The 245871-nt window shown below is 36.8% G+C and overlaps 5 protein-coding genes across 8 annotated transcripts; 3 read left to right on the top strand and 2 right to left on the bottom strand.

The window, feature by feature from the left end:
* The first annotated feature begins 18241 nt into the window (after nt 1–18241).
* On the top strand, nt 18242–51049 carry LOC149836823 (uncharacterized). 2 transcript variants are annotated; one of them, XM_090005597.1, is made up of 10 exons: nt 18242–18545; nt 18610–18807; nt 23945–24062; nt 24552–24646; nt 29751–29876; nt 29989–30109; nt 30223–30307; nt 50027–50140; nt 50223–50262; nt 50644–51049. In XM_090005597.1, the coding sequence occupies exons 2-10, from the start codon at nt 18640–18642 to the stop codon at nt 50797–50799; spliced, it is 1023 nt and encodes a 340-aa protein (XP_089861723.1). In that variant the 5' UTR covers nt 18242–18545; nt 18610–18639; the 3' UTR covers nt 50800–51049. The 2 variants fall into 2 exon arrangements, with proteins under 2 accessions (XP_089861723.1, XP_089861722.1); XM_090005596.1 differs by having other exon boundaries at nt 18299–18545; nt 18592–18807.
* A 6819-nt stretch (nt 51050–57868) lies between these two features.
* LOC149836824 (uncharacterized) lies at nt 57869–61409 on the bottom strand. The gene has a single exon (XM_090007134.1). It carries the CDS (start codon nt 61401–61403, stop codon nt 58002–58004), a length of 3402 nt encoding a protein of 1133 aa, XP_089863260.1. The 5' UTR covers nt 61404–61409; the 3' UTR covers nt 57869–58001.
* A 3877-nt stretch (nt 61410–65286) lies between these two features.
* On the top strand, nt 65287–71848 carry LOC149836825 (bidirectional sugar transporter SWEET5-like). The gene is made up of 6 exons (XM_090007918.1): nt 65287–65329; nt 65715–65751; nt 68266–68482; nt 69658–69819; nt 71166–71285; nt 71657–71848. The coding sequence occupies exons 1-6, from the start codon at nt 65287–65289 to the stop codon at nt 71846–71848; spliced, it is 771 nt and encodes a 256-aa protein (XP_089864044.1).
* A 6403-nt stretch (nt 71849–78251) lies between these two features.
* On the top strand, nt 78252–191270 carry ULP1D (UB-like protease 1D). Of its 2 annotated transcripts, XM_090005600.1 has the most exons (14): nt 78252–78812; nt 100116–100167; nt 103562–103650; nt 103771–104054; nt 114862–114910; nt 142724–142797; nt 142914–142943; nt 143071–143166; nt 143930–144032; nt 145808–145905; nt 155252–155374; nt 171102–171216; nt 190739–190846; nt 190921–191270. In XM_090005600.1, the coding sequence occupies exons 1-14, from the start codon at nt 78534–78536 to the stop codon at nt 191053–191055; spliced, it is 1635 nt and encodes a 544-aa protein (XP_089861726.1). In that variant the 5' UTR covers nt 78252–78533; the 3' UTR covers nt 191056–191270. The 2 variants fall into 2 exon arrangements, with proteins under 2 accessions (XP_089861726.1, XP_089861727.1); XM_090005601.1 differs by lacking the exon at nt 142914–142943.
* A 9481-nt stretch (nt 191271–200751) lies between these two features.
* On the bottom strand, nt 200752–208251 carry LOC149836827 (putative phospholipid-transporting ATPase 9). 2 transcript variants are annotated; one of them, XM_090005598.1, is made up of 11 exons: nt 207373–208251; nt 205319–206667; nt 205094–205204; nt 204716–204992; nt 204544–204632; nt 204328–204436; nt 202985–203194; nt 202771–202896; nt 202480–202578; nt 202203–202394; nt 200752–201700 (listed from the first exon to the last, which is right to left on the bottom strand). In XM_090005598.1, the coding sequence occupies exons 1-11, from the start codon at nt 207766–207768 to the stop codon at nt 201074–201076; spliced, it is 3585 nt and encodes a 1194-aa protein (XP_089861724.1). In that variant the 5' UTR covers nt 207769–208251; the 3' UTR covers nt 200752–201073. The 2 variants fall into 2 exon arrangements, with proteins under 2 accessions (XP_089861724.1, XP_089861725.1); XM_090005599.1 differs by lacking the exon at nt 202480–202578 and having other exon boundaries at nt 207373–208250.
* Nucleotides 208252–245871: the final 37620 nt, after the last annotated feature.

Genomic DNA, 245871 nt, shown 5'->3' on the forward strand with positions numbered 1-245871 from the left:
ATTTTAACCTCTATTCCCATTTCATGTCCTCCATCCCCAATCCAAACAGGGTAAGGCGGGGCAGGGGCCCGTTTCTTCCCGGTCCACTGCCATCCTAAAATCTACTTGGTTGTTGCTATATCTAGATCTACATGATTTTAAGTATGATTGAGTCCAAAGTTCGGCTTACTTTTCTTTTCCCAAAAAAAAAAAAACTCCATCCCATCAAAAGCTTCCTTAATTTAACTGTATATTTAACATATCACTACTTCAGCCTGGATCATTCATTTAATGATATAATGGGATAACCGTCAATGCATAAAATTGTTATGTTTATGTTACTTTGTGTTATAAGAAAGGATTGGTAGGGATTACATTATTCTAGCAAAATAGGCACATAAATGTTCCTTGCAGAAGGACAAGCGAAAGAAACTACACAAGTGCAAGTATTAAAAAAAAATATCTACTGGAGATGTTTGAAGTGTTCTCACGTACAAAATAGGAGTCGGATCAGGTCATTTAGTAGATGACAGTTTTGTCATCTGCAAACCCTGCCCATTGATAAACTCTGTGTCAGGATTTTGACACGTGGCTTCAAAAACTAAGATACCGCCTAAATGGTAATGGAGTTAGTCTTTACAAAATAAAAATATAAATAAAAAATGAAAGGAAAGGACTTTCCCTTGTTTGGTTGCTCTTTCAAATTCCCTCCCTCCCTGCCTCTCTCTCTCTTTCTCCGCAACGCCATTGCGTTACGACCGATCATTGTGCCTCTTCTTAGCTCCCATTAGTGGTGCAGCCTCCCCAAGAACCCATACAGGTTCCTCTCTCTCTCACTCAGTAGTCGTTTTCTTCATAGTGGTGGTTTTACCTTGAAGGAGATGTTGCATTGTACCAAGGGGGCTCCGCTTGTCTGGTTGGAGCAGCTAGTGCACGTCACCTTGTGTTGGGATGTTGCAGGTTCAAAACCCAATAGTATAATTGTATTAACTGGTAGGGGTCTGAGTAACCCAGATGTTGCATTGAGATTTTGTGTGTTCATTCGACCATATTTTATATTCAATTATGGATCATTGGTTGTCGTGAGTTGCAAAATGACACCACCAATCTACACATGTATATCATTGGAATTTTGACTCAAAACTATTTAGGTCTTCTGTACATTATCCTATATTTACCTAAGTTAGTGAGTGTTCATTTATTCCTAAAAGTTTAGTCCTACGTTAAAGATTGTTAGAACTCCACTAAGCTTTATAAAGTGGGGGTGTTGCCTTAAAAGGGCAAGCCCTTCACTTGAATCTTGAGCTTGCAATTAAACTTTAAACCTTGAACTTTAGTCTTGAATTGCTCAGCTTTGTTTGGTTTGATCCGATCCAGTTTGGTCTTTGACCATTCTTTTTAGAGCTTTGAATTGATTTAATCCTCAAGTCTAAAATTGACCTTGATTGAGACCTTTCATTTGGTCTTAGCTCTAGGATCTGTTTGGGCTTTGATCCAACATCTTTGCATGGACCAATTAATGGTCATACAGTTCATAGCCGGCGCCCCTTCTTTTGACTTGTGTTTTGATAGTCTTAACTTTGGGAGGGTCAATTTGGATTATAAGTTTACCCTTTTTGTTCTTTTTAGATGTCCCTCCTTGGCTAGCTGTTTGGGCCTTTATGTTGGCTATTTAGCTAGCCTAAGCCCATTATGACTAGTCGTTTGAGCTCATTGAAGGCATTTTATGGCTTTTATTGCTAGTTGTTGGGTTGAGGCCTGTATAAACTCCATCCCTCTCTCATTCTTCTTATCGCTCAAGGCTCTCTCTCTCACAAGTTCGTTCTCTCTCTCATGTGTTCTTCTCTCACTTTCTAATGTTATCTTTAGTGAGCCTAGATCATCACTTAGTCAAGACTTCGCCTAGGACAAGCATAGGGTCACTATTCGAGTCAAACCTAGGGTCCATACTCAATTTGAGCTTATTGTTCACACCTAATATGAGCCTAAGGTCTAACCTATAGTCAAGCTTAGGTCGACCTAACCTAGTCAAAAGGATATTCAAGGTGGTTCTTGTTGAAGTTAACAGTCTCACCCAACACAGGGCGTGGTTTGATCTTTGCGAGAAGTCAAAAGGTTGGTTATATCTCTGGAGTGAAATTGCACGAACACTCATTGCACCAAGGACATGATCCTAAGTGGGCAACTATCGCTTGAAAGTTAGTGAGTATAATGCATGCCTCCAAGCACACCTAGTGTAAAATCTAGTAAAAAAGTTTAAAAATTTGAACCTGGGTCAGATCTGGATCCGACCCGGATCCAAGCCCATCACGGACTGACAGTTTGCCACCCAAGGGACTATCCCCCTATCCCCCCCCCTCCCCCCCCCCCTTCGTCTTTAAAAGGACGCAAGGGGGGGGGGGGGGGGGGGGAAGGGGGAAGCATTCAAAGCTTCTCCCTCCCGTCTCTTCTCTCTTTCCCGCTCGAGTCCCCCTACTCTCCCTTTCACTCCTTCTCCTCCTCTCCGATGAGGCAACCTGACTCCCCCTCTCACCCCTTCTCCTCCTCTCTGACGAGGCAGCCCAATGACCTCCCTCCTCTCCGGGGAGCTCTCAGCTTGTTTCCTCCTCTCCGACATCCCCTAGGTGTATCCTCTCTCCTCTCTTTATCCTTTTCCCCTCCCTCTCGCTGCCTTCTCTCCCGATAGCTGCAGGCAGGGGTCAAAGGCCCCTGCGACTCTCTCGCTTTGCTTACCTTCCGGCAGAGGCCATTGGCTTCTGCCCCTCTTCTTTTTAAAATCCAGTAGGGGCCGATGGCCCATGCCCTTTTTCTCAAGCTCGACAGGGGCCAGTGGCCCTTGCCTCCTCTCTTAAATGCCGCAGGTGGGCTTTGGCCTTTGTGCTCCCTCTCTCTGCTCGTTTTCCCAGCAGGGGTCATCGGCCCCTGCCCTTTCTTCTCATTTTGGCAGGGGCCGATGGCCCCTACCCAACTCTAAATATCTGGCAGGGGCCTATGCCCCTGCCCTTCTTTTAAATCCGACAGGAGCCTTCAGCTCCTGCCTCTCTTTTTGAAAACCCAGCAGGGGCCGAAGGCCCCTGCCCTTCTTTAAATATTTGGCAGGGGCCGATGGCCCTTACACCTGTTCTTTTGACAGCATGGGTCATTGGACCTTACCCCGTTCTTTTTCAAAGCCAGCAAGGGTCGTTGACCCCTGCCTTGTGTTGCAGAGAAGTCGAGTCTTCTCCCTGTCCTTTGCTTGTTCATTTATATTTCATGCTAATATTGCATATTTGCAGTTGCGTAATGGAGCCTGTTCGCGCCCCACGAACTGAACCAACGATCACCTACACTCGTAGACGGCTTCTTCCTCGCAATACCCCAAGGTAAGGGAAGTTGCACAATGACTTAAATAATTGAATTGAGCTTAAATAATTAAAGATCGAAAGGACTTAATTATATATTTATATACATATACGTATATAAGTACGCGATCCTTGTCCTTTGCTTTCGCTTTTTCTGTTTGCCGTAGTGCTTTGTGCCCAGGCTTTTGCTTTCGTATTTACTACTTTCTGTCTTTTGCTTAAGGATGCGGTTTCACGATCCTTGTCCTTTGCTTTCACATTTTCTGTTTTCTGTTTGCCGCCACGCTTTGCGCCCAGGCTTTTGCTTTCACATTTACTGCTTTCTATCTTTTGCTCAAGGACGCGGTTTCGCGATCCTTGTCACTTGCTTTCGCATTTTCTGCTTTTTGTCATTCTGCTTTGCCATCGCACTTCGCGCTCAGGCGCTTACTTTTCGCATTACTGTCTTTCATTTTTGCCTTGCCACCGCACATGCTTTTTCCTGTTGCATTCTTCACATAGAATTCCATGGTTTCAACCACATGGAATGTGCTTCGGCCTCCACCACTCTCGCTCTCACAATCGTGGTAGATTTGAAGCTTAAACGACGCAACCTCAAAGTTAATTGGGTCCTTTACGAGGTTCCTAGTTCTTCGATTGCGCAGTTCTGCCGGTAAAGTTTGAGCCTCCCTTTTTGAGTGATGTGCTATTGCATTTAAGGCTCCCCGACTCAGCGTATTCGGGAGTATCTTTTTTACTATTTTCGTATACCAGATATGTTTTGAGAAAATCCTTGATCTGGGGCAAGATCAAGCTGATGGACGATGAGTTCTTTTGTGAAGCCCGTTTATCGAGACTAGTGTCAAGACCTGCGTAGCATCCAGACACTACGTTATCGGATGTGAGATTCGAGAAAATTGCATGCCATATGTAGGCAAGTTGTTGATCGTTTCAAAAGATTTAGAATGCTAAAATAAGTTTCTAAATCATTATATCTTTGTGAAATACACTGTTGAGGCTCCTATTTAGGACCTATATCCCTTTTCTCATAGTGTACTCTTGAACATGCGAGGCATGTTAGTACTACGATGATTGGATGAGATGGTCTTATGACCTCGATTAGTGCTTTACGCACGTTGTTGAAAACACATAAAAATGGGATCGCCTTCACAGACAAGATGCTCATTTGGTCAAAAGATCAGAGCATATAGAATGAGTCATTAGTTAATTTACCCCTGACACACTCATTCGCTCCTTGTAATCTGTCATGGGAGATGACAGATCGGTGCACACACTCCAATGGACAGGTCGTTAACAACCACCCACGGGCAAAGATCCGGCTTCCCCGGTCATCGGAGCTAGGGGATAGGACTACCAGACATTATCCTAGGTGGTAGATCACATGAACTTCTGCAAAAGTAGGATGCATTCGTTATCACTTTCCAGCCTTTGAGAAATTCTCTCTCGGCTGAAAGTCATCCCCTTTGGAATAGACTCAACTAGCTATTCGGGTTATTTAAATGTATATAGAATAACAGACTCCCGAACTAGTCTCAGTTGTTTTTATGTCTGCGTGTACTTGTAGGCCAGCTATTATCGAAATATAAATTAACTTGTCCACAATGCTTGAAAATTGTGTTGTGATAAATTTTAGCATAAGACTTACTAGTTTCTCAGTAGTTTCCAGCTTACTACCTAAATGTGATATTTCTTGCATATTCTTGCTAGTTCTTTACCTGATATGTATAATATCTATGTTAGACTCAGTTATTGCTTTCTGCATTAATTATTTATGCTTTATTCAGTTCTTTTTGTTTATGTGCTCACCTACTAGTTTTTCGCAAAACTAACCCATTTTATGGGTACAGGTGATGAATAGGTGCATAACAAGCGATAACGCGACTGCGAGATGACCTCAAGATCCACTGTTTCTGCTCGTAGTTCTTCTTCTGGATATTTTGGGTTTTTGTTACGGTTTTCCTAGAGGAAATTCAGATTTTGTACAAACTTGACACTTTCTTTTAATAGAAGAAATGGTTTTCTAAGTATAATTGCAAATCGTCCATGGTAAATCCTTGTTCTCTCGCTAACATGCCCAAAGTTGTCAAGCTTGTCCTTTTTCTTTTTAAGAAATCATTTCTGCTGATTTTAGAAATAAACTATGTAAAGAAAAAGAAATTTTCAACTATTTCAAAAGGTTTATAAAGTTCAAAATTTTGGGGCGTTACACTTAGTTCAAGTTCATTTACCTTACCCACTCAGTAAGGTATTTTTCAACAATTTTTAAGTGATAGTTCTGCAAATGACAATTGTAAAGGTTAGAAACCAGGAGTTGCCCAAGTTGTTCTAGTTTAATGCCACAAATTTCAAGCGGTGGTAACACAAAATCCTTGTCTTTATCATAATTGCAAATGTGGTGTATATGCTCATAGAAGAATGTTCAAAAGAACGGGAGGATGACACTATTGCTAAAAATCAAGAGACGTAAATGAATGCAGAATGACTTTGTATGTCGCGGCCACATACTGAATACAGTCTTTGACACCTTGTTTGACTTCTACTCGAAGGTCAGTAAATCCACATGTTTTCATAGCCAATTACAATTGAATAAAATACATACATGTACTATAAATAAATGTATAAATACATAACTTGTTTTCTTATACATCTTACTATAATTGGTTTATTCATATCGTGATAGATATAAGATATACATAAAAGATATAAGACATTAGAGAAGTTTATTTAAAAATGTTAGATAAATACATAAAAGCAATTCATTCAATAATTATTAATAAAAATACGCATAAACAGATACATTTCACAACAAGCGATACTCAAACATACTCTTATGTGTGCTTTTGCTGGTTGTGGCCAATCTCACCACATATACCGCACTTGTATAACATATATTTTGGTGTTGTTTTTCGTCTCTTCACCTTAAGTCACCATCGTTTATCCATCCCCTTCAGTGGATAGACTAAAATAAGAGTCAATGAAGTGTTGTATATGATATTATCCGCCATCAAAAATAATACAAATGTATGATATGCACCTATATGCGAATCAACTTTCAAATACTTGTTGCAGTAATCCTCTGATAGCTTGCTCTCATACAAAATGCATGAAATCACATGTTCGCATGGATTCTCACTCACCTATTACTCATTACAAGAGCATCCCCTCTTTTCAAGATTAACACTTTAACTGTAAGATTGGTCACAAGCTTCGTACAGACGTCGGTGGCAATGTACGATAACCACACATAGTTATTGTGCCTTTCTTTTTATTGATTACCTCTTCTTCTACTTTAGGCACAACAACATTTGACATTTTCGGCCTAATATTCTTTCATTTCTCAAACAATGTCATCAATATGAGACACAACCTATCTAGAATAGGCACTATAATTCACCAATTGAAGCTCTTTGCTATATTAGATTCTAAACATTTATATTTTTTTTCCTAAAAAGTGAGATGTAACCTAAAACTGTGATTTCATATCAGTCACAATATAATTATATGTGACTTGATATTGCTCTCAGATTTTTTCAAGAAAATATGTGCAATGCAATTTTGTAGTTGCCCGAGTTGCGCTTCACTAAAGTGCACTGCGTGATGAACCAAATTTCTTAACGAAGTTCTTCGTTAAGTGATTCATGCAATATCCAACATAACACCTAGGTTATGTGTGAGGACAACATACTTTAGCCATGGATGCCTATCTGAAATAACAACCAATTATTTTTTGTTGCTAAAATCATCGAAGTATTTGAGTTCTAGCTTCAGACACTCTAAAAAATATGCACAAATCTTTTTGGACTCATTATTTACAACTACAAATATTACCAGAAATATCTCACCATAAAGATCAATACAATGAGCCAACAATAATATACTGATGTATTTTTCTTTTAGAAATGTGTGAGTTATCATAAGAACTGAAAGATACCTTTTTAAAAAGTCATCGATGCATGAACAAAAGGATAAAAATATAGACTTAAATTGATCACTTCTATCAGTCTTAATGGTCCTGAGTGTTTTCATGGTTTGTCACTGGTTGATTTTTTTGCAGTGGTATTTTTAAAAGATATTTTTCAATAAAACATTTAAAAAATTATCAAGCAAAAATATAAAAACCGACTTTTGACGAATATGGTGAGTACGGGTCGAATCCTCAAGGAATGAGAGAATATTCAAATTAAATCTAAAAATTTCAATTTATTAATATCATAAATGTTTACAACTAAGTCAAATACTATAACTCTAATTAAGTTATAAACTAAAAATAAAAATTAACTCCTAAGCAGGTTGCTAAAGTCTTCTCCAGATCGCAAGGAGCATTTTCATCTTTTCACTACAGCTATATTCACACTCACAATATGAATACACATTTTGACCTGTAGTGAACTTAGCAACCTCTAGGGTCGTCCGATGAGGGAGGGGGGAGGAAGAGCGGTTAGTGCTTCAAAATGTCCACCCATGTGCCTTCAAGAGTCTGTTGTATCATGCAAATCGCTGCACTCATGTATGAAGCCGATTGGCAAATCGCTGCACCCATGTATGAAGCCGATTGGAGTTAGAGAGAAGATCAATACTAGAGGAAGGGTGAAGGCTGATTGGGGGAAAGGATCGGTCAGTCTTTGAAGATGTAGACGACACACCCACACGAAGAAAGCCTCCACACGGTCTGCAGCCCTGCAAAAATACAGTAAATTCAAAGAAGTACAACCCCAAAAAAATGGAAGAAAGAAATGGAAAAGAGGAAAAATAGAAGAAAGAGGATGACAAATTTGAGAGAGAGAGATAGAGAAGAGGAGAGAGAGAAGGGGAAAGGAGCAGGCAGCTTTTCCAAAAGCAAAAACGTTGCCCCCTAATTTTCTAACACTATTTATATTCCCTAAGTTAAACTAAATTCTAAAAACTACCTACTTACAAAGTTATTTTTAGTTAACTGCTTAAATTACTTGTTATTTTCAATTTGGTACTAAAATGCATTAGAAAGAGGTGGTTTTTGAAAAATCTTTATTGAAATCACTTTAGCTCATGTGGGTTTGGGATATTTATGATTTAGATCCAGTCCAAGATCCAAATTTGAGCTTTTGGGTCGGATCTGGATCCGTTCTGCCTCAAAAATCTATCCAAAACCCTAAAAATATAATATTTTCTATATTTTAACTCTGATTCGAGTGAAATTTCAACTGTGACCTCTTTGTATCCAAATACATCAAAACATGGGTTGTAAACCTTTAAACTACATGAAAATGCATGAATTATATATAAAAATGATGTGCATTTCATGCATCATCAAATACCCTTATGCTTGAATGTTTGTTAGTCCCTTAACAAACTAAACTAAACTACCTAAGTTATGAAACTATAAAATAAACAAATATGCAAATAAAAATAAACAAAATACAAATCCTAAATGGCCTAACTCACTTTCATAAGAATCACGGTTGCATTTAGTTCATGCAACAAGCCCTTTAAACCCCTGGGTTACCCCAATGGATGAATAAGGTCTCATGAGGGTTTGCAGAGATGCTATCCACAAACATCAATATCATGCAGGAAATAAAAAATCTTTTTCAAAAAATATTAGGCAATTAAGAAATCAATTCAAGCAAATATTTCATATAATTTACACTCTCAAAACATATTTAAAATTTTTACGCCTCCACAGTAAAAACTTTTTCCTTTCACTTTTCTAAAAATTGTAATTATTTATGATTTTTCCTTAGAAAGTCAAGTATTATCATGTTATTTCTCATTTATCATCACTTGTATGTTTTCTGCACAGTATTTTATAATTATTCCTAAGCAATGATTTTTTCTCAGTAAGCTCAATCTTTTTCTTTGAATTTTTAATTTTCACATTTTTTTTAATTTTCCTTGAGCACTATTGTAAATATTCAGTTTTCGTGATCTATGTAGCGAGCTTTGGGTCAATGACTCCCAGGACAGACGACCTTAGGACACCAAATACAGAGTATCGCTCAAACTTAATTGCTCGAGTCACTAGACCTTTCATTTTAATAGTTTACGTATAGTCTTCCTCTTGTCATGTGCATTGTCTATATCTATTAGGCTTTCTATAAAGTCCATGTAATGAGCCTTCGAGCCGGTGGCTCCTAAACCAGATGGCTTTAGGGCACCAGGTGTAAAACACCCTTCAAACTCTACTTGCTCGAACCAAATAGGCCACAGATATCGACTAGATAAGAAGATGATCTCCTTCGTTATTTTTTTCATCATGAGACTCAGACACTTTAACTTGTGTCTGAGCTCAGCTACTGGGAATCACGAAGACATCAACAACTAAACGTATGCTCTTTTTTTTAAGCTTATTTTCTTTATATTTTTTATTTTCTTAGTTTTTCAAAACATACTGTGCATACTTATACTTTAGTGATTCAAAATAATTCTAACATTCAAATACTATCTTTTCTTTTAATTTTACATAAATAACCGCTCTTTTTAGATTAGTTCAAAAAAAATCACATGAAACTAAATCTTTTTCTAAATTGTCAGATTATGCAAAAACATTCATATATGCTAAAAACTTGTTTCTTAAAGGGCTAATTTTATGAGTTTTAGCTACCTGAACAGATTTTTTTTTTGAGTGTGCATCTAAACCATCCCCCCATGCTTGAATGACACTGTCCCTAGTGGCATACAAAAAAAAATAAAAATACGTAATGCAGATGCACACTACAGAACATAAAATAAATATGAAAGAAAGGAAAGATACAACCTGATATGTACATGGCCTCTTGAGTTGATAATTGTCTTGACTTCGCACCACCACTATGCATATACAAATGCATAGTTTTCTGCTAATCTGGCCAATTGGTATGCTCCTGAAGCCGTGTCCTGTATCTGGTAACCTGGCCTCATACACTTAAGCATCAATAATAAAACATACCTGCATGACAAAAATAAAATCCAAGTCAAAATGAAATCAAAATAAATAAAATCATATTCCTACTATATATATGATACACTGTCTCTGCTCAGATTCTATCCTGATCTTCAATAAAGTTCTGGCAAATTCAACTCAGAAGCCTAAAGTTCCTTGCCTTCGGGATTCATCACAGGTTGGCTCGGCCGACTACACTAATTTTTCCTCGTCAATGAATCTGTTAACTGGTCTATCTGTGTTTCAAGCTTAGCTATAGACTGGGTATGGGTGTTGAGCATTTGGTTACACTTCTCCATAGCATTATGATTGGAGGTTTTCACCTTCTGCAATGCTTAAAGAATCTTCTCCTTAAAAGGCAACTGTGAAGCTGTCTCCTGAGGGGTAACCATGGGAAAGGTAGGAGAGGGTTGGGGGTAATTCGGCCTCTGAAATGACTGAGTGAAAGTATTAGGCCTAACCTGGTGGGATGGAGGGGCAGGAACTAGGGCTTGCTGGTTCTTTCATAAAAAATTAGGGTGATTTCGCCAACTCAAGAAGAAAATGGGTCATTCGAGGCATTGGCAAACCCTTGACTAGACAGAACTTGTTCATGAACAAATTCAGGGTACTGAGCGGCCGAAGAACACTCAGTGACAGAATATGCTGAACTGACATAAAGAGCACACACCTGATGAATGGGGGATGGGCCCGCGAGAAGTTGATCTAGCTTTTGCAAAAACATATCCACTTTGCTTTGCAGCGCAGCAGTCAAACCAATCTCTAGAACACCACCTTTCTTGGGAATGTTGGGTGTGGGTCTCTCGGTACGAGAGCTAGAGGCATGATGTAGGGAATTTTCTGCTAAAGTATCAAACAATCTCAATGCTTCATCTTCGCTCTTTAACATAAATGTCCCCCTTCATGAAGAATTGATCATCTGGCAATTCCTGTCAGACAATCCATCGTAAAAACTTTGCACCAGCTGTTATCTTGGCACCTGATGGTGGAGACATTTCCTATGGAGATCCTTCATCCTCTCCAAGGTCTCATAAAATTGCTCGTCATCTAGCTATGAGAAGCTAGTGATGGCTCGCCTAAACTGGTTCGTCCTACCGATGGGAAAATATTTTTCATGAACTTCTGCTGCATCTGATCCCAGGACCCTATTTCTATATAATCTAAGGACTTTAGCCAGTACTTGGCCTTGTTCTTCAATGAGAACGGGAAAATGGTCAATCTCAAAGCATCGTCCCCAAAATTTTATATCTTTATTGTAGAACAGATTTCAAGGAACTCGTTAAGGTGCCAATAGGGATCCTCGTGACTAAGGCCGTAAAAAGATGGGAGCATTTGAATGACACTGACCTTAATCTCGAAATGGGGTGCTCCTACATCGGGTCTCCGAATGTAGGATGTCTGGATGTACTTCGTAGGAATGAAGTACTCCCTCATAGCGCGAGTAGGAGCTGGAGGATTCATGTCACCCATTTCTCTCAAACTGTGAGAAGAATGTAAAATTCTCTCTGGATCATCAGCAAAAGGATGCAAGTACCTAAAGCTCTTCGCCTCTGCATGCACTGGTGCTAAGACCAGATGTATGGGAACAAACCTAAATCTAATTTAAACTAAACTGAATACAAAATAAAAGCACAAAAACAAAAAGTAGAAACAGTAAAACTAATCTAAACTATGTTAGAATAATTCTATGAAATTAAAATAACAAGAATAAATCTAAATTAGCAAATTTAGCAGATATAGAAAATCACAAACTATGTTTTTTAAAACTCACATGTCTATTGGCTCCTTGAGGCATGTAATTTGGTGAATTCTAAGACAACAACATGTGAATCCTATATTTACTATGTTAACACCTATATTTACTAACTAATCCTACTAACTAGAACAAATAAAAACAACTAACTAAACAAATATTATTAAACTAAAATATTAGAAAGAACTGAATATAATCGCCGTTCCCCGACAATGGCGCCAAAATTTGGTTGATCTTTTTGCAGTAGTATTTTTAAAATATATTTTCAATAAAATATTTAGAAAATCGTCTACCAAAAATTATAAAAACTGACTTTCCACAAATGTGGCGAGTACGGGTCGAATCCTCAGGGAACGGGAGAATATTCAAATTAAATCTAAAAATTTTAATTTTTTAATATCATAAATGTTTACAACTAAGTCAAACACTATAACTCTAATTAAGTTACAAACTAAAAAAAAAATTAACTCTTAAGCAGGTTGCTAATGTCTTCTCCAAATCACCAGGGGCATTTTCATTTTTTCACCACAGCTGCATTCACACTCTCAATATGAATACACCCTTTGACCTGTAGTGAACTTATCAACCTCTAGGATCGTCCGACGAGGGAGGGGGGAGGAAGAGCGGTTAGTGCTTTGGAATGTCCACCCATGTGCCTTCAAGAGCCTGTTATATCATGCAAATCACCGCACCTATGTATGAAGCCGATTGGAGTTGGAGAGAAGATCGATACTAGAGGAAGGGGGAAGGCCGATTGGGTGAAAGGCTCGGCCGATCTTCAGAGATATAGATGGCACGCCCACATGAAGAAAGCCTCCACACGGTCTGTAACCCTGCAAAAATACAGTAAATCCAAAGAAGCACAACCCCCCAAAAATGGAAGAAAAAAATGGAAAAGAAAAAAAAATAGAAGAAGAAAGAGGATGGCGGATTTGAGAGAGAGTGAGATATAGGAGAGGAGAGAGAGAAGGGGAAAGGGGTTAGCATTTTTTCCAAAAGCAAAAACGTTGACCCCTAATTTTTAACACTATTTATACTCCCTAAGTTAAACTAAATTCTAAAAACTATCTAGTTACAAAGTTATTTTTAGTTAAATGCTTAAATTATTTATCATTTCTAATTAAGTACTAAATGCATTAGAAAGAGGTGGTTTTTTGAAAATCTTTATTGAAATCACTTTAGCTCATGTGGGTTTGGGATATTTATGATTTAGATCCAGTTCAAGATCCAAATTTGAGCTCTTGGGTCAGATCTGGATCCGTTCTGCATAAAAAATTTATCCAAAACTCTAAAAATGTAATATTTTCCTTATTTTAACTCTGATTCAAGTGAAATTTGAATTGTGTCCTCTTTGTATCTAAATACATCAAAACATGGGTTCTAAACCTTCAAACTACATGAAAATACATGAATTATATATAAAAATAATATGCATTTCATGCATCATCAATCGTCATCAAATGATCCAAATACAAAGAAATCATCATGAAGGACACTTCAAATGTACCATATAGTTCTTTTCATCTGCGTCATGCTTGTTTGTAACTAATCTCTACACCTTGCTCATGGTTGATGTCATTGATGATTTTTTTTTTAGTCATCTTCGGGTTATCAAAAAGGGGCACATGAATAAAACTTGCAATCAATGCCGAAGATACTTTTTTTCACTCAAAAGTTGCCCATTGAACTTCCACAAATATGCTTTCTTTTGTACTTCTTTATTTGAAAGAACGTTGTTTCACACACTTTTGTGCAATAAATCTTTTAATGTCAATAAACCATATTCTGTAATTTTTTCTCGTGCATACAACAATAACTTTTTTACTGCATCTCTTAAATAATTTTGTTTTATAGTTATTCTTGATCACATGATCTTTCAAAAACTCACGACAATGCTTTAGATCATTAATTGATAATGATATCTTCATCATTTGAGCTTATTGTTAGCTACTGAAAAAAATTCTCGATCATTAAGTTTTTCGTTATGCAACTCGTCAACTATTTGAGATGACTTTGCTTTAATGATTTTAAATTGTTTTTCATTGTATGAAAATTTATTGAACAATAACCTATTAAACCATGTCTCATTAGAATAAAAAAAAATCTACTGTCCAAAAAATGCTCATATTGCTTGTACAAAATATGAAGGGTTCAACTTTTTAATTGTCATTTGTGCATCATTTGCATCCGCCATTAATTATCACATGTCATCAACGTCTTAATCCTCTCTTATCGTTTTAGAGTCATCCTCACCCAGCATGGTATAACCATAATCATCATCTGATTTTCTGTTGTCTACATGATCACTGCTACCACTAATTGGTTGTTTGGATGCACAAATTAAATCAAAAGTCATTATATTTATCTCTTCATTTGCTTCAATGTATATATCATTCTTGTATTTAAAAATGTTATGTTTAACTATAAAAATAACACCTTCATCTCAAGTATAGATTACAATGTTCATAAATTCATATTTAGTTATATCACCTGCCCTGTAAGGCTGGATGTTATCCACATTATTGCAGTGAACATTAATAGCACTGGTTTGCTAGCGTAACTCCACATCCCTAGCAAATATCACCTGATCATATATAACATTAATTGTTGATGCATGTTATTCATTGCTTACACGTATATCTATAGCCATAATTGGTTCAGACAAGTATATGCCCTTCGTGTTCATGTTAAGAACATCAATATTGTCAAGTGTTTGGTATAGTTGGATGCTCACCATAGGACTGAGCTTAATAATTAGTGTATGAGATAGATGTATAATCTCTATAGGATTTCCATCATCGCTTCCTAGGTGGATATTTTGTTCAACTTCCTCTTGTACATCACTTTCAACTGCTTCTTGCATATTACTTTCAAATGCTTTTTGTTTAACTTTGAAAATGATTAAATATCATTGTTTTATAACATCGAGTCTACATCATCATTATCCAAAACTTTTATATATTTTTTTTCTTTTTAAGTTTGGAGAATAACTATATCAAAAACTCAATAACTCTTTTACGTATCTTGTTTTACGAGACATTAAAACCATAAATTCCTTAAAATTACTATTTTTAGACACCATTATAAATCTCCAATTAGGATAATCAATGAGGTGATAGTGTATTTTAATCCTTTATAAGACCATCATTAATTGTCTAAATCAATCATACAACATATCATTCATCAAATGAAAATAACATGTAAGAAAATGTCATCCATATAGCCTTCATAAATTCAATTAACACAACTACCTATAACAAACATTTTGAAAACCCGTCACTTTAACCATAACCCCATTACCCCTATTGAATGCATGTACATAGTCAACTTTAACCTTACACTAATTGATTGCTTGTAAATAGTCAACCCTAACCCCTTATGCTTGTACACAAGCTATTACCCTAAGGCAAAATCACTCAATATAAAAAAAAAAGACAAGCAAACAAATATAAATCATCTATAACCAAACATAAATATTACAACACCAACACCCCCCCCACATATATATATAAAAAAAAACTTCAAAATATCATAAAACAATACATATACATGAAACTCACATTTCAACCTAAGTTATTTGAGTTGACCGAAAGATAAGAAAGTTGACCAAATGGATGCCACAACATCGTCAGAATACTGTAAGATGAATTTTACAGGAATCACTGCAAAGGAGAGAGGAAAAAGGGTTAGGGTTCTAACGATAAAAAAAAAATTACAGTGTTTTATATATGAATTAACAAATATGTGAAGGTAAAAAACATTTACAAAATGACATTGAGAATGTCATCCTGACTACGCGAAGGTAAGAATATGCAAACCATATATTACAAACATTATGGTTTTATGAGATTTTAATTAAAGGTGGTTCGTAGGGCAACATAAGAGAAAGTCATGAGGTTCACAAATGTGTGACATGAAATTGTCGAGCTCAAATAAGACAACATGCGAAGGTAAAGATATTCACAACACATATTTGTGAATGTCAAGACATATTTGTGGATGTACATCAGGAGTATTTAGTTAAATGAGGTTCACACTGTATGTGAACGAAGGTCGTGACGTCCACAAACCTTATGCAATTTTAGTAAAAGGAGGTTTGCACATTTGGGGACATTAAAAAAAATCGATTTGCGAGAGTTATATTATATTTGCAGAGGTACATCGAGTATTTAGTTAAAAGAGGTTCACACATTTAGAGACATTTACAAAACTGCTTTGCGAATGTTATGCTATATTTGTGGAAGTGCAAAAAATGTATTAAAAAAGTCTAAAATAAAAATTTTTGGATGTGGAGGATTTTGGCAAATTATGAGACATTTAACATACCATTTTACAAGATAGTGCGATCAATTTTAAAAAATATAAGCAAGGAAAAGAAAGATTTTATATAAATCCCCACATGATTTCTCTTATAAAAAATGAAAATGACGTAGTTGGTACTCAATTTTGGTACAATTCATTGTTTTGGCCGAGTCTAGAGAAATATGTCAGACATGGCCAATTCACTACTCAAAATATGTAAAAGCATGGCCAATTGTTTTTTTTGTTGACAGTTTTACCCTTACGATGCCTGTACAAAATAGGCACCTTGGTCATGTAGTTGCCTAAAAAAATCAGGTGCCATGTTAATTATTGCCTAGAAAAATAAGGTGCCATGTAAGTTGTAGCCTGAAAAATCAGACGCCTAAACTTGTAGGTGATAAAGGGCAAAAGTGTCAAGCGGGGGTCGTTTACGTCAATATCTATAAACCCCCCCCCCAAACCGTAGAGAATCAAAGAACAAGAACGATGTAGAATACACGTTTTATAAAATTCAATAAAGAAAGAAAAAAAAACCGTGCAATGACTCAAAGTAAACCAATGCAGTAAGTAAACACAAAATCTGAAATTTGAAACACCAAAAATGAGGGAGAAGAAAAAGAAAGTAGAAAATAATGGAATAACAAACTGGTTTGACAAGTCATTAGCTTATAGAACCTTCAACAACACGAAACATAAAAAAAGCAAAAAATAAATAACCAACATAAATAGAAGAAACCATGATTTTTTCTTTGAAGAGACCTAAAAAATCAAATAACGTTTCAAAAATAAATTGACCAATAATTAGATCTAAATTTCTAGTATTTTTTGGCATGCCAAAAAAATATTATAAAGAATTGGAACAAAGGAGAAGCTTATTACTCTATTTAGAAAATGGGTCCTTTTTCAATCATTATGGAGAAATGCCAACCCAACGAGTGATAAAAGAAACAGAAAGAATGGAGGAGTTATGGTGAGGATGGTATTTAAGATACAATAAATGCTGGTAAATGAATGAGAAAGGTGGTTCACTCTTGGTGTTTAATAGCTTTTTTAAAGAGAGACATTAGAAAAATATCGTTCTTAAAGAGGCATTAGTAGGGTTGCAATTATTCTAAAGAAAAAGCAAGGACAAAACAGAGACAAAAAATTATATATTCATAATTGTTTTCCTTAGCCCCCAAGTGGTTTGACATAGTGGGAGAGGGTCTTGACTGCTATACTGGTGATAAGGGTTCCATTCCCACGGGCATCAGCCCATTGATATAAGAAGAGGCAAGGGCATTTATGTCCTTTGCTCATGCCGAAACAAGGTGATTGCCTTAGGGCAAGGGTGCGGCACGGGTTTACACTGTTGGGTAAGTGACAGTAAGTACAACAAGTATACCCAGCGCGATTAGGTTTCTGATCTCAGGGGTGGTTTTCTTGTTCCTCATGAAAAAAAAAATCATTAATTGATGAAACCTCTAATTGATGAAACCCTTGGGTAAGTGACCCCTAATCATCGTAGCACAAACCTGTAATTGATGAAACCCTTGAGGTTACTTCTCTAGCCAAGTGAACATGGGCAAGATGAGCCAAGCCTTGTCGGGTTCAATTTGTCATAGGGACAAAACCAAAAAGTTTAGTGACACTTTTTTCGGTTAGGAATAGTATACAAGGAGACATGATACAAGATTAAGTAGGAGTATGGTAAGAAAACTATTTTTTCATGCTTTTTCGTAGGTGGATATTTGTAAGGCGCTTGTTTGCCCCAAGAATGTAGGCATAATGGATGGATTTATCAAAGGGATAATGAGACACTCACATTTTCTCAAACCACCCTCATACAATCATCCTAAAAATATGTTTTTTTTTTAGGGAACTGAAAAATCTTTTTGATAATTTGTTTGCATAAAAATTGCTGGACTGGATAATGAGAGAGAGAGAGACTCCCACCGGTTATCCAACCATGCAATAGGGTTTGAACTTGCGACGTTCCAACACAAGGTGACGTGCACTAACTGCTGCTACAATACAACCAGAGCCCGGTTGGGGTTGGTGAGGGAGAGGTGGAGACTGGAGGGTCGCTCGCTCCTTGGGGTAGTGGGGTGCCGATTGCAGTGTGTGAAAAAATCTGGAGAGAGAGATATTCGTCTATTCTTCTTCTTGCTCTGTGCTTCTGGTGTCTTGGAAACTCTAATTCTCTCTTCTTCCCTTTTAAGGGTCCTCAAGATCGAGTGAGGGTGGGCTTTTTCTGGCTTCCCCTTTTGTTGGTTGGTGGGGTGTTGTTGCTGTTGAAGACATCCCTCTCCCTGAGAGAGAGAGAGAGAGAGAGAGAGAGAGAGAGAGAGAGAGAGAGAGAGAGAGAGAGAGAGAGAGAGAGAGAGATGGCGGAGGACCCTCAGCGTTTGAAGAAGATCGCGGCGGGCGCTTACGACTACGAGAGCGACTCTCGATGGGCGGAGTACTGGTCCAACATCCTCATCCCTCCCCACATGGCCTCCCGCCCTGACGTCACCACCCACTTCAAGCACAAGTTCTACCAGCGATACATCGTATAAAATTCTCTTTCTCACTCTTTTTTCTCCCTTTCGAATTTTGTCCTGCCCTCTTCTTGTTTGTATGTTACCTTTCATCTTTTTATTCTTAATCTTGCTGTTGCTGTTATAATTGCTTATGGGCTTCAAAGATTGTTTGAGTTTGGGTTCAATTCCAACCGATCGCTTATTGCCTTTTGTTTCACGCTTTCCTGAATTCGCAACCAAGGCGTTATTTGGTGCAAGAAAAACCAGAGGTGATTCCCCCACGCGAATGATCATAAACAAGTCTGGAAGAAGAAAGAAGTTGATTGCTGCTATTTTCCTTTGTTAATTTTTAGTTAGATTTCTGGAACAATTTCTAGTAGGCACTATTTCATATGCAAAAGCAATGTTTTCCCCACAAGTTCAATGAAAAGAGAATGATCTCAAATTGAACACTCGAGCCAATGGCCTTATTTACAGAAAAAAGTAATCAAATAGCTGCGTTGTCCTTTGTTAACCTTTGAAACCAACATTTTTCTCCATATAGACTCCCTGTTTGAGAACCAATCTTGAATCAATTCCCGTTCATATACTGGTACTAATAGAAGTACTATGTGAATTGATACAGTCGTCAAAGATGGGACTCATATCGCCTTCTTGGTGTTAACCTCATGGTACTTGCTTAGCTTTGTCTCTTTCTACACTTATCAGGTTTTCACATCCTAATTCACGGATTTTCTTTGATGAATACACACAAATTTGTGTAAATCACAGTAACGAGTGACAGGCAGTCATGATACAAGGATAAGAGAGATAACAAAAGGAAAAGAAAATATAAAACACATTCATTTACAGAATGAATTAAGCTCTTATCCATGTTTACCTAATCTGAGGCAAAGGATTCAATTTCATTTATAGTCTTACCAAGAAAATCCGATGTTCATTTCAGATCTTTTTGTATCTTAGAAACCTATCCATTGAGTTTCTTGTTGTTATTGGATCTGCATGCTTCTTGAAATGCTTCTTCAGTGGACCATTCTCTTCAATAATTTTCCTCATTGTATACACATCGGTGTACTTTGTTAATGATTTTCTGCATTTTATGTTATTATTCATTTCTAGGTCTTCTAATTAGTTTGTCTTTTCTTCATGAGTGTTGGCTTCTTATTCTTTATGCCCAGAAAGTCCATAGCAACAATGTGCTGATATTCATTTTGATTCGTAATTTCTCTACTTCCATCCGTTTATCTCTGTTGATCTAGGTTCCTTGTACAATATCTGTCCCTGAAGAGTAGCATAACTTCTGACGAACTGTGATGATCAGGTTGTCAACTAACTTTTTATTCATTCATCTTACTTGTAAATGATGAAATAAATGCATTTCATTCGTATGCTATAATATGCAGTCAACAACATTATGCATTAATTCATATGGATTTTTGTAATTCCGCTGGTTATAACATGGGTAGTAAAATTCCTTGATCTGTAAAGTTTCATTTCTACTGTACCATAAAAATAAGGACTTTACATCTGGGAAATCAACCCATTTCTTTATTTTGGACTCTTTCATAGGGAGGGAGGTATTTGCCAAGTTCTTCTCCGGAAAGTATTCAGATGCCTTTGGAAACCCCCAATTAATTATCCCTTGAAATAGAGGGTTGAATCCTTAAGAGAATTATAATGGGCTCCTAAACAAGGTGATTTCCTTCAATTCCTTCTAAACCCATTTCCCTTCATTTCCTTCCAACTCATTTCCATCAACTCCCTTCAAATACCACCTCCCAAATAGAGCCTTAAATCTGGTGACTCTACAACAAAACAACAACAACAACTACTACGCCTTCATCCCAAAACAATTGGGGTCGGCGATATGAACCAAAAAAGAAAATCATTTTGGGTCTTCCACATGAATCCTTCTCCTCCAATCATTTCTATCCAATGCCATGTCCTCGGTGAGGTTCAAAGCATTCATATCCTTTCCTATCATCTCCATCCATGTCTTCCTAGGCCTACCCCGACCTCTTTTAACTAATATATTTTCCCATTTCTCCATCCTTCTAACTGGAGCATTATTAGGCCTTCGCCGAATATGTCCAAACCACCGTTAAATCTGGTGACTCTGGTATGCAATATTTCATACAGCTCTTCTTGATGTATGAACTATTGATCCTTATCATTTAGGGCTTATGTATATGCTAACACAGATTCATAGCTTAGATAAACTCAGCCTCTCCAAAAGAGGCTCATGTGATGACCTTGGTAGAGAACGATATGTATATAAAGGAGCATGAGGCAATGGATCCTGAATGTGTTTGGAGGAGGGATCCGTAAGTGATGTGTTGCAGGACTAGCTGATAGAATTGGGCATTAGGCATCAATTTTTTCAAGTGGTTTGCCTGAGATGATTTATGAACACCATCTATCCATATTGGCCAGCATTTAACACAAATGACGGTGGAAGATGATTTTGGTTACAAAGATAATTAAGATTTCATGCATATTCAGGTCATAAGCCAAATTTATTAATTGTTATTGTTGTTATTGTTGTTACTTGTTGATGAGCCATGTATGAAATGCTTGTGTTGTTTCCTTTAGAATCCATTCTTTAATCATCAAAAAATGTAATTATTGCGTAAAATTAATCTTTGAAAGTGGTATTTATTCCATCATTGTCATTATTATCGAGCCTATTCCAACTACATGGTTCACTCCATGATTCTTGCAGCTTTTTTTTTTACAGTGATTCTTGCAACCTTAATCACCCGTCTTTCACATTTTCTCTTATAATTCCCCTTCAAGTCTTGTTCCATTCTTTGATCTATCAAAAATATAACTATAGCCTAAAACTAATATTTGAAATTGGTATTTATTTCATCATTGTCATTATCATCAAGCCTATCCTTCTTTATTATTCATAACAATTCTGTACTTGGACGAGTGGAATCTTTCTATTCCATGTATACCAGAACTTTTGAAAAAAAAATCAAAATAGTGAAGTCTTTGTAACAACAATTAGTCTCTACATTAGCTAAAGCTTATTTGTTCTTGTTCATTCTTATCTCAACAAGATGGACTTTACCTAGGATGAATGAGAATGGAACAACTATTAAATCTTGGCTGGAAATCTCTTTTACCTATTGCTCTCAGTAATCTATTATTGACAACTTCTTCCCAACTCGTTTTGCTGCAACATAATAGGATATTCCAAATTCATATCCTCTCTCAAGCAAGAGAAAGAAACATCAAATTATTCATGGATATCCACAATATGTTTCCTATGGTGACTGGGTTCATGAAACATGGTCTACAGCTGCAAGATACATTGGTTAAAGTTTCATGATTACCTTATCTCACGCGAATCATTTACCTGTAACTATTCAACATCCTTATGAAAAATCGATCACATCAGAGCGTTTCCATTGGCGAATCCACTTTGAATTTGATAAATCCATTGCTTGTGAAGTATGTGTTCGCGTATGTCTGATAGATCTACCTATTGATTGGCGATTAGAAACATATATTAGAAAGAAGTGATTGCTTAATTATAGTATTGATTTATGTAGATCTTGTCCTTGCCCCCGTGAATATGGGACGAGAATAGATAAAGTTGGGGAGGCTGCAGAGGTCTTATTGATGGGGGCCGCACCCACCCCTACCAACTCCTGTATATTTCCAATTGCTCCTTTACACCAGCTAGATTCTCTCCGCCAGATTTGTTGTTGAATCGTCTCGTCTGTTAAGCAATGATCAGGCACAAGTCGAAAAGAAAGACTAAACGAGTCTGATTTCCATGATTATGCTCACTGAGAGGCAGCAGCGGAAGCAATGGGAGAAGAATGACCTTTATAATACCAGTTTTCTGAATCCACCTGGTGGTTTTTTTTATCCTCGACCTCGAGGCATCATACTCACTCCCAAAAATGCCATATATCCCTAAAAAAAATCAAAGATTTGTTCCTTGATTGGCTCTTGACATTGCACATGGCATCAAGTGGATCTCTACTTGATTGGTAGACATTATGTGTAGTCACGTACCATTTACATGTACATAATGTTTAAATTTTATTTTCTTCACAATACCTTACTCGGTGTTCAAAAGCTAGCCATTTAATAAGCCACTTGCATCAATACTATAGGCCCTTTAGCTGGATGAGACTTGCCAGCGAGTTTTGCAACCTTAATCACCCAGCCTTTCACATCTTCTCTTATAACTCCCCTTCAAGTCTTGATTTGCTTTCTCACTGGTGGTCCTCTCACATGTCCAAATAATTTTAGATAACACTCCATAAATCGTTTCTTTTATCGATAGACTATAGTCCTCTTGAATGCCTTCAAAAACATTTATTTGCTTTCTTATCCTTCTTTTTTAGCCCGTATATCCTTTCTAGCATACATATCTTTATGGTATAGATCTCCCTTTTTGTTGCTTTTCAGTTGCCCTACAATCAACAGATTCAACACCATATAACAGTGTTGGTCCTGCAACATTCTTGTAGAAACACCCTACTAATCAGAAAAGCATTTTTTTATCACATAACACCATAATAGCTTTCTACCACTTCATCTAGCTGGCATAAATCCCACTAGTGATATCTTCCTCAAACTTGCCATCTTACTGTAATGTGAGCCTGAGTGATGAAACTTTTGCCATAGTTATATTGCAAGATCTTGTATTATAGTTATGACACATTTTTCTATAACCTTCTCATTAAACTTGCCTTAATTGTTAAAATCCTGCCTAGGTGCTTGCCTTGGCGACTAGGAAACCTAGCTTAAGCCTTGCCCCTAGCAGCAACTAGGTGGGAGGTCATCTGCAATGGCAATTTTGTATGTGTTGTTTGTAATTTCTTGGACATGCTAATCTTGTTTTAGTAGTCTTCTTAAAATGTTAAAGAATATTGATATCATTTCCTGATTTTTTGTGATTATTATATTTTTAATTAAATTCTTATACTTTTTGTGGGTCACTTAGGCTGTCTTGCCTAGGCAGCACCCAGCACCTAGGGAGGCCAGTGGCTTAGGCGCCATTTGGATGACACGTAGAAAAACCTAGTTTTGATATTTAAGAAACCTTCTTTGTTCTGCTTATTTGATTAACTCTGTATTTAGCACTATGTTTTGTGATCATATTTTGATATTAACCATATTATAGAATCTATTTAATTTTTAGGATCCTGACCTTGAAGTTGAACCTATGTCATCTAGCACTTCTTCACAATCAGCAAGAACATCATCATCATCTTCTTCTTCATCAGCTGCAAATGGGCAAGCACGACCTCGGAACACTGGTAAGTTTCTCTTCGTACATTTGTAAGTTTGTATATTTCGAGCACAATTTACTTTTTAGACTTTATAAACAGTTTGGCTGCATATTTGAAAATCAAGCTTCATATCTGTACAAAGGAATGTGGTAAGGATTAATGTATACACATCAAAGAGGGTCAGGTACTCAAGTCTGGAGAACCTATGACCAAACACGACAACCATTACCCACCCATGTGTCTGATGGGCATCACAAATAGAGTTCCTTAAAATTTTGCATCTGACCTTAACAGATGACAGAAAGGGGGTTGGCTTTGTTTAGCCTGAGGTACATCTTTGAAAATGTACTCTATAGTGATATGGATGGCAAAAGTTTAAATGTGATTTAAGATAATGATGACTGGCTTTACCCACTCGTTTTTCACCATATAATTGTGTTCTGGTCTATCTTTTTTCAGTGTTTTCTTGCTTTTGGTTTTGGCCCTTGGTTGGAACTTAAAAAATTTATGCTGCAGGGTCTCACACAGGAACAGCATCAACAAGAACAAATGCCACACCTAGTCGACTCCGCTGGGACCGCCAATCCATTCAATTTTCTTTGAATGCTTGGGTAAATCTCTTTGTATTCACGTAGTCCTAATATTCCTGTATTAATTAATCAAAGCTTTGGTCAACCTGGATCAGAGTTGAATCCAAAGTATTAGTAGTACTTTTATTATAGAAATAGTTACTATTTTGTATGCTTCTAGTGGCTGTGTTAGGATTGAATAGGGGCTGCGAAGCTTAGGATTTAAGATGAGGCTTTCCAAGTATCTAAGATGATGTGCCTAAATCTTTTACCTCTACCTTGCCTTGAGATGCGTACTTTACATCCCAAGCTGAGCACCACTTGACTTAAGGAAAGAAAAAAGTGAGCTAAGCTTGGGAAGCTTGTGGTCATATATGTTTTTACAAATCCATATCCATCAAATGGGAACTGCTATCAACTTGGAGACTTATTTCAAGTTCAACTCAAGAAATATATGTGGTATTTCGAATGACTTCACATTGCACACAATATGTCAGAATCAACATCATTCCAAGTTGTGATAGGTGATAGTCTCATGGTGCAACATGTGCAAGTTCAGGGCAATTTTTAGGAACAAAATGACAAAAAAGAATGAGAAACTGTCACACCTTTGCATGTCTCAGCAAAGTTTTTTATTCTTTGTCAAAACACAATTGAGAAGTCACGTGATCATGGTCTATGTTGTTTACCAACATAATTTCTGTTGATCTGTAACTAAGACTTTTTTAACCATTGAATGTGTGTCCTCATTACTGAGAGCAATATTCATGCCAGTACGTTATGGTACCATTATGGACTAGTTTAAGATCCTCTGTTCTGTAGAATTCCTTGATATGTGTTTTGTTTTGTTTTGTTTCTTATTGTGGTTAGCAATGTATATTCCTAAGTTTCATGTTTTGTAGGGCCTTTCATATTTACTCTTGCTTCAAGTGATATGTGTTAGGTGTTGGTATAAAATGAGGCTGTGGTATTGGGATCTAGAGGATTATCTGTATTATGTAGTGTTGTAGGCTCTTCAATATCTGCTTAAATCATTCGCTCTTAATGCATAAATTTGCTCGTGTATTCTCGAATTTCTATTTATCCAATATTGTTCCCTACTGGTGCCTTTTGAGGAACAAATCAAGTTGACAGGATGATTGTATCCCAAGAAGCATTATGGTAGCAATAGTGCTGGCTAATGATAAGAAGTGCCCTGTTAGCTGATTCTTCCAAGTAGAGAGAGATGAACTCGAAGGCAGACGCTTCCTCTGGGAACCAACGTCCCCTTCCTGAGGGAGACGAGAAGCATGATGCTTCTCATAGCCCCGGAGCATCTCCGGAGGTGACTATGGTACAACATGGTGACTGTATGAGATTGGAAATCACTCTGGAGCGCCATGATGAAATGATGGGGCCGTTCAAATGGACCCTTTTGGTAGGGTTTTCGAGAGGAAATCCTTGTAAGCATCTTTGATTCGTCTCAACAACATTGGAGGAAATGACCTGCGTGCATCACGGTGGGCCATGGAAAGTAGCCGGGAAAACCTTGATCAATGGATGCTCAGCATGGATCTGAAATTGCAAGCTTCTAATAGAGTGCCATTATGGATCCGCCTTCCTGTTCTTTCGGTCGAATGCTAGACAAAGGACGTCTTTAAGGGAATTGCGACATTCCTTCAAGGGTCCCTACTGGATGTAGACAATCACACCAGAGCGATGAAAAGATGCGCGTTTTCTCAAATCTGTGTATCAGTTCCATTGGATTTTGTTCCCGGATCGCACATTGAAATTGTCATAATCAATCAGCGCACCTTTCACCAGGAAATAATATATGAACAAAGGATTCATTTATGCCCTCAATGCGGATCAACGAATCACTCATAGGGTACGTGCGCCTTGTGTGTAGAGAACCACAACAAGAAAAATCTGACCCTCTCCCTCCAGATGAATGGAAGCAGGTCAAGTTTTATCATCGTAATCGGCCAGTGCAGAAGCGTAACCAGCAGAACCCTTCAACTAACCGATTTTTGGTTCTCACCAGCGAGGAGAAACATGAAGTGGACCAGACCTCAACTCCAATCTTTGCCGGAGGAGATGAAATTGCAAAGGATAATAAGTCTGTTGAAGAAATGATTGTTGAGCAAGCAGCCATGCAGGAAGTTGACTTAGAGGTTCGGTTTCCCACTGATTTAGGTTGCCGGCCATTCTCCGCCGGAGGTCGCCGACCGATCCAGATTCCAATGATGGTTTCCGGCAGCTAGGGTACTCCAGTGCAGTTTGGTAACCACCCACCATCGCACAACCGTGGATGTGAGATCCAAGTGGCACAACATCATAGGGAGTCTGCCAGGTCACCAAAGGCTCATAACCTCCAAGGTGACCTGAACAACATCCAATGTCTACCTTTGAATCCAATTCAACATCTAACGACCAGTCAACAACCTTGATATGATCAAAATAAAGTTGCCAGTCAAGGAAGCGGGAATAGAAGCGAGGCACTTTAAAAAATTTAGGAAGCGGGAAGTGTGGGATGACTTATAAGCAAACTAGGAATCGTCTCGAAAGCAACCTGGGAAGCGAAACGGAAGCGACCTAGGAAGTGAGGGGAAGCGAAAAAAGAGAAAAATAAAATAAAAAATAAATAAATATTACAAAAAAAAAGAAAAAAAGGGAGAAGCGAGCTTCGCTTCCCATTTTTTTGTGTGCTTCCCAGCGCATTTTGGAAGCGCGATGTTTCACACTTTCCCACTCCCTATGGCGCTTTCGGTAACTCTGGGTCAAAATTCTGAAGGATCCAGTTCAAGATCCATTGCCCCAATCAAGCAAAATGAATCCTAGTGTTCAAGACCACGACCCACACTCATTGGCCTAAATGGATCTAAGTATGACATACTCATATCCAAATCCAGTATACCAAGGGATTGGGGTGGATCCAAGCATTACTACAGAGTCAAATGTCGAAGACACGAATCCAAGTTTCGTGGTTCAAGCAATCAATAAGGACTCATTCCCTGTAGATCCAAATCCAAGTTTCATCCTGCAGCAGGAGCCATCCCTGAGGTGCCATTATCAGCATTTGCAACATCTTCAGTCATGTACGACATTTGGTATGGGCATTACCTCATTTCGCATTTGGGACCCGGATCCAGTTCGGGGTTGGACGAAGCAGAGCAAGAAGGACCTGAACCTCAATTGGAATTACCTGGATCCAAGGAAGACCAGCTGGCCCTTGTGGGGCCCACCTCCCCTCTTGAAGACACTTTGGTGGACGTGTGAAGGAAGTAAAGAGGACTGGGAATTGGTGTCCCTAATTTTGGTTTAGTCAACAAGGTCTTACCTATTCTTGGGTAGTATTTTTCTTTGTGTAGAGTGTAAATACTCTCTCTACACTCTATATATTCTCTCCTTGTATTGTACTTTGAAGATCATATTATGAATTGAACTTGTTGCTTCTCTATCTCTCAAAATTGCCCTTCTTCTTTCTCTCAAGTTTTTCTAATCACTCTTTCTCTTTCCCTTGTCTCCTAGGCCTTCTTCTCTTTTCTCTCTTTGGCCTCTAGTCCCTCTCTCATGTTTCTCTCTATTGCATCAAGATCAAACCTCAGTAGGTTTGCACCTTGGTACCCCCAAGCCAAGTGTGGATGGTGGACTCGAGCTCGGCGGTGGCCGAACCCTTGTTGTACCATCTTGCGCCCAGACGACCCTTTGGACCTTCAGACTTGCAGCAAAGTCTCCCAAGAATCCTCTCTAGGTCCTAGATCTTTGGGCCCGACTAATACGAGTTACAATACAATACTTACAACCTTGATTGATCCTACTGGAAAGCGGGATATGTGATCCGAAATTTTGACGGTCGCTTCATCAAAGCCGGATGGGTCATTGATCACTCTAGTCTTGCTGACCGAGATTTTCAATGCTGGATAAAAATCCTGAGCCAGATTCCAGTATCATCATGCATAGTAATCGAGGCTTCTCGCAGAGATTCTTTCGTCCAAGTTAATAGAAGTATGGAAGGCAGGGGATCAACTCATGGTCAGTTAGATCTCCTAATCCGAAGCCTTTTTAGTTTTGAAAGAAGTGATAAGGTTTGTTCCGAAAGAGTCCAATAGACTTGTTAGGACCCTTGCCATATCAGCTAATTCTATAGACAATAGGCATTGGTCCCACACGAACCCCGACAAGGTTCTCCCCTTGTAGACTTGTAAATATGTTTTCAGTGATTTCCTAATAAACTGGTAGGGGTCTGCCTAACCCCAGCTTTCTATGTCGAAAAAAAAGTAATGCTATAGGGGCATTATTATCTTCTACGAAATGGTGACACTCCTTTAATATTTGTATAAAAGACCTATATAGTTTAGTCCTTTTTATGAAAAATCTTTGTTTATATTTATAACAAATGCATAAGGCATATTAGTCCTTTGTGATGTGGGGTTGTTTGTATTTGTAAGAAATTTATGAGGATGGACTGGTTTTTCATGATGCATCCATCACACCTACAATCCAACCAACTAGGAGAGAATCAATAATTTTTTGGGCTAATTCTATTTATATTCTAAAGAAAATGGGTTGTAACTTGTAAGTCCACAAGGACTTTGCTCATCTGGTTTGTGCGACTCGTGGATGTCATCAAGTTGACGGGATGTCATGTGTTTGGATTCTTTGGAACTCGTGGTTGCACATCCCTTGCCGCAAGGCTGAAGCTGGGTTTACTCCCTGGTGGGCAGTGGGGCCCTGGAGTTTTATGCCAATGAACTTGGTGAGGAGGGTGGTTTCTTCCCAGTTATCCAAGAGAAAAAAAAAGGAAAAGGAAAGATGGGATGCCAGTCCAAGGAGGATTCTTGGACTATTCTCTTAGAAAATGTGGTTCCCCCCAACTTGTTTCTCCCTCTAGTGGTATCTTGGATTCATAGCTCGACCGTTTGATGATTCTTGTTGTGAAGGTGACTATCAATACATATTTGATGAAACACATATTTCTTTGTGTGCCTCAAATGAAGGATCTCAAAATAATATTATGGCTACCATTTTCTGTTTTTTCTGTCAGGACTTTGTTCACAACTTTTCTTTATGCTTACAAAGATATTTGTCTGGCTGTTGTGTCTTATTGTTAGTTGTTGTAGAAGACTTATAATTAATGCCTGCTTTGGTTGGTTGGTAATCACAGGTTTTTGTTGTGACTGTGTTGGCAATCCTTCCTCTTCTACCAAATGCATTGTCAAATAAGGCATATCGACTGTCTTTGCTGGGCACAGCAATTTCTTCTGCATATTCTTTATACTCATTGTACGGGGTAAGGAAATTGCTAACTATTTTCTATTAAATTATCAAATGCTCTTTGTTGTTACCATCATTTAGATGATGCTGAAACTTGTTTCATGTTCTGTTTCTTTTGCTTTTTACAGAAACCTAGGTCATGGAATTTCCAAGCAGTTCAAGTATGGTTTCAGTCTGTGATTTCTGCAAAGGATTTCATCTACCTCCTCTACTGTCTTATTTTTGTTTCATCACAAACTCATATAAAATGTTAGTAAACAGCCTCTAACATGGATTCTTGATGCAATTGTTTAAAATCTTTCATGTTTTTTTGTTCTTCCCATTTCCTTTGCTGATCATGCCCTTTTTGGATTGTATGGCAGTTTCTCTAATACCAGTGCTTTGTTGGGCCCTCGAGCATGTCGCAAAGTTCCTAAGGCGTAGTTTTAATCATTCCAACTTTTATAGGTATGGAAATTTGCAGTGGTATTCTAGGTTGCATTATTGAGTTGTTTGCAATAATCAGCCTTTTAGTTAACTTAACGATCATATTTGCTGAGTTCTGGAATCAGTTAAAGAGATACATGGTAGTCTTTTATAATTTGCTCACATCCACAATTGTGTTTTCTGGCTTTTTGTGGTATGAATACATTAAGAAATGCCTTAGTGTTGTCTTGAGATGCAGCTTAAACATGAAGCAACCACCATTAACACTTGTTCTGTTCTGTTGCTTACTAAACATAGTGGATGTCAAAACTGTAAACAATAGGTTTAGACTTCAAATCCTATTGCTTTCAGCTTTGCAGCTTTGTGACATTGCTTCTTTTTTTAATGAAACGAGCCAGCTCGAGCTTGGTTTATTTAGCTTGGGCTTGTCAGGAGCTCGAGCAGCTCAATCGGGGTTATGCCTCATTTTTATAAGAGGTACTGGCAATTTGGTGTGTATCACTTACGCATAATGAGGCATAAGCCTCTGTTTATGTTTCTGTATGCAGCTTGTCTACTACACTTTGAGGCATATGCCTCACGCTGAGGTGGATGTCTTCCAAAAATTGCCAAGCACACTTGGTTCTTGTTCAATGTTTGCTTTGAAAATCATATAGAATTTGATCTTGAACCATGTTAATATTCAGCACAGGGGTTTTGGTTGATTGATTTCCTTTTTCTGTTCCTTGTAAACTCTCATTATTTTTTATGCTTTTTATTTTGATATTTTTATCCAGTGAATTAGACATTGGAAGCAAGAGGTTTTAAGTTGAGTAAGAGTAAGACAGAATACATGGAATGTCGATTTAGTAAGCAACGAAGTAGTGATGGGAGTGTAGTGAAGCTTGGTGAGCACGAAATACCGGTGGATGATTCTTTCAAATATTTGGGATCTATCATTCAAAAGTATGGAGAAATTGATGGAGATGTAAATCATAGGATAAAGGTTGGGTGAATGAAATGGAAGAGTGCAACTGGAGTGTTGTGCGATCGTAGAATGCCATTGCGGTTGAAGGAAAAGTTTTATAGGATGACTATTAGGCCCGCTTTACTATTTAGTACGGAATGTTGGGCTGCCAAGAGACATCATATTCAAAAAATGAGTGTAGCTGAGATGCGTATGCTGAGATGGATGTGTGGAAATACAATAAAAGATAAGATTCAGAACGAGGAGATACGTAAGAAGGTAGGCGTTGCACCCATTGAAAATAAGATGAGAGAGAATCGTTTATGGTGGTTTGGACATATTCGACGAAGGCCTAATGATGCTCCAGTTAGAAGGATGGAGAAATGGGAAAATATATTAGTTAAAAGAGGTCGGGGTAGGCCTAGGAAGACATGGATGGAGGTGATAAGAAAGGATATGAATGCTTTGAACCTCACCGAGGACATGGCATTGGATAGAAATGAATGGAGGAGAAGGATTCATGTGGAAGACCCATAATGATTTTCTTTGTTGGTTCATATCGCCGACCCCAATTGTTTTGGGATGAAGGCGTAGTTGTTGTTGTTGTTGTTGAATTAGATAATAATCCAAAATTTTATTAAAAAACTGAATGAGCATAAACACTTAAAGGTGCTGAATTGACTTAAGCACCCTGACAAGGGGGTGAAACACAACAGTGATGGCAGCAACCAGTCTAAATCAATCAAGAGATGGAACCAAATTGTTTTCATGGTAATTTTAGTTTTCGAGTTGCAGTATGAAAAAACAAGCTCTTGTATTTGGGAACCTATTTATTATGCTAAAGTCCAGTAAATGTGGCTTAGTGCTACCCAAAGGAAAGGAACCAGACTATAAGATCAACGTAAAGCAGGATGCTGCAAAATTATCACCTAGTGCTGCTATTTTTAAGGTTTGACTCGAGTAAAATAGGAATCAATAAGGAAGCAAAAGGAAAACCATGAAAAAGATAATGATCACTTGCAAATGAATGTGGCTGATTGGGTTCCAATAGCAACGCAGGATAGCATTAATGGGGATGAGAAAAGGTGGTGGTTGGTGTAGGCTGCATTAATGGGGATGAGAGAGTGAGCTCATGTTAACAATTTGGCATAGATTTCCTTGATATGATGGCAGTGCAGAATGTTGGCCAGCATACCCCTGAGGATATGGAGTGATTTTAGTTATCAAGAACCCAAGATGGTTCAAATGGCTAGAATACCATCAAGACTTGGTGAAGAACGAAGGCTACTTTGAGCGCTATGCATTGGAGGGACTTGGGGATTTGGAGAAATTAAAGGCAGCAAATTCTTGGACTTGGCATTTTCCTCCTATAACTTTGGTTAAGTTGCGTCACTAGTAAGATATGACCACATGGGATGAAAAGGGATATTGCATTACCATGACAAATTTCCATTGTGATCACTAGCATGTTCTAGGTCACAATCAGAGCTACTAGAAGTGCCATAGTGGAGTGAGTAGCACATATTTGAAGCAGGAAGCACCTTACTTCTGAAGCATTTGTAGAAGAGAGGCTTTTCTATGAAAAACATGACTTTTAGGAGACGAACTAATAAACACAATTCCAGAAAATTGAAGTTATGATTTTCAAAACAAGCACCATTGCCTAGTATTTGTAGTCGTGATAGCCAAATATTGGAATGTAATTCTGAAAAATACCACTTCTTTTTCTTTATATTTTGAGAAAATCTATTGAAATTTTATTGGTTTTGTTTATAATCATTAATAGGTCATGGTATGTTTTTGCCTCAATCTTATTAAAATTGATAATTAGTATTATGCAATTCATATTATTCAACATGAATCTTTATGCTTTGTTGGTTGCTGTATGAATAGTCAGCACCTATTATTAGAATTTTACATGTGTAACTCTTTTCACTATTTAGTTTTAAGACTGATGTTTTTGATGTTTTATATTTCTAGGACACATAGATCATGTGCTTTTATTAGTTAAAAAATAGATTCACATTTAATATGATTTTCGTCTCACTTATGGTTTGACTCCAAATTTTCTTCTGGCTTCACTTATTAGAATTTTAAAATGCCTTGCTTCTTGCTTACATAGTTGGGGTTTATGTGATTGCGCATATTAAGTGTTTATTGAATTTCTTAAGTAATTCACATAAAGTGGAAGTGCTTCTGCTTATTTCTGTTATTCTTGGTTTTTCCTCAACATTCGGGAAACACAAAACACAGAAAATCGCTGCATAGCAATTTTCTATGTTTGTGTTTTACACAAAAAAATCGCTGCACACTAGCAATTTTCTGTGCTTTATATGCCTCGAGTACTTTGTAAAGTATTCGGACCCAATCACCTAACTACGCCACCCTCCTGATTCCGCCTTGCATCAATTAATTGGTCCAAAGTACTGAATTTACTCTTTTTCTTTGGGTGTTTTGGCTCTCGTCATTTTTCATAAAATTGTTCCTTTACCAAAAACTTCATAGGTGGCCACAAATTACATCCATTTTGGCAAACCTGACTTAGCAGATAAATGATTCCCCTAATAGAATTTGCACTTAGCATGTCAGTTGCACATTTTGGCTTCCATGTGGTCCGCGTTATCTCTTCTTCGTACATGCGTGAATGTGCCACCTTTGTAGGCCAGAGGGTGCTTTTCCACCAATACTTGTGCGACCTATTCCATCAACTAACTGGGCTACAACGAAATTCCATGAAAATATGAAGGAAATTATTGTGAAATTTGTGAAACAATTCTTGGAGATCTCTCCAACAGATAATGAAGTTTTTAAAAAATAGGCCTCAAGTTTAATTTAAGGCACCACTTATGGAACTATATGATAGTCTCATAATGACAAACCTACCGAAAACACACATTCTGATGAGCAACTCATGTCTAATTCCACCCCAAAGGGGTTTGGCATAGTGGGATGGGGCCTAGGCCGTTAGGCAGGCGGTCTAGGTTCAAATACCATGGGCATCACCCCTTGCTCAAGCCGAAGCATGAGGACTCCCTGGGAGCAAGGGGTAAGCCCACAGAGTTTTACACTGCCAGGATAATGACCGTAAGTGCGGCAGGCTGATCCATAGCAACTAGGTCTCTGATCCTGGGGGTGGTTTCTCCGTGTAAATAAAAAAAGACTCATGTCTAATTCCAGTTCAACATGCTCTTATCAATTGGGAGCAGATTCAGTGATTGGCCGAGTGGTTTGCAAAGGTACTTAGCCCAATCGCTGACTGCCACTTCCCGCGCCATTCCTCTCCTTCAGAAAGGGGTTTCACACCTCCCCACTCGCACCTTCAAAAGGACCGAGTAGCTTTTTTTAGTGGGAAGTAGCCCAAAGGAGTCAAAACTTGGAAAGGAAATCTCAACTGCTTCATTTGATCATTCAAGAACAACTAACACATGAAACTCTGTAACTACATAAATCACATGAAAAGATAAAAGCTTCACAAGAGCACGATGAAACAAGATTTAAAATTTTCAATTGCTGCTAAACATTTTATCTGTGCCAAACTATATGGGTGGCTAGCACTGTATTGCCTACCTTTTCACAATTAAATTCCATCTAACACAATTTTCACTTTCAATTCTTTTAAAAACAAGGAATGCTTATTTTAATATAAAGAAAAGGGATTGCAGTGAAGCATGCACAACAAGTGAGACACGCTTGTAGATGCCTTATAAGTGGAGGATGATGCCTCAACAAACAATGTCTGTTAACCACATAAGAACATCATGCTGACACATCCTAAACATGAAACCAAAGCTTGACCATCATTACAACATCAATATATATATATATATATATATATATATATATATATATATATATATATATATATATATATATATATATATATATATATATATATGAGTGTCCTTAACACATACCAATGCCAAGCTTGAACATTGTTATCATATAGGAACTGTTATGTGTTGATAGATTGAAAAACAAAACAAAAAATATACCCCTTGGAAGTCGTGTCCTGCACAACAATCAGACAAGAAAGAAAAGGAGAAGAAAAAAACCCAAGGAAAATAGGAAAGGTGTCTTACCCTTCCCTAGGGTGACGTCCCATCATTTATAGTAATAGCTATGTTGACTAATTACAATATTACCCTTTGGTACAAGAAGAAAATACAAAGGAATCATACTGCAATGAAACTAGCAGAAGCACCAACAATGCAAAACACTCTTTAGATAAGGAGCCAAGAACACAAGCACTTAAAGTGCATACGTAACCTACTAAGGGGTAAAGTGCCTAAACGGCAAAAGCAAATATTATTGAAGAAGAAGAGAAGTGGGTTGAAAACCCATAGCATTACAAGAGGGAAAGCCCTCTATTTATAGAGGATCAAATGCAAGAGAAAGGGACCACAAGGGGGCTCCCTTCTAGTCGTTGGGAGCCCCAACGGTCCGTTGGGGCCCCAACGACTAGATGGGTGGGGCCCCTTGTGGTCCTACAATAATGAAAAGAAAAAAAGAAAAAAAGGAAAAATAAAAAGAAAGAAAAAATGAAAAAAGTAAAAAGTAAAAAGTACATGGATTTTACCAAAATACCCCTATCGGGTTTTGGGTGTACAGAAAAAGAAAAAAAAATCACGTATATATATATATACATATATGTATATATATACTTGTATCTATATACTTGTATATATATATATAAGTATATGTATAGATATATATTTATATATACATATTTTAACACGCCTCCTCAAACTTTACGGGGAGAAGACCGAAAGTTTGCTAAAAAGAAACAAAAAACGCGGAGTTGGAAGCGCTTTGGTGAAGAAGTCAGCCAGTTGATATTCTGAAGTAACATATGGTAATGTGATAGTTCCTCTGAGATATTCGTCTCAAACATAATGGCAATTCATTTCAATATGCTTGGTCCACTCGTGAAATGTATGATTGCTTGCAATGTAGATCGCGCTTTTGTTATCACAACACATCTTGGTGGAAGATGTAATGACAACGCCCATGTCACAGAGGAGACTTCTAAGCCATACGATTTTCATAGTTGTCATTGTCATGGCCCGATATTTAGCTTCAGTGAATGATAGTGAAACCTTTTGCTGCTTCTTACATCTCCAAGAAATGAGAGATTCACCTAAAAAAATGCAAAACTCAGTAGTTAAGATTCGATCATTGGGATTTCCTCCCCAGTCAGTATCAGTAAAAGCAGTTAATTCAAGAGATGAAGAGGAGGATAAGAAAAGCTCTTTGGAGACGGTATTCTTGATGTATCGCACAATTCGCATCACGGCCGCCATGTGAACTGTAGTTGGCGCATGCTGAAACTGGCTTGCAGCATGAACCGCATGAGCTATATCAGGATGGGTGATGGATAAGTAAGTAAGGGATTCAATCAATTGACGATAGGGGTGGGGTCCTCAAGTAGAACGCCATCCTCAAGCCTCAACTTTGCATTAATAACTTCAGGAGTTTCAACTTTCTTTTCATCAGATACTCCTGACTTGGTACAAATGTCCTGACTTGGTACAAATGTCTGCTGCTAATTTTATTTGAGATAGAATATATCCTCGTGGAGAGTATGCCACTTCAATACCTAAAAAATATCTCAAAAATCCAAGGTCAGACATATCAAAAGTTTTCTTTAATATGGACTTAACATCATTTATTCCCTTTTTGTCACTACCAATGATGATCATATCATCAACATACAAAAGTAGAATAACAATGGAGTCGCCTGTTTTCTTAACAAAAAGAGCAGTGTCAGTATAACAAGAAATAAATCTCAAATTGATTAATACATTACTAAACTTGTCATACCAAGCTTTAGGAGCTTGCTTAAAGCCATATAAAGCCTTTTTTAATTTCAAAATTTTACCATTTAAATTCATGCCAGGAGGTGGTTCCATATATACTTCTTCACTCAGATTTTCATTTAAAAAGGCATTCTTAACGTCAAGTTGAAAAATAGGTCATTTTTTAATAGAAGTTATTGCAATAAGGGCTCAAATACTAGTCATTCGAGCAACAGGGGCAAAAGTCTCATCATAATCCACCTCATATTCTTGGGTATATCCTTTGGCTACTAATCGAGCCTTAAATCTTTCTAAAGAACCATCACTCTTAGTTTTTATTTTGAAAACCCATCTACATCCAATGGGTTTCTTGTCATTAGGAAAATCAATGATTTTCCAAGTTTGTGCCTTTTTAAGTGTCTTAAGTTCAAGTTTCATTGCTTCATTCCAATGAGCATATTGTTTAGCATCGCTATAATGAGATGGTTCATTGAATGAGTGAAGAGCTAACAAACAGGCTCAAAAATTTGGAGAAAAAGAATCATAAGATACAAATTTATTAGGTATTTTAGAAATACGATTTGATCTTCTTTGAGAGGATTCTTCTATCGACTCGTTTTGAGAGAATTTTTCAAGGGCACAAGTGGATTACTTTCATTCCTTCTAGAATAAACTTGTGTGTGACTTGGTATATTTTCTTGTAGGTCATGTTGCCCATCATCTGGAGGTTCAAAATGATCCTCGATGAGAGTTTCACAAGATTCAATAGTTTCAACATGATCATTTATATTTTTTCCTTGAGGTAACTGTTAAAATGTATCATTCGACAATTGTAATATTATATATATTTTATATATATAAAGGATAATACATATTCATATATGGTATATATGCATATGTATTATCCTAATTATATATATTTATCTATTTATAGGCATAGGGGTAGTTTAGACATTTCACAGTTTTTACGCATATTCCATTTGGAATATGTTTGTAATTTTATTTTTAATTTTCTTTTTTATTTTTCCCTTTTTTGTGGTTTGCGCCACCTAGGGAGGCTCCCCAAAGAGTCGTTGGGGAGCCCCCAACGGTCACAAATGTGACCGTTGGGGGCTCCCAACGACTCCTTTGGGAGCCCCTTGGTGGCCCCTCTCTTGTGTTATAAATAGGGGTCTCCCCCTTTGTATTCTTTACTCTCCTTAGAGGAGCTTATGCTCCATTGTATGGGGTTTATACCCCCTTCTTCCTTCTTCTTCAATAATATTCAACTTATGACTTTATGTCATATTTTTGCCCCTTGTGTGGGTTTATGTGTTAGCACATTATGTGCTTGTGTTGTTCCCTTTAATGGGTTTATTCGCACTTCATGTGCATGTGTATGGGTTCTTTATTGAACCTAATGTATTCAAAGCCACTTTCTAACATGGTATCAGAGCCAAGTTGAGATTGAGTTGCTCTTTGGTGCATCGGGAAGCGTGGTATTCAAGAAATTTTTAAAGAAAAATGGTGAAGTATTTATTTCTCTCTCTTTTCTTTCTTAAAGTTATTAGGTATGCATTCTATTTCCTTAAGTATTGTATGAAGAATTTAATGTGTTTTTTTTATGTGTACTCTTTGTCATTATGTCTTTTTATAAAAATTTGAGTTACTTGATACTCTATTGAATCTTTTTCGTATACATACTTTTTCGTATGTTTTTCTTTGAAAATTTTGAAAATGATAACTTGTTTGGCGAAAAAAATTAGATATATGATTGCTCAAAACTTAATGGGTCGGTAAAGATTTATGACCGTTGGAGCCTTGAATTTATATTTTAAATCTAACTTTGTTTATAAGAATACCTTTTATATATGGTAAGTCTTTAAAGAAAGGTATGTTAAGATTAAAATGTTTGTGAGATGTAGTTTTTCGAAAAATGCTAAATTCCTTAATAAGTTTTGATTCACTTACCCAATGTGTCCTTTTTATATGAGCAACATTTAATTAAGAAAGTTTTTTTTTATATAATTCCGGTTGAATTAAGTTTTAAAATAGTCTTATGGAATATGGTGATTTTCTTTGCATCTTTATACTCTTAAAAAAATTTTCAATTTGATTTAAAGAGCTTGTCTCATTATAAAATTTATGGTCTTCACTAATGTTTGTTGCGTACTTATTACATTAGGAGTTCGTAATAATCTATTAAGTCATGTTTTTTGATAAAACTTAAAAGCTTTTGAATTTTTCCTCAATAAATGTTTAATTTTATAGATTTATGCCATAGTACAATCTTACTTTATCATAAGGTTTTTTTAACAAATCTATTATTCTTCTTTGTTGGAATTTCTCTCACTTTAGTGGAGTTTCCCCCTTTTTTAGGAATTTTGTGTGTTTTGAGCTCTCTTTAAGGAGCCTTTCGGTCCTTATAATCTTCTTGTGAGTATATACTCTTTTATGAATATTTCATGGTTGTTGTGAGAAGATTGTTTGTGAGTATCTTTTTCCTTGCATAATATCCTTCAACGATTCATTAATACTTGTAACCCTTTGTGGATCTTTTGAGATTGGTTGTGAGCATCATTTTTTAAGTTACAATAGTGAATTTCATAAGATTTTTCAAACTTCACCATCTTTATGAATGTCTATATTGGCCTAAGTTTGTTATTTGCTTATTCAAGATTATTGTTATTTAAAAATCTTGCATTGCATAAAAGTGCATCTATTATCATTTGGTGTGCATTTAATTGCACTTTATATCTATCATAGTTGAGGCTTGTTTTTGACTATTTGATTATTCCAAATCGGTTCTTACGCATGATGTTGCTTAATATTTCATAATTGTGTTAGTTGCATAATAAGTCTTTTTTGTATAAATGACTTCTTTTTAGGATTAAGCATAATTCATGTTTATGCAAAATTGTTGTTATAAAGCATATTATTGTGATGGATTATATTGGACCTTTGATTCAATTTTTAATCAGTCATCTTTTCTTTGAAAAATGATTCATAAAGTGTTTATTGCCTTTTTGTGGCATTTATATTTGTCCATCACATGTTTCTTTAATGCATCATTGTTTTGGCCTTATTATTGTTTTATTAGAGATGTTTGTTGAGGTGAGTTATGGGCACCTCGTGTTATATCATTTTAGATTGTCCAAATTGCCATATTATAGATGGTGGTTGAGGTGAGTTATGGGCACCTTGGGACTCTAGAATGATTTGGTATATGATCTCTAATTATGAGTGTGACACTCGTTGTTATGTCTTTTTAGATTGTCCACTTACCATATTATAGATGGGGGTTGAGGTGAGTTATGGGCACCTTGGGACTCTAGAATGATTTAGTATATGAGTGTGTCACTAGTTTGATGTTGGCCATTGATCTTATGGATGCTCTTATTTATATATAAATGTGATGGATATATGATGTTTGAAACCTTAAAATGTTTTAAGGTATATTGAAATCAAGGTTTTAGGGATTATTGCCCAACCTTCCATTGTTTATGAAAATTATGAGTGCATTTGCACATTTGTGATTTTGTGCTTTTGTGCACAAGTGTTCCATATGTTCTTGGTGTGCGTATGTTCACACATTTATTTTCAAGAATATTTAACTATCGGTTATTGTATCTTGTTGAAGATACTTTTACATAGTTTATTCCAAAATGTTGTTTTTATGGGTATTCTTTTTTGAAGAATATTGTTTTATTGATTCAAGGTTTGATTTATATATATGTTTGTCATTACAAGTTTGATTACCTCAAAAGTCTTCTCCTTTTATGCCCCTTATCTAAGTGTCATCATATGTAGACAAGAATTTTATTACACCTTCGTGTGTTGGTAGCCCTTTGTTGGCTTTTGCTCTCTTGGTCTAGTAGCTGAACATACTTGTCTTGAGTGTTATTTTATGTAGACAAGGCACGTTGATTCACACCATGGTGTGTGATTTTAGTCCATGTTGGCGTTTGTGTCATTGCTCTAGTCGCTGAGATGTATGCCCATGGTTGGCTTATTTCACTCATTTCAAGTGTCATCTTATGTAGACAAGAGATGTATTGTGTTTTAACCCATGGTTGGCTTGTTACTCTTGTTCTAGTAGCTGAACATATTTGGTTTTGAGTGTATTTTTACGTAGACAAGCGATGCTTTTGGTCCATGTTGGCGTGTATTCTCTTGTTCTTGTCGTAGATGCACTCATTTCAAGTATTATTATATGTAGACAAGAGATTCTTTTGCACACCTTTTTGTGTGTCTTTGGCCTTTAATGGCATTATATTTATATTCTTAATCTAGTAGCTTATACACTTGATTTATGGGTTTTGGAGGACTAATGAGGTAGTTGTTTGTAATGGATGAACTATTGTTGAAATTTGCAAAATTTTATTCATGACTTGTGTTTTAAAGATATTCAAGTGAATCATATTTTTGATATGCATATTTTAAAATCAAGTTGATTTTTTGGCATTTAATCTATATACTAAGTGCTAATGGTATTTTGGCCACTTTTGTATGCAAAATGTGTCCTTTTTTGTCAATTGAGTGAGATTTTCCTAAATGGGTAAGATTCTCTACTCAAATAACACTATTCGTTTTGCCTCGTAAATGGATTTAAAACCTTGTGAACTCTTGTGTTTATTTTTTGTCTAATGTATGCTTGGAGACTTCGTTTCTCTTGTTTGGCACTTCATTATATGTTTGAAGCATGTTCATTAATGATTCATTTACGTATTAATTCATTTCATGATAATATATGCATATGCTCTTTATGGCCTTTTAGGATCTCATTCAATAAAGTATATGTTGCTTATGCCTCTTCGTAGGATTATTGTGGTGTCCCTTAGTGGGCTATTTTGTTATTCTCCCATTATGGGGTTGTGTTTGTACCTTATGAATGCATTATGCATTCTTGCAATATGTTTCTGCTCACTCTTTAAACATGATATATGATTTTGAAAACTTGGTTTAGGAAGAGGGAGTCTCACCTAGTAACATTTAAAAGTGGGGTTAATACGAGTCAAATAGATTTTTTCCTACTTAGAAAGAGAGATAGGGGTTGTTGCATCGATTGTAAGGTTATACCAGGAGAAAGTGTAGCTACACAACATAGAGTCTTAATTTTAGATCTTAGAATTAGACAATGCCGCAAAAGGGATAGACATAGAATAGATCCTAGAATTAAGTGGTGGGCACTGAAAGGAGCTAAACAAGGAATGTTTGTAGAGCAGGTAGTTAAGGAAGTTGATTGGTGTCTCGAGGAGGATTCAGAATCAATGTGGAATAAGATAGCGGGTGGTATGAGAAAAGTAGCTAAGGAGGTATTGGGTGAGTCTAAAGGCGGTGCACCACTAGGTAAGGATACATCATGGTGGAACGAGGATGTCAAATTAGCTATTAAGGTTAAAAGAGAGTGTTATAGAAATCTAAGTAAGAGTCGTGATAATGAGAATTTGGAGAAGTATATGATAGCAAAGAAGGAAGCTAAAAAAGTTGTTCGAAACGCGAGGGCTAAGGTATATAAGGAGGTTTATGACAAGTTGGATACCAAAGAAGGCGAGAAGGATATTTATAGGCTTGCAAAGATGAGAGATAGGAAATCGAAGGATTTGGGTATGGTTAGATGTATCAAAGATGAAACGCAAAGGGTTTTAGTCAAAGATGAGGAGATTAAGGAGAGATGGAAAGATTATTTTGATAAGCTATTTAATGATAGTCATGCTCAAGATCTTGGAGACTTCTCCATTCCTTTTCATGAGATAAATCGTGACTTCATGCGCAAGATTCAAAAGAAAGAAATTGCAGAGGCTTTGAAGAAAATGAAATCAAGAAGGGCAGTTGGCCCAGATGGTATACCTATCGAGGCTTGGAAATGCTTGGGAGAGAAAGGTTTAGAATGGTTGACAAATCTTTTTAACTTGATTTGGCGAACAAATAAGATGCCTAATGAGTGGAGGAAGAGTACTTTGGTGCCTTTATATAAGAATAAGGGTGATATACAAGATTGCACAAACTATCGTGGTATAAAACTCATGAGTCATACTATGAAACTTTGGGAGAGGGTGATTGAGTCTAGGTTGAGGAAGGTTGTCATGATATCGGAGAATCAATTTGGTTTTATGCCTGGAAGATCAACTATGGAAGCTATACATCTTCTTAGACAACTTATTGAAAGATATAGAGAGAGGAACAAAGATTTGCATATGGTTTTTATTGATTTAGAGAAGGCATACGATAGAGTACCTAGGGACGTTCTCTGGTGGACAATGATGAAGAAAGGTGTTTCTCTCAAGTACATTAGTATAATTAAAGATATGTATGAAGGAGTAGTAACCAATGTCCGCACTTGTGGAGGGGTGACAACCAATTTTCCGATAACGGTTGGGTTACATCAAGGATCTGCTTTAAGCCCTTTCCTATTTGCGATAGTGATGGATGAGCTTACGAGATCAATTCAAGAAAATGTACCGTGGTGTATGTTGTTTGCTGATGATATTGTTTTGATTGATGAGTCTAGAGCTGGGGTTAATGCTAAGTTAGAATTATGGAGACAGACATTGGAAGCTAGAGGTTTTAAGTTGAGTAAGAGTAAGACTGAATATATGGAATGTCGGTTTAGTAAGCAACGAAGTAGTGATGGGAGTGTAGTGAAGCTTGGTGAGCAAGATATACCGGTGAATGATTATTTCAAATATTTGGGATCCATCATTCAAAAGTATGGAGAAATTGATGGAGATGTAAATCATAGGATAAAGGTTGGGTGGATGAAATGGAAAAGTGCTACTGGAGTGTTGTGCGATCGTAGAATGCCATTGCGGTTGAAGGGAAAGTTTTATAGGACGACTATTAGACCCGCTTTACTTTATGGTACGGAATGTTGGGCTGCCAAGAGACATCATATTCAAAAAATGAGTGTAGCTGAGATGCGGATGCTTAGATGGATGTGTGGAAATACAATAAAAGATAAGATTCGGAACGAAGAGATACGTAAGAAGGTAGGTGTTGCACCCATTGAAAATAAGATGCGAGAGAATCGTTTACGGTGGTTTGGACATATTCGGCGAAGGCCTAATGATGCTCCAGTTAGAAGGTTGGAGAAATGGGAAAATATATTAGTTAAAAGAGGTCGGGGTAGACCTAGGAAGACTTGGATGGAGATGATAGGAAAGGATATGAATGCTTTGAACCTCATCGAGGACATGGCGTTGGATAGAAATGATTGGAGGAAAAGGATTCATGTGGAAGACCCAAAATGAATTTCTTTTTTGGTTCATATCGCTGACCCCAATTGTTTTGGGATGAAGGCGTAGTTGTTGTTGTTGTTGGTTTTCTAAATTTTATTTTCATGCTAAAGTAATTATCCTATTATGCATAAATTTTGCACCTTGTTAGGAATGTTCCTTTTTGAGTAAAGTGCAAAGATATTTTTTACTTGTTCTTTGTTGTTGTTCCTCGGGATCTTGAAGATAAGAGGAAAAGAAGTACCTTGGATAGATCATGGAAGGTGCTCATCGTTAAAGACATTGGAGGGAGACATTTACAATGGCATTCGTCCTGAAGGCTATTGAAGCCTTGAGATTCTTCCTCTTGCTTTCTTCAATCTTTTCGTTCCCCCACGCAAAGCTTGAGGGGGGGTGTTAAAATGTATCATTCGACAATTGTAATATTATATATATTTTATATATATAAAGGATAATACATATTCATATATGGTATATATGCATATGTATTATCCTAATTATATATATATAATATATATTTATCTATTTATAGGCATAGGGGTAGTTTAGACATTTCACAATTTTTACGCATATTCCATTTGAAATATGTTTGTAATTTTATTTTTAATTTTCTTTTTTATTTTTCCTTTTTTTGTGGTTTGCGCCACCTAGGGAGGCTCCCCAAAGAGTCGTTGGGGGCTCCCAACGACTCCTTTGGGAGCCCCCTTGGTGGCCCCTCTCTTGTGTTATAAATAGGGGTCTCCCCCTTTGTATTCTTTACTCTCCTTAGAGGAGCTTATGCTCCATTGTATGGGGTTTATACCCCCTTCTTCTTCAATAATATTCAACTTATGACTTTATGTCATATTTTTGCCCCTTGTGTGGGTTTATGTGTTAGCACATTATGTGCTTATGTTGTTCCCTTTAATGGGTTTATTCGCACTTCATGTGCATGTGTATGGGTTCTTTATTGAACCTAATGTATTCAAAGCCACTTTCTAACAGTAACAAGTCAAATAAAAAGGAATAATCAACATTTTCATTTAGGTTATGCGAAAAACCATTTTCTTCTTCTAAGAAAGTGACATCTTTTGATATATAAAGTTTGTTGTTTAACAGGTCAAAACATCGGTAGCCTTTTTGTTTTTCGCCATATCCTAAGAAAATACATTCAATTGCCCTTGAAGAAAGTTTATCGTTTTTGTGAGTTAGGACAAAACATTTACATCAAAAAATTCTTAGTCTTTTATAATCATGAGACATATTATAAAGTTTTTCAAACGAGAAAGATTTTTCAAAGAGGATGAAGGGGTTCTATTGATTAAATATGTTGAGGTTAGAACCGCTTCGGCCCAAAAATATTTTGGAATGTTCTTGGAAACTAATAAAGTTCTTGTGGTCTCTATTACGTGTCTATGCTTTCTTTCCGCAAGGCCATTTTGTTGCGGGGTGTTTGGACAAGAACGTTGATGACAAATTTTGTTTTCTTTTAAGTAGTTTTGAAAGTCATTGGACATATATTCGCCTCCCGAATCGGATGTAAGAATGGATAGGTTTCCTAAAAATTGATTTTTAACCATTGCATGAAATTCTTTGAAAAAAGAGAAAACCTCAGATTTGCAATTTATGAAGTAAATCCACGTAAATCGAGTGAAGTCGTCAACAAAAACTACGTAATATGAAAAACCTCCTTTGGATACAACAGGGGAGGGTCCCTATACATCAGAATGAACAAGCTCAAATGGCCTACTGAGAACATAATTTTTTTGAGGAAATGGAATAGCTTTAGATTTCCCAAAAATGCAATCTTTACAAGTCATGTGTTTGTCTTTACAAGTCTCTTATGCCAAACTTCAATACTTTTGTCATTTACAAAATTACAAAATGACTTGGATGGAGGAGTCAAAAAAATTATAAAATAAAGATCGCCCCTCCTATGGCCTTGCCCAATCAGCTTCCCTGGTTGGAGATCCTGCACGGTGCAATCTTTAGGTGAGAAAGAGACTTGTCATCCATGATCGGTAATTTGGGAAACGTAAAAAAGGTTTAGGTTAACTTTTGGAACAACTCTTACTTTGGGAACAAAAAAGTTTTGAGAGGATTTTAAATCAAGTGTTTCAATACTTTCAATTTTCAAAGATATCCCATCGACCGTTGACACATAAGAAGATATGGGTTCGGAAAAAACATTAGAAAGAAAGGTTTTATGAGATGTCATATGAAAAGAAGCACCAGAGTCTAGTATCCACATACCTGGAGGTGATGAAGAATAGGCTATGGCGGCTCCTGATGTTGATGGTGAGGAAGCCTTGAGAAGATGTTGGAGAACTTCGGAAATATGGCTAAGAGTTTCTTTGATATCTCTTCCATTGGCATTTTCTTCTTCCTTCTTTGGAGAATTTTCTCCAACCGCGACCACCTTTCCTTTGAGCTTTGGACAAACCGGCTTAATATGCCCCGGTTCATTACAATAGTGACAAATCACTCCCTTTTTATACCCATTGTTTTTGGAAAAATAGGGAGGTCTATATGTTATTACATTTGAGCCGGGCCTAGTAACGGCCAAAATTTCATCACTCTTAATACTTATGCCAAGACGAGTTTCCTTTTGGCATACTTCGGCAAGAGCATCTTCAATAGGTAAGGTTTTACTTATATAAAGAAGAGATGCCCTAACTTGTTCAAATTCCGGCCGAAGCCCATGAAGAATTTGAAAGAAATGCTCCTTTTCAATTTGTTCTCTCTTAGCTCAATATCTTTCGGAACCACCCACTTGGGCTCAAGAAGAGCAAGTTCATCCCAAAGAGGGGTTAAAGCACTAAAGTAATCGCTGACACTCATATCCGCTTGTCTAGTAGATCTAATTTTTTCTTGACAAAAAATTGTCTAGCTAGATCTTTTTGGGTATACATACCCTTAAGAAAGAACCATGCCTCATTGGCTCTTCTAAACTTAGCAATGTTGGCACAATTCTTGAGGTCAACATTGTTCATGAACCATGTCAAGATTTTGGCATGGTTACTTTCCCAATCCTCTACTTTGGATTGGTGATCATTGATAGCTTTGATGCGCTCATCGCCATCTAAAGCTTTTTCAACCCCACCTTCAATTTTAGTGAGCACAAGAGAAGGTTCGGGAGTAGTTCCCATAACAAAACCCCAAAGTTTCTTACATCTTAGGTGGTTTTCCATAGCGGAGGGCCACGTAAGATAATTAGATCCATTGAGCTTAAAAGAGAGCTTCACTTTTGATTCGCGATCCATGGATGCCAAGAATAACCTTTGGTATCTTCAAAAGATTGAGAGGCATGCTTCCCAATGCACCTACAAGAAGAGAGACAAGATCACCAACTAGAAGGCTCTGATACCATGTAATGAAACTAGCGGAAGCACCAACAGTGCAAAGCACTCTTTAGATAAGAAGCCAAGAACACAAGCACTTAAAGTGCATACGTAACCCACTAAGGGGTAAAGTGCCTAAACGGCAAAAGCAAATATTATTGAAGAAGAGAAGTGGGTTGAAAACCCATAGCATTACAAGAGGGAAAGCCCTCTATTTATAGAGGATCAAATGCAAGAGAAAGGGACCACAAGGGGGCTCCCTTCTAGTCGTTGGGAGCCCCAACGGTCCGTTGGGGCCCCAATGACTAGATGGGTGGGGCCCCTTGTGGTCCTACAACAAACAACAGCAACAACAACAACTACGCCTTCATCCCAAAACAATTGGGGTCGGCGATATGAACCAACAAAGAAAATCATTCTGGGTCTTCCACATGAATCCTTCTCCTCCAATCATTTCTATCCAATGCCATGTCCTCGGTGAGGTTCAAAGCATTCATATCCTTTCCTATCATCTCCATCCAAGTCTTCCTAGTCCTACCCCGACCTCTTTTAACTAATATATTTTCCCATTTCTCTATCCTTCTAACTGGAGCACCATTAGGCCTTCGCCAAATATGTCCAAACCATTGTAAACGATTCTCTCTCATCTTATTTTCAATAGGTGCAACGCCTACCTTCTTACGTATCTCCTCTTCCGAATCTTATCTTTTATTGTATTTTCACACATCCATCTAAGCATACGCATCTCAGCTACACTCATTTTTTTGAATATGATGTCTCTTGGCAGCCCAACATGGGTGGGGCCCCTTGTGGTCCTACAATAATGAAAATAAAAAAAGGAAAAAAGGAAAAATAAAAAGAAAGAAAAAATGAAAAACCTAAAAAGTAAAAAGTACATGGATTTTACCAAAATACCCCTATCAGGTTTTTGGGTGTACAGAAAAAAAGAAAAAAAGAAATAACGTATATATATACATATATGTATATATATACTTATATATATATATACATATGCATATATATAAGTATATGTATAGATATATATTTATATATACATATTTTAACATCATACATGGTGAATTGTTTTGGATTTGGATGTGGATCCAACCCGATTCACGAGTTGCAGTCTTAACATATGGAACATCATTGACCATAGGTGGACTGGGCAGCTTCATCAACATCTTCATGCTGCAGCATATTATTTAAATTCTGCATTTAGATATTCCTCTACGTTTAAGATGGACAATAAAGTCATCGAGGGTCGATGATAGAGAAATCCAATGGATTCTTCATCATTATATACCAAGCTTTTTAGCTGAAACTGGCCTGATGGGAACCAACTACGGACCTATCCTAGTAACTAGGTGAAAAGGCAAGGTATGATAACTAGCTGTCAGCTGGGATACAAACTCAGAGCCCAGATTTAACCTGAATTTCAATTAAGTCTGACCCACTCATCTGTACATTTTTAAGGCATTGTCAATTTTACTGGACTTGGACACAGACTCATCCATACCAGACCTGTAACTGAACTTGGTAGTAGTGTCTCTCAAGGTTGGACTCTGTCCCTGGCTTGGACCTATCAGGGTAATCCTGAACTTTGCTGCACAGTCCAGTTGTTGTCTCCATCTTTGAAGCAGTGTCACCAATATCGCCGATATTTTGAAAATATTGCAATATTTTTGGCAATTTCACGTCAGCTGATAATATCGGCAAAATATCACGAAATTTTCAAAATATCTCCAGAAATAAAAATATTGTGATATTATCATGATATTTAAAAAAAATCTTATTTTTATATATTTAAGCCCAATTTTTGTATTTTTTGTTTCTCTTTATGTTTAAAAAACTTTTTACACTTATTTTCTTATATTTTTTCAAGAAAAATGATACAAAACCTATTATTTTTTTATCTTCATTATTTTTTTAAAAGTCCCAAGATTTTGCTGAAAAAAACCCACTTATTGAAAATCTCTCCGGGAAATTACCTTGAATGATACAGGTGACTATGCTTTGAGGTGTCTTGACAGTGATGATCTCCCTGATGATGACTAGGGAAAATATGGGCAGGTGGCAATGAATGAACAGCAGTTTTTTATCTTTTCTCTTTTTTTCTTTCTTTTTCGTTTCTTGTACTTTCTTTTCTCCTTTTACTTTCCTTTTCGTTCTTTTCTATCTCCTTTGTTACTTGTTTACTTTTGCCTCTCCTTAATTCTTAAGTTTTTGCTATTTCACAAAGCTCATTGTTTTCAGTTAACAAGCTTTAGTATAATAAAAGTTAACTGAAAATGTCAGGAAACATGGAGTTTGAATTTGATGTGTGTGTCATATTTGTTGTGTTTAATTTTGTTCTATTTTCTTGGGTCATCCTTTAACTCATCCATCTCTGTAGTTAGTTGTTAGGCTCATCTATCTATTTAGTTTCTTGCGAAGGTTTACGATTTACAGGACTGCTTGATTAACAGGAGATACTTGGATGTTCTATGCCTTTGGGTGGAGTCAAACACCACAACACTCAGCATCTTGAGTTCAAATGTAGAGATTGGGCTGGGATTTCTTCTCATTATTGCACTTTTTTCGTCAGTCCTCTGCCCCCTTGTTCTATAATGCAGTTCTTGCTTTATTTTTTGCCGATATCTGAACTTTTATGTGCATTGTCAGGTGGGAACGTAATATCATACAGGTGTTCATGTATTGGCAGGTACGATACATACTGCTTTCACACAAACTCTGATAATGTTGCTATATCTTTTCTACGCCATGCAAGTGCGGTGGAGTATGTCTCTTCTCAAGGTTTTAAGCCACTCCATAGCTATGCTGGAGCATATACCCAGTGCCGGGTTCATGCCCCACTTTCATATAGTAACTTAGGATTTTCTTCTTCTTTATAACAAAGCACCCACCGGGATCGAACCCTAATTTTCCCCTTCTTATAGTGGTAAAGCCGTGGATAGTGGAGCCGCTCAACAGTGCCCTAGGATTTTAGTACTGATTAATATTCTTGTGGGTTTTAAACTTTAAAGCATTATAATGTCCTTTGTCATTTCAATAATTGTCATCATTGATTTTTTCCTCATTGTAGCTCTTGAGGCTCATGTACCATGCTCCTGCAACTGCTGGCTATCATCAGAGTGTATGGGCTAAGCTTGGTCGAACTGTCAACCTCTTTAGCAACCGCTATGCCCCATTTCTGAAGACTCCTATTGCAGCAGCACAACGGTGGTGGTTCAGGCAATGAGTTGTTTTTTCCTTTTTTCTGTCATTTACTTTTCTAGACCTTTAGGAAAAGAAACTCATTTTTTGCTTTTTATCTTTCTATAAAGGTGGTTTAGAGAACACTGAATTTTGTAATTGTTAAAAGACCCACGATCTGACTTTTTTTTTCAGTACTTTCATCTGTTGTCCTAGTTGGTTTTCCATTCTGGTCCAGGTCGGCTGCTTGTTATTTATTGTTAAATAAATATTTCTACACGCTTTTGCTTTTCTTCTTTCACACCCACTAAGGATTAAAGCAGTCCACTGTCGGCACACATTGTCTCATTGAACATTAAGCGTATACATCTCTTCCTTCACTGCTCTGCTTGACACCTGAGAATGGCAACACAGTTGCCTTCTTATCAGACTCCATCGAGTGTGTACCCAGAAGCCGTTTCTACAAACGTATTGCATCGATCTGGGTCCATTGGGCCGTTCTTTGCAGTCCTTTCAGTAATAACAGTGTTGGCAGCCATGGCATGTGTGTTTGGTCGTATTTTCGTGGGTGGGCTGTCAGGTGCTGGGGGCAGGTACGACTGTGTCCGATGGATGGAGATTAGATGTCAATCTTGCATCCAAGGTGGTTTGGATGAGGAATGCGGCACAGCTGAGGTGAAAGATGTGCCCACAGCAAGGGTGGTGGAGGTGCCCGGAGTGGTGCATGCTGATGGCAGTAGTGAAGGCAAGACTCAGGGTACGGATGGGCAGCCCCCAGCTGCGTGACTGTCAGGTTTCACAGTAAATTTAGTTGGTGTTCAGGATCATGGTTTGTAAATACTCTTGCATTCTATAGTAGGCTTTTGTCCTGTTATTTACTTTTTATGAAAATAATAAACCCTTCTCCGGTTCACAGTTTTATGTTGATGCTCAGTGACACCCAAGTGCGGATCAGGTCAGGTGCCATTTATCCGTGGTGAATGGCATCAAACTGCGGATTTTGGTTTTGTTGTGAGCATGAACAGCTCTGAAAAATTGCATGCGCGCCTATCTGAGTCGGAATCCATCCAGCCATGGTGGTTGGATGAATCCGACCTGGTCCGTGCTCAACGCCAGCCATGGTATACTGGGGTTTGGTATTTCTATGCCAGTCGCGAAATGGCAATAGAACAGCACGCACCTCTTCTATTTTCAGGTGTTGATAATGGCAAAACAAAGGAGAAATTCCGATTATAAATTTCACCAACATTGGTTACTTTTAAGGGCAGCATCTTGAAAGCTGCAGATGGCCTCCTACGCAAAGAGGCCCCCAACATGAAGAAAAGTGGCTTGCTTGTAAAGTCTAGCTTAACCCTACTGTTTACAATCTGGTTTAGTAGTGGTAATTGGTCGAAAGTGGTTTCTTAGTCTAAATGGTAATTTTGAATTGCTAATTCCATGTAAATTGTAAAGGTTAGGTCTGGGTTGTAATGGAAATGATGCCAGATTATTTCCTCTTTCCTTGTTCTTGAGTGTCTTAAGGAAGTAGCCCATGAGCTCACAAGGGCTTCGGTCATCTGGTAGGGGTGATTTGTGAGTGTCACCAAGTTCATGGGGGCATTATGAGTTCAAAACCCACCAGCGGCGTGCCTTGTACTCCCCATTGGACAAGGGGTGACCTCAAGGGTTTTACAAAAGAGGGGTGGGGGTTCCTTGATCCTAGCCAAAAAAACAAGCAGCACACAAGACCTCTTGTAGCGACCGCCTGTGAAAGTCATCAGGTTGACAAGATGTCACGAGTTCTAAATATCCAGTGCACATCCTTTGCAACGGTTATACTTCCTGGCATAGTGACAAATATCACGAGATTTATGAAAATCTGAAATTACCTGAAAGTTTAAAACGGCAATTTCTTGCAAGATTTTCAAAATATCGTGAGATTTATGAAAAAACATAAATACTGCAATTTAAAGCCTATATTTGTGTTTTAAACGGCTATTTATCTAAAAAAAACGTGTATTTTTATTTTTAAAACATTTTTATTAATATTTTCTTATAAAAATAATTTTTATATTTTTACATTTATTTTTTACTCCAGGGATTTCGCCAAAAAATGCTAGATTTATGAAAAATTTTCAAATTCTCGTGAGTTTTTGTAAAAATGAAATTTTGCCGTTTTTAACGTTTGTCACTGGTGAGTAATGGGGACTTGGGGTTTTGCGCCAATGAACTCAGTGAGGCAGTTTTACCCAAAAAAACAGAGGGAGAGAGTGTATGTCAACATGTAAATGTTCAACCAGCTCATTATTTCACACCGTTTTCCCTTTATTCAACTTGTGAACAAGAGCAAAATTTGTTCTGGACCTTCTGAAGCCCACCGCGATTTGCAATTTGCATTGCATTGTGTACTGGGATTTTGTTGGAGCTACTTCAGAGCTGACAGATTCGAAGCCATACGGTCCATACCATATCACTTTCCGCCACCTGAAAATGGCATTCATGTATGGAATTAATTACTTCAAAAACAGCCCACAAAGGTTGGTGGTTTCTCATTAAAAATAATAAACAATAAACAAAGACTATGATATGTTGGCATAATGTGATATAAGATTTTAGAAGTTCAATATCTAGCTAGACATCTGCATCATAGGTGAGTCTGAAATGGATCGATGGCCTTGAACAATATATTCCACAATACTGCAAATCTTGGTTTCTGTATTTTGCTTTTTGCAAAGAAATATTTTGTGTTAAATTAAAATATGGCTTGTTTTTCGAGAATATCTCAAAAAAAATCTGCATGTATAAAACTTTAAAATATAGAAACCTGAAGAATATAATTCTTTTTTTTTAATATATGTTATGATTATAGCAATGAAATTACAATATTTAAGAAGTCAATGCCGCAAATTTTCACATTTTCTTGGTTATACAAAATAGTTCGATAAAATCATAATAATTTCAAAATATCTCACTTCAGTCAAAAATACAACCACTATCAGTCCTAAATCAAGCCATTGGATCGGGCCATTTGCAAAGGAGAACATCAGATATGTCTTCATGTTGCTTCCACTCATTCTAGAATGCAGCGATGCACACTCTAGCCTGTAGGGATATCAACTGTTTGTGTTTAGGTTGGATATCAAAACCGTATTTTAATCTGAATCTGATTAGTTGGATTCGGTAAACAAAGTAATATCTGATTAATAATTGGATTCGGATTCAGGATCCAGGTTTGGATCCCAATCTGGTTTGAGTCTGAATTAAATCACGGATAATCCGACCCAATTATACATATAAAACATATCAGATTGTTTAGTTAAATCTGAATTCGATATTTCCTTTTCCCATCCGACTCTGAATGGCATTAGGCAAGACCCAATTAGGTCGGATTCAGTAACAGCTAGATCCAAACCGAGTCCAACCCATTTACGTAACCAGGGGTCAACGCAGCACTCCCCAGTACCTCTACACATACAAAACAGAAGGTAGAGGGGAGTTGAAACCGGCATTAAAAAAACTGGTGAAAAAAAAAAATACTAATCAATCTTAAACCCACAACATTTAGAAACTAAACACCCTAACCCCTCTTTAACCGGAGAGAGAGAGAGAGAGAGAGAGAGAGAGAGAGAGAGAGAGAGAGAGATTCTTTTTACTGTATAAAACAAAAGTAGTAAAAGACATTTAAGCCACAACTATTTATCAAATGACAACAAAAAACCAAAAGGCTTAGTTGTCATTTTGCAAATTGTTGCGTGATATGGTACATATTATAAAATCCAAACAATTTTATAAATGACATTCAACCCGCACCACTTATCTTTCTCATTTTGAAAAAGTTAAAGCACAGTTATTTTTTTGTTCATTAATGCCCCTCATCTGTCCTTTAGTCAGGGAACCGATTCTTATCTTTAGTCAGGGAATATGATTCACAAGAATTATTTAGAATAGGATTCCAATTAGAGTTCCCTGCTATTCCCTGAAATCAAACAAAGAAAAAGGATTTAGGGATTCCAGCTCTCTCCGATTCTCTGAATCCAAACACTGTTTTTTCTTAGTTATGGAAATCTGTGAAATTTATGCAGGATTCCTTGTAGAATTGTAAAATCATATTGCATGATAATTAAAGATCACTGGACTTTCCTTGCTTTACTGGGAACATGTCTTTCCAATTTTAACGGAGTGGGATCAACATTTCTCATTTACTAAAAAGGTAACTCTTGAAATTCCAAAGTTTAAGACTTAAAATTCTCAAGATAAATATAAATCACATTAGAAGTTTAGTTGGCCCTATCACTTTCTATATTAATCTTCGAAATGTTCAGGAATAATTTCAAAAAAAAGATATGGAGGAAGTTTTGAAGATTATTTAAGCTATTCAGGAAACAAATCTAAATTTTGTAGTATTTCAAAATTAAAAACTCTAGAAATTAGAGTCGCGTTGAATTTTTCTTCAGAAAGTTCAGATGTTTTTTAGAAATTTTTATATCTTTCTCGAAGAGTGGACTCACGGCTAAACAGTGGAGGGCTTCAACTAGGGCTAAGAAATGAGACGAGCACCTTGCTGTTCAGCTTGGCTCAACTCAGAAATTGAGCTTGGCGAGCCTAGCTAAGAGCCAGCTCGTTTAGATAACTAAGCCGAGCACGAACATGGCAAGCTTGCCTCGTATAGGCTTGTTTTACATCTTATACTTATATATTATATATTATATATTATATATTTTATACATATAATGCATATTATATATATTTTATATAGGTTATATATATATTTCATATACGAAAAATGGTTGTATTGTATAGCCAAGATGATGTGTTTCCTAAAATGCTCCACAATTTACCAAATTCAGGTAATGGACAATATCTCAAGTTCTTTATTTTTTTTATCGCTTTTACCCCTCGCAGGTGCGAATTTTTTATTTTCGCATGTCATGACGCTCAAATAATATACCCATGAAACTCTTCAACAAAATTACATCTGAGGTTGGGAAATTCTAAAAATGTTTGCAAAATTTCAAACAATTTGCGAAACTCATGATGAGTTTCACAATGCACATTTCAAAAATTCTTTCTAGTATTGCAAAATTTTGTATCTTGAGAATTTTAGAACAATTATCGCACTGGTATTGAGAAATTTCTTTTTGTTGCAAAATTTACAACGAATATTATAAAAGCAAAGCCAAGACTTCACAGAAACTAGGTTTTTTATGGTATCCAACTAGTGAAAATGATGGCCATTTTCCACGGCCAAGCGACAACGGTGAGAAGGTCAGCGGCACTTTATCTAGGAAAAATCATCGATCACGAGAAGATCGATGGAAAATCATCGATACCGAGAAGATTGACAGAAAATCATCGATTGTGAGAAGATCAACGATGTTTCTGGTAAAGGCATCTTATGGTATGGGTAAGATAGGAAATGAAATTTACAATCAACATTCAATCACGTGGTATGGGTGAGATATGCAACATTTTTGAGGTCATCCCTCTCTAACAAACAATAATAGCTGGATATATGTGTTTTTCCTTATCAACACAAAGTCGACATATCTCACAGTCAATGTTCAATCATATAGTATGGGTGAGATACTCTATTTTTTCTCAATCAAAGACGCAATAAAAACTAATATTCTTGTAAAAGAATAAAATTAATACAATGTATGAGCGATTTTATTTTGTAAAAAATGTAATAAATGCAATACATGAGCGACTTCATTTTGTGAAAGAATGAAATGACTGTAATATATGAGCATTTTTGTGAAAGACTGGAATGGATGCAATGTATAAGCAACTTCATTTTGAGAAAAATGAAATGAATGCAATGCATGAGTGACATAGTGACAAATGTTTTTATCGACAAAATTTTGTTTTTCAAAAACTCGCAAGAAATTAAAATTTTTTCATAAATCTCATAAATTTTTTGGCAAAATATTGACAATAAAAAAATAAATAAATAAAGTTTTTTATAATAAAATTTATCAAAAAAATACACAATTTTTCATGATAAATAGTTATTTAAAACATAAATATTGTGTTTAAATCACAATATTTATGTTTTTCATAAATCTCATGATATTTTGAAAATCTCCCAAGAAATTATTGTTTTAAACTTTTAGGCAATTTCTCATGATATTATCGTGAGATTTTCATAAATCTTGCGATATTTGTCACTATGATGAGCGACTTCATTTTGTTAAAGTACATGTTTCATTTCTCAACACTTTTTTTGCATCTGGATGCCGTGTTTTCGCAAACTCCAAATTTTTGCCCCCTCCAACATTTTTTTGGTGAATGTTCTGCAAAAGAAATTTTGAGATTTTGCAATACCGACGCAAAGCGATTAAGAAATTTCACAATACCTAAGCCAAGTCTCTTTATGATTTAAAAAAAAAAATTGAAATTTGCATATACCATGCAAAATTCCTTTCTGATTTTAAAAAATAAACCAAAATTCACATGTATCTTATGAAATCCCTTTTTTGATGCGAAAATCACCACTTACGTAACATGTTCATTCTCTGTTATATATACATTATATAAAATAGATTCTAATAAATAAATCAATCACCTATTATATGAACAACACATATCAAACAAAAAACAAGATCAAACAACTTATTTTTTGTTACATACACAATTAATTATCCTTTTATATAAATAATTCATTCTACTAAAAACAAGAATAAAAACACTTTATTTGTTGTTATATATATATATATATATATATATATATATATATATATAGACACACACACACAACTAATTCTCTTAAAAAAAATTCAAACTTCAACTATCATTGTCACAGGCACAATGGTTGTCTTTATCATAAGCGCAAGTGCATCATCTGGCTTAGATTCTTGATTGCCACAAAGTAACATGCAATACAACATTAAATCGAATGTGTACTTGAACAAAATAAGCAACATATTAAAAAAAAATTATGTAAATTACAAAGAAGCATGTCATAGACTACTTTTTAAATGCATCGAATACAAACACATTACTTCATAATTGTGTTTTCGTCTCTGCCTATTCACTTTAGGTCACCTTGCTTTCTTAATTAGTATTTGTGGTAAGACAAAAATAAGGGTCGAAAGAACAAAGTGTAGGACATTATCAGCCATCGAATAAAATGAAGAAGTACTATATACAACTCAATACAATTTAACTATAAAGAACTTAGTGCAATAATCATCAGAAAGATTATCCTTATACAAAATGCATCTAATATCATGATCACAAGGAATCCCATCAATCACTTGACACCACCAATTACTGCAACGAAAATCCCCAACATCTCCAGAGGTTACTCAAGCCCCTTCCTCTTCCCAAAAAGAAGGAGAAGCTCACCGTCGTACCAAAACCTATTCCAAAACCCAAAGCCACAGATATGTACTTCCACACATCTCTTACATCCTCAATAGCGGCAGGGGCTAATTGTGTCGGGCCATTATTAGTTTTACATGGCCCCAATGGCGGACCACAAAGACCCGCGTTCCCTTCAAAGCGTGTGGCATCGAACGTGGAGAACTGGGTCGACTGAGGGATAATCCCCCGGAGATTGTTGTATGACAAATCAAGGTACGAGAGAAAACTCAATCGAGATAGCTCAGTCGGTATCTCACCAGAGAGATGGTTATGAGACAGATCCAAAGATTCCAATTGGAGCAACTTGCCCATGGCCTTCGGGATTGGTCCTGTGAGCTTGTTATTTGAGATCCTTAGTGCTTGGAGCCCTGCGAGGTCTCCAATCTCTTCCGGGATCAGTCCCTCGAAGGAGTTGTTGGAAAGGTCGATGGTGGTCATGGGAACCATTACTCTTGAGTAATTCAAATTATTTCCCTTGACGCTTACTGATACCTCCCAATCTCCACTTGGTGCTAGTGCACTTACACCACCCGTAACATTTTTTGTTGGCACCATCATTGCGTCGAGACTCCACATCAGACCCAATGGGAGATTTCCTGTGAATTTGTTGCTGGAGATGTCAAGAATTCGGAGCTCCCGAAAAGCCTGCGGGTCGAATGAGAAGTTGATGGTGCCGCTAAGAGAGTTGTCTTTTACCTGAAGAACTTTCAATTTGGGTAGATAGCCCAACCAGGAAGGAAACACGCCACTCAGCCTGTTGCGACGCAGATTTAGGAACTCAAGATTTGTGCAATTTGAGAGTGACACGGGTATCTGCCCAACCAGCTCATTTTCACTCAAGTCCAGAATGATCATGCTGCTTTTGATATCGCACTTCGCAGAGATTGGACCTGTCAATCGATTCTTGCCGAGATCGAGTTCGACCAACCAAGATGACTGAAAGAAGCAATCAGGTACAGGGCCGGTGAGTTTGTTGTCTGACAAGTCTATTAATGCTAAACCTTTGCATTTGCAGATGGAGGGTGGTATCTCTCCAGTGATGTTATTACTGGCAACTGAGAAATGATTTTCTCCACAGAAACTGGTTCCCATATCCATAGGAAGAGTGGAGGTCAATCTATTGTGTGAGAGATCCAAGAAGTTAAAGTAATGAGGGACAAGAGCGGGAAGGGAGCCCGCCAACAGGTTGGAGTGTAGGTCGAGTATCTCCAGGCGAGTGAGATTGGGTGCTCCTTCGAAACCTGTTAGCATGTTATGGGATAGGTTGAGATAGTTGAGATTCCCTATAGTCCATAACCAACTTGGGATATCCCCGGCGATCTTGTTGCCCGCTAGGTCCAAGATGCTCATCATTTCTTGGTAGCGAAGGAATCCTGGGAAGTGGTTGATGTTGCAAGAGGTCAATTGCAAGGTTTTTATCTGTGGAAAACTACTGATGGGATCTGAAAACTCAGAAAATTTGTTTCCAGAAAGAGTTAACCGAGAAAGGTTCTTCAAGTTGGCAAAGATTTGGAGATCAAGTGTGCCGCTCAGATGGTTAGCAGAGAGGTCGACCACTTCAAGCGAGGACGCTAGGGTGGAGGTGTTAGGCCACACGCTGGAGAGGGAACCTGTAAGTCTGTTATTGGAGATATCCAAATACTGAAGGGACGGAAAAAGGAGAAAATTGGGGAGGATGGCCCCTGTCAAGAAGTTGGAGGAGAGGCGGAGCTCTTTAAGGGGGGACACTAAAGTGGTGGTGTTAGCGCTCATGCTCCACGATGCACCTGTTAGTCTGTTATTGGACATGGACAAATAGTTAAGGGACGGCAAGAGGAGAAGATTGGAGGAGATGACCCCTGTCAAGAGGTTCTCAGAGAGGTCCAACTGCTCCAAGTTGAGAAGCTCGGCATATGAGGGAGGGATGGGACCTATGAAATTGTTGTTTTGGAGAGATAGAGAGGTGAGCTTCTTAGAACCTAAAGGGGGTAGCGGGCCACTCAAATTATTGTTCCCTAACTGGAGCGATGTCAGTTGTGTGAGATGGGGAAATGTTGAGGGGATCGTGCTTGTAAACTGGCAATCGTTCAAGATCAACTCACTCAAGGATTTGAGGTTTGCTATGGTATCAGGGAGGCTGCCTGACAATCTAGTGAAAGAAAGATCCAACCTGACTAAATACCCAAGGTTGCCGATGCTAGCAGGAAGGCTGCCAGACAAGCTAGACGTCAAAGAAAGATCCAACGTGACTAAGGACCCAAGATTGCCGATGTTAGTAGGAAGGCTGCCTGACAAGCTAGTAAGACGAAGATGAAGATCCTGGAGTTTGCTCGATGCTGGAATGAAAGATGGGATTGATCCATTGAGATATAGATTTTGTGATAGGTCAAGGACCTGCAGACTTGGGATTGCAAAAATGTTGGAGGGAAGGCCGCCAGACAAACCTGTGGAAGAAAGATTCAGAGTCCGGAGTTTGCTCCATGAGGGAAGGAATGGTGCCAAGGATCCTGTGAGAGCTGAGTTCCCTGACAAATCAAGAGTCTGCAGATTGGGGATCCCGAAAATTTCAGAAGAAAGGTCGCCTTCGAGCTGACAATCAGATAAGCTGAGAGACCGCAGATTAGGCAGTGCCGACGACAAGGTGGCGCCCCACTCTTGTTTGTTTTGGAAGGTGATGTTAACTGAACTCAAATTCAGAAGCTGCAAATGCTGAAAGTTCTTGACAAAGCTTTCCAGATTAGGGATAAGTAGTGGTGGTTCAATGGGCACTGGAGAATCGAATAAGTCCTGCTGGTTTTGAGTCAGGTCTAACGAAACCAAATGAGTTAGGTTTGAGACTTCAACCGGAACCAGACCTGAAAGGAAAGTGAAGCTGAGGTTGAGATGGGTTAGGAGGGTCAATTGGCCTAATGCTGAAGGTATGGTGGAACCGGAGAAATGATTGCCACTGAGGTCAAGGCGTTGGAGGTGGTAGAGCTGAAAGAGAGCCGCAGGAATTCTTGAAGCGGAGATGGAGTTGCCACTTTGATTAAAAGGATAGCTGGGCAGATCAAGGCCAACGACGTAACCCGAGCGAGGATCACAGGTGACTCCTTCCCAAGCACAGCAATCCGACCTGTCTGCTCTCCACGAGTCGAGCCTGCCACCAGACAATTGCAGACTCTCCTTGAAAAGCAGAAGAGCAGAGCTTTGGTTGGTGAGGCAAGGAGCAGGTACACCTGCAGCTGCAGCTGCTTCTGTTACCAACACCAGCACAAGTAGCAAAGAGAGGGCAGTTATCGTTAGATTGAGCTTGATCAACCGTGTCACGCCCAATTGGCTCCTCATGGTGGAACACACAGTTCTCTCAAGCTTTTTTTTAGTAGTGGTGAATGATTGTACTGCGATTTTGTGACTGGTAACTATACTTTCATTCTCATCGTGAACAACATCAAAAGGCTTCATTTATAGGCCAAAGATGTGAACAGACCAAAGTGGTCGTGACCAATGTCGTCGTGCGTATCGGCAGAAAATCAATACGCCTTCACTCTTGAATCGGTTATTTTTTAATAAAAATATAAAAAAATACTTAAAAACATTTTTAAAATATCATTTAAATAATATTTTAATAACTTTAACACGTATCATGTTCTAATTGATATATAAAAAATTTTAAATATTTTTTGGTCAATTCAATTCAATTGAGTATTCACCCGAATCTTGACCCAACCATATAGGGCCGATACTGATACCGACAACATTGGTCGTGACTGGTGGCTATACTTTCATTCTTATCCTGAACAAGATCAAGGACTTCATTTACATGCTAAAGATCCAAACACCAAAAATTAGGAATGGCAGTGGACCGGGAGAAAATGGGGCCGGCCCTGCCTTGCCCCTTTTGGATCTGGGATGGAGGTTAAAATCAAAACCCGTACAAGGATGGACTTATGCTTTCCCTGCGGTCCCGTCCCGATCCCTGCCTTGTCCTGCTCCATCCCCAATCCTTCTTTAGAGATGGCAATGGACTGAGGGAAAACGGGCCCCGCTCCCCTTTGCCTCATTTGGACCGACGATTGAGGTTAAAATTCAGGGATGAAGGTGGGGATGGAGGGCAGGATTTTGAGACAGGTCAGAGGTGGAGACCCCAGTTGCACTATGGACAAATTTGCCCAAATGACGCGTCAGAAGGAATCCATGTTGGACTCGGCAATCCCTACCAAAGACCTCATTTATAGGCCAAAGTTGTGTGAACAGACAAAGACCATTTGGTGGAAAAGATATTGGTACGAATCTTTTCTTTTCTTTTAGTTGTGTAGCTTGTTGAAATCTTCCTGTTAATATTTGGTCATGTCGACCTGACGGTCTGAATGATTTAATGAAGAAAAATGAAAAAAACACACGGAATCCACTTGGATTCATGGCTACTCGCCCATATCTCGCTCTCTCTCACTAACAAAAGGAATCCACTTGGAATCATGGCGACTTGCCCATCTCTCTCTGAAAGGATTTAATGAGTCTGGGTTTTTTTGTACACGATCTCAAATCAATTGAAGGTTGAAGGTTGGGTTTGATCAGATGAAGAAGGCCCATCAAATAACCCAACCCATCCAATTTAAGGGCGTGTCAGATCAATCTGGTGCTTCATCCAATTTTTTTTTTCATAGGCTGCCTCATCTAATGTTGTTAGAATTGGTTTTTAATCAAACCCATTTTCCAAAAAAGAAAAAGCCGGAACCTATCTGAAAAAATACCTGTAGGATTAAAGACTTGGGGCATGTTCGATTGGTTCTGACAGAATCTTTTTCTCAAAGGAACCTGAGAAAGCGATTCTAAAAGCCATGAAATCTCATGTTCTTTGTGATTTTTTAATCATTCTTATTCGAAATCCCAGCAACCCGTGAGATTAAAACGGGTTGCCCTGGGATTTCAAATCTATTCTGATTCCAAAATCAGAGTGCGAGTCGAGGGGCCAAACGTACTACCCTTTGATCACAGTAGTCTTAGTCTCTTCAACGGGCAGCAATAAAATTGCCCAGATATTTAAACGGCTTAGAGCTTCACACATACAGAATAATCAGACTGATTGGATGATTCAGAAACCCGACCTGCCATCTATTTGCAAATAATATTTCAAAACAACGTAGAGTTTCTTTTATCTTTCTAGTAACTTTTGAAAATACTCAAAAACTTTAAAATTTTCTCAAAATATGTATAGTTTAAAAACCTCAAAAAGTTCTTCACAAACTTTTTTTGAGATGCTTCCCTAAACCTTTTAACAACCAATTCGAATGAAATTTTGTCTTTCAAATTCATCAACTACCCTCTCATTAATGGAGAAATGTTCTCCCTAGAGACTTAACCCATTTCTTTTTTCATATAGTTTCATAGAAATTGCTGAACTGGCATCTCTTTTCCTCACTTTTCCAACATGGGGGCTATGCAGGCCAGGCACAAGTGAACCCCAATTTTTCCCACCTCTAATGCCTTTTCATATGTAAAGCCCTTCACACGTCCTTTCATACGAGAAAACTTTCATCAGAAGTTAGGCTGCCAGAACTTTTTAGAAAGTCATGCCACTTTCGATGAAAAAGGCAGATTTTTAGAAAGATATGTCAAAACACAAATTTTCAAAGCACAATGATCTGACCTCTAACCAATCCTTTACATGTAGTAAGACAGGTTGGTCCTGGGGTCCCACACGGGGTTTTCCTCCCTTCGGCGAAGGTCTCTCGTCGTCCTCTGACCTCAAACCAAGCCTTTACTGGTTGTAAGGACAGCCGGCTAAGAAGTGAACGGTGGTGGTAATGCCACGAGCCACTGCTGATTTGCAAAGGACAATGATCTGACCTCGAACCAATCCTTTACATATAGGGCATGGTGCTGGGCACGACCCTTTCTAATGTCTAGAGGTGGTCGTGAGGCTCTACTTACCTCACTTAGCTGAGGGTTTCTTGTCATAAAAAAAAAAGAAATCGATTGTTATAGGCACCCAGCCTTTTCCAAGCAACCACCTTTAAGTCTGAGTCCTGATCGGGTGCAATATGATTGCACAAAAATTTGTGCATCAAGCACCCCATCACCCTCACCCTCAGGTCTTTGAGTCTCACTCCAGACAGGACCTGTCCTCAAGATGGAGGGTGATCGGGTGCTTAATGCACAAATATTTGTGCAATCATATCTCAGCCTTAAATGCCCCAACCCAAAAGAATAGTGTTTGACATTTCACTTCAACATTGAACTCTGTTTGAGGTTTCGTATTGTTCTCCTTTTCATTAAATCAATCGTAAGTCCATTTTCTAGGAATCGACTATTGGATGAAAAAATGTGATGTTTGGATGCCTAAATATTTAAAAATTTGTTGAACCTCTGATTTTCAAGTTTTAAAAGATCATTTTTATGCCTTATAATCAGATGACCCAACAGTTGGTTTTTATAAAACTAAGTATTTAGAAATGAAAATCCTGATCCATACTTCAGTTCACATATTTTCAGTCATGCGCACATACAATACCAGACACATATTTTACTTATGAATCGTGCACATTGGTTGGGAAGATGATGAAACTGGTGCCGAGATGCATCTCCATCATGTGTAATAGGGATTGAATATAACCGATAATCAGTTATGTATAATTTGACCCGATCCACTCTCACAAACTTTATATATATATATATATATATATATATATATATTGCTTTATGACGAAGGAAAACCCACGTGGGCCCACCTCCCCACAAGGTAAAACTCCTGGTTGAAGACACGACCACCCAGGACTTACGTGGATGTGCTCTCCCCAGGAGAACCCCCAAATTTAGATTCAGTTCTTTGAGACCATTGTTAGCTTCTTGTTGATTTTTTTTTTTAAGGTGGGATTAAAAAACCGAGGGTTTGGCGGACACCCACAAGTTACGAAATCCAACATTAGAATTGCAGATCTGCTATAAGGGAAACCACTCAGGTGGTTTATCCTTACAAATTCAGTCAATGCAATTTTTAACTTCAAATCTTCTTCTGTTGAAAAACCAACCTTTGTCTGTGTTGTGTGGTTACATCCTTTTTTTTCATAGGGAAGCTGGGGTTAGGCAGACCCCCTACCAGTCATACAACTATACCATTGGGTTTTGAACCTGCAACATCTCAACACAAGTTGACGTGCACTAGCTGGTCTTGCCAGAGCACCCGTTGGTTGTGTGGCTACATCCTTGAGAGAGAGCACATAACGGAAAAATGGGGTCCATGAGCGTTGTTCGTAACGTGGTGGGAATTATGGGTAACCAATATGGCTTCTCTTTCTTCTTTGCTTCTGCTTCATTGAAAGATAGACTTGTTTTGTTTTTCTTAGTCTTTTTTATTTTATTTTCGTTTGGAAGTGTTACGTTTTGTTGAGGAATTTACGATTTTTTTGGAGTTGGCATTCTATTTGGATTTTAAGCAAATTCTCTTGTTTTTTAAAGGTTCCATGTCTCTTGTTTCTTCTTTTAAATATATGAATTCAAGGGGAGATTGGAAATCGGGTATACTGATTGTAAAAAAAAAAAAGAGGGGGAGGGGGAGATTTGTTTTTTTAGGCTTTTAAATATTCTGATGAATAAATAAATTTTCTTGGTTTTCTGTTCGGTATTGAATCAATGACTGGTTCTTTTTTTTTGTTACAGGAAACATAATTTCTTTCGGACTGTTCCTCTCTCCATCGTGCGTCTCTCTCGCTCAATTACAGGAAACAAAATTTTTAGTTAAATTTTGGGCCAAGGTTGGACCCAAACTTGGACCTTACTAGGTCTACAAATGGAGCATTTTTTAGGCTCTGATTTAAGTCCAACCATCCAACAACCTTTTTTATGGATATTTGGGCTCAAATTGGAGCCAACAGAAAGTCTATGCTCGTGCATGGTTCCGGCTGATGAGTTGAACCATTGTCTAAATACGACAAAATAGAAAACCGATCCAGTTCTAAACTCAATTTGGATCCATCTACAAAATCATATATTAGGTTTGATGTTAGGCCAGTCTCGAACTTGAGCTTATCCTCATCATCTAGCCTTATCCCAACATGGGGTCGACTTTACAAGAACTGATTCTCCATTCATATCTATTTAGAGCTAAAACCTCAATAAGTTTCCAATCTTTCATGTCACTTTCTTTTTTTCTATCTCATTTTATTTGAACCATGTCACAAATACCATGAAAAGTGTCTAAACCATCTTAAATGACATTCACTAATTTTATATTTTATTCGCCAAACTCTTAGATGCGTTCCAATATATTAATTTCTAATTTTTTTCCTTATAACTTCAAATCATCTTAACGTACTTATCTCAGTATGCACTTTGTCTTCTTCGATTTTTAGTCGCCCAACATTCAACTTCATCTACTATTAGATCTACCATTGGGTTGCTAGATCCATATAAAAAAACAGTGTCTACCACCATATAGGATCAAAATACAGAACCATCATGTACTCTCTGTTTCAATCTATATATATATATACAAAAATGGGTAGGTGTCTAATGCTTTTTGTGCTTACCAAGCTTGGATAGGGGTTTTCAGGTTGTTTTTCAAAAATCTGACCCTACATATGTGTTTTGCATGATTGATTTGCTAGAAAATCATACTTGAATCATGTTTTTTTGAGAAAAATGATTTTTTAAGTATTTAATATTTCTTAAAATTGTAGACCGTTGATTTTTGAATCTTATGAAAACCTAACTTCGTGTTGGAATAGGATGAGTCAAAAGTTGATTCCCAAAAAAAACAAGCATGTAGATCACATATGTATGGTCAGATTTTAGAAAAATAGAAAAATCTTTCCAAAGCTCAGTATAGCAACTTTTTTTGTTACATCTAATCTACATATTTTATTTAGTGGAAACCGGCTTTTGGATCGTCGGAATTCAACAGGTGTTTTTAGCAGTCCAAATATCAATGGCTATGAACTCATCAATTTTTTCAACTCAAAAAAACATGATCCATGTTGATTCCCACGAAATTGACCATGTTAAACATGCCTATAAGGTTAGATTGAGTAAAAACAACTTGCATTATGAGATTCCAACTAGATTGTAGGTATAATTGATTGTAGCAAATATAAACTCATATGTGAACAATGAATAAAGATTTTATGGGTTTTTTTTTCATAGAGATGTGATCAAGTTGCTTGGTTTTATAGAAACAAACTCTTGGATCATCCAATTAAGATGCATAAGAAGAATCTTTTAAGGCTTGAATATTTACAAAAAAATTGAGTCATTGATATTCAAGCCTTAAAAGATTCTTCTTATGCATCTTAATTGGATGATCTAATAGCCGATTTCTAGCAAACGGTCCATGTCGAATGCATCTACATGGTTGGATTTGCAAAAAAAATATTTGAAATGCCTAGTTCCCACTCCAGTCCATATATTTTCAGTTAACAAATTATATTGGCCCATATATACATAGAGAGAGAAGATTTAGTCAGACCGTCGTCACGACGGCAAAATGAGTTATTTTTCTTTTTCTTTGGTTGTTTTTCTTGAAACTAAATGTGTGATTTATATATTGTGGTTAATGAGAACAGGCTCTTGGACAATGCAATTGTGACATGTTGGCACAATTCTATGAGCCATGACAAATCAATGGCCCATAATATACAAAACTTTTATAGGTCATAATTAAGATCAAATTTTTTTATTATTATAGAAACATATGATTCAAGAGAAAGGTCTGATTGGGTTAACACAACCTGCACCTAAGGGTCATCTTCAAATTAAGAAATAAATGGTTCCCAAACAAAGGCCTGTCTTCATGTTCCTCCACAGGAAGAGTTGAATGCATATGATATTGTTCACGCGGACCCTAACCATTGAGCCCAATGCTTCTAGACAGTTAGAAGTAGTCCACATTCTCACCCGTTCATTCATATGATCCTAGGGGTCTAGCTCAATTCCATTGGACAGCTAGGATAATTGACATATAATAGGTAACATTGGGATTGTCAAGGGTTTAGAAGGTATATAAATCTTAAACATGACGTCCAGAACACGGATACCGTCCTTTTTAAGCTCACAATGATTTTACATTTGAATTACCTTTTTCACCTCACAATGGTTTTACATTTGCATTACCATGCCATTTGAGTTTAAGGGTTTAACATTCTTTTTTATGACATATGGAGAATAGAATGGCTGTTACTTATAATTGTACGCTTGCTTTGGATGTGGGTGTTAGGCCAACATTTTATAAGATATGGAAGAAAGGTGCCGTTGGAAGTTTCTCGCCAATACCCTACTTGGCCACGCTGTTGAACTGCATGCTCTGGACGTTTTACGGGCTTCCAGTAGTTCATCCTAACAGTCTTTTGATCGTCACAATCAATGGAATCGGATTGGTTATCGAGTCCATGTACATCTTCATGTTTTTTATTTACTCCACAAGAAAGCAGCAGGTCTCTCTCTCTCTCTCTCTCTCTCTCTCTCTCTATATATATATATATATATATATATATATATATAATGCTATTGAAAGCAACTATTGAGAGTAAATCACATGTTTTTACATTTTTTTTTGTAGATCAAACCTTACGGATGTGATCTGCATGGTTTGTTTGATAGAAAATGAGTTTTGAATCATATGATCCTGACTGGCGATCAGGGGCCTATAACGCACAAAAATTTTACGAATTAAAAAATTATGTTTTTAGATCAAAATAACATGATCCAAAGTTTGATCCTTTACTATGTATGCTTGAAATAATTTGTGGTCAGATTAAGTCAATAGATGTTTGAACCTATGATTTCAAGCTCAATAGTTATATGCCTTCAATAGCACCAACTACATGAGTAATGGGTCCCTTAGGCCTCCTTTTTAGTTAGGTCTCGTTAGGCCCTTTCAAAAATTGTAGTTTTAAGTTTTTTTTATCAGCACCTAGATGTAATCTATATGGGAAACGGCTTTTGGATCACAGAATCCGACTAGTATACAGCTTTTTTTGGTGATCCAAAATCAAAGGCTATGAAGTTGCAACTTTTTCTGGTTTATAAAACCTTGCTTAATTTTTTCTCCAAATAACATGATCATCATGTTAAGCACATCTAATGGTTCATATCGAGAAATGGAGCCCAATATGTTCAGTTATTATATATATATATAGATAGATAGATAGATAGATAGATAGATAGAGAGTAATGGGTAGGTGCTAAATGATACATGTGAAATGAGTTTTTAAGATTTTTTGTTTTGTTTTATTTTTGTGATCTATGTACTTAATTTTATAGGGATCAGCTCTAGCTCTTGAAGTGTTCAATTCCAACACATGGGTTGGTCTTTATAAGGTTCAAAAAATCAACTGTGTTCAAAATCTTTGTAAATTTTTTAGGCTCAAATAGCATTTTTTTCATCGAAAATACATGATACAGGTGTGGATTTCTCGTAAATCGACCATACTCAACACATTTATGGGGTCTAAACGGCAAAAAAAACACGGGAATATTAAAAAAAAAAAACCATTTAGAATGTATCATTTGACATATTTCATTTAGCACCTACCCGTTACTTAATAGATAGATAAGACATAATTTTGGGATATCTCCCTTCTTACTCGCACTATATTCTTCCTCTCAGGTGAAAGTACTCTTGATATTGTTGGGTGAATTAGTTTTCGTGGCGACTGTTGTTGCCGTCACCCTCACTGCTTTCCACACGCATGAAAAGAGGTCGTTAGTGGTCGGCACCCTCTGCATCATATTTGGTGCATTAATGTATGCCGCACCTCTTAGTGTCATGGTAAGTGTTCTCTTTGCATTAATGGTGACTATTATTAACTATGGTCGTTGATGGGTCGAGTTTGTATCGGGTACCGACGGATCTCAAGATGAATACCTGGTTACCGGCATAAAAAATGCCGACCCAATATTATGTGCTTCGATCCGGATCCGACCTGAGTAATAAACAGGTTGGGTGTGGGTTATGATTTTTGTCAGATATCTGATTTGACCCGGCTTGACTTGAGTATTTTATGTGTATCTTTCGTGAAAATAAGATCCTTAAATTATATGGATCTGAGTTTGAGATTTCATTTTCTTTAGCTGATAAAAACCCGAATCAAACAATTAGTTATTTGGGCAGGTTTGGGTACACCATGATGGCTCTGATGCCCAATTCCTTGACAGGCCCACTGTTAAGTTTTGCATAACTAATACCTTATAAGGATCAAACAGGTTCACTTCTCTTTGAATTTATAACCAGGAGGAACCACACCCGGCACGAAGATCTGGTTGCACTGGCTCAGCCTGTCATATTTACAATCGTCTTGCCGGCAATGTAAAACTCCATGGTTTATGACCCCTGCCCCCAAGGCTTATGCTATGCATTGGTTTGCGCAGAGGGTGACGCCCATGAGAATCGAAATTTGACTGCCAGTCTAGCAGCCAAGGCCCCACCCCACTACGCCAACCCCCCTTGAGGCGGGGCGGGTCCACTTGCGCAAGGTTTTTCACTATAGGGTGACATGGATTAGAGTTTGATCCATGTGCGTCCCTCATCCAAAAGAAAAAAGAAATTATATATAAAACCTTATAGTGCTCATATATTTTGAATAATAAATCAGCATACACACCAATTTGGGTGAATCCTCATCGCCCTCTCAATAAATTTTACTCTTTCAAAAAAAAAACTCGGATTCTAAAGAGAACAGTCCATGATCGGACCAAGCACCATGCAAAGCACTTGGTCCAAGTGGGGAGGTGCTGGAATGGATGGCATCCAGTGATTGGAACCAAGTACCTTTGCAAGCTACTCAGTGGATCACTGAATCTGCTCTGAAAAAGGGGTTATGGGTGCGTTTGATTCACAGGACAAATGCCCCTTGGACACACCAGGTGGTTGTTTATCCAGGATCCCCAGGGGTGCGACTCACAGGTCCCATAGCATCATTTTAAAATAGAAAGGGGTGGACACAAATCCGTCTGCACAGGGACCGCTTTGTCTCCGCGTATCAAACGAGGGGCAGCACCCAGGCAGGGACCGGTCTGTCCCTGCTCGGATCCCGCAATCCTAAAAGTGTTGCTATCGTAGAATTAACTATTTTAAAAATTCGTGCATTCTGTTTAATTTTCATATATTCATTGCAGCGATTAGTGATCACGACGAAGAGTGTGGAGTACATGCCCTTCAGCCTCTCATTTGTGTCCTTCCTCAATGGTATCTGCTGGACGACTTACTCCTTCCTTCCCTTGGATGTCAACATACTTGTAAGTTGATCCAGTATCTATAATCTTAATGACAGATTAACAGTTGGTAAAGTTTCTTAATAATTTTACTTTGAGTGCTATCAAAGTATATATATATATATATATATATATATATATATATATATATATATATATATATATAGAGAGAGAGAGAGAGAGAGAGAGAGAGAGAATATATAGGGTGTTGCTGGATGTGGTAAAAGAGAAACACATTGGATTACATCTAAATCCGTGCATGGATCTGATATAAAACACTGATCCTTGTCTGCTCTATATCTAAAAATGATCTGACCAAACCTGATCTATTTGCACCCCCAAACCTGAGTTCATTATTATCAACTACTAATTGATGAATTGATCTATTGCACCAGATTCCGAACGGGATTGGAACAATCTTTGCAGTAGTTCAGCTTATACTATATGGATGTTATTTCAACAGTACCCCAAAGGATGGGAAAATTGGGGCTAGTGGGACCCACAAGCAGGAGATCCAATTGCCTCGCAGGTCCGTGGGAGCCGACACGGTGTCACTGGAAGAGAACACTTCCCACAATGTGGAATGAAAATAGGTGCTTGATTTAAAATGGAAAACGGGTCCCAAGATCCAACAAATGATGGATTTATCATTTATTGGCTCCGCTGGTCGTTTCCTTCAAAAGCAGAATAGCATTTATATACATGTTGAGAAAACCTTTCTGTGACCTTGTGTCTTTTTTTTGTTTTGCTCTGTAGAGAAAAAGATAGACCAATAAAGTGACACTTATTTTCCAAGTTTAGTTTTGTTAGTCTTTCATAAGAATTTTATCATCAAATTAATTGCATAGCAGCCTACGAAGGCTCCACCTCGCTAAGTTGGTCGGTTTAAGCTGAAGAAGGTTGCGAGTTCGATGCCCAAGGTGTGCGTTCTTTGTCGCAAGGCCAACCCAAATGGGAAATCATCACTGGTGGGTAGCAGGGATGGCAGTGGACCTTGGGAAAGAGGGGCCCCGCCCCGCCTCGCCCCGTTTGGACCGGGGATGAAGGGTATGAAACGGGGATGGAGGCGAGGACGAAGGTTAAAATCCATTCGCGTCCGGGGATGGAGGCGGGGATGGACGTGCACTTTTCCCTGCCCCGCCTCATCCCCGCCCCGACCACTTTTCCCCGCAACATCCCCGCCCCGCCTCATCCCCGTTTGAACCGGGGATGGTGGACATGAAACGGGGATGAAGGTGGGGGTGGAGGATAAAATCTTGAGGCGGGGCGGGGGTGGAGACCTTGTCCCCCCCCCCTGCCATCCCTAGATGTCAATGGGTCGGATGTCACAACTAGCTCTCCTCTCCTCTCTCTCTCTCCCACGAGATCTTTAGCTCTCTCTCTCTCTCTCTCTCTCTCTCTTTAGGACCCTAGCTCACTAGATCTAAGCTCTCTCTCCCTAGTCCTTTCTCTAGTAAGCTTAGACCTTGACTTACTTAAGGGTAGGTTCTTACTTAAGCTGAACCTAGGGTCTATCCTATGTTGACCCAATCCAGTTGAGATACTAGATCTAACCCAGTACTGGTTCGGAATTGATTTTTTCATTTAAACCCAACCCAAATCCAACTAAAACCTGAACCCGATTAAGTGTAAATGTTGGGTTTTAAGCTAGTCAGATCTGGATTCTCTTTTAACTTTTTCCATCCCACTATGAATGTGAATTCAAATCAAATTAGGTTGGATCCTATTTGGTTTTATCTTTTTTCCATCTTAATCTGACCCGTTGACATCCTTAGTGGGTAGGCAGGAGAAAGAGAATTCATGGAGTTTTATACTATGGATATTGATTCAGGTCCACGGACCATGGGGCATCTCTTGGGGCGTATAACGGAACGACGTCCAAACCATAGCAGTGGTTTCTCTAGGTCAAAAAATTTTATTTCCATGAGAACCGAGCTAATGTGCCATTGGTGACCCCCTCTATTGTCTTTTATGCTTGGTTTTGGTTTTAATGCAACCACGAGTTGGGATCCAAACATGAGCAATCTCATAAGTAAGGTCACAGCGCCAATCATATGGCATGGACTTGAGTGGGCCCTGCAATGAGTTGTGGGGCCCAAATGCAATTCAGCTACGTGATTGGTGACTGTGATATTGATACCATGTTGTTGGCCAATGGGTCCATAATATGGGGATACAAATGTAGGGAATTTCATTATTGGTAATTTTTTATACAGCTCCACTACTGCTGACCATCCATCTCAACATTTCTCGAGATGAAAGCTACACCCATCTCGAGAAATCCCAAGATGGATGGCTGTTAAGAAATCCCAAGGTACCATGCAGCGTTGCTGCATATAATGTGAACACATTTTATTATTGGTCCTTTTAAGCTTCACTTAAAAGATGCGTATCATGCACATTGCCACTTCATGGAATGAATCCCTTTTATTTGCTGTGCCGGGATGCTGTCATCCTTAAAATCATCCCTATCGTATCGCATTGTTTGCATATTGTTTTGAACAATTCTGACCATATAAGTGTGATCTATATGGTCTGTTTAGTGAAGATCATTGGCATTTTAATAACAAGAATCTCACTTGTTCGTAGATTTTGTGGTGATTCAAAAATCAACTGTTATAAAACACTAATTTGTATGATTTGAAAATCATGCTTTATTGTTCAAAAAATACAATTCGAAGGTCAAGTCGTATCAAACTGACCGTGTTCAATTCATCTTTGGGGTCCTATTTGATTAAGAAACTTACAACAGTGAGATCTTAGGAGAGATATGGTGATAGAGATGATTCGATCCAATTTCTTATTCGTGCTGTACGACAAAAAAAATGATGTGTTTTTCAAAATTCTTTATAAATTTTAAAATTTGCCCCATGTCCAATTTTGCAAATGTCTGCCTTTATAAGAACTTGTTTACCCTTTGCACAAGCGAATTTCCTCAATATATATGAACTTAATCTCAAATATGCAAATATATGAATTTTCTCTCAAATATAAGATTTTTTTCCTAAGTGTTTGTGAAATTTATCTCAAATGTGCAAATTTCTTTCCAAATATGTGATTTTTTGGCTAAGTGTTTGTGAATTTTCTTTCAAATATGTGAATATATAATTTTTTTCTCAATTATGCAAAATTCGTCCTAAATATGTGACTTCCCTCCTAAGCTTCAAACAATACATCGCTACGCTCTTCAGATTTCACAATCGCTCACTAAAAAATGTATTTGCATGATGTCAAATTTTGCATAAACTAATATGTGAATATGACTAGCTTTCATCTCAACAAAATAGATTCGGACATCCAACGCGTGCATCTTTTCTGTTTTCCAACCTCCATGCAAAATTGATCTCCTTGAAATATTGTACATTGCTTTATTTCGCAACACCCATGTATAATATAAAAATTTGTACATACTTCGTGCGAATAACTAAAAACCTATTCACTTCCCTACAAGTTTCACATATACAATACAAAAATTGCTCCCTTTAAGATATGATCATGTAGGAGATCCACTGATGTGTAGAGAATTTTGCATATTATAATATAAACTTTTCGAATATAACCTATAAACCTCTGTGAAATAAATACTCCTTGAGGAGATCCGCAAATGTATGCTTACATTCAGAGATATCTTAATGTGTAGATCTTGTTCCTCATTTACAAACTTTTCAAACATTTGTACATTGGACATGAGATTTACAAATTTTTTGAAGACTTAAATGTCAACCTTCCCATCTTTTTGCAAATGCCCATACTATCATTAAATGTGATGCTTCGTTATTTAAAAAATGACAATTTGTACTTTAGGGCTTCTATTCACAGTTTATGTCTCTGTTTGTGTTTTCCAAATCCTTTTGCCCTATCATGTTTATATTGAGAACCTTTTTCGGTGGCACTTCATTAGTGACTCTTTTAGCGTTTGAGACATTATCGGTGGTGAGATATTCAAGTAAGCACATGTTACCAACTAAAATAATTGTTTTTGAGATTTTGGACATGAGTATGTTTTTTTAATTGGACGTTGGCATGAATCAAGTATTTTGGCATTCATTTTGTTATTAAATGAATAGATAAATATACAACTTTAAAATTTGCTTCATATTTTACTTGTTTATGTTATTTTGATGTTCTCTTTTTCGGTAGACATATTTTTTAGCATTCTCGCTTTATATATATATATATATATATATATATATATATATATATATATATTTTTAAGTAAGTTTGTTTATCCTATGCACTGATGCTACGCAGTTTCACTCTTGATCATAAATCTAATACATTTTGTAGATCTTGATTTGGCTTTCATAATAAAAAGTTCATCTTTTTCTCATATGCCTCTTAATTTGTATTATAATTTGATCATGATATACAAAGTTTTAATTTATGTCAACTTATATGATACGATATTTGACAAATGCAAATGTGCACCTTGATTTTTCTTTTTAGAGTTATTTTGATGACCTCTTTTTCGATTAATATATTTTTTAGGATTCTCTCTTCTTATATATATATTTTTTTACTTTTAAACAAGTTTGTTTATCCTATGCACTTATGCTACTTGGTTTCACTCTTAATCATAAATCTAATACATTTTGTGAATATTTCTTTGGCTTTTATGATAACAAGTTTAACGTCTTTGCCCATGCCTCTTAATTTGTATTATAATTTGATCATGATGCACAAAATTTTAATTTATGTCCATTTATATGATATGATATTTGACAAATGCAAATGTGCACCTTATTTTTTTTTTTTAGAGTTATGTTAATGATCATCTTGCCTTTCCTATATACATGAATTGACTTTACTTTTGCACTATGATCTTTAATGTAATCTTTGGACAATAAGCACTAATTTGAGTGATACTAATGCCAAAAATACCTCAAATGTATACAAAATTGACAGGTGACAGGACTTTTAGATTTTATGTGGCTTAGGATGCCACTACTACATTTATATTGGACCAAAGGTTTGCTCCATGAGGGAGTTTGGAGTTGACTGGATTTGATCTAAAACTAGCTGACGAACATGGATTGGATAGCTTCGAATTCCCGACTTGGATCCAACATATTCTCTTAAATTCAGCATTAAAAATCGGATGCACACAATTCACATCAATGTGAACCATTGCAACTAGATTAAATCTAAGAGATCCGGATTCACATCAGGCTCAATATTCCGTGCCCAATTTAGAACTGCATTTGGATCACTGTTATTCTACCCTAGAGTCCTTCAACTTACAAAGTGAAAAAAAATATCCTATAGTACCACTACAGATTACAGGATTAGTTCAGGTTGCATTTTATGGTTCTACATTTTAATCAAATCTAAAATTCCGAGAAAAATATGATCTATTATGGTTCGGTTTTGGGTATACTATTTGAGATCCGTATGGATCATACAGTTCTTGTAAAGGCTTTTAACATGTTTTGTTGGGTTCGGTTTAATGTAAATCTAGAGTTAGGCCTACAACAGAGGTTTATATATATATACACTGTTGCCAAGTGTGGGTAAGAATTGGTTCAAGTACATAAGGGTTAGGGGTTAAGGTACGGTATGGCTATCAATGGATCAGGTTTGTGTTAGATACCTACTGGATCTGAGCCTGAATACCGGTGTATGGGCACAAAAGTTGCCGACCCAAGTATCATTCAGGTCTGACTGAACCTGATTCAAATAGTTCTGGGTCAGGTTCCCAACCTGTCAAGGTGTATCCTAACCTGCCCAAATAACAAATTATCTTAGGTGTTCCCGCATCACTAAAAGGAAATCTCAAATCCGGATCTGTATAATTTTGCTAAAAATACACATAAAACATTAGGCAAAAAAGGCAGGTTGGGTCGGATACCCAGCAAAAAACCTAACCCAAACCTGGTCCACACATTCCTCGGGTCGGGCTTGAATAGATCCAAATATTTTTTGGGGCGGCATTTTTATGCCCATACTCCAAAATTCAGGTTAGGGTCGGGTCGGACGTCCAATCAAACACGGCTTGACCCGAGTATTTTGTGTGTATTTTTAGTGAAAATGAGCTCCTTGTGGATCTGGGTGTGGTATTTCATTTTATTGGCTTGGCAAAATCCGAACTCAAACCCAAACGGAAACTAGTTATTTCGCAGGTCTGAGTACAGCTTAATGTGTCGGATACCTCCTGACACATTGGCAGTACTAATAAGTTTGTGTTTCGTCGGATATCACAAAGAAGCAAATACCAATGTTCTCCTTATTTATTATCTTTTACCTAACAAGTAGGGATGCAGTGGACCCGAGAAAAACGGGGATCTGTCCAAACCAGCCTCGTTTGAGCTGGGGATTGACGACCTAAAACTGGAAATGAACTGGAGATGAAGATGAAAATCAAAACCCATATGGGTATGAAGGCGGGATAGACTTACTCTTGTCTCCGCTCGGTCGACGAACCCGGTTAATGAAATTATTGATATACCTTTATATATTATAATATCATCACTTTGTTTCAATTAACATCTTTTGCATACAAACAAAATTTTGATTTTGCAAAATCACTATTTTTATTTGAAATTCTAATTTATAGAAAATGTATTATACAATAATGATTGATTACATATTATATAAGTATATTCACGAAAATATGTACTTCGTGTCAACTTTACAGAAACTCGCACCAATTATTTTAGAAACTGTATCAATGTTTATTAAAACTTATATCGCCATGTTTTTAGTGGAATCAATATGCTTTTCAAATAAAAACATACCTAAAACTTTTTAAGCCTACAAGTACCCAAACCAGTACCCGTATCCGTTTTTTGGCAACTATGAATGGGACTGCTGCTCAATTAACCACTTCTGTGAATCTTAATTAGATCGTGACCCGGATTCAGATGAACCATTCAAGATCCGGGTCTGGATAGTATTAAACGTGATAACTTAATCCAACCCGATTCTCTTCTGTCATGCCGTTCATCTCCTCCCCCACTTTCCCAGTAGAGTGCTGTTGTTGTTTCCGCTCGCGCGAGAGGAAACAAAGAGATTTATACAAGCAGCAAAACAAGAAAGAAAGTTGCAATTTACGTTCCCTCGCACTCCCAGCGTCGAAAAAAGGGAAAAGAAGCGGGAAACGGCGAAAGAGAAGAAAACCGATCGGAGAGGTCAAAAAAGGAAAGCGTGCTCCCCAAGATTCCAATTTAGAGTCGGACCCCCCACTCTCTCTCCTCTTCTCTGCAATCGTAGCAGAAGAAGAAGAGGAAGAAGAAGCGGTCGATTCGCTCCGCGAAGCGCATCGTCGACCGATCGATGGAGAAGCAGCCGCTCAACCTCGATTGGAAGGAATTGGCGCCGAGGGTTGGGGAGGGCGGCGGCATGGAGCTGGAGGTCGTGAAGGCGAGTCGGTTCGCGCCCGAGCCCGATCAGAAGGACGGCAATCCCGAGTTCCTCACCGATCAGCAGCTCGATGAGAAGATCCAGAGGGTCCGGACCTTGGTGGATAGCTTGTCTTTGCCCGACGGAGGGAAGAAGCTGCGTGTGAGGCTCAAGGTCTTGGAAGACGAGAAGGAACGGCGGAGATCGGAGAAGGTCACTAGATTTTGTTCATTTTTTTTAATGAATTATGTCCTGTTCGATTCTTTTTTCTTTTATGGTTTTAGGCTTTTTATGAGGTCGGATCGTTGCGTAGATATAGCGAATTAGTAAGCCTAATCTTGATAATCTGTTCTGCCAATGTTGTCACGACTCTGATGATTTTCGTTGCATGATCGTTGAATAATTGTTTATTCCGAATCCAAATTCTAAATTCTTGATGGGCGAATTGTGAGAAAACGATGATGATTGAAAACTAGAGGTTCTTGTGACAGTACAGTCTGCAAGTGCGCGACGATCTTCATGTTGCATTAGAGATGCGTTGCAAGTAGATTTTAGGAGCCTTTAACTTTTGTGGATGCAACTGCTTTTGAGTGATGGAGATGAGGAAGTGAAAATGTTTGCAGGTTTATCGATAGCATGTGCATGTTCAGGACTCAAGTAATTACAGTTCGCTCTGGCTCATTGTTCATTCTTGAGCTTGTCGCGTGGCGTGGCTTTCATTGATGAAAATATTAGGGCCTTCAGTATTCATGGCTATAGAAATGGCAAAAATGCTTTCGCTATATGTTTGTTCAATTTTCTTTGATTAAAGGTTGCCCTAGTCTTGCAGCTTATCTTGTTGTTCCTGCCATTTTTAGCCACACATGGTGTATAAGATATAATCGTGGCCACAGTCATTGAAAAGAAAACAATTAACATGTTGTACTGATTGTTATTGTCTCAAGCAGGATTTCTCTAATGATCCCAAGTTATCCTCATGAAAAGTGATTTATTTTTCTTTAAAACAATTGCAAAAACTAAAATCCAATGATTCAGGGCTTCACAGACTTAACAACTACCAAACCACAAGTGATCTTACATTGAATCAACCAATGAATAACAAACTTTATTAATCAATAAAACGAATGTTATAGAACCAAAATAAAATAATGTATGCAATTCAGAGCCACACTGTCACATATCATCAACATATAACAGTAATATAACAATCCCTACAACAGATTTCTTAACAAACAATGCAGTGTCAGTATAGCATGAAGTAAAACCATTTTCAGTCATTACATTGTTAAACCTATCGTGCCAAGCCTTGTGAGCTTGTTTCAAGCCATAAAGAGCTTTAGGAAGATGAAGAACTTTATTTTTAGGAATTTTCATATCAGGTAGAGCATCCATGTAGACTTCTTCATTAAGATCACCATTTAGAAAGGCATTTTTGACATCCATTTGGTAAATATTTCATTTTCTAATGGAAGCAATGGTGATGAGACATCTGACAGTAACCATACGAGCTACTGGAGCAAATATCTTTTTATAGTCAATCCCGTATTCTTGACTATACCCTTTAGCTACAAGACGAGCTTTATACCTCTCAAGAGATCCATCACTCTTGGTTTTGACTTTGAACACCCATCAACATCCTATAGTTTTCTTTTTATGGGGAAGCGTTTGAAATTCCCAAGTGTTGGCTTTCCTAAGCGCTTTGAGTTCATTCTCCATGACTTCTCTCCATTCAATACATCGTTTAGCATCTTCAAAATTTTTCGGTTCAAAATATGAGTGAATGCACTTAAGCAAGCCCGATATTTAGGAGAGAAAGAATCAAAAGATACGAATCTAGAGGGAGTTCTTCTAGTTCTCTCGGTTCTTCTAGGGTTTGAATCATGTGGGGGATAGATTCGCTAGCTAAAGGGTATCTAGTTATATTTTCTTCTTGAGAGGTAGTAGGGTTAGAGTTATTGTTGATTTCAACCACTTCATTGTCACTGTTATATGTTGATTTATCATCACTAGAGATATCATCATCTTTAGATAAAAGATCAAAGAGAAAGGAATAGTCGGCATTTTCTAAATGAGATTCATTCTTTTCAAAACCACTATCATTTTTCAAAAATGTTACATTCCTTGAGACATATAACTTATCATTTTTAGTATCATAACATCGAAATCCTTTTTGGGTTTCAGAGTAGCCAAGAAAAGCACAAGAAATGGCTTTAGGTGAGTTTATCATTCTTATCTGTAAGGACAAAGCACTTACAACAAAAAACTCTCAATCTATTATAATCGGGTTCTTTTTCATATAGAGTTTCGAAAGGAGAGATTTTATCTAAATTTTTGGATGGAAGACGATTAATAAGATAAACTGAAGCAAGAGCTGCTTCGGCCTAAATTTTTTTTTGAATACTTTGGGAAATAAGAAGGATTCTAGTGGTTTCAATGATATGCCTATGCTTCCTTTCGGCTAACCCATTTTGTTGTGGGGTCTTAGGACACGATCTTTGATAGACAATACCATAGTCTTCAAGATATTTTTTAAATTCATTGGAAAGATATTCGCCTCCGGAATCGGTCCTAAAAATCTTTAAATTACTATTAAATTGATTCTTAATTATCACATGATATGATTTAAAACATGAAAACACTTCGTGCTTATGTTTAAGAAAATATATCCAACAATATCGAGAAAAATCATCCACAAAAATCACATAATAGGCAAAGTCTCCCTTGGATATGACGGGTGTCAGTCCCAAACATCCGAATGAACAATTTCAAAAGGTTTTGTGGTAAACATAGATCTTTGTTCAAAAGGTATACTTCTCATTTTTTCAAGAATACAATCATTACAAGAGAAAGTACTTTTACAAAGATTTTTAATAAAATGCAAATAGGATGACTTGGTGATGTTGAGATGACTAAGTCTTTTGTGCCAAATATTTATGTCTTTATGTTGGGCCACATTACAAAAAGGGGTTTTAGGGATTTAGAGAGAATCCACATAGTACAAGTCTCCCTTCCTAGAGCTTTTCCCAATCAACTTCTCGGACCGGTGATCCTGTATTAAACACTTATTAGATGAAAATTGAATGTCACATCAAAGGTCCGAGAGTTGAGAAACTGAAAGTAAGTTCAAATTCAATTTAGGTATAAATCTAATTTTGGGGATAAAAAAATTTTGAGTTTCAAAGTTTTCAATCCCCTTAATTTCAAGAGAAGTGCCATCCGCAGTTGAAACAAAAGATGATGACAAACTTTTAGAATATTCGGAAAGAGAAGAGATGTTTGGAGACATATGAAAAGATGAACCTGAATCTAAAAGCCCCTGTGTTTTCACATTTCGCGTGGGACTACTTCTGCCAATCTGTGATTCACGTGAACCCAAATCGTGAAAAAAGGGGCTACAGGATTTCACGTGAACCGATTCACGAGAATTACTTTTATTCATTGTTTGATCATCTTTTTCCCTACCTTTCCAAATCTATCTTTGTATATTCGAATGCTACAGTTTTTCCCATGATTTCTCATTGCCTTGCTATGCAATCTATCCTTTGATTACTCGTTTCTACACTTGTCAAAAAGGGAGAGGTATATTTAACGTGTGAAGGTGTTTTTCACACGTTGAATATCAATTTTCACAAGTTGAATACCAGTTCCTGCATCCTCCTATTTTGACAATTTATGACCCTCTGTTCCGAAAAAAAAAGGAAAGAGGGTTGAAATTTTTCGTGGATACTTCTGTTGATTCTCATTCTCAATGGATTTTTATCACTCTTAATCAAACCTTTCTTCAAGTTTTCTCAACCAGCTTGTTTCTAAAAAGTTAAACACCTCAAATTTCTTGATTTGGAAGAGACAAATTATTCCTTTCATAAGGAGTCAAGGTCTCTTAGGTCACTTGGATGGAACCACTTCAGTCCCACCAGAATTTGTCTCGAGAGAAGAAAAAGATGATCAAGGGGCGAGTTCAATCGTGTATGTCAAAAATGTTGAATTTCTCAATTAGGAAAGGAAAGATCAATCAATTGTTGCATACATCACATCAACTCTGTCTCAAGAGATTCTCGTTGCCATTCCTGACAACTTTACAACACTACAACTTTGGGAACGACTGGTTCAAACGTATTCGCAGGTTTCTCAAGCAAGGGTGGTTTTTCTAAAAAGAGATTTTCAGTTGCTAAGAAAGGATTCTATGACCATCATGGAATATTTGAACAAGATAAAGATCATCACAGACCAGCCTGCAGTTTTAGAGTGTGTCATTAGTGATAATGACATGGAGCAACAAACTCTGAGTGGATTGAGATCTGACTACAATATGATAGTCACTTCACTATTGTGCCTTCCTGTTCTTCTTACCTTCGATGAACTATGAGCCAAATTGATCCAGTATGAAATGACTCTGAAGGGATTCTCTGAAGAAACTCATAATCATCCAAATACTCAAGAAGTTTTGACCACAAGAGTGACTTATGGTAGAGGACGGGGACGAGGATGACAAGGGCGAAGTGGACACGGAGGGCGTGGTCTGCTTCTCACTCCAAACATGTTAGCTCATGCGCAGGGACCAAGATCCATTTCTACTTGCTTCCTTTATAACAAAAAAGGGGCATATCATGGCGAATTGTTGGCATAATCCAGAGAATAAAGGAAAGGGTCCACAGACAGAAACCAAAAGAAAGTTCACAAATACCAGAGACAATGGAGAGATTGAAGATTTGCTGATATCTGCCTTGTTAGAGTTAAAATTGAAGCAGAGTGATGAAGGCACATGGTTTGTCGATTTAGGGGTAGCAACTCATGTAACCGGCGATGCAGATAAAATTTCTAACCCTATTCCTTATTTCGGAAAAAGTAAGATTGTCACTGTAGATGGATCCCACCATCCTGTTTCTCATGTTGGAAAGACTGTCATTCCCATGTCACATTCCACTCACTATTTCTGACGTTCTTCATGCTCCTGACATTAAGAAAACTATTGTCTCCGTTTCCAAACTTATTGATGATAATAATGCTTTAGTTGAATTCACTCCCTTCTCTGTGCAGGTCAAGGTCCTACGCACGAGGGAAACATTCGCTGAAGGAAAGAGACGAAACAACATGTATGTCTTTGAAGAAGCTCCATGTCATGCTGTTCGCCCTGCTCACCTGATTTCGAAGCCTTCATTAGAGTCGTGTTCATCCTCTTTTGCCAATGTTTTTAGCATCTCTGAATGTAATAAGCCATTCTTGTGGCATAGCCGGTTAGGACATTGTGAGAGTCATTTTATTGAGAAACTTGTCTCTAATAATCTCATTCCAAAAGAAAGTCTTAATGGGGAAGAGAGCAGTCATAAATGTTCTAGTTGTCTTTCATGCAAGAGTCATGTATTGCCTTTCCATCCATTAATAAGAGAGCTTCAAAACCTTTTGAGATTATTTGTTCTGATGTGTGGGGACCCGCCCCAATTGTCTCTGGGTCTGGAAGCAGATATTATCTAATCTTTGTTGATAGTTATTCTCGATACACTTGGATATATTTCATAAACAATAAGTCAGAAGTCTTCTCTTTGTTTCAAAATTTCCTTTCCTTGGTCAAAAATCAATTTTCTGAGTCCATTCAATTTTTCCAATGTGATGGAGGTGAGGAATTCTCATCCCGTGATTTTATTTCTTTTCTTTGAAATAAGGGAATATGAAGAAGGATGTCCTGCCTGCACACTCCTCAACAAAATGGGATTGCTGAATGAAAACATAGACATATCGTTGAAAGTGCCATGAGTATGCTTCATGACAGTAATCTTCCCATCAACCTATGGACAAAAGCCTTTCATTCTGCTGTGCATGTGATAAATAGATTGCCCATGGTCGTTCTGGAAAATAAGTCTCCTTGTCACTGTCTCTTTGAAGCTCATCCTAGTTATCATGATCTGCGTGTTTTTGGATGTGTTTGCTATGTGCATATTGATCAGTCCCTGAGAAACAAGTTTCAGGACAAGGCCCAAAACTGTAGGTTTGTGGGATATGCAGATGACTACAAAGGATATAGGTGTTATGATCTCACCAACAAACGTAAATGTTGTCTTTGATGAACAAAATTTTGATGACAGAGCTGATGCAACGAATATACCAACTGAAGTTTACTATCCTTGGTTGAGTTCAAAACTTTTTGCTGGCTCCAATGAAGCATGTTCATAAGATTGCGTGCAGCAAGAAGACGAGATGTTTGAGAACACTGGGACGTCGGGGCCACATAATTCAGAGAAAGTACCGGGCAGATACAAAGGCATTGTCTATTCTAGACAGAGACCGACAACATCAAGCCATTCAGATCATGTCTCAGTCAGCAATCCGACTCCTCATACTCTTGAGGTCAGAAAATCAAACCGCATACGACATCCCATTGTCAGGTGGGTTAGCTATAACAACTTCTCCTTGGATCTTCAACTCTTTTTAACTGCTCTCAATAAGGAAGATGAGCCCACTATGTACTACCAGGCATCCACTTCTACCAAGTGGGTAGAAGCCATGAATGATGAAATGCAAGCCTTGCATGAATGTGGAACTTGGGAAGTTGTTCCCAGACCACCTAACAAAAATATTGTCTGATGTAAATGGGTCTACAAGATAAAGTACAAGCCAGATGGAACTATTGAACGATACAAGGCAAGGCTCGTGGCAAAAGGATTCACTCAAGAAGTAGGGCAAGACTACGATGAGACTTTTAGTCGGTTGTAAGAATGGGAACAATTCGAATTATTATTTCTCTGGCCGTTGAACATGGATGGAAGTTGAGTCAGCTTGATGTAAAAAATGCTTTCTTGCATGAGGACTTGAAGGAGGAAGTATACATAGAGCAACCCCCTGGATATCAAGAACAAAATTGTAAAACTCATGTGTGCAGGTTAAAAAAAGCTATCTATGGTCTGAAGCAAGCATCTCACTCTTGGCTTGATAGCTTCTCGCTAGAGATTCAGAAACATGGATTTTCACATTTCATGCTGGACCACTCATTGTTTATTTTCAGAAGTCAGACTGTGACCACTCTGTTATTAATTTATGTCGATGATATTGTCATCACAGGAAACTCTACGGCCCACATCCAAGAAGTAAAAGACTTACTAGGTCAGAAGTTCAAAATGAAAGATCTTGGAGTTGTACGCTATTTTCTTGGTGTAGAAGTTGATAATCAGGCTCATGGCTTGACACTCACTCAACACAAGTACACCGTAGATGTTCTCAGCAAGACAGGCATGAAAGACTGCAAACCTCTGGGAACTTCGAGTGTGCTTTATCAAAAACTTAGCGCTCATGATGGAGATCTGTGTGATGACCCCACCAGGTATCGAAGCATAATAGGAATGTTACAGTATCTCACATTCACTAGACCTGATATTGTTTATTCAGTCAATCAAGTGTCTCAATTTATGCATGCGCCACATACTGGACATATGAAAGCCGTCAAGAGGATCCTTAGATATCTGAAAGGGACTATTGGGGATGGATTGATATACTCACCACAGCCATATGGCAAAGATGAGCACAAACTCAATGTATATTGTGATGCAGACTCAGAAGGAGATCTTGATGAACGAAGATCTACATCAGGATATTGTGCCTTCATTGGAAGAAATTTAGTCTCTTGGAGCAGTAGAAAACAAAAGGCTATCGCTAGATCAAGTACTGAGGCTGAGTATAGATCTATGGCTGCTGCTACTGCCGAAGCCACATGAAGTATCTACTAACTGAAGTAGGAGAAAAGATCTCCCACACTATCTTGCTATGTGACAAGCAAAGTGCTATAAACATGTCATTCAATCCAGTACATCACAGTCGTGCTAAGCACATTGAGATTGACCAACACTTTGTGAGACAAAAAGTTGAAGAAAAAGAGATTGAGCCTGAGTTCGTCAATACTGAAAGACAAGTTGCCGACCTATTTACCAAAGGGTTAACAAAAGATCGTTTTTGGATGCTTAAAGGCAAGTTGTTCATGGTCCATAACCATGATCAACTTGAGGGGGGGGGGGGTGAAAAAGGTGAACAATGTTTCGGGTCTGGATCCTGTACCAGACCCGAGTTCATTCATGTATAAGTCCTCTGTATTTTTACTTTTGCTCTGGGTTCGGATATTACACCAGATCCGACCCGACCCACAATGTAAACTTAAGCATATTAATACAGCCATTAGGTCACGATTTCATTAAGAAAATCGTGACAGCCGCAATCGCCACTTTGGGTTCTTCTCTCTCTCTCTCTCTCTCTCTCTTCTCTCTTTCTCAATACAGGTACAGATGAAAAACTTTCACATAGACCTTCTGAGCTGATCATGAGTAGTTGATGTTATTATACCATTTGTTGCTACATGATTTGGGGATGATTTTGACTCTAAAATTGCACAGGGATGCTGCACTTCCTGATTAGACATGAGCTGCTTATCACTCATTCTTCCTCTCCTGACATAAACATGTGTTAAGAACTTAAAATTGTCAGGATATTTGCTTGACTGATCTTGCTGAATGGACGCCGATGATTTGGCTGCTTCAAGGTCAACCCCTATCAATTGATTTTGATCCATTGTATCTAACTTGGTAGCTGGCCAATGGAACTTGTGGCTGCTTATTTGATTTGTTTAAGAACCACCTCCGAATCTCTGATAATGAATCATTCTCATGAAACACAACATCTCTGGATATGACCAGCTTTTGAGTGGTTGGATTGAATCACCTGTATCCTAAATATTCATCATCATAACCCATAAATTGGCATTCCTGCACTCTTGGAGACAACTTATTACGAAAAGAGTTATCAATATGCAGAAAACATTTACTACCAACCAAACACACGCATTAGAGAATAATAAGGTTGTTTGCCAAATAGTTGACAGTATGGTGACCATCCTTCAAGATTAGAGAGGCATACAGTTAATGCAATACACGGTTGTATGAAAGGCTTCTCCCCACAAGTCCTTTCTTACTTTTGACTTTGTTAACATAGTTAAAGCAATCTCTACTATGTGCCTGTGCTTCCTTTCAGCTGTGCCATTCTGTTGAGATGTTTTTGCACAAAATACCTCACGCAAAATACCATTTTCATGCAACAATTTGGTAAAAGCTATTCACATATATTCATCGTCACCATCACTACGAAAACATAAGATTTTTTGACTAAATTGGGTTTCAACATAGGTCTTGAATCTTTTAAAGGTTTCAAACACTTGGTCTTTGCTTTCCAAAAAATAGATCTAGGTATACTTAGTGAAGTCATTAATAAACAGAACATAGTAACGAGAATTAGACATAGACACATACGGAGCCGACCCACAAATATCAGAATGAATTAACTTAAATGGAAACAAAGCTCTTTTATTAGCAGAATCAAAAGGTAGAGCATGCCTTTTACGTAAACAAAAAGTAGAACTTAAAAGATAAACTTTAGATATCTTATTCTTCAAAGGAATAAGACCTTTATTACATAAAGTTTGGACAAAACTCAAATTGCAATGACCTAATCTACGATGCCGGAGTTTGACTTCAAGAGAGATTCCATCAACTTCAGACACAAGCACGACAAGATTTCGACACGAACTATAAGCTGAACCTGTTAAAGCTTCGTTAATAACATAAAGACCTCCAACTCTTAACATAATGTTCAATGTCAGGAAGGGAAAAAAGTTCAGCATTCAAACCCAAGTGATAATATTTCGTATGCGATGCAGATTTGAGCGTATCTTGAAAAAATTTATCTTTTGTAACATTTTGAAATTACAACTCATCAAATACAACATTTCACGATATTCTAATGCACCTTGCAACAAGATCATAACAGCGATACCCCTTATAGTTATCTTCATGCCCAACAAACCTACATAGATAAGCCCTTTCATCGAACTTGGTCCTCAGGGGACTTATCTGGGTTTACATAACATGTGCAACCCCAAGCTTTTCATTCATCGTAATCTGGATTCTTCCCGTATAACTTGTAAAAGGGGGATTTGTTTCCCAACCTTTTCATTGGCAGCCTGTTTATCACAAAAACAACAAAATGAAAGGCTTCTGTCCATAAAATCATGGGCATATTGCTAGCATGAATCATTGCAAGACTACTCTCTACAATATAACGATGTTTCTTTCCCGCAACACTATTTTGCTGAGGTGTATATGGACAAGATATTTTGTGATTAATTCCATTATCATTCAAATTGTCAATGAATTCCTTTGAGCAAAACTCTCCACCTCCATCACATTGAGAACTAAGAATAGGATTAGGGAAACAGTTCTTAACAAACATATGAAACTTGCGAAATATGTTGAATACCTTGGATTTCTACTTCATGAAAAATATCCATGTATAATGAGTAAAGTCATCCACAAATATGACATAATATTTACTTCCAGATAACGAATTTTTGGGTGCATGACCTCAGACATCAGAAGGAATTATTTCAAAGGGTTTGGAGGTATTATTACTAGATGAAGGAAAAGTCAAAACATGACAACTTGAACATAAAAAACCTTAAAACATTTGACATAGACTGAATTTAGGAATAAGATAATTAGAAACAAGTTCCTCAACAAAAGACCTATTACAATGAGCTAAACGACTATGCCATATTTCAGGCTTATTTGACTCATCAATACTAGAGACATAAATAAAAGCTGATGACAGGAGCAACAACTTCAGTTTGGGCAGAACTTTAGAGGTTCTTTTTTTTCTAACTTGGTTTTCCTTGAAGACATACATATTCCCATATCTCTCCTCTTGAGCGAACGTCTTCTTTGTGAGAAGGTCCTTCACATAAACAAAATCAAGAGTAAATGAAATACTTGAATTTATATAATCTATAAGTTTAAAAACAAAAATCAAGTTTTTCTTGGTATTAGGAACATAAAGGACATTAGATAAGGAAATGATTTTAGAACTAGAAATAAAAATGGAGACTCAACCAACATGAGTTATGGGGTGTTGAGTTCCATCTCCAATCACAACATTGCCTTTATCATGATAAGGAACTAAGTAAAAAAACTTATCCATATCACCATTGATATTGTTGGCTGCCCTGGAGCCGACGTACCATATCCCTTGCTCATTTTGCTTCATATTCAAACCATTGAAAGCATCCAATAGCACATTTTTATCCAACATTGCATTGCTGATCTCACTTAATTGTGCCTTCTGTTGTTTCCTGTATTTCCATCTTATGGCTTGTTTTGAACCATATTCAACTGACTATTATACTTGGGATCATTCTTGAACCAACAATTCACCTTTATGTGCCGAGGTTTCTTACACACGTAGCAGATATGAATACCTCTTCCTCGATTGTTTAAAAAAGGCATATTTAGAGTAGGCAACAAACCTCACCCTGCTGCATTACTTCTTCCACGTCCTTTACCTCCATGGAATCCGCGGCCTCTCCCACAGAAGGATCCAGTATAAAGAACATCTTGAGAATCTTCTTGTCCTCTGTTTACAATGTCCGATAGGCCTTTAAGGGACATGTCATAAGTAACTTAGGCTTCAGATGTTCAAAAGTAGGGAGAGCTTCAAGGCACTTCAAAGTGGTAGAAAATATATAGTACTCTGACCCTAACCCGTTTAGGTTCTCTTGTACTTTGTCTTTGTTAGATACCTCATACCCAATTAGGGTTAACTGATTGGTTATGCCCTTAATCTTATTAAGGTAATCCATGATAGAGGTGTTGTCTTTCTTTAAATTTTGAAACTCATGCTTAAAAAACATTACCTTGGACTGATATCTGAGAATAATTTCGTGCTAAATACATGCATAACTACATAGCCGTTCCATCATCTGGGGCACCAATCAAAACTTCTTGCGAAAGGGTCAGAGTAATACTAGGGCCTGATCCCTTTTCATCCAATTGACAAATTCTAGATTCCTGATCTAGGATGAAGAAATGACCTATCCTTTCTCATTTTTTTTATCCTACAAAATAAATTCTGGTGGAATCGAGACTGATCAATGGATATGTTCTAATAGATCTTGACTCCCTTATAAACAGAGTAATTTGCCTTTTCCAAATAAGGAAATTAGAGTTATTGAGTTTTTCAGAAACAAGTTGTGGAAGAAAATTGGAAAACATATTTGGAGAGGAGAAACCCAGATCCATATCAAGCGATCTTTCAAACAATAAGAGATGACTTAGATGAGAGAAGGGATAAAAAAAAATATGCTACTGAAAATATCAGACAAATGACCTACTTCAATCACATACCAAGGCATAAACGAGATCCTTTTTTTAGGGATCGAATAAAGCAAACTATGTAAATACGCAAGTACAAATTCCCTTTTTTTATTTAGGAAGCGTTGAACCAAGATACAACAACAACAACTATGCCTTCATCCCAAAACAATTGGGGTCGACAATATGAACCAAAAAAGAAAATCATTCTGGGTCTTCCACATGAATCCTTCTCCTCCAATCATTTCTATCCAATGCCATGTCCTCGGTGAGGTTCAAAGCATTCATATTCTTTCCTATCATCTCCATCCAAGTCTTCCTAGGCCTACCCCGACCTCTTTTAACTAATATATTTTCCCATTTCTCCATCCTTCTAACTGGAGCATCATTAGGCCTTCGTCGAATATGTCCAAACCACCGTAAACGATTCTCTCTCATCTTATTTTCAATGGGTGCAACACCTACCTTCTTACGTATCTCTTCATTCCGAATCTTATCTTTTATTGTATTTCCACACATCCATCTAAGCATACACATCTCAGCTACACTCATTTTTTAAATATGATGTCTCTTGGCAGCCCAACATTCCGTACCATATAGTAAAGCGGGCCTAATAGTCGTCCTATAAAACTTTTCCTTCAACCGCAATGGCATTCTACTATCGCACAACACTCTAGTTGCACTTTTCCATTTCATCCACCCAACCTTTATCCTATGATTTACATCTCCATCAATTTCTCCATACTTCTGAATTATAGATCCCAAATATTTGAAACAATCATCCACCTGTATTTCTTGCTCACCAAGCTTCACTACACTCCCATCACTACTTCGTTGCTTACTAAACCGACATTCCATATATTCTGTCTTACTCTTACTCAACTTAAAACCTCTTGCTTCCAATGTCTATCTCCATAATTCTAACTTAGCATTAACCCCGACTCTAGACTCGTCAATCAAAACAATATCATCAGCAAACAACATACACCACGGCACATTTTCTTGAATTGATCTCGTAAGCTCTGTTAGATTTTAATCCACTCGTGAGAGCTGAGAGACAGGGAAAGAGAGAGAGAGAGAGAGAGAGCAGAGAATGAAAAAAGCCAATAACCCCCAATACGCAGAGTCGGCTGTTGTATGATCTCATTTATAATAACATACAAAGTATATGACTAGGGTACAAAAGTGCCCTTTTTACAATAAGATAAATTACACACAATGCCATTAATGACACGTTAATGATCACGGGTCTGGATCTCCAGACCCGTGACCCGTAACAGGAGAATACACTTCTTTTCACCCTCCCTCAAGTTGTGCATGATCTTGGACCATGAACAACTTGCCTTTTAACATCCAAAATCTGTCTTTCGTCAATCCTTTTGTAAATATATCCGCCACCTGATTTGTGGTTCGTGCAAATTCAGGATCAATCTCTTTCTCTTCTACCTTTTGTCTCACAAAATTGTTGATCTATTTCAATATGTTTGGCACGACTGTGATGGATTGGATTAAAAGACATACTAATGGCACTCTGGTTGTCACACAAAAGAAGTGATCGAGAGATCGATTCCCCTACTTCTGTCAGTAAATGTCTAATCCAAGTAGCTTCAGCAGTGGCGGCTACTATTGACCTATATTCAGCCTCTGTACTGGATCTGACAACAACCTTTTGTTTCTTACTACTCCAAGAAACTAAATTCATCCCAACAAACACACAATAGCCGGATACCGATCTGTGTTCATCTGGATCTCCTGCCCAGTCCGCATCAGAGTAAACAGTGATCTCATGTGCATTTTGCCCATTTGTCTTTGTCTGATATATGAGGCCATCCCCAACAGTTCCCTTTAGGTATCGAAGTATCCGTTTAACTGCTTTCATATGCCCTTCACATGGTGCATGCATAAACTGAGAGACTTGATTCACCGAGTAGACTATATCTGGACGAGTAAAGGTGAGATATTGTAACATACCTACTATGCTACGATACTGTGTGAGATTATCAAATGGATACCCATCTTGAGACCTAAGCTTTTGATGAAGGACACTAGGAGTGCCCAAGGGCTTGCAGTCTTTCATACCCGCTTTATTTAGAACATCAATGGTATACTTATGTTGGGTGAGAGTCATCTCTTCAGAAGTACTGTCGACTACAACTCCAAGAAAGTATCGTAGCTTGTCAAGGTCCTTCATTTTGAACCTTTGATTCAAGAGATGTTTCACTTCTTTAATGTGCTCATTGGAATTACCAGTGATGATGATATCATCTACATATATCAACAACAGAGTAATTGTGTCTTGGTTCTTAAAGATAAATAAGGAGTGGTCAAGAAGGGATTTCTTAAAACCATATTTTTGAATTTCAACAGAGAAACTGTCGAACCAAGATCGAGATGCCTGCTTCAATCCATATATCGCCCTTTTTAGTCTCCATACATATTTTGTAGGATCATCTTCTGCATAGCCAGTGGGTTGTTCCATGTATACTTCTTCTCTCAAATTTCCATGAAAAAGACATTCTTCACATCAAGTTGGCTAATAGTCCATTGATGTTCAATAGCTAAAGAAAGTATAATCCCGATTGTTCCCATCTTCACCACTGGACTAAAAGTTTCATCATAGTCCTGTCCTTGCTCCTGTGTAAAACCTTTGGCTACAAGTCTCGCCTTGTATCGCTCTATAGACCCATCTGGTTTATACTTTATTTTGTACACCCATTTCGAACCAACAACATTTCTGTCAGGTGGTCTTGCTACGACATCCCACATACCACATTCATGTAGAGCTTCCATCTCCTCATTCATTGCTTCAATCCATCTTCTGGAATTTGATGCTTGAAAGAACGTTGTGGGTTCATCTTCTTTATTCAATGCTGTTAGAAAGAGTTGAAAATCCAATGATAAATTTTCATAACTGACCCATCTTTCAATTGGATGACGAGTACGTGTGGATCTTCTATTATCAACAATATTGGATGTAGAGGATGTGACCATGTCTGAATTAACTATGGTGGGTGGCTCTCTTTCTCGTCGAGCGTAGACAAGACCTTTATACCTTTGTGGATTCGAAGTTGGGTCTGTATTTTCATGAGCAACCACTTCATTAGCAGACATAGATTCCTTATTCTTTTGAGTACAATTCGAGCAAACCTCACTAGTTCCGGGGAGAAGTTCATAATTCAACCAAGGATAATAAGCCTCAACTTCAGGTTTTGATTCTGAAGAACTAGTATATCGACAATCAAAATTCAATTCATCGAAGATGACATTTCTTGATATTTTGATGCGCTTGCTCACTGGATCATAGCACCTGTACCCTTTATAGTCATCGACATAACCCACAAACCTGCACTTCAGAGCCTTGTCCTGAAACTTATGTCTCATTGAACTATCAACATGAACATAGCATAAACAACCAAACACATGCAAATCATGATAGTTGGGATGTACACCAAAAAGACACAAGTAAGGAGACTTGTTTTCCAAAATAGTCATGGGCAAACGATTTATCACGTGAACTGCAGAATGAAAAGCCTCTGTCCATAAAGTGATCGGGAGACTGCTGTCATGCATCATGCTCATCGCACTCTCAACAATATGGCGATGCTTTCTTTCAGCAATCCCATTCTGCTGAGGTGTGTGTGGGCAAGACACCTTTTTCCTTATCCCGTTACTTTGGTGAAAGTTAGTAAAGTCAATGGAAGAAAATTCACCTCATCCGTCACATTGGAAACTAAGGATGTTTTCAGAAAATTGGTTTTTGACAAAGGAATGGAAGTTTCGGAACAACTTGAAGGTCTCAGATTTGTGTTTCATGAAAAATATCCAAGAATAACGAGAATAACTGTCAACAAACAAAAGGTAATATCTTGTTCCAGATATGGAAGCAACTGGAGCAGGCCCCCAAACATCGGAACAAATAGTCTCAAAAGGTCTTGAAGCTCTTTTATTAATAGAATGAAACGGTAAGACATGACTCTTACATAAGAGACAACTAGAACATTTGTTGTCATCGACATTTATTCTTAAACTTGACTTGGAAATGAGGTTATTTGAAACAAGCTTTTCAATGAAACTACTACTGCAATGACCTAGACGACCATGCCAAAGATTTGGCTTATTGATTTCAGAGACACTGAAGACACAAGTAGAATTTTCAGAAGGCAACGATGATTGGAGCTTCAAGTTTGGATCTGCAGAGCGAATATATGCTGAAGGATTTTCTTGAAAGACATACATATTGCCTTGTCGTTTTCCTCTAGCGAACGTTTTCTTCGTGCAGAGATCCTTGACAAGAACAGAAGAGAGAGTAAATTCAACTGAGGCTTTGATATCATCAACAAGTTTAGAAACTGAAACGATGTTTTTCCTGATTTTAGGAACATAAAGGACTTTTGAAAGATTGATAGAAGATTCCGATAGGGGTATAATGGAGTTTCCAATATGAGAGATAGAGTGGTGTGATCCATCTTCAGTAACTATACTGCTTTTACCAATGTAAGAAACAAGTTTTAGGAGCTTACCTGCATCACCAGTAACGTGAGTCGCCGCGCCAGAGTCCACGTACCAAGTACCTTGCTCATTTTGTTTCAGATTCAATTCTGCTAAAGCTGACAACAATAACTCATTTACTTCTCCATTGGTCCTTGTACTGTCTGTGTTTCTTTTTGCTTCAGTTTGGATTGATTTTCCTTTATTTAAAGGATTGAACCAACAATTAGCTTTGATATGTCTCCTTTTATTACATAGAAAGCATGTAGGGATTGGCCTCTGTCTTTGTGAGTTGGTATATGTGTTGGGTGTAGGTAATAATCCACGACCTCCTTGACCATTTCTTCCTTGTCCTCCTTTTCCCTTGATATCATAGCTTCCTCGTCCTCGTGCATAAATAACCCCTGTAGCAAGAACTTCTTGTGCCCCGGTATGCATAGATGATTCTTCAGAAAACCCCTTTAGGTTCATCTCATATTGTAACAATTTTGCACGCAGATCTTCAAAGTTGGGGAGCTCAGGTAAACATAACAATGAAGTAACAATCATATGATAGTTGTGTCCCAATCCACTGAGAGTTTGCTGTACCAAATCTTTATCAGTTACTGTACTTCCAACAACTGCAAGTTGATCTGTGATAACCTTCATTTTGTTCAAGTATTCCATGATGGTCATGGAATCCTTTCTTAACATTTGAAATTCTCTTTTAAGAAACATAATTCTGGCCTGAGAAACCTGTGAGTATGTCTGAACAAGTCTGTTCCAAAGTTGCATGGCAGTACAGTCATCTGGAATTTCTACAAGTACCTCTTATGATAGTGTAGATGTGATATAAGCAGATGTGATATAAGCAACAAACGCTTGGTCTCTTTTCATCCAAGCCACAAATTCAGGATTTCTAACATATACTGTAGTAGGTTCCCCTTTATTGTCCCTTTCTTCTTGTGATATGAATTCAGGAGGAACTGAAATAAATCCATCCAGATGTCCAGAAAGATCCTGACTCCTAATAAAAGGTATGATTTGTCTCTTTCAAGTCAAGAAGTTACCATTGTTTAATTTTTCAGACACGAGTTGACTGAGGAAACTTGAAGAAAGAACCGACTGACTAGGAAATGAATCCATGGTTTACAATGTTAAGAATGTGTTTAACACAGTCTGTCTACAGTTTCTGTGACCTTTTTTTTTCCAGAAACTAATTCAGATCAATGGCCGACGACAGTGGCTGAATTTGAAGCAGAAATTAAAAATTTGTCAGATTTCTGATTTTTCATAAGTGATTGAATATTGGATTGTGAAACGAAAAGCAGAAATTAAAAAAAAAAACGTGAATATGAATTCACACTGTGAAACGAAAAGCAGTGTGGCTGAATCAAAATAAAACCCGATTGTGTGATTAGGTCACGCTGTGATCAAAGACAACTAGCAAAATATAGGAAAGGCAGAATGAAGAGATATTCAGCTGGGTAACTCAGACAAGAAGGAGAAGAAATGAAGTTTCTTCTGTGGCACAACAAGCAATATCCAATCAACCTTGTACTCTTGCACAAATAGAGGCAACAAAAGCTGATATAAGGGCACTTACTGAACTAACACGTGCTCTCGATAAAAAGGAAGCCTTGTTGATGGAGATGGAAAACAAGTGCAAACGATATTGGGGAAAACAAAAGATTGGGGAAACCACGAGATTGGGAAACCAGAAAACCGCGAGATTAGGAAATACGAGATTGGGGAATGACGAGATTGGGGAAACCACGAGATTGGGAAATGGGCAAACCACGAGATTGGGAAAGACGAGATTGGGGAAACCACGAGATAGGGGAAACCAGAAAAGAGATGCAGACGAGATTGAGGAAAACAAAAGTATTTTTCTTGACTTAAGAAGAAAAAAAAATATCGAGGAGAAAGGGATCTTTCAGACGTACCTTTTTGGATCGATTCCAGCTTCAGCTGCAGCGTAGCTCTGATACCATGTTAGATTTTAATCCACTCGTGAGAGGTGAGAGACAGGGAAAGAGAGAGAGAGAGAGCAGAAAATGAAAAAAGCCAATAACCCCCAATACGCAGAGTCGGCTGCACATACAAAGTATATGACTAGGGTACAAAAGTGCCCTTTTTACAATAAGATAAATTACACACAGTGCCATTAATGACACGTTAATGATCACGGGTCTGGATCTCCAGACCCGTGACCCGTAACAGGAGAATACACTTCTTTTCAAGCTCATCCATCACTATAGCAAATAGGAAAGTGCTTAAAGCAGATCCTTGATGTAACCCAACCATTATAAGAAAATTGGTTGTCACCCCTCCACAAGTGCGGACATTGGTTACTAAGCCTTGAACCAAGATACTTTGTATATATAGAAGTAGGTCAAAATAAGAAGTTGATATATATATATATAATGAGAAAGAAATGCCCAGTCCAAATATAGACAGAAACTGATGATATCTACATCTAATAAGACTTGATATCAATTTGAATCAAGGACAAGTTTTAGAATATTGAGAAAATTAGATCGAGTCCACCGAAACTCACGATATTCAGATCTAATATCAAGAAGAGAATAGCAGTTTTGCTAACAAACTAGATAAAAAAATATCAGAAACTGATTTAACGCCAGATCTGATAATCAGATGCAAAAGAACCAAGAAGAGAGGATTTATCACATCCTGACAAGATTTGATCAAGAAGGATGACATATATAAACCAGATTGATTAGATCTGATATAAAGATAAAAAAAGAGGAAAGAAACACAAAACAAGAGAGGGACAAGACATAAACGTCCATGAACAATGGTCCAACACTTGGGTTGGTGAGACTCTTCCAAAAGTGTTTAGGTTGCACCCTAATACGTTGCGGACTGGGAAAAGATTTTAAAAAGGCTATCTAGAAAGCAATTCAAGATCTATAACTGGAAGCAATGTTGTGAAAAGCGTTGAGGTGTAGCATAGCGTTCCACCAAAAACTAAAGCGAGGCGAAAAAGAAATGCTTTATTAATAGAAAATAAACAACAACCAATAATAATAGAAAATAAGCAAATGACTTGTTTTGAGTTTTTTGCTTCTTTTTTATAAAATTACAGATTCAGAAAAAAATCATCAATACAGAAAAAAAATCTCGCATCTAAGGCCCATTTGCTTTTCTAGATAGACAACAACAACAACATTGAAAAAATCATCAATATAGAAAAAATGATATAATTAAAAGATTTAGAAAAAAAATCATCAATACAAAAAAGCATGATTCAAATTGCATCTAAGGCCCATCTGCTCTTCTAGATAGACAACAACAACAACATTGAAAAAAATCATAAATACTGAAAAAATGATGTAATTGCAAAAAAATAATCAATATAGAAAAAAAGCATGATTCAGATTGCATTGGACAACATCAACAACATTGAAAAAATCATCAATATAAAAAAACAATATAATTACAAAAAATTTATTAATACGGAAAAAAGCATGATTCAGATTACAGTAGGCAACAACACATTGAAAAAAATCATCAATACAGAAAAAATGATATAATTACAAAAGAATCATCAATACAGAAAAAAAGCACCTACAAGGAGAGAGTCGAGCTAGACTACTTCTTCTTAGAAACGAGACCTGAGAGAGAGAGAGAGAGGGAGTCAAGAGGTGAGAAAGCGAGAGAGGCGAGATGCAGACAAAGAGGAGAAACGAGAGGCGAGAAAGAAGAGGGAGAGCCGAGAGGGTGAGGTGACTGAGAGTGGGGGAGTTGACAGGCGAGAGAGAAAAGGAAGAGTCAAGAGCCAGGGAGAGTGAGTCGAGAGGCGAAAAAGAGGGAGAGGTGAGAGGCCCGACCCTATTTAGGGTTGGGCTCAACCCTAAATTTTGGTCAAGGCACGCCTCACCATGAGGCGCATGCCTCATAACCCATGAGGTGTGTGCCTTAGGGATTTTGCGCTATTTGCATGTGCCTAAAGGAAAAAAGGGCCTCGCCTTGAGTCGAGGCATGCTTTTTGCGCCTTGAAGCACATTTTTAACAACACTGCCTGAAAGAAATTTGATCAATCAGCTCTGCTCTGATACCATAATAAAATATGCCTCACGATCTTTGAACTAGATTTACCGCAAAATAAGAAATAAAAGAAGAAGGTTATTTTTTTGTAAAACGTTCCTCAAGAGAGGGAGATGTGTGGGCTGGCCTTCTTTTATAGTAACAAACTTCACACTTTACAATATTGCCCCAATGTTTATCGCTAATATAATACAAATAAAAGGGCAAAAGAGTAACACAGAAAGTTTACAACATAAAGGACTCTATATGACGTAAAATGGATCTGGACTCTCAACCAGATCCAGATCTGGATATTCAGGTTCTCGTCTCAATACTAGTTATATTGGAATCTCCATAAAAATGGCTGTATCCCCATATCCACAGTCGTATCCATGTGACATAGATGACTAGTGCACATTTTCATGGATTTTGCGTGAAAATGAATATTTTCTATGTGCAAAAATCATGTCCTTTATATCTCTCATGGAAAAGAAGGAATGGAAAAGAATTGAACTGTATGCTTTTTGACTCTGCTGCATCTATCTTTCTTCTCTCTCAACTAGTTTTTGAGTAGTTTCTTATCTGCTATGTGATGTACGCCTTTGTACATTAGACAGGGCAAAAGAAAATTTCTATCAGGATAATGGTTCATCATGATAGACATTTCAAAACAACTTTTGTGGCACTCAAGCAATATATGCTTTGGGAGTTTTGCATGTCTGGTGACCTGATTTTGAAGAAATCCTGTTTCTTAAAAGTTTAGTATGCAATGGTAATCTTGGTCTGAGATAACTAATATTTAAACAATATTATCTTCTGTTCACAGGATTCCACTAGCTTTGAGCAATCCACGCGAATGGATTACCTGAGAAGCAAAGGTAAGAATGTAAAATTGCATGCATTAAATAATTACTGTATAATATCTCTGAGTAAAAATAGCATACAGTAATTATTTTTTTAGCAATTGCATGCATTAAATATAACATACAGTAATTATTTGTTTTCTGTAATCCAATAATTTATGGTATTGTGTTTCTGTTTGGTCGGGGCAAGTTCCCCTCTGGTCTCCGGTGTTATTGGGAGTGAGCATCATCAAGATGGAGGAATTTGCCTAAGACTTGAATGTGACCTTGTACAAATTTTCTTGAATGCTCAGTAATGTATTTTATGAAACAGAAACAAGTATTTCTTAATAAAATCTATTTCTAAAACAATTTAAACATCTCAAACTGAATAAGATGGCTTTATTAGTTACACAGATCTATATTATAGTTTAATCATGCAATCTCAGTTTCGAATTGAACTGGTGGCCCTGCAATTAGGTTGACAATCCTTTCTGTGGCCATGTAGTCCAGCTCAAATTTCTTAGCAGAATTGGTGCATGATGTCTATCAGACAAGATGCGTTTAGTCATCCTTCATTCATGCGAGCTTGACTTTTTCACATGATAGGTTGAGTGAATGTATATGCACAAAAATATAGTACTCAAGGGACTTTAGCTAACTTTTGTGAACAAGATCCATAGTTGTATGATCTCAATGGCAGCATCTTTTATTTTTTATGTTATTTATGGTGGTATGTGCCCATCTGTAATGTGAATATCTTCCAGTTTTGAAATTGCGAAGAGAATTTACCTTGCAGGTGATCTTACTAAAGTATTCTATCAAGAGATGCACCATACACCTTTAGTGCAGTTGGGAGCCCACAGAACAACGTTTTTGCTTGCCACTTGGATTGAAAGAGATGAAAATTCATGAACATTTAAGCTTAAACCATAAGATTGTGAAGTTCTTTTTTATACCAGCATCATTGTTTCTTATTTATACTGTTGCCGTGTTCGTAACTTGAGATGATCATGGACATGTTTACAATGTTAGTATCATTGGCCAAAAATCGATATGAAACCGAGCTGATTTGGCTTATTTTTAAATAAATTCTAAAAATAATTTAAAATAGTTGTTTAATAGTTTGAATATTATTCTAATATTTTTTACGCATGTCATTTTCTGGTTAAAAATTAGCCGATTCAGCTCAATTCGGTTCAAAATTGGAATTGTCCGATTCCCTTTATCAATTTCTATATGATTCTGACAACATTGCATGTTTGCCATCTGTAAAAACTAGATGAAGTTTGTTTGGTGGAAGAATTCCACATTGTTTTTCGCATTTACAACTGATTCTAGATCGAGATATTGCTCTCATATGAAATATACTGTATGATACCCCATAGATAATGCCAGACTCACTACTACCAATGAAATGCCAATTTGCAGCTTGATAATATATCACTTGCTAGCTTGTGCACTCATTTCATGATCTCTTGTGCTAATGTTGCTATGCTTAATGCCACCAAGGTCTTGTACATTTGGTCCATAATCCATAGTGGCTTCTATTTATCTTATCATTATATATTTATGCTTATTCTCAGAGTTCTGATATTTTCTCTCCTCACAGTTGGAAAAAGCAATGATCAAGAAACTTCATGTGTTGTGAGATTCAAGCTAAAGCTTTAACTAATCTTACTACTGACTATATCTGGATCAAAGTATTGCCGTAGTTTTTCTCATGACACTATGTTTTCCTTCTTTTACTCTATAAACCTATATCAAAAACCTCACCACAGTTGGCATTAATTATGCGATCACGGGTATGCAAAGCATGTCAAAGATATGTTTGTCAATTATCTTAGGCCTACCCTCTTTGGCTTCTACATGGTCTGGTGTGCTTTTTGAATACTTTTCTGTTTAATGATGATTTAAAAGGCATCGGGTTTTCATCTTCTTATAGAATGAACATGCGAGTTTGATCATGGTGGATACTGGATATTCAATGTCATGAGCATCATTTAACCTCCATTGCTCATTACTACATTTCTTGAGAAGCCAATGTGGATATTTTTGTCCTATTATGTAACTTACCTCATTAGTAAAAGTAACCCATGATAGCTATGGTACCCGGACACTCCATTTAGCCCTCCATACCCGTGTCGACACCCGGACACACCATTTTACCCTCCGTTACTCCGTACCATACAAATTTGTATTTAATTTATAATTTATAATTTATAATTATATTTTCAGTATATAATATATATTTTAGATATAACATATATGTTTAGATATTATTCAGTTTATTTTGTATTTATGTGATATATATATATATATATATATATATATATATATATATATATATATATCAACGTACCCACATTTTTTGGAATTTCCATGTCATACCCTCCATACCCGCACCGTACCCAGGTGACATAGCATGATAGCAGTCATAATGGCTGATATTCTAACAATCCAAGTGACTTCATTATGATGCATTTGATCACTCCCAGTTGAGTTGTAAGAATGGATGTGATGGACTGAGAATAGTGACTGTAAAAGAGTTACAATTTATTCTTTGCTTTGCTGGTGGCATTTGATATCAACTTATCTGGTTAGACATTTTTAGCTTGGCTTCTTCATATGCAATTTATCTATCCAATGGTTCCATTTATTTGGCTGTCTGCACATGAATTGGAAGGGAATTTGGTAGTTAGAAATCATATATAAATTAAATGGCTGATAAATGGCTTTCACTCTTCTACTCGCCTATTGTTTCTCAATTATTATATATTTCCAGAAATGCAATAATTTTTTGGCTGTCTTCATGTTCATAATTTTGTTGTTTTATTTGTGCATGTGGTGTGCTGGAACTATGAAACTAGAAAGTGATAAGTTGTTCAGACATTTTCATTCTTATGATAGTATTAGGTTTTCAAATTTCAAGTTTTCTACATGTATATATACCATAGTCACAAATAACGGTATCAGTTATTGCGGCGAGGTTGTTTCTCGCGATATTATAGGTTTTTCTTGATAAATCTTGGGGCCTAAAAAACTAAAAAAACTATAACATAACAAAAATAAGAAAATATCATGTTTAGATAATAAAATACATATAAAGTAAAAATGTAAAAAATGCAAACTAAAGAAGAAAAACACATTTAAGATGTAGAAAATAAGTAAAAGCAGTAACAATAATTGATCACACGTTATTATCACAAGAATATCACGATATTCTCGTGATATTATCAAATTGGCGATATTTTCAAAATATCATGATATTCTACTGATAATATCATTTGCTAAAAGTACAGAAATAATATCATGATTTTTGAATATATCACTTATATCTGTGACTATGATATATACCAGTTGAGTGTTTGCTTCTATTTTGGACAGCTTGGGTGCTGTTGTTAGAATGTGACATTTCATTGTTCTGCAGATTCTTTACATGGATCTGCCCAGAATTCTTCTGCATCTGCCTTTTCTTCTTCAACTTTAGTTGATGCACGTCGGGGGACATTTGAAAAGGTGACAAGATTCTGGACCATACATTGAGTTATTTGGCTCTTTTCTTGGGTGTCTTTGATGAAGTATGGAGTAGCTAAAGCTTCAAGAATGAAATGGTTTATATTATTTTTCTGCTGTCAGCCAGGTATTTGTAGTAGAAGCTCAGGCTCAGCATTTGATGAAGAACTCCAATATCTTAACTCTGCAAAGTTGAAGGGTTTAACACAAAATTGGTGTGTGGATAAACCAAAAGAAAGGGATAGAATTAGATTGTCTGTTAAGAATTCTGCATTGTGCACCCCTAACAGAGCCTCTATGCATGAAGCTGGAAACAAAAAGGCTATTATGGTTGACAGTGATTTCCCTTGTCCTAGTCATTGTCTTTCTAGTTTAAAACAAACTTCTTCATGTGATATGCTCGAGAGGTATGCCTAAGATCTTTCCATTTGTCCTACTGGTGGTGTTTCAGTTGTAACCTTGTGACGTTAGTTTTATACCACACTCACCTGTATCTGCTGCATCAATATAGTTATCTGGATAGCATTTATCTGGTCAATTCTTTTACCTGAATTCATGTTAACATATTTGATAGTAGGTTTAGTCATCTTTAGTTGTTTTTTCATTATTTAATTTATCTATTTTATCTTTTTTCTTTTTTTTGAATAGGTATTACTAGAAATATTTTGTAATCTATATAAGTTACAGTGTTTTCTCAGAAAAAATAGCTTTATGTTAATGTGCTAGTACATGGCATGAGCAAATCCTTTTTAGAAATGTTTGCTATATCTAGAGCATGGAGAATGACTATTGTACTTAAAGTGCCACTTGTGCCAAATTACTCTGTTATATAACTTCATTTTTTTTGTTCTTAGCATCTTATGGAGAAAAGCTTTTCATCGGCGGTGACCTTAATGGGCATGTAGGCATTAGTAGGGATGAATTTGAGAGTATCCATGGATGCTATGGTATAGGAGAAAGAAACGAAAGTGGAGAAAGAATTTTAGATTTTGGTTTGTCCTATGATATGATCTTAGCAAACACTTGGTTTAGGAAGAGGGAGTCTCACCTAATAACATTTAAAAGTGGGGTTAATACGAGTCAGATAGATTTTTTCCTACTTAGAAAGAGAAATAGGGGTTGTTGCATCGATTGTAAGGTTATACCGGGAGAAAGTGTAGCTACACAACATAGAGTCTTAATTTTAGATCTTAGAATTAGACAATGCCGCAAAAGGGATAGACATAGGATAGATCCTAGAATTAAGTGGTGGGCACTGAAAGGAGCTAAACAAGGAATGTTTGTAGAGCAGATAGTTAAGGAAGTTGATTGGTGTCTCGAGGAGAATTCAGAATCAATGTAGAATAAGATAGCGGGTGGCATGAGAAAGGTGGCTAAGGAGGTATCGGGTGAGTCTAAAGGCGGTGCACCGCTAGGTAAGGATACATCATGGTGGAACGAGGATGTCAAATTAGCTATTAAGGTTAAAAGAGAGTGTTATAGAAATCTAAATAAGAGTCGTGATAATGAGAATTTGGAGAAGTATATGATAGCAAAGAAGGAAGCTAAAAAAGTAGTTCGGAACGCGAGGGATAAGGTATATAAGGAGGTTTATGACAAGTTGGATACCAAAGAGAGCGAGAAGGATATTTATAGGCTTGCAAAGATGAGAGATAGGAAATCGAGGGATTTGGGTATGGTTAGATGTATCAAAGATGAAACGCAAAGGGTTTTAGTCAAAGATGAGGAGATTAAGGAGAGATGGAAAGATTATTTTGATAAGCTATTTAATGAAAGTCATGCTCAGGATCTTGGAGACTTCTCCATTCCTTTTCATGAGATGAATCGTGACTTTATGCGCAAGATTCAAAAGAAAGAAATTGCAGAGGCTTTGAAGAAAATGAAACCAAGAAGGGCAATTGGCCCAGGTGGTATACCTATCGAGGCTTGGAAGTGCTTGGGAGAGAAAGATTTAGAATGGTTGACAAATCTTTTTAACAAGATTTGGCGGACAAATAAGATGCCTAATGAGTGGAGGAAGAGTACTTTGGTGCCTCTATATAAGAATAAGGGTGATATACAAGATTGCACAAACTATCGTGGTATAAAACTCATGAGTCATACTATGAAACTTTGGGAGAGGGTGATTGAGTCTAGGTTGAGGAAGATTGTCATGATATCGGAGAATCAATTTGGTTTTATGCCTGGAAGATCAACTATGGAAGCTATACATCTTCTTAGACAACTTATTGAGAGAAATAGAGAGAAGAACAAAGATTTGCATATGGTTTTTATTGATTTGGAGAAGGCATACGATAAAGTACCTAGGGACGTTCTCTGGTGGACAATGATGAAGAAAGGTGTTTCTCTCAAGTACATTAGTATAATTAAAGATATGTATGAAGGAGTAGTAACCAATGTTCGCACTTGTGGAGGGGTGACAACCAATTTTCCTATAACGGTTGGGTTACATCAAGGATCTGCTTTAAGCCCTTTCCTATTTGCTATAGTGATGGATGAGCTTACGAGATCAATTCAAGAAAATGTGCCATGGTGTATGTTGTTTGCTGATGATATTGTTTTGATTGATGAGACTAGAGCTGGGGTTAATGCTAAGTTAGAATTATGGAGACAGACATTGGAAGCAATAGGTTTTAAGTTGAGTAAGAGCAAGACAGAATATATGGAATGTCGGTTTAGTAAGCAACGAAGTAGTGACAGGAGTGTAGTGAAGCTTGGTGAGCAAGAAATACCGGCGCATGATTGTTTCAAATATTTGGGATCTATCATTCAAAAGTATGGAGAAATTGATGGAGATGTAAATCATAGGATAAAGGTTGGGTGGATGAAATGGAAAAGTGCAACTGGAGTGTTGTGCGATCGTAGAATGCCATTGCGGTTGAAGGGAAAGTTTTATAGGACGACTATTAGGCCCGCTTTACTATATGGTACAGAATGTTGGGCTGCCAAGAGACATCATATTCAAAAAATGAGTGTAGCTGAGATGCGTATGCTGAGATGGATGTGTGGAAATACAATAAAAGATAAGATTCAGAACGAGGAGATACGAAAGAAGGTAGGCGTTGCACCCATTGAAAATAAGATGAGAGAGAATCGTTTACGGTGGTTTGGACATATTCGGCGAAGGCCTAATGATGCTCCAGTTAGAAGGATGGAGAAATGTGAAAATATATTAGTTAAAAGAGGTCGGGGTAGTCCTAGGAAGACATGGATGGAGGTGATAGGAAAGGATCTGAATGCTTTGAACCTCACAGAGGACATGTCATTGGATAGAAATGATTGGAGGAGAAGGATTCATGTGGGAGACCCAGAATGATTTTCTTTTTTGGTTCATATCGCCGACCCCAATTGTTTTGGGATGAAGGCGTAGTTGTTGTTGTTGTAGCATCAGCTAAGGAAATAAACAATACAAGTTTCCTAGGATTTTTATTATTTCATCCTATTTAGGAATTTTATGGTCATTGAACCTGCTAGGAATTTGAGAAAACTCCAATAATGTAGCCATTGATTCTGCATGTGAGCAACACACGGACGATTGGATGACCCTAAACTTGGTATATATCCAAATTAAAGAAAGAGGTGATTCAGGATGCTTAAATTCTGTGATGCAGAGCATCCAAGCCATTCCACACTCTACAGGGAGCAAGCGGAGGATCCACCAATGATTACGCGATCTGGGAAAGCTTACCTGAAAAGATTCGATCCAAATTCGACCCATTTGGGTTCAAACGGATCTTGAGGGCATTTTAGTAATTTCAGTTTCAAAATCCCTTGGGAATTCTGGTCTTCACATCTTAGAAAGTTTATTCTCACACTTGGTTCCTATTTTGTGATTTTCGGAACCTAGATTACGCGATCTGGGAAAGCTTACCTGAAAAGATTCGATCCAAATTCGACCCATTTGGGTTCAAACGGATCTTGAGGGCATTTTAGTAATTTCAGTTTCAAAATCCCTTGGGAATTCTGGTCTTCACATCTTAGAAAGTTTATTCTCACACTTGGTTCCTATTTTGTGATTTTCGGAACCTAGAACAATATTGTAGTGTTTTTATTTTTTATAGGAGCCGAATCTTACGGATCCGGATATTTCTAGTATCCAATAGGATTTCTTTTGAGGTACTAGAGGGTGTATTGGGTCTATTGGATAGGTTTTTGATCCAGATCTAGATCCATTTTTATTTAGAGGCCTACATGCCATGTGGTCACTTGTGAATGGGTTTTGAATGAGGTGGCCACTTGATTGACCAATCAAGGGTTAGCTGTTAAAATATGTAATCTCATATAATATCTCATATGTAATCTCAAAGGCTTGTAGTACCTTTCTCTTTTTCCTCGTTAGTTTTTAGTTTAGTTAATCTTAGAACATAACTAGAATTAGGCAAGTTTTTTGTTTTTGGACCTTTTTAAGCCTCACCTTTTTGACTAGTCAAAAAGGTGCTTTTTGACTAAAGTCAAAAAGCATCTTTCAAGGGAGCCGTTAGACTCCCAACAACTCTAATAGAGCCGTTGGGAGTCCAACGACTCCCTTGAAGGCTTCTCATTCTCCTTTATAAATATGGGGACTATTTCCCCTTGTATTTTATGGTTTTTGTGGGATTGTATCCCAAGTTAATAAAATTCTTTTTCTTTTGAATACCCTTTTCGGGTAGTATGTGTTCTTATGCTTGTATGAACCCTTGTGGTTCTTGTAACCTCTTCGTGAGTGTGTGGTGAAGAGATAGTTTGGTTGTGAGTTTCATTTTCTTTCATGGTATCAAATCAAGGTTGGTAGAAGCAATCGGTACAAACTTCTTTGTGTGCATTGGGAAACATGCCGTTCAAGTTTTTTTCAAGAGAGTGAAGCCTCTTTGAAGGAGTGATCGTGTGTAGCCTTGAAAGCTTGGAGGGCTACTTATTCTTGCTCTTTGTGGTAGAGTATTCTCCTCTTTTACTCGTTTATTTCCCTCTTCTCCTTCCCAAGTATGTAAAATGGATGACAATGAAAATGTCACCATTAATCCCATAAAACTCAACGATTCAATTTATGTAACATGGACTTCTATCATGAAGCACCTTATTTGGGGAAAAGGTCTATAGGGATTAGTGGATGAAACCGATGAAGAACCTAAACTAATTCTCACCAAAGAAGGAGGCGGATAAGTACATCTTTCAGAGGTAGAAAAAGCCAATGCCATGTCTACATATGAGAAAAAGTGGAAAGAATGGAGAATGGGCCATGCCAAGATCATGTCTTGGCTTATATCTAGTGTTGATACATCAAGAGAATGTACTCTCTTAAAGATATTGCCCACATATGTAATCTTCAAGAAAAAGTCCGCAATATGATTCAAGGGGATAAAAGTATTAGAGAATACTGCAATAACTTGTCTGAGCTATGAGAAGAATTGACTCTCCTTGAACCAAAGTGGCATTGTCCACAAAACATTGAGCTTCGCACAAATCAAGTAAATGCGAAACATTTTTTTAAATTTATTAATGGGTTGAGGTCAGAATTTGAATAAACCAAATCCGCTCTTCTACGTCGGGGAAAGATCCCCTCCATTGAAGACACAATTGAAGAACTAAGTATAGAAGAGAATAGACTCAAGAAAAGAGTCACCAAAAGTGATGATGATACAGTTTTAGCCGTGTCTAGACCGGGTAATCATGTTCACACATACAAACCCTCACATGTTGGGAGGACAAATGATGAAAGGCAAGGAAGCGACTTTGAAAAAAGAAAAGTTATTTGCTATTATTATCGCGAACCGGGACATGTCAAGACTTATTGTTCAAAGCTAAAAAGGCCTTATTAAAAGAAGGTAGCTTCTGTCGAATCTTCAAGGGAGTCGAATGAGACATCTATTGGAAACATGTCTCTAACTCAGTGGGTGGAGGCACTGCAACCACTCCTCAAAGGAACTTCTTCCTCTGCCAGAGTCGCTGTTTCTTCTGTTGGCATTTTCGATCCCGGTAAATCTCTATGGCTTCTTGATGAAATGAGATGATGATCTTCCAAACACGAACTGAGATTCGAAATGATGTCTTAACAAGACATTTAAGCATAACCCTTAAGAAGGGTATAAAAGGAAACAAAAAGGAATAAAAATATTCTTTTACTGAACAAGGAGAAGGCAATGCTTAAGAAGCATTCACTGTACATTACAAGAGGGGTTGTACCCCTATATATACACAATATGAGAGAGGGAGAGAATTAGAGACTCAATAGAGTCATTGGACTCACCAACGACTCTATTGCTAGTCAAGTCTTAACTAAGACTTACTAGTTATGTCATTCTAGTTCAAATTGAACTAGATGACAAAAAACAAAAAATAGAAAAATAAAAATACAGAAAAAGGAAAAAAGTAATATTTATATATATATAATAATACAATATATATATATATATATATGTTTACAAGTTTACATTTTAACACTCCCCCTCAAACTTACGGTACAATGAGCGAATGTTTGTCTAAGAGAAAGTGAAATCGGGGAGCAGTAAGAAGCTTTGTAAAGAAGTCTGCTAACTGATATTCTGAACATATGGCAGATCAATTGTTCCATGTAGATATTCCTCTCTGACGTAGTGACAATCCATTTCGATGTATTTGGTACGTTCGTGGAATGTTTTGTTACTTGCAATGTAGATCGCACTTTTGTTGTCACAGCATATCTGTGAAGCTTTTGTTGTTTCAGCTCCCATGTTAGCAAACAGTCGTCGGAGCCAAACTACTTTCATGGTCGTGGTTGCCATGATTCTGTATTCAGATTCGGTGGATGATAGAGATACCTTCTGCTGCTTTTTGCACTTCCACGAGATTAATGATTCACCTAAAAAACACAAAAACCAGTGGTTGAGTGTCTGTTATTGGGATCACCTCCCCAATCGGCATCAGTATATGCAAGTAAATCAAGAGAGGATGAAGAAGACAAGAAAAGTTCTTGTGAAAGAGAGGATTGGATGTATCTGATAATACGCATGACTGATCCCATATGAACAGAAGTAGGAGCATGTTGAAATTGGCTTGCTGTGTGAACAACATGTGCTATATCTGGTCTGGTAATGGATAGATAGGAAAGTGCCCCGACAAGCTGTCTGTAAGGAGTCAGATCGGTAAGAAGTTCTCCATCATTAATCTTCATATTAACATTAACAACTTTTGGAGTGTCTACTTTCTTATCATCAGTAATACTAGACCTGAAAACAATGTCAAAAGCAAATTTAGTCCGAGATAATAAATATCCTCTAGGAGAATAAGCAACTTCAATGCCTAAAAAATATCTCAATAAGCCTAAATCAATCATTTCAAAATGAGATTTAAGAAGTGTTTTGATCGTTTCAACTCCCTGTTTATCGCTTCCAGTGATGATCATATCATCCATATAAAGAAGAAGCACAATGATTTCTGTATCAAAAGTTTTAACAAATAAAGCAGTGTCAGTTGAACCGAATTGAAAACCAATATCAATCATAGCACGACTAAACCTATCATACCAAGCTTTTGGTGTTTGTTTAAGTCCATAAAGGGCTTTTTCTAAGCGAATGACTTTTCCCTTAGGAATACTCAGACCAGGAGGGGAGTCCATGTATACTTTTTCAACTAGCTTTTCATTTAAAAAAACATTTTTGACATCCATTTGGAAAATGAACCATTTCTTGATAGAAGCTAAGGCAATTAAGGTTCTAACAGTTGTTATACGAGCCATAGGAGCAAAGGTTTTTTCATAATCAATGCCATATTCTTGGGCATAACCTTTGGCTACTAATCAGGCTTTATGTCTTTCAAGAGTGCCATCACTCTTGGTTTTAATTTTATAAACCCATCGACATCCTATAGTTTTCTTCCCTGGAGGAAGATTTTGAATAGTCCATGTAGAAGTTTTTTCTAGTGCATCTAATTTAGCTTTCATGGTTTCTATCCATTTGACATCATTTTTTGCTTTGAGATATGTAGATGGTTCTTCATATGAGTGAATTAATGCAATGACTGCCCTATATATAGGTGAAAAGGACTTTGTATGACACAAACTTTCCTGGAGGCCTCGAGACTCGGGATGATTGTCTAGCTGGAATGTTAGAATATTTTTCAAGTGTACATGGAGGATTAGACCCTTGTCGCCTGAAATATTGGATACTAGTGTCTCTATGAACTTCATTGTCAACATTATGATCAAGATCAATAATTCCTTGATCATTATCAAAGTTGAGATCATATTCATCAGATTTTGATGTCAGATCTAACAAAAAAGAGTACTCAGTGTCTTTGGTTTTTCAAAATCAAAGAAGCTCTCATTTTCGAGAAAGAAAACATTTCTAGACACATATAATCTATTATTTTTTAAGTCAAAACACCTATAACCTTTCTGATTTTCAGCATATCCTAGAAAGGCACAAAGAAAAGTTTATCATTTTTGTCGGTAAATATGAAACATTTGCACCCAAATATTTTCAGTCTAGAGTAGTCTGGAGAAATGTTCATAAGTTTTTCAATGGGAGTGATATTTTGTAAAGAAGAGGATGACATCCTATTAATCAAATATGTAGCAGTTAAGACAACTTCTGCCCAAAAGTCTTTCGGGACTTGATTTGCTATTAATAAAGTCCTAGTGGTTTCCATAATATGACGATGTTTACGTTCTGCCAGCTCATTTTGTTGAGGTGTATAAGGACAAGATCTTTGATGTGTGATGCCATGCGACTTAAGATAATTTTTAAAATCTGTGGATAAAAACTCTCTCCCTGAATCTGTGCGAAAAATGGTAATATCGTTTTGAAACTTATTTTTAACCATATTATGAAATATTTGAAAGTATGAAAATACTTCATACTTATGTTTAAGAAAGTAAATTCACGTATGTCGACAAGTGTTAGAAGATCTAAACGAATACCTAGACCATCAAATAGGTTTGTCTCCTATGAATCATTCTCTCCAAACTATAGGGCATGTCTTCTAGCAATCTACTCATATCATGAACCATCAAACTATAAGGAAGCCAAAGACATAAGAGAATGGGTAAAAGCTATAAAAATAGAATTAGGTGCTTTATATAAGGCACATACTTGGGAAGTCCAAAATCTTCCTAAGGGAAAGAAGACAATAGGATGTAGATGGGTATTTAAGGTCAGAACAAAGAGTGACGAATCTCTAAAAAGACATAAAGCAAGATTAATTGCAAACGAGTATTCTCAAGAATATGATATAGATTATGAGGAAACCTTTGCCCCAGTTGTTCGCATGACCATCGTTAAAACTTTAGTTGTAGTAGCATCCATTAGGAAATGACCTATATATCAGTTAGATGTCAAGAATGTTTTTTTAAAAGAAAATTTAAATGAAGTTTACATGGATCCTTTGGTCTAACTATTACAAATGTTATGGTTCTTAATCTTCGAAAGACTTTATATGAGCTTAAATAAGCCCCTAAAGCATGGTATGATCGGTTTAGTGGAACTATGTTAAATTTTTTATTTAAATCTTGTTATATTGACAATGCACTTTTTTGCAAGATCTATAGGTACTTTGCTTGTCATTTTGCTCTTATATGTTGATGATTTGTTCATCACTAAGAATGATTAGATTAAAATTGAAGAAATTAAAATTATGCTTAAAAATCTTTTGATATGACTTAAATTAGTTTTTAGAAATATTTTTTAGGTATTAAAGTAGCATATTCACTAAGAGGATACATTTTGTCTCAAATAAAGTTTGCAGCTGATATTGTTGTGCAATCGGGGATCACAAAAACAAAATATTCTGACACTCTTAAAGTAATGTTAAAATGAAAGATGAAGACTGAGTTCTGCTAGATAATCCAACTTCTTATCGGCGATAACTTATCAGGTCATTAATGTAATTATTCATTACTAGACTGAATATTGCGCATGCAGTACATATTGCAAGTCAGTTTTAACATGCGTCTACATTTGTTTACATGAGTGCCGTTTTAAGAATAATAAGATACATCAAGAAGATTATATCTAAAGGGTTATTTCTATCCTCTTTATCATCTTTAGATCTCATTGCTTATACTGATTCTGACTGGTGAGGAGATCACAATAATCAACACTCAACCATAGTTTTTTGTGTGTTTGTAGGTGATTCCATCATTTATTGGAGACGCAAAAAGTAGTAGAAAGTGTCCTTATCCTCGACAGAAGCTGAATATAGGGAGATGGATACAACAACAGCCGAGGTCGTGTGGATGAGATCCTTACTTTCATATATCGGTATCGATGTTTTAGAACCTTCAAAGTTATGTTGCGACAACTAAAGTGCCATATATAGCCAACAACCATACATTTTATGAAAGAACAAAGCATATCGAGATGGATTGCCACTATGTTCGAGAAGAATATTTGAAGGGGACGATTACTTTACCATATGTTTAGTCTTAATTTCAGAGTGCGGACTTCTTCACCAAAGCTCTTCCTCTACCTCTATGTTTGTTTATTCTTAACAAACTTTCGGTGATCTCATCGGGTAGTGTTAAAATACATTGTATATGTATATATATACCTGATATATGTATATTATATAAATATATGTATATTAGGGGTATTTCGGTCATTGTAATTTAGTACTAATTAGGTTCTAAATGGTCTTATCTCCTAAACCGTTCTAAATGGCTTCAAAGGTCAAAGTTTTGGGTGTTTGCATAATTTGAACTTAAAAATGTATTTGCTATAGCTTACTTAGCAGAAAATATATATTAGATTAGGCATTTTGCATGGAATTGTGTATTGTTTTTTCATGTCCATCAGTTCCATATACATCACTGGAAGAGTGGAATTTCTGCTATAGATGTCAGCTGTTGATTCAGTTATTAGCTGCTAGAAACAAAAGGGTGCTGTTACTGTAATAATAATTACCTTCATCATTTGCTCTAATATCATGTAGTGAATTTTAGGGAAGTGATGCACATGCTTTTATGTTATATCAACCGCATTCTCTTCATGATCATAAATTTGGCTTGTAAGATTTGCTTCCCCTTTCTCCCTTTATTATTTGCCCCTACACAAAGCATAAGTGGGTAATAATTTCCCTTGACATGTTTATTGGTGAATAATGTAAAGCATAGTAGATTCAAGTATGTTATAGAGGCCAGGTTATAATGTTAAGGCTGTAAACATTTCAATCCTTGCTGTGTGTTTTGGTGCTACTATAGCGTGTGTTACTTCTAGGACAAACTTTTATATGTTTTTCATTTTATAATTTGTTATATTTAAGCAGGAGAAAGTCTTCCCGGCTCCAGAACTCACGAGATTTAACTAAAAGAAAGGTCTGATGCTGTTCATCTTTATTAGAACTCTTCCTGTTACTCAAGGAATGAATTGTTACAACTTGGCATCCTACTTCATGTTTGATTAGATGTATCTTTGTGAACAATTATTATTACTATACATTTTTTTGGTACCATGTGGTAAAACTTATTTGAGTTCTAGAATGTAATGGGGAAGAGCTGACAACTAGTTTGAAAACCAGTACTAAGTGTACTAGTGCATGTAATTGGAAATGATACATTTAAGGCCGGCAAACCAGTGGATGGGGTGAAGAATGAGGTGAAAATGGAAGATATGGGGGCATGATTGCTGGTGGATGTTGGGGGGGAAAACGACTGGTGAACTAACCAAAGGTGATATAGTTTAGTGGAAGAGTCTAGAGAAAAACTATTAAGGGATGCAGTGATATAGGTTAGTGACTAGACAAAGCAGTGAAAACGATTTTTTTTGCGTACCTTATTTCGAGTCAACTTGAGGAAGTTGAAAAGTGCTGGTGGGGTTGAAGGATGAAAAATCTTCCCATTCCGTTGATGGAAAAGTGCTAATAACGTGTTTCTGTAAGCAGATTACCCATTGGGCTGTCAGAGTAGGACTTCGTGAAGAAGAACTTGAATATCTTCATTTTTTTCTGGAGTCATCATTTTCTATCAGGAATGCTATGAGTAAGACTAATCAATTTCCTTAAATTATGATAGCACTTCTCATGTATGATGCTGGTACACATCAATCGGACTGATGCCAGCTTTTGGAATAGTGCAACATTTTGCGATAGCTGCATTATGTGTGATGCACTCAGAGTCATTGCAGAATGGCCTTTTTATTTTAAAATTATGAAAATGCCTGTCCTAATGCCTAGAATGCATTTATGCCTATTGATTCATAAACCCCTGAGGTTTTTCATGGGAAGATGGTAAAAACTGGCAATTAAAGCATCCAAAATTTTATTGTTGTGATGACTGAGCACTTTTAGAAAAGTAAATTTCATCGTTATCTTAAATGAACCAAGTCTCATATTCTCCTGTTCCTTCCAGTTTCTGTATCTTGTGATATCTAACAAGAAATTCTGGTGGTTACAAAACTGAGTGCTCTATGTATTCTAAGGTATGCTGGGCAATTTGTAATGTTTCCAAATTATAAAGTCTGAAGAGGTTAGCTTAGTTAATGCCATTGATGCTGAAAGTTAGGAAAAGAAAAAGGAAGAATATGATAACACCCTATGTCACATAGGTGCGTGTGCGGCGATGTGGCACTTTATAAAAACTTGGGTGCGGGGGTGCGGGGTATATATATATATAATTTTTAACAGTTTAAGTTAACACTACGGGTATGTGTGTGCATTTATGTATATATATAATATAGATAAAAATGGACTTGATTAGGGTTAACTGAATCTACTTTTGGATAGAAATGGACCTCATTATGGTTGACTTCACCTAACACAAAGGAAGTTGTGTCCAAGTGTCGCACCCGCCTGGGTGCGGGTGCGGGTGCGGTGCCCTGTTAGAAGAGTCCGCATGACATAATTTTTGGATAAAATATAAGGATAAATAGGATGAGAAATTTGTACATGAAGAGTTAATGATGGGACCGGGATCAGCAACAAATAGTCACTTAGAACAAGATGAACCTACTAATGAGGTTGATGTTAATATCTGCTATTGCTTGTGCTTGTTCTTTTGTGCATTGGGTACTGACAAGTCGACTATTGCTGATTGTGCATTAAGTTGCTAGGATATCCAGGGTTGTCTTTTCTTTTCCTTTTCTGTTTTAATGCTATTGTATGAGCCAATGTTACATGAATACGACTGGCCATTTTTATGAATAATGGGAGCCAAATGGAGTATCCGTGTGACATAGGTATGAGCTATAGATTAGAATCATGACAAAAGGGTAGTCAAACAAAATATAGGAAATAACCACAAATAGTGATTTCAACATCTAGACTTGGAGGCAAAAAACAGGGAGAACACATGAATTTTGTTATGAAAAGGATGAGTAAATTAATCAAAACTTGAGAAAAAAATCGGAATAGATGCTTATGAGGCTTTAAAGATATGAATTATCCAGGGGTACATGAGGGGAGAAGCTAAAGTTGCATGGAACTTCTAAAATATCAGAATCTAAAGATGAGATATGACAATAATTAGCTGTAACAAACATATCTTTTGTAGTTTATAGAGCTCGTAGGTGGAACATCAATTTTCCTGCCTTGACACCATATTTATAATTAACCATTATGCTTGAGAGGTTGAGCAAAAGAGGAAAGCAAATCTTATATGGGACTCAATCGTAAGATACTTAGTTTTCATGTGAATATCATTGTGATGGTATTTGGCTTAAATGAATCTCTAGTATCCATTAAACTGTATGAATGTTTTCTATCTGACCTGCAAGTTGTCCTTTTTTTTATATTATTCTCTATACATCTCAACACTTTGGAGCTATAGATGGGTACCTTAATTATCAAATTTACTTTAATATTGTTATTTTGCTCATATGATTCTCAAGTGACTAGTAAGGAAGTTAAATAAATAATGCATATTGAGTCATTTCTTGTGTTAAACTTAATGTGATTAATGCCTCTGAATTTCTTGATATTTTGTGGAATAACTTCACGAAATTTTCCTCATTAGTCTCTTAGCAGTCAGGGTCTGTCATATGGACACAATATGGAAATATCTTGTAATGCATGGGATTTTTTTCTAAAACTTGGACATGAGGACATAGGTGTTATAAATAAATAAATAAAAATATTAAATATATATATAGGGAAGAGAGACCTTGCAACCAAAGAAAGGTCCAAAATCTACAACCAATGATGATTAGATGGCTCTCCTTCTCCAATGTTTGAGTGTTTCATTAATCGGGCCTTATATATTTGTTCTTTATAATTTATTCAGTAAGAAATATGCTTTATGTGATGACCCTAAACTGATTCTCGAAAAATGCAGAAATTTTTTTATAAATAAATAATTTTAAAATATTGCGAAAAATATCCCAGAGACTCGGGGTACATTACAAATTCAATATACACAACTCAACCATCATTCCAAACATAGAACAAATAAAATCATGAATTTAATAAATAATTCCCCATTTAGGGTTCACATCAGAGTTACCAGAAGCGCCTAGGGTAAAGGGGAAGCGCGCTTCGGAAGCACGAAACGTCGTGCTTCCGAAGCGTGAGGAGAAGCGTTCCCCTTTTTTGGGAAGCGCGCTTCCCATTTATGGGAAGCACACTTCCCTCACACTTTCCCATTTTTTCCATTTTTTTCGCTTCCCCCTCCCTCCCGGTTCGCTTCCTAGGTCGCTTCCGGTTCGCTTCCTATGTCGCTTCCGAGACGGTTCATAATTTTCTTCTAAGTGGTCCCACGCTTCCCTGCTTCCTACATTTTTGAAAGTGCCTCGCTTCCCGTATCGCTTCCCGCTCTCGCTTCCTCAACTGGCAACTCTGGTTCACATGTTCCCTCAAGATAAAAACTTTTCAACATAATCAGAATCCAAGACACCGTATCATAACTTTTGCTCCTTCCAGCCAACTGGTCCCTCCATCACTGTGACTCAGTACCTGAAAAAGGTTTTTTAAAAAGAAGGTAAAAACCAAAGTTTCTTTATAAACATCGCACATTCAAAACAAGCTTTCAGTATAAGGAGTTCAATTCGAGCAACCAACAATTTCATGTTAAATTGAACATTTAGGGATACATGAATCAATGTAACATGCATGAATATATTTTTAACTTTAATTATCAGTATTGCTTTTGCATGCATGTTTCTACTTAATGCACAGGGTTAAATTTTTACTTATATAAATCCCACATATACTTAAAAGGGGCCAAATTTTCAAGGTTCAAAATGGTAAGATATAGTTAATATATATATATGTAAACCGAAATACCCCTTAGGGGTATTCCGGTCTTTTCACCAAATAGGCGTTAGCCTCTAATGAGCTGATATTTTATCTTTTTGCTTTTGTACTTTTATTTTTTTGCTTTTTTGTTTTTTAGCTTTTGTCTTTTTCTTTTTACTTTTGTATCTTTTTTGTTTTTTGCTTTTGTCTTTTTCTATGCAAAAGGGGCAGCTCATATGACTGCCCCAACGGTCACAAACAGTTGGGTGCAGCCCCAACAGTCACATGTTCAGCCCCTTTTTCTCATTGTATTATAAATAGCCCCTTGGGCCATGTATATTTTTCAACTCTTTGGAGTGCCTTTTTATGCAATAAAAATTTATGAAGACCCTTGTGTGGGTGGTTTCGTTGATTCAATCAAGTATTCTACTTGATTGAAAGTGTGTTCTTGCATGTGTATCAGATTCAATCCACATCATTACATGGTATCAGAGCTTTGATGATTCAAAGACATTTTTCTAAAAGAAAGATTATGAGGATATCAAGAGGAAGATCATGGGTTTAGCGGATACAACAAATCAAGGATTTTTGCATCGGGAAGCGCGCCACTTCTCAAATAAGTCTTTTTTCTCTATCTTTCTCCATTCTTTCCACTATCTCTTTCTCCTCGCATTGTAAAGAAATGGAGAATGCGAGAGAAGTTATAATCTCCATTCCCGTACGCCTAAACAATACAAACTATGTGATGTGGGCTTCCATAGTAAAACACAAGATATGTGAAAAGGGGTTATGGGGTTTGGTATATGGTACCGAAAAAGCGCCCACGCTCATTCTTGCGAAAATTGAGAGTGGAAAGGAGGTTGCTCTTCAAGGTGAGGAAATGGGTAAAGCCCTTTTTGATTATGAGAAAAAATGGAAAGAGTTGAGGATGCGTCATTCCAAAATAATTGGATGGCTCATCAATAGTGTAGATATTCATAAATGCTCTAGCTTAGCAATTTGATTTTGCTAGTGATGCTTGGAAATATTTTAAGGACATGTATAGTCTTAAAGATATTGCCCACATATGTAATGTCCAAAATAAAGCAAGAACCATGACTCAATGAGAGATGCATATTAGAGAATATTACAATGCTCTCTCTTTCTCCTATGGGATGAATAGACTCTTCTTGAGCCAAAATGACATTGCCCTCAAGATGTAGAACTCCGTGAAAACAAAATTAAAACGGAGCATTTCTACCAATTTGTGAATGGGCTTAGGCCCGAATTTGAGGAAACAAAATCGGCTCTCCTTCATAGATGAGGTGTGCCATCCATAGTCGAAACTCTTGAAGAATTGACTATGCAAGAGAATAGATTAAAGAAGCCATCCACTTCAAAAGATGAAGAAACTATATTTGCTATGTCCAAGCCCGGTAACCACACTAGGAGTTACAAGCTTCATCACTTTGTGAAGAATGAGAATTGGAGAAATCCCAACAACTATGAAAGAAGCGATAAAAGAGGAGATCATGAATACAAAAAAGGTGGCAAAATCATATGTTATCATTGCAATGAACCGGGACACATCAAGCCTTTTTGTCCCAAAAGAAAGAAAAAAGATCACCGTGATGATAAGAGAGTTGCTTCGGTAGAAAGAAATGATGTAGACGACTCCAAATGCATTCGCTCACTGTCTTTAGCTCAATTAATGGAGGCGCTACAACCAATGTTCAAAGGTCAAGATTCTTCCTTCTCGAGGGCGGCCGTATCCACAAGTGGTGACCCTGGTAAGACTTCTTGGTTCTCCGATTCCGGTGCCTCGTTTCATATGACTCCAAATGAGTCAATATTATCCGAATGTCATTCTAACCCAAATAATTCTTATGTTTCAACCGCCGACGAAACATCTTTAAAAATCAAAAGTTTTGGAATTTTTAAAAAACCACCAAACTTTCACATACCAAGTATTAGAGTTGTGCCAAAACTAAATTTGAACCTTTTATCAGTTTCACAAATTACGGATTATGATTGCAAAGCTTTATTTTCTTCTAATGATTGTTTAATACATGATCTCCAGTCCTGAAAGCCGATTGGGCAAGGCCATAGAAGAGGAGATCTCTATGTAATGGACGAGTTATCAATTTTTTTTTTTGTAATTTTGTGGAAAAGAAAGATATAAAAAATTGGCACAAAAGATTAGGACATCCTAGTGTGACCAAATTACATTTGTTTCCATTTCTTACTAGTTATAAAGAAAAGAATTTGGTTTGTGAAGATTGCATTCTTGGCAAAATGAAAGTGTTGCCCTTTGAACAAAGACATTTTATACCAAAAAATTCTTTTGAGTTAATACATTCGGATGTGTGGGGACGACTCCTGATATATCCAAAGGTGGGGTATCATACTATGTTGTGTTTGTAGATGACTATAGTAAACATTCTTGGATCTTTTTTCTTAAACAAAAATTAGAAGTATTTGAATGCTTTAAATTTTTTTATTTCTATGTAAAGACTCAATTCAAAACCAACATTCAAATTTTTAGATCTGATTCCAGGGGAAAATTTGTATCAAAAGAATTTAAAAAATTTCTTGACCTAAATGGGATTATTCATCAAAAATCTTGCCCATGCACTCCTCAACAAAATGGTCTAGCTGAAAGAAAGCATAGACATATTGTTGAAACCACTAGAACACTTCTTATATCAAGAAATGTTCTAAAAATGTTTTGGGCTGAAGCCGCTCTTACAACAGTTTATTTGATAAATAAAATGCCTTCAAAAACTATTGAAAATATATCTCCCATTGAAAAATTGTTTAAAATCTCCTCCGATTAAAAAAGGTTGAGAGTCTTTGGATGTAAATGTTTTATTTTTACCCATAGAAATGACAACTTAAAAGCAATCTCTTGTGTTTTTCTAGGCTATGCTGCACATCAAAAGGTATATCGATGCTATGACATGGAAAGAAACAAGTTATATGTTTCACGAAATGTTGCATTTCTGGAAAATGAAGATGGCTTTAGCAAAGAAAAAATCCAAGAGAACTATGATTATTCGTTTCTTTTTTATCTTATCAATGAACATGATAAGTGTGAAAACATTCATAATGAGCATGAGAGTGAAAACGAGGACACTCATGATGTAAGTGAAAATGTTGACAATGGTCTTGATAATATTGACCCACTTAATACTACCATACAAACATACACTTGGCGGACCGAAGATCACCCACCATGTGCCTTAGAAAAATACTCACAAAATCAAGATGTAGACTTTGCTAGTATTAGAAATCAATAAAAATTTCCAAGGCCCCTAGTAGATTTGTATCTTATGATTTCTTTGAACCAAGATACCGAACATGTTTAATGACTATACACTCATATATTGAACCATCATCTTATTATGAAGCAAAAAACCATCAAGAATAGATTAAAACGATAAATGAAGCTTTAGAAAAAACAAAAACTTAGGAAATTCAAACATTACTCAAAGGACGAAAAACTATAAGGTGTAGATGGGTTTACAAAATTAAAACTAAATGGGATGGGACATTGGAAAGATATAAAGCTCGATTAGCAACTAAGGGATATAGTCAAGAATATGGAATTGACTATGATGAAACCTTTGCCCCAGTTGCTCGAATGGCGACTGTCAGAACCCTTATATCTATAGCATCAATTAAAAAATGACCTATCTTTCAAATGGATGTAAAAGATGCTTTTTTGAATGGTAATTTAGATGAAGAGGTCTACATGGATCCTCCATCAGGTTTGAATTTAGCACTTGAAAAAACTCTTAGGTTACGAAAAGTCTTGTATAGAATAAAACAAGCTCCCAAAGCTTGGTATGATAAATTTAGTAATCTAATGACTCAACTTTATTTTAAATCTTGTTTTACTGACACTGCATTGTTTGTTAAGTCTTCAAATGTAGGGATGGTCACTAAGTATGCAACATAGATTATTGAGAGATCAGGACTCTCAGATGAGAAACGGGTTGACAATCCAGAGGTCATAAATGCAAAAAATGAAAAAGGATGATGGAGAACCTCTGCAAGATCCAACCCCATACAAACAATTGATTGGAGCTTTGTCTTACCTTTCTATTACTTGTCCTGACATTTCTCATGTTATTCATTCAGTCAGTCAATTTCAGCATGCTCTTAATACAATACATATGAGTGTTGTAATGAGAATTATTAGATATATTAAGAACTCTATAAATTATAGACTGTTTTTGTCATTCTCGTCCTCATTAGAAGTCATTGCATACTCAGACTCTGACTAGGGAGGGGATGTGAATGATAGACGCTCAACTACTTGTTTATGTGTTTTTGTAGGTGACTCTTTGATCTCATGGCTTTTCAAGAAGCAACAAAAGGTGTCTCTCTCCTCAACTGAAGCTGAATATCGTGTCATGGCAACGACCACGTCAGAGTTAGTGTGGCTCCGACAATTACTGGAGGACTTAGAAATCCACATCAAAGAACCCTCCAAATTGTGCTGTGATAACAAGAGCGTTGTGTATATTGCAAGCAACCATATATTCCATGAGAGGACATGGATTGTCACTATGTCCATGAAGAATTTCTGCGAAAAACTATCACATTGCTTTATGTTCCATCAGAGTATCAACTAGCAGATTTATTCACCAAAGTGCTTCCGTCACCCAGATTTCACTTTCTACTTGGAAAACTCTCGATTGTTCCACCATGAGTTTGAAGGGGGGTGTTAAGATATAGTTAATATATATATATATATATATATATATATATATATATATATATATATATATATATATATATACCCCTTAGGGGTATTCCGGTCTTTTCACCAAATAGGCGTCAGACTCTAATGAGGTGATATTTTATCTTTTTGCTTTTGTCTTTTTCTATGCAAAAGGGGCAGCTCATATGACTGTTGGAGCTGCCTCAACCGTCACAAATGTGACCGTTGGGTGCAGCCCCAACAATCACATGTTCAGACCCTTATTCTCATTGTATTATAAATAGCCTCTTGGGCCATGTATATTTTTCAACTCTTTGGAGTGCCTTTTTATGCAATAACAATTTGTTAAGACCCTTGTGTGGGTGGTTTCGTTTATTCAATCAAGTATTCTACTTGATTGAAAGTGTGTTCTTGCATGTGTATCACATTCAATCCACATCATTACACAAAACAGTTTTAAGTGGTATCTTAATACACAATTTATATTTTATTGACTAGGTTCTACATATGTTACTCGACCGGTATAAGGAATCATCATCATCAATAGTAACATGAGGAATCATCACCATCAATCGAAACAATTTGTATTTTATTAATTTGGTTATATATATATATATATGTATGCTGCTCGACCCATCCATACATGATCAAGGTAAGACTCAGAATTTTTTTTTCTAAACCACCCACAAAAAAGTCGGACTTTTAAACATAAACTAAAACCTAATTTAGAAAAGGGTCCTTATCTATGAGCATACCTAACCATAGTTCAAATCGGATTTATTAGTATAGGAGAAGCTGAATTTATTTAAGTTATCCTTTGAACCAACGCTTCGACAGCATGCCCGATTTCTAAAAGAAAAGAACACCTAGGCTAACACACACACGCGCACACACACACACACACATATATATATATATATATATATATATATATATATAGCCGTGTCACCATGTCCAAAATTTTTGAAATTGCTCCGCACCCGCACCCGCACCCATGTGATTATATATATATATATGTGTGTGTGTGTGTGTGTCTGTGTGTGTGTGTGTTGACAGGCCTATTTCAGCAAACACACACGAGTTCTAAGTACAGAGAATCATTCCTACTGATTACTGAGAAGAACCCAGAAAAATTGGTACCTGCCTGATTTTCTCTCTTTTTTGTTTTTTAAATCAAAATCCCAGGCATAATACTTATGTAATCAAATGTAGAAATCTATCTTGGTACAAGAGACATCACTGGTCCTACAAGAAACAACCAAATTTCAGTAACCGTGCACTATATATATATATATATATATATATATATATATATATATATATATATATATATATAACGAAATAGGACCTATGAAACCCAGCCTATAACATGTAAAATGGAACAAAAGAAGCATTATCAACCGCTCATGTAAAATACTGTCCATCACAGAAAACGTGTATGGTCAAATCTTGCTGCATTAACAAACATCAACAAAACTCATCACCTAACTTCTGGTTTGACATAACACAAGAAGAAAAATCATGAAGTACATCCAGCTTATCGATTTTTCATGCCCACATCAATACATCAGGTGCCCACACGAGTGCATGTCAGAAATAACATACAGATTTATGATCTATATCTACGTGTTTCAAAAAGAAAATATGACTGTATACAGATTCTTTATCAACCAACAATTCAGAGTTTGCATCATTCAAAACACAGACTTTGTATTAAATCCAACCAGAAATTCAGATTCCAAAACTGGTTTTGCAAAAGAAACACAGACATTTATCTTAAACCTAAATCCAGTAAAAACACAGATTTAAAATTCTACAAATCCATCGTGAACTCTGTTTAAGAACATAAAACACAGATATATATGTATGCCCAATTTAAACAGAATTTAATCACAAAAATAAATCGTAAAGGAATTTAATCTTTTTAGGTTATTAAACTCAATCAAGACAGACTGGTCGAAGAATCAAGGAATCAAGATTCGAAAGTCTGTGCATAAAACAGAGATTAGGTCCTCTTATTACCCATGCATGATTCGATCCATGCTAAACCCCTCGACCATCAGAATAAGAAAAGAACCCGTACCTATTTTGTGATGAAAAGGAGGAAGAAGAACACATTGAAGGGAAAAGACCGCTAGGTAACGCTGCAGCCTCTTCGTTTTTTTCTCTAACCTGCTGTTCTCTTTCTCCCTCATGATGCTGCTCTCTTTCTCCTCCTTTTTTTTCTGTGTTCAACCCTCTCCCTCTCTCTCAAAATCGGTATTGAGAGACAGGGCTGATATTGGTTTTATAGAACACAACTCAACTAGAAGTCTTTCTAGACTAAGACTCTTATATATATATATATATAATAATCTTATTACTAACAATATTTTAGTTTTTTAAAAATAAAGGCTAATTTAGCATAGCCTAAATGAGTTATGGATCTTGGCATCGGATCCAAGATCCATATCATAACTGGATCATGGATCTTGGCAACAAGTCCGAGATCCATATCATAACTGGACTATGGATCTTGGCAACCGGTCCAAGATCCATATCAGTATCCACTTTAACATCAACCACTATTTATTAATGTGTGTATTCTATATATATTATTTTATTTTCAGATATCGAAAAAATAATTATTTAAATAAAAATTATATTTATTAAATTTAAAATAAAGGAAAAATCACTTTACATGAAGATTTTACATCTAGACATGTTTTTCAAAATGTGAAAAATCAACGGTTCACATTGCATTTAAAATTTTACAATACAAAGTATTGTGGGCTGTTGATTTTTAGTGTTTTAAAAAACACATCTAAATATCGAAAATTCATAATCTAAATCATGTTCTTTCTTCAAAAAAATCAATCATGTTGCTTACTAAATAAGATGAAAAACTCAATCGTCCATGAAGAAATGCCATCCTATTGTTGTTGGTTGTAGTTCTTGGATCTACCTTTGGTTGGACAACACTTATATATATAGGGTAATTGGAATATGTAAACTGGTATGCACCAAGATTTTTATAGGTTTTCTTAATTTTTTTCGAAAAATTCTCTGTATGGATGCAATCTAGATGCTTGGTTTTTTTTATAAGAACAGACTCTTAGATCATCCCATTACGATGTATGAAAAGGATCTTTTAAGGCTTTAAAATCAATGGATTAGAATTTTTGTAAATATTCAAGCATACAAAATCACATTTCTTGATCCAATTATGATGACCGAATAGTCGATTCCAAGAAAATGGACCATGTCGAAGAATGCATCTGAATGGTTAGATTTGTGAAAAAACCTATGAAAATCTTGGTTCATACTAGTTTACATATTTTGCTGGTTTACATATTTTAGTTTCCCTATATATATATATATAGTAGAGCGTAGGTGCTTAATGATACATGCTTAATGGGTTTTTCTGCTCTTTTGGTGTTTTTTTCGTAGTTTCGACCAAGGTTTTAAAACCCATGACTCGGGACTCGACTCGCTCTTTATTGACTCGTGACTCGGCAGGTCAACTCGGTGACTCGGACCGGGTTTTGTTAACTTTTGATTTTAAAAGAAAAACAATATATAAATTGTCATTTAAACATATAAAGGTTTGCAAAACGACTTAATATGGCATGCAGAAAGGAGATATGGACAAATATGTGCTCTGATATAATGTTATTCATTTTATAACCTCTACATAAGGCACATCATGGAATATCAATGGAGTGGATAATCATTAAGTCCATTTCTTAGCCACATTCTGGAAATGTACTTTGAATAGCAAAGGAATAGGCAAGGAGGCAATTCTAGTTTTCTATTTCTTTGCCATAACTGTAATCAACACGGCACTACATTTTTCCCACTTGCTAACGTTCCAAGAGACAGTATCACTCTTGTCCAAATGTCTGTAAGAATATAAAAACAACTGCAAAGAGCTATAGAAGTTTGCTTGAATTTGATATCTATACATGCACTTTGACTAATTCATGACTTGAATTAGAGGATGTGGTCACCATGAGTTCAGTCTGCTACTACCTACGGTTTCTAAAATGGCCAATCATATATGCTAGCTTGTTTTAAAAGTTTCAATTCCCTCTCTAACAAATCCATAAATGTAAAATAGGGATATATGTGCATATTGAAAGTTTACAGAATGCCCAATATCAACATAAATAAGCAATTTTCTCATGTATGAAAACTATGCAGGAAATATATTAATGGCACAACTATAAAAGAATACTAATATTTGAATCTGTACAATGCTTGTTCACATAACAAATGGATGATGAAACCTAAATGTGACTTCATATAGGCACATTTGACCCTCTATATATAGTGAGAAACATTTCTTTAAAATATTTTGCTAGAATAAGTTGATAGCATCGGGTGAACAGTAGTTCCAACAGCATGGCGATTTTATTCTATGGATTTAAATGATTTTTTATCTTTAAATGATTTTTATTTTATTTTTTATACAAAATCTGGAGGTAACCCTTGTTAAAATATATGTACTTATATATTTCGAAACTGTAATTTGAAACTCAAAAATCAAATTTCAAACATCTCAGAACTCGCCCGAGTCAGGCCGAGTCAAGCCCGAGTCTTGGCAAACCAAGTTTGCCTTGCCGGGTTGACTCGCTGGAGGGCCGAGCCGAGCCGAGTCAACGAGTTGACTCGGCGAGTTTTAAAACCTTGGTTCCGACCCCATAAATGTGTTGGGTATAATTGATTTACGAGGAATCCACACCTGGATCACGTGTTTTCGATAAAAAAATGATATTTGGAGCCTAAAAAATTTACAAAGATTTTGGACCATTGTTTTTTCGAACCTTATAAAAACCCACCCATGTGTCAGAATCAAACACTTCAAGAGCTGATCCCAATAAAATCAAGTACATTGATAGCATCTGTACTGTCAGAATTTTAAAATAAAATGAAAAAACTTGAAAAACGCATTAAGCACCTATCATTAACCACCTATGCTCTCTCTCTCTCTATATATATATAGCCTACAAAATGGGCAAGGTGCTACATGAAACATGTTATTGGATTTTTGGTATTTTTTCGAAAGTCTGGATGTACAGATGTGATCTATATGCTTGTTTTTATAGGAATCACTTCTTGGAGCATTTTATTCCGATTCATGGATAGGTTTTTATAAGATTTCAAAAATCAACAGCCTACAATATTCATAAAATTTCAAGTTTCCAAATACCATTTTCCATCCAAAATCCATGATCCAAGTGTCGATTTCTTGTAAATCAATCATGCTGAACACATCTATGGGGTCAGAATTTCGAAAAAATTACCGGAAATCCAATATCATATTTCATTTAACACGGTGCCCATTTTGTAGGTTCCTATTTCCCTATATATATGTATATAGCTGGGGCTGAGAAATGAACCGTGCCGCTGGTGGCTTGGCTTACTTCAGCTCGCCATGAACTCGTCCGTATTTGGTTCGTGTAGCTGGCGAGCTAAGCCATGAGCAGCTCGTTAACCATGAATAAGTCAAACACGAACAATGGGTGTAACATATGGATTTTAAGTGCAATATTTATCACAAAAGGCTGTTTGTATAATTGGTTGGAGTATGTGTCATGTGAGAGAGGTCTGAAATTCAAATCCTATTGTTGACAACTTCAAATTACACAACTATTTTTTACATAAACCAGCTCCGTGGCTTGGCTCGGCTGACTCAAGCTCGGCTCAAGATTGAGCTTGGCTCGTCTAATTATGAACATGAGCCAAACCCTAGCTGATTTAAATGGTAAGCGAGCTGAGCCCTCGTTTACCAGCCCTAACAATGGGGACCTAATCTACCTCTAAAAGTAATTACATATTTTTCAAAATGTAACGACCCCAATCCATACCCTTTAAAAATGCAAAATATTTTTTTTTTCTAAGAGTTGCGGAAACCTTCCCAGAGATCTGGGGTCCTCACAGTTCCACTTTTCATTGGATAGCCCAACCACCACAAACGAAGTTGCAATCATGATCCATATCAACCAACTAAAACTCTTTTATTAATGAGTAAGAAAATTTCAAAGACAAGGTTTTATTCAACTGAAAGTAAAGTAACAATTACAGAAATTAAAAGAACTAAAAGAAGCAAAAATAGAGCCACTCTGTCCTCTGCTGAAGCCGTCAAGCTCAAGTATGACTCTTATCCATCCCCAGATGCATGTACAACTTCACTGTTCACCATTTCCTGTGAAAAACCAACAAAGTAGGGTGTCAGAACCGAAATTCTGAGCACAGCTATTTCTAAAGAAACCAGGTGAGATAAAGAACATGGATAAGATTTCATGCAGTGATTTGAGTGAGTGCAGATATAAAATTTGCAACATTCAAATATCTATAACTACCAACAATTGCATGTGCTCACCAGTCAAGAATAGTAAATCAGTACCATATATCAAGAACTAAATTTCCAAATCTTGCAGCATGATTTTAATAAGTAAATCCTATGCTACCACCAACTCATGTCATGATATAGATAATGATTCAAACATGCATGATCTAATGCCTAACAGAAAAATGCATGATTATGTGCAATGCATGATTTCTTCTGTTATCTTTCATTTATGTTCTATCTTTTCATATGCATGCCTTATTAAATGCACACATCTTTAAGTTTCCCTTTTTAATTACCGTGGCCCGCGGATACACCAAACGGGTACAAACCCCGAGGTCAAGTAGGTTCCCAGGGTAGCTTAACACACAATTTGTATTTTATTACTGGGTTCCAACTTAGCCCTCGACCGATATCAGGAAATAACACCATTCATCGGAACATTAGACCTCCATATCTAATGTCGGGGACACAAGGGACACCCCACGCCCACAAGTGCCACTTCTTTGGTACCATAACAACAACTGTGTCAAATACACCACTCCTGGGTAAAGTGGCGGACTCTCCCTAAAACCATGGTCAGGAGAAAGAACTTCAATATCGGGTTCAGGGGACCAAATTGCAGCACACGGAGTTTTTGTATCCTCATAGTCTCCCCAAGACCGGATATCCAAGATTCTCATACTCCAGATGAGATATCCCGGAATGTATATTACACTGTTCTTATTATATCTTTATTAAAGTTAATTCTTTAAGTTTGCAACACCATATGCAAAAGTAAAGTGAAAAACCCGCATCCTCCACTGCGAAGACCCTTACGGAACTCCAGCCCGTATAAACAACTAGAACAGTGTAGTAATGTGCCAAACCATCTTATGTGGTTTAAGTGATGCATTTAAAAACATAAATAAAAGAAAACTAAACCCACGGCTCTCCAGGCCGATGATGGTCCATTTAGGCCATCGAGGCATCACATCTCAAAACAAAAGTAGTGTTTTATTTATAACACTAAGCCAAAGTGCCAAAATCATGTGCACTTATGAAATCATAAACCCAAACATATGCATGTCATAATTCATTCATATGTATTTTCAATATGTGTGTGTTACTTACATCACATACGGGTATTAACCAATCCCTGGTTTCTTTAAGTGTATGAGTGTACTTGTACCATGTCACATATAAATCAAGCATACATGTTCAAGAAGACTTACTAATAATTGAATCATGCTCACACTCATGCGTACCATAATCATAACCGTCAAGTGAAAGCATAAACCTCCACGGCAAGTGTTTCCATACAATCCAATACACAAGCTTTTAAATAACACATGGATTCTAGACAAAAATATAATGTTCAGTTAGAGACATCCAAGCAAGATACATTATATATAAAATTTCAGTTTTATGTATCCCTCCTCCCTAAACAGTGTAACATGAGCACTATTATACACAACTGAAAATTTTCAGGTTATGTTTCAATGATCCCACGCTGCATCTTACAAATTTTGAGCTTAACCACACTCAAGCACCATCTTACGCCAATAGACAGCCGACAACATCATATTAGGTAATGCATGCAAGATTCTGTCGGCCTTTAACAGATCATGAACCTAGCAGCAATGTATTACACTATTCATATTTTAATGGTTTAGGAACTTTGTATATTCATTTATGAAAATAGGAAGTCTGATTAACATCATTCGGCTAACTACGAAAACATATGGAAATCAGGACATATACAGGGACAAAATTAATAACCCTCGGGCTTGAGCAGGTAAAGCAAGCATATCAAACATACAATTTGCATGGTACATAGGACTGACCCTTTTCGAACATAATTAATCTAATGCAGGTATACCAGCAACCATTCAAGCGGTTCATATCCCAATGGCCGCATTCGTACAACTCTCTGTTTTACAACAGAATTTTTTTATTCCTATATGGCAGTAACACAGCCCAAAGATAAGTGGGTTCCTAACTAGTCCATTCCCAGCAAAATTTTTAAGGGAAAAATAATTTTGTTTCTAAAAAGATACACAAGTTCAATCCCAGCCTTAATGTCAATTACCATTAACTTTAAAATCAGTCAATTTGGATGATATTTAAAAGCTTTGAGACTACTCATTCATATCGATTATTCTGTCTAAGTTGATAGAAGTATTGGATGCTAATATTAGGCTCAGAAATTTTTGTTCAAAAACAGTAACTATAAGACTACTCCTTCAGGATTCCTTACATATAGATAAACCCTTAACAGGAAAACAAACACACCTAAAAGATAATGGATCAAAATCTCTGAAATGTATACAAGGACACTGTTCCACATGGGTGAAGTATAAAGCAATCTTATTATAATCAGGGTTGTCGTTCCACCCTAATCAAGCTTCACTCAACTTGAAACTTCATTCCAGCAAAGGCACAGACTATAATTATCAGTTCTGTATGCTCTCAACCCGAGATTCAAGCTTAATATAATAGATGATAATTTAACTTTATGTAAAGGTAAACCCTGAATGAAGCTGATGTGGATAAGGAATCACAAAAAGTACTTTGTAAACAAGCAACCATTAAAAGTCTGAAATCATTAATTGACTAAAAAGAATATCCAACTCAAGATTACAGCTATGTACAGTTTTACTCTTGATGATTGCTAAAGCAGTTCATGCCTGAAAGAACAAATAAAGTGCACAGTGCCACATGGACACACTTTAATTAATAGGACAGCCGATGCATTCAATTTTCATATAGTTGGCTCCAAGCAATTATCTAATACAACAAAATCCAGGATAATCAAACAAATCACCACATTAATACATCCTAAGTATTAAAATTTCAGAACTTACACTAATTCAGGAATCAATTAGGGAAATAAAATTGGGGGTCACGGTTATCAGGGTATATGCCTTTAACAAAAAAACTGAAAACCCCCAAATCCACTGATTTGGGGTTTCGGATAACCCGCACCCCTCATTAGGAAAGATCCCCAACCCCCAAATCATAGATTTGGGGTTTTAGGTTTAGGGTTGATATAAACCCCAAGTCCTACCCTCAAATCCCCACATGGAATCGAACCCATGTTCGATTCCTCACCCCGATTCCAAGGAGCATCGTACCTTTTTGGAGCTTTTCCGGTGATCGGAGGCTGAAATCACGTGGGTAAGGCCGCGGCTGACACTCCTTGCTGCTGCCGTGACAGGAAGTCCTCGCCGTGGCCTGATGGCTGCTGGTTGCCGCAGCTCGCCGGCGACCTCCCTCCCCTCCGACGCACACCCAACTCGACAGAGAGAGAGAGCTAGAGGGAGAGAGAGATCGAGTGAAAGAAAAAGAGAGAGACTGAGTGGAGAGGGCAAAACCCTCTCTCCACTCCCCCCTTTATCGGCCCCAAGCCCGCCTCTACCGAGATGCAGGGGGTCGGTTACGCCCTGCGTAACCCCCCCCCCCCCCCCCCCCCCCTTTCTTTTTCTGATACAACCTATCGGGCAACCCTTATCGGGTTGCCCTTTTCTTTTTCTTTTTTTTTAAAAAGGCTGCTACAGGGACGCAGCTCGGGTCCGAACCCGATGTTAAATAATGTAACATAATTCAATATGTAATCTCATAGTTTTAGTTTACTTTTAAGTTTAGTTAGGATTAGGTTAGTTTATTTAACTAGGTTAGGTTTCTTTTTCTTTTTTAGTTTAGTTTTTGGACTTATTTGGCTTTATGCTTTTTTGACCAAAGTCAAAAAGCATAAAGTAGAGAGAGCTGTTGGACTCCCAACAGCTCTATTTAGAGCCGTTGGGAGCCCAACACTCCCTCATTCCCTCTCTCCCTTGTATTATAAATATGGGGTGTTACCCCCTTGTAACTTACACTTTTGTAAAGCCCTTTTTTGGGACCCAACATATTGAAGTTGATATTTTTTTACGTTTGTGCATTTGTATTCGTGCCTTTGTGCACTTGTGAGAGTTCTCCTTTTATGCCTTTGTGCATTTGTATCCGTGCCTTTGTGCACTTGTGAGAGTTCTCCTTTTATGCTTTTGTGCACACTTTGTGTTTCTAGTATTGTGTTTATACACAAAATCCTTTTTTATAGAGATTTTCACATGGTATTAGAGCAAGGTTGCTTGAGAAGGAAAGTCTCGTGATTCTTCACAATATTGGGTGTCTCGAAAAGCGTGCCTTCAATTTTTTCGAGATTGACGTGAAGACTTCTCTTCATCAAATATTTTAGAAGATTACTACAACAAGAGTTAAAATCTCTTTGTGGTACGTATTTTTCTCCTTCATCTTATCTCTCTAATGGGTGAAAAAGACTCTCATTTCTCTCTTGGCTTTAAGCTCAATGGTTCCAATTATCATGTATGGGCCGGAAATATGGAAGCTCATATTAAAGGAAAGGGGCTTTGGGGATATGTTCAAGGTTCCATAACGGAACCCGAACCAAAAATTACGATGGTTGAAAGAGGAGAAATCAAAATTCTTGAAGGAGAAGAAAGACAAAAAGCTCTTGAAGAATATTCAAAAAAACATGAGGAATGGGAAATGAGAAACTTCAAGATCCTATCTTGGATCTTCTCATCCGTTGAAACCAAGATCAATGCCAATATCATCAAATTCAAGAAAGCCTCCGAAGCTTGGCATTATCTTGAAAAGATGTATACTTCACGAGACTTATCTCACAAGTACTATCTTCAAAAGAGGGCCTTGACCCTACAACAAAATGAGATGTCTATTCGTGAGTACTTTGCTGAATTATCCTCTATTTGGGATGAGCTTGCCATGCTTGAGCCCAAGTGGAGTGGCGAAGCTATTGAACTTAGATACAAGCAATTAGAGGAAGATCACTTCTTTAACTTCCTAAATGGTCTTCGACCCGAATTTGAACAAATTCGGTCCTCTCTTCTCTCTTATTTCACATCTCCTTCCATTGAAGATGTTATTACCAAGTTAAGTGGAGAGGAAACTCGTATGGGCATTAGCAAGCAAAATCCAAGTGTTCTTGCAATGCCCACAAATCAAGATGAATGTGATGGAGCTAATGCCGTGTCTAGGCCTGACAACAACTTGAGGACATATAAACCTCCTCACTTTAAAAACCAAAATCAAGGATACAATGGTGGTCAAGGCGGAAGAAGGGACAATAGCAAAATTGTGTGACACTTTTGCAAGGAACCCGGTCACATCAAACCGGTTTGTCCTAAATGGAAGAAACTACTTGCAATGGCAACCACATCTTAATCACAAAAAGAGGAATCTACAAGTGGAGCTCTCTCTCTAAATCAAATTATGGAAGCTCTTCAACCTCTTCTTAAGGGAGCTATTTCCGGTGCCGCTGTATCCACTCCTTCTCCTCCAGGTAAAACTTCTTGGCTTTTAGATTCAGGTGCATCTTTTCATATGTCTCCAAACATCTCTTCTCTTTCTGAATATTCTAAAAGTTTATCACCATCTTTTGTTTCAACTGCGGATGGCACTTCTCTTGAAATTAAGGGGATTGGAAACTTTGAAACTCAAAATTTTTTTATTCCCAAAATTAGATTTATACCTAAATTGAATTTGAACTTACTTTCCGTCTCTCAACTCTCGGACCTTGGATGTGACATTCAATTTTCATCTAATAAGTGTTTAATACAGGATCACCGGTCCGGGAAGTTGATTGGGGAAGGCTCTAGGAAGGGAGACTTGTACTATGTGGATTCTCTCCAAATCCCTAAAACCCCTTTTTGTAATGTGACCCAACATAAAGACATAAATGTTTGGCACAAAAGACTTGGTCATCCCAACATCACCAAGTTATCCTATTTGCATTTTATTAAAAATCTTTGTAAAAATACTTTCTCTTGTAATGATTGTATTCTTGGAAAAATGAGAAGTATGCCTTTTGAACAAAGATCTATGTTTACCACAAAACCTTTTGAAATTGTTCATTCGGATGTTTGGGGACCGGCACCCGTCATATCCAAGGGAGGCTTTGCCTATTATGTGATTTTTGTAGATGATTTTTCTCGATATTGTTGGATATATTTCCTTAAACATAAGCACGAAGTGTTTTCATGTTTTAAATCATATCATATGATAATTAAGAATCAATTTAATAGTAATTTAAAGATTTTTAGGACCGATTCCGGAGGCGAATATCTTTCCAATGAATTTAAGAAATATCTTGAAGACTATGGTATTGTCCATCAAATATCGTGTCCTAAGACCCCACAACAAAATGGGTTAGCCCAAATGAAGCATAGGCATATCATTGAAACCACTAGAACCCTTCTTATTTCCCAAAGTATTCCAAAAAAATTTTGGGCCGAAGCGACTCTTGCTTCAATTTATCTTATTAATCGTCTTCCATCCAAAAATTTAGATAAAATCTCTCCTTTCGAAACTCTATATGAAAAAAAACCCGATTATAATAGATTGAGAGTTTTTGGTTGTAAGTGCTTTGTCCTTACAGATAAGAATGATAAACTCTCACCTAAAGCCATTCCTTGTGCTTTTCTTGGCTACTCCGAAACCCAAAAAGGGTTTCGATGTTATGATACTAAAAATGATAAGTTATATGTCTCAAGGAATGTAACATTTTTAGAAAATGATAGTGGTTTTGAAAAGAATGAATCTCATTTAGAAATTGCTGACTATTCCTTTCTCTTTGATCTTTTATCTAAAGATGATGATATCTCTAGTGATGATGAATCAACATATAACAGTGACAATGAAGTGGTTGAAATCAACAATAACTCTAACCCTACTACCTCTCAAGAAGAAAATATAACTAGAGACCTTATCACCTATACTCATAGAGATAGACTCTCCTTTAGAAGTGCTATTGAGCAATATAGTGAACCTAGCGAATCTACCCCCTCACATGATTCAAACCCTAGAAGAACCGAGAGAACTAGAAGAACTCCCTCTAGATTCGTATCTTTTGATTCTTTCTCTCCTAAATATCGGGCTTGCTTAAGTGCATTCACTCATATTTTGAACCGAAAAATTTTGAAGATGCTAAACGATGTATTGAATGGAGAGAAGTCATGGAGAATGAACTCAAAGCGCTTAGGAAAGCCAACACTTGGGAATTTCAAACGCTTCCCCATAAAAAGAAAACTATAGGATGTTGATGGGTGTTCAAAGTCAAAACCAAGAGTGATGGATCTCTTGAGAGGTATAAAGCTCGTCTTGTAGCTAAAGGGTATAGTCAAGAATACGGGATTGACTATAAAAAGATATTTGCTCCAGTAGCTCGTATGGTTACTGTCAGATGTCTCATCACCATTGCTTTCATTAGAAAATGAAATATTTACCAAATGGATGTCAAAAATGCCTTTCTAAATGGTGATCTTAATGAAGAAGTCTACATGGATGCTCTACCTGATATGAAAATTCCTAAAAATAAAGTTCTTCATCTTCCTAAAGCTCTTTATGGCTTGAAACAAGCTCACAAGGCTTGGCACGATAGGTTTAACAATGTAATGACTGAAAATGGTTTTACTTCATGCTATACTGACACTGCATTGTTTGTTAAGAAATCTGATGCAGGGATTGTTATATTACTGTTATATGTTGATGATATGTTAATAACATGTGATGATGTCAAAGGAATCAAGAGCATTAAATCTATCCTGACTTCAAGATTTGAAATGTCAGACTTAGGATTTCTGACATATTTTTTGGGAATTGAGGTTGCCTATTCTCACAGCGGCTATTTTTTGTCTCAAACTAAACTTGCTTGTGACATTCTTGACAGATCAGGAATCACAGATGACAAGGTCTGTAAAACTCCTAAAATAGTAGGTTCAAAGATGAAGATTGATGATGGGCTTCTCCTAAAAGATCCCACACCTTACCGGCAACTGGTTGGATCTTTAACGTATCTCAGCATTACGAGGTCTGATATTTCTCATGCTGTACATGTTGCTAGTCATCTGGTTGGATGTTTGGGGACCGACACCCGTCATATCCAAGGGAGACTTTGCCTATTATGTGATTTTTGTGGATGATTTTTCTCGATATTGTTGGATATATTTTCTTAAACATAAGCACGAAGTGTTTTCATGTTTTAAATCATATCATGTGATAATTAAGAATCAATTTAATAGTAATTTAAAGATTTTTAGGACCGATTTCGGAGGCGAATATCTTTCCAATGAATTTAAAAAATATCTTGAAGACTATGGTATTGTCTATCAAAGATCGTGTCCTAAGACCCCACAACAAAATGGGTTAGCCGAAAGGAAGCATAGGCATATCATTGAAACCACTAGAACCCTTCTTATTTCCCAAAGTATTCAAAAAAAAATTTAGGCCGAAGCAGCTCTTGCTTCAGTTTATCTTATTAATCGTCTTCCATCCAAAAATTTAGATAAAATCTCTCCTTTCGAAACTCTATATGAAAAAGAACCCGATTATAATAGATTGAGAGTTTTTTGTTGTAAGTGCTTTGTCCTTACAGATAAGAATGATAAACTCACCTAAAGCCATTTCTTGTGCTTTTCTTGGCTACTCTGAAACCCAAAAAGGATTTCGATGTTATGATACTAAAAATGATAAGTTATATGTCTCAAGGAATGTAACATTTTTGAAAAATGATAGTGGTTTTGAAAAGAATGAATCTCATTTAGAAAATGCCGACTATTCCTTTCTCTTTGATCTTTTATCTAAAGATGATGATATCTCTAGTGATGATAAATCAACATATAACAGTGACAATGAAGTGGTTGAAATCAACAATAACTCTAACCCTACTACCTCTCAAGAAGAAAATATAACTAGATACCCTTTAGCTAGCGAATCTATCCCCCACATGATTCAAACCCTAGAAGAACCGAGAGAACTAGAAGAACTCCCTCTAGATTCGTATCTTTTGATTCTTTCTCTCCTAAATATCGGGCTTGCTTAAGTGCATTCACTCATATTTTGAACCGAAAAATTTTGAAGATGCTAAACGATGTATTGAATGGAGAGAAGTCATGGAGAATGAACTCAAAGCGCTTAGGAAAGCCAACACTTGGGAATTTCAAACGCTTCCCCATAAAAAGAAAACTATAGGATGTTGATGGGTGTTCAAAGTCAAAACCAAGAGTGATGGATCTCTTGAGAGGTATAAAGCTCGTCTTGTAGCTAAAGGGTATAGTCAAGAATACGGGATTGACTATAAAAAGATATTTGCTCAAGTAGCTCGTATGGTTACTGTCAGATGTCTCATCACCATTGCTTTCATTAGAAAATGAAATATTTACCAAATGGATGTCAAAAATGCCTTTCTAAATGGTGATCTTAATGAAGAAGTCTACATGGATGCTCTACCTGATATGAAAATTCCTAAAAATAAAGTTCTTCATCTTCCTAAAGCTCTTTATGGCTTGAAACAAGCTCACAAGGCTTGGCACGATAGGTTTAACAATGTAATGACTGAAAATGGTTTTACTTCATGCTATACTGACACTGCATTGTTTGTTAAGAAATCTGATGCAGAGATTGTTATATTACTGTTATATGTTGATGATATGTTAATAACATGTGATGATGTCAAAGGAATCAAGAGCATTAAATCTATCCTGACTTCAAGATTTGAAATGTCAGACTTAGGATTTCTGACATATTTTTTGGGAATTGAGGTTGCCTATTCTCACAGCGGCTATTTTTTGTCTCAAACTAAACTTGCTTGTGACATTCTTGACAGATCAGGAATCACAGATGACAAGGTCTGTGAAACTCCTGAAATAGTAGGTTCAAAGATGAAGATTGATGATGGGATTCTCCTAAAAGATCCCACACCTTACCGGCAACTGGTTGGATCTTTAACGTATCTCAGCATTACGAGGTCTGATATTTCTCATGCTGTACATGTTGCTAGTCAGTTTCAACATGCACCTACTTCAGTTCATATGAGTGCCATTCTCCGCATCATCAGATACATAAAGGGTACAGTAAACAATGGGGTATTTCTATCTTCTTCTTCTGAATTGAATTTAATTGCTTATACTGACTCTGATTGGGGAGGTGACCCAAATAACCGTCACTCCACCACTGGTTTTTGTATTTTTTTAGGAGAATCTTTAATTTCTTGGAGATGCAAGAAACAACATAAGGTCTCATTTTTATCCACAGAAGCCGAATATAGAGTCATGGCATCTACTACCATGGAGATTGTTTGGATTCGCAACTTGCTGAAAGATATGAATATTCAAGTTCAAGGGCCCACAAAACTATGTTGTGATAATAAAAGTGCAATTTATATTGCCAAAAAGCACACATTTCATGAGCGCACGAAGCACATTGAGATGGACTGCCACTATGTTCGTGAAGAATACTTAAGAAGAACTATAGACCTTCCATATGTTACATCAGAATACCAACTAGCAGACTTCTTCACCAAAGCGTTGTGCTCTCCAAGATTTAACTTCCTTCTTGGCAAACTTTCGGTTATGTCACCCTAAGTTTGAGGGGGGGTGTTAAATAATGTAACATAATTCAATATGTAATCTCATAGTTTTAGTTTACTTTTAAGTTTAGTTAGGATTAGGTTAGTTTATTTAACTAGGTTAGGTTTCTTTTTCTTTTTTAGTTTAGTTTTTGGACTTATTTGGCTTTATGCTTTTTTGACCAAAGTCAAAAAGCATAAAGTAGAGAGAGCTGTTGGACTCCCAACAGCTCTATTTAGAGCCGTTGGGAGCCCAACACTCCCTCATTCCCTCTCTCCCTTGTATTATAAATATGGGGTGTTACCCCCTTGTAACTTACACTTTTGTAAAGCCCTTTTTTGGGACCCAACATATTGAAGTTGATATTTTTTTACGTTTGTGCATTTGTATCCGTGCCTTTGTGCACTTGTGAGAGTTCTCCTTTTATGCCTTTGTGCATTTGTATCCGTGCCTTTGTGCACTTGTGAGAGTTCTCCTTTTATGCTTTTGTGCACACTTTGTGTTTCTAGTATTGTGTTTATACACAAAATCCTTTTTTATATAGATTTTCACACCCGAGACCCGTAACCCGGCCCCAATCTGTATGGATCCACAAGTTGGATCCGAATGGATCCAACTGTGGATCCTCGGATAAGTTTTAAAAATTAAAATTTTATTTAATTTGAATTTCATAAAATTTTAACCCCCATCAATATGGATCCGCAAGTTGGATCCAAGTGGATCCAACTGTAGATCTTCGAATTCGCTATATATATATATATTTCTATTTTATTACTAATATTAACAATAATTTTAATATAACGCAAATATTTAAGCATAAATACCCCTTTATGGGTCCTGGATCTGCAATTTGGATCTAGGCCCAATTTGTATAATTTGAATTATTTTATAATAAAAAAAATTCGGGTTTTACATAAAATGCCGTTGCTTTTTGGAGAGTGATGTTGTCAGCATCATTGCGAATCGGTTGATTCATATCGTATCAGCCCACAATCGATAAGGAATTAGCAGATTTGGCTTATTTTTTAAATATATTTTAAAAGGGTTTAATTTTTTTTAATCTTTTTAATATTATTTTGATATTTTTACTGACACGTCATCTGATGGTTAAATTTGGCTGTTTCAGCTCAATTTGGTCAGAGTCTGAATTGGCTGATTTTCTGAATTGTTTTGAAAATCGGTTCAGGCTCGATACCAATTCTTACAACATTGGATTTGGTCATTCAATCAATTGAAAACTTCTAAATTTATTATAAATGGTTTGAGGTTAGATTAAACCTGCATGTCTGCATATATATGTATAATTATTTACTTTCAAAATTCTTTATTTTTATAAATGTCTTCTTAAAAAAATTCTTTAATGCTGTGATTAGAAAACATTGAAATACATATACAACAACAACAACAACAACTACGCCTTCATCCCAAAACAATTGGGGTCAGCGATATGAACCAAAAAAGAAATTCATTTTGGGTCTTCCACATGAATCCTTTTCCTCCAATCATTTCTATCCAACGCCATGTCCTCGGTGAGGTTCAAAGCATTCATATCCTTTCCTATCATCTCCATCCAAGTCTTCCTAGGCCTACCCCGACCTCTTTTAACTAATATATTTTCCCATTTCTCCAACCTTCTAACTGGAGCATCATTAGGCCTTCGCCGAATATGTCCAAACCACCGAAAACATTGAAATACATATGAATAACATATTTTTAAATGGAAACAAATGCATGTAATTACAAAGTAAAGGTCTAAAATGAAAAGAATTTGGGGACATAGTGTTGTGTCTGAAGCAAATTTCTTGTCCACGAGGTATCGTGGACTCTCCTGTGTTGTGTCATGTTGACATGGGTTGCATATGCTGAGTGACATGCCTATGTCATATAGATAGGGGTGTAAACTTGGAGAATATGGTTCCGAAAATACCGTACTTTTCTATCAACTTCTGCTGAGGTTCTGCCAGCACATAATGATGCTCCATTCAACTTGTCACTTAGTCAACCACGGTCTTAAAATTCTCCTGAGGCCTCATTGAATCTAGGCCAGTAGCTTTTTTTTCCCCTTTAATCATTTTACTTTTGAATTCATGAATCTATAGAAGTCCTGAATTTATTTGTTTGCTACTATGCAGTCTGGACTTGGGTATGATCAGTTTCACTTTTTGATGGCAAAGCTTACATGGGTTTGGTTCAGACTTTGATCCAACTTGTCAAAGCTTTGACTGGATGGAGCAAAGATTTCAAAAAGCCCTTGCTTTTATGGTGTGTTGTAGAGTCATGTACTGTCTAGGACTTTGATTCAACAGCTCTGAGCGCTAGGTCAAATTGAACTTTTAATACTGTGATTTCTTCCATTGATTTTGATTTTATCTTTCTGTTTTTGGAATCTGCAGTATTTGTATAAGTTTGCATATCAATAGATTCAATACTCTTTCTGTACACGTATGGTCTGTTCTACTATGTAATCACCTATTTTTAATGTCTTATATATGCTAGCATGCTTATGTATAATCAAAACAGGTTGAAACTGTAATTCTCTTGGATGAAGATGATGTCCAACCTGCAAACAGAGTGGATCTTGGGAAGGAACGATGGTGATGAGCTCATGGAATTCATTTTGTGCTTTTTAATCTACTTTATCACTATTTGAATTTTTCTACAACACACAATCTAGCAACTATCAGTTTTTCTTTCAATTGTGATTTTGCAGGGTTGAAGATAAGATCTACTACCCATCTAGGTGTCGACTTGTTTCTGATGGATTTGCTATTACATTACAGGCCATTATTTGCAGCTACTATTTGCTTTATTGCTTTCAGGAAAAATGTGATAGATAACACAAACATTATTTCTTGATGTACCAGCAGGGATCATGCCGAATGTGTTGAAATTTGTTACTCTGATATGGATTGCCTTGCACCTTGTTCATATTTGTCCTCACCTATTATAAATTTCTATATTCAGTAAGTACATCTTGATCTATAGCTTTTGAGATTGCATTCTCACTTGTTTATATTGCTAAACTGTTGTAGGCTTTGTTTTTTGTTTACCAGATTTTTTGTTATAGGGGCTCAATTTATTCAAATATTTCTCAAGCACAATGGTTCTAATAATCTAGTGTAAATAGTGATTAGTACTCATATCTGAGGTATTAAGCTTGTATTCTATACTTTGTAATATATTGGTAATTTATGTGTATCAAGATCTTTCATGAACTATTTTTATGCTTTGGGCATTTGATTACTCCTTCACTTGGAGCATATTTTGACTTGAATTTTTTTTTTTAAAATAGAATTGATGTTATTTGTAGAGTAAAGTTTTGTACTCTTATTTACTGCTTTAGAAACTTACCTTTCTAGGCAAATAGATGACTATTATTGTGGGTGACTGTCTTTTGTGTACTTTTAGGTTGTGTTTTCCTTTACTATGGTGTAATCTTCTTATTTGTTGTGGCATTTGAACTATTAAACCGCGTGTGTGTGTGTGTATTTGAGCTTTCTTTGTACTTTTTCCATGTTTCGTTTGAATTATTATAGCCTTTTTCCCTATTCCCTCCCTCCCAACGTGAGCTTTCTATGGATTACATGTGCTTACTGGAAAACTACAGTTGAATGTTCTTTAGGTTCCTGTCTTGGAATTCTAAATGACCATTGTGCTGAATTTGGTAACAGCGTAAAATTTTGATTAACTTGTTTGATTTTTTTTCTGTTTGGTAACTTGAGTTAGATACCTTCAAAAGATGCAATCTCAAACTGGAATGGCACGAAGTGATTACCAATTTTTCAATACATATTTCTACAATAAGCTTGATGAAGCATTATCATACAAGGTTTGTTCCTTTGAGGTTCTTTAGTAAATGCGTGCAGGCAATTCAAGTTGTTTCATTGTCTAACGGAAAATTAATACAGTTTTTTTCCCTTGATCATTTGTAAGTTGATTATGTTTCTATGTTTTGTAATACTCTAATAGGTATTTGATTTTTCTTATTCATCTTAAGCCTGAGAAATAGTGATCAGCTTGTCCTTGACATATATGATACATTGACATGAAAAGTGTATGGCTGCTGACTTTGTTGATAATGTATCTCCTCTTTTTCAACAAGACCTGTAACACTCTAATAACAACTTACTGAACTTTGGATGGGGTACAAGGGTAATTCCTTGGTCAGGATTTTATTAATATTTATAGTGATCAAACATTAAAAGCTCTTGGCAAGACATTCTCTTGCTTGAGGCTTTTTGATTTTCACATGAAAATTGTGTTCATATTTTACAGATACCCTATTTTTGCAAATATTTGGAAAATAGTGCACAGGATTCTCTGGAATCAGAAAATATTTGACCACTTGATGCATAGAAGATGGGTTAATTCTTCTTATTTGTGACAAATATGATATTTGCTTGTCAATAAAAGGCCTCTCCTTTTCAAGTTATGCTGGTAGGAGCATCATCTACTGATATAGGCATGGAAAAAACTTTCAGGAAATTCTTATTTGTGACAAGGATGATATTTGCTTGCCAACAAAAGGCCTCTCCTTTTCAAGTTATGCTGGTAGGAGCATCATCAACTGATATAGGCACGGAAAAAACTTTCAGGAAATTCTTATTTGTGACAAAGATGATATTTGCTTGCCAATAAAAGGCCTTGTAAAGGGAAAATATGAAAACTATCCTGATATAGCGATCAATTTTCTTCATCTGAAACTTGGACTGAAAATCATCTTTTCCATTCGATGCTAAGATAATATGCATAGATGATTTTAACACCTTAACATGTAGTGTCAAACTCTATTCATATGATTATCTCTTTTGATAACACTTGCTAAACTGATGAAATCAAAATTTCATGAAGATAAGCCATGCATGTAACCTTTTTATTTTGAGGGAACATTCAGGTAACTGTGACGTGGTGGTTCCTGTGATTAGCCTAACGGCTTAATCTAAAGCTATGTCAGATAGATTCATGTACATGAGGACACGTGATGCAAGTTCGAATGTTTTTTGGAAAATAGGACAGGAGGGCATGGGTTTTTAATTTTTAATTAATAAAAACTATTTTTTGATATTGTACTGGAGGACATTTTTATTGAAAAAATAATGAAAGTATTAAAATATTATTAAAATTATTAAAATAACTGTACTTGTCAGTGCCCGAATCAACATGTCCTAGCTTGTCCACTAGTGCCACCAGGGATACACACCCAAAATGGCATGTCATTGTGACATAGATCTAAAGTGTGAATTTTGGCGTCTGGAAAAGTCAATTGGTGTAGGGCGTGTGTCACGGATCACATGGATTCTCCATTTGTCTCCTGTTCCAAATCCTCTTATATGCTAGTCATATTGGACTTCATAAATATGGCCTTATCCCTGTATCCGCAGCCTATCCTTGTGACAAAGTAAGTAACTGGTCTGAAGTTCGAGCCATAAGATTGATTTTAAAGCTACACTAGTTACATGTCCAAGGTCTCTGTGGCCTTGAGTTTTCTCATCAGTCAGAAGACATTCTTTGCATCTTTTCAAACTTTTGTCATTAAAACTATATAGATACATTTTTAGTTTGATATAATATGTTCTGTTAATTCACCCTTTTCTGTAACTCCAGGGAAAAAATGAAGATGATTCATTTGTGAAGCTTAGGAGGTGGTGGAAGGGGATCAATATATTTGAAAAGTCGTACATATTTTTGCCAATACATTCAGAGTGCGTTTCTCAGTTTCTCTGCTTTTTTTAGAGATTTTATATCTCACAATAAATTTTGTTATTTATTAATATTTTCATTGGATGATATATGAAGCGCTATTGCTTGTCTTTCCACTTTGCTATAGTTGTCTTACGATCCTGGGTTCATTTTACTGGAGGTTTGCATTTTTATTTCTCTTTCCTTTGAATGCTATTCCATTTCATTGATATGGATTGTATGGTTTGACACTAAGGATCTCCACCTACGAAGGGATCTGAAAACATTTGCATTAAGCAAGCATACAGTAGTACCAAATGTTTATAATATAAACACACACACAGACACACAAACACAGATATATATATATATATATATATATATATATATATATATATATATATATATATATATATATATATATATATATATATATATATATATATATATGTTTGTATGTATATAATTACATGCACAGACACATATATGTACATATGGGAACACCAAAGATCTATTTTAAGCATACACATTTTTGTATCAGTCATACTTATAGGCGAACTAACATCTATCCAAGAAGAGGTCCCTCAACATATGCTCTTTGCAGATGACAAAGTAGATGCACAAACAATACTAGAACATTGGAGCAGTACAATGGTTTAAGAATTAGTAGAACCAAAACAGAGTATATGAAGCATAGTTACCTGCATCATTCAAGGCAATTTGTCACATTTTTTTCTTTTCAGTGAGTGGTTTTTCTCTGGAAAATCTCAGGATTTTTTAAAAAAATAACTAATTCTTTTTAAATAAAAAATTACACAGAATAGGGAAATGAAAAAATATGAGAAAGACCTTAAAATAAAGAATGTAAAATGATAAATGAGCGATTAAATTAACAACTAATGACAAACAAATAACAAGTAACAACATAACAAATAATCATAGTGTCCATCTAATTTGTGCACCCCTAGCCATACCAGTCATGTCCTGCAGCATCTTGCTCTAGGAGAGTACTCAATCAATGTAGGAACTCATTCTTATGCAGACACATGCAATTTGGTTATACCTCCTAAGTCTAGGAACATTTAGAGCTTCATGATACCTTTCTATGTACTACTGTAATTATTAAAAGGATAAGGTTGCTGTGACTGTTACAATACTTTTGAAAAACCAGTTATTACTGATAAACTTGTTAATGGTGTATGCCTTATTGAAACTTGAAAAGTACATGTGGCTGGATTGAAGATTATGCCTAGTCTTATTTATTTACTGGTTCTTTGATTTGGAAGCTGAGAACATTTGGAAAAAAAATCAACTAGCCAAACGTGACTGTGAATCAATAGTCAATAATCAGACAACATATCTTAGAACGTGTTTTCCGTACATATTTGCAAGGATGTTCTTTGATAATTTAATTGAATAGAGTTCACTTGGTTGACTAGGATTTGTGAACTATGCAGCCAAATGCGGTAGTCAGTACTCAGTTGGTGGAGCCCTAAAAAGAGTAGTTGGAGACTAGGCGGGACTAGTCGGTACCATAGTCACAAAATTTGGCAATTTTTGAATTTATTGCTAAAAGAATGTGAGATAATCATAAAACGAAATATTACCGATAACATTGTGAGATATTCAATATATCTCCTAAGCTGAAAATCTTGTGATTTTATCCCGTATATTTTAAAAAATGTGAGAAATATACTGCCGTGGTTTAAATGGTGTGATTCCTCGTTTTCTTAAAATATGCCAGCACTCTATGCTATGCATTAAATGTTGCAGACTTTCCTTGCAGGCAATAAGTGCTGCAGACCTGGCAGCATTATACAGCAGCATTAAATGCTGTCCAGCCTTGTTGAAGGCTTGTATACGCTATGCATTGCGAAGAGGAGCCCTCTTTTTATAGAATGTAGGAGGTCCTTCCTCTCCCAGTCACTTCAATGTGGGACTATTTCTTCCATTCATGATATTAGGTGTTAGGTATATGTTTCAATGGTCCATTAAAATGCCTTTTCTCGAATGTAGTTTCATGATATTAGGTATTATTTGCGTGTTTTTAACTTGCCAAAATTTTCCTGAAATTTTCAATAGAAAAATTTGTTTTTTGAAATATCCCATGATATTCCTTTGCCGAGAATATATCGAGAGCAAGATTTGTGACTATGGCTGGTACCTCAATTAAATAATATAAAAAATTAGAAATTTACAAATAAAGTACCAAAATTAATAACAAACATGCATGCAACGTAAAATGAATCAACAAGGAAATATACAAAGTATAAGGCTTCACTACTTGTCAAGCATAGTAAACCTGTTATATTACAAAACCTGCCCAAAAATTAAGAACAATTGAATAAATAAAGCAAACAACTGCCAATATCAACAAAAGCTAAATAATTTAAACATAATCTAAATTCTTAAAATAAAGTACTAAAACTATAACAAACATGTATCCAACATAAAATTAATCAACAACAAATTCACAAAATATAAGATATCACTATTGTCAAGCATAGTAAACGTGTTATATTGCAAAACCTGCCCAAAAATTAAGAGCAAGGGAATAAACAATGCAAACAACTGCCAATATCAACAAAAGCTAAATAATTTAAACATAATCTCAAGTCATAAAAATATTAAAATAACATCCAAGTGCTCATAGTTCATGTCATATCTAAAGTGCTGAGAGAGTGAGTTCATGAAAGCTAAAAAGCTATGTCACATGGGTGCGGGGATGCGACACTTCCAAAAAATCCGGGTGCGGGGGTGCGGTAGGGGCAAAAATGTAAAAAAAATTTATATATATATATATATATAATTTTGAAGTTTTAACAATTTAACATTTAACAGTTAACATTGTCATAATATCATTTATCATGCATGCAATATATCAACCTAAATATCAAATTATCAATCAAATAAGTAAAGCAATTACATAAATCGACATAAATATCAATCAAATTACATACCAAAGTATATCCTGATGAAGTAATGGATGTTAATAATTTTCTTCTTCATCATCAAATGCATCATTAGAAGGAATACTGGGCTCAGCTAAATCCATGTTTGTTATGTTGAAATCATGTTTTCCCTCGAAGTCACACTCTTCGGGGTTTACATCCCAAAATTTGGATCTTCCTTGTCTGCGTTACAAACCCAATTTGAAAATGCTAAATACAATACACGTATATTTAAATGAAAACTAAGAAATAATCAAATAACTAAGAGAGCAAATTAGTACCTGTATTTATCATTACTTCGCGAAAGTAATCGAAGATTTGAATGAACATATACTAAATCCTCTGCACGCTTGCTAGTGGGTTTGTTTCTCTTCATGTTGTGGATTTGAGAATATGTGCTCCAATTTCTTTCACAACAAGATGAACTAGCAGGCTGCGATAGCAATCTTAATGCAAGACGTTGGAGAAGAGGTGTTTCTGATCCAAATGTTGACCACCATGTGATAGGATCTATATTATCTTCTTCTCTCGCGAATAATGCCGGTCCATATAATCTCGAAGATGAAAATTTTTCAAACTCTTGTGTGACTTGATGTAGAAGATATGCTTCTGGAAAAAGTCTTGTCATACACATATTTCTGTCTTGATAGCTCTGGGTCTAAATTTGGAGGGGCACGACCAATACCACCAGCCCGCCACTTATTTGCATAATATTTTGGATTAAGAAAATGTGCCATGCAATGCAAAGAAGTGTTGCTCTTATCCCATCTTCTGACTAAAATTGAATGAATATGATTGAAAAAATCTAAATCATCCAATGCAGGATTTTTTTCTTCATGCTTGAAAACTATAGCTTGTATTTTTTCAATCATATTATCCTACATTTCATAAACTCTGTGAAGCATGGGCTCATCCTTATCAACTTCTCTTAACATTCACAAATAGGTTGCGTAAATTGAAGGAAGTATACCACTCTGTCCCAAAACTCATCATCAAGAATGAACTTTTTAATTTCTTGAGCCTTGATATCATCATCAGCACGATAGAATGGCCAATTTTCATCAGTCACCATGTTAATCAAAGCATTCTTCACTCTTTTAATCCTCTTTATCATCACAATGATGGACGCAAAACGTGTTTCAACGACCTTCAAAAATTTCAAATCAGAATGCCTATTAAATATAGCATTAGCACGATGGTGGTTAACAACAAAATTCTTAATGCTTTTGACATTTCTTTCTAAATCTTTAATCCATAAACATAAAACATATGCTTGTGAATTTTCTTTTTTTGGGGGGGTTGCAGATGCTCTTTAGGCTAGATTTAAGCTGTGTGCTACACAGGGAGTCCAAAAAATATGAGGGTACTTACTCTCCAAACTCAACGCTGCACTTTTACAAACTTGAGTGTTGTCTGTAATGATTTGTACCGCTTTCTGATCACTCACTTCTTTTATCACTTCTATAAACAATCCCTTCAAATACTCTGCATTTTTATATTCCCCAGGTGCATCAACTGCTTTCAAGAATATTTGGCCACTAAGCGAACAAACAATGAATTTGATTAATGGACGCCTTTGAATATCTGTCCATCCATCAGACACAATAGAAACTCTATTTTGCTCCCATGAATATTTTTTAATCTTCTGCAACCTCTCCACATTTGCCCTTTCTTCTGCAAGAAGTGTGGTTCGTATTTTTTCTGAACTTGGAGGTACATAACCACTCAAATTACAATTTGCCAAGGATGTTACTAAATCCTTCCAATAACGATTTCTAGCCGCATTAAATGGGAGTGAACGAGAATAAAAATACCTCCCAACTTTTCTATCTAATTCTTCTCTTCCATATGTATTGAATGTTGCTTGTATCGTTCTTCTACCTCCTACATTGACTTTTCTTTTTTTTCAGCATCTTCTTGATGGCTTGTAAATGGCATACTAACTGTAGAAGAATCGACCATTGCCTTTCTCTTCTCATATTCTTCTTATATTTTCTTGTATTGTCTTCGCATTGTCTCATCAACTTTTCTGCAAGCTGAAATGCCATGTTCTGGTATCTTCAACAAATGAGTCTTCACTCTTGTGTAAGACCCAACAAAATCTCTTTCGCAGATCTTGCATCGAAATCTCTTGTTTCCACCACCTCCTTCTCCAGTTTTTGCAAGTTTATCTACATGTACCCATAATGGCCCCACATCATCAATCCCACTGCAACTATTAGCAAAACTAGCTTCTGAACTCACATGTTGGGATGATGATGATGCAAGTCCTTTCCCTTTATCCGTTATTTTTATCCTGAAAACAAAAAAAAATACATTCAAATTTTCAAATCAATTATACTCGACCCCCTCCCCCTGTCGAAAACACAGGGAGAAGGGGGGGCTCAGCCCCTCCCCTGTCGACCCAACAAGAGAGCGAGAGCGAGGGGGGCTCGGCCCCTCCTCCGCCGAAAACAGAGGGAGCAGGGGGGGCTTAGTCCCTCTCTTGCCGACCCAACAAGAGAGCGAGAGCGAGGGGGGCTCGGCCCCTCCCCTGCCAACCCAACAAGGGAGTGACAGGGGGGGCTCGACCCCTCCCCTGAAATCAAAGGGAGTAGGGTGGGGGGCTCGACCCCTCCCCTGCCAAAAACACGGAGGGCTCAGGCCCTTCCTTACCGAAAACAGAGGGAGCAGGGGGTGCTCAACCCCTCCCCTGTCGACCCAACAAGAGAGGGGGGGGCCCTCCCCTGTCGAAAACAGAGGGAGTAGGGGGGGCTCAGCCCCTCCCCTGTCGACCCAAAAAGAGAGCGAGAGGGGGGGCTCGACCCCTCCTGTGCCGAAAATAGAGGGAGCAAGGGGGGCTTGGCCCCTTCCCTGTCGACCCAACAAGAGAGCGAGAAGGGAAGGGGGTGCTCGACCCCTCCCTTGCCGACCCAACAAGAGAGTGAGAGGGGGGGGGGGGGGCTCGGCCCCTCCCCTGCTGAGCCAACAAGAGAGCAAGAGAGGGTACGTACCTGCGAAAGGAGAGGAGGAGCCTGGGAGGTGGAGCTGGGGCGTCGGTAGGAGAGAGCTCGAGCTCAGGGGGAGAGGAGAGGAGAGATTAGGGGCAAAAAATTTTTTTTGCCCTAATCCTTCTTTTCATCAAGGATTTTTTTTTTAATGCCAAAAAGTGGACAAAAATGACCCTGGGTGCGTTGACCGCACCCAGGGTCGTGTTGACCGCACCCGCGTCGCGTCGACACGGGTGCGACACCTGTTTTGTCGAGTCCCTGTGACTTAGCTAAAAAGTAAAGAACTTTACATTTAATGTCTCATATGGTAAGCTCCTATCTCTAAATTATAAAGACCCTAAAACTAAACTACACATGCCATAAAGCAGGACAATAAGTCGTGTGATATCCATATGTCATGCTGCTACTGCTTCATATTTATAGCGTTGTCTACTATTGAGTTTCAAAGTCAATGATCGTGGAGGTGGATCATCATCATCCTCAGAATTAGGAACAATTTCAACGACTTCAAGCTCAACAACAACATCAACAAGAAAGGTGGCTCGAATATCTTGGGAACGACATAGATGTACAAATTCATTGTGACCTGCAATATGAATTCAAATATATGCAATCCACCTCTAATATGATGATCACAAAATAAACATCACAAATTTTGATCATTAGTGCCATGCAAGATCATCTCCACGTTGTCGATGCACCATTGATAAATCTAAAATAAGAGATAACTAATTGACCTCCAAATAAAATGTGTATGTATACTCAATGTCATATCCACACACACGTAACAATTCAATGTCACTCACATCCCCATACACAAACACAAATGACAGATTAATTAAAAAAGAAAAGCAACAATTACACATTACCTAAGTAAACAGAAAAAGTTAAGTCCAACAAAACAATTAATACATGTCCATGGAGTCAAAGACTGCAATACATAGTCAATACATATCCCAAAATATGATAAGAAAAAGAAGAAAGCTAGTCATGAGAATGAGATGATGAAGATGAAAGTCCATTATCACCAGAATCTTCTTAGTCATCAACATATTGCTCTTCTTCTTGAGTTTCTTTAGAACTAGCTTCTTCTTCTTCTTCTTCTTCAATCCTAATGACTTTCTTCCCTTTCCCCTTGGAATCCATGCTCTTCTTCCTCTTTCCCTTCGTGGGAAGAGTAGTTTGGCTCTCCTTATCCTTTGATGCTCCAATTTCCAAATCAACATTGCACCATGTAGGGGAATCATTATTGTCATAGACCATGACATCATCACTTGGCCTTTCATATTGTAGTTTTTCGTTACAATTTCTCTATTGGCCATAGTGGAGGAAATAATGAAGGTAAGAATGAGGAGAAGAAAGCAAGGGGAAAATGTTGAAGTTTGAAGCTGCGCTTATTGAGGCAAGGAACCAACGCTCCACCAATCCCACAAATCTCCTATTTAAGTTTTTGCCCAAGAGCACCAATTGCTCTGATACCATGTAATGAAACAACAAGTGCACAAATATGATGCCACAATGTGGCTATAAAGGCGCACACACAAGTACAAAAGCCTCTAATGAGCCAAATACAAATAGCCACTAAGGGCTAACATACAATTTCTCAAAAGAGAGCAAGAACACACAAGGCTTTTATTCAACAATGCTTGAAAACAACCATAACAAATACATGAGTGGGAGTGCTTTTATATAGGCACTCCCATTCATAAGGGGATGACCCAACTAGTTGTTGGGTTGGGGCTGGTCCAACAGCTAGTTGGACCAGCTCCCAACACCACATGTTACAACATTTAATAAAGAAAAATAAAAAAAATAAAAATAAAGACAAAAAGGAAACTCGTCAGTCTCTATTGGACTGACACCTATTATAACTTGAAAAGACTGAAATACCCCTGATGGGTATTTCAGTTTATATACACAGTTAACTATATATATGTGCAATATACAAATGTCATATACACTACATTTTAACACTAGCCTCAATTTCCGGTTTTTTATTCCGCTCTCGTATTAATTTGTGCTTTCCCCCAAACAAGAAAAAAAGATAAAAATGTTAGGGTTGTTTATTAGAAATATGTCAAGAACGGTGAATACTGTTATGAAATGGTGCGGATTCCAATGCACTCCAAGATGATCTCCAAGACTCAAGAACATTATACAAAACTTAAGAATTGAAAGACACATCAAAATGTAAAAAGATAATTTTATTTATAATGGACATTAAAAAAAATACAAAAGTAAAATTACATTCAAGCCTCACTACAATACACTCAACGAAAAATAATGAAAACCCTAATACTACCTATAAGTCTCTCACATTACAAAATCACACACCCTCCCATATTTATAGAGAAGAAAAAAGAAGAAGAAAAGAGGGAATAAGCTTTCAAATGGGAGAGAGAGCTGCCAACGGCTAGAGTTCTAGCCGTTGGGAGCTATGTCACATGGGTGCGGGTGCGGGGATTCGGCACTTCCAAAAAACCCGGGTGCGGGGGTGCGGCAGGGGCAAAAATGTATATATATATATATATATATATATATATATATATATATATATATATATATATAAGGGGGTCGGGGTTTCCCCACAGGTTTTTCTGCTGTCAGCTGCTGACAGACAGCAGCTGTCTGTCAGCCCTGACAGCAGATTTTTTTTTTTTTAAAATTCAAATTCGCAGCCCATTTCACAGGGCAATTTTTTTTAAAAAAAAAAATCCAAAAAACAAATGGACCTAAATGATCCTGGGTGCGGTCAACGCACCCAGGGTCGGGTTGACCGCACCCGGTGCCGCACCCGAACCCGCACCCGCGTCGAGTCGCGTCGACGCGGGTGCGGCACCCTGCTAGCCGAATCCCTGTGACACAGGTTGGGAGTAAGTCAAAACTAGTTTGACTTCTCCCATATATACATATATATATTAAAATATATATATATATATATATAATATATATCATTATATTATATATGTATATATTATATTACAATATATATTATATATATTAAACAATATATATGTGTATATATATACATATATTACATTAATCTTAACAAATATGATTGTTAACTTTATCTGAGTGTTTTACAGCACTCTCTTGCCCTCACTGTGTTGAGGTGCTTTCAGTTGTCTTCTTTTATCTTTACTTGTTATGCTCAAAATGTTAATGAGGAAAACCAATACAGCTACATGCTATATGCTGAATAGATAAATTCAGACAAATGTACGTCATGGCATGAATACCATTTCTATTCTGTATGCCACAGTTATGTCAGTATGATATGGGTAGGATTCTCCTTTTTCTTTTTTAATTTCTAAGGCTGTTGGATACCTTTGTTGTATTATAATGGGTTGTAGATTCTTTTTTAAGTTTTTGCAGTAATTGTTTACTTTAGTACTTTATGTTTTACATGATTTGTTAAATGGGATCAGCGAGCACTGGAGTTTGGTGATTATCTGCATCCCAGCAAAGGAGGATGAACATGGGCCAATTATACTTCATCTGGATTCCCTAGGACTTCATAACAGCAATCTAATTTTTTGGAATATTGAAAGGTATTTAGATCAACCCTTGTAAGTTGTAATGTTCATATTGCCTCACATTGAGAAAATTTATTGTAGTGTCACCTTTTTTGTTCTGGCAATCTGGTAAGAAAATTATAATGCTATGAGATTCTTTCTCACCTTTCTTCTTGGTTTATGTTATTTTTCATGTTTATATTTTTGTATGAGACAATGGAAAAACTGATCTCTCTCTCTCTCTCTCTCTCTATATATATATATATATATATATATATATATATATATATATATATATATATATAGGGTAATACATCCATGCTAAATGAAATATTCTAAATGTGTTTTCTGGTGCTTTTTTTGCTGTCCGACCCCATAAATGTATTGGGCATGGTCGATTTACTATGAATCCACACCTGGATCATGTGTTTTCGATGCAAAAAATGATATTTGAAGCCTAAAAATTTTACAAATATTTTGAACTGTTGATCTTTCTAACCTTATAAAAATCCACCTATGTGTCGGAATTGAATGCTTCAAGGGATGTTCCCTATAAAATCAAAGTACATAGATCACATCTGTACGGTCAGAATTTAAAAATAAAATGAAAAATGCCTGGAAAACCCATTTAGCATGTTTCATTTAGCACAGATTTTATATATATAGGGGTGGACATCAGGCCGGGCCGGGCTGGCCCAATAAATTTTGGGTACGTCGAGAGCCCGACCCGATAATTGTTGGGTCGGGCTGGGCTTGACTTCAATCGGTCTCAGATTTAGTCACCAAGCCCATGGCATTGACTATTCTAAGTTGGATCGGGTCGGGCAAGCAACCCAGTTGGTTTTGCTTGATGGGGGCTCCTAACTTTTATAGCCATTGGAGGGGATTTGCCTCTCCTTCTGCATCAATATGGGACTAAATAAAAAATGCACTTCTTTTGGTATAATGCTTGAATGGTAAAATTTAATGTTCTTTTTCAAAGAATGCTTCAAAAAGGTAAAAAAGTGAATGCTCTGTTTTTCCTTTTCAAGGAATGCTTAAAAAAGGTAAAAAATTTAATGCTCTGTTTTGAGAGAGAACATATTAATTGTAAATCATTTATGAAAGGAAACTTTACATTTCTCATGTCTCATACAATAATGAAGATGGAAGAATGGAAAACTTCGTGGGAGAATAGTCCCATAAAGTAGAGTGGAAGGGAGTGAAAGACCCCCATTGCCTATGAAAGAAAAAGGTTCCACTCATTTTAACACATATACAAGTCACCCTACACAGGTCGGGTTTTGAATTTTCAAAACCTAAATCTCTAATATGATCTGGGCATGTATAAAATAAAACATTTTTATCATTTATATTTATTTAATATAAAAATATATACTGGGTATAAGGGCCCTGCTCAGGCTTAGACTATAGCCTGAGCCCGACCCAATTATTTGTCGGGTTGGGCTTGGCCAGACATTTATCGGTCCTGGTCAACAAATGACCGCTTGAGCTTGACCCGATTTGGGCTGCGTGCCCGAAAACCCGACGTGTACCCAGCTTGTTGTCCACCCCTAGTGGTACTGTACCACCATAGCTTACAGTGGTACACACTTGACTTACGTAGACCTAAGCTCCAAAAGCAAAATCTAACTGTTGGATCATGCTTAACATATTTTATTTATTATTTTCATGTGTTAAAGTTCACACAAATATGATGTTTTATACCATTTTTAAACCACCATTATTTTCATGAATTGTAAGCCATTGATTTTTCTTGTCTCAAAAACAAAATCTTATGATATATTGAACGTGATAAAACCAGGGTTATCTGAAGCCCCTATAGGAGTGGGGAAACGAGCTTCCCCTAAATGCGCTTCAAAAACGTGCTTCTCCAAAACACTTTTCGAAAGTGCAAAACACGATGCTTCCAAAACGTGTGGGGAATCACACTTTCCTTTTAGGGGAAGCAAGCTTCCAATTTTAGCCTTTAAAAATGTAAATTTTACCAAAAAATAAAAGAAATACTTTTTTTTCATTTTTCTTCTGTTTTTTCCTTCTTTTTTTCATTAAATTTTTTTTTGTTTTTTACTTCCTGCTTTCCCTTCATTTTTTCTTTTTTTTCTTCTTCTTGTTTTTTCCTTCTCTTTTCTTTTTCCTTTTTTTCTCGTTTTTCCTTATTCTTCATGTTTTTTTCTTCTTATTCCTGTTTCTCTCTCTCAGTCTTCTTGTTTTTGCTATAGTTTATGTTTTTCAGTTTTTTTTTTATATATATATATATACATATAATTTTTTTTGTTTTACTGTTTCTGAGTTATGTTTCTAAGCTATATAATTTATATTTCACGTTGACTGTTTCTGAGTTATATAACTTATATTTCTGGTTGACTATTTTTGAATTATATAACATAAATCTTATATTTTTGTAAATTGAGAAAAATATAATTACATTTTCGCTTCCCTTTTGTTTCCTATTCACATCCCACTTAAATCTTAGGTCGCTTCCTTTTTTGTTCCCTTTTTGAATCTTGTTTCCTAAAGCTATTGAATATGCCTTCCTTGGATATGCTAATAATCAGAAAGGATATAGATGTTACGATATTTAATGTGCCTTCCTTGGATATCCTAATTCTGATATCATAGCAAGGTCTAGAATATCAGATGAAAAGAAAATACACACTGAAAGTTATCAATGCCAAGCGAAGACTAGAAGATTGTGTTCCTCTTGAAGTTCCTACTCTCTATTGTCAACTAATTGGATTCTTGACACACTTATCAATTACCAAACCAGATATTTATCATGTCGTACATTCAACAAGTCAATTCCAACATGCTCCTACAACAATACATATGAGTAGTGTTGTAAGTATCGTACCATATCGTACGATATGATACAATACATATTGTTACTTTGGGAGAAAAATGATACGAGATCAGGTGTATCGTATGATGCACCCCTTGTATCGTATCGTACGATACGTAGCATTTTTTTTTGTTCTTTATTTTTTTTTAACAAATTTCATAACCTTGGTTATTTTGTTTATGTGTGGCATTGTTCTTGTGAGATATGCATGCAATATTTGTGAAAGTATCTCCAACAAGATACTACGAACAATATTACAATATTCTTGGAAATAAATGCGTATACAAACGCCCAACAAGAACACTTGAAACACTTGTACACACAATGCACAACACAAACTCACAAATGCACAAATACGAACCCAAAAGTCATAAGTTCCACTAACACAAGCTTGGGCTATACTCCCAAAGCCTTAAAAAATACAATGGAGGAGGGCCCTTTATATAGGGCTTGGAGAGACCCTTGGAGGGGCTCCCACATAGTTGTTGGAGCCCCTCCAACGGTCACATGTGATCGTTGGAGGGGCCCAACGACTAGTGGTGGGCCCCCCAAGGTACAAGGTATAAATGGTACAAAAAAAGAAAAAGAGAAAAAGGAGAAAAATAAAAAGGGAAAAAATACAATACATATTCAAGAAATGAATATGTGCAAAAATGAGAAAAAGACTAAACTACCCCTACGGCTAAATAATAGAAATATATATTATATATATATAATAAGTAGATACATATAATATATATATATATATATATATATATATATATATATAACATTACATGATTTGATTACATAATTTAACACCCCCCTCAAACTTAGGGCAGGATGACCGAAAGTTTGCTAAGAAGGAAGTTGAAGCGCGGAGCACACAAAGCTTTAGTGAAGAAATCCGCCAACTGATATTCTGATGTGACATATGGAAGGTCAATGACTCCTTTGAGATACGCCTCACGAACATAATGACAATCCATTTCTATGTGTTTGGTCCGCTCATGGAAAGTGTGATTCTTAGCAATATAAATCGCACTTTTGTTGTCACAGTATAGCTTGGTGGGCCCTTCTTGTTTGATCCCCATATCTTCCAGCAACTGATGGATCCATACAATTTCCATAGTTGTAGTCGCCATGGCACGATATTTGGCTTCAGTTGATGATAGAGACATTTTTTGTTGCTTCTTACATCTCCATGAAATCAGCGAATCTTCTAAGAACACACAAAAACCAGTGGTGGAGTGACGGTTATTTGGGTCACCTCCCCAATCAGAGTCAGTATATGCAATTAATTTTAAATCAGAGGAAGAGGACAAGAAAACTCCCTTATTTAGAGTGCCATTTATGTATCTTACGACTCGTAAGATATCACTCATGTGAACGGAGGTTGGTGCATGCTGAAACTGGCTTGCCGTATGAACTGCATGTGAGATATCTGGTCTTGTAATACTCAGATACATCAACGATCCTACAAGCTGTCTGTAGGGAGTAGGATCGGAAATGACACCATTATTAATCTTCATTTTAGCTCCTACTATAGCAGGAGTTTCATAAACCTTATTATCAGTGATACACCTGTCAATAATCTCAGAAGCAAACTTAGTTTGAGACAAAAAATAACCTCTATGAGAGTAAGCTACTTCAATACCCCAAAAATAAGTTAGAAAACCTAAGTCAGACATTTCAAACTTATCCTTTAAAATTGATTTTATGCTTTTAACCCCTTTAGAATCACTTCCGGTTATAAGCATATCATCCACATATAGAAGTAAAATAACAATCCCTGCATTAGATTTCTTAACAAATAAACCAGTACCAGTAAAGCAAGATGAAAAACCATTTTCTATCATTACAGAGTTAAACCTATCATACCAAGCCTTAGGGGCTTGTTTTAGTCCATTAAGGACTTTCCTAAGGCGAAGCACCTTCCCTTTGGAAGTCTCCGTTCCAGGTGGAGCATCCATGTAAACCTCTTCGTTCAAATCACTATTTAGAAAAACATTCTTAACATCCATTTGATAGATATTTCATTGGTTGATAGAAGCAGCAGAGATGAGACATCAGACAGTTACCATTCGAGCAACGAGTGCAAAAGTTTCTTCATAGTCAATCCCATACTCTTGACTATACCCTTTAGCAATTAATCGAGCTTTGTATCTCTCCAGTGATCCATCGCTCTTAGTCTTAACCTTAAATGCCCAACGACAACCTATGGTTTTCTTTCCAATAGGTAGAGTTTGGAATTCCCACGTCTCTGATTTGCTAAGAGCAGTGAGTTCATTTTGCATAGCTTCTTTCCATTCTTTACATTTTTTAGCTTCTTCAAAATTCTTTGGTTCAAAGTAAGAGTGAATAGCGCTAAGACAAGCCCTATATCTGGGTGAAAAAGAATCAAATGAGACAAACCTAGAGGGTACTCCTCTACTTCTCTCAGTTCTTCGTAGATCATCATTTGTTGAACTAGAACTACTAGGTTCACTGCATTTTTCAATAGCACTCCTGAAATTACTTCTATCTCTATGGATATATGTTATAGGTTCTCTTAAATCTTCTTCATTACTATGTTGAGGTACCAAGGGAAGAGGAGGGAAACTATCTTCATTTTCATTGATGTCATTAGGAGTAAAACCATCATCATTATCCTCATTTTCATCATCATGAGCTAATATTTCAAATAGGAAAGAATAATCCATGTTATCTTCACAGGATTCACCTTTTTCAAAACCATTCACATTTTCCAGAAAACTCACATTTCTGAAGACATAAACTTATCATTCTTGATATCATAACAACGAAACCCCTTATGGATTTCGGAATATCCAAGAAAAGCACAGGGAATCGCTTTAGGTGAGAGCTTATCATTCTTGTCAGTAAGAACAAAGCATTTACAACCAAATATTCTTAATCGACTATAGTCAGGTTCTTTAGTATAGAGTTTTTCAAAAGGCGAGATATTGTTCAAGTTTTTAGAGGGTAGCCGATTTATCAGGTAAACAGATGCAAGAGCAACTTCAACCCAAAAGCCTTTTAGGATGTTTTGAGAGACCAACAAAGTTCGGGTTGTCTCTATTATATGTCTATGTTTTTTTTTGGCTAACCCGTTTTGTTGAGGGGTTTTTGGACAAGATCTTTGGTGGAGAATACCATAATTTTCAAGGTAGTTTTTGAAATCATTTGAAATGTATTCTCTACCTGAGTCAGTTCTAAAAATTTTGAGATTCCCATTAAACTGATTCTTAATCATCATATGATAGATTTTAAAAGTTGAAAAAACCTCATATTTGTGTTTAAGAAAATAAATCCAACAATATCTCGTATAATCGTCAACAAAAATAACCTAATAAGCAAATTCACCTTTTGATAAAACTGGTGTCAGACCCCATACATCAGAATGGACAATTTCAAATGGTCTAGTTGTAAACATAGATCTTTGAAAGAAAGGTAATTTTTTTATTTTCCCAAGTATACAATCATTACAAGTGAAATCACTTTTGCATAAACTTTTGACAAAAGGCAAATGAGAATTTTTTATAATATTTGGATGTCCAAGTCTTTTGTGCCATACATTAATATCTTTTTGGACAACGTTACAAAAAGGATTCTTTGGAACTTGAAGGGAATCGACATAGTAAAGATCACCCTTCCTAGAGCCTTCCCCAATCAATCTCCCGGACTGGCGATTATGTATCCAACATTTGTTAGATGAGAATTTTATATCACACCCATGATCCGAGAGTTGAGAAACGGAAAGTAAATTTAAGTTTAATTTGGGTATAAATTTAATTTTTGGAATAAAGAATCCTTGTTTTTCAAAGTTACCAATTCCTTTTACTTCAAGAGACGTTCCATCCGCGGTTGAAACAAAGGATGAAAGGGGATTTTTTGAATACTCGAAAAAAGAATTAAAACTTGGAGTCATATGAAAGGAAGCACGCAAATCCAAAAGTCAAGAAGTCTTACCAGGAGGAGAGGAGGTTGACATGGCCGCACCAGAAGTGGCTCCTTTTAGAAGGGGTTGAAGAGCATCTACGATTTGTTGAAGAGAGAGGGCTTCATTTGAAGATGATGGGCCTTATTGAGATGTAGTGACCATGGAAAGAAGCTTTTTTAACTTTGGACACATGGGTTTGATGTGCCTAGGTTCCTTATAAAAGTAGCAAGTAAGCTTGCTATAGTCCCTCCTTCTTCCTTGTCTACTTGGATTTTGGTTTTTGAAATTAGGAGGCTTGTATGTCTGTAAGTTGTTTCCCGGTCTTGAAACGGCATTTACACCTTCGTTATCTTCATTATTTGAAGGTGTGGCTAATACATTTGGGGTATTCTTGCTTATACTCATCCGAGTTTCTTCCCCACTTAACTTAGTTAATACATCTTCAAGAGGGGGAAAAGAAAAAGCCGATAAAAGAGAAGATCGGATTTGTTCGAATTCGGGCCTAAGCCCATTCAAAAAATTAAAAAATCTATCTTCTTCCAATTGTTTGTGACGAAGCTCTATGGTTTCACCACTCTATTTGGGTTCGAGCATAGCAAGCTCATCCCAAATACAAGAGAGCTTGGCAAAGTACTCTCTAATAGACATTTCTCCTTGTTGACGCGTTAGCGCCCTCTTTTGGAGATAGTATTTATGGGACAAATCCCTAGAGGTATACATCTTCTCAAGATATTCCCATGCTTGAGAAGCCTTCTTGAACTTTATGATATTTGCATTGATTCTCGTTTCTACAGATGAAAATATCCAAGAGAGGATTTTAAAATTCCTCATTTCCCATTCTTCATGCTTTTTCGTATATTCTTCAAGGCCCTTGGTTGTAAAAGTCAGAAAAAAAAATATTGGATCCGGGCCGGACCCCGATCCGACCCGGATAAGTAAGTCGGCTGCGTGCTTTTAAAAGCACGCAGCGACGAAGGGGGGGAGGCTCTCGAAACCTCCTTCCCCCCTCTCGTCTCTCGGTCTCTCTTCCCCGACCGACTCCCTCTTTCCCCCTCGTTCCTCCCTGCGGCCACCGACGCCGGTGACTTGCCGCCGGCCACCGCCTTCATCCCGTGTGCTGCAGGGAGCCGACAGCCTCCGATGTCGACGCTGCCGCCGCCGGCGACCACCAGGTACGCTCCTCTTTCGTTTTTCTTCTTCTTCGTCTCCCCCATTTTCTCAGCCTCTTCTCTCTCTCCCTCACCTCTCTCTGTGGCCACGGGAGGGGTCAAATCCCCTCTCTGTGCCCTTTTTTAGCAGGGGAGGGGCACGACACCCCTCCCTGCTCTCCGTTGCGGTTGGGGAGGGGGGGGGTCGAGCCCCCTCCCTGTATCCGTACGGCAGAGGAGGGGCTCGCCTCCCCTCCTCTCTGTCAAGGCAGGGGAGGGGCCGAGCCCTCCTCCCTGCCTCCTGTTACGACAGAGGAGGGGCTCGACCCCCTCCTCTCCGTCCCCTCTGTCAAGGCAGGGGAGGGGCCGAGCCCTCCTCCCTGGCTCCTGTTACGGCAGAGGAGGGGCTCGGCCCCCTCCTCTCCGTTCCCTCTGTCACGGCAGGGGAGGGGCCGAGCCCCTCCTCCCTGCCTCCTGTTACGGCATGTTACGGCAGAGGAGGGGCTCACCCCCCTCCTCTCTGTTCCCTCTGTTACGGCAGGGGAGGGGTTGAGCCTTCTCCCTGCTTCGTGTTACGGTAGGGGAGGGGCTGAACCCCCCTCTCTACTCTTTGTTTTGACAGGGGAGGGGGTCGAGCCCCCTCCCAACTCGTTGTTACGGCAAGGGAGGGGCCGAGCCCCCTCCCTGCTCCCTGTTACGGCAGGGGAGGTGGTCGAGCCCTCCCTGTGCCTCTTTCCTCGTTAGGTAGGGGCATCGCCCCCGCCTTCGCTGTTTTTCGGCAGGCCGGGGCAAGCCCCCCTCGCCTCGCTTTTCCCTAGCATCAGGCAGGGCTCTGTTCGTCGTTGACAGGCAGGGGCTTGACCCTGCCTCTCTTCTACTTTGTTAGGCAGGGGCGCAACCCTGCCTGCCCTCGCTTTATGACGGCAGGGGTGCAACCCCCTGCCTCCTCGGAGTCTGCTGACAACAAGTCAACAGGGGCTCGCAGCTCCTGCCCCTGCTTCTTGCGCTTATAGCAGGTGCGCATGTGCACAGTGCCCCTGACCTTCTATTTTTGGTGGTAGCTTGCTAAGATCGTTACTTTTGCAGCTCGTGCGACGGATCCTGCTCGCGCTCCGCGACCCAAGCCGTCTATCGCTTACACTCGCAGACGCCAGCAAACTTGCAACTCCCAAAGGTAGGGGAAGATTGCACAGAAGACTTGGACAATTGAATTAAGTTCAATTAACTAAAAAGGACAATTAAATAAATATATATGTATATATATCATATATATTTATACGAGTATGCATTTAACTCAAGGACGCGGTTTCGTGATCCTCGTCCTTTACTTTGCCGTTGCGCATCGTGCAAAGGTTCTGCGTTGCACTCCTGCTTACGGTCTTTACTTTGCCGTCGCGCATCGCGCAAAGGTTCTGCATTGCACTCCTGCTTACGGTCTTTACTTTGCCGTTGCGCATCGCGCAAAGGTTCTGCGTTGTACTCCTGCTTACGGTCTTTACTTTGCCGTCGCGCATCGCGCAAAGGTTCTGCGTTGCACTCCTGCTTACGGTCTTTACTTTGTCGTCGCGCATCGCGCAAAGGTTTTGCGTTGCACTCCTGCTTACGGTCTTTACTTTGCCGTCGCGTTTTGTGTTAGGCTCTTGCTTTTGCATACATGTTGGTATTGCCTTGCTATTGCAGATGACGTGTAGGTTCTTGCTCTTTGCGTATGCCTTAAAGGCATCCTCGTGGAGGATGCAAGGGGCATTTACCACTCTCCCTCTTGCGACAAGAGTTCAGTCGGGAGCGAGCGACACATCCTCGTCTAAGGAGAGGGATACCTCGCAAGGATCCTAGCTCTTAGTGTGCGCAGTCCTGCAGAGTCGACTTGAGATTTAGGGAGCTGCGTAAAAGCATCAAAGACTGCTCCAAATCGAAGCATTTGGAAGGAAGTGACTGGCTGGTTCTGTTCGCCTTTTTGTCATATCTCAGGTGATCCCGAATTGGGGGTTCGAGCGAACTTCTTAGCGGGTGTTCTGTTGAGAAACCCGTATCCCATCTATCGAGGTCGGTATCGAGTCATGCGAGACATGTAGATACCCCGATAGCGGATGTGATTCGAGATAATCATATGCATAATGTTGGCACAAGGTACTGCTGTTTCAAAAGATAAAGTAAAGTTGATAAACTTTACATCTTTGTGAAACACTCCTGTTGAGGCTTCTATTGAGGAGTTATACCCCCTTCATCCTAGAGTACTTGTAGTCGTGCACGACACGTCTAGTACTGCGATGATCACATGAGACGGTCGTGCGACCTCGAACAACGCTAAATGCAAAATCTTGTAATCACATAAATGGCCTCACATTCACCTTCACAGGCAAGATGCTCGAGTGGTTTAAAGATCACAACATAGAATGGGTCGTTAGTTAAGCAACCCCTAACGTACCTATTCGCTTCTATGTGTCTGTCAAGGGAGAGGACAGAGCGATACAAACTCCAATGGACAGGTTGTTAACAACCACTCTGTGGGCAACGATCCGGCCTCCCCAGTCATTGGAGTTAGGGAAAATGGGTTACATTAGTTAGCTCAACACTTCTGCAAAAGTTGGATGCGTCCGTGGCACAACCTCTTTTGGGGAATCCTCTCTCGGCTAAAGCCGTCCCTTTGGAGCGAACTCAACTAGCTATTCGGGTTATTGAAAATACATAGAATACCAGACGCCCGAACTAGTCTCAGTTGATTCTACGTTTTGCCTGCGCGTACCCACAGGTTCGTAATTATCGAAACATAAGGTCTGTTCACACTGGTCGTTGGGTCGTGAGATTCGCTTGCACTATTGATTCGCTTGCACTACGGATTCGCTTACACTACTAATTCGCTTGCTTGCTCGATAGTTCAGTATGCTACTCGTTGAGCTGTGCACGCCTGTCAAGGCGTTACTCTAGTTGGTTAAACTGCTTATGCAGTTCTTTGCGGAGGAATAAAGAGCTTCTCGTACTAGTTAAATGCTTATAATAATAACATTATGCCAGTTGCTACATATTAGCATGTGACTTGCTTTATCCCTTGGTCGAACTATTTGGTGCTTATTATAGCGTAACGCTTGTTGGCTTGCATCTCTTATGATTGATGTGATTGCATACAGCTCGTAATCTATGAACTGCTGGCAATTAGGATTGATGTGGCCGCTTGTCTTATAAGCTGCTTACATATTGTGATATAACTGTTGCCGTATGATTGCTTATGAATGGCTTGTAGTGCAATCGTTTATGCCTTACGATTAATTTAATTACTTGTTGACGGACTGAGCCATTTTATGGTAATTATATGTTTTACGAGCATTGTTATGGGTGCTTGTCTTATTCAGTTGTTTTGTTTGGCTGACGGGTAGAGTTAGTTACTCTTCGCCCATAGAATCAACTGGATTGTCATATCTGCGCGTTCTCATGTGTCGTTTACGCATGCTTTGAGGGCCTATTTGAGGATTGCAATATTCCTTGTGGCAATAACACGATGCGTAGGATTATATGGTTCTATGTGAAGTGATACGATGCATATTGCTGATATGCATGCTTGTGCCCATATTGTGGCTACCGACCCCGAGGCGGTCAATGTTTAGAGAGTCGATTATTGATGCATGTATCACTGAGTGGGGGTGTCTGTCGAGCACCTGATCTCCAAGGGATTAACTGTGGGGGCGTGTATGATCAAGACCAGGTACTCGGCTAGAGTGGTAGATTCTTTGTGAGGATGTACACTGTCCACGAACGGGTAGCCGCAAAGGCGGTGAACTCCTGTGAGGAAGTGTATGGTCCAAGACCAGGTATACCATCTAGGGTGGAATTCCTTGTGAGGTTATACATTTCCCAGATCAGGTGATCCGACGTTGATCTTGTTGTTTGTATTAGTGGCTATCGACCCTGAGAGCGGTCATTTGTGTTGATGCGTGTATTGCAATGATTTTCTTTGGGTATGACATTTGTTAGGGACCGGTCTCCCAAAGGTTTCGCTGTGAGGTTATACATTTCCCAGATCAGGTGACCCGGCTAGAGTGAGAGATCTCTGTGAGGATGTACACTGTCCACGAACGAGTAGCCGCAAAGACGGTGAACTCCTGTGAGGAAGTGTAGGGTCCAAGATCAGGTATACCCTCTAGGGCGGTAATTCCTTGTCCGGTCGTATATCTCTCGGACCGAACGATCCGACGTGGATCTTGTGCTTTTGCTTACCATAAAAAGTTATGGTAAGCTGTGACGATCTTCTGAGATTGTTTGTGATAGCCAACTATGACTTCATAGTTTCGGCTCTCTGTTTTAGCATGATTACATGCATGACTCAGGTGTGAGAATCAGATCGTTAGCGATTTGAGTTGGTGATCATGTTTTGGTCCTTCTACTGAAGGGTGAGCTTTTCTGAGAGTATGACGTCCTAGTGAGTCATAACCGGTGACAGTTAGCCACGTAAGACTTTGAGAGATGAAAATAAATTAGGTTGTTCAGGACACGGCGTTTGTTAGAAGTAGTGAGCGACAAACGATGTCTTGATGGTGATTAGATGCAGAGAGACCTTGTTCTAGGAACGAGAACAAGCTAGTTGCGTGGTAGTTCACAGCCTACGATCAATTGAATCGTATGCTGCGTTTGTCAGTTGCACTGCTTACTTGCTTTGAACTGCTTACTCGCACGCACTACTTATTCGCTTATACTACTTACGCGTTTGCACTATTCACCTGCTTGCATTGCTTACCTGTTTAACTGCATATCTGCTTTAAACTGCGTAACTTACTGAATTAAATGTACTTAATTCAGTTTCTTGTAGTCTCTCTTGTGCACCTACTAGTTTTTCGCGAAACTAACCCATTCTATGGGTACATGTGATGATTAGGTACTCTACGGGCGATGGCGCGATTGCAAGATGACTTCAAGACTTCTTTTTCCTGCTCATAGCTCGCGTCCTGGACACTATGGGTTTGTATCAGATTTTACTTGGGATATCCGAATCTTGTGAGTTTTTGGTTCTTTTAGCTAACGTGCCCAAAGTTGTCAGCTTGCCTTCTGATTTATCAAAGAAAAATCTTCCGCTGATTTCATAAACAAACTTTGAAGGAAAGAGATATTTCTAGTCTCTTGCCTGTTTTTCTGAAAAGGTTCGCAAGTTTGAAATTGGGGCGTTACATTGGTTCTTTCATCTCCTTCAAGAATCTTTATCTCTCCTCCTTCTATTAAAGTTATCTTGGGTTCCGGTTCGGGAATCGAGCCTTGGACATAGCCCTAAAGCCCTTTTCCTTTGATGTGAGCTTCCATGTTACCAGCCCAAACATGATAGTTGGACCCATTGAGTTTGAACCCAAGAGAGAAATGTGAGTCTTTTTCACCCATTAGAGATGAGAGATTATGAAAAACAATACATACCTCAAAGGCTTTTCAACTCTTTTTTGACAAAAGAGGCTTCTAAAATATTGCCCAAAGGGTATGCTCCACTACAAACTCCAATAGCTTTGAAGGCACGTTTTTTGAGGCACTTCAAAAGAGAAGAAACACACGATCCTCCTTCTTCAAACGAGGCTCTGATACCATGTGAAAGTATCTCCAACAAGATACTACGAACAATATTACAATATTCTTGGAAATAAATGCGTATACAAATGCCCAACAAGAACACTTGAAACACTTGTGCACACAATGCACAACACAAACTCACAAATGCACAAATACGAACCCAAAAGTCATAAGTTCCACTAACACAAGCTTGGGCTATACTCCCAAAGCCTTAAAAAATACAATGGAGGAGGCCCTTTATATAGGGCTTGGAGAGACCCTTGGAGGGGCTCCCACATAGTTGTTTGAGCCCCTCCAACGGTCACAAATGTGATCGTTGGAGGGGCCCAATGACTAGTAGTGGGCCCCCCAAGGTACAAGGTATAAATGGTACAAAAAAAGAAAAAGAGAAAAAAGGAGAAAAATAAAAAGGAAAAAATGCAATACATATTCAAGAAATGAATATGTGCAAAAATGAAAAAAGACTAAATTACCCCTATGGCTAAATAATAGAAATATATATTTTATATATATAATAAGTAGATACATATACATATATATATTAATATATGTATATGTATTACCTTATATATATAATATATATATATATAACATTACGTGATTTGATTACATAATTTAACAATATTATCTATGATTCTATATTAGTTGATGTTTGACAATGTCTTATGTAGCTCATAGAGACATAAATGTGATTTTATGGTTGTATTTTATGCAATTTATCATTGTTTCATGTGTTATGATTTTTTTTAAATTTTTTACTAATTTTTTCTTGATTTTATTGGTTTTTTTAAAAAAAAATATTAAAAAATTACAATACAATATGATATAGTGTTACTTTGAGCCCAACTGATATGGATAACGATACAATACTGTCAACCTTGCATATAAGTATTGTCTTGCGTATTATTAGATATATAACGAATTCAATATCTAAATGACTATTTTTAGCTTTCTCATCTTTAAATTTAATTACATACACCTCTCCTGATTAGGGAGGTAATCCTAATGATAGAGTCTCAAATATGAGTTTTTATGTATTTTTAGGAGACTCAATCATATCATGGAAGTTAAAAAGCAACAAAAGATCTCTTTGTCATCTACTGAAGGTGAATATAGAGTTATGACCACTGCCACTATGAAAATTATCTAATTATAGTCTTCTCTAAGACATGGGTCTGATCTAGAGTTGCCAATTGGGAAAGCGAGAAGCGATGCACTTTAAAAACTTTAGGAAGTGGGAAGCGCCGGACAACTTAGAAGTGAACCAGAAATCATCTTACAAGCGACCTTGGAAGCGAGGGGAAAGCAAAAAAAAGAGAAAAAAATAAAAAAAAAAACACAAAAAATGAAAAAAGAAGGGGAAGCAAGGGGAAAACACACTTTTCCTAAATTGGGGAACACACTTCCTCTAAATGAGAAGTGCGCTTCCCAATTTTTTGGCACTTCTCAGTATGTTTCGAAAGCACCATGTTTCGCGCTTTCGAAACACGTTTCGGGGCAACACGCTTTCCCATGCCCTATGACGCTTCCGGTAACCTTGGTCTGATCATCTTTTGTCCTATGAAGATGTGTTGTGACAATAATAGCTTTATCTACATTGCAAGCAATCACATCTTCCATGAGCAAACCAAGCATGTCGAGATGGATTGCCACTATGTCAAAGAAGAATATCTTCGAGCAGTTATTGAGCTGCTATATGTGACCTCAAAATGTTAGCTGGCTGATTTCTTCAGAAAGGCTCTCCCTGCACCACGATTTCTGACACTTATTGGCAAACTTTGAGTGACCTCACTGTAAGCTTCAGGGGGAATGTTAAAATATATTATATATACATGCTTAGAAGTATATATATATTTATATATCTTCTTTTTTAAATCAAAATACCAATCAAGGGTATTTTGGTAATTTCACTCCTTTGTATAACTTGTGCCCACTAGGAACATATTTTTCTTTGTTATTTTTCTTTTTTATTATGATTATAATATTATAATGTAAAGGGGAGAATTATTGTAAATAGGCCATAGAGTCGTTGGGACCTCTCCAACGATGCTATTTCTAGCCGTTTGGGAGGCCCAACAGCTATATTGGCCTCCCCACTTCTCTATGAAAGGGACTTCAGTCCATCTTCTAATTCATCCATTTTCTAAGTGCTCTTCTTAATAAAATTATATATTTTTCATGTGGTGTTGCCCTTTGTGGCTCTTGTATTAGCACTTTAATTGTATTTGGTGTATTATTTCTTCGTCCCTTTGTGGACTTGAAGTTTGTGCTTACTTTGTAATATCTATGACCTTTCCCACTGGTTCATGACAGATACCTGGAGAAGGAATGGGAGTACCTAAAGGATGGTTTTGCTCTTCCAGATTTTCCTATCTCATACAGAGTTTGGAGGCAGCTTCCTTCTAAAATAAAGATCAAGAAAATCGAGGTATTTGTTTTTCCAGTTTCATTGGCATGTAGTGTAGATTTTTTCTTTTTGGAACTCTCCATTCGTGCAAACTGAAAACGTTGTTCCCTAGTTTAGTTACAGAAATTTCTTGTCTGATATTTGAAATTACTAGTAAATTACTGTGTTCCCTAGTTTGGTCAGGTTGCCGTTACATACAAATAATTTTTCTTTTTTATTTTTTTTTGGTTATTTTTCATGAAACTAACCTTTCATATGTGATCTACATGGTTTGGTTTGTGGGAATTGTCTCTCGGATCATCCAATTATGACACAAAGGTATGATTTTATGAGCCTTGAAAAATCAATGTCCTTCGATGTGCGATATCTTCTTGGCCCATAAAATCATAATTTTTTAATAAAATACATGTTCCAAAAACCAGTTCATAGCATTTGCAGCATGCTGAATCCATCTATGAGGTACAATTGGCTCACATGACCAATGTCTATGGTTTGTAGCTCGTTTGGATGGCCAGGTCAGCATGATGAATTATATAAATATATATATATATATATATATTTATTTATTTATTTATATTTATATATTTTTTGTGTTGTGTGTGTGTGTGTGTCCCCATGTCCTAACTTTGCCAAAATTTGTCCATACCCTTGTACTGCATCACAGTAGCAGGGGTGGACATCAGGCTGACCCGACCTGAGACCTACTGTGGCCGGACAGGCTCAACCAGCTCCCTGACCTGCTGAAAGCTCAATCTGGCTCTTGTCAAGTTTGGGCTAGGCTTAAGGTGGGTGTGGTAGGGCCCTTTAAGCTCAAATGGTAAATGGGTTGCGATTCACTGTGATGAGCTTTTATTCTTACCCATACTTGGCCCACTTATTACTCTGGACTGATGTAACACAGACTCTTCTAACAGGGCACTGCACCTGGGTCGCACCCACACCCATGCGGGTGTGACACTTGGATACAACTTGCTTTGTGTCAGGTGAAGTCAACCACGTTGAGGTCCATTTCTGTCCAAAAGTAAATTCAGTTAACCCTAATCAAGTCCAGTTTTATTTATATTATATAAATACATAAATGAACACACATACACAGTGTTAACTTGAAACAATTAAAAATTATATATACCCTCCCGCACTCAAGTTTTTTTAAAGTGCCGCATCGCTGCATCTGCACCCATGCCTATGTGACAGTTCTGGACCTATTGAGCTCTGGGTTGCCAAAACCTGGCCCATCTCAGGTCAGGTACCTGACCAGATGTCCACCCCTGCATGGTGGTTGTATCCTTGAATCCACATAATATAAAGTTCAACCTTGCTGTTGTACGGACGGGAAAAGCATTAAAGAAAACCTGAGGAAGCATCACGTAACTATAATGCATCACTTTGAACTGTAAGAATGGTCCACCAGATTCATCAACAGAAAGGAAGGATGAGGAATAAGAGAGAAGGCTGCGGCAGCAAAGGACGACTTCAACCACTTGGAAGTCGTGCCCTAATTCATATATAAATATAAAACAGAAACTGGGTTGGATTAAGTATTTTGGATCCAGACCCAAACACAAAGTAAAATGCAAATTACATAACATACAAGTAGAAAACCCGACCCGGTTACAATACAGTCTTAATACCCTCCTTCAAGTTGTGCATGGTCCTGTACCATGGACAACTTGCCTTTGAGGTACCAGAATCGCACACTCGTAAGTCCTTTGGTAAATAGGTCAGCAACTTGGTTTCCTGTTGGTACATAAACTGGAATAACTTCTTTGTCCTCTACCTTCTGTCGAACGAAATGTTGATCGATCTCTATGTGTTTCGTTCGACCATGGTGGATAGGATTGAAAGCAATTTGAATGGCACTTTGATTGTCGCAAAATAGATCCGCAACCTTCACCTTTTCTCCTATCTCGGTTAATAAATGCCATAACCATGTAACTTCGGCAGTAGCAGACGCCATGGATCGGTACTCAGCTTCTGTGCTGGAGCGTGCGACGGCACGTTGCTTCCGACTACTCCATGCTATTAAGTTTTCATCAACGTACACACAATACCCGGAAACTGACTTTCTATCGTCTGGATCTCCTGTCCAATCTGCATCTGCATACACTTCTAGTTGTCTATGTTCTCCTTTTGCCTTTGATTGACGATAGACAAGCCCATCTCCAAGAGTCCCCTTCAAGTACCGAAGAATTCTTTTAACTGCATTCATGTGTTCTGTACGTGGATCGTGCATGAACTGAGAAACTTGATTCACTGCATACACAATATCTGGTCTTGTAAAAGTAAGATATTGAAGCATTCCAACTAAGCGACGATAGTACTTCAGATCCTCATAGATCTCCCTATTCTGAGCACTGAGTTTATGATTTAACACGCTAGGAGTATTCAATGGCTTGCAGTTCTTCATTCCTGACTTCTCCAAAAGGTCCAAAGCATACTTGTGTTGAGTCAACAAGAGGCTAGTATTTTGTCGATCTACTTCAACCCCCAAGAAATATCGTAGGACACCCAGGTCCTTCATCTTGAACTTCTGACTCAATAAGGTCTTTGTAGCCTCTATATGTTTACAAGAACTTCATGTAATAATAATGTCATCTACATATATGAGAAGTAAAGTGTTGACCTGGTGTTCTCAAATGATCAAGTTGAGAACGAACGAATCCATATCGTTGTACTTCGATGGAGAAACTGTCAAACCAAGAACGAGATATTTGTTTTAGCCCATAAATAGCTTGTCGCAACCTGCAAACATGTGTCTCAGGATTATTTTCTGCATAACCAAGGGGCTGCTCCATGTAGACTTCATCCTTTAGATCTCCCTGCAAGAATGTATTTTTAACATCAAGTTGACTAAGAGACCATCCATGCTGAACCACTAAGGATAACACAAGACGAATAGTTCCTATTTTTACAACTGGACTAAAGGTCTCGTCGTAGTCTTCTCCATATGCTTGTATGAAGCCTTTAGCGACAAGTCTTGCCTTATATCTTTCAATGGATCCGTCAGGTTTGTACTTGATTTTACATGCCCACTTAGACCCTACGACATTCTTATCTGGAGGTCTAGGAACTATTTCCCAGGTCCTACATTCATGCAAGGCTCCCATTTCTTCATTCATAGCATCGACCCATTTCGATGACAAAGAGGCTTGGGAGAAATTGATGGGTTCTTCCTGTTTTTCAACCTGTGCAACAAATAATTGCATTTTTGTAGAAAAGTTCTCGTAGCTTACCCATCTTTCAATAGGATGTATGATCCTTTCTAAATGTCTGACCTGCTCAGTTATGTGGGGAGTATGCCTCCTCCTGACATATACTGCCCCTTTAAATCTTCTGTCATTTGAACAAGGTGTACCAGATGTCAGGGTTTCTTCTGCGATGGGAGACACAATAGATTCCTGAGCATCTGTCAACGTGTTCCCACTAGGTTCTGCATTGGCTTCCATGGGCTTACACTCATCTATCATTGTATGGCATAGAGCAGAGTCATCCATCTCTAGTTGATCAAATAATTCATTTGCTATCCACGACTGATAGCTTTCTTCTTCCTTGGTAACTCTATCTCCTTTGTTCAAGTCCTGAACATTGTCCTCATCAAACACAATGTTTCGTGAGATTTTAATGCGTCGAGTGTCTGGATCATAGCATCGATATCCTTTATATTCATCTATATACCCAACAAACCTGCATCTACAAGCTTTATCCTGAAATTTGTTACGTTGAGAACTATCAATATGAACATAGCATACATCCAAACACTCGTAGTTGATTGTATTGAGGTTGGGTACCAAACAATACGAAATAAGGAGCCAAATTATTCAACAATCTCATCGGTAAGCGGTTTATTTTGGAGAAATTCAGTAAATTCCTTTGATAGATACTCTCTCCCTCCGTCACACTGAAAATGTTGGATACTTGTCGAGAATTGATTGACAACCAGAGCATGAAATAAACGAAAGAATTTGAGCACCTCAGATTTATCTTTCATAAAATAAATTCAAGTATATCTGGAATAACTATCAATGAATGTGACATAGTAACGACTACCCGACAAAGATGGTTGTGGAGCAGGTCCCCAAACATCAGAATAAACAAGTTCAAAAGGAAAATAAGTTCTTTCATTTATTGAATTAAAAGGAAGTACACGACTCTTACACAATTGACAACTAGAACAAAGGAAACCATCAATCTTATTATACGGACTTGACTTTGAAATAAAACCGCTCGACACAAGTTTCTCAAGAAAAGAGTTACTACAATGACCCAAACGACGATGCCAAATATTTGGCTTATTAAACGAAGACAAACTCAAACAATCCTTAGATGAATCCAATTTGAATGACTGATCAATGGACGAATTTGATCCAGCCCTACGAATAGGTGAAGAAGTTTCTTTGAGGACATACATGTTTCCCTTTCGCTCTCCCTCAACGAGCGTCTTCTTCGTGAGTGGATCCTTGACACAGACAGAAGGAGTAAATTCGACACAAGAGTGAATATCATCAACTAGTTTAGGAATAGAAATAATATTTTTGACAATATTAGGAGAATGAAAAACATTGGACAATTTTAGGGAACCATCGGAAAGAGGAATATTCATATTTCCAGTGTAAGTTATTGGATGGAGAGCTCCACCTCCAGTTTTAATACTTGCCTTTCCATGATAAGGGATAGGTTTCAAAATCTTACCAATATCACCTGTCACGTGGGTTGCAGATCCAGAATCAATGTACCAAGTTCCCTGATCACCCTGTTTGAAACTCAATCCTGACAAAGCTGATATTAAAAGATTCTTGACATTGTCTTCATCCCTTTGATTTCCTCCAGTTTTTCCCTTACTTGACGACCCTGTGACATTCATTTTCCCCTTGTTTTGCGAGTTGTGCCAACAATTTACTTTGATATGTCCCTTTTTGTTGCACAAATAACATGTTGGAACATTTTTGAAATTTTGATTTCCCGAAAACAAACCTGACAGTGTGTTAGGCGTGGGCAACAATCCACGCCCCCCTTGATTATTTCTTATCTGTCCATGTCCTCCTCGAAAGTGTCCACGTCCTCTCCCTGAATGTCCCTGTAAACAATACTTCTTGGCTTCCTGAATTGTTGCCTACATCTTCTCCTTTAATGGAAATTTCATATTGTAGCAATTTGGCCCGAAGATCCTCAAAGTTAGGAAGTGAAGGAAGACACAGGAGAGATGTTACCAACATATGATAATCTGATCCAAGCCCGTTTAGTGTTGGTTGAACTTTATCCTTATCAGAAATCACACAACCCACCATAGCCAACTGATCTGTGATCTTCACTTTGTTCATATACTCTGTAACAGTCATTATCTTTCTTTAGGAGTTGAAACTCCCTCTTCAAATGCATAATTCTTGCTTTTGAAATTTGTGAATAGGTCTTCGCAAGTTGTTCCTACAACTCCATCGATGAGCACTCATCTGGAATACCTACAAGAACCTCTTGTGAAAGAGTAGAGGTATGTAGGCTACAACAGCTTGATCTCGTTTTCTCCAAGTTGTAAATTCGAGATTTCGAATCAACCTGTTAGAAGCCTCCCCTTTATCATCCATAACTTACTGCACGATAAATTCTGGTGGTGCAGAAATCGTTCCATCTAGGTGTCCATAGATGTAATAACCGAAAATTTTATGCGAATTTTTATGCAATTAGGTAGAATTTAGGTGTTTTGGGTCTAGGATCCGCTTCCCGGATCCATAAGAATCATACATATGTAAATTAGTATATATATATAATAATAATAAAAATAAATAAATAAATAAATTTTTTTTGGGTTTGAGTCACAGTTGGACCCATTTGGATCCAACCTGTGGATCCACCTTTATAACGTGATCGGATCCATATTCAAAACTGGACCCGGATCCACTTTATTGTTGGATCTCGAGTCACGGGTCGTGGGGCTCAGAACCGGACCCGACCCGTACCCTATAAAGTGAAAAAAAACAAAAAGAAAGAAGATATATGTTGAGAGCCGCTACAGGGTTGCCTGATAAGGAAGGGCGTTAGGGTTCTCTCAGAACCCTAACGCCAGAGAGATCGATGGGAGGGGGGGGGGGGATTGCGCAGCCGCCGGAGGTGAGGGTAACAACCCTCCCTTTTTGGGCTCCCCTCTACAAAAAGGAGCCCCAAAACCCTCCTCTCCCACTCTCGCTGGCTTTCTCCCTCTCTTCCACCCTCTCGTCCTTCTCTCTCTGTCTCTCGCCCCGATTTCTTGTTTTCGTGTGCGGCGGCGGGACCACTGGCACCGACGACTTCCCAACCGCAACAGTCTCTTCCTCGTCGGAACAAGTAGGTTCACTGTGATTTTTCTGTGGTTATAGCATTTGCTCGGGTGTGTGTGGTAGACCGAGAATCCCGAATGGAGACGGGGATTCTCGGGCTCATGGTGCCGGAAATCCCTAACCCTTAGAGTTTGGGGATTTCAGAACCCTGAAAGAAGGAGATGGATGGGATTTCGGTAGTTGTGAAAGGAAGATCAAATCGAACATGAAGTTGGGGTTTTCTGATTTTGGGTCAGTAATGGGGTGTATTGCAAGGGTTGTCGAAAACCCCAAATCACTCGATTTGGGGATTTCGACTACCAGGAACCCAATTGAAAAAAAAGGGTTGGGGTCTGCGATTTCTAAGTTAGGGTTCTTGTGGTTTTGCATATGCGTCAATTTCCAGCATGCATTGTGTTGTTGTTCGAGCTTGTTTTGGGATTTTTCAATTCAAAGGTAGGGTTCTTATGACTCTTAGAGTCTATTGGGTATCCAGCATGTGACAAGCTGCTTCATGACCCATACGCGTGAACCTAAAGTGTTTAAAATCCCTAATCTGCATGTTTTTAGCGTTGGAATATACACATATGTAATAATACCATAATACCCGAAAGGGGTATTATGGTCTTTTCACAAAGTACCCAATAAGGGTACTTATTTTATTTCTTTTATTTTACTGTTTTTTATTTTTGTTTTTATTTTTTAAAATGTATTTTTTGGATACCGAAAAGGGGCCCCACAATGGAGTCGTTGGGGCCCCCAACGGTCACATTTGTGACCGTTGGGGGCTCCCAACGACTCTATTGGGAGCCCCTTTGGTCTCCTTTTCTTATAAATAGGGGGAACCCCCCTTGTATGTTGTATTGCTCTCTAGAGCTCCTCTTCAATAATAGTCATATTATTTTTCATGTGTGTAGCCTTTTTATAAGGCCCTTCGTATATCACTTAGTGGATTTTCTCTCTTGTGCTTGTTGCACTTGTCCGTGTGGGACATAGTGAATGCTTTAGCATTCTTGGTTTCTTCCGCATATTTCATTACATGGTATCAGAGCCATACGATCTTCTAAAGGTAAAATCGTGTCTCTCTCTACTTCCTTTCTTTCTCACATCTTCATTGTGTAGCAATGGAAGTCAAGATCGATCTATCATTCAAACTCAATGGAAAAAATTACATGATGTGGGCATCCGCAATGGAGAATAATCTCAAAGGCAAGAAGCTTTGGGGTTATGTAATGGGAACCGTTCCGGAACCCCAACTTAAGCTCACAAAGATGGAAGGAGATCAAGAGAAAGCACTTGAAGGCGATGCTCGTCTCAAGGCCATTGAAGATTATAATCATCAAATGGAAGATTGGGAGAGCAACCATGCAAAAATCCTAGCATGGTTTATGAATAATGTCGAACTCAAGGTATGTGCAAATATTGCAAAATTCCGCCGGGCAAATGAAGCTTGGTTTTTTATGAAGGGTATGTTTACCCAAAAGGATCTTGCAAGAGCTTATTTTTTGCAAGAAAAAGTAAGAACCACAAAACAAGGTGACATGAGCATACAAGATTATAGTGCTCTAAATCTTTTGTGGGATGAATTGGCTCTTTTAGAGCCTAAATGGGTGGCTATGGAGGATGTGGTACTAAGACAAAAACAAATGGAACAAGATAGATTGTTTCAATTTTTATTTGGGCTTCATCCCGAATTTGAACAAGTGATATCCTCACTTCTCCATAGATCCACGTTTCCTCTCTTAGAAGAGGCTATTGCCGAGATTACTCAAGAAGAGACTAGGCATAGCATGGGTAAAAGCATAGAGGAAGTTCTTGCTGTATCTAAACCCGGCAATCATGTTAAAACATACAAACCACCTCATTTTGGTAAGCAAGGGAGTGGTGGAAGAAAAATGATTATATGTCATCATTGTTATGAGCCGGGACATATTAAACCCGTTTGCCCAAAGCTAAATGGGGCATTCAAGCCAAAGGTGGCTTCCGTTGAAGAATCCACCACCAAAGAAGATGACGGCAAGAACGGGGATCTCAAAGATACTCTTAGACAAATCTCATTGGCTCTCCAACAAATTCTAAAGGTCACTTCTTCCACCTCCGGTGCCGCCATTGCCTCATCATCACCTCCCGGTACGTACTCTTGGATTTTAGATTCCGGAGCCTCTTTTCACATGACTCCTCATGAAAATGCATTAACCAATGTGCACACCAATTCAAAATTATCTTGTGTCTCTACGGCCGATGGAACTTTTCTCAAAATAAATGGTATTGGAACTCTTGATTCTAAAAATATTCAAAATTTTCTTGTTCCAAAAGTTAGAATAGTTCCTAAATTAAATCTTAACCTCTTTTCCGTTTCTCAAATAGCCGACCATGGATGTGAAATATCTTTCTCATCCCAAGGGTGCTTTGTGCAGGATCTCCGGTTCGGGAAGCGGATTGGGCAAGGCCATAGGAAGGGAGACATTTATTTTATGGATAACTTAACACTTCCAAATACCTCATTTTGTACTTATGTCCAAGACAAAAATATTGAAACTTGGCATAAAAGGCTTGGGCATCCAAGTTACTCTAAAATGTATCTTTTTCCTTTTGGAAACAAGTTTTGTAAAGAAAAAGATATCAATTGCAAAGATTGCATTTTTTGGAAAAATGAAGTCTACTCCTTTTCCTATTAGAACCTTTGTGACAACAAGACCTTTTGAATTGGTGCATTCCGATGTATGGGGACCATCTCCGGTTTTATCCAAAGGTGGTTATTCGTAATATGTTACATTTATTGATGATTATACTAGATACGTATGGATTTATTTTCTTAATGTTAAATCGGAAGTTTTTAACTTCTTCAAAGAATTTCATGCAAAAGTTCAAAATCAATTTCAAAGTCAAATATCCATTCTTAGATCCGATTCGGGTGGAGAGTACTTATCAAATGACTTTCAATCATATTTAAAACAACATGGCATTTGTCATCAAAAATCTTGCCCAAGAACTCCTCAACAAAACGGTCTAGCGGAGAGAAAACATAGACATATTTTAGAAACCACTAGATCCTTACTACAACAACATAGACATATTTTAGAAACCACTAGATCCTTACTACAACAACAACAACAACAACAACTACGCCTTCATCCCAAAACAATTGGGGTCAGCGATATGAACCAAAAAAGAAATTCATTTTGGGTCTTCCACATGAATCCTTTTCCTCCAATCATTTCTATCCAACGCCATGTCCTCGGTGAGGTTCAAAGCATTCATATCCTTTCCTATCATCTCCATCCAAGTCTTCCTAGGCCTACCCCGACCTCTTTTAACTAATATATTTTCCCATTTCTCCAACCTTCTAACTGGAGCATCATTAGGCCTTCGCCGAATATGTCCAAACCACCGTAAACGATTCTCTCGCATCTTATTTTCAATGGGTGCAACACCTACCTTCTTACGTATCTCTTCGTTCCGAATCTTATCTTTTATTGTATTTCCACACATCCATCTAAGCATCCGCATCTCAGCTACACTCATTTTTTGAATATGATGTCTCTTGGCAGCCCAACATTCCGTACCATATAGTAAAGCGGGTCTAATAGTCGTCCTATAAAACTTTCCCTTCAACCGCAATGGCATTCTACGATCGCACAGCACTCCAGTAGCACTTTTCCATTTCATCCACCCAACCTTTATCCTATGATTTACATCTCCATCAATTTCTCCATACTTTTGAATGATGGATCCCAAATATTTGAAATAATCATTCACCGGTATATCTTGCTCACCAAGCTTCACTACACTCCCATCACTACTTCGTTGCTTACTAAACCGACATTCCATATATTCAGTCTTACTCTTACTCAACTTAAAACCTCTAGCTTCCAATGTCTGTCTCCATAATTCTAACTTAGCATTAACCCCAGCTCTAGACTCATCAATCAAAACAATATCATCAGCAAACAACATACACCACGGTACATTTTCTTGAATTGATCTCGTAAGCTCATCCATCACTATCGCAAATAGGAAAGGGCTTAAAGCAGATCCTTGATGTAACCCAACCGTTATCGGGAAATTGGTTGTCACCCCTCCACAAGTGCGGACATTGGTTACTACTCCTTCATACATATCTTTAATTATACTAATGTACTTGAGAGAAACACCTTTCTTCATCATTGTCCACCAGAGAACGTCCCTAGGTACTCTATCGTATGCCTTCTCTAAATCAATAAAAACCATATGCAAATCTTTGTTCCTCTCTCTATATCTTTCAATAAGTTGTCTAAGAAGATGTATAGCTTCCATAGTTGATCTTCCAGGCATAAAACCAAATTGATTCTCCGATATCATGACAACCTTCCTCAACCTAGACTCAATCACCCTCTCCCAAAGTTTCATAGTATGACTCATGAGTTTTATACCACGATAGTTTGTGCAATCTTGTATATCACCCTTATTCTTATATAAAGGCACCAAGGCACCACTAGATCCTTACTCATTTCTAAAAATATTCCTAAAAATTTTTGGGCCGAAGCCGTGTTAACCTCCACCTATTTAATCAATAGGATGCCATCTTCAAAATTAAACAATATCTCTCCTTATGAAAAACTTTTTAATGACACCCGACTACAATCGTCTTCGTATTTTTGGGTGTAAATGCTTTGTTCTTTTACATAAAAGAGATAAATTGTCACCTAAAGCAATAGAATGCGTATTTTTAGGATATGGTGAAAATCAAAAGGGCTATAGATGCTTTGACTATAAGAACAATAAATTATTTGTCTCCAAAGATGTGACCTTTTTAGAAGATGAAAATGGATTTGAAATTTTGGAACAACCAAATGAAATTGATTATATGTTTATCAATGATCTTTTAGAAGACTCAAATGATGATCTTTTGAGTCATCCGGAATCTTTAGAAAATATTCATGATAATGGTGTATCACCAACTAATGGTGACAATCTCCAAGTATACACTCGGCGTGAGGAAGCACAACCTATTAGTGCTTTAGAAAAATTCTTGCGGCTTAATGAACCCCTAGAAGAAACCTCTCTTAGGCATTCTTCTAGAGAGTCCATTCCACCAAATAGGTTTGTCTCATATGAAACTCTCTCACCTAAATATAGAGCTTGTCTAATTGCCTTGCATTCTTACTATGAACCTTCCCATTATAATCAAGCAAAAAATATTCCTCATTGGGTTGAAGCAATGAAAGTTGAACTAGATGCTTTAAATAAGGCTAAAACTTGGGAAATAGTTCATCTTCCTCCAAATAAAAAAGCTATAGGATGTCGATGGGTCTACAAAGTCAAAACAAAAAGTGATGGTTCCCTAGAACGTTATAAAGCTAGATTAGTTGCTAAGGGATATTCACAAGAATTTGGCATCGATTATGAGGAAACTTTTTCCCCCGTGGCTCGCATGACAAGTGTTAGAACTCTAATAGCAGTAGCATCATCTAAAAAATGGCCTATATTTCAATTAGATGTTAAAAATGCCTTTCTTAATGGTCAGTTGAATGAAGAAGTATATATGGACCCTCCGCCGGGAATTAATGTTAACCAAGGTCAAACTCTTCAGTTATTAAAAGCTTTATATGGTCTTAAACAAGCCCCTAAGGCTTGGTATGATAGATTTAGTGCTATCATGTTAAAATTGGGATTTCATTCATGTTATACTGACACTGCTCTTTTTGTTAAACGTGCAGGTAATAGTATCATCATCCTTCTGCTTTATGTTGATGATATGATCATCACTGACAATGATGAAAGTGGTATTCTTAATGTTAAAAATATGTTAAAACATAATTTTGATATGTCTGATCTGGGTTTTCTCAGGTACTTTCTTGGTATAGAAGTAACATACTCTCCTCGAGGGTATATATTGTCACAGATGAAGCTTGCTGCAGACATATGTTCCAAATCTGGGATCTCAGATGACAAAAAGGTGGAGACTCCCGAGGTTATCAATGCTAAACTACGACTGGAGGATGGAGTTCTGCTGGATGATCCTACGCCCTACAGGCAACTCATAGGCTCCCTCACCTATCTGACTATCACCAGACCGGATATTGCTCATGTTGTGCACTCTGCAAGCCAATTTCAGCATGCTCCTACATCTGTGCATATGAGTGCTGTGCTCCGAATCATTCGATACATAAAAAATACTTTGACTAAAGGGCTATTCCTATCCTCACTCTCATCCTTAGATTTACTGGCTTATACTGATGCTGACTGGGGAGGAAACCCAAATGATCGAATCTCAACTACTGGCTTTTGTGTTTTCCTAGGAGATTCGCTAATTGCTTGGAGGTGCAAGAAACAGCAGAAAGTCTCGTTGTCTTCTACTGAAGCAGAATACAGGGCTATGGCAACTACTACAATGGAGCTTGTGTGGCTTCGAAGTCTTCTTCAAGATATGGGAGTTGAAATTACCAGTGCTTTGAAGCTTTGTTGCGACAACAAAAGTGCTATCTACATTGCCAGCAATCACACCTTTCATGAGAGGACTAAACATATTGAAATGGACTGTCATTATGTACGCGATGAATATCTTCGTGGGACAGTTACACTGCCATATGTCACTTCAGAATATCTCTTTACCAAAGCCCTGCCTGCTCCTCGCTTCTTGTTCCTTCTTGGCAAACTTTCGGTCATTCCCCCGTAAAGTTTGAGGGGGGGTGTTAAAACATATGTAATAATACCATAATACCCGATAGGGGTATTATGGTCTTTTCACAAAGTACCCAATAAGGGTACTTATTTTATTTCTTTTATTTTACTGTTTTTTATTTTTGTTTTTATTTTTTAAAATGTATTTTTTGGATACCGAAAAGGGGCCCCACAATGGAGTCGTTGGGGCCCCCAACGGTCACATTTGTGACCGTTGGGGGCTCCCAACGACTCTATTGGGAGCCCCTTTGGTCTCCTTTTCTTATAAATAGGGGGAACCCCCCTTGTATGTTGTATTGCTCTCTAGAGCTCCTCTTCAATAATAGTGATATTATTTTTCATGTGTGTAGCCTTTTTATAAGGCCCTTCGTATATCCCTTAGTGGATTTTCTCTCTTGTGCTTGTTGCACTTGTCCGTGTGGGACATAGTGAATGCTTTAGCATTCTTGGTTTCTTCCGCATATTTCATTACGTGTAGATATGAGAAATTTATGATGCACTTTCAATTACTAAGTTGGTATCTTGTTTTGAGAATTATTCATTACATATGTTTAATTTGAGAATCTTTGTATTGCATGTGTACGATGGAAATACTCTGAAATATTTTTCCATTTAGGGACATGCGTATTTTTGCTTTGGAAATGATTTCGGATCGACTGGCTTACTTGGGCTTGCGATCAATTCTAATTTGGCTTCAAACTCCTGAATGAGATTAAACTCTGGAGGAAACTGCTTTCTATCACGAAGGAAGATCAAAGCATCGTCTGAAAAACGAGTGGCTCCAACTTAACCCTCTGATAGAGACTGGAATAATGGAACCTTCCCTTTCTTGCCGATGAAGACTGACTCTTTACATTACCAGTAAAGACAGAAAAAGGGGATAAAGATTTCCCTGACCAACACCCACAGATCTCTTTAGAGATCCACACCATTCAAACAACCCCTTAAATGTTTCTAGCTGGACCTCATGAATTAACTATGACAGGAATGACTGGTGGCTGGGATGTACTTAGTTTTTGTTGTATCAATAATTCTGCCTTATATGCACCTGATTTCTGACACCGTCGTTGTTTCCTATTACCTGGTTTTGTCTCCATCTATCAGGAACCTAAAGTCGGATTAGGAACACAATCCATCTGGTTCTCTGTTGAATTGAAGCAAGTTCTGAAACTCACCTGGGACAAACAGTTCATGGAAGTTATAAGTTGAGGGAGGCTAATGAGAGAATGCTGGTTGGATCTGGATATTGGGTTCAGATCCATACCCAGATTCAGTATGTCCATATTGTCCAGAATTGATGTTGGATTTTGTTTATTTATTATCATCTTGCCCTTACAACTGATTTATTGTAACATGTAAAGTATGGGCAATATTCTAAAGCTGCCCTATATAGCCTTGTACGGGTTTTTGTAATGATAAGTACTCTATGATCTCTCTTATTGGGATCGTTAGACAGATAAACAACACCCTAAAGCACCATCTCTTCTTTCTTCTCCTTGCAACTGATTTGGGACGTCGTTGGAAACCAAATCTAACACAACGCAGATGTCTAGTATAGCCAAGGTGGTGAAATTTATGTCCTGAAAATAGGGTATTTGTTGGAACTAGTATTTTATATTAGGGGCACACTAAGTGGTTTAAAAGCTGAGATGAATAGGGGATAGAAGTTTATGGCAAAACTTACCAACAGTTAAATATCTTTCGCTGGTGCTACTTGCCCACTTTAAGATGCATAGGGTAAGGAACACTCACTTCAAGGTTCTAAAAAAAAATAATTGGTAGCCACCTAATTAATGCTGACCACAATTGTGTTCTCAAAACTTCCTAACTTGGATCAGACTCGTATATGCTCATGATAAAGATGTGACAATATTGTTGTCCTCTGGTTAACTTTGAAGTACTTGTTTAGCGGTATTCTTGTGATCGTTATGACTTTGAATGTTCAGCAGGTAGATGTTTCAATCAATGAATCATGAATGTTCAGCTGGTAGATGTTGTTTCAGCAAATGAATATTATATTGTATTGAGAATGCCTGCAAAACTAGTATAATTGAATGTGATGGTTTAGATGGATATAAAACAAATCTTTGATAGATATTTTGTTTCAAAAAAATTTGGGAGGTATTCATGTATTTCTTTTAGGCATAGTATCTGATCATGTTTTATTGTGGGCTATGTATTTTTAGCATGAGTATGCGAAATACATCATACTTATTTTAGGCTATGTTTGCTGAAAGAGTGCCTGTTATTTTCTGTGAAACAGAGCTTGCTGTGTGGTAGCCAAGCTGCATTGGAAATTCATGTAGTTCTTTTCGGCATAGGGTACCTAGCCATGTTATTATGGTTGTCTGTGCATTTTAGTGAAGTATGTGAAATATGGCATACATAATTTAGACTGTTAGCAAAATTGTGCCTGTTTTGAGAACACTTTACTTCATATGAAATCCACCATTGATGAATGTGTACAGAAGCTTGTATATGCTTAAGATTGTCACATTGAGTTCAAATATGTTGACATATGGATATGTGCCTTTCCGCGAGGCAGTCACTTGGGAAACCTTGCCTAATAGGCAATATTGATTGAATACCTGATGCGGGTACTTGGGTGCAATGAAAATAAAGCTGTTGAGAAACTTTGGAATTTTAGTACAGGTGTATACATGATATGAATGTGTGCAACCCTGAAATTCAATTCCTAGGTCTGGGTTATGTTCATGTGTATGGATGTTAACATATGTTATGAACAAAAAGTTTCATGTGCCTACATTTATGGGACATGTTTAATTATTGTGTATTTATGATTTGGTTTCAAGTGCATGTGCATACATGGAATCGATGTGTATTTGGCATGTACAATCTTGTATAAATGTTCTTATGTACTTATGAATCATGAATGAATGCATGTGTGCTAAATGATTTCACGAAAGCAATTTTCACACGGATGGTGAACACATGCATATGACTGTGGTAGCTCATGCACATCGTTATATTGGTACGAATGAATGTGCATTTAGAATCATGTTGGTATCATTGCATAACTTGCATATTGTTATGATTTTTGCGTACGATGCATCGATGATCTAAATGAATCATCACAGGCCTGAGGAGCCATGAGCTTTGGTTTGCTCTTTCTTTAATTGCATCGCATAAATCACATTTATACCATGGTTTTAATTGTGTTGTTCTATGTGTTGCCACGTGATGTGGTCCCGTGAAAAGCTTGGCATGTTGTTTTGCAAGCTTATGTTTGCATGTTGATTTGCAAATTTATGAAATTGATATTATTGTCTTATTGCACTGTTCTCTTGTTGCCACGGGTGGTAGACTGTGAAGAGCTGTGCATGCTAATTTGCGAGCTTATGGTTGCATGTTGATTTGCAAGCCTATGTTAATAATTTTTGCATGTTGATTTGCAAATGTAATTTTATTGCTCTATATTGCACTGTTCTATGTGTTTCCACAGGTGGGAGTCCCGTGATGGTTCTCGCAGGGGTAGATTGCTGAATTGCAAAACTCAATAATTGGCTTTTAATAAAAAGATAATAAATAAGAACAGTGTAATATACGTTCTGGGATATCTCATCTGTAGTATGAGAATCTTAGAGATCCGGTTTTGGGGAGACTGTGAGGATACAAAAACTTTGTGGGCTATATTCTTGTCCCCTGAACTCGATATTGAGGTTTCTTCTCCTGGCCACGGTTTTAGAGAGAGTCTGCTACTTTACCTGGGGGTGGTGTGTTTGATACAACTATTGTTTTGGTATACCAAGAAAGTGACACTTGTGGGCGTGGAGTGTCTCTGGTGTCTCCGACATTAGATGTGAAGGTCTAATGTTCCGATGGATGGTGTTGTTTCCTGATATCGGTCGATGGCTAAGTTTGGAACACAGTAATAAAATACAAATTATGTATTAAGCTACCCTGGGAACCTAACTTGACCTCGGAGATTTTACCCGTTTAGTGTATCCGCGGGCAACGGTAATTAAAAAGAGGAACTTAAATTATATGCATTAAATAGGGCATGCATACGGAAAGTGAAACTTTAATGAAAGATAATGAAATGTTCATGTGTATCGCCGACCCCAATTGTTTTGAGATGAAGGCGTAGTTATTGTTGTTGTTGTAATGAAATGTTCATGCATTGCACATAAATCATGCATATTCATGCTATGCATTAGAACATGCATATGTTATATGTTCCCTTAATTGTTATATGTTTGGTGGATGCGTGATGTTAACTTCTAATGCATGTTAAATGCATTGTTCTACTTGAATTGTAATTCATGGTATTAATTAATGTTATTTTATGCCTAATAGATGTATGAATGCATACCTGAATTATGTAATTGTCATAATTGCATTCCTCTGAATCATTACATGAATTCATATCTATAGTTATGAGATATTTAAATGCTGCTAACAATGTTACCTGCAAGTTAGCTTCTGATACATTATTGACTGTCGTAGCGTAGACTTTTATTTATTCTTGTATATGCTGAAAATCACCCTCGGCACCCGCATTACATACTTGACACATAATATACCTGTAAGAAGAATTACAGTAATTCCTACTTAGACAGTTGTAGTCTAATTCCTATAAATATATCATTTTTCACGTGAAGAGTAGAGCTTATGAGCGGCTGCGGGATGAGGCATCGGATCGAGATTTTGGATTTACTGTTTTAGGGATAGTTTTAGAATCTCTGATGTTATTATTCATTGATAATGAACTGAAATAAATGTTTTTGTCTTGCTCCTCACTGTAATGTTCTAGAATACTTAACCTTATAGTATTACTTGTTTCCGCTGTTTCAAAAAAAAAATCTTAAAATTTGGGTTAAGATTTCGGGGCGTTACAATAGAGATCAAGACTCTTAATAAAAGGCAGTATCTGCCTCTTCCAGGTCAAATAGTTGGTATTATTCAGTTTGTCGGAGATAAGCTTACCTAGAAAACTAGATGGCAAGGTAAGAGAATTCATGAAAACAGAGTTGTGACTAGAAAAATATAGGATAAATCGAACGTAGGCAACCTGCAGATTTCCTTTTTCTGGTTCAACTTTTGACTATTGCCAAACACTCAAAGAACACAAGACCGGTTAACGTCAGATCTGAAATAAATTCAGATCAGACTGAGACAAGAGTAAAGGGGGATCTGGAAGGAAGAATGTCAGATCTGATCTTAGTTTCAGATCTGAACAGAACAGATACAGCAATAAAAAGAATGAGATTCAGATCAACAAGATGGTAGTTTTCAGATTTGATATCAGATCTGATAGCAGAGTACACATCTGGACAGGTTCAGACCTCAGATATCATTTGGGTCTGACAATCTGATCCAAATCAGACGTAATACAAGAAAAGGAGGGAAGACAGCAGCACGCAATGTCTGATCTGGCAATCCAGATCAGCAGCACACAAGGTCTGATCTGGCGATCAGATCTGGAATCAGATCTGTCTGGATCAGATGATCCAGAAATGTATAGGGTCCAAGGAAAAGAGGCTCTCAAATGAGTGAAGAAAATAGAAGACTAATGAAGGAATAGAAGAGTAGAAAGAGGAAGAAGACAGAAAAGTAGAAAGTGGAAGAAGCGACCCACCTCAGAAGTCTATCTCACAAGACACGGCTTTTTGGAATCGATTCACTGTGCAGAAGCCACGATCAGAGATTCTGCCCGCTCTGATACCATGTAAGAATGGTCCACCAGATTCATCAACAGAAAGGAAGGATGAGGAATAAGAGAGAAGGCTGCAGCAGCAAAGGACGATTTCAACCACTTGGAAGTCGTGCCCTAATTCATATATAAATATAAAACAGAAAATGGGTTGGGTTAAGTATTTTGGATCCAGACCCAAACACAAAGTAAAATACAAATTACATAACATACAAGTAGAAAACCCGACCCGGTTACAATACAGTCTTAATATGAACAAGTGAAGCTTTTCACATCATCAGCTGTTTTCGCCTGAACTTCATCATTATATTGAGTTCACCTCCAAAAAGGTCACGGATAAATAATTAACTATTATGTGATCACTACCAATACTGAACATAGTTTCTATTCTCAGTTATTTTCTGCATGTGCTCTTGTTTTATTTTGTATGCACTAACTACCACCTTGAAATAATGCAGTGTCTCTTGGCTCCTTGGAGCACCTTTATGCAAATGTGTATATGTACATAATGTTTGCTACAATCCATTGTAGCTACAATTGACTGAGAAAAACCCAACATTTACATTTTTTTTGGCTAAATCTGACATCATAGATGTGATCTATATGTTCCATTTAGTAGGAATCGACTTTTGGTTGCTGCAACCCGATATATGTCCAGGTTTTTTATGGTGATGCAAAAACTGATGGCCATAAACACACTACAATTTTTTTAATTGAAAAGGCGTGATCCAAGAGTTGAATCCCACCCAATCGTCCATGCTGAACACACGATTTACAAGGTTAGATTGAGTCAAAAGAACTTGGATCGATGGATTCCTATTAGATTGTTGGTACAATCAAACATAGCATACAGGTTCTTTTTACATGAATGAAATAACATAGGCACTGGCTTTTGTGATAGTTGTATGAACTTTTACAGGTTCCTCAGCAGAACAACCAGTATGATTGTGGTCTTTTTGTACTTTATTTTATCCAAAGATTTATTGAAGATGCACCTGAAAGAGCTAGGATGAAAGATCTGGCTATGGTATGCTCTATTCTTATTATGTCTTTATTTTCCCATGCCCGATCTACGTTCGTAACTTCTAAAGCATTCTTCAGTTTGGTAAGGAGTGGTTCAAGCCTGAGGAGGCCTCTGGATTGAGGGTGCGTCTAAAGAGACTGCTTCAGAATGAATTTGAAGGTGCCGGATTGTTGGGTTGCGAAAAGCAAGCTTCTGTGGTAGAGTCAATTTGACAGGTAATTTTGATTACAGCAAATGTAATATATGTATATTAACTGACCGAGCACCTAAGTTATGTGATATTTTTTTGCATTCAATTCATGATGGAGGTTTGAGCCCATTTATTGTTTGATTTCATCATGGTGTGCATATCTTGATGTGTACTTCACTGCCTATATGATGGATCAGCGTTATCATGTGAGTATTTATACAGCAAAATTACCAATTATGAGAGGTTCATCTGCTCCAGTTCATACATGTGCCAGTCATGATAGATTAAGATTGTAGTGGTGAACTTCATGGCTTGCTATATTTTACAATAAACATAAACGTTGTACGGATACATTATTTTCTTGATCTTGTTCATTGCGATTAGGATTTTACTCATGCTCAGTCAATTTCAAAATGGGTTAAAACTCTGGAAACATGCTCGCCATGCTCATCTGTGATGCAAAGACTTGTCTCTGAGTCATTTTTATTCTACGGGCTTTAGCGTGGGTTGTTAGAACAAGGTTTCATCACTGTTCTCTTGGCTACATTGTATGTTCTATCCCATTTTCAACCTAATATAAGGCTCATATATCAGTTTTAGATCCATCGAGTTGGATTTATGTTTATACTGAATACCCTTTGGGGTTCATGATGATTACAGAAGATTTCAGACACTAGGACCAGTATGTCCCTCGTAAGTGGCTTCAGTACCAAGACAGTGATTGTGATTATATTATTAGGCCACTCATAGGTGGTATCGGCTAATGGACATGGTGACAAATATCGTGACATTTTTTTGAAATATCGTTAAATAGGATGATGTTTTGTCAACCACTAGAAACCTACATACCCAAGGTATGTCAACGTTTGCAATTTAATGAAATATCATGATATTTCTCTTTTTATCGTGAATTTCTTAAGCAGTATTGAGTTTTATTTTTTTTCGTATTTTTATTCTTCATTTTCATACATTTTTTAAGTTATTTATTTTTGTTGATATTTTGTGGGTACAAACGGATCAAAAATAAAAGTTTGAATTTATCATGACAACTTCATAATTACTTTATAGGCATCTGTGTCACAAAGATACAGGTACGACTTGACGCACAATACATGCTCCAAATTTTGTTGAGAAATAGGGTATGAAGGCATGAAAATTTTCATTTTTTAATCTGTGAATTTTTAATTTGGGGAAATTTTTAAAAAAAATCTTGTCCTGATGCCCTATTCTACGACACCACTCCTGTTCGAGATGATCACTATCCCACCGGAATCTGCCAAATGCTTGTACCTGTCAAAATAGGTCGGTAGCAGATAAGACTACCTAAAGCTAGGTGGTATTTTCGTTCAAAGATCTAACATAGGTCCTCTCTCTCTCTCTCTCTCTCTCTCTCTCTCTCTCTCTCTCTCCCCACCGCAGGCCACCAATTGTATCAATGAAATTTAAGCATTATCTAATATGATGTTATCCAGGCGCGTTCTTAGATACTACACCAAAAACATATTAACACTTCAAATACGAAATCGCATCCACCATCTTTATGGTAGACGATGCTTGCCAAACAGAAGCAACCGATCAAGAAGGGCCATGCCTCATCCCTTAGAGGTATTAATGGCTTATAACTGTTAGATATTTTGAATGGCCTTGCATAACTTTTAATGAAATTCATGAATATTTTAAATATGATCTTGATTATGTTCATAAACTATTGTTTTAGTATTGCATGTAATCTTATATTGGTCTTACCAGTTTTGTCAAGTTGGAAACAATAAAAAACTCAATCCTTTAAACTTTAAATGCATTGCCTTTAATATCTCACAAATCCAAGGTTTAAGCCTCTGTGAGTTGGTTTCTGTGATAAGGGCTCTTGAAGATAAGGCCTCCAAAAGATTAACCTACTCATGTAACTAATATTGAGAAAGCACACAAAGACTGAATAGAGATCGATTTAGGAGTATGCAATACATGTTTGTAACAAACCCCACATTGCCTTTCAACCAGTTAGGTAAGCAGGTAGCCTTATTAATGGACAATGATTAATAATCACGGTTGGTAGGATTGGCTAAGTAAGCTTTGATTTTAGGCAATCAATATATCCATTATTGGTATCATATGTTTGCGTTGGGTGAACAAAGCGTTTTTTATGCTTGTAACAGTCACTAGCGTGCCTTATGTTAACGAAAAATGATCATATTACATAGGTAATTTGACACGTTTCTCAAAATTTTTTACAATTTTTTATATTCCATGTCTAAAATCACAAAAAACCAACTTTAGAATGTCCTTTTTAACCTTTGCATGCATGAAACTCATGAAGTTGGAATGAAATATCGCTATGTTTGTCGAGTGCTACAAACTCCCACTTAAGAAGTTTGCACATTTTTTTCAAACTTTATTTGTGAACATCCTGCCAAGCTAGAACAAAATAAGGAAGTCCACATATATTTTATGCGAACTTCCTCAAGTCCGCATATATTTTATATGAACTTTCTCATCCTCGCCTATGTTCGTTGTTCACATGTTTATGAGGAGTAGTCTATTTTTTAAAGAATGTTTCTTTCAAATCGCTCAGATCAAGGTTATTTTGGAGGTAGTAGAAAGCTAACATCCTGATTTGTCTATTTTCTTTTTTCTAGATTTTTTGCATAAGTGGCCGTAAAATAGCATAGAACAAACAAAAAAGGTGTAACCACTCTTGTTTTAGAAATGTTGTAAGGTTGTATCTTAATGTCCCTTCTACATTTTTCAACAAATCAGGTATCGCTAGAAAGATATTTTTGTCTAGTTTCTTCATTTTTTTCTATGTTTTTTTAGAATCCTTTATTTTTTGGATCGAAACATCATGTGAAAGTTGATTATTTGGTTGTTTAAGTCTACAGAGTATAATTCTATTTCGATATTCGAACTCAAAAATGAGAACTTTAGAGGGATTTTTGGTTTTGACTTAAAAATAAAAAGTTTTTAACGTTTGATAAGAAAGATACAGATCTGAAAACATATATTATTCTGCAAAAAATAGTCACATATTTGAGAAAAAATCCTCATATATTGGTGAAAGTTCGCATGTATGAAGGGTAAAAAAGTCTTTTAAATCTAGATATTTATGATTTTGGATATGGAAAGAATATAAAAAATTATAATATTTTTAGAAAAATATGTCAAACTAGTTATAAAATAGGATCATTTTTCATATTAAGGCCATATCTCTAGTAGGTCTTTTAATGTGGTTCTAGTTGGTATTCTAATAAATATGCATACATTGAGTGAAAATCATGATTTGCCAAACAAGTTTTTTGTAAATCTTATTTTTTGAAAATATTTGTAATTATTATATTATTAAATTTTATTTTTGGTATCTCTAAAATCTCTACAATGTTTATATTTTTTATTTAAAAATATTATCTAATGAATGAAGGCTTTATTGATTAAGAAAGTGTGGTTGAAGGTTGACACCAACTGTGACTCCTTTTCTTAATGAAGACTAGGGTTCACACATGCTATAAATAAATGATCTTATCTTAGGGAGGAGCAATGAATAAATTCTTTTGAGTAGCTTTGTGCCATGTAGCAAAGAGACAAACCCAAGTCCATCTCATTTAGTTTCTCTTAAAGATAGGATGGACACAAAAGTTTGAACCCAAAGTTCAAGTTAAAGTAAGTTGATCTAGCCTTGTGTCTTTTTTTTCTTCAATCAACTTAGATTTGAGAGCTTTGGTTGGTGAAAGATACATGCTCTATCTTTTCCTCTCTTTTGATGTTATAAATTTATGTATATTATTTATAGAAAATGATTGTATTGTATAGAAAAATGATGTGTTTCTCAAAAAAAACTCTATAGTTTTTCAAAAATTTGCCAGATGTCCAAAACCATAAATATTTGGCTTTAAAAAAACCTTTTTACCCTTCACACAAGTGAATTTTTTTTCAAACATGTGCCAAAGTATTATATCCAATATTTGTGACAGTCTTTTTCATTGATTTTTGACTTAGAAAATAAAGGATTCCGAAAAAATACAAAAGAACAAATTTATTGGACACAAATAACTTTTCAACTATATCAGATTTGCTAAAAAATGATGAATTGATGCTAAGATATAACCCCAACAATATTCGTAAAATAGAAGATGAACATGCATGACTGCACCCATCATGATTATTCTATACTATTTTTTGGACACCTGTACCAAAAATTTAGAAAAATAATAAAAAAATAGAGACGATCAAGACATTAGCTTTCCAATGCCACCAAGATCATCTTAATCGGATGAGCTGTTGAAGAGAAAAATCCTCTGAAAGATACATTGTCAATTTTTTCAGTCTGTAGAACATGTTTATGTTTCTGTTCCGGCTATTCAATTCTCTAAATTCTATCTTTTTATATCAAAAGCAAATTTCTCTTCTTTCATGTTCGAAATTGTACGATAACCAAACAATTTTTGTTTTGACAAATTTGATTGCTTATTTAAATAAGCTTGATCTTATTTTTTATCTTAATTAAAACCATGTTAATGAATGTTGATTACAACACATGTTTATTTTTAGTTACAAGTGTAGACTATTTGAAATTCGATCCATTTAGATATGCTTAGATACTTTTATTGGTTATAAATGGTATCATGCATTAATTTAAAATATTGATTTGATCAAAGATATTTTACTTGCAATTTAGATTGTTATGTCATATGAATCATGTATAAAAGTGTATAGCTTCTCTCATAAGTATGTTTATTTCAAAAAAAAAAAATTATCACAAAACAATGTAATAAAAAAATTCACTTAATTACAATGATATGTAAACTTGATTGATAATGTCCTAACACATTTTCTAACATTAACAATGATCACTACTTCATCCATCTCAAGTTGTTTATCAGGGTATGCATCACAACACCTCACATTCTCACATGGTTGCACATGAGCCAGATTCGAGCGGAGCTTGGCTTGGATCAGCTCGTTAAAAAAATTTAGGTGTCTAAGCTTGGCTCGAGCTTGGACACCCTCTGTCTGTAACCAGCTCGAGTTCGGCTCGAGCTGGACTACTTTCATGTAAAAAGATTTTGGAAACAATACGGGAGGTTTGGGGTTCAAACTCTGCCTCGCGTTGAAACCAATAGGGTAAGGGTAACAGCTATTTTGTTGCTTTTTCACTTAGCAGAATATATACACATGAAATTAATGCCTCATACGACTATATGAACAGAGTTTAATCGAGCTTGGCTCATTTATGTGAGTTGAGCTTAAGCCCTTGTTCAAGCTTGGCCCATTTATTTTCTCAAACAAGTTTGAACTGGGCATAAAAGGGATAAGCCCATGTTAGGCCCAAGTTAACCGGACTCATTCTGCAGCAGTACATTCTCATCACATTTGCCAAAGGGCTTGGGCAACACCATGGCATCTCAGGTAAAAGATTCTGCAATCAAGTCAGAGGAAAGACTCGCGAGTAATTTTTCCTGATATTAACCATTCCGAATTTAACTGAAAAGAACAAAATACTATATGGGCACCTGCCACATAACGCCACATGTCCCTTCCGAGAAGCTGAGATCAGGATATGACATGTGACCAATAATATTCCCACAAGCAGATGCCAAAACTGATGATTACACACCCACATTGGTTTTTGAACCACATACCTATGAGCTTTGACTTTCACCAGTACAAATCCCATAAGTAGTATAAAAGAAATGAAATGATAGCTAACCCTATTCATACTTCTAAAAAAAAATCTTAGCGTATTGAGGCCCCATATGCTAAAGCCACTCACAGGATGCAGGAAATAAAAAGATATTAGGAGATTATAACAATCCTTGCATTAGTTCATAGTAAGGAACATATTCAAAAGAAGCACATACATACAGATAAAGACGCGTGCAACAGACAGATGATGAGTGGTAGTTTTTAAGTGACATTACATATGGTATAATGTTTGCTACTCTCATGGCTAAGCAACCCCCTTAATGAAAAGCTCTATTTTTTCTTTATTTTTAAGGATTTTGCACGTCTGACACACCATGTGACCTACATGTTTGGTTTAATAGAAACTGACCTTTAGAATATGCATGTAGATTTTTTGGGGATTGAAAAATCAACTGTGTTTAAACTTCAAACCTATTTTTACATTAAAAAAGTATAATCTAAGAGTAGATTTCTACTATTTTGACCAAACACTCTCCTTGTAATGGGTAGAAAATATTTTCCAAAGAAATGATTGCTGATCTTAACATGATTAAAACCTACCGACTTGGAGGAAGCTTGATGAACACACGTTAGGTTAGGCCTCTCTGTCAAACACCGTTTCACTAGGCCCATAACCCACCCATAAGTAGATTAAAATTAGGGGTCATCATCAGGGCCTGAGTGTCATTTTTTAGACCAAGCCTGGTCAGTTTCGGGCTTAGGACTAGCCATGTGACAGGCCTATCAGCCCACAGGTGGTGGCCGTTAGTCCGGCCCAAAAGGGCCAGCTTGACCAGGCAGCTCGTCAACGGACTGGTCAGCCAACCACAAAACAGGCCGATCTGTCCAGGCTCGGCACGTAGCCCAGCCCTAAATTAGAGTATTCAATAGCTCAAACTACTTCCATTAGAAGATCTCTCTCTCTCTCTCTCTCTCTCTCTCTCTCTCTATATATATATATATATATATATATATATATATATATATATATATATATATATATATAAGGTTGCCTAGAACTCATCTCACAACAGAATCTGTTTTGAAAGGCAAACTGGGGTTCGGCAGACCCCTACCAGTTATACAATTATACCAATGGGTTTTGAACCTGTAACGTCCCAACACAAAGTGATGTGCAATAGCTGCTCCTACCAGACAAATAATCATGGCCTTAACTTGTGCTCTCAAAAAAGAAAAAACACCTAAATCACAAACACGACAGCTTCCTAGCTTTTAGAAGTTTGCCCACAAGGGTTCCTCTCAGGTCACTTGTGAATAGGGGTTTCAACCAGGGATGAAGCTAGGAATTTAAACTAGGGCAGGCACAAACATACAGTAAAAAATAAAAAGTAATTATTAATAAAAAATATACTAACAATATGTTTTCAAAAAAGGATCAAATAGTTTTTGTAAATCTTAACAAACATCATGCTAATTGAAAAAAAAAGAAACACCCCTAATTAAATATTTATGTTATTTGAAAAAGCAGAACACGTTTAAATCCTAAAAAAATCAAAGATTTAAGGGTTTGATAACCAAATTCAAGCATGAAAGAATAGGTTTAGAGAATTAATGGAATCATGTTTAATGATAGTTGTAAAGAAAAATAGAACAAAAAAACCCTAGAACCCTAATTGAACGTTCATGTCATTTGAAAAAAACCCAAATCAATACCCTAAATCTCAAAAAGAAGCTTGGGTTTAGGCTAATTGAAAAAAAGAAATAAAACCACTAATATTCTAACCAAAATCAAGTATCCATTATTCATGCCTAATGCTAATTAAAAAAACACCAAACCCTAATCAAACAATTTCATGCTATTAAAAAAACTAAATAAAAAAAAAACTACACCCTAACAACCATCAAAATTCATACATTATGCTAATTGAAAAAAAATGATACCTAAAGAATAAAAGTAGCAATTTTATTCTTAAAAGCATCTACCATTACTCAACCAAAACCAAGAGAATAGAAATATCACATTGAAACAACTCCAACGGTTATACCATTGATACAAAACAACAAATGCAATTTAGTATACATAACATCATTCATTAATAATTTGAATCGTCTTTGTTGCTCCAATACACAATGAAAATGAAAACTAATTGAACAAATAATGCCAAACTCACCATATCACCAGCAAAACAATAACCATCTTCCCCTGTTTAAGTATAGAGATGACTTTTGATAATGAAGCCTTTTTTTATGATCTCGTTAATGAAGCCTTCAAACCAAGGTTGCCAAACTAGAAGTAGAAGCAGGAAGCGGAAGCGAGAAGCCAGGCATTTTAAAATTTATAGGAAACGGGACACAAAGTATAAATTTAAAAGCAAAACATTAAAAAAATAAAGCAATATAGTAATTGAATAGGAATCAAACAAGAAACAAATAAAAACTAAAATAAAATTGATCATTCTTATATTTCATGATTTTTCAATAAAAGAGTTAATTTTTTGTTAAAATCTAACAATGATGGTTACTAATTTAAAGAAAGTACATGAAAAGTGAGTGAAATCGTGAGAGAAAATACATGAAAAACATGAAACAAAATGTGAGAAAAGCATATAGGAAGCATAGACCATGTGTGTGGGAAGCCTAGGGGAATCGAGATTCCTATAAAGTTTCGGAAGCGAGAAGCATCGCCCTTCTGAAGTGAGTTTTTGGGAAACGAGCTTCTCACCTACCTAAGAAGCTTCTGAGTAAAACCACATATAGTAAAAATGATTTCTTTAAATCTGATCAGACTCTACAACTGTTTGGCCCATATTAATTTATGGAATAAATTTGAAAGAATAGCATGAATCATGCAATTATTTTCAACAATGATCAATCTTGATGAAAAGCATAAGCAATGAATCATCGACATATGCACTGCATCAATTGCATTACATATAGAATATTAGGAAAAGAAAATCCTATGCAGTATAAACACTAACATAGGAAAATAAAATTGAAGAAAATAGGCCTAAAACCTAACTCCACAAAAAGAAAAAAACATTAACCCTAAAACTTAATTATTGAAATGCAACTATTTAAGAAAAAACAAATTAAAAACCTAAATCATAATCCTAACAAACAACAATCATAATTTCATATGCTAATTGAAAAAACCATAATAAAAACCTTAAATGAAATGTTAATTAAAACAAATCACCAAAAACCCTAGCCCTAAAAAAAACTCACGGAGACGAAGTCTTGTTGTCTGCCGCGCTGGAGAGACCTTGCGCATGCAGGTCACTGGCCTGGTCAAGAACTTGAGAGAGAGAGAGAGACCTATGTGGGACATGCGGTGTGCCGAAAGCTGTGTCCGGATGGCGAATGGCTAGAGTCTGGTGGTGTTTCAAGGAGATGCTAGAGAGAGAGAGAAAGAGGTGGTGGTGTCAAGAGTCGGGGTTGGGGTGCGGGCACAATCATGCCTTGCCTTTGGATGGGCCCGAGTGGTGCCCGCCTTGACCAGAGGCACCTTTAATGTGCGCTCCGGGTGCCCACCCTACCCATAATGTGGCTCGCCCTTGGTGTTAACAGGTCGGTTTGGTTTGGACCCCAATGGAGACAAACCCATGTCTAATTTGAGATGATGGTACCGGGGTCTGGACCTGTGTCCAATTGGACCCACAATAAGAAAAACCACATCCGGATCCACATGGACCAGACCCGAACAAAATAATATTTTTTATCTTTTTTACATTGAAAAATTGCAGATCTTAGTTGGAACTCGTGTGTCCTGGATCTAGTATGAAATTTCACAAACCATACCCGGATCCATATATTAATCTGACCCTTAAGGTCTGACCCAGATTCTAATCCAACCTTTCTCATTTATTACCAAACCCTGGCTCTATAGGGTTTGGTACGTGTCGGATCTGGGTAAAACCCGACCCATTGACACCCATACTTGTGAATGCCACCAAGTTGATGGGATGTTAGTAGTTTCAAACCCATGAAAGGCATCCCTTGTGACCCCCCTTTCTAAGAGCTTTCAGGTCTAAACATTTGTTATCCTTGATCCTCTTGATGCTCTTCCCCAAATGCACCATGCTCCTGAAGTCAAATCATGGATTAATTTGAAAGAAAGAAAAAATTACAAGCTGGAGGGATTGCTATCGCCCATTGGATACACAGATGCAACCCAATAAAAAAGGGGTGAAAAAAATTTAAAAATAAAAAATTTACTTCACTAATGTACAGCATCTGAAACTAACCGCTATGCTTGTTCCCTTTCACTGCTTCTTCTCATTCCATCACTTCAAGGGCCAATGGCAGGGTTATGTACAATCTGAAGAGCAGTCACCCGGATAGCTGCTCAAATTTATGTATTATTTTGGCTCAAAAAATTGCACGTAATTTACAACAGTTGATTTTCAAACAATCATTTCTTGGACTTCTTTTTGCGAGTCTTTTGCTAGTCGCCGTGCACTGAAACCAACCGTGTCTACCCGAGAAGATCTCAACCTCACCATCGCACAATATTCAGGGTCATTCTTCCCATACAATCTTATCCATTGGATCACTTCATGGTACATTGGGAAGAATTTCAACTGAATTGATGAATATGTAACATATGGGATGAGAGCTGTGATGACCACAAAGAAGGTAAGAAGCCAGAAGGAAGGGGCAGTGCCACAAGCTTCAATGAAAACTTTGTATGCATTAGTAGATATTGTCGGTGTCATTGAACCGAAGGCCAGAAGGAAAAGATACCATATTGCAATGCTCCCCCATATAAATAGATGCTGTACCCATGTGAAGTAGCTAACTGCGAGTGCCATTTGACAGTTCACAATCCATACTACGCATGTGTACATGGTTGTGCCAAGGATATCCTTGCCTGCAACTTCACCGCCTCTACGAAAGGCCTGAAGTTGCAAGGCACTTGTTGAGAAGAAGAAGACAATAATGGAACTGTAAACACCATTGAACATCCAGCTGAATATCCGTTTCCAACTGAACAGAACGTTCTGGACACCTTGTTGGTATAATAGCGGAAACTGCAGTGAAAACAACACGCGATAAATGAACTTATCATTGCTAGTAAATCATTCAACTCTTATCAGAACTGAGAACTTTTTCAAATAATAATACTCAAATTCTTGATGAACTATGATCTGAGTTCAAAGATCAGTGCAATTTAATAGCAAAGTTGACAATGTATTGGCATCCCAGCTTTCAAGAATTGTTTATAATTCCAGGTTATCCTAGATATGGAAGCAGCATCTACAAAAGAAAGCCAAGGAAAGCATTTTTTGGAGCAAATATGGAGTCATATATCACTCGTATCTATGGATACTTTGATACGACTAGCGTTAGCTCACATTTTTTAACCAAACTTCATGTTCACCATCTGTTATGGGATACAAATGAATCATCATACTTTGTGTTTTATCCAGGAATACCTTTCATAATAGATTCTCCTAAGAATCCAAATCATGTAACATATCGCACAAAACTGAGTAAAATTGAATTTAACCATTGCTCGAGTCATGGACTCACCTGGAGACATAATCTAGCTGAAACGTCTTGGTCAAAAACACCCAAGGCAATCACGGGAAGTGATGTGAAGAAGACATTGTATAATGACATATACCAGTCATGATAGGCAGCTTGACCTGAGAATGATGCATAAGCCTCATACAGGAAAAGTGTGAAACCGAATGCCATATTCTTATAGAAGAAGTAGCATATCTGCAAAGCATCAGATACAATATATTATTACAGAAACTCAAGGGCATAGGAAGCTTTAGCAGTTTAGTTCTGCAAATGGATGTACCATTGAAGAGATTCTCCTGTAACACCAATGTCCATGGACCAGTAGTAAACGCTCTAGAAAACGGAACTGAGCAATAGCTACATCACTGGACATCACTGCCTGGTATTTTCAAGTAGCTCATGTGATTAAAGAATGAAAAGAGAGAAAAAACAGGAAAAAGAAACTAATAAGGACAGCTAGGTTTAAGGAAGGAAATACGGTACTTGATGAAAGGAAAGATAGAAAGAGTAGATATTTAAAGCCTGGATTTAAAGCATTGGAATCTGGACAAAAAAAGATAGTATAGACTACCTGCATTCCCTCAACACCACTAATTCCAACTCCAATGTCTGCTTCTTGGAGCATGCCCACGTCATTAGCTCCATCACCTATTGCTAATGTTGTCTTTCCAGTTACTTCTTTTACCAGCCTTGTTACCTGAATAATTTACACACACTTTAGGTTTCCGACTGGCATGTGGTAATTCGATATAGTATGATTTATTGAGTTGAGAAAAACCACTAACAAGTGCTTTCTGTTTGGGGGATGAACGGCAGCAAATAACTGATGCACAGCCTATTGCCAGCTCCAAAAAATTGATTTTTACGTCTTCTTCAAGGGCAAAGGCCAATGACTTTCCATCAATTATCAATGCAAAAGTATCTGTGCTTTCAGCCATTGAAACCAATTGAGATTTTCCTGCAATTATCTGTTGGACTACACTCGCCTTCGATGCCTGACAAAGTCATCCAAATTGACAATTTAGAAGCTACATGACAACAGAACTACAAAACATCAAGGGAGTTGCATAACATGCCAAAACAAAAAAAGGAAATAGACAAACTCACGGTCACATTTTTGCATGAGTAAGCCAAATAGAGCAGCTAAAAACAGAATACAAACGCCACACAGGTCAACTTGAATTTCTGCAAACTGCTGTCATAAATAGGAAGCTTTCAGTTTGCAGCACAAATCCCAGCGGTAGGGTATATGCCCAAACTGTCACATGCTCCCCCAACAGAACTCAACAAATGCTTTTCTATAGGAAGCCATGAACATATGACAAGACTTCACTTGCACTGTCCGACTATTATTGCATCTAAAACAAGTTAGAAAAACTTGATCGACAATCATCATGGATACTAAAAGTAATGCTTTAGATCAATGTTTAGAGCTAGGAATCAATTCAGAACATGGACATCAACCCAAATCATCTCGACCAGCAGTCCATAAAAGGTTTTAATAGGAGCAGCAAAACAACTCTGTTTTAATCGCTTATCTTATTTTGCTATTTATGTTATGTGTCTGCTTTTCTTCATTATAATATTCTATGCATAAGGTTAGTCCCAGATTGGTGATTGTAACTGTGCTGTGTATTTCCTTTTTTACAAAAGTGTTTGAATCTTAGTCTGGTACCGAGCCTCTACTTATGGGAAGCACTGGTTTAACAGAGACAATCTTAGGTTATCCATCATGTCCGTGCCTTGACAGCTACCTTTCTCCTAAATATTTTGCAATTTCTGTATAGGTTCTTTCAAGATTTTTATGTAATTACACCATGATTGCTTACGGTCACACAATACATTCGTGGCTCTAATAAGATCACTGAAACAACAACCAGTTTGTGCAGTCTGTACTCATCAGTTAAATTTGACCAGCATGCATACAACTCTATATCCAAAGAGGCGCCAGTTTAACCATACTGATTCAAGAATGGTTTGAAATCTTGAAAATATTTCACTTATAATCTGAAAATATAATAAAATAACTAAACTTTTTTGGAGAAAAATGAACATATTATGATATTAATGATGGAATAGTTTGATAACAAAAGTTTCCAAGATCATGATGGAAATATTTTGTCTTTACCTTTACAATTGCATCTTTGTCTCCCTGTTTCTCCAACATTTTGATTTCTGGTGTATCCAAGGTGATGATTATCTGCTCCATTCCTTGCCTGAGAAGGCTACATGCAAAGCTGCAAATGCTCCTCAAGTCAGAAAACGTATCTATGTAGTTATAAGAAACCAAGTCATTCATAAATTTCAGTAAAGTCCTTTATGATTTTTGCTATAAAAAACGTACCCAATATTGATTGCAGTTTCCATCTTGTCTCCAGTCAGAACCCATATTTTTATCCCTGCTTGCGCTAGCTTGTCAATACATTCAGGAACCTGTAATAAAATTGAAAGAAAATAAGTGCCAAAAATGAAAGATAAAAACCATACTTATGCATTTCTCAAAGTCTGTTACTGACCCCCTTCTGCAGTTTGTCTTCAACAGCAGTTGCACCAAGAAGAATCAAATCCCTCTCAATTTTATCAGCCACTTCATCAATCTTCTCATCTCGATCTGCACTTACTGAATTCTTAGCTTGAATAAACTCCTCAGTAAATTTCTTATACTCCTCTTCATCAAGTTCGCGATATGCAAGTACGAGAGTTCTCAAGCCAGCATCAGCATACTCATTGATATGTTCCCTTGTTTTCTCCTCAAACTCCCGCCCTGCTTTTGCAAGCCTTTCAAACATGACACTGCCCATGAAGATGTAAACAGAAAAACATTTTCACATAAGATAGTGTGAATCAACTATGACTAAATCATAACTAGTTTTCATGAGTTTTGTGTCACAAACCTGTCGGCACCCTTAGAGAGCAGAAGTATCTTATTTTCATCATTTTTAACGATCACAGACATTCGCTTCCGAGAGCTGTTGAACTCTATAACATTCAAAAGTTCATATGACCTACAGAATAAAATTTTGATCAGAGCTTAGGACAACTTGAACAGCAACAACACAGATAAGGATGCAACAAAGGATGCAAACCCGAAGAAGAAAATCAGGCAGTTCAGTTCTGACCTTTCAACTTTCTTTTCAGATATTGGATCCAACTCATGCAATGAGATGCTTGTCTGCATCCTGTTAAAAAATTCAAAACCCAACTCTCTTGCTGCAATCACAAAGGCGGCCTCATCTGGTGATTCAGCTTCATATGTAATCTTGCCAGACTCTTCATCCACTTCAGGAATAGCAGTTTGGCAGATGGCCAATACACGAAAGAACTTCTGAATGACATCTGAATGTGGTTCATTGACCCAACTGCCATTCATAATGCGTTCATCCTTGAAATTGAAGCCTTTAACTGGTGATTTTTCATCCACGCTGTCATCTCCAGTGTCTGATGATGATAGCTCGGGGGCAAGGGGTGATCCTATCCTTTTAGCCATAGCTCTTTCAACCTCTGTTATGCCATGGCCATAAGCAACACCAGCTATGGTGCACTTCAAGAACTCCATTGAGTTGCATGTCAGGGTACCTGTCTTATCCGAGAGCACAGTGTCAACTTGACCAAGTTCTTCATTCAGATTTGACGTTCGAGCATGTGCAGGCCTATCATACTCTTCACAGTACATTTTCTGGTCTCGGTTGATGAAAATGATTTGGAGAACTTTAACAAATTCTATGGAAACATAGAGGGATATGGGAATGAAGTAGCTGTACAACATCAAAGCTGTCAAGAAATGTAAAATAGCTGCTAGGGTTGCCTTTTCTGGATTAAAATATACAGTGGCATCATCTGGTCTGAGATACCATCTCTTCATCCTGCCATTCTTGAGATCCTGTTTGGTCCAGATGCCAAAGAAGATAGATCCAATAGCAGAGATCACAACTAACATGGAAAATAGAAAATAAATAATTTTGTCCATTTTCCTTTCGATTTTACTCCTCTTGGAAGGTGGTTCAGTAGAATTCTGAATAACCTTAGTGTCATGTCCAGTGAAGATGACGACACCATATATATAGTCAGTGTTACGGAGTTTTGAATCCCTAAGAAGAATTTGCTGGGGTGAAAGAGGGTACTGCTCATCTCCATAAAGCATGCTTCCCACAAAAGAATACAAGTTTGCATTTGGGTCTTCACATTTGATCGTTGCCTTGAACTGCTGGAAATTAGATTCATCATGTAAGCTAGAAGTCACATCTAGTGCTTGCTTCAACTTCAAATTTGTCTCGCCATCAAGATTCATTGTCTCTACATAACAGATTGCATCATCATAACTTGATGAAAGCAATAGGAGATCAGCAGGAAAGAAGTCACCCTTCTCCACTTTCACAACATCTCCAACCTTCAAATTCTTCCATTCGGTATAGTCAAAACTTCCATCTCCTAGGTGCACTTTTACCTTCCGATTATTGACCTCAACATCCTGCAATGCAACACTTCCAGGCATTAAAGTTTTTTTTTTTGAATTAAAGTAAAAAAAGGAAAGCAGAACATGAAAGAGGAAGTTGTCATAAGAAATCACGCCCCAGCAGGGACTTCCTGGCATTAAAGTTGTTTATGAATGCCATGATTTTTTTTTCTTTTGCAAATTCTGCAAATCTTAAAGATCAAAACGGCATGCCTGTTAAAATAAAAAAGGATCAAAGGGCATATCATTATTGATATAATAGCTCCTGAAAGTTTTGAAATGTTTGAGGGAGCCTTGTTTCTAATTCAGTAAAAATGAAAAGGAAGAAAAAGATGACCAGCGATGTACCAAAATTAGTATTATTTTCTGCCTAATAAATTGCATAGCAGATATTATATCCCCATCATGCCTATTTTATCACATAAAACCCAACCTTGTGCAATTTAATATCTGACGCAGTTGTTTCAGTGAAACTCTATACAATAAATTAACCGAATCATATTATACCTAAATTATCCGGCAGCAAGCGATATTCACTAACTAAAATTGTCTAGCTAACCTATCGAAAATAAATATCTTCAGAAAAATTGGACAAAACCATCATCAATTATAAAAGCGCAAAGAGAGAGAGGTGGTGGTGGTGGTGGTGGGATGCGTTAGACTGTGGAGGACAAAGCGAAAAATAAATCGACAATAACAAAATTAGGCTATAACACTCACCTGTTTGAATCTTCTCCAATCTTCTATGGCTTCTTTAGCCATGGTGACCCCAATGACAAAGACCAGAGGTAGCAGAGCACTGATACCCGTGTAAGGAGACAGTGGAGTGAACGCCAAACAGGCAGCGAGAAGAAAGTAAATGTTTGCCACCCTCCTGAATTGCTCAAATAAGGACTTGGGTATGAATGTAGCCATCGTATACTTGGTGGTGGACACATAATTGGTAGCATAATTGCGGGGTCCGGCTTCGAAACAGTTAGGATCATTACAGATCACCACTCTGGAGAAACCCGGCCCTCCCACCTCTGCTTGGTCGCTCCTCAGAGACGATTTGCCGCAAGCATAGGTGTAGATCTTGCTAAATCTGACCCTTCTCCTCCTATCTCTGCCACCCATCTCTTCAAATTTACAACACCAACAACCAAAGGGGAAAGGAATCTGCTGATGCTTCCTCTAATGCCTTCCTAAAAACACAGCCTCTTGCTTATCATACGACCCTCACTCACCCCTCAAAAAAATTAACGACTACCCACCAAGAAAAAAATAGAGATTGCTGCTTCCTTTGGCCTTTTTCCTTTAAAAATTTAGAAGAAAGCTACCTTTTATTCGATGAAAACAGAAAACCCACGTTAGAAACTATTAGAGTCCCAACCAATGTAGGACTAGAAATAGAGTTGTACTGTGATAGAATTCTGGCTGCGAGGAATGCTTCATTAGGTTGGGTTGACCAGGGAATTGCCGGGTTCGTCTGACTTTTCTCAGCAAGAGGAAAGAGCGGGGGAAGGAGGAGACGAAACGAGTAGCGAATCCGAGTGGTTTCTTGGGGCGTACCTTTGGATTTTGATGCAAGGAAATCAAAACCCAGCGACTCTTCCTCCCATATATATCTCTCCCTCTCCTTGATCTCATGGTGAGCACCATCAAATCAAAACTCATTTAACACTAGCCAAAGAAGAGGTGGGGAATGGATGGGAGAAGATTTCCACAAGGTTGGTCAATGAAATCAGGAGACCCACATTTTCATTTAAAAAAAATACATTTCTCTCTCTCTCTCTCTGAAGTCTGATGTGAACGTTTAAAATATTGCCATCTTCATTAAGTTTGTGCTTGGAACGTTGATGATTAGGAGAGGAGCAGTAAATGAGAAAAACAAAGAATTCAATCTCATTATCTGTTTGTGTGAGAGATTTTTAAGAAAACAATTCGTTGGTAGCTGTGACTTTGGTTGGTTGATGAATAAACAAAGTGGGGAAAATCATCGAAGGAGCTATAGGGACGTCATCATCTGCGAGGGAGAGGACGGTAGGACGTAAGGGGAGGGATGGCTGGTCAAGGCAGACCGGTAGAGGGAGAACGAGAAGAGCGAGAAGGGAAAGGTGGGACAGCTTGGTATATTCTTTTCTGCACATGCCCACAACGCCCTTCATTGTTGTCAGCAATTATTTCACCCTTAGGGGTGTCAACGGGTCGGGTTTACCAGGATCCGACCCATACCAAACCCTATAAGGTCATGATGATAAATAAGAAGACCCGATTAAGACTCGGGTTCGGGCTCAGACTAGAAAAAAGTCCGATTAATACATGAATCCGGATAGTTTGTGAAATTTTATAACAGACCTGGGCCGGACCCGAGTTTTACCGTGTATGGCCCCCAGGCCGGGTTCATGTATTTCTTATCGAGTTTGGGTATGGTTTCTCTTATAATGGGTTCAATTAGACTTGGGTCCGGATTGACACCCTTCCCCCTCGTTTCCTTTTTTGTCAAATAAAATTATCCCAAAATTGTATCTGTGTTGGAATTTAGGAAATTACTGCCACTCTTCCTTCCCTGGACTATTTGAACACCAATATAGTCAAATTGACCCTTTATCTCCAAAAAAAGTAATAACATTTAAAAAATAAAAAATGAACTTTTTAAGAAAACTTAAGAAAATAAAAATTGAATTAATTAAACAAATATTTACATTTTTATTGGCTGGATAATATGCCACATTTTGTTAGTAAAAAATGCTGAGATTTGTCACGGTCAATACCAGATCCGACTAATTGGATATTGGCCAAATGGATTCGAATTTACATGGAGAAAAAGCTCGTACTGAATCTGTCATTTTACATGTAATCAGATTTGGATGTCTCTCAAATCTAGATATCCATCGGATACTGTTTTAGCTTACCGATCCAATTTGGTCAAATTTCAGACAAAATCCAATTCATTGGCATCCCTACATTCAACGAACAACTGCTAATAATTTACATTGAAAGGTTTACATGTTGAACACAATTTTGGAAATTACTACCACTTTCCTTCTGCACATCAACAGAGACCAAATGACTCTTTATCCACTGAGCTTTTAGACGACTCACATTGGAAGGTTTGCACGTATAAGTATTAAATCTAACACCACACACTTTTTGAAACTATGTCACAAAGACACGTGTATGACTCGACTCCCGACGCAAGAAGTCGTGAGCTTGTAAAATCTTTTTTAAAAAATAAGACATGAGAAGACGGATTTTTTCTATGTTTTATTTAATAAAAAAATTTTTATTATATAAAAATCAATTTTCCTTCAATTCCACTCTTGATTGTCCAATGACAGGCAAATCCAGCCGGATAATTTACCGACTGACAACTTTGTTTCCCTGTACCCTGATTCAGCAGTCCACGAGGCCGAGACACATGTAGCTAGAGTAGAAATATATATATATTTTTTTAACATACTTAAGGTTTGATGATGATTGTCTTAATGACAACTTGACCTTAAATACATTAAAAACTATTAAAATACATTTTTTAAAGAAAAATAATAAAATATCAAAATAATATATGTACGTGTCCGGGTCGTGTCAGCGTGTCATGACATGTCCCATTCGTGTTATATAGATGCACCTGGCCAAAACGGAACGATCCTTGAGACATAGTTTTAAAGTTGGTAGTGTGGATTTATTTGGTTAATTAGGCAAAGGTTTTTGGTTGAACCCTTCTTGAATTATATCCTAAAATGGGTGGGCCCCCTATAGAGTCAAGTGCTTTTGGAAGAAGGTATGTCATTTAGAAATTAGTGCAACTCCCACTGATGGTGTCAACTTAACAAAGTCTTTAATAAGGGGCAGCTAATTTTGACAATTTCTTCTTTTTTTTTTAAAGGCAAGCTGAGATTAGGCAGACCCCTACCAGTTATATAACTATACCATTGGGTTTTGAACCTGCGACTTCCCAGCACAAAGTGACGTGCACTAGCTGCTCTTACCAGACAAGCCGAGCCCCGTTGGTCAATTTTGATAATCTTGTGGCTCAAGATCAGTCAATGTAAACATGAGGGCTCGAGAGTTGAGATCAATCGTGCTCCGCGTGGGCCATGCTTAGACTCAACGCAGCATAGACTTCAAAAATTTCCGCTCAAAAGCCGTGTTCCCTTTTTTCTTGTTATCTTCGGAATTACACAAAAGTTCATTAAAAGCAGGAAATATCGGAGTTGACTCACACAATAATATTATCTTTAAAGGTTTTCTTGGTCATTTCAGTAGGTTGAATGCAAGTTAGTGATAGTGAGAGGGAGAAAAAGAGAAGGCAGATCACATGGTAGTTTTCATCTCTCGTGTTTTAAGTTATTATGTTCTTTTTTTTTTTTTATGGCGAAGAACCTTCATCGAGAAAATGGGTCAGCCTTCTTATGGGTTAAACCCACCTAAGCCCTTACGATGTCCACCAATTAATAGCACCAACACACCCTGTGAGAGTTGGAACCTAGGATGAAGGGGTCATAACCTTATTCTTGTGACTATATATATGTGCAATGCATTCATGCTAAATGGGTTTTTTTGTTTTATTTTTATTTTTTCATCGTACATGTATGATATATGTAGTTGGTTTTATAGGGATTAGCTTTTGAAGCATTTTATTCCAACACATGGGTGGTTTTTATAAGGTATGAAAAATCAACTGTCCAAAATGTTATAAATTTTTGAGGCTCTAAATATCATTTTTTTATCGAAAACACATGATCCAGGTATGGATTCCTAGTAAATCGACCATGCCCAACACATTTATGAGGTAGGAACCGTGAAAAAATAACAAAAAAGCTGGAAAAACTATTAAGCATGTTTTATTTTTTAGTTAAGTATATAGATTTTAAATTCTTCGATGATATATATGACATTGCTACCTCAAGCTAATGAGATGCAGATATTGGCTAACGGAATTAAGTATAAGGGTATGAACCTTGAATCATTTTAGGTAGCTGTAATTATTGGTAGATTGTTCACATCTTGAAAAGATTATTAAATGAATTAAAAGATAAGAATGAAAAGTTTACCTTAGAATAACTTTTTTAACATCTTAGAATTGAGGAGGGAGCTCGATCTCGAGATAAAAAAAGATGATATAAAAGAAGTTTGTGTTAAGGTAAACATGATTGAATGCAAACCATAATTCAAACCCGAACTTAGGAATGTGAACAAGTCACTACTAAAAAGAAAAATTCTATTTTTTGCTATACTTGTAAAAAATCAGATCACTACGCGAGAGAATGTTGATACAAGAAAAAATTTTAAACCAATAAAGCTAATAAACCCAATTATGACTTAGTAATTATAGCTAGTAAGATATTCATGATTAATTCGAATAAACGGTGATACATGAATTCCAAATCAATGATCTATTTATGCAATAATAAAAGTATGTTCAAAACATTCAAAACCATGACGGCCATAAGATTTATATGAGAGATAAAATGAAGCTAAGCTTCATGAAAAAGAAAGTATTTCACCTTCGAAAAATGTTTAACTCTCTAAAAAGTGTATAATGTACCTACCGTCATAAATAATTTTGTATCTGTCTATCTACTTACAACTCATAGTTTCAAAGTTGTAATAAAATTTGGCAGTATTATATTGTCGAAGAATTATAAGTTTATAGGCAAAGGCTATACTACCAATGAGTTGTTCAAACTCAATTTGAGTAATAAAGTTGATTATGTTTCTGGTTATATGCTTGACTCATATGATTTATGACATGCCAGATTATGACATGTTAATTATAAGTCTTTGAGAAGCATGGGTAACTTGAGACTTATTCTTAAATGCAAAACTGAACATGTTAAAAAATGTGATGTTTGTATTCAAGTAAAATTTGTAAAAAAGTCATTTCAAAGTATTGAAATAACTTCTAAACTATTTGATTTAATGCACAATAATGTGCGTGATTTGAAATATACTCTAATTCATGGGGGTAACAATTATTTTTTAACCTTTATTGTTGATTTATCAAAATATTCATAAAAATAAAAGACGAATCATTTGAAAATTTTAAGGTATTCAAAATAGAGGTAAAAAACTTTTATAATTACAAGATAAAGTCTTTTAGATATGATATAAGTGGTGAATATATTTCAAATAAGTTCATTGAATTTTGTGAGATTCATAGAATATAGATAAAATATCGATTCATATACTCCTCAACATAATGGTGTAGCTGAATGTAAGAATATGATACATATAGATATGGTTACTTCAATACTTATTAGTTACAGTATTGATTATAATTTATGGGGGTGATGCATTGTTTAATTTATGTCATATCTTAAATAGAATTTCATATTCTAAGTCAAACATTACATTTCATGAACTTTGAAAAAGGAGAAAACTAAAATTTAAATTATTTAAAAGTTTGGGGTTGTATTGCTTATATAAAGCTTACTGAACCAGAATTAACCAAACTTTGTCAAAAAACAGAACATCTATCTTTATTGGATATTCTCAAAATAGTAAGACATATAGATTTATAGATATTGAAATCATAGTGATTGTAAAATCAATCCAAACTAGATTTAGAGAAGATTTAACTTTAAAATCACTTGAAACTTCAAAAGTTATTGAAAATAATCAAAGAAAAAAAATTATAAGCCTGAATATCTTGAAATTCAAAATGTAAAAGATTAAGAAAAATAAAATATTTTGGTCATGATTTTCATCTCTACATGATAAATAAAGACTTTGTTTCTTTTTTGGAAGCTATGACCTCTCATTTAAATGAATTTTCAAGAGAAAACTTTAAATAGATGATTCTATTGAAAAGTTTAAAGCTAGACTTGTAGCTAAAAGTTTCAAACAAAAACCTAAACTTGATTACTTTGACACTTATGCTTATGTAAGTAGAATTGCATCTATTAAAACTATGGTTACTTTGGCATTGATTTAGAACCTTAAAATTCACCAAATGGATGTTAAAACTGTTTTTTTGGAATGATGACTTAGAAGAAAAAATTATATATATAACAACAGGTCAAGAAAATAAAGTTTACAAATTATTAAGATTATTGTATAGTTTGAAATAATTACTTAAACAATGACATGAGAAATTTGATAAAGTAATCATTTCATATGATGTTAGAGTTCATGACTTTGATGCATGCATATATAGCAAAATAAAAAGTAGTTATGCATAATTATTTATCTCTATGTGCATGATATGATAATCATGAATAATAATATAGAATTTATAAATAATACCAAAAATTTTCTTTCATCTGAATTTAACATGAAAGATATGGGTTTAGCTAATACATGAGAATGATTATGCATTAACTCAATTCCATTACATTGAGAAAATTTTAAGAAAATATAATCATTATGATTGTAAGCATGTTGCTACTCCAATTGATCCTAGTGTTAAGGTATCAATTAACACTGAAAAAAAGTATATCTCAATTAGAGTATGAAAGTATTATTGGCAGTCTCATGTATGCTATGAATGAAACTAGACTAGACATAGCTTTTAGCACGAGCAAGTTGGGTCGATATACTATTAATTCAGGATAAAAACATTGAGATGTAATATATTGAGTCATGAAGTACTTAAGAGGAACTTTAGAATATAAAATATTTTATGAGAAAGAACATGTAATACTTGAAGGGTGCAGTGATGCAAATTAAAATTTTGATTCCAATGAATCATTATTCACATATGGTTGGATATTTACCCTTAGATCTGAAGTAATTGATTGGGAATTCAAGAAACAAACTATGACAATCTATTATATAATAAAAGCAGAGTTGATAGCACTAGCATCATCTAATAAGAAAGCTAAGTGGCTAAAGAATCTTTTAATAAAGATATCATCAGGAGATAAGCTAATACCCCCGATAGCTATACGTTGCGATAGTCAAGCAACTATATACAAAGTGAGAAGTAATATTTATAGTAAAAAATCTATACATATCAGTGTAAAGTATAATTATGTGAATAGTTTACTCAAGAAAGGAGTAATCTCAATTAAATATGTAAAATCTTGTCAAAACTTAGTGGATCCATTGACAAAAGAACTTTTTAGAGATATCGTCTTTAACACATCGAAGGGAATAGGGTTAAAGTTTATAAAATGAATCACTGTTGATGGAAACTCAATTATATGATAAGGGTCAAGCTATGTTGAGTGGTTCAATGAGAAGAACAAGTCTCTGAGCGATTTAATTGAGCATTTAATATTTTTTCTCATTATTGATGTTAAATAATTTAAACCTGTGTAAGGAGGTTGGGTTCAAATTAAACTCTTAATAAGATCTATAAGCCTTATAGTTGGGGTGTTTTAAATAGGGTTACACCCTTGATAGACTTATCTATGTGAGTGTGAAGGTATGGGTCACCTTCTATGAAACTTGAACTTTGTTTCTAGAGCACTCATGAAACTGGGTACAATACATGATCCTTAATATGCAGCTTCTATATATTGCTAAACACACTATGACTACCTGAAGTGAAAGTGTATCTTGCGGTGTGAAAGATCAATTAGTATTCTCAATTCAAAGGTAATACTATTGAGGTCTCAGACTAACTAAGACTAAGTAATACCAATGTGGGGGTTCAAACCCAAAAGGTACATTCATTTATGCATTGAATCTTCGCAAATAGCCTCTATAGTTCTCTTCTATAATTTTGATTCACATGAAAGATTGTTGGATTTTGGCTCAAAACTATCCATAAGTTTTTTTTATGATTTTTTTTTTTGAAGTTTGTGGGTGTTTGATTCTCTATAAAAGTTTAGTCTTATATTGAAGAGTTTTGAGAAACTTCTTGTCCTTATATAGAGAGGTGGTACCTTAAAAGGTTAAACCCTCAAACGCATTAGATCTTGGGCTTGTGCATCTATTTATTCTTGGACCTTGACCCTTGACTTTTTTGGGTTTGGGTTTGGGTTTGAGTTTGGTCTTTGACTTATTTTACTTTGAAATTAATCCTATTTTGGATATTTTTGAATCTTATCCAAATTTGTTTGTACCAAGCCCAATGGTTTTGCATGGGCATTTATGGTTCAAAATGGTTCATAGTCATCTAGATCTGTTGACCATTGACTTTGACTTGGTAAAGGTCGATCACTACAAGAAAAAAGTTAATTAATGACGGACTCTATCTGATGCTAATCCATCGCAAATCCATTGCTAAACAGATTTGCGATGGATTAGCATTGGATAGAATCTATCACAAATTTTTGGTCGCTAATTAGCGACAAAACTGATTTGTCGCTACTTTTGTTGCTAATTTTCGACGAATTAGCGAATGCCATGATCCGTCGCGAGTTTGTTGCTAAACAAGCATGGATTTGGTTTTATGATAGATACATATTCGTCGCTAATTCGATGCTAAATTGGTGATGGATATTAGCGACGGATAATATTTGTCGCTAATCCATCGTAATATTTAAAAAAAAATTAGAAGCGGAGGCAATTGTTCCTGTCGAAGGTGTTGATCGTGACATTGTAGAAGTGGCAATCAGGGGGAGACGCCCGCCCTCTGCATCTCCCTGAACACCTCAAATGCCCTCTGCCACTCGCTCGCATCACGGTAGCCCACGAGCAACCGACTGAAGACATATGAATTAGGTTGGATGTTGTTGGCCTCCATCTCCTCTAGGAGGATATGGATGGTCTCCTAGCGGTCGTCGACAGAGTAGAGGTCGAGTAGGAGGTTGTAGGTGTGGTCGGCAGGGGCGATCCTGACCTTCTCCATCTCAAAGATGATGCGCCCGGCATCGTCGAGGAGCCCCCTCTTTACGAACCCCTTGAGTAGGGCGTTGAAAGCTCAGGATTTGGGTTGCAGACCGCTCTTGCCGATTTCATGGAAGATGGCCTCCGCCTTGACGGTATGGTTGGAATTACCGAGGGCGGAGATGAGGGTGACGTAGGCAGAGGTCTTGGGGCTTAGCCCCTGCCCCTGAACCCTGGAGAGGAAAAAAAGTGCCCGATCGGGATCTCCGACCTTGCTGAAGGTGAGGATGAGGTCGTTGTAGAGGCGAGCATCCAGCTCGATGTCGTCATCCTGGAGCTCGTCGCAGAGGCGGTCGAGGATGCAGGAATCGATGGCAATGCGGGCGCAGGCCTGGACGATGACAATGTAATTGACGGGGTCAGAGTGGATGCCCAGGTGTCGCATCTTCGAGAGCAGGTGGAGGGACTTCTCGAGGTCGTCATTGTGGACGCAGGCATCGATGAGGGCGTTGTAGGTGAGGGGGCTCATGGGGTCGAGGTGGTGGGATAGGAGGAAGGCCTCATAGAGCTTCTGTGACTTGCTGAGGGAGTGGATGAGGATGGAGTAGCTCACTTTGTGTACTTATAAGGTTTGAAGTGCACGACGCTTTGTGCTCTGATTGGTAGAACGATGCCGCACACGGATTGCCAACGTGGCAACCAATATGAATTTTTGACTATAAGTTAGCGATAAAAAAAAATCTGTCGCTAATCCGTGGCTAATCAGCGATGGATTTTGAGACAAAATTTGTCTGTCGTGAATCTATCGCTAATTAGCAATGGATTTTGAGACAAAAAAATTTCATCGTGAATCCGTCGCTAATTAGCGACGAAATTCGAAACAAAATTTTTCTGTCGCTAATTTTGTAACTAATTTCAATTTTAGGGACAGTTAGTTTCCTCTAGCTAATCTATCATAAATTTGCGACGAAAATAATCTGTCATAAATTTTCGTCGCTAATTAACATTTTTTTGTAGTGGATATTGACCTTGTCAGGGTCGTTTCTATCAATATTTGGCATCCTTCTTGGGCTAGCAGTTTCGGCTTTTATGATTGGCCATTTTGACTAGCTATGACCCATAATTGTTGACCGTTTAGACCTCTTAAAGGCCTTTTATGACCTTAATGGTGGCCTGGGAGTTAGGCCTATATAAACTCCAACCCTGTCCCATTTATCCAATCTCTCTCTCTCTCTCTCTCTCTCTCTCTCTCCTTTTTTATGAGCTATGCTCTCTCTCCTCTTTTGGTTTTTGAAGTTCTAGTTTAGATTCAGATCTGGTTGAAGTTTATATTCTATCTTAAGATCCAAATTTGGTTGCAATTCAGATTCATTCTTAATATCTAAATCCAATTGTTTGGATCTAGATCTGGTTACTATTCAGACCCATATTCACTTGCATTATGGATCCATACCCAATTCGAGTATACATCTTCTTATCCTAGTCAAGTGGTTATTCAAGGTGGTCCATGTCGAGGTTATCAGTCTCACTGAGTGCAGGTCATAAATCATTTTTTGCGAGTAAATGAAAGCATGGTTGTATCTTGAGGGCATAGCTGCATGATTACCCATTGCATCGAGGACTTGATTCTAAATGAGACAATTGTCATTTGAAAGATAATGTGTTTTTACACGTACCTCCGAGCTTACACACTAAATCAAAATAATATTTTCAACACATAGCGATTGCCTTAAATTTTGCTATCTGACGTGGGCTTCCCACTATATCTCATGGTCGAGCAAACAAGGGATCTTCAAATTCATAAAACTTTTTAACTCCTTGATTTTTTCTAATCTAATGAAGTAAAGTTTGACTAAAAATTTACAAAATAAACCTTAGATCTTTTAAGATCCATAATTATGTCATATACAGAGAGAGGGAACTGAATATATTAAGCTTCATTTTTTGTTCTGCCCCATAGGTTTTAAGTGTTTTATGATAGATTCCAACTATTGGATGTGTCTAGCATGTTCGATTTATTGAGAATCGACTTTTGGATCAAATTTTTTTGACGAAAAACCATATTTTTTTAAGAAAAAAGAATGAGTACATTCGTAGCCATTGATTTTGAATCACATAAAAAAGCATGTACACATGTCAAATTCTTGCGATCTAATGAGACCTACCAAAAATGAGGCGAAGGAACGCATTACTCGTATATATATATACACGAGATCCGAAGCAATCAAACGCACCCTAATAATGGCATTTACAAGTCAAACAGGGTTTGCTGGGCATTTTCTCATATTTTGTGAAAGCACCGACAAACTGGTCCATGTGCCTCCAAGAAGGGCAATTTCGTAGGCAAAGCGTAAGGAACGTCCAGTGCAAACACGTACCCCTCGGTTCACGCCTTCTAGAAGAAAGGACTGATGGGAATTGCCGGATTGGGGACGCCTTCTCAACCCCCAGTTAACGGAAATGTCGTAGGCAAAGCGTAGGAAACGTGCAGTGCAAACACGTGGCCCCCGGTCTAGAAGGGACTGATGGGGACACCATGCCAATCCCAAATTTTCTGTCAATGACAGAAAAGGCCCTCACTTAGCTGGGCTAGATCTCTTATTCCCAACGTTCACATTGCACACAAGGAACTTAGAGGAGTCTTGCACTCGAGGACGTTCTTTGGTCTGGATCCGGATCTGGACCCACTTGAATTTCACCAGTTTAAAAGCTCTGACTGCATGTATGGCTTTTGCATGGGAAAGAAGTTGTTCAAGGGACTTAATTCCAGTCAATACCGTCTAGAAATTTCTAGTAGGTATATGGTAACAATTGTTAATGGGGTTGTGAAACCGTTCAATGAAAATGGGTACGGATTTGGATCCAATCTTTTGGGTCCTCACCAGGTTCCAGCATAGGCATTTCCGGGTCGGGATTAGTCTCATCAAAATAAGTTTAATGTGCGTGAAATGGCCAAGATCAGATTTTATTAGGTAAGACTAGGTTAAGATAAAAAAATGTGGTAACTTTTTTGCACCAATTTGTGTGATCAAAATGGCCTCGTTGCTAGGGTTGCAAAACGGGTCAGATATGGATCAGGTCAGGCTTGACCCATCACTAGGATCTAACTTCAAATGAATGGGTCCGGTCCTAGTTTCATGTTCGACTTGGACCACGAGACAGAATTCTGGATCCAGATATGATCTGACCCCCTCTGATACTGAACCTGCAGGAATCGAGTCTAGCATATTAGTTTTCATGTGAAATAGATAAATGGGTTAGGTAAAACCTCAATTTGAACCCAGTTCTTAACATATTTATTTATCCGATTCTGACCAGGATCCATCTGATATTGTTTGTTTCGAATACAACCCAGTTATAAAATGAATATTATTGTATCCATCCAAAATACCTTTGGTCAGGTCAGATGTCTGACCCGGATCCAACCCGCTTGCACCCGAAGAATGTGTACAGTGCTCATCAAAAGCATCTTCGTTTTCTTCTACTAGGGAGCACATCACGAACTTTCAGAATGACAAGAAAAGACCCCTTATGATCCCATCCCTTCTATCCGAAATCATGATTCTGGATCTGGATCTCCAAAATCATCAGGCTTCTGATCATGATGCAATTAAAGATGGAGCGGCTTTATAGCTCAGTATTTTGGATCATTATCTGGTTGTACATCTAGATCGAGTCTCAGCTGTTGCTGTTGTAGATCCAAAACGGATCTGCAGGGATTCTTTCCCAGGTCCCACCACCTGAACTAGGGTTTTTTCTTGTCCAATGTATATATATATATATATATATATAGTCACTGGAATATGAGAACTAAAGTGTGAACCACGATTTTCAGTGCGACCTACATGCTTGGTTTTATAAGAACCCACTCTTGAATAATCCGATTTTGATGCATAAACAATATTTTTTTAATACCTTAATTAAAATCAATGGCTCATAATCTTCATAAATATTCAAGCATTCAACAATCACATTTTTTCATCCAAATTACACGATCCAATGGTTGATTCTTAGTAGACATGGTTGGATTTGCAAAAAAAAGTGTTGGAAATGCCCATATTTCTAGTTCTCATATTTCAATTCTCATATTCTAGTAACTATATATATTAGTGGTCTGCCTAACCCTACCTTGTCTATATCAAAAAACAAAAAGTAAAAACTTAGATTGCAACCCAAACAAAAAGTGATTTTTATCATGAATAACATGATATTAGCAAAATCAGCGACATTTTTAAAATATTTTTTTCTATATAATGTTGGCCTTTAAAAAAATTACAAAATATTGTGGATATTTGTGACCATGGTGAGAACCTTATCTCTAAAGATAGTAAAATGCCCCGTTGTAGAATAAGCTGTTATATGCTTTTCATGAATTTCATATGTCAAAATCCAAAATAATAAAGGAATATCTCTTGCTCAATTGGCACGCAAGAAGAATATCCCTCCCTCCCACTGCAAACCACCTTTTAGCATAAATGATGTGTATCGAGGAAGGGTCTCTCTTAGCCCAACCAAGACCACAATAAAAAAAGATACGAGTATCAAATCAAGAAATAAAGAAATGGATCCAAGTAGAATCATGATCGGTCTCAATCGGATCAACTAAATGGATTTAGTTGATGCTTTTGGATCATTGTGAGATGTTGAAGAAGGGCCATAAACAATGTGGTTCTATACTTTATATGGTGTAGGTGGGGATTGGAAGCGGTTCTAACCTTCTACTTTTTCTTAAAAAAAGTTACCCCCAAAATCTTTTCAAAATTTAAGATTTTTTTGCTGGGTTATGTTCGTTATTTGATAAAGTTGAGGGGGGTGTTTTATACTGTCTTTCACAAGTGAAAAGTTATTTGTAATTGTTTAATTCTTTTTATTTTATTTTATTTTATTTTATTGAAACCTTTGTTACCATGTTTTTTTTATATTTTCACTGGAAAACCACTCCCAGTATCAGACCTAGCCGTGCTCACTTTGCCTGTCCTGGAGGGTAAAACTTCATGGGCTTACCCCTTGCCCCACTGAGTCACTACGCTTCGGCTTGCGCAGGGGGTGACGCCCATGGGATTCAAACCTAAACCTCCTGCCTAGGGGCGCAGATCAGGTCATGCCGAACATGAGCATTTTTGTTCATGCTGACATCGTGGCCGTCTGTTTGCATTTTGGATGAATGCCACGTGGTTTTGTTGACTTTTGAGCTTTTTAAAATGCGAATCGGACGGCCATGATGTCAGCATGAGAAAAAACGCTCATGTTCAGCATGATCTGATCCGCTTCCACTGCCTAGCCCCATCCCACTACGCCAAACCCCTTTGGGGGCAAACCTTTGTTACCATGCACCAAGTAACGGACTTCATTACAAGATGCTATGAAATGTAACAAATATTCTTATATAAATATATTTATTAATTGATTTTTTATTTAACGCAATAAAATTACAACATACCAGATTTTAATCTGATTGAATTTTACTTAGATTAGATATGATATATAGTTATTGAAATATTCATTGCAGGGATGGGGCCAGGATTCTAAGCTACGGTGGGCACAAATACAAAGTAAAAAGAAAAGAATAATTATTAACAATATATTTCAAAAAACTAAATCAAAACTATATTTTCTACAAAATATCATAAATTATTCATTTATGCTAGTTGATAAAAAAATGCAAAATATTCTAACCAAAATCAAATCACACAATATTTATGGATTGAAGTCTAATGGTAAATAAAAAAAACACAAAAAAACCTAAAATTATAAACTAAAAATTTATATCATTGAAAAAATGAAACCCTAATTACTACAAACAACAAAAATTATGCATTTATGCTAAGTGATAAAAAAACACTAATATTCTAAACAAATTCACATCTTGCAATATTTATATATTCATGCCTAATGATAATTGAAAAAACAAAAAAGCATAGCAAAACCCTTAAACCATCACTAAACATTTATGCATTATAAAAAAAAAAACTGTAATCCCTACAAACATCATAAATTATGTATTTATGATTAATTAATAAAAAAACCTTAATATTTTAACCAAAATTAAATCACATAATATTCATGGATAGACACCTACACAACTTAAAACCACAAATATAAACATTGTCATTCTCAAACCACCAAATAAAAACCTTAAAGCCTAACAAACATCACATTATAGATATGCTAATTGATAAAAAAAAAACAAAAACCTTAATTAAATACTTACATCATTTAAAAAACTAAAATAAAAGACATAAATCCTAACAAAAAAATGGGATTTGATAACCAAAAGCAAGAATTTATTAATGGAATAATAGTTAATAATAATTAAAAAGAAAACAGCAGATCAAAAACCCTAAAACCTTAATTATATATTTATGGTATTTGAAAAAATCCAAATCAATACCCAAAATGCTAAAAGAAATCACATATTTATGTTAATTAAAAAAAACAAATAAAGCCCTTAATATTCTAACAAAAAATCAAACATTCATTATTCATGCCTAATGCTAATTAAATACACACACAAGACCTTAGAACCCTAATTAAACATTCATGCTATTTCAAAAAATAACTAAACATAAAAACCCAAACTCTAAAAATATACTATGCTAATTGAAAAAAGAAAGTAAAACCCTTAAAATCAAGACCCTATCAAACATTTAAAAAAAAATGAAAAGAATAAGAGGGAGACTCGACCACTTGGGCCTGGGTGTGCATTAGAGAGGTCATCGGATGGCGGATGGTGGATGGCCGATTGAAATACAACAAAGTTTCAGCAGAGAGAGAAAGGGGACATCAAACGCTTCAAGAGCTGATCCCTATAAAATCAAGTACACAGATCACATCTGTATGGTCAGGATTTAAAAATAAAATAAGCCCAAAAAAACTATTTAGCATGCAGTTTAGCACCAAATGGGTTTGGCACCAACCCATTATATATATATATATATATATAATATGCTCAATCAAACCTGTTTTTCAGTTCAATAAAGCATAAAGTGACCTAAACAAAAAAAAATTAGTCATGATTTTTTTATTTAAAATTTTACAATTATGATATTAACATAAAAGTATGCAAATAAAAAGAGAAAGTCATAGCAAAGCAAAACGGAATAATAAAAATTCACTCCAAAACACTTGCATCAGCTTCCTTGTCTGATAATATCCAATCGAAAGCTACTGACATTCAATGATCTGATGTGGTGCAGGGAAAGGGTATTGGATCCATGCTCACATCCAAGGCATTCTAACAAAAGGATTTCAAATTTCTCACATTTTGAGGATCTAAGACACCTATTGGAATCCTAATGTGCACCCTATTAGGGCCGCTTTAGGCTTAACATGGGTGGCTTTACACCAAGACGATGCACAATTTTTTTTTTTACTTAACACAGGATGGCTTGTCTACGAGACAGCGAGAATGCTAGAGTGGTGACTGGTATTATAAGCATATTTCGTCTAAGAAAGATACTTGGACTACATCTGGGGCTTTTCACAAGCAAAACATCTTCAAAATGTTTTAATGGTTCGGTTCATCGAAGTAGTCCTTGTTTCACTCACTCTGCACCAACAAATCAATGTGGCGTGGGTTATCTAGGGGCTTGTCTCTTTCAGCAGAGAATAAAGAGGAGCGGGATATAGATGGATAGACGGTGATCTTAGTCTTTCTCTCAAGGGGCAACATTCCATTTTTCAGAAAAGTGAAGGGGCTTGGGGTTTCTTTCATTTCATTTCATTTCATTTTTAAATTCTGACAATGTACTCAATTTTATAGAGATCAGCTCTTAGAGTGTTCAATTTCAATCCATGGGTGAGTTGTTATAAGGTAAAAAAAATCATGGTCCAAAATCTTTGTAAAATTTTTACTCTAAATATCTTTTTTTCATTGCAAGGGCAGGACTGGGCTTCCTGCCTCCCGAAACAGTTATTTTTTTTTTTGTAAAAGCCCAGTCATAGCCCAGCCCTGACTGCAGCAAATAGTTTGATTTGTCCATATGAAATAGATTTTTATTAATAATTGTAGCCATTTTTTATTTTATTTCAAAAAAAAAATTTCGGGGGCGCTGCCCCACTACACCCCTGTTTGCCCCCCCCCCCCCTCACATGAATCCTAGCTACACCACTAGATCAGGGTGTCAATTCCTAGTAAATCAATGAAAATTTTCAAATACCTCCCAAATGTTTCAGGCACACCAAACGTTTCAAACTTTACAAACCAAAGTTTTTACTTGGGTTAATCAAATGACCCAATTATAAATTAATGTTGGGTTGTTCTTAGGTTAACTTAACTCATGTTGTAAAGTTACCATTTTACCCCTATAACTAAGAAAAAAAATTGTTGTTTACTCGACCACTAAAATCTGAATGTGATCTACATGCTTAATTTTATAGGAATAGACTCTTGAATCACGTTAGATTTTTATAAGATTTAAATATCATCGGTCTACAATTTTTAAAAAATAGTCAATGCTTAAAAAATCACCAAGTATCATTTCTAGCAAATCAAACATGCCGAACACATCTACAAGGTCTGATTTGCAAAAAACAACTTGAATCCCTATTTACTGGTGATAGGCTCAAAAAGTGGGCAACTACTACTTTTTTCAAATCTATATAAGCTCAAAATTAAGTGGATTAATTTGTTAGATCTAAATGAAAACCTTAAAACTCACATAGTTACTATCATAGCAATAGCTAATTGATCTTGATTCTTGAATTAGTAAAACTTTTGTCAATTATATATAACCACATCGATTTTTGGGTCAAATGAAAATGCATTTAGTTTGTGAAGAGATATTTATCAGATCAACTATTGAGAAACTAAACATATCCACTTGCATTGTAATGGGTCAAGTAAGTGTTGGGTTGATTGGCTTATCACAATCTAAATACATAATTATTTTTCAAAATAATCAACAACAAGCTTCATGTGTAGTTGTTAGAGTTATTGCTTATGTTAAGGTGGTCAATGGTTTAAGAATCATTGTAAACAATAAATTTTTTTGCTAAATACATTTGTTTACACATTTTATTTTCTTAGTTATAAGGGTAAAATGGTAACTTTATAGAGTCAGGTTAACCCAAAAACAACCCAACATTAGTTTATGATTGAGATCATTTAATTAACCTAAGTAAAAACTTTGGTGGGCATTTACAAAGTGGAAAACTTTTGGTGTGCAGATGAATTAGTCAGAAAAGTTTGGACGGGTAAGGTATTTGAAAATTTTTCTAAATGAATCGTGCCTAACATATCTGTGGGGTTGGAATCATGAGAAAGAACACTGAGAAAAGCCAAAAGCCCTATTTAGCTTGTTTCGTTTAACATATTTCATTTATTTTTAAAATATTTAACCAAAAAAGATCTATATAGGCAGGTTCTATGATAGAAATGTATTTTTAATAAAAAATAAAATTCTTTTAATTAAAAAAGTACAATTCCTATGTCAGGTAAGCTTGATTGAATTTTAAGAAAAGTAAGCTATCTACTCTAGGAAAGTGAACTTTTTTTTGTTGTAGTTTGAGAAGCGACAAATAAGTGAGCGATTTTACACTTCTTAAGCAAGCTTTCAAGATTTTTAAAAGGATCAGAAACTGTGGGTTATAAATCCGGATTTCGGCATCTTTTATCTAATTTTAAAAGTAGGGAAGTTTTCATTTGGAGTCTCACCTTTTGCCTGATATCCCAAAAAGAGTCTTATGGTTTTTGAAAAGATATTTTAGGACCCAACTTTTCATTTGAAACTAAAAACTAAGTTGGATTAACTCAGGTTAACTATGACTTCCCTATAATAAAATTACTAAACTGCTTAATTGCCTAATAAAATAGACAAAACACATCATTTCAAGATATTTTCTGTGAAATCAACTTCAAGTCTGCATTAGAAAATTTTAGTGTAAAGCTGAGTCTCTTTTTAATATTAAGCAACAGGTGGGTCTCTGAATGAAATTTTTGTTTAAAGTAACAAGAAAATTCTGCAATATTTTTGTGATACCAAATGTACCCCATACATTATTTTTATCATAAAATAAGCCAAGTATTCTCCTAGTGAGCGACCCTACTGAGCTTTAATTTTTTTAGTTTTGATACTATATACTTGTGACATGAAATCCACGCTTGAACACATCACACCAAAGTGAAAAGATCAGGTGCAATATGATTGCACAAATATTTGTGCATTGAGCACCTGATCACCCTCCATCTTTGGGACAGGCCTGAGGCCAAGGCCTGATGGATGGCGAGCAGGTGCATAATGCACAAATTTTGTGCCATTGATTGCACCCGATCCAGACACTCACACCGAAGGCTTTTGTTTTTGTCGCCTTTGAAGTTTTCAACATGTGCATTGCACATGCAGACAAAGTTCCCAACTACCACTTATCATTCAAATTGCATCAATCAAGTAAACAAGACAGACAAGTGGACCCATTCTTAATTATGCTCAAGCAAGGTTGTCAACGGGTTGGGTATGATCTGATTTAACCGGTAGGGTCGAGGATCAGGATCAGTTCGGGCCTTATCAGACCTGATTCTGAATTCGGTCTCTAATTAAACTCAAACCTGACCCAATCTAATTCGGTTCGGGTTTGGGATCAAGCCCCCCCCCCCCCCGCCGCATCTCAAAATTCTACCCTCTATTCCTGCTTTCATCTCCGCACGGGTTTTGATTTTAACTTCCATTCCCACCTTCTTCCCCGTTTCATGTCCTCCATTCTAGACTCAAATGGGGTGAGGCAGGGCAGGACCTGTTTTCCCTAGGTTTACTGCCATCCTTAAAGAAGTGAGATGAAGGTTTACTAACGGAGTTCGAGAATGGGGTGGGGGAAAACGTAAGTCCATCATCGCCTCCATCCCTGCACGATTTTGATTTTAACCTCCATTCCCTTCTTCATCTCTGTTTCATGTTCTTCCTCTTCGATCCAAATGGGGCAAGGTGGGGCCGGGACCAGTTTTCCCGGGGTACACTGTCATCCTTACTCATATCAATTATCAGGGTCATGTATGATTGGTTCAGGCCTTAACGGGTTTGGGATCGAGCTCGGGTCTTGATATGATTGGTATTCTAGACATAATTACCGACCAATAAAAAATAAAAACTTTAGTAACTATTTTAAATAATACCAAAATATAAATATAAAAGGAATATTTTCATACCAACTAATCATTTAAAGTTGAAATAAAAAAACATCAATGATATATCATATTCAAAATATAACATAAGTTTGGATTAGGTTCACATATAAAATGGGTTTGGGTACATAATCGGTTTGGTAGAAAGCATGTTCAGGTACATAATCGGGTTCTGTTTTATAATATGAAGAACAATTGGGTCAGGTATAAAACTGACCCAGTTAGACTCTTGTCAGTGTTTGGTAACAAAGGGAGGAATTTAATTAACTATCTTGGTTGAACCCGTGAGGTCCAATTAGCATAAGGAGTCACGTATGCTTTATAACTTTTCATGCCTAACTCAAGCCTAACCTGAGTTGGTCAATAAATTTTCAATATAAAATGTATAATAAAATATTATTTGATTGGAGTATGGACCGGGTCTGCTTTGTGTAATCATTGTGGGACACGGTTATGATTTTCTGACATTCTAAACTCAACTAGGTCTGGTGAAGGTCCGACCTGCTGACACTCCTAATTATAAGAAAATTATACATGATATGTTTTGATAAGACATGGCCGTCATGGTGACGGTGCGAGTCAAACAAGTTATTGCAGAAACTCGGATGAGTCTTGAAAAAAGTCAAGTCAGACTTGGTTGTTAACTTGCTCGCGCTGCCTAATATGAAATCACTCTTTCTGGTCACAGGTTGACCAAGTGAGTTTGCCAACTATGAATTTAGCAATTGTACAAGCTCTTATGAGCGGGATCTGGATCTAGGTTTGGGTTGGATCTCAATTGATCAAAATCCAGGACTACATATTGGGAAACCATATGATACCACAACCAAGGTTGGGAATTCATTCAAACCCAATACCAGTGAGATTCAGTCTCCATTTTGCCCAGGTCCACGTGCATTCATTCAAACCCAATACCAATGAGATTCCGTCTTCATTTTGCCCAAGTCCACGTGGATCAGACCAAGAACCAACAAACACTACAAGGATCGGGTCAATAACAATGACTTTCTTGTTGTTATTGCTCTATTCTGGCTGCTATTGGCTTATAATGGCAAAAATTATTAACAATATGTCATCATTTAAAAAATAGCTTTTGTTGATAAATAACGATTACATTTATAGGTCATTATTAAATGATGAACCAATACCAACAAAAAATCTCACCAAAATTGGAACACTAATAGTGGCAACGTAGAATATAACAATAAGATACCCTATAATGATAAAATTTTGGTTCACAATTATAGATTACCTATAGGTTATAAGATTCTTTTCTCGCCGTGATAAGCTACCTATAGGTTATAACATTTTTTGTTTCATCGTTATAGCCTATGACGATGAGCATTAACTCGCCGTTGTAGGCTATATATAACAAAGAAAATTGAATTGACATTATATGCTAGATATAATGACGTTATAGGTCATAAACCTGCAAATTAAAAACTAAAAATTAGTTTAAAAAAATTACATTAAAAAAAATTCAACTAAAGCATACATTCACTAAAACTTCAAATATACACTTCAAATATACATCATCAAACTGTGACTGAATAACATTCAACTTCAAACATATATCCTGAAACATTCAACTTCCACTAGAAGAATTCTGCGGATTAGTGACGGACGCTATCCGACGATAATCCATCGCTAATCCGTTTACTGACGGCTTAGTGATGGATAGCATCCATCACAATTTCTTGGTTGCTAATTAGCGACAGAACTGATCTGTCGCTAATTCACAATGGATTAGTGAATTTCATGGTCCATCGTTAATCCATCGCTAAATAAGCACTGATTTGGTTTTGTGACAAATACATATCCATCGATAATCCATCGCTAAAATTTAACGATGAATACATATATGTCGCTAATATCCATTGCGAGTTTAGCGACGAATTACATTCTGTCGCATTCGTCGCAAAACATTGGTTGATTCAGTTTTTTGAGACAGATAAATATTCATCTCTAATCTATCGCTAAATTCACGATGAATATTAGCGATGAATAATATCCGTCACTAATCCATCATAAATTTTAAAATAAATAAATAAATAATTGTTTAAAATATAAATATAGAGAAAAAATTTCTCGTTATACAATTTATATAACCTGTGTATAAAAAAAAATTTCTCGTTATACAATTTATATAACCTGTGTATAAGAAATAAAATACACATAAAAAATACATATACAAAGCAGGTGAAACAAATTTAACAACCCACTATAATCCTCGCCAAGTTCTAATTAGTTACAAGTGAGCATATACAAAGAGTTTTGTTTGAAACAACAAGTACGTGAAACAAATTCAATACACGAATCTAATCCTCATCAAGATTTAAAGCATCATCATCTTCATTGTCTCGATCTGCCCCTTCATCCATGCCTCCATCAGCTTCTTTATGTTGATCATCTCTAGCATCCTACAAGAGAACCGAAATGTTAGTATTGATAAATAAAATAAATTATATGCAATACACATAATCTAAGGCAATCAAAGTAATATGGACGAATGACACATAGACTAGCAATAAAGTGAAGCACATTAATAGAATTCAGATATGTGTTATAAGACTGACAAAAAAAATTCATAGTGATTCAATCATGCAGATATGTGTTCTAAGGTTGTCAAAAAAATGTCATAGTGATTCAAGCATGCATATATGGTTTATAAGGCTGTCAAATAAATATGTTATGTATCACAATCATGCATATATGTGTTATAAAACAGTCAAAAATTTCATAGTGATGAAATCATGTTTATATGTATTCTAAGGTTGTCAAAAAACTTTCATAGTGATTCAATCATGCATATATGTGTTATAAGGCAGTCAAAAAACTTTCATAGTGATGAAATCATGCTTATATGTGTTCTAAGGTTGTCAAAAAACTTTCATAGTGATTCAACCATGCATATATGTGTTATAAGGCAGTAATAAAACTTTCATAGTGATGAAATCATGCTTATATGTATTCTAAAGTTGTCAAAAAAATGTCATAGTGATTCAAGCAAACATATATGGTTTATAAGGCAGTAAAAAAACTCTCATAGTGATGAAATCATGCTTATATATGTTCTAAGGTTGTCAAAAAACTTTCATAGTGATTCAATCATGCATATATGTGTTATAAGGCAGTCAAAAAATTTCATAGTAATGAAATCAGGCTTATATGTGTTCTAAGGTTGTCAAAAAACTTTCATAGTGATTCAATCATGCATATATGTGTTATAAGGCAGTCAAAAAATTTCATAGTAATGAAATCAGGCTTATATGTGTTCTAAGGTTGTCAAAAAACTTTCATAGTGATTCAATCATGATTATATGTGTTCTAAGATTGTCAATAAACTTTCATAGTGATTCAATCATGCATATATGTGTTCTAAGGTTGTCAAAAAACTTTTATAGCGATTGAATCATGCATATATGTGTTATAAGGCAGTCAAAAAATTTCATAGTAATGAAATCATGCTTATATGTGTTCTAAGGTTGTCAAAAAAAATTCATAGTGATTCAATCATGCATATATGTGTTCTAAGGGTGTCATAAAATTTTTATAGTGATTCAATCATGCACAAACTTGAAGGAAGGTTGTATGGGGTGACAAATATCGGTCAACGTGAGTATAGGGTTGATCTACTCTTAAATGAATTAAATTCATCTGTACATAAACCGAGCTGAACATTTTTCACTTTCATTACGAAGGTCTGATGAGTACGATCAAAGTGCTTCCAAGCTTCTGCGTTAAGAGGATGCGTGATCTTGTATTCATCATGTCAAACTTTATTTGCATATTATCTTATGTGTTTAGCTGTCCTCGAAGACATATACAATCATTGCAATCTAGGGGTGAGAGGAAAGTAGCAGAGTGACTTGTATGACACTTCTTTTGATCTCGTGCTAGCATTGTTTCTTGTCTTTAGCTTGAACTGGGGATGCCCACATGACAAACATGATCTGTTATTTTTTTTATCTTTGAAATACAACATGCAGTGATTTGGATAAGCATTTATCTTTTGATACCACATACCTAGAGTGTTGACCATAACCTTCGTATGGTAGAAGTTTTATGGCAATTTCTCATCTTTGGGCAACATACTCTTCACAATAGAGTACAGACAGTCAAAACATGATTGACTCAAATTATACTCTAACTTCAAATTCAGTAGTTGAAGAACTGCAAACAAGATAGTGTGACTCTCGCAACCATTCTACAGTAGCTCATCAGCATCTCTAAGTAAGTCATAAAATCTACTAGCTGCATCGTTTATTGCTTTTTCCTCTACCCTAATTAGTACGTTACTAGAACCCATAGCATAACCCAGTTCTGGTCCTGCGAAATCAAATATCAAATCCATATATGAATTATCGTGCATCACATCCACCCGTGCGTCAAAATTATTCTAAAATTCTTCACCATGAAACGTTCAATTCTGATAATCACTCACAAAACCCTTCATGTATAGGTGATATCTAACGCCATGAGGTTCTACAAATCAATTATTCTTACACATCGTGTAGGAGCACCTGATCCGATCAGTGGGATCCACTATACTGATATTTGTCATTACAAATTCAATAAAACAGTCAACACCATCCATATATTCAAGCGATACCTTATTATCAACTATCATACGGTACATCCATTCATCGTTTGTAATCATTTTATTCTATAATGTTACAGATATTATCTTCACCAGTTAAAAGAGAATCATAATAATGCTATGATGAAGAAAATATCTAATTTATCATGCATTGATGATGAATGTAATGATTTGATATATATATATATATGTATATATATACTGATTTCTCCTTATTGGTTTGCTATAATTCTTGTTTGGTGATTATTGGTGAGTAATTTGTTTGTTTCAGTTAATGCATAATTTTTTCCCCATCTCTACCACAAACATGCTTAACATAAAATGCAATTACATGAACTATTATGCATGCATTGATAATTCAATATTTTTGTGTGTAACACCATCACATCATATTTATACGCATCACAAAGATATTTAGAAAGATGAAATTATATTTACAAACACGATATATTCAATTTAAGCATATTTTTATGATACAATTTTACATGAAATGCATAATCAAATAAAAAATAACTTCATGCAAGCATAGATAGTCATGTCAAATATTGCAATATATTCAATCATTCATATCACAACAATGTCAAACATGTACCTACAGCAAACACACTCTAATATCCCGCTAACTACTACCATGACTAGAATGAAATCCGAACTACAAAAATAAGAGCACTTCTATTCTCATACATTCAAAGCATGCTCAGCATGATCTCCAAACTCCAACAAAATAGTCCTAGATATCCACAACTAAGTGTGTGTGAGCAGAAAAGTGTTGTATCCAAGAAAATAAATAACATGTGATGCGCTTGCATCACTTACTCACCACAGGTATTTACCCGATTTGCATGCTTTTGCATTTGCATTTTTCTTGTTTCTTTTCGCATGACATTTTAAACCGCATGCGATGCTTAGCATTAAGCATCTTGCATCTTGCATCTTGCATTTTGCTCTGCTATGCACCTGCAATACACAATTATATAGACAATTATGTCCGGCAAGCTAGGCATCTCGATGGTGTGGCACTGATATCCAGCAAGCAGAGGAACTGATGGCGAGGGTGGTCACTTTCAATACTCAAAACAAGATCAATCAGGGAAGAGACAACACTTGCAGTATGCAAAAACTGTGAGGAACCTGCGTAGCCACTAGGTGGACTACGTATATTTATAAATGATGGCAAAGCACTTAGCAGAGAGTTAGATTGTGTTTTCTAGTATGCAGCCGCGGTAGACTTTAGATGCTTATTGTGCCCAAATGCAAATCTTCCAAAAGCTGCAAAGAGTCTATAAGAACAATTGAGAAACCAATGCACCATTGATCATCATACAGTAACCAAAAACATGATTTTTACCCACAGAACCATTGAATTCATGAATGAAAGAAAGGAACCCAATAAAAAGAAAAAAGAAAAAACTAAAACTGCAAACCCACATGATCGATCTGCAGGGTCACAGACGTGACCTTGCTCTCAACAGCCTTGATGAGATCAACATAATAGCTCTCCGAGACCGTCGACCTCTTCTTCGCCACACCGGACAGGGACAGCCAGACCTTCGGCCTTAGAACAGGGGGAATCTCTTTCTTGATAAGCCGCCGCAGCATAATCGAATTCACAACGGTGGAAATCTTCAGCAAAGAGACCGTAATCCCCTCAGAGATCGAAGAAATATGTGGTTGTAGGTACCAATTGGTGCCCTTGTTGGCCTCTAAAGCCCACCAGACACGGCCCTGCTGCTTTACCCTCTTCCTCACCTCGTTTAACATGCACACATCGTCGAGGTTTCCTTCCATGGTGAACTCATAGAGGTCAGTGAACTTCACCGTGATCAATTTACTTGGAAACCGCTAGCTTCAGGGTTCCGTTGAGGGTTGTTCTGACAAAAGCGATGAGAACGACTTTGATTGGTTGGAGGATACAAGCAAGAAGGAACGGAAGGTCGGCGACTACTTTCTTCGGTCGCGCTAGTCGGCGGTGGTAGCAGAGAGGAAAGAAGGAGGGAAGAAGGTCGGTGGGGTTGTTCCAATCAGGTCACTAGGGAAAAGAGGTTGCCGACCGAGAGAGGCTTGCTGAATCATGGTGAGCAAGTGAGAGGAGGTGCGAGGGACTGCCAACGATGGTTGGAGGTCGCCAGCAGCTGCGGCATGGTGAAAGGGGGCGATGGTGACACAGAGGTCACCAACACGGTTGCCGACGACTCTGGTCGTTGGTGGCCACAGAGAAAACATGAGCCGAAGAGGAGGAGAGAGTGGTGATATTGTCGACGACAGATGTGCTCGTCGATGGTGGCGGGTTGGGAAAGGCGACAAAGGGGAGAGGGTTCGGGCGTCACTCGTAGGGAGAGAATTTCGAGCCCTAGTTGGCCGGTTTATATAAAAAATTAGTGATAGATTAGCGACGAAAATATTCTGTCTTCAAATATGTCGCTAATTAGCGACTGAGTAGCTACGAAAAAATTCTGTCGCGAATCCATCACAAAGTTACAATGGAGTTTGAGACGGAATGTTGACATCACTAATTAGCGATATATTTTGAGACAAAATTTTTCTGCCGCTAATTCTGCAACTAATTTTAATTTTAGGGACGACTAGTTTTCTCTAGCTAATTCATCGCAAGTTTGTGATGGATTATTTCTGTCGCTAATTAACGTTTTTCTTATAGTATTCAAACATACATCCTCAAACATTAACCCACTTCAAATTATAAACATACACTTTAAACATACATTCAACAAAAACTTCAAATAAATTTCATATATACACTTTAAAAAATAAACATACACTTCAAAAATACAAACTCTCGCCCTATATCCTCTTCAAGCCTGCAACAATCACACTTCAAATACAAATTCACTACACTCTCTTCAGTCTGCAACAAAAATATTTCAAATACAAACCTCTTACACTCTCTACATCATCTTAAAGTCTGCAATAAACATATGCATTTATAATATTCACATAAATCAAAAGTTAATTATAGCAAAGAGTTTAAAAATCAAAACATATACACTTCTCATATAAGAAAAGAGTTTAAAATTTTTAAATCTACGATAGGGGTTATGTTTGTGCACATCCATGAAGTGTTGCATCTCCTCTCTAAGCTTTCTATTTGTTTATCTCTCTCGCTCTATTTTTCGTCTAGTTGCTTCATTTTTTCTTTTAATTATTAGAGCTTCTTCTGCATCGCCTCCAGTTGAGAAGACAGTTGTGAAATTCATGCCTAACTGTAGTAAGATGGTCTGGATGGAAGGTAAAAATGTACACATCTCTCTCACATTTCTTTATTGTTTTTTGAGGACCTTAACAAAAATGTATCGATGTGTTATAGATGGGCCTCCTTGTAAAGAAGATGTTGAATTTTTTATTTTCACAGATTACAGCTTTGTTTGTACGTCATTAATAATTGATTATCAGTAACTAATGAAAATATACAAAATAAAATGAATGAATGTAATACTACAATGTGTGAGTTACTTACAAAATTGTCTTTTGCTTTACTACAGATGAATATTGTGTGATCTGAATGAGTGTGCATCTCTTTGTAAAACACACTCACTGTGAGTTTCTGCCTATCTATTTCAGTGTGTAAATAACAAATTAAGAATCTATTAGATCAAACATATTTAACATTATACTATATGAAAAAAGTAAACTTATAGAATAAGAAGCTTACCCTTGTATGATACATTTGAAAGTATGAAGCCGATCCACTCATATGTTGGACCGTTTGTTTGGCTCTATTCAGTGAATTTTTCTTTAACGTCCATTATTAATTAAAAAATAATATTAGGTTAATCAGAATGTGACACATGTTAAAGTTATTAAAATAATATTAAAAGATAATTTTAAGTATTTTTTTTACGTTTGTTTCAAGGGTGAAGTGTATCGATTTTCTGGGGATACAATAAGTATGATACTGACAACATTGGTCCAGACAGGGTAAGGAGATCCTAGGATGAGGCATACAAGTCTTGGAATCATGATTGGCGAATAGCAGATGGGATTCAACAATTATCCAATTCATCCTATTGAGGGCCTGTGTAAAATTGTGGTGGGGAGAAAATTTAGCTTGTGGGTCCCACCCAATATAGTAAATCATGACTCGGGCTTCCTATTCCATGACAGCAAAGGGTTAATAACACTTTTCAACATAATGGGCATCGATTGAGTGTGAGGTGAAAATGATAGAAGCAGATCTGGTGGTGGGTGTGGAATTATTGGTCAAAATGATTGATGCAGCTTTGTTGTTTATAGATGGTGTTCAATTTTTTTTGCTTTTTGTGACTGTCTTGGAGAATGCTCGGTCATTTTCAAGCTTTTATCAATTTAACCCACCAAGGTTCTGAACCTGAGTCATCAAAGAAAGACCCATAAAAAAAGATCAACCAATCCAGCCATCATTTTCCCAATACATCTCTGCATAAATATGGCAGCTTCAGTTCAGGCCTGTGCTCAGTTCATAAAATGGGCCCAAATCCGAGTATGGATTGGTTTTGGTGTTGTTGCCCAATTTCATATCTGTGTTAAAATGACAGTCACATATCCAACAGATTGGTTTTTCAATTAGTTCTGCAAAATAGTTCCTGTTTTACTCAATTTTGTACAAAAAAAAATGAAGGAAAAAGTGCTCATTTTGCTTTTTTTTTTTTTTGTTTTTGCAAAATAAATCCTATCTTATTCTTTATCTTAATACAGATCTTCCATGAGAGCAGAACAGTCATTTTATTTCATTTAAAAGTTTTTGTAATGTAGATCATGCTTGATTCAAAATGGTCCTGAGGGTAAAACAGTTATTTTTGTAACATTTTGCAAATTAATTCCTACCTCATTAGTATTTTGCAAATTAGTCTTCCATAAGGGCAGAACCGTCAAGGAAACCAACCTCTGTTAACCTCAGGGACTAATTTGCAAAGGTTAATGAAAAAGCGCATACCAATTTGCAAAATGGCATAAGACAGGAACTATTTTGCAAATCTCCCATAAGGCAGGGACCATGTTGCAAAAAAAAAAACTCTATTATATGGTTAACTAAAAGCATACTTATAGTGGACTCTTAAGTTGGCCTTTCCTAATCTCACTCAAATTCATGAGCTTTATCCTTTAGAAGAAGGTCAATTTTACCCCTCTGTATTGAGAGAGATTAGTCATTAGTTAGGGTAAAATGAGAAAGAGAAGCATATTTAATTTGGGTAAAATTGGTATAGTGTTGAATCTATTAACTATTAATTATATTTAAAGGGAGAATAATTACCAGGTTAACCGATGACACGAGGTACATTTATGAATTATAAGTATTTTTAGATATTAATTTAAATTATAAAAAAAGTCAGGTATATTTTTGTTACAAAACCTGATTTTTAATTTAAGTTATACTCGGGCTAGATAACACCGCCCTTCGTTGGCATAAGATCCATTCGAATTGAATTGCTAATGATTTGGTATTTGTGCTGAATTATTATAATTTTTTAAAGCAAAAAAAGCACATTTGAGCATTATTTTTTCTTTGACTTACCGCAAAGTACGTGCTGTCCATACCCTTCTTAGTCTTAGAATAATTAACCCGTTAACAACGCGATAATAGTTATAAATTGCTGATTTAAAAGGACCTACCATCTGTGTTAAAAGAAAGCAAGCCTTCCATTGATTTATTAAATTTGACAGGCACAGCAAGAACGTGCCCCTAACATTTAAAATTATATAAAAAGGTGGAGGAAAAAAATTTGTCAAAGTACGCAAGCCAATACGTCACCCTTTTTTCTTTCAAAAAAAAAAAAAATACCCCACCCTTTTAATCAAGATATTTCAAGAGGCATAACTTATTTAGTCTTTATTTACTGCTAATTATATTGCAGTCTAAAATATGATCTTTTTTGTTTAATAATAAAGAAAAAAACAATTTTTTTCTGAATAATTAGAGAAAATTGTCTCACTCACTGAGTTAACTAGCACAAAATCCCAGGTCTTCTTTGCCCCATCAGGAAGTATACCCAGCTTAGCTTTGGCTTGGCCTAGTACTAAGGGAGGCTCTGCTTGGCTTGTATGAGCAGCTAGTGTATCTTACCTTGTGATTAGGGATGGCAGTGGGGCGGGGCGGGGCGGGGCGGGGGACAAGGTTTCCACCCCCGCCCCGCCTCCGCGGCGGGGATGGATTTTATCCTCCACCCCCGCCTCCATCCCCGTTTCATACCCTTCATCCCCGGTCCAAACGGGGATGAGGCGGGGCGGGGCGGGGATATTGCGGGGAAAAGTGGTCGGGGACGGGACGGGGCGGGGCGGGGAAAAGTGCACGTCCACCCCCGCCCCGCCTCCGCGGCGGGGATGGATTTTATCCTCCACCCCCGCCTCCATCCCCGTTTCATACCCTTCATCCCCGGTCCAAACGGGGCGAGGCGGGGCGGGGCCCCGCTTTCCTCCGGTCCACTGCCATCCCTACTTGTGATGGTGCGTTGCAGGTTCAAAACCCAATGATATAGTTGTATAGCTGGTAGGGTTCTGCCCATAGTGACAAACTTTTTTATCGGCAATTTCTCGTTTTTAAAAAACTCGCAAGAAATTGAAAAAAAATCATAAATCTCACATTTTTTTGGCAAAATCTTGACAATAAAAAATTTAATTTAAAAATATAAAAAATATTTTTATAAGAAAATATTAATAAAAAATATTTAAAAATAAAAATACATGATTTTTTCCTCAATAAATAGCAGTTTAAAACATAAATATCGTGTTTAAATTGTGGTATTTATGTTTTTTCATAAATCTCGCGATATTTTGTAAATCTCGCAAGAAATTGCTGTTTTAAACTTTCAGGCAATTTCTCGCGATATTATTGCGAGATTTTCATAAATCTCGCGATATTATTGCGAGATTTTCATAAATCTCGCGATATTTGTCACACTGGGTCTGCCTAACCCAGCTTGCCTTTTAAAAAAAAAAGCTTTGGCCTTGCTACAAAAGATGCAAGATAGCTCTTGGTAAGATTGGTGACTGAAGCCACTAAGATCAGATTAGGTCATATTAAATATGAACAATGACTTAGATGACACTAATTAATACAATACCAAAACTGGCAGCGAACTAGAAAGTATAACAAACATGGCTAATTTACTGTTTTCTTGGCAATTAGAAAGTATAAGGCTAATTTATTGTTTTCTTGGCACAAAATCGTGGTGCCTGATTTTTTCAGGTGATAACTTACATGGCACCTGATTTTTCAGGACAACACCAAAGAGCCTAAATTTGTAAGCAAAAAGGTAAAATTAGGTCTCGTACAACAAATCAATCCGCCACTGGACATCTCACTTGGGAACCATGAGAGTGGGCCCACACACATCTGGATCAAGTGAGATATGCGGTGGGGATTGAATATCACTGACCATCGGCCATGTTCAATATGACAAGATCTTCCCTCCAAACCACTTGTGAAACTTTACTGGGTCTAGTATCGGAGTCGAGTAGGGAGGGATGTCCATGATTTGGATTTGGGTAAGATATATGACCAAATAAAAATCCATCTAGTGGGATTTGGTAGAGTAAGGAGCATCCGATTAACAATCGAATTTGTAGTCAGTATGATGTTTTACATCCATATCTAGATCGCATCACAATACAAGTCTGAATCGTATATGAATCAGGAAGATATCCAAATCCAACTGTGTAAATGTACATCCAGTTAAGCTATTTTAAGCCAGTCGTATCCCAGTTTGGTACTACCCATTTCTGCTCGTCTTAAATTTGGAATCATCCGATTAAGTCGGATTCAGTAAAGCCTACATATAAACCAAATCCGACCCGTTTACATCTAATGTGGACCCATAACTAATCTAAAGCATAGTGACAAACATTTTTATCGGTAATTTCTCATTTTTCAAAAACTTGCAAGAAATTGAAAAAATTCCATAAATCTCGCATTTTTTGGCAAAATCTCAGCAATAAAAAAATAAATTATAAATTATAAAAATTACTTTTTATAAGAAAATATTAATAAAAATTATTTAAAAAATAAAAAAACATGATTTTTTTGTGATAAATAGCCGTTTAAAACATAAATATTGTGTTTAAATCATGATATTTATGTTTTTTTTCATAAATCTCACGATATTTTGAAAATATCGCAAGAAATTGATGTTTTAAACTTTCAGGCAATTTCTCCTGATATTATCGCGAGATTTTCGTAAATCTAGTGATATTTGTCACACTGATCTAAAGTTACTTTTGACGACTTTCACTTGTATCTTCACTGGTTCAGCTACCAAATTATTGACCCGTTACATATCATATTTTTCTAAAAACTAATGTCTACTAATCTTAAGGGCTGATGAGATAGTTGGAGAGGTTGAATGATACTAGTTCAAGACTAAAGTTTGTAAAATTTTCGGAAAAAAAATGGACACAACGGTCCACCACTTTACTCAGCGACCTTCTGTCTTGCTCCTGCCCCGAACCTTAGGGCACTTCCTTGGTGGTTGGTTAAAACTCTAACAAAAAAACTTTTTTTTATATTATAACATATATTATATTTTTATTAATATAATTCAAAATTTACTAAAAAATAGTAAAATAATATTCATGCCTGCAAGAGCTCCACTCATCTGGTAAGGACTGCTCGTGAATGCCACCAAGTTGACAAGATATAGCGAGTGCCATCAAGTTTTGTGCTAATAATGGTCCTACACTGACACAATTTTGTGTCAGAAAAGCAGGAATGAGAACGGCAATGGCCATTATTGACGTCATCTTAGCGTTAGGAAAAAGGTAAATGCTAGCACAATTTGTGCCAGTAAAGGATGGAAATGAGGATGGCCCTGGCCATCAGTGACGTTTCGTGAGCACCAACGAAGACCATCTTTGGAGCAAATTTTGCACCAGGAAAAAAAACCGTCATCACTGGTACGTGCTTAATACGTCACTGAAAAATCAACGTGAGCGATACACTAACAAAACTAGTAACATTAGTTTGCGCCGGTAAAAAAGTTTCACTGGTGCTAATCTTGCACCAGTGAAGAGCCCCCTTCTAGATTGCATTGTTGCAAGTTGTTTTGAACAAAACTAACCTTATAGATCTGATCTACATGGTCGATTTAGTGAAGATAACATTGGAATCGCCAGAATCCAACGTGGGACTTTTAACAATTCAAAAATCAATGACTAAAATACTAAATTTTACAATTTAAAAATCATGTTTTTCATAAAAAAAAAAACACAATCGAAGAGTCCATCCCTATAAAATGCATCATGTTAAATCCATCTACAGGGTCAGAGTTGATCAAAACAACTTGCAACAATGAGATCCTAAGGGGTATGATGATAAGGATGATTTTGGGGATGACTCGATCCCGTTCTTTATGGTGGATCAGACTGGGTTGACAAGCTGCTGCTACAGCTATATCTTATGTGGACTATTGTGGATGGCATTTTGTTCAACTTGGGTTAATGGGTTGAATTTAATATGTTGATCAAGTGAGAGTGATGCATATCCATAAATGAACTGGAACAAACTTCAGGCCATCTAGAGGAACTAATCAATACGTCTGACATCAATAAGACACTACTTTTAAAGACTGCCCAAAACAACTTGTATTATTTAAAAAAAAAACTCTTTTGTTTATTATTTAATTGATAATCTTTTTTTATCTCCATTTGAACAAAAGAAAAGACTTAGAAGTGCTACTCCCCTTATCCACTAATGCATTTTCTTTTTGCCTCTCTTTAGGTGGAAGCAACATATATAAATGTTCTTAATGGAGGCGTGTCCTGCAACACTTCAGGTTATTTGCCTTCTGATGCTTGGATTTCAAAAGTCAGTATTTAGTTTCGTTGATTAGCAAGATCATATCATCTGATGTATTTTAGAAATTATGAGTGATTTTTTTGCACCAATCAAATGTATCAAATATTATCCATGCCTTCCTGTTTTAGAGACTTTATCTAGATATGATGCTATTCACGTTCAAATTTTAGTATTTCCCTTTATAGAGACTAGATGCTATTTTAATATTTTAGTATGTTGAAATTTTAATATTTGAACAATCATCTTGTTAATTCTCCCTCCAACCGTTTCATATCTTGATGTCAATAGTCGTTTTCTTTCTAATATTATTTTCTTTGCCTTTTTCTGAACTTGGTAATTTGCTTATATCTTATGCTTGGCATCTTGAAGGTCCTGCATGTCTTCATTTTTTAAATTGCAGTATAGATTTTACATTGATGGGGCGTGGCATCATGATAAAAATGCACCATGGTTCAATTGGAACTATGTGTTAGTGAATGCTATCATGATCACATGGGAACCATGCCAGGTCCAGTAACGTGTCCACAAAAACCTGTCTCTTTGACAAACATGAATATGGACAGTGAAACTTTCTATCGTGTGGTAATTTTGTTTGATTGATTTTTTTTTCAAAAAAAAAAAAATCAATAATATTTCATTGCACCATTTCCTGTGCATGATGTCCCCTCCTTTTTCTTTTCTTTTTTACTCTATTTTTTAAAATGCTTTAGGAAATCATGGTGTTGAAAGGGCATCATTTGTATATCCCTTATTTATGTATTGGTGGACTCTTGGACTAATCTCAATGTTCGTCTGCATTTTTCTTTAGTTTCCAGTCTTCTTTCAGGAGGATTTGACCTGTCTCGCCATTTCCTTTATTTGTTTCAACTTCAAAAATGTTAGCAGATTCCATAGTTGACCATGTTTTCTAGGTTTTAATTCAAGGAAAATCTTTTGAAGGTGTAAAATTCAATCCATACCTCCAATGAAAACCCCCATAAGATCTACATAAGTTGGTAGTGCACTTTGAAGTTTACAGGACTGAATTGTGTTTGTTGTCTGCATGAACATTATTGCTATTACCAAACAGGTGACATTATCAGAGCTAAGAATGTCAAAGATTGATATAGATGTCTCGCGCGATCAGATATCTGAATTCTTATCTGCTCATATTGTATATGAGATGATGCTCGAGTCAGACAAGGTTTGGATGTTTCACCCATCATTGTGAGCCTTTGATACAGGAGTGGAACAGAAGACTCGTTCCATAAGGGGTCGTTTGATCCTCCGTGCCACGCCCATTTTCGGATTGTGCTGCCGCTGAGAACGGGGATGGATCAAACGATGAACACGTGAAAGGCCATCTGCGATGTCCTTATTTCATTGATCCATGCATTCCACCTCTCCCCCCCGCCCCCCATTACGTTGAGAACAGGATGGGAGAATGACTTGAAAAAATTTGAGCGGAGAGGGTCTAACCCCGACCCTCTTTCTCTCTCACTCATCCCTGTGCATCAGCTGGGTGAGGCCATTGGCGAAGAGGACATCCCACAACATCCTGCCCTCTCTCTCCCTCTTTAATTTCTTCCCCTTCTCTCTCTCTCTCTCACCCCTATGCAATGAATGTCCGGAAGGAGAGGCCACTAGCGATGATACCCGAGTCTCTCTCTATATCTCTTCCTTCTTCCCCTTCTTCTATCTATCTCTTCTTTTTCTTTTCTCTTAAGAGGGCTTTGATTAGAGCTCTGATTATGGTTTTGATTAGATATTTGAACAAAAAAAATCAATTAAGGCTTTGAATCATTTTTTTTTAATTAGGGCTTTTTAAATTTAGTTTGATTAAGGGTTTTCTTTATTTTTTTATCAGGGCTTTGAATCAAATATCTTTGATTAGGGCTTTTCTTTTATTTGATCAAGTTTATTTTATTTTCTTAGGCTTTGAATCAAATTTCTTAAATTAAGATTTTTTATAGCTAATTTGATTATGGCTGTTTTTCTTTGATTTTTTATTAGGGTTTGAATTAGAAATTTTTATATTTTTTATTATGGCTTATTTATGGTTTCTTTGATTTTATGACTTATTTATAGTTTATTTTTCTTGTAGTTTAAGGTTTTTTGGTTTATTTATGATTTATTTTCTTGTATTTTAGGGTTTTATAATTTATTTATGGTTTTTGCATTTGTATATAAAAATTATGAATTCTTATTTTTTTCTCAAATTATGCAAAATATAAACATGTTTTACGTACTTGGATCCATTTTAAGATCCATATTTGAGGCTAAAATCCATAATTTTTTGATAAACTTTCATAATTAGATCTAATATGACACTGATTAAAGTATTTATATATCAAAAAAAATATCAATTCTTATTTTTTTTAAATTACTTAAATTTTAAATATTTTTTAGTTTTTAGATCTAATATGAAATCTATATCCGAAGCTAAAATCCATAATGATCATGTGAAAACACTCATATAGTTGGGTAGATTGAGTCATAAAGTTCAAAACTAAGTTATCTGACCCATTATCCATGTGCGTTCTTGTTGTTCGCATACCATAAAACAAATATTAAACTTTGTAACACAACTTTTGTGTACAATCCAAACAAATGTTGGATGGACTACGATTGTTAAATAACCTGTGTTCTGTCTCGTTCATTCTATCTAATCTTGGACAAGCCATTAAACATACCCTTATATCACTCTATACTTACTGACTTTTACCTCCATTGGTCTGAACTTTGAAGTCTCCCCTTTCCGATGCCAAACTTTCTTCGACTTTACAGTCTGCCAGCCATCATCTTGCTGTAGGTTAGTATAAATGGACGCCAAATTTTTGCTTGAATCTAACTCTGCAGATGTGATCTACATGCTTCTCTTAAATCATTTGACTTTGATGCATAAATGTGATTTCTTTAAGGTTTTAAAATCAATGGTTCATAATCTTCATAAATATTCAAGCTTTCAAAAATCATATTTTTTATCAAAAATAATTCCTAGCAAATTCATCATGTCAAGCACATCCACGTCGTTGCAAAATGCCCACATTTGAGTTCTCATATTCTAGTTACTATATATATAATCACTAGAATATAAGAACTGGAAATATGAAAACTAATGTGTGAACCACTATTTTCATGGATTTTTTAATTCTTGGATGTGATCTACATGTTTGGTTTTATAAGAACCCGTTTTGATGCATAAACATGATTTTTTTAAGGTTTTAAAATCAATGGCTCATAATCTTCATAAATATTCAAGCATTCAAAAATCACATTTTTCATAAAAAATACATGATTCAATGGTTGATTCCTAGCAAATTCACCATGCCAAGCACATCCACATGGTTGGATTTGCAAAAAAGTATTGGAAATAACCATATTTCTAGTTCTCATATTCAAGTTACTCTCTCTCTCTCTCTCTCTCTCTCTCTCTCTCTATATATATATATATATATATATATATATAAGTTGAAAATAATAGAATTTGAACCTTCAACCTACTAAGTCAAACCAACCCATTTATAAAATAAAAATTGTTTCAACTTATAAGCAATAGGATTTGAACTCTTGCACTTATTGCTTGCAGACCAAACACTTCAACCCTCTTCATGTTCATGCTCCTATTTCACAAGTTTGAACTAGCTCTCCTTACTAGCCAAGCCACGAACGGCTCATCTGGTTTCCCAACCCTAGTTGTGTCTAACCATACCCATTTGCAATCTCACACTCTCTGCTTGTTTATTGGCAAAGAATAGTCTTGCAATAAATTTTGGAAAAAATGTTTTTCTCAGTAAAATCTTGAGAAAATACAGTTACATTTAAATAAAAGTATATAAAAATCATGCAAAAATATATGAAAACCATTAACATATAAAATATAAAAAACATATATAATCACATTAATAACGTGGTAAATAGTACCATAAAAGCATGATATTTCCAAAACATTGCCTTTTTTTAATGATTTTTTAAAAGATTTTCAAAAAATGGATGATATTTGTAGTCATGGCTTATTCCTTGTCCCATCCCAACAACAAA

The sequence above is a fragment of the Nuphar pumila genome, chromosome 5, assembly GCF_984573655.1.
Source record: "Nuphar pumila chromosome 5, dmNupPumi1.hap1.1, whole genome shotgun sequence".
NCBI classification, from domain to species: domain Eukaryota; kingdom Viridiplantae; phylum Streptophyta; class Magnoliopsida; order Nymphaeales; family Nymphaeaceae; genus Nuphar; species Nuphar pumila.

Coding starts and splice junctions, on each gene's coding strand:
- ULP1D (XM_090005600.1), top strand. CDS start 78,534: ATGGAGAAGCAGCCGCTCAACCTCGATTGGAAGGAATTGGCGCCGAGG. Junction 142,944..143,070: donor AAGATCTACTACCCATCTAG/GTGTCGACTTGT, acceptor ATGTACCAGCAG/GGATCATGCCGAATGTGTTG. Junction 155,375..171,101: donor ATTTTTTGGAATATTGAAAG/GTATTTAGATCA, acceptor GGTTCATGACAG/ATACCTGGAGAAGGAATGGG.
- LOC149836824 (XM_090007134.1), bottom strand. CDS start 61,403: ATGAGGAGCCAATTGGGCGTGACACGGTTGATCAAGCTCAATCTAACG.
- LOC149836823 (XM_090005597.1), top strand. CDS start 18,640: ATGGCGGAGGACCCTCAGCGTTTGAAGAAGATCGCGGCGGGCGCTTAC. Junction 30,308..50,026: donor AATCATTCCAACTTTTATAG/GTATGGAAATTT, acceptor CTTGATTAACAG/GAGATACTTGGATGTTCTAT. Junction 50,263..50,643: donor AGGTGTTCATGTATTGGCAG/GTACGATACATA, acceptor TCCTCATTGTAG/CTCTTGAGGCTCATGTACCA.
- LOC149836825 (XM_090007918.1), top strand. CDS start 65,287: ATGGGGTCCATGAGCGTTGTTCGTAACGTGGTGGGAATTATGG. Junction 65,752..68,265: donor GGACTGTTCCTCTCTCCATC/GTGCGTCTCTCT, acceptor TGTGGGTGTTAG/GCCAACATTTTATAAGATAT. Junction 71,286..71,656: donor CCTTGGATGTCAACATACTT/GTAAGTTGATCC, acceptor CTATTGCACCAG/ATTCCGAACGGGATTGGAAC.
- LOC149836827 (XM_090005598.1), bottom strand. CDS start 207,768: ATGGGTGGCAGAGATAGGAGGAGAAGGGTCAGATTTAGCAAGATCTAC. Junction 205,205..205,318: donor TCTGAAAAGAAAGTTGAAAG/GTCAGAACTGAA, acceptor TTTATTCTGTAG/GTCATATGAACTTTTGAATG. Junction 204,437..204,543: donor GAAACTGCAATCAATATTGG/GTACGTTTTTTA, acceptor GAGCATTTGCAG/CTTTGCATGTAGCCTTCTCA.